This window comes from Girardinichthys multiradiatus, chromosome 24, assembly GCF_021462225.1.
Source record: "Girardinichthys multiradiatus isolate DD_20200921_A chromosome 24, DD_fGirMul_XY1, whole genome shotgun sequence".
Taxonomy (NCBI): Eukaryota; Metazoa; Chordata; class Actinopteri; order Cyprinodontiformes; family Goodeidae; genus Girardinichthys; species Girardinichthys multiradiatus.
This window is the reverse complement of record NC_061816.1, coordinates 4,876,646-5,145,605: the sequence shown is the minus strand read 5'-3', so window position 1 is coordinate 5,145,605 and position 268,960 is coordinate 4,876,646. Positions and strand designations below refer to the sequence as shown.

The following is a 268,960-nucleotide window of genomic DNA, read 5'->3' as shown; positions in this document are numbered from 1 at the left end:
AGTCAGAACCTTGGTCATTTGGTCTGTGCTCATAATGTTTCATAGATCCAGCCTATGATTAGTCAGCAAAACTTCCACCTATAGGAGAAAAATTGATTGTTAATAAATGAGCTGCATTTCCTAGGAACACTGTCTTCCTCCTGGATGAGCATCACCTGTTGAAAAACTTTCATCATTGTTTGTTTCACATATTCAATCAGATCTTTATATTATACCAGTAGGTGAAGTTGTTAGTATCTCATGTAGACTGACATATACTGTTGCATTTGGAGAAGATCTCAGATTAAATAAACTTAGTTAGAGCTTCAATCCAGGTTCATTTTGTGTCTGCAGACTTTAGCCAATGTTTATTTATTTATTTTTTTATACATAATGAGCAAAATTCAAAACATTTTCAAAAGGCAGATTGTGGCAGAATGTAGACAAAACTATTTATGAATTGACAAAATAACATTCATGCACACAATCACCATATTAAAAGTCTCTACTTCTAGAGAATCACTAAACTTCTGGGGGCCAGTTTTGGCCCGCGGACCTTGAGTTTGACACATGCAGGGTAGAGTTACAATCTTTATCAGACCTTTCAGCAGAGACAGAGTTCTGCTGTTTGCAGAAGTTTTATCTTTGTTTTCAGGCAGCTGCATCTCTTTGTCAAGGTCGTTTCACAGAGCTGAAATTTAACTTCTCTCAAAGAGGAAAAATCAAGAATGCACAAAATCTGAGCCAAATATGGAATTATTTCCCTGTAAAATGAATCTTTTGCATTTTATCATGGTATTGTTGGTAGTATAACACCATTATAACCATTATAAACCTCTGTTGTTAGTGAGGACGCTCTAAGGTAGCAGTAAATGTCCAACAAGACAGGATTTGAAGCTTTAACATGAAAACATTTCAACAATATTAACCCAGTCTGAACTAACCAGTTCCTAACAGCTCATCTGTCAAACCAAGAAACCAACGTTTAAAACTGAAAGGTTTCTCTCTTGATATGATGATAAAACAACATAGAAAACTAACAAGCAGTGTTTGTTTTCATTGATTTGGACTCAAACTCATGCTAAATAAAAAGAAATGCAGAAAGCAATAATTTCTCCCAGTGTGACAATAGAAAATGAAGAACAGCGCCCTCTTCAGCTCGCTGGCTTGATCCTTCATTCATATGGACCAATGTATGAATGTTCAATAATGAAACGGCTGATTGATCATTTCTTTGTTAGGAGCTCTGATGTAAACTAGATCATTTTCTGTCCATTAAAAAGAAGCTGAAATAAAAAGCTACAGGCTGGTTTTATGGTGATGAGGAGCTAAATTCATGGAGAATAACTTTAAAACTCTGTTTGGTCAGATTATCATCATCCTACTGGAGATTTTTCTCTCTCTCTGAATCAGCTTGAACACAGTTAATTTCATCTCAGCTGAGGTTTTGAATGTCCTCTATGATGAAATGTAAAAGTTCAAAGGTCATGATTCCTTTGATCAGTGACCTTTCTGTAGACGTCTGGAAAACTGGACGTTTCATTTCTCTGGAAGCAGTTTGCAAATCTGTTCATGAAACAAACTCTGGACATTTTAATCTGTCTTGCTGCTTCCTGGATGATATTTTTCTAACTCTGAGTTTCTGTTGGAACATCTGGTTTTAGACGCTGCATCTGATTGTTGGTCTCATTGTAAAAGATGATTGTGTCACATGACTAGCTTCAGCTTTTAGTTTAGAAAGTTCAGCCTGAAAGATCAGACAGTAAATAAAATCCCAGAGATGATTAGAATCAAACATGTTTAACATGTAATTTCATCACATGCAGGACAGACATGAACAAGATGGAGTCCATCAGTAGTGTGTGGTTGTATTTATGCAGCTCAGATCAAATCATCACTAAATGTTTCCTTCTTGTTGTTCCAGGTTTGATCGTTGGAGGTCAGGTCTTCATGAACTAACCAGGTTCTTAGTGAATCTGTTCTGTGCAGCAGCAGAGAGAGACCAGCAGACAGGAGAGAAGATGCTGGAGATGTTAGCATCAGTCTGTAGATATAAAACATTCCCTTTAGAGGAACGATACATGGATGATAAATATCAGAGTGACTTCCTGCTGGATCTGTTCTCCCAGATGAAGGACTGTGAGACTAAAACAGGTCTGAGTCTCCTTCCATCATTACAGTCAGTTTTCCAGTCAGCTCCTGCAGTCTGGACCATAAAGCTCTCAGAGAGAAAGACCTCCATCCTCCTGGAAGTGTTGAAACTCCAATCAGAGAAGAAACCAGTGAAGCTGATGGACTGGTCACATGAAGAGAGTGAAGTGAGGAGTTTCCTAGAGTTTCTACCTTATATCTCACAGCTCAGGTACAGTCCTTCTACTTCACTGTTTTAACTATTCAAGAACTTGTTAGTTCTGTCTACAAGTCTTTAACATTTATAAACAGCATCACCATGGCAACATTTATATCACACTGTGATATTTCTTCAGTGTTTTATTCACACATTGAGACTTTATTCACATGGAGTCATTTTTCAGTTACTTTATAAATTGATCCCATTTCAGAAGAAAACATTGTTCTCATTGCAGCTCATTATGGTTCTGATTCACTTCAGTTTCTTTATTATCAGCCTGAGATTATTATAGATCTATGATCACTTTGTTAAACTGAGGTCCTGTTATGTAGAAAAACATAAAAGTTATTAATTAGCTTAAAATGTTGATCTAATTATTGTTGAAATCAATGATGTGTTCAGTTAGTAGGAAGGTTCAGTTTTTACAGCTTCTTCCTTCAGTCCATCTTGTCAAACCACTTCTGATGTCTTCAGTCCACTGAACCTTCAGGGTCTAACAGGACACATGAGGCTCGGTTCTACATGTAACTGGGTTTTTATGGTTCTGTAGAACAGGAAGAAGAAAGAAATGCCAAATGTTATGTTTGTTTTATCTTAAACAGAAAATGATTCTGAGAAAAACACAGAAAACCAAACCTCTGTTGTTAGTGAGGACGCTCTAAGGTAGCAGTAAATGTCCAACAAGACAGGATTTGAAGCTTTAACATGAAAACATTTCAACAATATTAACCCAGTCTGAACTAACCAGTTCCTAACAGCTCATCTGTCAAACCAAGAAACCAACATTTAAAACTGAAAGGTTTCTCTCTTGATATGATGATAAAACAACATAGAAAACTAACAAGCAGTGTTTGTTTTCATTGATTTGGACTCAAACTCATGCTAAATAAAAAGAAATGCAGAAAGCAATAATTTCTCCCAGTGTGACAATAGAAAATGAAGAACAGCGCCCTCTTCAGCTCGCTGGCTTGATCCTTCATTCATATGGACCAATGTATGAATGTTCAATAATGAAACGGCTGATTGATCATTTCTTTGTTAGGAGCTCTGATGTAAACTAGATCATTTTCTCTCCATTAAAAAGAAGCTGAAATAAAAAGCTACAGGCTGGTTTTATGGTGATGAGGAGCTAAATTCATGGAGAATAACTTTAAAACTCTGTTTGGTCAGATTATCATCATCCTACTGGAGATTTTTCTCTCTCTCTGAATCAGCTTGAACACAGTTAATTTCATCTCAGCTGAGGTTTCGAATGTCCTCTATGATGAAATGTAAAAGTTCAAAGGTCATGATTCCTTTGATCAGTGACCTTTCTGTAGACGTCTGGAAAACTGGACGTTTCATTTCTCTGGAAGCAGTTTGCAAATCTGTTCATGAAACAAACTCTGGACATTTTAATCTGTCTTGCTGCTTCCTGGATGATATTTTTCTAACTCTGAGTTTCTGTTGGAACATCTGGTTTTAGACGCTGCATCTGATTGTTGGTCTCATTGTAAAAGATGATTGTGTCACATGACTAGCTTCAGCTTTTAGTTTAGAAAGTTCAGCCTGAAAGATCAGACAGTAAATAAAATCCCAGAGATGATTAGAATCAAACATGTTTAACATGTAATTTCATCACATGCAGGACAGACATGAACAAGATGGAGTCCATCAGTAGTGTGTGGTTGTATTTATGCAGCTCAGATCAAATCATCACTAAATGTTTCCTTCTTGTTGTTCCAGGTTTTATCATTGGAGGTCAGATCTTCATGAACAAACCAGGTTCTTAGTGAATCTGTTCTGTGCAGCAGCAGAAAGAGACCAGCAGACAGGAGAGAAGATGCTGGAGATGTTAGCATCAGTCTGTAGATATAAAACATTCCCTTTAGATGAACGATACATGTATGATGAATATCAGAGTGACTTCCTGCTGGTTCTGTACTCCCAGATGAAGGACTGTGAGACTAAAACAGGTCTGAGTCTCCTTCCATCATTACAGTCAGTTTTCCAGTCAGCTCCTCCAGTCTGGACCATAAAGTTCTCAGAGAGAAAGATCTCCATCCTCCTGGAAGTGATGAAACTCCAATCAGAGAAGAAACCAGTGAAGCTGATGGACTGGTCACATGAAGAGAGTGAAGTGAGGAGTTTCCTACAGTTTCTACCTTATATCTCACAGCTCAGGTACAGTCCTTCTACTTCACTGTTTTAACTATTCAAGAACTTGTTAGTTCTGTCTACAAGTCTTTAACATTAATAAACAGCATCACCATGGCAACATTTATATCATACTGTGATATTTCTTCAGTGTTTTATTCACACATTGAGACTTTATTCACATGGAGTCATTTTTCAGTTACTTTATAAATTGATCCCATTTCAGAAGAAAACATTGTTCTCATTGCAGCTCATTATGGTTCTGATTCACTTCAGTTTCTTTATTATCAGCCTGAGATTATTATAGATCTATGATCACTTTGTTAAACTGAGGTCCTGTTATGTAGAAAAACATAAAAGTTATTAATTAGCTTAAAATGTTGATCTAATTATTGTTGAAATCAATGATGTGTTCAGTTAGTAGGAAGGTTCAGTTTTTACAGCTTCTTCCTTCAGTCCATCTTGTCAAACCACTCCTGATGTCTTCAGTCCACTGAACCTTCAGGGTCTAACAGGACACATGAGGCTCGGTTCTACATGTAACTGGGTTTTCATGGTTCTGTAGAACAGGAAGAAGAAAGAAATGCCAATTGTTATGTTTGTTTTATCTTTAACAGGAAATGATTGTGAGAAAAACACAGAAAACCAAACCTCTGTTGTTAGTGAGGACGCTCTAAGGTAGCAGTAAATGTCCAACAAGACAGGATTTGAAGCTTTAACATGAAAACATTTCAACAATATTAACCCAGTCTGAACTAACCAGTTCCTAACAGCTCATCTGTCAAACCAAGAAACCAACGTTTAAAACTGAAAGGTTTCTCTCTTGATATGATGATAAAACAACATAGAAAACTAACAAGCAGTGTTTGTTTTCATTGATTTGGACTCAAACTCATGCTAAATAAAAAGAAATGCAGAAAGCAATAATTTCTCCCAGTGTGACAATAGAAAATGAAGAACAGCGCCCTCTTCAGCTCGCTGGCTTGATCCTTCATTCATATGGACCAATGTATGAATGTTCAATAATGAAACGGCTGATTGATCATTTCTTTGTTAGGAGCTCTGATGTAAACTAGATCATTTTCTCTCCATCAAAAAGAAGCTGAAATAAAAAGCTACAGGTTGGTTTTATGGTGATGAGGAGCTAAATTCATGGAGAATAACTTTAAAACTCTGTTTGGTCAGATTATCATCATCCTACTGGAGATTTTTCTCTCTCTCTGAATCAGCTTGAACACAGTTAATTTCATCTCAGCTGAGGTTTTGAATGTCCTCTATGATGAAATGTAAAAGTTCAAAGGTCATGATTCCTTTGATCAGTGACCTTTCTGTAGACGTCTGGAAAACTGGACGTTTCATTTCTCTGGAAGCAGTTTGCAAATCTGTTCATGAAACAAACTCTGGACATTTTAATCTGTCTTGCTGCTTCCTGGATGATATTTTTCTAACTCTGAGTTTCTGTTGGAACATCTGGTTTTAGACGCTGCATCTGATTGTTGGTCTCATTGTAAAAGATGATTGTGTCACATGACTAGCTTCAGCTTTTAGTTTAGAAAGTTCAGCCTGAAAGATCAGACAGTAAATAAAATCCCAGAGATGATTAGAATCAAACATGTTTAACATGTAATTTCATCACATGCAGGACAGACATGAACAAGATGGAGTCCATCAGTAGTGTGTGGTTGTATTTATGCAGCTCAGATCAAATCATCACTAAATGTTTCCTTCTTGTTGTTCCAGGTTTGATCGTTGGAGGTCAGATCTTCATAAACAAACCAGGTTCTTAGTGAATCTGTTCTGTGCAGCAGCAGAAAGAGACCAGCAGACAGGAGAGAAGATGCTGGAGATGTTAGCATCAGTCTGTAGATATAAAACATTCCCTTTAAAGGAACGATACATGAATGATGATTATCAGAGTGACTTCCTGCTGGTTCTGTTCTCCCAGATGAAGGACTGTGAGACTAAAACAGGTCTGAGTCTCCTTCCATCATTACAGTCAGTTTTCCAGTCAGCTTCTCCAGTCTGGACCATAAAGTTCTCAGAGAGAAAGACCTCCATCCTCCTGGAAGTGATGAAACTCCAATCAGAGAAGAAACCAGTGGAGCTGATGGACTGGTCACATGAAGAGAGTGAAGTGAGGAGTTTCCTACAGTGTCTACCTTATATCTCACAGCTCAGGTACAGTCCTTCTACTTCACTGTTTTAACTATTCAAGAACTTGTTAGTTCTGTCTACAAGTCTTTAACATGTATAAACAGCATCACCATGGCAACATTTATATCATACTATGATATTTCTTCAGTGTTTTATTCACACATTGAGACTTTATTCACATGGAGTCATTTTTCAGTTACTTTATAAATTGATCCCATTTCAGAAGAAAACATTGTTCTCATTGCAGCTCATTATGGTTCTGATTCACTTCAGTTTCTTTATTATCAGCCTGAGATTATTATAGATCTATGATCACTTTGTTAAACTGAGGTCCTGTTATGTAGAAAAACATAAAAGTTATTAATTAGCTTAAAATGTTGATCTAATTATTGTTGAAATCAATGATGTGTTCAGTTAGTAGGAAGGTTCAGTTTTTACAGCTTCTTCCTTCGGTCCATCTTGTCAAACCACTCCTGATGTTTTCAGTCCACTGAACCTTCAGGGTCTAACAGGACACATGAGGCTCGGTTCTACATGTAACTGGGTTTTCATGGTTCTGTAGAACAGGAAGAAGAAAGAAATGCCAAATGTTATGTTTGTTTTATCTTTAACAGGAAATGATTGTGAGAAAAACACAGAAAACCAAACCTCTGTTGTTAGTGAGGACGCTCTAAGGTAGCAGTAAATGTCCAACAAGACAGGATTTGAAGCTTTAACATGAAAACATTTCAACAATATTAACCCAGTCTGAACTAACCAGTTCCTAACAGCTCATCTGTCAAACCAAGAAACCAACGTTTAAAACTGAAAGCTTTCTCTCTTGATATGATGATAAAACAACATAGAAAACTAACAAGCAGTGTTTGTTTTCATTGATTTGGACTCAAACTCATGCTAAATAAAAAGAAATGCAGAAAGTAATCATTTCTCCCAGTGTGACAATAGAAAATGAAGAACAGCGCCCTCTTCAGCTCGCTGGCTTGATCCTTCATTCATATGGACCAATGTATGAATGTTCAATAATGAAACGGCTGATTGATCATTTCTTTGTTAGGAGCTCTGATGTAAACTAGATCATTTTCTCTCCATTAAAAAGAAGCTGAAATAAAAAGCTACAGGCTGGTTTTATGGTGATGAGGAGCTAAATTCATGGAGAATAACTTTAAAACTCTGTTTGGTCAGATTATCATCATCCTACTGGAGATTTTTCTCTCTCTCTGAATCAGCTTGAACACAGTTAATTTCATCTCAGCTGAGGTTTTGAATGTCCTCTATGATGAAATGTAAAAGTTCAAAGGTCATGATTCCTTTGATCAGTGACCTTTCTGTAGACGTCTGGAAAACTGGACGTTTCATTTCTCTGGAAGCAGTTTGCAAATCTGTTCATGAAACAAACTCTGGACATTTTAATCTGTCTTGCTGCTTCCTGGATGATATTTTTCTAACTCTGAGTTTCTGTTGGAACATCTGGTTTTAGACGCTGCATCTGATTGTTGGTCTCATTGTAAAAGATGATTGTGTCACATGACTAGCTTCAGCTTTTAGTTTAGAAAGTTCAGCCTGAAAGATCAGACAGTAAATAAAATCCCAGAGATGATTAGAATCAAACATGTTTAACATGTAATTTCATCACATGCAGGACAGACATGAACAAGATGGAGTCCATCAGTAGTGTGTGGTTGTATTTATGCAGCTCAGATCAAATCATCACTAAATGTTTCCTTCTTGTTGTTCCAGGTTTTATCATTGGAGGTCAGATCTTCATGAACAAACCAGGTTCTTAGTGAATCTGTTCTGTGCAGCAGCAGAGAGAGACCAGCAGACAGGAGAGAAGATGCTGGAGATGTTAGCATCAGTCTGTAGATATAAAACATTCCCTTTAGAGGAACGATACATGGATGATGATGATGATGATGATGAATATCAGAGTGACTTCCTGCTGGATCTGTTCTCCCAGATGAAGGACTGTGAGACTAAAACAGGTCTGAGTCTCCTTCCATCATTACAGTCAGTTTTCCAGTCAGCTCCTGCAGTCTGGACCATAAAGTTCTCAGAGAGAAAGACCTCCATCCTCCTGGAAGTGTTGAAACTCCAATCAGAGAAGAAACCAGTGAAGCTGATGGTCTGGTCACATGAAGAGAGTGAAGTGAGGAGTTTCCTACAGTTTCTACCTTATATCTCACAGCTCAGGTACAGTCCTTCTACTTCACTGTTTTAACTATTCAAGAACTTGTTAGTTCTGTCTACAAGTCTTTAACATTTATAAACAGCATCACCATGGCAACATTTATATCACACTGTGTGTTAGGTATTATTATGTCAACTCAGAGGCAAGAACGATACAGTCAGTTTTACTTGCAGCAAGGGTAGCTCACTTTGCAGTCCAGACTACAAAGTTTTGACACCCTATCTCTTTATTTATATGCACAGTTCAACAAACAGTTCAGACAGGGTGTGAGTGTGTGGCTGAAAAGAGGCTGGTTCCCATGGGATGTGATTCAGCCTAGTGTGTGTGTGTGAGTGTGTGTGAATAGATAACGACACACACAGGGAGGGCTGCATACCAGAGCATGGTACAAAGCGGAGTGCAGCTGCACTACAGCACAAAGTTTTTACATGAGTGATAACAAGTTTTCACACCCATCCAACAGTCCCTCCTTTTTATCACGAGTAAAAACATTTAATATAAAAACAAATAAGAAAAAATACTCTGTATGATCAGAAACCCATGGACGGTAAACAGATTATATTTTGTGGGAAATACACATACGGCCCCGCCGCCCTCGACGACCAATAAAAGTTAAATGTTGATTAATACTTGAAAACATAAAAATAAAAGAATAATACTTCAGGAAAACAGTGAAACATAATAAAGGAATTTAAAAATCTGCCCTGTTTATGTCATCATTGTACTTTTTCACATTTCACTTAAACAACAACTTCTTTCGATTTTTTGCTGTAAGGTCATTTTATGAAATACAATGTCTGAGTACACTCAGGCTTTTGATGTGATTTATTTACAACATGTCATCATAATCGTCCCCTTCATTTTCGTGCATTTCCACCTGGTTCAGTGTTGCATATGTTACCGTGACTGACTGAGTTACTATTCTTTGTACCATGCATTTGCAACATGGGATAATACATATTGACAGGAGACACAGAAGGCCCATGCATGCTATTACTGCAACTAAGAGAACCTTAGAACCTTGGGAGTGCATGGGCATTATGGAACACACATAACAATCAGTTTTATTTTGAGTTTTAGCTGTGTCATACACGATACCAGTTATTCTGCAGAAATGGATCTGCGTCATGTGTCCGTCAGTGGTCTGAGATGGGTCCCGTCTGTTGTCCACCTTTTCTGCGGTGTCCTCTCTCCTGGGTCCTGTAGTGATAGAAGAATAAGTAATGCTGCCAGTATAAAGCTCAGGCTTATCAGTCCTGTCCACATGGTACAGAGAGCCATTTTATAAGTTGGGCGCAGATCAGCTGTTTTCTTCACCGGTTTGAGACACTGGGCCCTATGGGTCCTCCAGTCCCTTTGTAGCCGGGCTTCCTCTGCTACCCCGTCGGTTGATCTGGCTCCTGTAACGGCAAAACTGTCTTACAGTGGCTTTTATGGATCCAGGAAGGCCTCTCTGCTATTTTCAGAGCTGTGGGCGTTGTCAGGAGTACTTGAAATGGCCCTTTCCGACCGAGGAGTGGTCCAATATTTCCTGTGGAGTGTCTTAATCAGGACCAGGTCTCCAGGCCTCAGGTCGTTCTGTGGGATAGGAGCAGAGGTTATCGGCAGACCACTGGACATTTGTGCTTCTTTTGTCTGCAACATTTTATTCATCCACTCAGCTAATGAAGTTTCCTGTTGTGCTTTCTCTATTTCATTCATATCAGAAGGCAGAGGAAATGGTCTGCCATGTACTATTTCAAATGGAGTGAGGTCAGTTTGATTTGGAGTTATTCTCATCCATAGTTTGACCAGAGACAGACAGTCTGGTAAGGTTAATGTAACTGTGGTTTGCAGTAAGTTCTTTAAGTTAATAAATGCTTTTTTCCCCTCTTCTGTCCAAATAATTTTGTCCCTTAATGTCATGTTTGTCCCATAAATCATAGATTATAATTGTTGCACTATGGCTGCATAGTCGGGCAGCCACTCTCTACAGAAATTACAAAGTCCTAAAAAGGACATTATTTGCTGCTTTGTTTTTGGTTTCGGGGCTTCCTGTATGGCTGTTTTTCTGCTATTCAGCAGGGAGCGGCCGTTTTGTGATAAGATGTGCCCCAGATAAACCACTTCTGTCTGACAAAACTGTAGTTTATTTATTTTTATTTATTTTTTGATGTAGATGTTTCAACACGGTTATTGTGGCCTCTTCACAGTGTTTTTCTGTGTCTGATGCTACTAAAATGTCATCCACATATAGCAGAACTTGACTGTGTTCTGGTATTATGCAGGTGCTCATTGAGTACCTTAATGCATGTGTATAAACATGTGGGCTTTCACTGAAGCCTTGTGGAAGCCTAGTATAGGTGTATTTTTTCCTTTAAACTGAAAACCAAACAAATGCTGTGACTCTTCATGCAGTGGTACTGTGAAGAAAGCATTGCTAAGATCTACTACTGAGAAATACTTTTTGTCTGGGGTCAGTGAATGCAGTAATGTGTGTGGATTTGAAACATCAGGAGCTGCATGCTCTACACGTAGCGTCAGGTGCTTCTCTTAATATTCCTGATTTTAACATGTCCTGTATTACTGGCTTAATACCTTCTTCAGCTTCTGCCTTTAAGGGGTATTGGCGGACTAATGGCCTTTTTTCAGATATTAGTTTAACCTTGTATGGTGGGAACCCCTTTATTATCAGTTGATGATTGTGACCACAGTTCAGGTGGGACAGCAGATAGGGCAGGATGCATGTTGCTCTCTTTGCTCTCAGCTAAACCCTGTATTTGTCCCTCTGACTCATCTAAATGGGTCCTTGGATGGACTTTGACTGTCCACCCTAGAGTGAGCTTCCAGATTCCTGTATTAGGATCTACTTTTGACATGTCAGTGCTGTTCCTACAGAGGTTTAAAGCCTCTATTTTTCCAAATTCTTATTATTCTTTTTTATCATATTTTATTTTATTGGGGACTTTATTTTATCTTTTTTTTTTTTTTATAAAGTAAGTCCTTATTACATTTAAAAATGAGATCACTATTTTTGGTAGTTGCTATTATTTTGATTAATGCTTAGTTTAGTTCTTATTAAAAATAAAAATAAAAACTCACTCACTGATGAACACAAAAAATGAAGGGCATATTATATCTTATAATCTTAGTTTATCTTACCCAGTTTTATAGATACAACATACAGTTTCAGTCAGCTTTGTATTTAGTTCAAGTAACTAAAGTTTGTTTCAATTAACTCAAGTTTTCTCTATTTCAGTCCAGTCCAGTAATTCTGTTAAGGTTCATTTCATCTTATGTTAAGTTTGAGTCTAATTCGATCATTTTGAACCTGACTGGAAAACGTCTAAACGTCTGTTAAAATCTTTTTGTTTTACCATAGAAAACTGACCTAATATTATTATGGTAATGTTGAGGACTCTAATTTTTACATAACATGAAACAGACATTTATTTCACGAAAACAGAAAATCAAACACAGACATTTGGCCACATGAAAGTTTAAATACCCTGTTTGTAAAAGAATTGTGAAAAATTGAAGATGGATCTATAAACTTTCTTATGGTTATCAGTATTTTCAATACAGGTAGAACCTTTGCCATCTTTATATGATTTTTCGGAAAAGATTCTGGAAACCTTATTAAGATATAAGTTTGGCAAAGATCATCAGAACATCAGACCTTTATTAGCGCTTTTAAGGTCCCTCAAAGATGTATTACAATGAAATCAGTCATTCCCATTCACACACATTCACACACTACTTAATTATTTCTCTGTCAGTCATTTTATTTGCAAAAGGTTGAACATAATTTGACTGCTATTATTCTTAAAATGCACATTGTTTCCTCATAACCCCTTTTGTTTCCACAAGGTCTGTTTTGAACGCTTCAATTATTTTTTATTCACCAAGATAATAAGGTGGTCTTAGTGGGGTCCACCTTAAAGGTGTTATCTGTTGGGTGTCATGTTATCATTGTCAGGTCAGTGAGGTTCATAAGTCAGTCAGAACCTTGGTCATTTGTTTTGTGCTCATAATGTTTCATAGATCCATCCTATGATTAGTCAGCAAAACTTCCACCTATAGGAGAAAAATTGATTGTTAATGAATGAGCTGCATTTCCTAGGAACACTGTCTTCCTCCTGGATGAACATCACCTGTAGAAAAACTTTCATCATTGTTTGTTTCACATATTCAATCAGATCTTTATATTATACCAGTAGGTGAAGTTGTTAGTATCTCATGTAGACTGACATATACTGTTGCATTTGGAGAAGATCTCAGATTAAATAAACTTAGTTAGAGCTTCAATCCAGGTTCATTTTGTGTCTGCAGACTTTAGCCAATGTTTATTTATTTTATTTTTTTATACATAATGAGCAAGATTCAAAACATTTTCAAAAGGCAGATTGTGGCAGAATGTAGACAAAACTATTTATTGATTGACAAAATAACATTCATGCACACAATCACCATATTAAAAGTCTCTACTTCTAGAGAATCACTAAACTTCTGGGGGCCAGTTTTGGCCCGCGGACCTTGAGTTTGACACATGCAGGGTAGAGTTACAATCTTTATCAGACCTTTCAGCAGAGACAGAGTTCTGCTGTTTGCAGAAGTTTTATCTTTGTTTTCAGGCAGCTGCATCTCTTTGTCAAGGTCGTTTCACAGAGCTGAAATTTAACTTTTCTCAAAGAGGAAAAATCAAGAATGCACAAAATCTGAGCCAAATATGGAATTATTTCCCTGTAAAATGAATCTTTTGCATTTTATCATGGTATTATTGGTAGTATAACACCATTATAACCATTATAAACTTCTGTTGTTAGTGAGGACGCTGTAAGGTAGCAGTAAATGTCCAACAAGACAGGATTTGAAGCTTTAACATGAAAACATTTCAACAATATTAACCCAGTCTGAACTAACCAGTTCCTAACAGCTCATCTGTCAAACCAAGAAACCAACATTTAAAACTGAAAGGTTTCTCTCTTGATATGATGATAAAACAACATAGAAAACTAACAAGCAGTGTTTGTTTTCATTGATTTGGACTCAAACTCATGCTAAATAAAAAGAAATGCAGAAAGCAATCATTTCTCCCAGTGTGACAATAGAAAATGAAGAACAGCGCCCTCTTCAGCTCGCTGGCTTGATCCTTCATTCATATGGACCAATGTATGAATGTTCAATAATGAAACGGCTGATTGATCATTTCTTTGTTAGGAGCTCTGATGTAAACTAGATCATTTTCTGTCCATTAAAAAGAAGCTGAAATAAAAAGCTACAGGCTGGTTTTATGGTGATGAGGAGCTAAATTCATGGAGAATAACTTTAAAACTCTGTTTGGTCAGATTATCATCATCCTACTGGAGATTTTTCTCTCTCTCTGAATCAGCTTGAACACAGTTAATTTCATCTCAGCTGAGGTTTTGAATGTCCTCTATGATGAAATGTAAAAGTTCAAAGGTCATGATTCCTTTGATCAGTGACCTTTCTGTAGACGTCTGGAAAACTGGACGTTTCATTTCTCTGGAAGCAGTTTGCAAATCTGTTCATGAAACAAACTCTGGACATTTTAATCTGTCTTGCTGCTTCCTGGATGATATTTTTCTAACTCTGAGTTTCTGTTGGAACATCTGGTTTTAGACGCTGCATCTGATTGTTGGTCTCATTGTAAAAGATGATTGTGTCACATGACTAGCTTCAGCTTTTAGTTTAGAAAGTTCAGCCTGAAAGATCAGACAGTAAATAAAATCCCAGAGATGATTAGAATCAAACATGTTTAACATGTAATTTCATCACATGCAGGACAGACATGAACAAGATGGAGTCCATCAGTAGTGTGTGGTTGTATTTATGCAGCTCAGATCAAATCATCACTAAATGTTTCCTTCTTGTTGTTCCAGGTTTTATCGTTGGAGGTCAGATCTTCATGAACTAACCAGGTTCTTAGTGAATCTGTTCTGTGCAGCAGCAGAAAGAGACCAGCAGACAGGAGAGAAGATGCTGGAGATGTTAGCATCAGTCTGTAGATATAAAACATTCCCTTTAGAGGAACGATACATGGATGATGAATATCAGAGTGACTTCCTGCTGGATCTGTACTCCCAGATGAAGGACTGTGAGACTAAAACAGGTCTGAGTCTCCTTCCATCATTACAGTCAGTTTTCCAGTCAGCTCCTGCAGTCTGGACCATAAAGTTCTCAGAGAGAAAGACCTCCATCCTCCTGGAAGTGATGAAACTCCAATCAGAGAAGAAACCAGTGAAGCTGATGGACTGGTCACATGAAGAGAGTGAAGTGAGGAGTTTCCTACAGTGTCTACCTTATATCTCACAGCTCAGGTACAGTCCTTCTACTTCACTGTTTTAACTATTCAAGAACTTGTTAGTTCTGTCTACAAGTCTTTAACATTAATAAACAGCATCACCATGGCAACATTTATATCATACTGTGATATTTCTTCAGTGTTTTATTCACACATTGAGACTTTATTCACATGGAATCATTTTTCAGTTACTTTATAAATTGATCCCATTTCAGAAGAAAACATTGTTCTCATTGCAGCTCATTATGGTTCTGATTCACTTCAGTTTCTTTATTATCAGCCTGAGATTATTATAGATCTATGATCACTTTGTTAAACTGAGGTCCTGTTATGTAGAAAAACATAAAAGTTATTAATTAGCTTAAAATGTTGATCTAATTATTGTTGAAATCAATGATGTGTTCAGTTAGTAGGAAGGTTCAGTTTTTACAGCTTCTTCCTTCGGTCCATCTTGTCAAACCACTCCTGATGTTTTCAGTCCACTGAACCTTCAGGGTCTAACAGGACACATGAGGCTCGGTTCTACATGTAACTGGGTTTTCATGGTTCTGTAGACCAGGAAGAAGAAAGAAATGCCAAATGTTATGTTTGTTTTATCTTTAACAGGAAATGATTGTGAGAAAAACACAGAAAACCAAACCTCTGTTGTTAGTGAGGACGCTCTAAGGTAGCAGTAAATGTTCAACAAGACAGGATTTGAAGCTTTAACATGAAAACATTTCAACAATATTAACCCAGTCTGAACTAACCAGTTCCTAACAGCTCATCTGTCAAACCAAGAAACCAACGTTTAAAACTGAAAGGTTTCTCTCTTGATATGATGATAAAACAACATAGAAAACTAACAAGCAGTGTTTGTTTTCATTGATTTGGACTCAAACTCATGCTAAATAAAAAGAAATGCAGAAAGTAATCATTTCTCCCAGTGTGACAATAGAAAATGAAGAACAGCGCCCTCTTCAGCTCGCTGGCTTGATCCTTCATTCATATGGACCAATGTATGAATGTTCAATAATGAAACGGCTGATTGATCATTTCTTTGTTAGGAGCTCTGATGTAAACTAGATCATTTTCTCTCCATTAAAAAGAAGCTGAAATAAAAAGCTACAGGCTGGTTTTATGGTGATGAGGAGCTAAATTCATGGAGAATAACTTTAAAACTCTGTTTGGTCAGATTATCATCATCCTACTGGAGATTTTTCTCTCTCTCTGAATCAGCTTGAACACAGTTAATTTCATCTCAGCTGAGGTTTTGAATGTCCTCTATGATGAAATGTTAAAGTTCAAAGGTCATGATTCCTTTGATCAGTGACCTTTCTGTAGACGTCTGGAAAACTGGACGTTTCATTTCTCTGGAAGCAGTTTGCAAATCTGTTCATGAAACAAACTCTGGACATTTTAATCTGTCTTGCTGCTTCCTGGATGATATTTTTCTAACTCTGAGTTTCTGTTGGAACATCTGGTTTTAGACGCTGCATCTGATTGTTGGTCTCATTGTAAAAGATGATTGTGTCACATGACTAGCTTCAGCTTTTAGTTTAGAAAGTTCAGCCTGAAAGATCAGACAGTAAATAAAATCCCAGAGATGATTAGAATCAAACATGTTTAACATGTAATTTCATCACATGCAGGACAGACATGAACAAGATGGAGTCCATCAGTAGTGTGTGGTTGTATTTATGCAACTCAGATCAAATCATCACTAAATGTTTCCTTCTTGTTGTTCCAGGTTTTATCGTCGGAGGTCAGATCTTCATGAACTAATCAGGTTCTTAGTGAATCTGTTCTGTGCAGCAGCAGAGAGAGACCAGCAGACAGGAGAGAAGATGCTGGAGATGTTAGCATCAGTCTGTAGATATAAAACATTCCCTGTAGATGAACGATACATGGATGATGATTACTATTTTAAATATCAGAGTGACTTCCTGCTGGATCTGTTCTCCCAGATGAAGGACTGTGAGACTAAAACAGGTCTGAGTCTCCTTCCATCATTACAGTCAGTTTTCCAGTCAGCTTCTCCAGTCTGGACCATAAAGTTCTCAGAGAGAAAGACCTCCATCCTCCTGGAAGTGATGAAACTCCAATCAGAGAAGAAACCAGTGAAGCTGATGGACTGGTCACATGAAGAGAGTGAAGTGAGGAGTTTCCTACAGTGTCTACCTTATATCTCACAGCTCAGGTACAGTCCTTCTACTTCACTGTTTTAACTATTCAAGAACTTGTTAGTTCTGTCTACAAGTCTTTAACATTAATAAACAGCATCACCATGGCAACATTTATATCATACTGTGATATTTCTTCAGTGTTTTATTCACACATTGAGACTTTATTCACATGGAATCATTTTTCAGTTACTTTATAAATTGATCCCATTTCAGAAGAAAACATTGTTCTCATTGCAGCTCATTATGGTTCTGATTCACTTCAGTTTCTTTATTATCAGCCTGAGATTATTAGAGATCTATGATCACTTTGTTAAACTGAGGTCCTGTTATGTAGAAAAACATAAAAGTTATTAATTAGCTTAAAATGTTGATCTAATTATTGTTGAAATCAATGATGTGTTCAGTTAGTAGGAAGGTTCAGTTTTTACAGCTTCTTCCTTCGGTCCATCTTGTCAAACCACTCCTGATGTCTTCAGTCCACTGAACCTTCAGGGTCTAACAGGACACATGAGGCTCGGTTCTACATGTAACTGGGTTTTCATGGTTCTGTAGACCAGGAAGAAGAAAGAAATGCCAAATGTTATGTTTGTTTTATCTTTAACAGGAAATGATTGTGAGAAAAACACAGAAAACCAAACCTCTGTTGTTAGTGAGGACGCTCTAAGGTAGCAGTAAATGTCCAACAAGACAGGATTTGAAGCTTTAACATGAAAACATTTCAACAATATTAACCCAGTCTGAACTAACCAGTTCCTAACAGCTCATCTGTCAAACCAAGAAACCAACGTTTAAAACTGAAAGGTTTCTCTCTTGATATGATGATAAAACAACATAGAAAACTAACAAGCAGTGTTTGTTTTCATTGATTTGGACTCAAACTCATGCTAAATAAAAAGAAATGCAGAAAGCAATCATTTCTCCCAGTGTGACAATAGAAAATGAAGAACAGCGCCCTCTTCAGCTCGCTGGCTTGATCCTTCATTCATATGGACCAATGTATGAATGTTCAATAATGAAACGGCTGATTGATCATTTCTTTGTTAGGAGCTCTGATGTAAACTAGATCATTTTCTCTCCATCAAAAAGAAGCTGAAATAAAAAGCTACAGGCTGGTTTTATGGTGATGAGGAGCTAAATTCATGGAGAATAACTTTAAAACTCTGTTTGGTCAGATTATCATCATCCTACTGGAGATTTTTCTCTCTCTCTGAATCAGCTTGAACACAGTTAATTTCATCTCAGCTGAGGTTTTGAATGTCCTCTATGATGAAATGTTAAAGTTCAAAGGTCATGATTCCTTTGATCAGTGACCTTTCTGTAGACGTCTGGAAAACTGGACGTTTCATTTCTCTGGAAGCAGTTTGCAAATCTGTTCATGAAACAAACTCTGGACATTTTAATCTGTCTTGCTGCTTCCTGGATGATATTTTTCTAACTCTGAGTTTCTGTTGGAACATCTGGTTTTAGACGCTGCATCTGATTGTTGGTCTCATTGTAAAAGATGATTGTGTCACATGACTAGCTTCAGCTTTTAGTTTAGAAAGTTCAGCCTGAAAGATCAGACAGTAAATAAAATCCCAGAGATGATTAGAATCAAACATGTTTAACATGTAATTTCATCACATGCAGGACAGACATGAACAAGATGGAGTCCATCAGTAGTGTGTGGTTGTATTTATGCAGCTCAGATCAAATCATCACTAAATGTTTCCTTCTTGTTGTTCCAGGTTTTATCGTTGGAGGTCAGATCTTCATGAACAAACCAGGTTCTTAGTGAATCTGTTCTGTGCAGCAGCAGAAAGAGACCAGCAGACAGGAGAGAAGATGCTGGAGATGTTAGCATCAGTCTGTAGATATAAAACATTCCCTGTAGAGGAACGATACATGGATGATAAAAATCAGAGTGACTTCCTGCTGGATCTGTTCTCCCAGATGAAGGACTGTGAGACTAAAACAGGTCTGAGTCTCCTTCCATCATTACAGTCAGTTTTCCAGTCAGCTTCTCCAGTCTGGACCATAAAGTTCTCAGAGAGAAAGACCTCCATCCTCCTGGAAGTGTTGAAACTCCAATCAGAGAAGAAACCAGTGAAGCTGATGGACTGGTCACATGAAGAGAGTGAAGTGAGGAGTTTCCTACAGTGTCTACCTTATATCTCACAGCTCAGGTCAGTGTTGCTTTGATATAAACACAGTTGGTAAAACTCATCAGAATCAGCTGCTACATCTGGTCTCACATTATATTTAATGCAGTTTTTCTCCCTCTTTGTCTCATCTTTCCTGGTTTCTCTGTGTTTCAGCTGTGATCCAGGGTTCTTCCAGAGTGTTTGTTCGTCACTATCAGTGAAATCCAGAGAGGAGGTCCAGCAGCTGGTGTCTCTGCTGCAGCTCCTGAACTTCAACCTGCTGCTAACAGGAGAGTTACGCAGGAAAACCTGCAGCTCTGTGGGCAGAGTTCTCCAACTGTGTGGATCTAAAGTGGATCTGATCCTCACCGCCAGCAAGATGTCTGTTAGAGGAGCCTCCATCCTCTTTAGATCTACAACACAGCTCCACAGTCTGAGGCAGGAAACTGGAGAACATCTCTTCTTCTTCTAACACCACTTATCATCCGTCATGTTGAACCATCAGTTCTTGATGTCCATCATCTCTGTTCTTCTGTCTGATTTCAGACTTTCCAACAACGTGGCCTTGTTCTTGTCTCAGTGGGTAAGAAGAGGCAGAGTGTCCTGTCCTCTGGTTGTTGAAGAGCTTTCTGTGGTGTCCACCAAAGCTCCACCATCACAGAGAGTCTTGTTGAAGGTTGGCAGCAGTTTGGCGTCTCTGCTGAGGTTCTGGACAGTTGGACGGTTAGACCTGACTGAGTCCGGCCTCCCTGCTCAGAGTCTCCTCAGTCTGCTGCTTCATGATGCTCCTCTCACAGTCAGGTAAATGTCTTCCTCATCTCCATCAGCTGAACTAAACACAGATACCTTCAGAAACACAGTAAGGATTTTATCTGTGGACTCTGCAGACTGAGTGAAGAGAGTCTCCAGCAGCTTCTGGTCCTCCTCCATGAGGTCCAGGATCAGGACCTGACGTTGTCCTTCTTGAATAAGTTTGGTGGAGACCTGAGCTCCTGCCAGTTGAACTGGGAGCTTCTTCACTATCTGCTGCAGCAACCGTCAGCTCAGACCATCACTGTGAACCTGAAGAAGAACCGCTTCTTACAGGAGAGAGCTACACAGCTGCTGCCCTTTCTGCACAGGATGGTGCTTCAGAGGTGGAGGTTTTGTCTTCTTCTAATAAATAGTTAGTCTGATCTTCATCCAGCAGCTTCTGGTTCCTCTAACTAAACTAAGAGTTGCTGTGGATCCTCTGTCTGCTTTCAGGCCCAGTCCCAGCTTTGTGAGGACTTCCATCAGAGAGATCTACAGAGGTCACAGCAGTCACATGATACCCAGTCTGCTGAGGTCATTGGATCATGTGATCAACCTGAGCTGCACAGAGATGGACTCAGAAGACTGTGCTGCTCTGATCTTCATCCTCAGACACAGTGATGGAGTTAGACTGAAGCTGCTGTGGAGCTCCATCCCAGCAGAGGGAATACAGTCCATCCTCCGTATGCTGCACACAGTTTCTGATCTCAGGTCAGATATTAGCGCCTGTTCCTCAGGGCTACCTACCATAACAAACCGTTCCCTCCTGAACTTTAACTGGATGGTTTTCTATCTTCTCTGTTCCCCAGTGTGGACAGGAACCAGCTGCTGAGCTTCATCCACTGCTGCGCTGCCTCTGACAGCCAGCAGGAGGCAGCATCATCCCTGCTGAGGACTCTGCAGCACAGCTTGGACCTGTCCTGCTCCTCCTTCGTGGAGCTACCAGAGGAGGACCAGGCTGATCCTCTGAGAGTGACGGCTGCTGACTGCAGGGCCGTCTCCACCATCCTGAGACACAGCAGCAGGGACACACAGCTCCACCTGAGAGACTGTGAGGTGGAGGACAGCGGGCTGGACCTGCTGTTTCCGGTCCTGGACAGGGTCCGTTTCAGGTGAGGAAGAGCGCTGATGAAGATGAAGCAGGGAGAAGCTTGTTCACATTCATGTTGATGTTCTTTGCTCTGTTCCTCCTGTTTAGAGTCAGTAAGACGGTTCTGGTCCAGCTGCTGACCCTGCTTGCTGTGGACAGCGAGACGGACACAGTGAGACGGGCCGTGTCTCTGTTTAGAGCCCTGGGAGAAGAACTGGATCTGAGTCACATCACACTGGATCAGAGGCTCTGTGGAGCTCTGGTTCTGATGCTGGACAACTCTGAAGGTCTAACAGAACTGGACCTCAGTCACTGCCAGCTGACGGACCAGCTGCTGCTCCAACTCATCACACATCTGCACAAAGTCCAAGTCCTGGAGTAAGTGTCCCAAACTGTCCCCTCTGTGGGAGACAAACACAAACATTCCCTCAGTTCTGATCCAAACAAAGTGGAGCAGCTGATCCACAGAGTGAGATATCAGCCAAACAGGCTTCAATGAGCCGTGATGCTCCATCCAGATCCAGGAGAGACTCCTGTCCCTGTCAGTGTCTGTATGATGAGGACACTTGTGTCTGTCCAGCAGGACCTCTGGAACCTGCTGCTCTCCTCTGTGGTTCTGATTGATTGATGGATCATGAACATGTTCCCAGTAGAACCTAACATAATGCAGAGTGTTGTGTTTGTGTTCCAGTCTGAGTCACAATAAGATCACTGATGCTTCCACTGATCAGCTACTCCACCTGGTCTCCATCAACCCCTCCATTGGTTCTGTGAGGTGAGCAAACATTCATTAGTTCATGTGAAAAATATTTATTTGTTATTTTATCTCTAAAATATTTAGATACAAACGTTGCTTCTCTTCTTCCAGGAGGGAAAACATAAATTAAATGATGCTTAGTGACCTTGAAGGGTCCAAACCCTCTTTAGCTCCTCGTTTCTAGTTTCTTGACAGAAAACATGATGTTGTCTTCCACATTAAAAGTTTGAAAATATGGTTGGAGAAAAGTGAAAGACACCATCATGAAGATATCTAAATATGGATGAAAGGTGGTTGGGACCAAGAAGGATTTCCTACGTCGTTGTTTGTCTAAATCTGGGCAGGACCTGTGGGCACTAAATATAGATAAGGACCAGCTGACCTTAAATAAGTCATAAAAAAGAAAATTATTGCCTAGAATCAATAATATGGAATTAAATATAATATTTTACAGAAATAAAGCTCAGATTGAAATAGAGTAGAGCCATGGATTGGAAAAAAAATCAGAGTTGATTTTGAACAAGTGTTGGTTCGTCCATTTTGGTCAGAAAAACGTCTGCGTCGAAGCTCTGACATCATCAGAACTTATAAAAAGCCCAGGAAACAAACTTTTAACCATCATTTCCTGCTGTAGCTCACAAGACTACGTTCAGAGGGATCTCTGGAGAAACAGAAGCTTGTGGGCGGGTTTACTTTTCCTCCACACTGGTCATTCCTGGAAGAACTTGAAAGCTGGACATCTGTCTGATACAAGAAGATCAGAAGATCCATATCCTGATCGAAGACCGTCAGACGCGACCCAGGCGTAGGTGAAACCAACAGGTTGTTACCAAGGAGACGAGTTTCCTCCTTGTTTTTCAGTCGACTGCAACGGTTCCTCATATGTTCCCCGTTTTGGATGCAGGAGAAGTTTACCTTTTTGAGTTGATCACAGACCTTTAACACTCTGGTTCCCCCTGGTTTATTCTTCAGACCCACGACCCATCCTCAAGCCGGTGAAAAGAAGAAATCAACGTCAAAGTGATTGCGTTCTTTTTATAATAAATGGGATAGGTGTATTTAGAGGTCTGGGCAGGATGAGGCATAGTTAAGGTGATTTAGAATCAGCATTAGTTAATCCAAGGTATCAACTAGTTGCATGCAACACTGATTGAAGTGTTTTATGCTGAACTGGTTTGATTTACTGTCTGAATACTGTGGAAGCGCAACGAGCGGTTGGCCTCAAGTTTGGATGCGTTCGTCCTGCTGATTGTCAATCAGCCAGGAGTTAAAGCTGAACTGTGGAAGTTTTTCATTTGAACCAGACTGCAGTCTGGACCTCGTGGCCTGGCCACTCCATTGTTCGTTCCATCATTTTATTACCCTTGGGGTTTTTCCACTGAGCTCCTCAGAGTTTTATGACCCTTCAAGGTTTGGGGCCACCAGCTGTTAGTGGCTAAGGCTGCTAGACGCTCTGGGTCCGGGCCGTGGACCTACCGTTCTACCAGCTGATAGCCGCCGTCGAGACGCAGCAACGGAGAAAGTCTTCACAGCGTAGTGGTTTTGTTCATCTTTCCAAGTTGATCCAAATTGTTGTTTTATTCTCATTTGTCCATAAACTGCTGGTTTGATCTCATCTCCCCTCCAACACATATCTTTATTTTTGATTATTAGTCTACGTCTTTTTGTAGAATCGTGAATATTTAGTTAGGTGAACATTGTTGGACCAGAATAGTTTGATTGAAAGAGGAACTATTGGTTTAATTAATGTTCACAAAGATAAAGAGTGTTTGTGTTAATTTTGTGTAAAAGTGATTATCTGTCAAGATAAGGTTAGCGTTCCAAACCATTCAGAGAAACGGTTAATAACACAGTGACATTTGGCCTGGTTTTGTTTAATAATTATCAATTATTAATGATAATTAAAAGTCCCACCTTGGTCCCATCAGAATATTTTCCCAAAGATCTTGTGGATCATCAACATGTTTTTTGGGCCTTTGTGTTCTTCATGTTCAGCAGTGGTTCTGGTCTTGGAGATCTTCTGTTGAGTCCAGTGAGGTCTGCAGAGCTGTAGATGTTCTGGGTTCTTCTGTGACCTCCTGGTTGAGTCGTTGATGACTTCTTAGCGTAATGTTGGTCGGTCATCCTCTCCTAGGAAGGTTCTCCACTGTTCCATATTTTCTCCATGTGTGGATCAAGGTTCTGACTGTGGTTCTCTGGGTCCCAAAGCCTTTGAAATGACTTTTTAACCCTTTCAGACTGACAGATGTCAGTGACTTTGTTTCTCATCTGTTCTTGAATTTCTTGAGATTGGGCCATGATGTGTTGTTGTTTGAGATCTTTCAGCCTGCTTCATGCTGACAGAGAGGTTCTATTTAAATACATCCTTGATTGTAGAGGTCAGGCAGTGATCAGGTCTGGGTGTAGCTACTGAAACTGATTCAAAAAATACAGTTAATCACAATTAATTTATGATTTAACATGAAGGTAAAACATTTTTTCACATCGGACCAGGTTGTTTTAGAGCTTCTTTCATTAATTTATGAAATAATCATTTGAAAACTGCTTTTTGTATTTAGCAGTAATACAGAAATGTATCACTAGGAGTGGTGAATCCACTCATAACAAGTTCAGGGTGAACTGAAAGCAGCATCAGTTAATTATCAGCTTGATTTATAATTATGATTGTTGCAGCTGGAGGCTTAGATGAGCCTGTTCTGCTGAGCCAAAAGATAAATCATTATTCACAGGGTTTAGAGCTGAAAGATGATTTTATATCGTTTTATTCCTACTTTTGATTTCCACTGTTTGCCAGTGTCTTTATTTTGCTGACAGGGAAGTAAAGTTTATCACCACAAAGCATCGTTCTGTGTTGTTAAAGCAAGAAGACGCTACGAGACTTCAGATTTCGTAGCGTCTGTGATTGACATTTACTCCATCTTGAACTCAGTGATGGAGTTTAGAACATTTTAGCTCAGTAGGACCAACAGGTGGGTTTTAATGATTTTATTTTTGCCAAAGTCCAAAAGTCCAAAAGTCAGAATGAGACCTTCACTAATAGGCCACGCCCACTGAGACCATTAATTACCATAGTGACCATCTAACGAACGACACTTATTGACATGATTAGACGCTAAGGTTTCTGTTTAGACTGTTTGCAACATAAACTTCTCCTCATTATAGCGCCACCTAACGTTGTATGTTTTGAAATAGTTGAATTTCATCCTTGTTTCTCTAACTATATGTGAGACGTATCAACTTTCAGCTCGCTGCAATAAAAGGTAAAAACGCTGTCATCCAGCTTGTTTCTGTGACCAAGTGTTCAGTAAAATATGTTGAATCTGATTATAGCCCCACCTACAGGCAGACTCAGATAATTATTTACTAATTATAATTATTCAGCTACTTGCATAGAGTCTGTGGTCCAGTTCTGTAAACAAACCCGTTAAACTCTGATTGGTTTAGGCTGCAGTTTCAGTTGCTCACAGACAGACTGCAGTTGTTTTCTGTGATACAGACATGATGTTTGGAGAAGATCCTGGAACAGCAGTCTGCTGAAGATGAGCTCTGTCTACTGACCTCCTAACATCTCAGCTCTCAGAGGAACCCTGGCTGATCTCAGCAGCTGAAGCCATGTTGTCGTGTCTGAATGAGTCTCATCTGCTCTCTGCTTTGCTCTGTTTCTAGACTCTCCAACAACAACATCCTCAACAGAACTCCTTATAAGGTCAACAGGAAGTTTGAGATCTGGTGAAGCAGCTGTCAGCAGCTGGTCATGTGACCAACAGGAAGTCCCTGTCTCCTGGTCTCATCAAAGACTGTCTCCTCAGGGTCATCAGATGGACATATTGGCTGCTAACACTGTGAGGTGGTCAGCAGTGGTCAGATCTGTTCTTCTTCTGGTTTCCATGATTCAGTCCAGACGTCTCAGAGGAACCATGCAGGAACTGAACACCAAGGAGGAAAACCAGTTTGGTACTTTAACTGGGCCAAAAGGTCTGAGAATGGAAACATTGGAACCATTTTTAGTTCAGGTTTGAAGTTAAACCAGTTTAACCAGTTTACAGCTGGATGCTCCACAAACACACTGATCTTAGAGCAGTTTTCTGTCACATTCATTATTTTATCTGGAGAAAAAGAGCTGCTCTACATATTTTATCTTCAAGTTTATTTTCTGAACAGAGAAATTAGGATTTTATTATTCTAAAGGTTTTTAAAATCATTCCTAAATTTCTAAACGATGAGGTTTTATATCAGTCATTTATTTTCAGTGATTTAATATTTCTCAGAGTTTGTTTTGGTGATGTACGTTTTTAACACCATAATTCATGTTCTAATTTTAGGTTTCCATTAAATTTAGAGAAGTTTAGAGGGACGGAGGTTCGATTTACCATATCAGGGATCTATGCTCTAGTGGTGCTGTTTTTATTCATACCTCAGAGAAACAGTGGGATAATATGGATGTATCTGATTGGTTAATTAATTAGGTTTTTTTTATATTTCTTGAAATAAAATGTTGGTTCCTGGATGATGAATGATGAGCCAATAACGTTTTAAATGATGCGCAAAGTGTTTTTTATTTATTTATTGTTAATCTCTAGTTTATTCATAGTTTATTAATATTATTAAAAGCATTTATCAGTTTCAGAGCAGAATCAGAATTATCCTCCAGTATTAATGAGCCTAAACAACAGTTTTATTTATTAGAAATAGAAACATCATGTTATGTTGTTTATAGCACAGCAGCTTTTTGTAGCTTCTTATTGAGACAGCAGATTATTTTAGTGTTATTCAGAGACCAATGATGTTTAAATAAAATATGTGAACCATTTAATTTACAAAGACTGTTGGCCTCCTCCTAGCTTCTAGTTAAGATGCTTCAAACAACAGCAGTATTATTGCTCCTGTTGCTTTATTTTGAAAGAAACTCACAGGAAGCGTATTTATAATTGTTCTAGCTTTATATTAGCTGTAGTTACCACTTGTAGCCACCAGAGGGCGGTCGGGCGAGCGGAGCAGCGTCCCAGATTAGTTTCTATGGAAGTGTTGAATCTCCACTTTGGAAACGTTTTAGTGGAGTAAACTCACCCGGAAACCAGATGAAGAGCACCAAGAACCCTACAAGAACCTCATCCTGATGAAACCAGATGAAGACCACCAAGAACCCTACAAGAACCTCATTCTGATGAAACCAGATGAAGAGCACCAAGAACCCTACAAGAACCTCATTCTGATGAAACCAGATGAAGAGCACCAAGAACCCTACAAGAACCTCATTCTGATGAAACCAGATGAAGAGCACCAAGAACCCTACAAGAACCTCATTCTGATGAAACCAGATGAAGAGCACCAAGAACCCTACAAGAACCTCATTCTGGTGAAACCAGATGAAGAGCACCAAGAACCCTACAAGAACCTCATCCTGATGAAACCAGATGAAGAGCACCAAGAACCCTACAAGAACCTCCTTCTAAAGAAACCAGATGAAGACCACCAAGAACCCTACAAGAACCTCATCCTGATGAAACCAGATGAAGACCACCAAGAACCCTACTAGAACCTCATCCTGATGAAACCAGATGAAGAGCACCAAGAACCCTACAAGAACCTCATCCTGATGAAACCAGATGAAGAGCACCAAGAACCCTACAAGAACCTCATCCTGATGAAACCAGATGAAGAGCACCAAGAACCCTACAAGAACCTCATTCTGATGAAACCAGATGAAGAGCACCAAGAACCCTACAAGAACCTCATTATGATGAAACCAGATGAAGACCACCAAGAACCCTACAAGAACCTCATCCTGATGAAACCAGATGAAGAGCACCAAGAACCCTACAAGAACCTCATCCTGATGAAACCAGATGAAGAGCACCAAGAACCCTACAAGAACCTCATTATGATGAAACCAGATGAAGACCACCAAGAACCCTACAAGAACCTCATCCTGATGAAACCAGATGAAGAGCACCAAGAACCCTACAAGAACCTCATCCTGATGAAACCAGATGAAGAGCACCAAGAACCCTACAAGAACCTCATCCTGATGAAACCAGATGAAGAGCACCAAGAACCCTACAAGAACCTCATTCTGATGAAACCAGATGAAGAGCACCAAGAACCCTACAAGAACCTCATCCTGATGAAACCAGATGAAGACCACCAAGAACCCTACAAGAACCTCATCCTGATGAAACCAGATGAAGACCACCAAGAACCCTACAAGAACCTCATTCTGATGAAACCAGATGAAGAGCACCAAGAACCCTACAAGAACCTAATTATGATGAAACCAGATGAAGACCACCAAGAACCCTACAAGAACCTCATCCTGATGAAACCAGATGAAGAGCACCAAGAACCCTACAAGAACCTCATCCTGATGAAACCAGATGAAGAGCACCAAGAACCCTACAAGAACCTCATCCTGATGAAACCAGATGAAGAGCACCAAGAACCCTACAAGAACCTCATTCTGATGAAACCAGATGAAGAGCACCAAGAACCCTACAAGAACCTCATTCTGATGAAACCAGATGAAGAGCACCAAGAACCCTACAAGAACCCCATTATGATGAAACCAGATGAAGACCACCAAGAACCCTACAAGAACCTCATCCTGATGAAACCAGATGAAGAGCACCAAGAACCCTACAAGAACCTCATCCTGATGAAACCAGATGAAGAGCACCAAGAACCCTACAAGAACCTCATCCTGATGAAACCAGATGAAGAGCACCAAGAACCCTACAAGAACCTCATTCTGATGAAACCAGATGAAGAGCACCAAGAACCCTACAAGAACCTCATTCTGATGAAACCAGATGAAGAGCACCAAGAACCCTACAAGAACCTCATTCTGGTGAAACCAGATGAAGAGCACCAAGAACCCTACAAGAACCTCATTCTGGTGAAACCAGATGAAGAGCACCAAGAACCCTACAAGAACCTCATCCTGATGAAACCAGATGAAGAGCACCAAGAACCCTACAAGAACCTCATTCTGATGAAACCAGATGAAGAGCACCAAGAACCCTACAAGAACCTCATTCTGATGAAACCAGATGAAGAGCACCAAGAACCCTACAAGAACCTCATTCTGGTGAAACCAGATGAAGAGCACCAAGAACCCTACAAGAACCTCATCCTAATGAAACCAGATGAAGAGCACCAAGAACCCTACAAGAACCTCATTCTGGTGAAACCAGATGAAGAGCACCAAGAACCCTACAAGAACCTCATTCTGGTGAAACCAGATGAAGAGCACCAAGAACCCTACAAGAACCTCATCCTAATGAAACCAGATGAAGAGCACCAAGAACCCTACAAGAACCTCATTCTGGTGAAACCAGAGGAAGAGCACCAAGAACCCTACAAGAACCTCATTCTGGTGAAACCAGATGAAGAGCACCAAGAACCCTACAAGAACCTCATCCTGATGAAACCAGATGAAGAGCACCAAGAACCCTACAAGAACCTCATCCTGATGAAACCAGATGAAGAGCACCAAGAACCCTACAAGAACCTCATTCTGATGAAACCAGATGAAGAGCACCAAGAACCCTACAAGAACCTCATCCTGATGAAACCAGATGAAGAGCACCAAGAACCCTACAAGAACCTCATTCTGATGAAACCAGATGAAGAGCACCAAGAACCCTACAAGAACCTCATCCTGATGAAACCAGATGAAGACCACCAAGAACCCTACAAGAACCTCATTCTGATTAAACCAGATGAAGAGCACCAAGAACCCTACAAGAACCTCATTCTGATTAAACCAGATGAAGAGCACCAAGAACCCTACAAGAACCTCATCCTGATGAGTCTGAGGTTAAACTTTGGTCCCAGCAATGAGGAGACTAAATTATATTCAGTCATGGATCCAGTCGCTCAGCAGGAGCAGCGATTTGTTTTCCTAAGTTTCCTGATGAACTTGTTCCAGAAAGGAAGGATGATGAAGGTCACTGGGTCGCCTGAGTCTGGAAATAGAAGAAGCCTTTTTTATTTGGATCAATGTTTATGGAAACAACAACGAACCTAGAAACAGAACTTGGCTTCAGCAAATGACAAATGTTATAGAAGAGATGAAAACAACATATTTTAGGGATCTAGTTGTAGTTGGTGGTGATTTTAATATAGTTCCAGATGAATGCATGGATAGATGCTCCTCAGAGTTTTCACAGAGTCATCAGAACCCAGTTATTGGAAACTTTATGTAAATAACCATAAGCTTCTTTTGTGACAGCAAATTAAAATGATTTTTGTGGGACTCCTACAGGTGCTGGTACCCATAAAAACACTAATATTTATCATTGCCCTCTACTGGACACAGATGGTAACTGCAGCTGTTTCGTCAAGGTGAAGAATTTACATATCACTTTCACTTCCGGTCTGCCCTTTCACATTAAAGCAATAAAAACGAGTTAATACTTTACTCTGGTTTTACAGAAAAAGTTAAAAGCTTTTTCTTCCCTGGAACATTATACTTTTAGTCAGAAAGCAGCCAATTAAACTCTTTGCTGAGGCGGCTCTGCAGCAATAAACATGATGGAAATATGTTAAACACAGAATGAAATGTTTTAACAAAAAAGACAAGACAGCTGATGGTTTTTATTTACAGAAGTTTTGTGCATTTTACCGTTTTTTACTTATGTGTGATCGTATGTCCTGATTCATCCTGCAGTCCACTTGTATTATTAAACTAATTTACTCCTACTTTTGGTACAGTCTGAACCCCTGTTTATAAATGCAACTGGAACCTTCCACTTCCGGTTTCCAGTTTATCTGAACTGGTTTAAATGGATGGACCACATGGAGCAAACATTTTGCTAACTGCACTGTGACATCAATCAGTGAGATTCCTCCATACATGTGGAGCTAAATGTGGTGACTGAGGAAGAGGAGGAAGTTCAGACATGAGATTTCTGCTTTGGTTCTGGAGTCTTTGGATGGAACAAACCTGGATTCAGTTTGAAGGATTTTGTTAAACCAAGAGTTAAAAGGTGCTTGGAAAACTTTCTGGTATTTCTTTGCTTCTTGAAGACATTAAATGTCCTCCGAGACATTAATATTTTCAGGAACTCATTCTTAAATATATCCTGATACGTTTGTTGTGAATATTGTTTTAGTATAAATAACCATTAGATTTAAAATAACATATTTTACAACTTTAAAACTAATTGAAGTATGAAGTCTGAAATATGAAGATTTTTATTTCCAGGATAATTCATTCAGTCTATTTAGATTTTTTTTCTATCAGCGGGACATTATGTCAAATTCTTGTTATATTTTATTTATTTATAATAAATTTATTTATTTACAATAATAATAATAAATACTCATTTCCCACTGGTGGTAAGATATTGTAATCAGTATTATTTATATAAATTGTTCAGTCAGATGTATTTTATATCTTTGTTGTAATTTAAACTTTAATCAGTGAGATAAAATCAGCTTAAATTACTGTTGTTAAACACATAAGATTCACTGCAGGGTTAAACTCAGTCTGAACAGAAACTTCCTGTTACAGAGATGTTTGTAACACAGCAGTTAGCTTTATAATTCAGTTTATTTATATAGAACTAATTCTCAACAAATGTCATTTGAATTTTGTTGTATCTGATTATTTGAATAAAATAAATAAATAAAAATATATCTATTTTCAATATATCCTAAAAGTCAAAAGGTATTACTTATAATAATATAATATTGTAATTTATTTGGTGAATCTAATTAAAAGCTGAGTAAAAATATGGTAAAATCATGAATAAAATGAATTATTTTATTGCTTACGGTTTCTAAAGCAGATGATAAAATAATTTAAACTGCTGCTGTGTCTCACTCAATAAACACTGACATCTGATTGGTTGACCTACACAGCAAATCAGCTGCCGACCAATCACATTTCTATAGTAGTTTTAGCTCTGATAAGTGATTTTGATTCGTAAGTTGGAGAGAGAAAATAAATTCATGATGAAGCACATGGCTATGAATTAAAATGTTTATTAAATAATTACTAATAATTAAAGTCATTTCTGCATTTATTTATCAAAGAGTTATTACAGAATGATTCATTGAGTTATCTGACACATAAATCTCCAGTTTTATTAAAGTTTCCCCGTTTATAAATTGTAATTTTGGCTTTTCAAACATGTAACTTTACTTTGGCTGTAGTTACACCCTGTGTCCACTAGAGGGCAGAAAGCTCAGTTAGCAGCTAGCTGGATTCCAGCGGTTGATTAGCAAATGGAGACTTTTTGTTGATGTTTGTGTTTCAACTTTGTTTCTTTCCAGCTCTTCAGCCTCCTTTACAAAAAATCAGCATTTTCTCTGTTAGTGTGAATCAGAAGCAGCTCTAAAAGAGCAGCTAACAGACTGAAGCAGCAGCAGCTTCAGAGGAGCTGTGGCTCCTAAACTCCAAGCAGAGGTTCAGCTCCAACAGACAGATGAAACTAAGCTCTAAAACTCTGCTTTAAACGTTAAGATGCTGAGCTTCTACTTTAAAGTTAGGAAAATATTTATGAAATGTTAAATTATCAAGGAAACAGTCAGAATAATGTTGATGTTTTAGATGCGGAGCCGCAAATTAAAACTCTTTATCAGAGCAGGGCGGTTATTATTGCCCTCTACTGGACACAGACGGTAACTGCAGCTGTTTAAATCAAGGTAAAAGTGTTTTATTTTGAAGAAATAAAGAAATAAAAAACGATCTGTTTTTTATTTATTTACAAGAGTTGTTTAGATTTAACATTTATTTATGTGTCTGACCTAATGTCCTGATTCACTCTGCCGTCCATTTGGTTGTATTATTAAATTAATGTATAACATAATCAGTGCTCGTTTCTCACTGGTGGTGAGAAATTGGAAGCAATAGTTCACACCTCAGGACTACAGATGCAGGACTTCCAGCTTCTCCAAGCGGACCACAGCTCTGTCCAGAGAAAGAAACTCTGAATGTTTCAGTATACAGGGACATTTTGGACCGGTCCCAAACTAGATGGATGTTTTTCTTTAGAGCTTCACCAGTCAGGGTCAATAAAAAGTAATAATTTCTATTTGATTTACTTTCCAGTTGACTTGCTGTTATTTTTCTTAAGGATTATTCCAAAATTAAACCAAAAGTGTGTTTTTAGTAGAGGCTAAAACCAGAAAAACTGAGCAGATGTGTTTTTTCTTCCAGCTAGATCTCCATACATGTTGTCTGAACATGGAATGTGGCGTGTAGTATTTAATATTTACATAAAGTGTAGCTTGTGCTGAAACAGTCAGAGATCAGCTGGTTGTTTGTTTCATTGTCATCTGGGATCCTGTCTCCCTGCAGGGGGTATGGTGTGTTGCTTTTCCTGATAAACTGCCCAATGGTCCTCTTTCCATGCACCCCACCCTCTGCATCCCAGACGCTCTCAATGGCCTGTAGATATGCCAAATGAGCTCATTCATATTTAAGATGCATGAGCTCATTCACTTTGTTCGCCATATCGGTGGATGGCTTTCTGGTGCGTCTGAGCTCATCCATGACTGACTTACAGATGACCTTCTTGTAAGTAAGGAATGCAGGGATGAGGACGTCCACAGCCACTGTGTCTATGAGCTCAGGCTGCGGTGGATGACGCCAGCGGGAAATTGCCAAGATTCCTTGCAGGACGAGATCCAGACTACAGGCTGAGATCTTGCATCTCTTTTGTCATCCACAGTTTCTGGTGCTGAGAACCGTTCCAGCTGTTCATGTCACGTTGAGGCTGGGGAACAGCAATGGGTGGCGGAGCTGAGGAAACCATCATAAAAAAGTAAAAACACATCGAAGTAGGGTTACATTAAAAAAAAAAGTTTATGTTCCAAATGCTGGCAACATTGTATTTATAAAATATTTAAAATAGTGTGGAAATGCTATTAATAAATCCAACTACTCAGAGTAAGAAAATAAATAGTTTTCTTGGATCCAGTCTGTTCTTACCATCTTCAGCACTGTCTGCAAAAGAAAGAGATCTCTGTGTAGAGGAGGAAGTTGTACTTGTGCTGGAATCTGAAAAGGAGTTTTATCTTTCTTATTAATGACTAAAGTATAATTTTAAGACAACAGATAAAGTGGTTGTGAAGATTATCTAGATAGTGGCATCTATGCAACAAACTTTTAAATGAATCTGATTTTTCTGCACTCTCTGTTTCCTTCATTTCCGCTAGAAATGACAGCTGTGATGGAAGGGCTACAGGCGTCTTTTGTGTGTTTGCCAAGACTGTAAACAGTCAGAAGAAAGTAAACAAAGAATTTTGTACAGCATGAAAACATTAAAAGCATCAGGTTTCTTTTCAAGAACAGAAATGAAATCTCTTCACCGTCAGCTGTTGAGGATCCTGGTTCACTTGATGCAGCAGAAGACCTGGACTCTGTTGCAGTTGGACCTAATTAAAGAGAATTTATCAGTCACTATGAATCACAATTGAACACAACAGATGGTGTTAGGCGAAACTCAAAAAGTTGTACTTTTATTACTTCTGCTTATTAGACCTCTAAAAATGTTTAAAAGTCATCTCCAGATGAACAGAATGTAGCCTTTAGAGGCACATTGGCAGAACAGCCTCAGTTCTGCAGCCGCCCTCAGTTGGAAAGAATCGGCCATTCAGTACCACCAAGCCTCACTCCAGTATTCACAGCTCCATTGCTCCCAGTAGGAGTCCCAGCTCAGCCTACAGAGTCTGAGGATCACTGGCCTCCACCGCCTACTGTAGATTATGCTACTGATGCTACGCTAGCCAGTGCTGAGAGTGATGGAGGAGGAGAACAGTGTTGTGGATTCTGACCGTCTTGAGGTCCGTTGGTCAGGAAGTCCAGGATCCAGATCTCCACTGTGGGATTCAGTCCAAGAGAAAAGAGCTTCTGCAAGAGGTTCTGTGGGATGATGGTATTGAAGGATGAGGAGAAATCCAGGAAGAGCAGATGGACGTAGGATTTACTGGTCTCCAGATGGGTGAGGGCTGTGTGGACCACTGATGAGATGGTGTCATCACTGGATCTGTTCTACCTGTAAGCGTATTGATGGAGGTCCACAATGACGTCGATGGAGTCCTTGATATGAGTCACGACCAGCCTCTCAAAGCTCTTCATGACTACCAGGGTGAAGGCTACAGGTAGGTGGTCCTTTAGGTCTGTCACTGTGGAGAACTTGAGGACAATAGTAGCAGTCTTTCAGCAGGTGGGGACAGATGACAGTGACAGTGATGTGGTAAAAATGTCCAACAACACCTCAGACAGCTGATAGCAGAACATTATGTCAAATTCTTGTTATATTTTATGTTTAGCTAATTGAGGTGAAAACTAATGGACACAAAGGAAACAATTTATGATCACTATGATTTATTATCAGTAATAATATTAATAGTAACCTATTTCCCACTGGTGGTGAGATATTGTAATCACTATTATTCATATTAATTGTTCAGATGTTTTGTTCATCTATCTTTGTTGTACAGTCAGATAAAATCAGCTTAAATTACTGTTGTTAAACACAAAAGATTAACTGCAGGGTTAAATTCAGTCTGAACAGAAACTTCCTGTTAATACAGAGATGTTTGTAACACAGCAGGATTTGAACCACTGGCGACTTATGGTTACTCTTTCTGGGATGGTTTTTACTAAGGTAAATTTAAAATATTTTTTTCACTTCATTTTTATCCAAAGTAATCGAAATTATTACTATTTTATGTACCTGTTGTACTGCTTACCATCTATTCAAGATTCTTTATTGTCATTATGTCACCATAATGACATTTAGACACTTACGCAACATAAAAACACTTAGAAAAAGAGAAAATATGTACATGGAATGTGGCATGTAGTATTTAGTAGTTACATAAAGTGCAGCTTGTGCTGAAACAGTCTAAGATGGGCTGGTGGTTTGTTTGATTATCAGCTAGATGTTTAGTGTCTAGCAGAGGAATAATTGCCTTCACTGCTTTGGAAATTAAACTGTTTCTAAATCTATTTCATTTTGATGTAACATTTTCTGAATCGTTTTCCTGATGGAAGTGGGACAAGCAGTGCACTGCACATATAATTGTGTTATTAATGAATCTCCATCTCTAATATACATAAAATATGAAGTTTAACCGTTTTAGGTTTGATTATGATTCCTTACTGCCCCCTGGTGGTGATATATTGTAACTACAGATTTTCCTCATATCAATTGTTCAACCGGATGGATTGTTTATCTTTCTTTTTTCTAATTTTCACATTTTTCTGTCAAATGAATTCAGCTTACATTACTGCTGTTAAACATGAGTAAGATTCACTGCAGGGTTTAATTCAGTCTGAACAGAAACATCCTGTTAAAACAGAGTTTATGGTTTTAACAGAAACATCCTGTTAAAACAGAGTTTATGGTAAAAACTGTATTCATTACAACCAAAAATACCCCTTTTATGAAATGCATATTATCAACATAACTAAATGCTTAAACCACATAAACCGATTCTAAACAATGCTTGATAAAAAATGTTTTATTTTTATTAAATCTGAGACTGTAGTCTTTAATATGTAGAGATTATCTGTGGTTGTAATCTACCCCCTTCTCAGTCTTCTGGCTGGTCAGAAGAGTTGCTGCTGCAATAGCAGGAGTCTCTGCTCGCTGTACTCAAGAATGGAGCAATTAGACTTTTAACAATCTCTGGTACAATAGATATTATTTATAATATAAATGTATGAATATATATATATATAGTACAGATAAATCCAGTTACAGACGTTTTATCATCGTTTTATCTTTAAATAACTAAAAGGAAATGCCAACTATGTATCAGTTTCTACCTGTAATCATACAGGTAGAAACTGTAAAAGTGTAAAAAAAACATTAAAAAAATTGTTTTTGTATTTACAAGAGTTAAGTAGATTTTACATTTATTTGTCTGACCTTATGTCCTGATTCATTCTTCAGACCATTTGTTGTATTAATAAATTAAATTAATACCTATATATCATTATCAGTGCTCATTTTTAGATATTGGAAGCAACAGCTTAGACCTCAGGACTCAGCACTACAGATGCAGGGCTTCCAGCTTCTCTAAGTGGACCACAGCTCTTTCCACAGAAACAAAGTCTGAATGTTTCTGTTGATCTCCCTGTTTGATTGGCAGAGTGGTTCTAGGTGTTGTCCTGTGAGTTCAATGGTTCTTGGTTCAATCTCTGCCCACAACAACCTTCCATCTTTTGTCTAAATACTTCATCTCACAATTAGTTACACGTTAGTATGTGGAAGTTACAATCACGACTAACTTTTAGAAAAAACTGTCGTATGTCAGTTTGTTCTATTTGTAGCAGCTAGATCTCCAAGCTTCTCAGCTGGTTGGTTGGCCATGTGATTCAAGGCGCTCTGCTGTGGACCTGATGATCCTGGGTTCAAACCCTACCACCTCCACTCCTTCACCAAGAAACAAATTCAAACTCAGTGTTCTAAAGTTTCCACAGGGAAGTCAAAACCGAGGAGGTACATCTTCAACGCTACGGCAAGGGGGAGCCAAGACGATAGGTTAGGGTGGGAATTAATCATCATCCCACCATTTTAGAAGACTTTAATCTTTCAGGCAGCTGACCTGAAAGGTTACAACTGGACATAGGTGACAGTGACCACAACCCCAAGAATCAAATCTAATAATGTGCTCTACATCTATAATGTGTGAAGGTTCTAGTGATGGACTTGTTCATGACCGTAAGGCACCAGTGGTGCAGTGTCTGGTTCAAATCCTCACTGGGCCTGGATCACTCAAAACATGTTAACTGTAGTTAAGTTCATCTCCAAATAATCCACAAAACAGAGTCAAAGGTGTAAAGTTTGTATGCATGTGTGGGTACACACACAGTTTGCTGTTTAAGTGCCTGTTTTGCTTCAGAAATATATCACCAAGATGTTTGCCTTTAGCAAAAAAAAGCTCTTAAATCACTCAAAACAGGAGCGAGATATACAAATATACTAGTGCAGCCACAAAACTGATTTGAAAACATAAGAGTAAAAAAGCTCTTAAACAACCATTTCTTTCCCTCGAACACCATCCTCGTTTTTGTCGTTCTTGTAACAACACTAAGGAACAACTTTCTGTTGATTTACTCTTTTCTGTCGTTACTTATTTACCTTGTTGTGTTTGTAAAACAAGAGTGTTCCTAAAAATTTGTTAAATCCCACAACAGTTTGAGCCTTTATGTAATTTTATGTTAACGACAGAAACTAATAAATTGTTCGTTCTTCTAACGGTTAATGGTTGTTGGAGACAGTAAAAGGTTGCTGTTTCCAGATGTATAACCCCCACCATTCACTTCTCTGAAAGTCAGGGAGGAGACACAGCCCCCTCCCTGACCCACCACAGTGGGACATGTTTTGGATGATCCAGGTCCAGTAATGGTCAGGATTAGAACCAGACGCTGCACCGCTGGCGACTTACGGTCACGAACAATCCCACCATGCTACCAAGTCCCTTCACACTCTGACCAGTTCTCCCAGTGCATTTATCTTTTTCTCTTCTATAACTCTGATAAGTCAGGTGACCTGGTAAAAGGTCACAGCAACACTGAACACCTTTGACACTCTGACCTGCTCTCCAAACATTATTGAACCCATGACCTTGTGACCTCCTAACAGTTCTCTCTACAATCTGAGCTAAGCAGGTAGATACCTGAGAGTCAGCAGAACTGAACTTTAACTTTTTAGTTACATTTAAGGTTCTTTATGTCTAGTCTAGGACTTGAACTTCCAACCACTTGAAGACCAAACATGCTTCCCAACCTATTGAGCTACTTTCTCAGAGGAGACTGAGGTCTCACAGGTCCTTATGTTCCTTTCAGGTCGGAACCAGAAATCTGGTCACATGATGCTTGACCCCATAAGTACGACTCTGCAAAGCTCAGGTAGGAACACAGCTCTTTGGTGATCCAGGTACCTGGAACAGGTGGGGTTTTAACCAGACACTGGACCACCAACAACTTCTGATCAGTCATGGAGAATCTGTCACAAAACGTTTCAGTTTGGAAAAATGAACTTTAAAATTTAGTTACCTATAAAATTCGGCACCTTTTTTTTTTATCATCTTTTTAATTACAGTTTTTTTATTCTCTATAATTATTTAAATACCTTTATGCCCCTTTTATGTTTCTTTTTTTTCATGTACAGCACTTTGAATTGTCTTGCTACTGAAATGTGCTATAAATAAACTTGCCTCAACGTAGAAACCATTTGCTGAAGAGGCTGAAACACGTGAACAGACAGACAAGTCTGGTATTCAGAAACTTATCCCTTGTTGCTTTGGTTATGGACTAGAACTTGATATATTTGTCTTAAAACCTGAATGAACAGGGAACCAATGAGGAGAAGTAAGTACCAGGGAAATATGTTCATTTTTAGTTTGTTTCAGATGATAAGTTGCAGCATTCTGGACTAACTGAAGTCATGCCAGGCGACACCAACATATAAAGAGTTACAATAATTCAGTTGGGATGTAATTTAACGTCTGGATCACCCAATGTTAGTGTTTTAAGGCAGAAATTATTTCTGTCCAACTGAACAAACCTGCTTGTCAAAAGTAAAATTTTATTCAAATATAACCCTGAAAATTTTAAGATGCGACTCAAAAGGCTCCAGGATATCCAGGTCCGAATGAGAATCACCATTTGTCCAAATATAGTTGAGTCAGTTTAGTTCTGACTGAAATTGAGAAAAGTTGAGGCCATCCAAGCTTTGACTTGAATGAGACTGAAATGATGGTTTTAATGAAGCAGAACAGTTGCAGGACTGTGGGAGGACGTCGGAGTACCCAGAGAGAACCCACACATGCACAAAAAAGAACTTCTCTAAATGAACCTCGCTTTAAAAAGCTGCAGTGGATTTTCAGATCATTTCTGTTCTAGAATTGAACTGTAGAAAATCCTGAATATCCAGGTTAATTATGGTATTGCTGTGAAGACCCAGTTAGATCATAGTATTGTTGTGAATCTGCAAGCTGAGTGTAGCTTTGCTGTGGAGATTTGCTGCAAATTTCCAGGTTGACTGTTGAATTGCTGCAAAATGAGCCTGTTAAACAGAGAAACAACAAGAAATACATAAATATTCTCTACTATATGCTGCGTTTAGAGGACAATTAGCTTCAAAATGACACAAAACATTCAGGCTCTCCAAGGCCTGACAGGACTGGAACACAACATTATTATTTAGCTTCTCTTTGTTTAATTCAGGGGGACAAAGAGGAGATGGTGGATGTCTACCAGGAGCAGATATTACATCCTGCAGCCATGTTCAGACAGCTCTGCTGCTTCAGTTTCCTGAAGATGCATCGAGACGAGGACTGGAGATGGTGGAAACTTGGAATGGAAAATGTCAACGTTCTGCCCGGCACCAACCTTTATGTTGGCTGTCTTCTTGCACTACACAATCAACACCTAAAATCCCAATGCATATTAATATACAAAAAGAATGATACAAATAAAGATTACCTAAGGGCCCTTAGGGAGACCTCGGGTGTCAGCAAAGCAAGGCTGTTTTTACCGAGTGGTCTGCCTTATCATAAATGTTAGAACATCTTATACCTTTTACTTAAAAGCTTATTGACTGACCCTCCCCTCCAAGAATTATTATGCAGTCTGTGTCTGCGCTGTAAATTAGCCAAGCCCCTTGTGGGTACTTTATATCTATACCATGCCCAACAGTCAACATTTATTGCTTTATTGCCCATACAGCCAGCATTTACTGCTTGCAGCTGCTGAGAACCTCCTAACCTCTGCTTCACCCTTGCTCCAACCTGAAGCCTGCTGTGACCTCGGACTTCTCCCTCTCAGGCTCACAATACATGTTATGTCTCAGTTTTATGGTTATACATGCGAACTGAACTAATAGCATGAAAGTACATGATTTTAATTCTCAACACAACTTAGGAACCAACACTGATTGACAATCAATTTCACAGCTGTTGTTCAAATGGAATAGACAACAGGGAGAAATCTTTGGCGATTAGCAAGACACTCAATAAAGGAGTGGTTCTGCAGGTGGGGACCACAGACCACTTCTCAGTACCTATGCTTTCTGGCTGATGTTTTGGTCACTTTTGAATATTGGTGGTGCTTTCACACTCATGGTAGCATGAGACAGACTCTACAACCCACACAAGTGGCTCAGGTAGTGCAGCTCATCCAGGATGGCACATCAATGCGAGCTGTGGCAAGAAGGTTTGCTGTGTCTGTCAGCGTAATGTCCAGAGCCTGGAGGCACTACCAGGAGACCAGTACACCAGGAGATGTGGAGGAGGCCGTAGGAGGGCAACAACCCAGCAGCAGGACAGCTTACTTTAAAAAGATTATTAATACAAACTGTCACAGTTTGATCCAACGTCTTAAAAAAACATTTGGCAAAAACAGGAATACACTGAAACAGAAATAACAGCTGAGGCAAAAGATTCATCTTGATTATATTAATCTGACCAATTAGTGACAAAGGCAAAGAACTCCATCTCTGAAAATCTGATTTAATTCGAGTGATCAAAGGGGAGGAATTGGATGACTATAAAGAAGACAGCGTACGAGTCACATCAACTCCTAAATATTTAAATCCTGAGGGGCTACGCTTAACAGGAATGTCAGACTGTTTAAGTGTGAGATCTAGGGAATTTATGGGGAAATATTTATTCTAGAGAAGGTTTATTTTACAGCCTGAAAAAGAACCAATCATCTTCAACAAATATATAATCAGTGGTACACTACCCAAGGGATCAGCAACATATAGAAGCAGGTCATCTGCAAAAAAAGATAGTTTTAAGTCAAGACCAGGCCGAGACACCCTGAAAGCAAGGGAAGGACCACAAAGCTATTGACAAGGCCTATGGACATAAAAAAACACCAGCGGCCTTTAATTAGGCTGTTCTGTTCTTCCAAGATAATGGAATGAAGGATCTTTCCAGGATTAATGGCTAATACTTTGGCTAAGACTTCAGCATCCACATTAAGAAGTGAAATGGGTTGGGTCACGGTGCGTGACGCAGCGGTACACCATGTGAGGCCTCAATCCTCAATGCAGATGTCCTGGGTTCGGGTCCTGACCTGCAAGACCCTTCCTGCATGTCTTCCCCTTTCTCTCCACCCAATTTTAAGGTACCAACCACTTTCAAATTAAGCCCACTAGTGCCACAAAATAATAAAAAAAAGGAAATGGACCTGTACAAAGAGCAAGATGTCGGGTCTTTGTCTTTCTTTAGAAGGACAGTGATGAGTGCTTGAGACAATGCGGGGGGCAATGAGCCACATTCAAAAGATTCATTATAGACTGAAAGAAGTAGTGGGGCTAATTTGTTTATAAATGCTTTAAAAAATTATACCAAAAACCCATCTGGACCACAGCCTTCCCATTGCGCATAATTTTAATTGTGTGTACAATTTCATCCGACTGAAGAGGTGGATCCAATTGTTCAGCCATGACAGGTTTAACAGTGGGCACTTTAAGTTCATTTAGAAAAGAAGCCAACTCAGCAGCGTTAGCTGTGGATTCAGATTCATACAAAGAGGAATAATACTGTTTAAACACTTTATTCACCTATTTTGGGTCAGAAACCAAGTTGCCTGCTGTGTCCTTAATGTGGGGCATTAATCGAGAAGAAGCCTGACATTTTAACTGATGAGTGTAGACCGATTTTGAAATTTGGCTCTAAGGTCTTTACTGAAATAAACAGAGAAGGAAATGATCTGGTTCACGCTTTAAGAGATTCCCATAGCAATGACCTTGTGACAGTGTCACTTTCATTAAAGGCTATATGTTCATCAATCGTGGAGTTGATAACAAATGCCTCATCTGAGTGCAGCAGAGGGTAAAACCTCCAGGGTGTTGGAAAGAAAGACTGAGTTATCAACACTAAGTGCTGCTTAATCAGAAATAACAGTTGGGTGATATTCAGTTGACAGTGAATTTAAAATAAAGGAACTATCCACAAAGAAATAATCAATACATGTAAAAGATTGATGTACCCAAAAAAAAAATTATATGTTTCTGTAGCTGGATTAAAAAACCTCCAAGGACCCACAAAGCCATTCTGAAGCATAAACTCTGAACTAGACCTGGACATAGAGGATTGGGTCAGGGTTTGAGCTGTTACCAATAACACAGTTCAGGTCACCTGCTAATATCAAAAGATGAGGGTCAAGGGAAGGGAGGCTGCTCAATCCTTTATCTGTAAAACCTGGATTATCAAAGTTGGGAGCAAACACGTTGACTAGCAAGGCAGGTACATTATAAATGCTGCCTAAAACAATCAGGTATCTCCTATTGCTTTTGAACCCGGCTTATGAACTGAAATACATGTCCCACCCATGGGCACCCGAATCTAACATCGTTCCTGTCCCTGAATGAATTTCTTCAAAAACATTACATAATTTTTAAGACGTTTTAGATATGAAATTATTTTAGCTTGTTTAATGTTTTTTTTTTAATACCTTTTACATTCCAAGCCATGAATCTAATACCACCAGAATTTTCTTAAGTTTAGACCTGAAGCAGTTATAATTGAAGGTAAATAAGGAAGGGATAGTTTGTTTTCAATCGCCCTCATAGAAAGAAAAAAGGAGAAAAAGTACACTCTTGCATACTCACCAACCAAAACAAAAACAAGAGAGCAACATCAGAATAAGAAAAACAATGAAACATCAAACACACCTTCCCCCACATGGCGGACGCCTCCATCCCCAAGCGATAGAAACGGTGGTGCACAAACCCATACATTCAGAACAGAAACATTTCCGGCTATCAAATGACCCATAACCAGCTAAACAAGCTCCTACTGAGTAATTTCAGCATAAAATGTAAGGCACAAATAACATAGAATAAACATTAGCTTGACAGTAAAACAAACTCACAGAGGAGAACTTATTTGGTTTAGTTGCTATCTCAAAGATAAGTAATGTCCTGCCGTGTCCTTATTGCATAATTATTGGAGTTTGAATGTATGCACACTTTCGTATTTATGCGTAACTTGGCCAGGTGAAGGATGCCATCCTGGACCTCCTGGATGCCTCGCAGCTGGCGCTGAACCTCATTAAAAGCTGCAGGAGCTCGTGACGTCTTAGTGGTATCGATGAGGAAGACAGAGATGGTCATGTTTTTATCCGCTGAAACTCCCTGGCTTTCTGGAGAGTTTTGGCACAGTCCGCATAGTAGTGCAGCCTCAACTACCAATAGCGCGAGGACATTGATTTGGAGACCAAGGTCTGATGAGCTCTGTCCACAGGCGGCTTCTTCTCCAATGGAAAGCTTCCCTCAGGAGCGTGGACACGTCCGCAGTGGAAAGGATGTTTACCTCACGCACACCAATAATGCATATATTTTATGACCAGATTTGGACTCCAGATCCGCGCATTTATTCTCGAGTATAACCAGCTCCTTTGACATAGTCCCCACTTTGGCTCGGAGAAGGACAGTACCATCATGCATGTGGAGAGAGAGACTGTTCCACCTCTGTAACTGCCTCTGAGCTCAGTCAATTGCTGCTGCATGGTAGTAATATCAAAGGAAAGTTAAGTTTTTAACATCTGTATTTCAGATTTGATGGATGAGAGATTCTCTCCAACTGCTGCATGAAACCCCCTTTTAAAATATGGAGGAGAAGTCAGCGCTCAGTTTATGACAGTGTCTCCACAAGATCATTTCTTTTAATATGCTCCAATATTTCCTTCATAACTTCCACAGCTCCTTCAGAGCTATAACGCTGAACAATCCGATCCACCACATTCTCTCTCTTTTCTTTTTCGTTGATGGGAATGTTATATGTCTTCAATATCCACTTAAACCTGTTAAAATTGCCCTCATTCAGGTCATCCAGGATTTTCAGGAGGTTTATCTTCAGGTTGGACCTCTGTTGGGATCAAACAATAATCCAAAATTTAGAAGGATTGAAACAATTTGAGTAACTTTGCACCAAAAGGATGGGACAAAACAGTCAAACACGCACTGCCTCAACACAAGTTCAGATACTTTTTGATACCAACCCTTTGATATCAAATGTTTATTTTTACAGCTGATTTTTTTAAACCATATTGCAGTAGCTTGTAAAAGCCTAAGTTTTGAAATAAAAAATGTATCCTAATTCCTTGAAGTCACAATCTATATCCGTAAATAAATGCACAACAGTAACAACACCTATAGGAAAAAGATTTACACCCCTCCTGAATGGCATTACAGGGACACGGGAAGTGGATGGTTGCTTAATTCATCCTACTAATGTCTTTCATAATGATTTAATCAAAAGGCGGTTACTGAAATCCTATGATTTACATATTTTGCATGAGTAAAAGACTGCAGCACTTTTATCTTCAGTTTTTTCCGTGGTGTGTCTGTGGCAACAAGTGCTTGTTGGTTGGTTGACTACTTTCATCCTTTGAGAAAAGAGTGGGTTGTGTCATTTTGTTTAAAAATCTGAATTATTAAGTCTTCTTAAGAAATAGCCAATCATTTCATTATTTATTTCTGAAATTTGTTTCTCTTCTTTAGTCTTATTGTCTTGTGTTGGTAAAGAACAAGAACAACCTCACCTCTGACCGGACCCTGGCACCTGAAGGGACATCACTTTGTGACTGATCTGGACAGCAAAAGCAGAGACATTGGTCTTTTAATTTACAAGAATTATAAAACATAACTCAGAGGCATACAGACTGGCTCAAAAACCATCATAACAGTTGATCCACACTTTTGCAAAGGGATTGCTGTGTATGGCTGCCATTTCTCCACGTTTAAACAAACATGGCTTTTTAAGTCTTTTTAATTTTGTTTAACTTTTCTAAAAGTATATATATCCTGCCTCAGATCGATGCAGGTAAACTAGTACTTTCTGTTGTAAGTCCCAAGCTGAACTATTGCTATTTTCTATTGTCAAGACCAAACCATGTCGTAAAAATACTCCAGTTTTTCAGGTATCTGATTGTTTCAGATGTTCCCAACAGAGCACTTCGTTTCAGATTGCAGGTTTACTGGTGGTTCCTAGAGGTTCTAAAAGTAGTAAATCTTTAGTTATCAGGTTCCTCTCCTGTGGAACCAACTCACTGATTTAGTCTGTGAGGAAGACATCCTGTCTACCTTTAAGACTGGGCTTAAAACGTTCTATCAAAAACTTCCTTTTTGATAAAGTTTATAGAGTGGAATTAGGTTATCCTGAGCTATCTCTGTAGTTATGCTGCGATAGGTTTCGGCTGCTGTGAAGGCCACAAGCACCAAATAAACATCTACCAGTTGTACCTTCAAAGTCTTCCACATGTGCAGTTATGTACTTGCTGCAACTAACTGATTGGTTGTTTATGTGCACTGAATCTCATCCCCAGAATTTAGATGATTTCTTGGGAAATCGGGAAACCAATCGAGTTGATTTCTTGATTAGTTTTGGGTGACTAGCCTTGAATCCCATTCACAAAAGAACCACCACTGATAACCAGGGATTCTGCTTGAACTGTTGGAGAACTGAGAGAAGCAGAGCTGTGTAACTGTGGCTGGATTAACTCTGGTTCCATCAGCGGTTCTAAAACATCTGTTCTCTAAAGCAAAGTTAGAGCCGGATCAACTCAAACTTCATTAGTGTTACATACTTCAGAAAGGTCATTAATTTAAAAACACACAAGAAATGGAAACTGCTTAATGATGTAGAGATCAACAGAGGAGGAAGACCTAAACATGAGCACTCAGTTCCTGATCTCTGTTCAGTTCTTCTGTCTTTTCTACAAGCAGATGAAGTGATGTTACAGAACAGTGAAGACTTTACCGTTCAGATCAACGACATACTCCCAGACCACCACATGTTTTTCATCTTGAACTGTTATTGCCACTTCCACAGTGCTGATAGGAAGACGGATCTCAAATGTTGGGTGGTACTGAACTCCAAAAAGTAGGTCAAATTCTGCTTTCTGAAAACAAAGAGCACAGAGTCTTGATCTGAACAGGCCCTGAAATTGTTGTAAATGTAAAAACAGTCTTTCTCACTACATCTTCTTGATTTGGATGGAAAAGGTTTTCCAATCATCATAGTCTAGGATAGCTCACACTATGACTCACAATTCAATCATTAAACTCTTTAGTTTTTATCCAGAATGCTTTAGCTTGGCTTGTCAGACATTTGTCACCAACCAAAAACAAGTAAAAAAAAAGAAAACATTAAAGCTTCAGCTTTTGTTTTGAAAAGACAAAAAATATTAAAGCTTATAATGAAGGAACAGATCTATAAGGGCTTCTGTCATAACAATTACTTTGATGACTAAATTTCACCTTAGGTTGTATTCTATAGTCCTGTGAAGCTCTTGGACATGACAGGGTGTATCTCTGGTCTTTGATGAGTTTGCAGCTGTAAACGGACCGGACATACGTACAGTCTTTGAGGTCACTGTTGATCTAGAAAGAAAGAGCTTTTAAAAATCTAAAGAAATAACCAGCAAACCCTCACATTTGATTTAACATGTAAAATAATTTTCAGAATCCACACAGAACAGTTCTTCATAAATCTTAGTGTAGGCACATGGGGACAACAGCATGTTGGCATTTCAGTTCTTCATACAGACATGGTGCTGGGGCTCATTATGTCACATTGCAATGGGTTATTATATTTTGACTTAGTTTTAATAGGTAGAACTTCTGATGTTACTGTTTAGTTGTTATCTCTTTGCTGCTTTGTGCATCAAACATGTATATCAAGGAAGTTTCCTTAGAAAGATCAAATATTTGAACAATTCATACCTCCTGTTCTGAGATGTTCCTAGGCAGCAGAAACACATAGAGCTTCTGGGTCTGTGCTCTAGGGTTTTGTGGTCCGAGGTACAACAGGACTTGGCTTGCCACTGGATCTTTTCTCTTTACGAACCTCTTTATGTAGTCCCAAACCAGACCAAAAGGAGAAAGATCAGAGACCTTCACAACATGAGTGTCAGTGATCTTCAGCGGCTCAAGGATGCCCAGTCCATCATTGGAAATGTGTACGACAGACAGCAGGCCTTCAATGGACAACACTGAAAATACAGACCAACAAATGTGGATATTGTTCTCCATATACAACAGCAGCTTCATATTTTATATGTTTACATGTAGTTGAATGTAGAAATATTATCAATCTGAATCAGACCAGTTCCTTATGAAATTATTATTCAGTTTCCAACATAATGTTTTTTAAAGGAGGTAAAGGGAAATGTGTCCCTGACATCCTTGGCATCTTGAGAGTATAATGCTTGTAATTTCAACCTTTATTAAATGCAACATAAGATAAACAGTAAATCAGAAACAGTTCAACACATTTGACACACAACTGCAATAAATACCCCACTAGTGTGTCTAGAAACACAACAGAAATCTTCTGACCAGGTGTCAGAACGTGCGAGTTGGAGATAAAAACCTGCCAACACAAGGAAAATCTTGGCTCCCAGAGATGTCCAGAAAGTGTTCAGGACATAAACTATTTTTTGTCTTTAAATCAAACTTACCATCTTTTATTTCACAGTGTGGGAGGTGGAGCTGACAGACTCTTTATCAGAACAGTTGATATCGTAGAGTGGCCCTGCAGGGATCTTGCCAGCTGGTTGAAGGAAGCTCTCATCCCATTTGGTGGTCCTGTACCACAGCTCTGACTCCTGAGTCATAACAAACACCAGGCCAGTCAAAGCACACTGGAACACACCCGGACCAGGACACGTGAACTTGTAAGACACAGAATGATTCAGTGAACGCAACAATAACATAAAAAATATCTGAACACCAACAGATGAGAGAACAAGAAAAGGAAATATATACAGGTCCTTCTCAAAATATTAGTATATTGTGATAAAGTTCATTATTTTCCATAATGTCATGATGAAAATTTAACATTCATATATTTTAGATTCATTGCACACTAACTGAAATATTTCAGGTCTTTTATTGTCTTAATACGGATGATTTTGGCATACAGCTCATGAAAACCCAAAATTTCTATCTCACAAAATTAGCATATCATTCAAAGGGTCTCTAAACGAGCTATGAACCTAATCATCTGAATCAACGAGTTAACTCTAAACACCTGCAAAAGATTCCTGAGGCCTTTAAAACTCCCAGCCTGGTTCATCACTCAAAACCCCAATCATGGGTAAGATTGCCGACCTGACTGCTGTCCAGAAGGCCACTATTGACACCCTCAAGCAAGAGGGTAAGACACAGAAAGAAATTTCTGAACGAATAGGCTGTTCCCAGAGTGCTGTATCAAGGCACCTCAGTGGGAAGTCTGTGGGAAGGAAAAAGTGTGGCAGAAAACGCTGCACAACGAGAAGAGGTGACCGGACCCTGAGGAAGATTGTGGAGAAGGGCCGATTCCAGACCTTGGGGGACCTGCGGAAGCAGTGGACTGAGTCTGGAGTAGAAACATCCAGAGCCACCGTGCACAGGCGTGTGCAGGAAATGGGCTACAGGTGCCGCATTCCCCAGGTCAAGCCACTTTTGAACCAGAAACAGCGGCAGAAGCGCCTGACCTGGGCTATAGAGAAGCAGCACTGGACTGTTGCTCAGTGGTCCAAAGTACTTTTTTCGAATGAAAGCAAATTCTGCATGTCATTTGGAAATCAAGGTGCCAGAGTCTGGAGGAAGACTAGGGAGAAGGAAATGCCAAAATGCCAGAAGTCCAGTGTCAAGTACCCACAGTCAGTGATGGTCTGGGGTGCCGTGTCAGCTGCTGGTGTTGGTCCACTGTGTTTTATCAAGGGCAGGGTCAATGCAGCTAGCTATCAGGAGATTTTGGAGCACGCTTCCATCTGCTGAAAAGCTTTATGGAGATGAAGATTTCATTTTTCAGCACGACCTGGCACCTGCTCACAGTGCCAAAACCACTGGTAAATGGTTTACTGACCATGGGATCACTGTGCTCAATTGGCCTGCCAACTCTCCTGACCTGAATCCCATAGAGAATCTGTGGGATATTGTGAAGAGAACGTTGAGAGACTCAAGACCCAACACTCTGGATGAGCTAAAGGCCGCTATCGAAGCATCCTGGGCCTCCATAAGACCTCAGCAGTGCCACAGACTGATTGCCTCCATGCCACGCCGCATTGAAGCAGTCATTTCTGCAAAAGGATTCCCGACCAAGTATTGAGTGCACAACTGTACATGATTATTTGAAGGTTGACGTTTTTTGTATTAAAAACACTTTTCTTTTATTGGTCGGATGAAATATGCTAATTTTGTGAGATAGGAATTTTGGGTTTTCATGAGCTGTATGCTAAAATCATCCATATTAAGACAATGAAAGACCTGAAATATTTCAGTTAGTGTGCAATGAATCTAAAATATATGAATGTTAAATTTTCATCATTACATTATGGAAAATAATGAACTTTATCACAATATGCTAATTCTTTGAGAAGGACCTGTACAGTACAGACCAAATGTTTGGACACACCTTCTCATTCAAAGAGTTGTTTTTATTTTCATGACTATGAATATTGTAGTTTCACACTGAAGGCATCAAAACTATGAATTAACACATGTGGAATTATATACTGAACAAAAAAGTGTGAAACAACTGAAAATATGTCTTATATTCTAGGTTCTTCAAAGTAGCCACCTTTTGCTTTGATTACTGCTCCGCACCCTCTTGGCATTCTGTTGATGAGCTTCAAGAGGTAGTCACCTGAAATGGTTTTCACTTCACAGGTGTGCCCTGTCAGGTTTAATAAGTGGGATTTCAAGCCTTATAAATGGGGTTGGGACCATCAGCTGTGTTGTGCAGGAGGTGGATACAGTACACAACTGATAGTCATACTGAATAGACTGTTAGAATTTGTATTATGGCAAGAAAAAAGCAGCTAAGTAAAGAAAAATGAGTGGCCATCATTACTTTAAGAAATGAAGGTCAGTTAGTCCGAACAATTGGGAAAACTTTGAAAGTGTCCCCAAGTGCAGTCGCAAAAACAATCAAGCGCTACAAAGAAACTGGCTCATATGAGGACCGCCCCAGGAAAGGAAGACCAAGAGTCACCTCTGCTGCAGACGATAAGTTCATCCGAGTCACCAGCCTCAGAAATCGCAGGTTAACAGCAGCTCAGATTAGAGAACAGATCAATGCTACACAGAGTTCTAGCAGCAGACACATCTCTAGAACAACTGTTAAGAGGAGACTGTGTGAATCAGGCCTTCATGGTCCACTACTGAGGACAGGCAACAAGCAGAAGAGACTTGTTTGGGCTAAAGAACACTAGGAATGGACATTAGACCAGTGGAAATCTGTGCTTTGGTCTGATGAGTCCAAGTTTGAGATCTTTGGTTCCAACCACATGGTCTTTATGCGACGCAGAAGAGGTGAACGGATGGACTCTACATGCCTGGTTCCCACCGTGAAGCACGGAGGAGGAGGTGTGATGGTGTGGGGGTGCTTTGCTGGTGACACTGTTGGGGATTTATTCAAAACTGAAGGCATACTGAACCAGCATGGCTACCACAGCATCTTGCAGGGGCATGCTATTCCATCCGGTTTGCGTTTAGTTGGACTATCATTTATTTTTCAACAGGACAATGACCCCAAACACACCTCCATGTTGTGTAAGGGCTATTTGACCAAGAAGGAGAGTGATGGGGTGCTGCGCCAGATGACCTGGCCTCCACAGTCACCGGACCTGAACCCAATCGAGATGGTTTGGGGTGAGCTGGACCGCAGAGTGAAGGCAAAAGGGCCAACAAGTGCTAAACATCTCTGGGAACTCCTTCAAGACTGTTGGAAAACCATTTCAGGTGACAACCTCTTGAAGCTCATCAACAGAATGCCAAGAGTGAATGGAGCAGTAATCAAAGCAAAAGGTGGCTACTTTGAAGAACCTAGAATATAAGACATATTTTCAGTTGTTTCACACTTTTTTGTTCAGTATATGATTCCACATGTGTTAATTCATAGTTTTGATGCCTTCAGTGAGAAGCTACAATATTCATAGTCATGAAAATAAAGAAAACTCTTTGAATGAGAAGGTGTGTCCAAACTTTTAGTCTGTACTGTATATATATACTGCTCAAAAAACAATAAAGGGAACACTCAAATAACACATCCTAGACCTGAATGAATGAAATATTGTCATTGAATACTTTATTCTGTACAAAGTTGAATGTGCTGAAAACAAAATCACACAAAAATCATCAATGGAAATCAAATTTATTAACCAATGGAGGCCTGGATTTGGAGTCACACACAAACTTAAAGTGGAAAACACACTACAGGCTAATCCAACTTTGATGTAATGTCCTTGAAACAAGTCAAAATCAGGTTCAGTATTGCAACCTTCCAAGCTAATCCATACTGTATGCTAGAATCTGGTACCAGTACCTTGGTGAGCCCCATGCATGTAGCTGGGTTTGCTGTCTTTTAATACTTGAACCAACAGTATTCAACACAAGTTATGAAACTACTACACGAAACAATAAATGTGAATATCAGATATATTCAAAATTAGTTTGAATGCAAAGCATGATCAGCTTTTACAGTAATTTTGTTGCTTACCTGTATGAAAGCCCCAAATGCTCAGTTTCCACTTTAGGTGTGAAGCTTGATGGAGCCTGGAATTTACAAACAACTTTGTGATAATTGCTTTGTGATGAAACTTAACTCATAAAAAAGCAAATTCTAAGGTTGAGGAAGATCCAGAACCAGGTATTTTGAAAGCCTCATAGAATCGGTTTTACAAAACTGCATGAGTAACTATGAGTAACTGTAAGGTAATTATGACATTATACACACATTGGACACTAAGAATTATGGTGTTGCTCTCTGTATTGTTTTACCTATTATTTACGTTTCGATGGCCTTTGATACTGTCAATCATGGCATTTTGTACCAAACTGTGTGATAGTGGCTGGACCGACTGTGCTCCCAGCTGGTTTAGTGATTATTGGTCAAACTGAAAGCAATGGGTTAAAGTTACTGGATCCTCCTCTTACCATTTGGATGTTGTGTACCTCAAAGGTCAGTTTTAGGACAGACACTATTCACTTATATAAATGATGTCGGTCAGGGCACAAATGCATTTGTCCATCTGTATGCTGATGATCCTATTGTTTACTGTTGTTTGAACATCTGCAGACTACATTTGATCACATCCAGTCACAACTATGAGAGGTCAGACTAGTATTGAACACAAAACTAAGGTCCTGCTGTTTTCCAACAGAAAGTAAGCGCCTGCTGTTCTACACTGTATTTTATCCTCAGAATGCTCCTATGTGGAGTTTGGGTCTTCCTACAAATATTTGGGCCTTTTGAAAACTTAGCTTTTAAAGCTCATGTTGAAAATCTTTTGAAAAAACAGACAAAAATTAGGTTTCTTTAACAGAAACAGGTAATTCTTCAGGTGAAATTTAATATACAACTTCAGAATCAGAATCAGCTTTATTGAAAGTTTGAGCACACAACAAACTAGGAATTTTACTTCGGTTCACTTTGCTCTCAGTGAAGAATCTTTTTTTTTCTAATAATGGAAAAATGAAAAATACCTATTTAAATTGTATATATACACAATTGACTTTACAATAGAATATAATGTGAGAACAGTCCAAGTATGCACGGTGTTATTCTGGAACTCTGACTGTCAAGTGTTTATCAGAGCAACAACCTGGGGGAAGAAACTGTCTCTGTGGTGGCTGGTTTTAACAGACAGCGCTCTGTTGTGCCATCCTGACGGTAAAAGTCTAAACAGTTTATGTGGAGGGTGAGTTGGGTCTGCAGAGATTTTAGCAGCTGTTTCCTGACCCTAGACCAGTATATCCACCTCCTGTCTGTATGCAGACTCATCACTGTTCTGGATCAGACCAATAACAGTGGTGTCATCTGCAAACTTCAAGAGTTTCACAGACAGGTCCGCTTAGGTGCAGTCATTTGTGTTAAATATCTTAAGAAAATGGCAATGGGCTCCTGGTTTTGTTCTTAATAATTATTTTTTTTATCATTTCTTATCTTTAACTTGGTCATTACAACGGGCCAATAACACTTATTCAACCATTACGTTTTCGTTAACAGGGGAAAAAAAAAAGAAACTGTAGATGATGGACACATGGAAACATGGCAAAATCAAAACAAGTCTATTTTTCTCCAACCAGGGTACCAGTACAGTTATTTAAGAACTGGTGTGATACAATCCACTTTCCTGTGTGTTGGTCTGGACTCTGGCAGCAGCATTTTGGAGGAGCTGCAGTTGCCTGATTGATTTTTACAAAGACCAGTAAGGTCACCATTACAATAATCTAACCTTCTTCAAATAAAGACATGCACCAGTTTTTCTGTGTTCTGTTTTGACAAGAAACACTATTCTGGCAAGTTTATTTGTATCTATTTGTATAGCACTCTTCAATAACAAGACAATTCAAAGAGCTTTTCATCATGAAAAGTAGAAAAACATATATTGCAGTGGCATCATAAAGGAAAGTAAAGAAAAGTTGGACTACAGGCTAAAATTGATGATGTTTTAGTTAATAGTTTAAGTAGAACATTCCAAGGCATCTTTGATAAATGGGTTTTTAACTGTCATTTCAAAAAAGGTTCAGGGTTACTTTATTGATACCCGTAGGTATATTTGTTTTGCAGTGGTTCAAAGAATTTATACATCGATACAAACATCTTAACACACCCAGAAGACAAAAGTTGCTGTCTTTGGATCAAAGTCTAAAAAGAAACTGCTTAGTTAGTAACTTAATCTGTTTGGCATTAACTGGCCTCCTGTAAAAAAGTAAAGAACCTTGGTGTTATCTTAGACCAGGACATGCCACTTAAATCCCATATTAAACTGATTTCTAGAATTTCCATTGTTCACCACCTGAATATTGCCAAAATTAGGCTTGCCGTTCTGTTTAGTTGTAACACCTTCGTGGAGGGGGGACATCAGCTGAGCTACTGCTGCTCAAGGTTTCTTCCTGTTAAAGGGGAGGTCTACTTCTGGTGTTATGGATTTAATGAAAGCAATTTTCCACTGCTGCTACATGGTTGTCAAGGAGGAAGGAATGCTGCAAGTCAGTGACTTGACACAATCTGCAGGGCTTCCTTCAGTTCATTATTTGATTAATACCTGAACTTGACTAAAATTTTTGACAAACAGGATCTAATTAGAACATACAGGTCCTTCTCAAAATATTAGCATATTGTGATAAAGTTCATTATTTTCCATAATGTCATGATGAAAATTTAACATTCATATATTTTACATTCATTGCACACTAACTGAAATATTTCAGGTCCTTTATTGTCTTAATACGGATGATTTTGGCATACAGCTCATGAAAACCCAAAATTCCTATCTCACAAAATTAGCATATTTCATCCGACCAATAAAAGAAAAGTGTTTTTAATACAAAAAACGTCAACCTTCAAATAATCATGTACAGTTATGCACTCAATACTTGGTCGGGAATCCTTTTGCAGAAATGACTGCTTCAATGCGGCGTGGCATGGAGGCAATCAGCCTGTGGCACTGCTGAGGTCTTATGGAGGCCCAGGATGCTTCGATAGCGACCTTTAGCTCATCCAGAGTGTTGGGTCTTGAGTCTCTCAACTTTCTCTTCACAATATCCCACAGATTCTCTATGGGGTTCAGGTCAGGAGAGTTGGCAGGCCAATTGAGCACAGTGATACCATGGTCAGTAAACCTTTTACCAGTGGTTTTGGCACTGTGAGCAGGTGCCAGGTCGTGCTGAAAAATGAAATCTTCATCTCCATAAAGCTTTTCAGCAGATGGAAGCATGAAGTGCTCCAAAATCTCCTGATAGCTAGCTGCATTGACCCTGCCCTTGATAAAACACAGTGGACCAACACCAGCAGCTGACACGGCTTTTTCATGTTTCGTTAGGTTATTCATTCTTTCTTGCGTTCTTATCTTACCTTTCAGGTAAAGGGGGTTGTTCATTTTTAAAATGTGCTTGTTTTTCCATAGATTGGTCACTCTTCATGGAAACACAGCTGCCTGCGCAGGATGGTATTCCCTGCTTGACACTATTAGAAACACATGGAATAACTGAGACCTCAAGCTTACAGGAAATTAGTTTGTTGAAGACATAAAAATAAACCATTTTCTGATGATAAGAAATTGTTCCTATTTGTGCTAGTGTTGTTTCTAAGTTAAACGATATATGGTGCCGGAGTGCAGCATAGCTCTGGGAAGCACACATGTAAATATTAAAGCAATTAATGTTGCAGCTTATTTGTAAATACGCTGTTTGAATAGTTTGGAGTTTTAGTCCTCCAAGAAGCAGAAAAGTATTTTCTGCATCTTGATCGTGGTTCTCCCTCGTTTATAACCCGAAAAGTTGCGCTGAGCGCCTCTAACAGAGCTGAACAGCTAATCACTGATTCACCCAAGACGAGAGCAGGTGGAAGGTTACCCATGAGCATCATCAGGGTCATGAGGGACAGAGAGCAGAGGGAACTTCATCTGAGCGGCAGTAATAGTTATCTGGACCGATAGAAGACAGTAGGACCTCTCTGCGAGCTTCTAGCTGGATATACAGGGATTGGAAAATGAAACTGAAACACCTGGTTATAGACCACAATAATTTATTAGTATGGAGTAGGGCCTCCTTTTGCGGCCAATACATCGTCAATTCGTCTTGGGAATGACATATACAAGTCCTGCACAGTGGTCAGAGGGAATTTAAGCCATTCTTCTTGCAGGATAGTGGCCAGGTCACTACGTGATACTGGTGGAGGAAAACGTTTCCTGACTCGCTTCCCCAAAACACCCCAAAGTGGTTCAATAATATTTAGATCTGGTGACTGTGCAGGCCATGGGAGATGTTCAACTTCACTTTCATGTTCATCAAACCAATCTTTCACCAGTCTTGCTGTGTGTATTGGTGCATTGTCATCCTGATATACGGCACCCAGGATACAATGTTTGAACCATTGGATGCACATGGTCCTCAAGAATGGTTCGGTAGTCCTTGGCAGTGACGCGCCCATCTAGCACAAGTATTGGGCCAAGGGAATGCCATGATATGGCAGCCCAAACCATCACTGATCCACACACAAGGTCTGGAATCAGCCCTTCTCTACAATCTTCCTCAGGGTCCGGTCACCTCTTCTCGTTGTGCAGCGTTTTCTGCCACACTTTTTCCTTCCCACAGACTTCCCACTGAGGTGCCTTGATACAGCACTCTGGGAACAGCCTATTCATTCAGAAATTTCTTTCTGTGTCTTACCCTCTTGCTTGAGGGTGTCAATAGTGGCCTTCTGGACAGCAGTCAGGTCGGCAGTCTTACCCATGATTGGGGTTTTGAGTGATGAACCAGGCTGGGAGTTTTAAAGGCCTCAGGAATCTTTTGCAGGTGTTTAGAGTTAACTCGTTGATTCAGATAATTAGGTTCATAGCTCGTTTAGAGACCCTTTTAATGATATGCTAATTTTGTGAGATAGGAATTTTGGGTTTTCATGAGCTGTATGCCAAAATCATCCGTATTAAGACAATAAAAGATCTGAAATATTTCAGTTAGTGCGCAATGAATCTAAAATATATGAATGTTAAATTTTCATTATTACATTATGGAAAATAATGAACTTCATCACAATATGCTAATATTTTGAGAAGGACCTGTATCTTGCATAAAATGTGGCTCATAAGCAAACAACTCTGGGATTTGATGTTATGTTAATCCACATCTTTAGGCATCCAGTCCTGTAGATATTATTTACAGAACTAGCTTATGTCAAACTTGCTGGTGTGAAGGACCCACACCATCAAACAGGAAACAGAGTTAAATGCAAAAAGGAAAACGTTTACCAATGAAACTTCCTGAAATCAAGCCCATAAACAACCCGGGAACCAGGAACTATGATCATGAAGATGGACAATAAACGAACCAGCAGGGAATGAGCTGAATGAGCCTGAGGGGAAATATTTACTGAGGAGACATTGTTAAGGGATCAAGAGACCAGGGAGACTAATTAGAGGAGCCAGGTTATTAAAAAAAAAAAAACTGTAAAGAGCTGTACAGGAGGTTTGGCCCAAAGTGGATTGGACAGGAGATGGCAGGAGCAATTAATCAAGAAGTAACATGAAAGAAAGTAAATGCAGTGCTAGGGAAAAAAATAGGGTCAGAGGTCATGATTCCAGAAAATTCCACAGTAACAGAGAGAGGCTGGGCACACATCACCTCCATGAGGGAGTTCCAAAACCAGAACCACTGCTGTCCCAAAATAAGACAAATGCCCATCTCACCTTCACCCAGAAACATCTTGATGATCTCCTCAACCACTGGAAAAATGTTTTGTGAGCTGATGAGACAAAAGTGGACATTTTGTGGAAGGTGTGGTTTATGTTACATCCTAAAACTGTCACAGCAACAGAGCATCAAACTGACAGTCACACATGGTGGTGGCAGTGTGATGGTCTGGAGCTCTTTTGTTGCTTCAGAACCTGGACGACTTGCTGTGATTGATGGAACCAAGAATTCTGCTCTCTAGCAGAAAATCCTGATGGAAAATGTCCAGCCATTAGTTAATGACCTTAAACTCAAGGTCACTTGGGTTCTGCAGCAGGACAACAATACAAAGCACACCAGCAACTCCACCTCTCAATGGCTGAAAAATTTTATATAGTGGCTTAGTCAAAGTCCAGACTTAAATCCCTTTTAGATCCTAGGTAGGCCAATATTTGTCCACAGTGATGTAAAAACCTCATGCCAGCTACACTCAACATGTTAGTAACTAATAAGCATTACAAACTGACTCCGTTACAATATTTAGATCAAACTTACGTATTTTGACTATACATTTCCAGATCAGATTCAACACTGGAAATTTTTCCCAAAGATATCGTCAATATGGGTTCAGGTCCAGGTTCTGGTTCTGGTAGTTCACTGTGAATAAAGATGGTTTTTTGATGTGAGTGCTGAACTCTGACATGGAGAAGAGTCCTGGACAGTCCAGGCCATCAGTTTATGACCTTAAGCTCAAGGTCACTGGGGTTCTGCAGCAGGACAACAATCCAAAGGACAGCAGGAAGTCCAACTCTCAGTGGCTATAAACTGTTATACAGTGACTTATTCAAATTTTCAAATTAAAATTCTTTTGCAATTCTGAGTAGGTCAATATTTGTCCACAATGATGTAAAAACCTCATGCTGGCTAAACTTAACACGTGTCTAATAAAACATTTCAAACTGACTCAGTTACAACATTTAGATTTAGATTTAGCTCACCTCTTTGGAAAACAATTGTTTAACATTTCCAAATCTCCTAACATAGAGGTCCCTTCTGACATCTCTATTATATTCAAGTGGATTTCTGGTCCAGGTTCTGGTTCTGGTAGTTTCCTGTGAATAAAGATGGTTTGGTGATGTGAGAGCTGAGCTCTGACATGGAGAAGAGTCCATGACCTCTGAACTTTGCTCTGGTCCTCATGTTCTTCACACAGAGTGGTTTTAGAGGGAGGGACTCTGTCCTCTCTGTCCTCACACTGATCCATGCTGCTCAGTTAACATCAGTTCACGTACCTTCTACCTTCAGCTGAGGTGAAAAAGTCAGATGAAAATAAAAAACAGGTCAAATAATCTTTTCCTGTACGACAAAATTTAGATATATACAGTTTTTTACAGCGGAAATTAATTGATTTTTTAAGAAAGATTGTATTACTTGAAAAATTACAGACTTTTTGTTTGTCTACATTCTAGAATAGCCCAATACTAATAGTATTGTACTGCAGTACATTTGGTCATATATCAAGAACTTTAATGGAAGATATTCAGCTAAGGCAAAGAAATTCTTTAGGGTGTCCAGAACGTCCAACAAGCTCCAAGACTGCCTCTTCCTGAATAAAGCCTGACAGAATCATGTTGCCACCAGTGCAGAGCTTGCTGGAACTAGAAGGGTAGCAAGGAAACCACTTCTGTTTAGGAAAATCATCAAGGAGAGATTTGAAAGATGGAGCCCCACAGCACCGCCAAGGCACTTATACATTTTTCTACAATTACTGGCGTCTTTTGAGACACCTAGAGGCCATGCAGAGAAACTGTTGATGATTGGCAAAGGTAAAGTGCTGCTTATGGTACAGATCTTGTTAATACAAACCTCTATACAGAGCAGGTTTCCCTCCGTAGGTAGGCTCAGACAGCTTCCACGCCGACCAGGACACAGGCAAATAATACACAGTATTACTACAGCAAATAATACAAATAATACTCAGTAATACTACACCAAACCTGCAAAGATCAATGACAAGAACAGATCATAAAGGTGACAGTAACCTGTAAAGTAGGTTCATATGAACATGAAGACACTCTTGCAGATACAGTCAGGTCCATAAATATAAGGGCTGTCAGATGGCTGGATGAGGCAACTTTTCTCTAATTCTGGTTCAGAACATCACAACAATGAACTTTAAATAAAACATCTCAGATGCAGACTTTCAGCTTTTTTTTTGTTCCTAATAAATGGACCGGGCCTAGTTATTCGACTCATCTTATTAATGTAACATATCATTCTCCATGATCTTTCACATAGTTAAACAAAATGGAGATGTTCAAACGTCTTTGTCTTTCGTATATTGGGTCAACAGGCATGGGTTACAAATGAAAGGCCAGTACAAACTTTTCTGGAACTTTCAAAATAAATTGCGTCAACCTACTTCCAGCACAGCCAGGAAAAGGGGCAACAGCGGACTTCCCATGATGTCACTGTCCAAATAAAATCACCACTTTTGCAACAAGCTGACCTCTTCCACGTGGGTCTTGAGAGGAACTGGATGGAGGGACACAGCACGCTAATGTCTCTTTGCAGGCAAACAGACATAACTCTTTAAACTGGATCCAAGAGTATCATACGATCCCGTGATCATATGCACTAAGTTAAGTACGAATTAATTGCTATTTGTCTATCCGGTATTCATTCATCATCGGGGGTAATTAAGGTACAAGCGTTGCTTGACTTTCTCTCTGAGGTCTACAGAAGCAAACTGTGTTCCAGAGAGTTCCCAGCAGAGACCCTGTCTCTACGATGCAGAGTGGAGCAGTTTTCCTGGTCTGAAGGAAGGACAACGGGACCGCATCACCGTTGTTACAGCAATAACATGCAGTTTGGCCGGCAGAACGAGCCGCCCCACCCCACAGCTACGGAGGTTAGCTGCAACTAACCCTTTGTTCACTGTGGATGTTTTCTTCAAACGTCGTCGCCCTGGACAACTTTTCCTCAGCATGGTTCATGTAAGAGGTTAGGTTTGGGCTGAGAGAAATAATTTAGAATGAAATTATATAAAAAATTTTTGTTATGACGTTTGGTTTTGTTTGTGTTGAAACTCAAGACAGTGGAAATGGTGGTGGACTTCCTGAGAACACCACCCCCATACAACCCCCTCACCATCCTCAACAACACTGTATCGGCCGTGGACCACTTCAGGTTCTTAGGAACCACCATCTCTGAGGACCCAGGAGCTGCTGGTTATCTTCTACACTGCCATCATTCAATCTGTCCTGTCTTCATCCATCTCAGTGTGGTTTGATTCATCCACAAAACAGGACAGGTCCAGACTGCAACGAATAATCAGGACTGCAGAGAGAACAATCAGAGCTGACCTTCCCTCCATCCAGGACTTATACAGGTCAAGGGTCAAGAAAAGAGCTGCTAAAATCTCTGCAGACCCCACACACCCTGCACATAAACTGTTTAGAGTTTTACCTTCAGGCCGTCGCTACAGAGCACTGATTACTAAAACCAGCCACAGAGACAGTTTCTTCCTCCAGGCTGTTTCTCTGTTAAACATTTAATAGAGAACAAAACAACCTCATACTGAAGTTGCAAATGTACCTTATTATATATGTGTATATTGTATTTATAGACACAAGGAAATATGCAGAATATATCTTATAACACAAAAAAGAAACCCAGAGAGCAAAGTGTGCCGGAGTCAAATTCCTTGTTTGTTGTATGTATGAACTTTGCAATAAAGTTGATTCTGATTGTATTTTAAGAAATTGTATGAATTCATTCCATGTGTGTGCAGAGTTTTGCTGTTCAATAATGTCAGAGCTTGGCTCATCCCTTTGAATTTTGTCCTAATACCATCGCCTTATTAGGCTGGTATTCACAGGACAACCCTTAACAGACCGAAATATTATTTGATAAAATATTAAAGTATTAATAATAAATATTAAATAATATATTAATATTCATAATTAGAACACATAGCAACTTTAAAGTTACACTTTATAGCCTGGAGATGCTTTCTATGAGTCAAGACACTTCTTTTCTCCCATATCAAACCTTATTAACTGTTGAAAGTCTACAACCGTTTTATTTTCTGTTACAACAGAAAATAAAACGGTTTAAATTACCTTCAGAAAATTTAGAAACTAAAGGATTGGGGGAGGGGAACCATTCAATCCACAATTTATTTATTTATTTTATGAAAGCCAGTGCTTAGTTTATTCTTTGTATGCAAGTCAAGTGAAAAACAATATTTTATTAAGGTTGTCACATAACTAGAAGACATGTTGCCTCTGTGGACCAGGTTGAAGTGAGCTTTCAACTAGCAGCTTCATTAAGGACTCTCATCTGTCTTCAGCAGCTCTAGACCAAAAGAAAATATGTGACAAGACAAACAGAATATGCAAATCAGTGAAACTTACCACAGTGAAGTTAGTCTTTAGGTTGGAAATCTGACAGATGTTCTCTCAGTACTTCGTCAACATCTTCCAGATCATGTGACAAGATTCCTGTCTAACCAAAGCTGAAAAAAGCAGCAATTTCCTCTTTTCTAGAAAGGCGGATCGCAAGCAGCTTATGTGTACACGACTGTGCCACATCCACAACTTTGCTAATTAAATTCAGCTTTTCAAATGCTTGTTATGTAGATATATAAATCATGCTTTTCTAGTTAGATTCTCCTTGTTACCTTCAGTTCCCAATATTTCTTTGAGACTCCATTCTTGTCCCGCCTCCCTTACTGTTTTCCTTTAGTTGTAAACACTTCACAGTCCAACAATATATGTTCCACATTTTCTTTTTCTCCACATCCCTCACATTTATCATTGTTTTTTTCCCTCTCACTTACATACAGCATGTCATTTAGACATGTATGACCTATTCTTAGTCTCGTCATTATCACTGCTTCTCTCTCCGCAGTTCTTTGTGACTACTGATTTTTGTATTTTGGATATATTCCTTCTCACAGCAGTGTATGAAATTATTTTTATTATTGTTTTTATGGAAAACATTAATTGTTAATGTTTTTTTTTCCAGCAGCTTTCAATGTGGCTTTTTGTTGTGCTGACGATTTTTCTACATTATTACTTCGTCCCATTGCACTTTTGCTTGTGGTACTGTCTACTGTGTGATGTTTAAGTACGATACAATAATTAACTAACAAATATGCTAAATACAATTATTTAATTAACAATGTAAACAGCAGTAGTAAAAATATGAATGTATGTGTGTGATAAATTTATTCACAGATAAAGTCTGTCACAATGGTTTTACTTAGTATGAATCAAAATTAACCGCTAATCACTGGTGCTGTATGCGGTAGATGAATTAATCTAACTTTATCCTACATAAAGAAATGTAGAAATTATTTTCTAATTTAAATAGTTTGTAATTATTTTATAAATTACAAATCAAAATTACAATTTAAATACTCCATAAAAGAAATTCAGACCTTAAATATGTTTAAAATATATTTATTTATTTTATTGATTTATACATATCAAATTCTATTCAAATGATCAAATATAACGATATATAAAATAAGTATTTGATTTTGGATTTTTGTGTAACTGTTAGACTTCTATGGCATTTCTATCACCTAGGTTCTAGATTCTAGAACCTGTTCTAAGTAAGAAAACTGTAAAAATCCAAAGTATGGGACAGATGGGAGGTAGTAGGGAATAGGGGGGTAAGGGAGAAGATGGAATGTGAAAGAATGCAGCATCAATTTTCTACTAGTTTCATAATGCCAGGCAATGCCCAGGCAAGTCTGTCAGCTGGCTTGTGTACACCACAAAAAAAGTGCCATTCCCATCCCCCCAAGACTCAGAGCGGAGCTACCGATGCTAACAGACTGCAGCAGCAGCAGCTTCAGAGGAGCTGTGGCTCCTAAACTCCAAGCAGAGGTTCAGCTCCAACAGACAGATGAAACTAAGCTCTAAAACTCTGCTTTAAACGCTAAGATGCTGAGCTTCTACTTTAAAGTTAGGAGAATATTTATGAAATGTTATACTCAGAGAGCCTTATAGTGAGAGAACAGTTTTTGCCTAGGCGACTCTGGGACAATGGACAAGATGGAAATATGTTGAACTTGAATGGCAAGTGTTTTATATTCAATGCATGTCAGGAAGTATATTTCATGAATTTTCATAATATTGCATTTATTTATTTATGCGTTACCTTATGTACTGATTTACCCTGCAGTCTGTCTTGTTTCTTATTGTCTCTTGTAAATGTTTGTGTTTATGGATCTTTGCATGTTTTTTTATAGAAGGGTTTATTCTTTATTTTAATCATTATTAAGACGATTTCATCTCTTGTTTAAAATCTCTCCTGCATTGGACAACCTTCTCAATATTGTCAGTATTACAGAGGGTTGTCTTCTCTAGGTAGATATTCTGAACTTTAACAGTAGCATCAGGTGTGACTCTGTCCTCTGGTGGTTTCACCTACGCTGCTCTCAGAAGCATCTCAGAGGTTCCTTTACGCAGGTTCACTGACGTTCTGTAACTTGGCTGTGGTTGGTGGCTCACAGAAGCTGCCTGAGCTTTGGTTGCATTTTCTGAACTTGTCAGAACTTTCAATCAAGGTTCTAATAGTTGACCCTGAAAGGATCCTCACAGGCTCCATCCCATCATGTTCTTTCAGGTTCTTCTGAAGATTACCACTGAGCTGTAAGGTACCTGGGCTTGGTAACTTTCTTAGCTTTTTCACTAACAGTGTGATGAATGACTTATATAATATACTGATTCAGAAGATCTATTTTCTAGTTCCACCGTTGTTCCAATGAAGACAGCGAGAAGCTGGAGCAACTCGCTGACTGGGCTGCTGCCACTGATTTATGTTGCTCCAACACATGATGAAACATAAAATAGTTGCTGTTCCATCTGGCCTCCTGTGTACGTTTCTCCTCTTGATCCAGACCTCAGAACAAAGTTTTTCCACATCCGTCTGAGTTCACATTAAAACACAGATAATCTACATACTCACATTATGGTGCACTCAAGCACACTTCATAAACTACATCACTTTATTGAAATACCTCTCTTTTTTTTTTTAGACATTTTATAAGCAGGATCTTCCTCAGAATTTCAAAAAATACCATTTTCAACTCAGTTTACTGTTGTGCACTGGTTTTCTTAAAAAAGGACTGGATCAAAACAGCCATCATTTCTAAACTGGTCAGCTTTATGAATGCTGTAAAATAATAAAGTCAAATTATTATTAGAAAATTTCAACCTAAAAAAAGCACATCACAGGATTAAGGAAACACCTTTTTGTGTTTTCACAAAACAGTGCTTTTTTTATTTTTACTGAATGTTTGAATCCTAGTTTAGCTCATTTAATTATAAGGAGGACTTGAACTAAATTGGAATACATGTCATGTTTTAATAAATACAGTTTTGATCCGGTCTGCTTGGATAAATAATATCGCAAACGTCACCTTCAGTTCTTTGAACACTGTGGTGTAGTTATATCTTCCTCCCAGCAGGGGGCAGTGCAGCAGCGTTGCTTCCAGGTGGAACTCCTGCTAACAATGGCAGCCTCGTCGGAGTTACAGCTGGATCACCTCCCCTCAGACCCGCTTCTCCACGTCCTGTCCTACCTGAGCTTCAGAGACCTGGTCCAGTAGGTATCAGACTCCATGCAGACAGCAAATATAAAGCAAAGGTTGTTTAATAACAGAGACGGAGCAAGCTACAGGATGCTAACGGCTAACAGCTGCAGCTTAGCCTGACACGTAACTGCTGGTTTTGTTTAGATTTCTACTAAAATATGATGTAAAAATTACTGTCAGCTGGTCACAGCCTCTAGTTAGAGATTAAAGAATAAAATTAAGGAGTTCATATCACACTGAGACAGTAAAATGACTTTAAAAGTAAAGATAAAGATCTTGTTTACAGTTAGCTTCATGCTAACAGCTGCAGTTTGTTTATTTTGAGCTGTTCATTAATGAACTGATCTGAGCTAAACTAAGGGAATAAAATCCACCTGGGGTGATTCAGTTAGATGAACAACATGTTACAGAACATCTGAAGTTACTGTAATTAAGAAATAATGCTGGTTGTAACTGTTTAAAAGTGACTGATTATAACTGAGAAATGATCAGTTAAAGGAGTTTAATGTGTTGGAAACATTTAACATTAACCAGAGAGAGTTAAACAAGAATAAAACTACCTGCTGAAAGGACTTCTCCATGTTAGGATGAGCTGTGTTTACAGAAAGCTGCTGTTACCCAACTCAATTTTAACTGATGACAGCTGATCAGCAGCAGGAACAAAACAAACATGATCAGAAACATCCAAACCAACTCCAGGCTGCTGAAATAAACTTTCACCAACATGTAGTCAAAAATAACAACCCAGTTTTATCAGCGTCATTTTTAATGTAGTAAAAATACTCCGTTTTACAGGTTTCATATAAAAAGTACAGTTTTATAAGCTCTGTGTTGTCAAAGTAGTTTTATTTTGTACCTTCATGTAGTAAAGATAAGCATATTATTCTAGTTGTTGTGAATGCGCAGTTTTATCAATTTACTATAAAAATTAATGTGTGATTAGTTTCACAGTACACATTTTGAGCTTTTTGTATTCTTAGTATTTGTGTTATATCTGGTGTCTGCATGTGGTAAAAATACATTTCAAAAAACTTATACTGACAATATAAATGTGATTATTGGCAGATGCTAAAATTATTTAGTCTTATGAGCTGTTTGTAATCAATACTTTTTTTTAAAGTAAAAAATAATAAATTTAAGCCGATTCCTGTTTTCAGCTCGATGCTTTAAAACATTTCTTTCCCCATTGGTTTGTATAAATATAGTTGTACCCCTAATGTTGAGGTTTTATCAACTTCTTCAAATAAACTCATTTCTATCAACTTTCAGTTTTAAAAGCTTATGAATTTCCTGCCTTTAGTGGATCAGTTAGCTGTGAAATACTGAGATTTCTGATATAACTACAGGGTAATTTCATCACATGTCCGTCACGTTTTATATTAGCATCAGTGGAACCGTCAGTATTAATAATAATGATAATTATCTGAACATGTAAATGAGCATCTGAGCATTGAAGTTATTGTTTCTAACCCCTCTTGGTTCGCAGCTGCAGCTACGCCAGTAAGAGGCTCAATGAGCTGTCCAAACACAACCCGCTATGGAAACGTCACTGCTGCAAACACTGGTTGCTGACAGAGTAAGTCCACTTTAAATGCTTTCATACCATTTTAACCTCACAGGAGCCTGACCTGAACTGTCTGTTTGCTTGTGCAGTGCTGACCGGCTGCAGCGGGGCCTGTCCTGGCACGGCCTCTTTAAGCTCTACTACTCGGATCTGGGCCGGTACATTCAGTACTACGTGGTGCTGAAGAAAGCCTGGGAGAAGCTAAAAAGCTTCCTGCAGCAGAGATGTCCTCGTATGATTGTTTCACTCAAAGGTAACAGAAACAGACGTCAGCTACATGAGGAGACCCGAACACTTTTAGAGCCACAGTTAACCTGTTGGGTTCTGGATTCCTTTCCAGACGGAGCCACAGAGGGAGAGCTAGACGACATCGAGGCTCAGATCAGGTGTAAACTTCCAGATGATTACCGCTGCTCGTACCGGATCCACAACGGCCAGAAACTGGTGATCCCAGGGTCAGTGTGTGGCCAGTGTTCTCTTCCTCTGTTTGAACATCCCAGTCTAACCAGTCTCTCTCTGGGTCCTCAGGCTGATGGGCAGCATGTCCCTGTCCAACCACTACCGCTCGGAGGTGCTGCTGGACGTGGAGACGGCAGCCGGAGGCTTCCAGCACAGGAAAGGGATGAGACGCTCCCTACCGCTCACCTTCTGCTTCCACACCGGCCTCAGCCAGTATGTGGCGCTGGAGGACGCCGAGGGACGCAAGAAAGGAGAGAGCTTCTACCCCTGCCCTGTTTGTACACTTCCTGTCTGCCTGTTCTTTAGGATTAAATGTATAAATCAGGCTGTTAATCAATTTTCTGTCTTTTTACAGGATCAAACTGCTCAGGATCCATCAGCCATCGATATGTTCATCACAGGTCTGTTGTCATGTTGTTCAAACCTTTCTGCAGATGGGAATCTCTTCGGTTTGAATGTTAAACCAGTGGAGATCCAGATGCTTTGATATAAACGTTCCCCATGAGGAGTTGAGACAAACTGTTCATCTGTGTTTTCAGGCTCCAGTTTCCTTTACTGGTTCAACACCTACGTCAACAACGTTGTTACAGGAGAATATCCCATCATCAAAGACCAGATCTTCAGGTGAGTGGGACTCCTGAGTCATGCAGAGTAAAGTTTGTGTTTAAAAGAAAACTCAGTTTGTTTTGTCTGCAGGTATACGCATGAAACAGGCTGCGTGGCGACCACTGGTGACATCACAGTCTCCGTTTCTACCTCCTTCCTGCCGGAGCTGTCATCAGTCCACCCGCCGCACTTCTTCTTCACCTACCGCATCAGGTACGGCTCCGTCAGAGCGACTCAGACCTGATCCGGTCTCTGCCGAGTTTAATGAGTAAAAACCATCTGTTTGCAGGATCGAAATGTCCAGAAACGCTTCCCCTGATGCTGCGTGTCAGCTGGACAGCCGCTACTGGAAAATCACCACCTCTGACGGAAACGTGGAGGAAGTTCAGGGTCCGGGTGTAGTCGGTATGTCCCCATCTCCTCCAGCTTCCCTCTGATTGGTCTGGTTGGTCCATGCTAGGTGCTGAATGTAGCCATGTTTCTGTGCAGGAGAGTTTCCAGTCATGACGCCTGGAAAGGTTCACGAGTACGCCAGCTGCACCACCTTCTCCACCCCGTCAGAGTTCATGGAGGGTCACTACACCTTCCACAGGCTAGGTGGCGCTCTGTTTTTCCTTATTCAGCTGCAGCAGAGACAGGTCTTCTGTTTGTGATGGTTGATCTAATGCCGGTTTGTCTTTCAGTCAACAAGGAAGAAGTTTTCCAGGTGGCCATCCCTCGCTTTCACATGGTCTGTCCTCCATACAGAGAGCCGGAGTCTCGAACAGTAAGAAACAACCTTTACCTGCTTTCCTTTCATGGCCCACATCTTATAATCTGTCTGCGACGTTCCTTTAGTCTGGACAAGTCGGAATCTAGATTTTATTCTCTATCATAGATCCATGGTGCCACCTAACTGATCTGGGGCTTCCTGTTTGATCTGACACTCTTCTTCTCGTTTTGTTTCTGTGCAGCAGAAGGCTTCGACCAGCCACACGACTCCCAATGATAACGATGGCAAAGACGACGATGATGATCACGACAGAGGAAGGTTCGGTGGTCTGAGAGGTATCAACATCTCTGCCTTGGAGGGTTCGCGGTGCCCCAAATTCACCTGACCTGCTGACGGAGCTGCAGCGCTAACAAAGAGCCATAAACTATAACTCAAACTGAATCACTTGAACTTCCAGTTGCCAAACTACATCTGATTCCTGCAGTGTTTGCAGGAGAAGCTCCTTCGATCTGTTATTTTTTCCTTTTTAAGAATAACGACCAGATTTAGGTTGAAGACACAGAAGAAACAATCCGTTTCTGATCTAGTCGATGCTGAAGACTCCTCATCGTACGGCGAGAACAAACCAAAGCTTTGGTTTATCGTCAGAGCTGTAGAGGCTTTTCATCTCGTTACAGACCAAGTTTATTCCTGATCCAAACATCTTCTAACATTCCTAAACCTGAAGAGAAACGGAAATACGTTGGATGTTTTATATTTTTGCTTTAAAAACAGATTACACGCCTTCCCCTGAGAGAAAAGAAAGTTAAACAGGTTTAGAAGTCAGATCCCACTCGGGTGATTTGCTTTTAATTTGCCATCTAGTGGATAAGCACAGTATTACACCCTTGTTTGCTTCCCAGATTAGTTTTTTTTTCCTGTGATGTTGGGTCTTGATAAGCTTTGATGCTTTTTTTAAGTTTATTTCTTTAAGTTTTCAAACCAAACAGTAAAAGTCACGTTTTCAAGTCAATATGTGGGCAAGAAATGAGCAGAACTTTGGTTTCGGGAGTTAAATGCAGATTATATTGATGTTTTTTCATATATATATATGATATAGACAATGAGGAGAAGTGTGCTGATTTTGATGAGGTTTTGGGTTTAAGTGTTGCTGGGTTCTATAAAACTTTCTGGTTTTGTTTTGGTTGGATGCAGAATGGCGGCGGATTTGTTTTTCTATGTTCGGGTCAAATAAAAACACATTCTGTGAATCTCTGTTCTGGATCTTTGGACGTTTTGTCGAAGGCCGTTGTTTTCAAGGATACTGATGGTGACAGAGGAAAAAGGCCTTAAATCTAAAAACAAACATTTTATTTTGTGTTAATGAAAAGGTTTGATGGTTTGAAAACACTCAGTCTAGTTAATCGTCGTCCTCATCCTCCTGCTCTTCCTCTTCCCCCCTCCTCTCTAAGCTCCTGCGCCTCCTCATCCCTCTTGTCTCCTTCCTCTCCTCTGGCTCCTCCTCAACCTCTTCCTCCAGCTCCCCTCTCCCTCCCCCTCCTCCAGACATGCCTCCCTCCTCCTCCCGGGCGTTGCAGCGGCTGCAGTGCCGCCTGAAGCCTCCCAGGAACTCTGAGCGGAACCAGCAGAAGGGGCAGGCGTAGCGTCCAGGTCGGTGGGCGGTGCGGACGTGCTGCTGCAGTCGGCTGGGCAGGAAGAACTTCTGGGGGCACTCCTTACAGCCGTACCGCCGCTCCACGTCGTGGTGTCGCTCGATGTGTGTGAGGACGAACCCTGCAGAGACCAGCAGAACTTCAGCTGAGGATGTGGATTCACCAGCAGGTGATTCTGTTTGTGCAAAAACAGGCTAATGTTCCCAGCTAGCAGAGTTTAGTGATTTAGCCTTCTCTGTTTTGTTGTGGAGTCACTTTTTAAAGTCGCCCTACAGAATGTATAAAATACTACCAAAATAAGCACTAAGAGCTGTGGACCTTTGAGCCTGGATGGAGCTAATCTACATGGAAAATGTGAAGCCTTTAAAGCACCTTTGAGTTTGCTCCTCCAGTTGCAGACCAGGCACACGAAGCGGTGAGAGACGAAGCCCACCAACTTTTCCGTCACCTTTATCTCCTCCTTCATCATCTCCTCGCTCAGCCCTATCCCGTCCTCTTCCTCGACCCCGCCCATCTGCACCTCCCGGCTCCTGGTGAGGGCGTGGCTGGCGTATATTTTCGGGATCTCGTGTTTGCGCACGATGTGGCTGACGGAGACGGATTTCTGTTTGTGGCTCCAGCCGCAGATTTTGCAGTGGAACAAGATGCCATCGTACGTCAGCACGCACTTCTTCTCTTCATCGCCGGTTTTCACCTCTGCAGGAACCTCAGTGTTCTGCTCTTCCTCCGCATCATCTTCACTGCTCCCTTTTCTTCCAGGAGCATCTGTCTCTCTCTCTTTCTCCTCCTCACCCTGAACGCTCTGTTTGTTTTTAGGAGGGTCTTTCTCTCCATCTTCTTCCTTTCCTGCATCCTCACTGTTCCTTTTACTTTCAGGACCACCCTCCTCTTCACCCTCGTTGCTTCTCTTCCTGTTAGGACCTTCAATATTTTGGTGTTCTTCCGGAGCTTTCTTTTCTCCATCCTCTTCCTTTACCTTACCCTCATCGCCCTGTTTCCTTTTAGAAGCATCCTTCTCACCCTCCTCCGTTTCACCTCTCTTCCTTTCAGGAGCCTCGTCTCCCTCCTCCTTACATTTCATCCTATCAGGAGCCTCCTTGTCTCTCTCCTCCGTAGTTCTCTTTTTTTCAGGAGCCTCCTCCTCTTCTCCCTGTTCCTCCTCCCCTCCTCCGCACTCCCTATTTACCATGCAGTGTCGGGCGATGATGTGCTTGTAGAGTTTGGTGAAGTCCCGGTACGTGTAGAAGCACTCGGAGCAGTGGAAGAGCCGCCCGCTGCTCTGGTACATCAGGATGTTGCCAAGGCGACCCACCGCCACGCCGTCCAGGCAGGTGGGGTGGGACGCCGCCAGGTGGGACAGCTGCTGGGCGTGGCTCTTGGACAGATGGCCGCAGTGGGGGCACTGAAGGTGGGCGGCCACCCCACCACCCGCTTCACCTCGAGTGTGGATGACGACGGACATTGCTGCTAGGAGACATCAGGACAAACAGATGTAACAGTGTCAGTTTATGAGCTAATAAGGTCTCATGTTTTAACCTTACTGGGATCTTGCTTGATAGACCAGCAGTAGAGCATCATTGTGAAGAGGAGTGACAGAGCTGCTGTATTCAGCCTGTAAAACTCTGTAGTTGCAGTTTCATCTTTTTTCCCATTCATCAGGGACAGCTTCCCTGTATATTTATTTTTTATCATTACTCATTTTTAGGTGTAATATTTTAGGTTTATTATTTAAATATTAAATATCATCAGTCAGTCATTTTCTACCGCTTATTCCATAGTGGGTCGCGGGGGAGCTGGTGCCTATCTCCAGCAGTCTATGGGTGAGAGGCAGGGTTCACCCTGGACAAGTCGACAGTCCATCTCAGGGCAACACACAAACAACCACGCACACACTCATTCATACACCTAAGGGCAATTTAGAGAGACCAATTAACCTGACTGGCATGTCTTTGGACTGTGGGAGGAAGCCGGAGTACCTGGTGAGAACCCACGCATGCACGGGGAGAACATGCAAACTCCATGCAGAAAGACCCCAGGCCAGGAATCAAACCCAGGACCTTCTTGCTGCAAGGCACAAGTGCTACCAACTGCGCCACCGTGCAACCATAATAATAATATTAATATATATAAAGGTTTAATATTTTTAGTGCTTTCCAAGTCCCAGCCACTTTACTACTGATGGACTGAATTTCCCTATAAATAAATAGATAAATAAATAATCTGCTCTATTTTTCTGTGTTAGAAAATGCTTTCCAAGGAGAAATGTCCAGTATGGTTAAATTAAAACCACTAAAGGCTTAAAGGCTATCAGTTATTTTAATTTCTTTATTTTTAGTTGAATTTATTGTTAATCAATTAATGAGCACATTGTTAGCCCTAAAATAGTCTCAGTCCAGAAATGTCGCTTTCTGTTAAACTATGCTTATTATAATAACATATTTTATCGTTTGGCAGTTGATCTACCTTCCTTTGTTCATGTTTAATGTTTTTCCTCCTCCTCTCTCCGGTGTTATTCCCAGTTTTGTCCTGGTTGTGTGACAACACAGTAATAACAGTCCAGATCTAACGGAGCTCAGCTAACATGCTAACAGAATTAAAAACTCCATTTTCAGCGCTGTTTTTACCCCCCAATCTGCGCTGCTGCCTCTGCTTGGCTGTGCTGACCCACCGCAGTCTGGACGGACCGTAAAACCAGTACAGAGGAATGTTTTTTTTTAACTGGTTTGAATACTAATGTTAGCTCTAAACCCACCGGACTGCCTCTGCCTCCCAGGGTTAGCTGGCGATGCACTTCCGTGTTTACCTCCTGCGCAGCCAATCACAGAGCAGAGATTGTACATCGCGAGATCTCTGACATGGGCGCAATAATCAAGAAAATCAGTGTTTGCAATTCTGGATTACTTCTTTATTATTACGTTATTTCCAAATATTAGCTTATTACATATTCATGTAACGTCAACTGAATAATGTCATTCTAACTTTTTACATAAACCACAAACTGAAATTTACTTTTTCATCCTAATAATTTGCAGATTGTAAGTTTCAAACATTGCATATAGTATTTTACAGATATGTCATCCAGTGTCAGAAAGACAATTTGTTTTTATATTTACAGCCAAATCTCTGAAAATCCAAAAATAAAACAGTTTAACAAAACATAACTTTAGATTTTACACCAGTTCCACTGGCTTCCTGTTTGTCAAGGAATAGAAAGGGTTCTGCTGTTGGTCTTATAAAGGACTGATATTCATTATATTCAATAAGTAGTCAGTCAGTCAGTTAGTCAGTCTGACTGACTGACTATTCAATAAGTAATATAATATATATACATACACATATATATATAAACAGGGGGTTGAACAATGAAACTGAAACACCTGTCATTTTAGTGTGGGAGGTTTCATGGCTAAACTGGACCAGCCTGGTAGCCAGTCTTCACTGATTGCACATTGTACCAGTAAGAGCAGAGTGTGAAGGTTCAATTAGCAGGGTAAGAGCACAGTTTTGCTCAAAATATTGAAATGCACGCAACATTATGGGTGACATACCAGAGTTCAAAAGAGGACAAATTGTTGGTGCACGTCTTGCTGGAGCATCTGTGACCAAGACAGCAAGTCTTTGTGATGTATCAAGAGCCACGGTATCCAGGGTAATGTCAGCATACCACCAAGAAGGACGAACCACATCCAACAGGATTAACTGTGGATGCAAGAGGAAGCTGTCTGAAAGGGATGTTCGGGTGCTAACCCGGATTGTATCCAAAAAACATAAAACCATTGTATTGGCCACAAAAGGAGGCCCTACACCATACTAATAAATTATTGTGGTCTAAAACCATGTGTTTCAGTTTCATTGTCCAACCCCTGTATATATATATATATATATATATATATATAAACTTATTTCTTTCAGGAGCCTCGTCTCCCTCCTCCTTACATTTCTTTCTATCGGGAATATATATATTCAATAAGTTACTAAAGACTAAAAGTACCTCTTGAAAATAAAATAATGACATACTGAAAATAATGAGTTATTAAAAATACTTTTCATTTTAGTCCACATTTCTGTTTTAAAATGTTTTTATAGTCTGATCTAATATTGTAATCCTAAATGTCATGTTTTCATTGACTGTAGGCAGAATATTATTATAATTAACTTAAATAAAGGCTTTAAAACAACAGTCTGTGTGTAATTCATTTATATAAAGTGTTTCAATTATTGATGGAGTTACTGGAATAAATCAACTTCAATGAAATTCTAATTAATTGAATATGACTGATTATGGTTGCTTGTTAAGAACCACGCAGACCCCTCAGGTCTTCAGAGACCTGCTGACTCAGGATTCCCAGAACCAGAACTAAACAAGGAGAGGCAGAATTTAGTTTCTGTGCTCCTCAGATCTGGAACAAACCACCTAAAAACCTGAGATGTTCAGAAACTGTTGGTTCCTTTAAAATCCTCGGTAATGAATTTTTTGCCCGATCACTGATGAGTGATTGAAGCTCAGACTAGATTATGTTTGCATTTTAACATTTTAGGTTTTTATGCAATGCGTTTAAAGCTTAAATGATTTTTGTTGTTTTAATCAGTTTCCTTTCATTTCCCATAAAGCACTTTGGTTTGACTTGTCTTTCACTGGTGCTGCAAAAATCAGGTTTCCTCCATCAAAGTTCTTCTGAAAAACTCACTGAAAACTAAGCACATCTCATTAGGTTTGCAAAATAGTTTATTAGGAATTCCAGGTGCAGTAAATTGAAGATATGAATTACTCTTAAAACTGAAACAATCAGTGTGAATTAGAGTGTTTTACTTCCTCAGTGTTGGACAGATTCTATCACCCAAAGAAGCAGAAATGCAGAAAATAATCTAAAATGAGGAGAAGATGCTAAATCATGCAATAATTAATAACAAGGAAATAGATAAATGTATTAGAAACAAACAAATTTACTGAAACAGGAGATTTAAAATGTAAACACGTGGAGATAGAGTAATGAAACAATGTATTTATGTAAATCGGCACCTTTTTATTCTATGTTTTCAGATTTAGTCTTTCATTCAAACATTGCTCTGACTTTCTGTGTGTGTTTCTTGCTGCCTTGTCTTTTTTTTCTGTGGGTTTGCAACCTGAAAACTAGGAGGGCGAAAAGGATCACTGATCAGGAAGCAGGTGCTGGAGGCTTTTATTGTGAAGGGATGGAGGAGGAGAGATGGTCAGAGGGAGGACTCCGCATTTGAACTTGTGTTTTCAATCTGTCTTTGCTTGGATTCACACACACATATATCCAGTGAGGTAAACATGCTCTGCTTTAAAGGTAAGAAAACAATCTTTGGAGTTGTGTGTATTTTCTTATGTTTAAAACAGGCCAGCAGTGTTTGTTTCTGAGCAGATAAAGGCTTTAATGGAGGGAATAAATTGCTGATGAGCACCAGTGTTTTGAGATTACAGCGGGTGCAGCTCTTTTAACTACTGTTGCCACGGTTACTGCCATGATGCTCATCAGAGTCCTGTTTTTGCAGCCCTTGGGATGGTTGCTGTACGCCTCTGAGAGCTTGTGGCTTGTACCAGTCTCTGTAGGTCAGGAGACGTGTGCATTCTTCGCTCGGCTGCGTGTCAGCCGGTGTGTTTGTGTGTTTAATAAGCGTCGGCCTGTTGAGGCAGGCTGAAACATCCCATTCAGCCTCTCAAACACACACACATCACAGAGATTGCTGCAGCTGCACCAAACAAGCTTTTACACTAACTTTGGCACCATCCTCCACATGTTTTCCTCCAGTTTAGTCCTGTTCCAGCTGACTGAAGTTGTTTTGTCTCTTGCTGTTCTGACTGAAACTTCAAGGTTGTTTTTCATCCCGCTAAGGCTGAGGTGTTGTCCTGTTATTTGGTTTTTTGGAGGCAGTGTTCTGTTTCACCGGGTTCTTTTGCATCTGTCTGGACTTCTGTTGTTCTTTGTGATCTTTGTTTCTTCTGCAGAAAAGGCTTTCTTTGCAATGCATTTGCTTTGCTGCTCCTAATCCTAACACTTTTGTGTTTTCCACCTTTTTTTCCTCATTTGTTTATTTTCCTCATCATGTCTGTGTGTTTGCTGATAATTCATCTGTCTTTGTTGTCAGGCTGAATTTCTTTACAATTGTTCTTTTTTCAGTGTCTGTTTTTTAGGGCATCTTTTAAATCAAACTTCTTTGCTTCTTTTTTGTGATAAGATTCATCTCAAGGTTCTTTACAAGACAAATAGATCCAATTCATATCCAGTTCAGTGTGGATTATCGTTGAGCTTAAATTCAGTTCATCCTGTAATTCCAACTGGTATAAACTGATCTATCTAAGGAAGCCCTCATTCTGAGCAAGCATGTGGCAACAGCTGGAGGAACGGCCTCCCTTATAACAGAAAGAAACATCCAACAGAACCAGGGTCATTATATGGACCTATCGGACATGACGAAGCAGAGGTTGTGAGGTTTGAAAGAAAACACAGGGAAATCAGGAATCCAGTTAAACTGAGAAGCAGGCGTACTTTCTACGTAGGAAAAAACAGAAACAAACTCACAGGTCATGGCAGCAATATCTGCTCAGTTTTAAACTTTACACAGTATTACACATTCCTTTCTTCAGCTTTCAGCATTTACTTTAAAACACAGTTACAAAACCATGACTTCATTCTTTTTATTCATACTTTACAAATGATTAATGTTATATTTCTTTCATATATAGCTGATTGAGAATGTCAAACCTTAATGTTTTTTCCTCTAATTCTCAGTTCTTAACCACATTTCAATCATACATCTTTTAACTTGTTAATCAAAGACTACTAATTTCATTTAATACATGTGAAAGAATGTAAAATCATCATACATCATTTCTTTGGATATACTTGTTTATATTTTTGCAAAAGATAAGACAGATAACATGTGGCTCCACACAGACCTCTCCAGTCTCTCAGTTCCAGAATATGAGAACAAGCTTGTTTTACTCCTCACTGCTTCAACTGTGTATTTTAATAATTATTGCATGGATTACACATAAGGATATTTATTGTAACTTTTATAGAGTTAACTGTGAGCAGTTACTAAATGTTGCATGGATTACATGGAAAGATCTCACCTTATTTTGACACTGTAAATGATGCACAAATGTTTTATATCAAGGCAAAGTAGCAGAAGGAAAAGTGGCCACCAGATCGTCTGACAGCCTGACCCATTTTATTTAATTTAATTTAATGTAAGTCAGAACTTTCAGTATGTTTGGAGCTATCCCCAAAATGCATGTTTTTCATGATTTCCTGCAAGTTTCATGGTAAAGAGGTAAAAGAAAGGCAACATTCCCAGTGAACTGATTTTCACTTGGCACAGATTTATTGCTTCTAATGTCTGCAACATGAAAACTCAGTGCATCAAATGTGTGTCCAGTGGTCAGATCCAGTCCATTTAGGAATCAGCATGAAACTGTACAAGAAAAGACATTAAATGTTCACATTCAGTAGCTAAGCATCAGTGTGTTAAAGTCTAACGTTAAGGTTCTGTTTCATTTTAAAAAGTTAACATGCTCCTTTTCCATTATTCCAGAGGACAGCCAGACGTTTTACTATAATTTATTGTATTTTTTCTGTTTATCTGACAGAACATCTTTTTCTAAAGCAATTATTGTCCAACTGAGTGGAAATGGACCCAAATAAAAGCTCCTGTAATCCATCAGATTTTAAACTTTGCCTCCAGCAGAAGATTTATCATAAAAACCAAGACGCTCACTTCCAGAAACAGGAATCAAACTGTCTGGAGGACCAGGAGCATACAGGAACAGGCTGGAGATTGAGGGGAATTGTGCTCCTGTGTCAGTCAGGTGATCCAATCAGCTAATAATCAGATCAATGTGACTGACCATCAGACAGAGAAACCCTCTGTTTGTAAGTTAAGGTTTCTCTTCTCCTGCTTTTGGCTGAGAGACAATTTAATGCTCGCCTGGAGGAGCGTCTTTCACATCTCTCTCTCTCTGCAGCTTCAGTTGTTTCCTCCTCAGTGTGTCTGTCGTCAAAAAATCTCCTCACAGATCCACAGTTTTCACTTTCAGACCAAACCTGCCGCAGGTTTACTCCTGAAGTCTTCTCACGCAACAGCAAGCTCAGACCTTCAAGACACACAGCTGGTCTGCCAACGGGAGATCATTATTAAAATCATCAGGCTGTCACTTTAACATCAGAGCTGAATAGGTTTTCCCTTTCTGCTGGTTTTCAATCCCCGCGGGGTAGTTTTATGGATGTTTGTGGACATTTTGCAGCATTTTTAAGAATTAAAGTTATATTTGAGGGTTCATTTTTTTCAGTTTTATCTCCTTTTTGTGCAAATCTGTGACTTTTTTCTCTCTTTCAGTGAATATTTGTGTCTTGTAGCATCAGTGTGGTAATAACCTCTTAAACCCTCCATACTGGGGAAAGAATTGAAACTTTTTTTTCTACTTTCAATATTGTTATTCCCGTAGTTAAACATAGACACATGTAGCATCCACAGGGATATTAGAATCTGGGCTAAAAGTTTATATAAACCATTTCTACGAACAACAGAAAGTAAACAAAATCCACAAAATGGCGTCTCAGCAGTTCCCCAAACGGCTGCCACACATCCAGTATGTGTGCTGAAAGTAGAGATCTCACAGGTTACAAATATATAAGTTTTGTCTCATATCCAGACAGGATTTACTCAACCAGCAGAAAGGAAGATCAGAATTATCACTCGTCTTTGAGAAACATAATTCTGAACTTAATGATTATATAAATAGTTTGTACGTTCTGAGAAAAACTCTATTAGATTTGGGCGTTTTAATTCAAGCATAAACGTCCTAAAAACCCCTTGAGGCCACACAGGTTAAGTAGCAGTCTGCTGGTAATAATGAGCTTCTGTTGATTTATAACCACGGTTTTTACCGTCATTTTGTCAGTTTGTGGTTGTTGCAGGGCTTTGAAGTAGCATTTATACATGTTGCAGCCGCAAACCCAAAAGTGTTTTTTGCCATTTAATATGTGATAGACCAACACAAAGTTCTGAAAAGAAAATGTTGCATGGTCTCCACTATAGCTGCTCGATACACTAATTCACAATCGTCATCATGTACCAGTGTGTGCATGACTTGGATGCAGTATTTGGTAGGATACTATATTTCAAGTATCCTGCAGTAAGGCTCCATATCCATTGTATATTTGGCCAGCTGGATGAGCTAATGATCACACCTTTTAGTGGCTGAGATGTTGAACCTCACAGAGATTTGTGGAGACATTGTGTTATGCAAAGATAGAACAGTGTCAGAACATAAAGGGCTAATTGTAATCACCGTCCTTATCACTCATTTCTGCATTAGTATCACAATTAAATACTTTGTTTTCATCATTTTACTAATCTAAGTGAAATCTAGGACAACCAGCCACTGATATATATTACTGGATTGGACGTCCTGTGACCAATGCATGACACACGTGAACCAGTGCTATGCGTTGAGTCAGGACTGCTGCAGAAGCAGCATCAGAAGTAAACAAAACTGGTTCTTCTGAAACGGCAAGAAAGGTCTATGAGTGGAACAACGTGTTGCTTTGACGGTTTGACTTGATTGTAAGTGAGAAAAAGGGTTAGGGTTACACAGGGTTGGTACAGGTATGCCATGAAAGGTAGAACAATGTTTATAATACTAAAACAAAACATTTTACCTGGTTAAATAAAGATTATATAACATATATATTACAATGGTTTAAATTTTCATATACAGTAATTTATTAATAGAGTTTATGAAGGGAACACAGAATCTGAATTCCATTAAACATTTTTTTTCAGATTCAGTTCTTTAACCATCTTCTAAAATTTGCAATATCCTTTGGAATAACATAACATTTGTTTTATTAAGTTTGTTTTGGCCTCTGAGATTTCTCAACATGGAACTAACCTCATTAAGCTAGTTTAGCTGGAGAGGCTATGCTTGTGTTTAGTCCCTTATAACCTAATATTAATTTAAAGCAGTCTGCTGCATCGGAGGCCAGAGCTGTCCTATTTTCAATCCTCTCTGCTCCTCTCTGGTTGTCTCTGTGTCTGCTCTGCTATGACAGACTGCCTCAGAAGAAGAAAGGAGGTTGTGTCTGTGTTCAGTCTGGGAGGTTCAGCGAGGCAGATACCCCAGTGAGCCGCACGAACGACATGGATAGTTAATGTAAAAAACCAAATGCTACCTGAACAGAGCCTTCTGCCCTTCGCTGATAGCTGAGCGGGAAATGTTCTGGTGCTCCCGATGGCCAGTCCGCCCCTGGGCCCAGGTCACAGGAGTCACATGAACCCTCTTTTAATATATCAGTTTAGAAATTTCAGCATCAAGGCCAGAAACCAACAAACTGTGATACAATAAATCCCAGCTATGCAGCCTGAGCTTTTAAAAATCAATTGATAGCGTAGCGATCTTAAAAGCACAATCGATATAGCTTTCACACTATAATACGCTGCTTGTAGAGTTATGTTTAGGGAGAGTAAATATTTCTATGTATCATAACATCTGCATATTCCTCAGCTTTAATATTTGAGCCATATTTTCAAATAAACGGATAAGAAATGAGGGCACTGTAACGGTTTTAGTGAAAGATTCATGCTTAGGATGGGCCAGCTGCAGACCTACAAAGACTTGGACGTCCACCTAAACCAGGCGAGGAGAGCACTAACCAATGAAGCAGACATGTTCTCTGACCAGATGAGATCAGAACTGAAGCTCTGGGTCTACATGCAGACACTGTCTTATTTTAACTTTGTTGTTGTTTGAACAGTTTTAATGCCTTTCTTTTATTTGTAATCCTTTTATATTTTGGGGATTTATTATTTATTATTCTTTGGCTAACTCAATTTTAAACATGCTTTATAAATACATTTGATTTGAAGTGATTTATAAGCAGCAGAACACTAATACTAAATAAAACAACAGGTCACACTTTTGTTTTTATTTGTGAAACATTTTGCAAACCATGTTTCACTTTGCTTCCAGTTTGCAATTAATCTCTGCTAATGTTGGTTTATTATATAAAACCCCAGTGAAATACAGAGATGATTGTTGATGGAACATGACGAGGAAACACAAGGGGTGTGAAAACTTTTATGAGAGGTTGTATTTCCATTTCTTCTTTTTGTTCTAGTTTCATTTTGCTCCTTTATTATTTTCTCTGTTTTTTTTAATGTTTTCTATGTTTTATGTGTCAGTTTGTTTATACTTTGATGTATTTATTTTTTGTTGTTGGTACTTTTTGCTGTTACTGTAAAAACTGAACTGTACTGTGATATTTTAGTTGGTTTACTTTAATAACTCTTTGAAAAGGACGAGGAAATTCCTCAAACCTTGCTTTCGTGATTGTACACACTGGGGTCTATTTTCAGCGGTGAATTAATCCATGTCTGAACTTGTCGGCTTGTCAGAGTTTGTTTCGATGCTCCATTTTTTCCAGAAGAAAATTGTTGAATGTCACCAGCTGTAAGTTGAAAAACACCCCAACAGATGCTGACCTTCTGGTTTCTGGTTCTCAGGGTCAGAAATGACCCAGTAACACAGCAACATGTAGTGGTGAGTGTGGAGGTGAAAACCTGCTCAATGCTGGCCATCTGCGGGCCTGGATAATCCTTGTTAGTAGATTAAACCTGCAGAGCAGAGCTCTGTCAACATGTTGGAAGAAAGAACACACTTTCTGCTCGACTGTCCTGCCCTCGAACTCCTGCAGAAGAAGAAGGTTTGGGATGTTTGGAGGTCTATGTTTTTTCCTGTGAAGGAATGAGAAGAGGCTGCACTGAGCTGCAGAGTTTTTCATGCAAATCTGGATGCGTCTTTATTGTGAGTTGGATGTTTTATCATGAATGGTGGCCAGACATCTGGGAAGATTTTCATGAAAAAACTCAAGCTAATCCTACATTTTAATGGAAGACATTTTCTCTGAGAAACTGTAGAATTAAATTTCACTTTCTTGTGAAAGATTTCTGGGGACGTTTTGGATTAAGTGAGTTTCTGGATTTAATCTGAAGAAGCACCTGGAAGGTTGTGTTTCCAGCATTGTTCATTTTCAGCATTTACTGCATCGTTTTTCAAAGATTGTTAGATCGTTATATGTGGCATGACATTATTTTTCTCAGCAAGATCTAAAGAGTAAAGGCTTCATTTTAAATGCAATTTTTTGTAATGTGAAGAGCTCATTATTTTCCTCCTTCACACTACAGTAACTAAAGACCAAATTAGTCAGCTAATATAGAAAAAAATGTGTTTGTTGGGAAGAATTAAGAAGACTAAATTTCATGAGCTTTTATGATGAAAAGCTTGAAGCCTTTGTGGACTACTAATAAACTAAACTGCGGCCCAGAGTTCGTGCAGACATTTTATAAACCAGGGATTGCTCACTGATCTGGACAGAATGATTTCTTATGTTGAATGTCTGGGAGGTGAGGGGGCAGGTCCTGGTGTGTCTTCACACTGCTGGAATGGGGGACCCAACGAAGAACGAGATGAGCTTCTTCCACGCAAGATTGCCGCCCTCCAGCCTAAAATGGAAGGCAGCCTGAGGCGGCGCCTGCTCAGCGCCAAGATCTACCAACAGCAGACTGCCATGTTGAGGCTGAATGCCAGCAGTGTAAACAGGCCAGCATCGCCTCAACTTCAGTGTAACCCCTGGCACCTCCCACCAAGACAGCATGTTCACCCTTCTCTTCCACCTGAGACTCATGGGAAACTCTTCTTCTCCCCAGAAACGTGTGGGAAACCCCAAATAAAAACCTCTCCCCTTCAGGTGCAGCGCCCTTCTTGCCCTGTCCTAACCCATCTGCGGCGAACTAGCTCCTGTCCCCCCAACCCAGAACCTCGCCCTGGCTACGCCTTACCTGTTCACTCCCCTTTGAGTGTCACAAACCCTCCAAAGAACCTGGAGGTGCCATTGCAGTATCGTTACCAGCCCACCAAGAGACGCAAGACCAGATTCTTTTTGTTCAGACGTGGCCAAGGGAGGGGCTCCAAGCAGGAAGCTCTGCCGACCACACCACTTCTGCAGAAAGGTACTGCTCTAAATTTGGACTATAGTGTTTTAGCATTTTTCTTTATTTACACCACATAGAAAGTTCTACTGGAACCATTACACTCACTGCTGCTGCTATCTCAAAACTTCTTATCTCCAGTTTGTTCCAAAATTGTTCTGGTTCATCTGTTTTGAATACTTTTGCTGCGATTGGTTATCAGAAGCAAGTCTCAATCGTATCAGCAACTAGTGTGTGTTTTCTGCCCTGACTTGCTAGTCGTTCTTCCCTTTTCTCCAGTGTGGAGTTGCCCCAGTTTGGTCTTAACCATCACAACTTGACCAGTTAGCCTTTTTGCCTTGGCTTGGTTCTAAATGTCCAAGGTGACTCTGTCGGTTCTGTCATGGTGCTGGAAAGTGTTGTTTTGGGTCTCATCTAGACTGCATTTTTACTTGGTGTGGTCTCATGACAACACATCACTTTGTTTTGAAACTCCCAACTTTGAAAACTCAGGATTTTCTTTCAAAGTTTGCAGCAAAACTACATTATGATGATTACAGTAATGGTTGTGAAAACGGTCTCGCATTGGTTTGGTCTCAGCTTGATATTGCCTTCCTCACAGTCTTGGTCTTGACTACAACACTGCTTGGTTCTTTGAAACTGAACTTTTCCTCATAATAGGATGCTTCTGTACAAGTTAAGCTGGTACCAAATTGCTGACTGCCTGATTCTGCCCTTCTTCTTGAACTAAGAAGTTCAAGAAGTCCAAGATTGGACCCAAGCTGGCCTCACTGTTGAGGTGTTAATTGGTTGCAGCATATAAATCTACAGGAATTTAACTATTCTGGCTCTCTGTTGCACTGAAGGCTTCCCTTAATTTAGTCCAACATGTTCGCAAATCATTCCGGAAAACCTGGTTTTGGTCTCTGATTTTTGTATAACAAAAGTCATTTTAGTTTATTTATGTCCAGTTCTGGTGTATGGTTTCTTGAGGATAAAATTTACCTAATCCTGAAAAAATATGAAGAAAGTCATCCAACTTCTTACTCAGCCAGACTGGCATCAATCTGTTTGGTCTTGAATATAAACCAAGGATGATTCGGTGTGTCTCCAATAAAGAGGAGCTGAGAAGGTCTTTCACAAAGTACTTTTTATTTTACATTTACTTGAAATTTTTTCCCCTACAAGCCAAGAAGCTAATATGTTTCTTCCATTTGGTGTATGTCTGTTCCTGCATTTTGGGTTGAAACATATTTTGGAAAAGGACTGGATAGAAGAATCTTGGAGCTAGTAATGAGGTAAATTAAAGTGAGGTCCTCTACTCCATCAGCAATACTCATAAAATGCTGAGTCTTTTAAAAGGCAAATACCTTCAGAGGATCTCCAATTTGACAGCAACTGTTTTGGAAAATAATTGACCTGATTTAAAACAGTGTTCCTCAAAGAATGGTTTGAAGGGACTTGCATCTTTCTTCCTATACTCTGCAGACTATCATCAACACATTTGAGCTATCTGGAGGGATTCTAGATGACAGCTTTAATGTCGAAAAGTCCAGCAAATATTTTGGAGAAACATATGATGCCCTCAGATCATAGTTTTCAGTGAAGCTATTTAACATCACATTCTGCACAAATTCATAACTGAGAAAGAGGAGGGTTTTACCACTCCAACCTTGTGTTGGAGGTCCATCCAATGAAACACCAGTTAGATTTGTTCATGTTTAGCCTCAGGAGAGCAGATAGAAACTCTTTAATTAAGGATTATCTGGGTGCGTTTCCTTCTGTTTGCTCCCAGCAGGCCTTTTACTTTTCTGTGTCTCAGCAGGAATCTCTCCTGCATTATTGATCACATGATTAGTGTTGACAGTCCTCTTAAATTGCATCACGTTAGCCCTCTACTCGTTAAATAGGTTCACGTTAACCTGAACATGTGGAATCTGAGTCTTTGTTTTCATAGTTTCTTCGTGTTTGAGTCAGAATATGAAATCTGAAGCTCTATTAAGACCCTCTCACTCACAGCGTGTGATCGTCTGATCAATAATGCATCACAGACCGGGTCTCTATTCTCAGATAACACAGAACATGAACACAGCAGCTCTCTGAGTTTCTCCTGATGACCTCCTCTGTGTGTAATCTTCTCCGAGTGTTTATTTGTGTGCATGGATTAGCAGCAGCTCCATACGTTAAACTAAAGGCTAATTCCCGTTCCGACAGGTGAGCAGGCCGTATGGCTGCAGCAGCTGCTACCTGGCAGCTTCACTTCCACCACCTTCAGCCATGTTGTCCAGGTTAACTGTAACCCAGGTAAAAGCTTGGGAAAAGTAATTGGCCCTACAATTTACATTGCTACATGGATATTTTGACCCACTTTTCTTTGCAGAATTGTTTTTTTGGAGGATTTTAGAGCACTAAATGCCCGATCATACAACAGTATCTCAATTTGATTCAAGTCTGGACTTTGACTAGGCCACTCCAGCACCTTTATTTTGTTTATGTTTTTAGAGTCATTCTGAGGTGGACTTGTTGGTTTGCTTTGCATCATATCCTGCTTCATAATCAAGTGTCCTTGAACATAAAGTCCTAAATGGCAATGTCCTTCAGGATTTTCTGCTAGAAAGCAAACATTCATGGTTCCATTAATTACTACAAGTTATCCAGGCCATAAAGCAGTCCCAAACCATCACACTACCACCACCGTGTTTGATTATCAGTATGATGATATTCTCTGAAATGGTTTTAGTTTTACAGCAGATTCACATTTCAAAGAAGATCCACTTTTGCCTCATTAATCCACGGAAAATTTTTCCAAGATTTTTATGACATCTGTGAGACGGGCCTTTGTGTTCCTTTCGGTCAGCAGTGGTTCTGGCGTTGGAGCTCTCTCATGGAGTTCTACAATGGCTCTCAAGGACTGGAGTTGGAGACCCCTGTTATAGTTCAGATAAACTGTAGTCCAGGTCAACCACAGCACAGGTAAACTGTAGTTAAATGCTGGTAAATGGGTTAAACCGTGTTGTTAGTCGACTTTAGTCCAGGTAAACTTTAACACAGGTCAACTGTAGTCCATGTCATCTGTAATCAAGGTCAGTTGGTCTAAGTTATCTGTAGTCATCTTCCTAAGTAAATCAGATGTGGATACGGATCCAGTATAATTACGTTGGTGTAGATTCTCAGTCATCTAGCACATGATGACCCTAACTGCTTTATTAGAAAGCAACTGGATTTCTTATTTTGTTTCTTGAAGACGTTTTACCTCTTCCTTAGACTCCAGACTTCTGACTACAACTAAGCCTGCTATGCTTCCAACCACGTTCAGAACTGAAAAGAGGGGAAATGTCTTCAAGAAATAAGAGAAGAAGTCCAGCTAGGATTCAGAATAACTATGAATGTAAATAAATGATAGTTGTTGTATTCTTTTGTTTGACCACCATCCTTTCCTGGCTTTTAATGGAGGAACAATGACAGTCCAGATTTAAGCCTCTTGGTACTAAATATACCAGAGTGAGATAATGTGTCCTACTTGGTGTCTAATTAATGAAACTAATTACAACAGTGGGGGGGTGAAGATGAACAGACAGAGATGCTGTCAGTCTTGAAGACTGTAATTAGCTGCTCCTCGTGGCCCACATAGTCGACACATTTACCAGCTGGACTGTCCCAGTTTGTAACTGGTGATGAAGGTGAGGATGAAGGTGAACTCAATTAACCACATAAAAACTAATTATGAAACACGGAGCCTTCACAGCTGATGGGCGGATCTGGAATTGTTAGGTAGGACTGATGGGATGGGTTTGGTATCTACTGGTCCCGGTCCAGACAGTCACACAGTTACATAAATCAGAACACTGATGGGGAATATTAGTATAAAGACACAATATGAAGACCAACAAATAAACAAACATCACACTGACTTTAAAGTGACACATATGTCTTTTGAGAGTTCCAGTACCCTTAAAATCCGGCGTTTTCCAAAATAAAAACGCAGAGTGACCTCAGACCGGCCCAAGGAACCTTTGGTATCTGCTCAACCATCAGCTGATGCTTCTCATGGGTCAACAGTGCAACAATAAATCCAAAACCGTTTCAAGTAATTGAAGTATGGCTGGCAAGATCAATTCTCCTCTTCAAAGACTTTTAAGTGCAGCTCAGTGCCTTGACTTGCATTGGAAAGGTTTACGCTGAGACCAGAAGGTGTCCTTTGGTGCTTCCTAAGGAAACATAAACATTTACTGTAGTCTCTAAAGACATGTTTTCAAGTACTTGTCTAAATGTCCAGGGCTCTTAGTAAGGTCCAACGTAATCAGTTGTAAACTATAGGTTCTTTTCAGGAATAACACATAACTTCTAGCTACCCGTGGTACGTATGGTTTCAAGGATAAACTGCAAACTGTCTTGATATGTTTTTCCATGTGCTAGTGTTTAACCACAGGGACCACCTTGAAACAGTCTATATGTGTAACCACACACAGTCAGGTTAATCCAGTAATTAATTACTTCAAATAAATCATAACATACCAAAAAAACTGGAGAGACACGATGTAACATCTAAAAGATGGAGGCAGCTTCAAAAAAGCTACAATAGACAATACGATGGCATAAAGAAGAGAAGCAAAAGAGACAAACAAGCCACAGTATAGCAATAACGATACGGCAGGAAGCAACAATACAATAAACTGTTGCACTAAGACCCACAGAAGATTATAAACATGCAAAAAAAAAAAAAAAAACACAAAAGCAACAAATTACAGGGAAACACAGAAAAAAAGTCAGAGGCATAAATATTCTACATAAAATTGTATCAGAGAAACAGAAAACGTTAACATTGTTTATTAAAGGGAACAAACAAATAAATGCAAACATTCTTACAATGGCTCAAAAAAGCAAATTAATAACAAAGAGACAAATTACTTGCCGTTAAAAAGCTGCCTTTTTGTGTAGTAAAACAACACAAAAAGGTGCAAAACTCTACAGGTTTTCAAATTTGCTTTAAGATCTCAAAGCAAATCTGCACAGTATCAGAACAAACATGAAGGGAACTAAGGAGGCATAAAATGAGACATAACAAGGCATTTTATTACCCAGACAATGCAGAACCGGGCTCATTATTTGCTGTATCTGGATTTTTTCCTCTTATTATAATCGAATACATCATGAGGACAAGCCTGATGAGCTGTCCTCACAAAGACAAAAACACAGGAACACAGAGAATAAAAGATAAAGCGTCTTACATCAGACACACTCACACTCACTTTCCCTTCATCTTCAAAGCAACATGTTCCTGCAGCATTTGCAGGTAACCTTCATCACCTGGTGACACTCATGAAGGGCGCACACGTGCACTGGCGTCCTGCCAGCATGGCAGGTGTGGGACTGTGGAAGTAAGAACAGAAGAAAGAGATTGGGGGAGAATATGAGAGAGAGGAGAGAGAGGAGTGGGAGGAGAGCAGCGTCGCAGCGAGCAGAGCTGCATTACTGCTGCAGCCTCGGGAGTGTGTGTGGGTGTGTGTGTGAGGCTCTGTGGCGTCGTTATGGTTCTGATCGGAGTAGCCATCAAATCTGTCCTCAGATACCTCACCAGGACCACAGGTGAGTGACGCAGTATTGATGATGAGTAGATTAAAAACTGGATCAGAGATGCTCAGTAGATATCAGTTATGGATCTTTAAACATGACCTCATATAATCCTGATCTGTGATTGGTTGTCCGGTGCATCTATCGTATAAAACATAGTTAAGGTCAGCGGTTTTACCTGTATTTCAATTTTGTTTAGTGTTTATTGAACCTACACTGCTGCTGCTGCTGGAGCTTCTTGAACCAGCTGTTCAAGGAGCCCTAAATCCCCTCAGTCACTCTGGTTATTCCCAGGAGATTCTGGTCAAACTGAGCAGTCTGAAGAGCCCGGTTAGAGATCATGTAAAACCGCCGAAGATGAGAACTCTAAAAGAAAAACATACATCTGAAGACCATGGAACCTTTGCAAAGCACCTGGGACAACTGGGACCTTCCTAAAGACTGCCAGAACCTGCAGAAGGTTCTCACATTTTCCTAGTTATGTCCTTGAACCTATCGAAAAATTTCTTCACCCATTTTAGGAGAAAGTAACTCTTTTAGGTTCCTACATTTGGCTCTGCTTGCAAATATTTTCTCTTTTAAAGGACATACAGCACTGGTTGCTAAAATAGTGGTCAAGATGTTAATATTGCCCATAAATAACTTATTAGAGGTTCTTCAAAATGCCTCAAAACCAAAGTGAAGTTTTTAATAGTTACCAGTAGTGGGATTTTGCCATAACTGTTACAACAGGCTATTGAGATAGTTGTATTATCATGATGTCCTTGCTTTATTGAATTATTAACATATTTGCACATTTAACTAGTAATAGTGTTATTGTTACTAGAATAGAGATGTATCACCTTGTCAAGTTCTTGAACAACCTACTAACTCATTAAATGGTCTCTCCTCTGTGACCCCATGAACCTCTACTATAATTGGTACAATGACTTTATTATCCTAGAGTGAAATCTCAAAGCTGTTTGGAATCTGCTTAAAGTTTCTATTAAAATGCTCCAGGACCTGTGGTCTTGTGTTTTGGGGGATCTTGGTAAACCCAATGTGCTGTCCTTACCTTTGGGAACCTTTGGTACCTCCTTAAAGAAAACTCAACACCTATGAGAGGTTAAGTACCTCAGTAATCAACTCTGAACTCTTTCTTGATCTTAGTGTGTTGCTCAAAGGTAACATTTAGCCACATCAAAGCTGTCAGAATGTGAATCCTTGCAGTTCCTTGAATTTAATTTATTTCTGAAGTTTCCTAAAATGTCTGCATAGTGAACATCTGGGTCATCTCAGAGGGGTTCAAAAGGGCTAGCAGTAGGTGCCGAGATTAACTGTAAACAACGAGGGCTGACACAAGAAGCCAGCTAGGAGGGAATAACTTTATTAAACGCTTTAACTGAACAGATTTCAACATGGATTCTGAAGCATTTTCATCCCGTCAGGCGGACTTCTTCCCAAAAGACTGCAGCTCTGATAGAGGGACCACTTGGATCCTAAAAGGTTAAGTCTTACATGTTTGAACCAGAATATTAATCTGACGATCAAAGAGCAATGATGGATGGTAACACGGGTGCAGAGACTGAAACAAGTGGTGATGAAGATCAGAACCTAAACTGGAACAAATCTAATTTGATTGCTGTTTGATGTTTTTCATTTGATTTTGTTCTACAGATGTTGTTCACTCATAAACACTCATATTCAGCTGTTATCACCTCAAGCATGCGATACGCCAGCAAAGCAGTGCTACAGATGGCTGCAAATCAACATTAAACGCTCTACGAGTGCATAAACAGAGCAGAAAAATGAATTATGTGACTGAACTAGATGTTGTGTCCACTGTAATGAAATAACGTACCTCGGACCATGTTTCATGCGCAGTCACGGTGAAGCTGTCAGTCTGTCTGCTTAGTGATTTGTCTCGGCAGCTGTGATGAAGGATGTGGTTGTTCAGCAGTTCCTAGAAGGATATGTAGTTGGTTTGGATAAACAGATCTGTCCATTCCGGTCTGCCCAGTTCCTCGTTATGACCCGCTTCCATGTGTTTTGTTACCCATGGTTCAGAGTTTCTTCTGGTAAACCCCCAAGAAGAACAAATCTAAGTTAGAAACACTAATAAAATCACAATTAGTTGTATTTTAAGCATATTAGTCATACTCATTAATACTAGGACCTACTGTACCCTCTTCAGACTCATCGAGAGACATAATCTGCACCGAATGCAGAAGTCGGTTTGTTGTAAGGGTGAATGTTATTGAATGAATTTATGGTTTATAGACGGTAAACCATGTTTAACATGAGCTTGATGATACAGTCCTACTCGGGCCAGTTTGTTTGAGGCTTGTCTTATTGGGTTCGTTTATGTTGTCTATAAAACCAGAGCTATCAGAACCAAAAATGGTTGAGGACCTATTAAACGAGCTCATAATCTTTTCAAATGGATGTTATTTACTTTTATTGTGCCAGTATTCTGGGTCTGATTTGTAGTTAAATGCCACATCTGTCCACACATCTGTCCACTGAATCTCCCTGCAAGTCCAAAGCTTTTACTTCGAATTAAAAGCCCCTGAAGCACAGAACGGAGGTCACCTTGAAGAGTGCTGAGAGCAGCAACTTCGATCATCACAGCTCCTCTCTCAGTATGTGAGGGAATTTGCTGAAACAAGATTAAACACAGAAAGCAGCCGCATGCTGATTATTTCTCTTTTTCTGTCCACCCTTATCTTTGTCTCTGCAGCAGGGGATGGGGACAGTAAATGGTCTGTTCACTACAGTACCCAGAAGCCTCAGCAGGGCCTGCGGTTCATTCCTAGGAAAAGACGATCGGGCAGTGCTGATGACCTGCGAGGTGAGATGGCTCCATTCACAGACAGGCTACAGCTACATATTTAGTTTAAGTCCATGGAGATATGCTCACCTTGACATAATAAATAAGATCAGTGTACACACATTTCTCACGTTGATTAAACTGATGCTGGCCTTGTGTGTGGACTTAACTTCACAAAGATATTTTTTAGCAATACTGTTTTGATGAAGAAGCAGATGCTCCACATTAAAGCTAAAGAGGCCTTATGGTTTCCAGTAAAACCAGTGGTGACATGCTGCAAACTTCCTTGAATCCTGAAAGTATTTGATTCAGGAAAGAAAACTAGTTTAGAGAAAAAGCTGCAGGAGCACAATGTTCATGTAAAAAAGAAACAAATTGTGTCTTTGCCAGTGGCTGCACAACACCGGCTCATCCCCTGGGTTTATGAGCTGTTTATGTCTAAGTGACTCAGTTTAGAGCAGAATGTTTCATAGAAAAACAGAATGGTCAGGTACTGGATGGGTGAAAAGCAGCGAAAATCAAACTCTGAATGACATTGAGAAAGCCTGGAGCACTACTGATCGAAAAGAAAGCCTGCCTGCTTGGAAGGTAAATAATAAGACGGAAAACCTGGAGAAAGGTTTTTACTGCAAGGCTGGAAGCCCCTGCTTTACAGTGCAGAGAAAGAAAATGTATTTTTAAATTGATTGGTTGCGGTTTTCTCTTCTCTGGACGCTACTGATTGAGATTTTATTATCTTTAAATGAAAAGTTATTGATCTGCAAACATGCAAGTGAAACCATAGCTGTTGCGATTGCAGTGCAGTGGGCTGCAGGGGTGTGCATCACAGCGCACTCTGCTGCAGACAGCATTTCAACAAGTCAATCTGTCCAACACAGAGGTCGAAGCTGCTCCTCCTGTGTGTGGACAGGAGCATCATTGATTTACTTCCTCAGAGTGATCAGTGACAGATTTACTGACTTACTGACTGGCTCTTAAAATTTCAAGCTACATGCCTTTTCTTTTTCTGTATCCACAGCATGCAACGGCCTGAGTCAGCATGGCAGCTTTAAGGCCTGTCCACCTAGTCCCAACTTTACACCGTTCTCCGGCCTCGACCAGTCAGAGGGCAGCGCTCACAGAGGGTGGCGGAACAAAGGCAGAAAGATGGTGAGCGGTAAACATGATGTTGTGATAAGGTTGTGTTTCCGTTGGTGACTCATGAATATTAATGAGGCTGAACAGACTGCAGGGAAATAACAACCTTAATGAGTCATGGAGTGATGACGGAGTTCTGGCCTGTAATCCTGCAGGGATTATTTTATATGAAGCCACAACGCACAGAAACACAACCACCAATACAAGTTTTTATTAATTATTCAACCAAAGACTTTAGGTTCTCTTCACAGCCAACAGTGCCTTTAATTAGGGCTCTTTCAGGTCTATTAATGAGCTGCTGTTAGCAAAGACGTGATTTAAATTTTACAAAGAGTTTTTCAGCCAGAAACCAGCCTTGTTCTTATAGGCTGTGAACCCTTCAGGCTGGGTTTGATTAACCCCCTCGTTAACTCTGCAGCTGTGGAGATGTTTGACTTCCACTGCCACCTGCTGGTCAAATTTAGGCGTTGACACTGTTCTTCCACAATTATGCTGCATCCAAAAATCTCTAACTTTTTAATCCTCTTTTTTTTGCTTTCCTCCTTCTCGCTCACCTTTCCTCCTCCTCTCAGAGGTCCAGAGTCTTGAACTTTTTCTCTCAGTCTTGTTTTTCAGTTTGTTTCAAGTTTCCACTTTGGAGGAGAAAGGTAAAAAGGAACTAAACTGCCTAAAAATAGTGTAGGCTGTGCAATAATGTAGCATAGATAGTCAGATATTCCATTGAGTGAATTCAAAACTGTACCTTTAGCTCCCCTCTAGTCTACATTTGAGACCTGAACCATAAAAAAATCATTAAAACGTTTTTCAAGTGAAGCTGAGCTGTAAATAAAACCTTTTTTGTTTGTCAGTCTTCAGCATCTTCAGATGAAGATGAGAAGTTCTTCCTTACCAACCCACGACCCATGACTCCGCTGGTCCTGAATCCCATCAGTCTCACGTCCGGCTGGGATGAACTTGGATCGCCCAGTGAATCAATCCCCAACATGGAGATGGAGCCCATTCAGCGTCTTCCAACACCAGAAGAGAAGATGAGGAAGCAGGCGGAGGCAGTCGCAGCTGACATAGTTCCTATCAATGTAACAGGTACAGCTCAGCTAAAAGGCTCAACTGGGATCCAAATGAGAGCCTCATAACCACAGAATGAGAAATGACCTGAATTTGACAGTTAGATGGGCCAAAAACTTGGGGTTGACTTGAATCTGGGAAATTACCTGCTTTGAAAAATGATTTGCGATTTGTTTGTGATTTAAGTTAGTTCTTAAACTTGATGTGAGTTATTATATTTATTTTAATCTACAAAAAGACTTATTTTGGACCGTTACCTATGGCCTTGCCGAACTGGCTGCAGTTTTGGACACCCTGGTTCCTTTTTTCATGCTTTCATGTGCTATCTTTTTCAAATTACAGACAAATATATTTCTCTGTTAAATCTAACAGAATTCTTATTTACTTAATCTAACTAAAGGTCTTGAATTTATTGACTAAACAAATAGTTTGTATTACTAAGCCAAACCAAGGATGTTGATTTCAATAAATAAATAATGTAGTCATCAACTAAAACAGTTTTCATCCCTGTACCCAACCTATGCCGAACCCCACTTAAGTAGGTGTAGTGACTTACAGGAGCAGGGGGTGGTGCTATGGCCTGTTTTCAGTCATCATTGGACAAGAGGTAGGGTCAACCTTGGAGAGGTTGCCAGTCCATCACAGGGCAACCTGCAGAAAGACCCCATCTGGGGTTCAAGTCCAGGACCTTCTAGCTGCAAGGAAGCCCCTTAATGTGACCAAGTAGTTTTATTTACTAAACCTAATACCTTATTTCTTACATCTAAACAAAGATTAAGTGAACACGATCATTGAAAATGAAGGGTTCTACAGGCGATGCCTAAATGGTGTTGGTTCCTTACCCAAACTAAAGAATTCCTACACCAAAACAATTATTGTTAGATCCTCTGTAAACCTAAATAAGTAGTTTGGTTTATTCAGTGTAGCAAAGTATTTCAATTTGCCAAACACAAGAAAGTAATGTAATTGTCCAAACCTAACCAGAGATGGAGTGAGAATGGAAATTGAAGATGAAGGCTCCTGGAGTTTGTGACCAAACTATGCTTTATCAAATCAGTCTCAAAGATTTGTTGGACACATGGTAGCCATCTTTCTTTAAGTAGTTTTTGAAATAAAGTTATTTACCTTCAGTCTGTTAAGTTTTAATTAATTGATTGCAAAGGCTCAAATGCAGTTCCATCTCAAATGTAGGGGTGACCGAGGAAACTGAACACTTTCGGTCACAATTCAGGGTGCTAATGAAATGCTGAATTAGTTGTTTATTCTTTAGGTTTCTGGGTTTCTTGAACTCCTATATAGTTGCTGATAGCTCAACTATGATCACTAAGTTCATAAGAGCCGGACTGGCTCCTGATTTCCCACCATGTTATGAGTGGTTTGAGCCTCATCTACTGTGCCATAACTTCAGACTTGGAACACAACTTCCACTCTCAATCTTACATTAAACCAGTCAATTCTCTCAGGTTTTACCCTGATATAATCACAATTTGACGTGGACTGAAGATACCGTTTTGTATGTTATATAACCAATTTTAAAATCTGAATCCAAGTCTTATTGTTTGTTTGTTTTGCATTTAAGGTGAGAGTTTTGATCGACAGGCCAGTTGTCGGAGAACAATCTCTAATGCCGATTCACTGAATCGAAGACCTAATAAACTGAGCCGTCGTAAGACCGTTTCTGCCATATCAGATGATGTCATCCCGAAGCCTTCAGTTTCAGTGGATCTTCCCGGTCAGTACTCCACAGTGGGTCGACCTTCTTCCTTAATCTGCCCCTCCTCACATCAACAAAAGAGCAGAGAGGTGGATTTGGAGGAGAGTGAAGACAACAGAAAGGAGGAACAGTTTATCTCAAGGAGAATCAGAGCCCCGAAAGGAGACGGCATGTCCAGCCTCATGGCCTCCCTCACCTCCTCACCAAATGTAGGCACACAGCCTGTCTCCTGTAGCTCATCCTCCTCTGAAATCCACAGCCTCCCCCATATGCCCACCAATTCCTCTCTGAGCTCTGAGGTCAGCTTTAACAGCACCACCTATAGGACGCTCAGTGCCTCCTCATCATCTTGCAGCCAGGTCAGTTCAGGAAAAATATTGCCACACTGAATTAACTACAATCAAGTTTAAGATTGTGTGTCTCTTTTCTTCTTGTTTTTTCTCCAGTCACAGGATCAGCAAGGTTTCCCAAGCGACCTTCAGCCGCTGTTACCCTATGATCCTAATGCCAGAGTCATTCCTCAGTCTCCTTCCTCCTCATCGTCTTGTTTTCCTTCTTCCCCTGTCAACTCCAGCAACTCTGACACCCCCAGTCAGTTGCAATCAGAGTGGTCTTATCCCAGTGATTTAAATGACAGTCCCTCTTGTCACCTATCTTCCTCATCCATAGCTGATTCTGTGTCTCAGTTTAGTTACCAGGCTCTGGATGATCAGACCATGACCCAAGAAAATGCCCTGAACTTCTCTGATGGTGACTCCTGCAGTGGGGAGAGCTGGAGCTACAGACCTTTTTCTCCTAGCTCCAGCATCCACAGCAGTATCACTCAGGACACAAGATGTGTCTCTGAAGAAGAATGGAACTGTGACCTCCTTCTTGCCTCTGGTCGTTCCAACCCTTTCTGCATTGACAACACCTCCCTTTCTTCAGAGAAGATATCATCATCTCCCTCGCTGAACCGGGAGAAAAGGAAGTCCAGCACTTCAGCATTCTGCTCCCACACATCACGCAGCATCTCCCTACGCAAGTCCAAGCGCCCACCTCCACCACCCCTGCGCTCAGACTCTTTGAGGCGCCGGCCAGGTCGCAGCAAAGCCTCTCGTTCTTCAACAAGTCCACGTCCTGACCGGAGCCCTCGTGTGGATCGCAGCACCTTGCACACACCAATTTCATCTTCTCAGACCTTCCCTGACCCCTGGGTGCCCCGGAGCAATGCAAAAAGACATCAAAGTGGTCTGAACTGTGGGACAGTCACAACTTTTTTTGAGCCTTTAAGTCCAAACTCTCAGAAGGCAACTAATACTGACTCTGACCCTTCCGGTACCAACCTGATGACCCCCAAACACTGCCACGTGCATAACCCTGGATCTCCAAGTTCAGTGGATAAAGATCTGGAAATTGCTGTCAGCCATCCACCTGACTACTCTGTTGCTGGGCTTCAGCGCCTTGCCTCTCCATCCAGTGGATACTCCAGTCAGTCTAACACCCCCAGTCCCGGAACTCCAGTCTCTTCACCCCACAATCCTTCCTCCCCTCTTACAGCAAGCCCTGGTGAATTTTCCCTCCCTCCAACTTCCCCTTTCTTTTCTTCATGCTCTTCAACCCTACCACTTTCCCCCACAGCATCTTCCCTGCCCAGGACTAGGTCACGTGACAAAGGGAGGCCAAAGCCACCAGTGCCACAGAGGAAGTCATCACTTCTTTCTTCCTCATTTTCCTCCACCTCTTCTCTTTCCTCCTACACCTCATCAGATTCCTTAGCCAGGCAACCGCTTCACCCCAGACTACCTCCTCCTCCTCCACTTCCACAACCTACCCCCACTGCCCATGAGTTCTGCCCCCAGGTTCCTAATCTTCCCCCACCTCCACCACCACCACCTCCTCCACTTCCACAGCTCACTTCCTCATTTCCTGAGTTCTGTCTTCATGCTCCTTGTCTTCCATCTCCTCCACTTCCACAGTCCAGCCCTCCAGGCCCTGAGTTCTGTCTACCCTCTTCTCCTCCTCTCCAACAGTCTGCTCCTCCGGAGTTCTGCCTCCGTGCCCCTCCAGCCATCACTTCTGATCGTCCACCCCTTCTAGAGTCTTCCTCTTCTTCTACTTCTTCACCACTTACCTCTCCTCCCATGCATGAGTTTTGCCTCCATGTTCCTCCATCTTTTACTAAACCTCCTCGTCCTTTTCCACTTCCCATTGGTTACCCAGCTTTGTCCCTACCCCCTCCTCCTCCTTTACCTATCTCCTCCCGGCCTCCTCCTCCTCCCTACTCCTATGCTGTAAGGCAGACCTCACATCATGCTCTGGTCTCCACAGTACCCTCCAACTTTGATCCATTGCCAACCTTCCTACCACCTCTGCCATCTATGGAATTCTCTGATATGCCTGACTTACCTCCTCCACCACCTTCTCCTCCACCACCTGCTCTCCCCAAACACTCCTCCTTTTCTTCCCTACCATCAAGTCCAGGCCTGTCTCCAAGGCCCTACTCTCTTCTGATCACCGCTCAAGCTTTGCAGTGTGTCAAGCTTCGCTCGGTCAGGAACCAGGAAGTACTGCAAGCCAAACATGACCCTACTAACAGCCAACTTCACACTGAAGTTAGTAAGTCGCTGACTAACAGTAACCAAAGGGAAGAGACTCAACCGGACTGTGATGTATTGAATGAGGTGTTTCTTGATAGTCTGGTTAACACTGAAACAAAGGTGTCAGCGCCAGGAGCAAAACATGCTATCTGTCATGTAGTTGGCAGTGACACAAGTCCAATAATTGCTAACAGCAATATTCAAGTCAGTACTGAAGTAAAAGAGCCAGGACTCCAATGCAAAGACCCAATCACAGGTGAGAATGGGAATTCCATTACAGAGTCAGGTGATGCTAATTTTCAAAGACTACAAAGCAGCTTGGCTAACCAAAAAGACCATGGCATTACACTTAATAAAGAAATGGCACAAAACACCCAATCCAATGGGCAACAGAATGCAAAATTGAACTTGTATCGCCCTCTGGCAAGTGTTAAAGCATCCAGTCCTGAAGGTCCATGGGTAAAAATCTGTCCTGATGAGGACAACCTACATCGCATCAACACTAATATCCAGAATCTTTCATTGGAACTACCTTGCTCACAAGCAGACTCTGCAAAACATATAGAAAGATTAAGAGAAAACAAGACCAAGTTACCAAAAAAGATAAATGAACATGATAGAGATGAAAAGAATAAGTCTGAACTACAGAGTCAGACTGATGTGAAAAACATTAAAAGGGATTTTCAGTCAAGTTGCCCAAGGAAGCTCTGCTCCCCAGAGAAACCTGTTCCACCTAAGAAACCTGATATTGGCATTGTGGGTCTCATGACATCTCCAAAGGCCAGAAGAGGACCAGGAGGGCCAAGTTGCCATGGGATAATCACAGACTCCTCCGCTACACCTAACACTTCAGATTCCTTCAACACACAGTTCCATACATATTTACCTAACAATATGCCATCACCAAAGTATTTGACAACCACCTCCAACAAATCAGAAATACCCGAATGTTCGACGAACACCAGAAACTCACCTGCCAGTTCCCCTCAACGACAGACGCCACAGATTTTGCACAAGAAGCTGGATCTTTCGTTGACATCTCCCAAAACAGCAAAACCAGTTTTTGCATCCAAAAACACTGGTGAGACATTCAAAGGGACTACAAGGACCATTGAGAGCCTTAAAACCCAGACCACAATGGAAACCACAAACACCTTTGAAACCGACACAAGAGCTGGTAATGCTTACAACAATGCCTGCAGCACATTGCAGATGATAGGTATCTATGCGACCCATTGCTCTTCAGAGTCAACGGGTATGGTGCCCTCAGGAGTCCAAAAAATAACTTCCACCTGGATAGAAGAAATTCAAACTGGGGTTGCTGAGCCCTGTTTTGGTGGGATCATTGGGAATAGGCAACGGAACGAGGAGATAACCAATCATAGGAGGATTATGAAATCCTCACTCACTGAAGATAAGGAAGACGATGAGCAGGACAGACTGGAAGAGAGTGGGAGGAAGAAAACAGTCATGATGATGTTGACTTCATCCAACAACAAAGGTAAATCAAGGAAGAGGAGGAAGAGGAGGCTGGGCCGACAGCCGTTGATAATGTCACCAAAAATGAAGCCCTCTCCCTCCTCCTCATCATCATCATCATCCTCTTCTTCGTCTTCATCATCTTCATCATCATCAGAAGATGAACAAGATGTGATAAGAGAAAGGAGCGAACGGCGAAGGAAAATCAAAGTGTGCAATCAAGAGACAAGTGATTCTGAAAGCTCTTACACTCTGATTGGTCAGAGCAGGTTTTCACTTAGCAGTGTGCTGTCAGCTGAGAGCCTGCAGGGGGAGCTATCCCTGCCGGACCTCCTGATCAAGGAACCAGATGAGGAGGAGGAACGAGGAAAGGAAGAAACCCAGCAGAAAGGTGATGGGGCCAAGGATGCTGACAGATCTTCTGATGGTGAGTTTTGAACATTTTGTTCAAAATTAAATATATTTAAGGCTGATCTAATTCTGGACTCTTGTGCCAGGCTGTTCTCTATGAACCTTAAGAAGTTCCCCCAGTTTGTTATGTAACAGTAAGACAGTTGTCAGATCAAAGTAATGTATTTATAGGATTATGATGGGTTCAGTAGATGTAAAAGGTATTTTTCTGCTTGAACGTGACAGCGGGTATTTTAGATCCGTCAGACCTAGGTCTGTTATAGGTCAGGTTTGGTGAACTCAGACTACAATCACTGGACAGATTTGACTGATTTTATATTTATGTTTAAAATAATATGAACACTAGAACTATGTCTACCATTAAAATATTTTGTGCCTATTATTGCCTGACCAGAGGAGTGTTTGGGGCGCCTCGTAAATCTGGTCGGAGACAATTTTAGCTCTCTTTCTGTCATAGAAAAAGAGACTTTGAGCTTCTCCGTATTCTACTCATTGGTTTGTAGTTGGTTCCTAACACCATAGACGTTTACATTTTGACCCTATTCATGGCTTTACTCATGTGACCCAGGTCTATAAATATACCGTTTTCTCCCAAAGTAGAAAACATAACTGCAGAAGCAAACACTCTAGACCAACATATCTGCTTAAAGAAGCAAAGGAAGTAAAACTATGCTGTCTACTTATGGTCTATACAAAATTTGGTCAGGAAGAAACTTACAGTCTTTGCTCTCAATACTTTATACAAGTAAAAATATTCATATGCATGCTCCTTCTATAGGCAAATGATTTATGTCATTCAGTTTATCATCCAGGTTTTGCCAACTGCTTTAGTCTTCTCAGGAAACAGCCTGTGTTTACGGTCCATATTCATGAATCAACTAGTCCGACTCGGTCTTGGACCCATGGGTCAAAAACTTATGCACAGAGAATCTAAAGCATCGCTGTGGAACCTGGTACGGATACCAGGTTCACTGAGAATCGGGTCACACGGGTCTCATGATCAAATCGATATATAAACTATGCAGCTGCCTTCACTGCTCAGATAAACTGTAAAATCTGTCATTTGCGGTGGATAAATGTTCAAAATGTAGATTTTATAGATATTATTCTAGTTTCTACAGTTTTTCTTTGAGACCAGCTGGTTTAGAGCTTCTTATCACGTCTATTTTAGACTGAATAAAAGGAAGAGAATAAGGCCTAAAGGGGAAAAAATTAAAACATGTTTGTTTTTCAGATGATGTGTTCGTCAACGTTTCAGCAGATCAGATGTCGATCTCTGGTCACCCTCGAACCACAGAGGATCTATTCGCCATCATCCACAGGTAGATTTGAATTTATAGTGAGTGCTGGTATTCTAACAACCATCAAGACATGTCCTCACATATCTGCTTGATCCCATCTTCTGCCTCTGGAGCAGTACAGTGTGGGAAGGCACAGCATGAACACGTTGGTAATCAGGTTGCAGGTAAACCTTCTAAATGGGTAGTAAATGTGTAGATGGTACAGTTTTAACTTCCTGTAACATAGCACCGTAAGGTGAAATCTGTCCTGCTTCAGTCCTTCTTACCTGACTATGAAGCTCAAATATACAGCTTTGACCATTCTCCTTTGAGGTCCATTTGTATCCAAGCTTGTTCCCTTGCTATCTTGTTTCCCTGCCACTTGTGACCTTACCATGAACCCCAATCCTCCATTTAGGGTCCTGCATTAAACAGTTTTCTGCTCAGAGATTTCTCAGCGGTGTCCCTTTGAATCTGGCTGGCTTAGTGTCCATAAATTGGCAACCAATATAAATGAAGTGTGGATTTGGTCCAGTTGGGTCTGGGAACCTAAAGATTCTGCCTGTGTTTGGACTGAGTTTGGAGCATGTTTGGTGAACTGACTTTGAGCAAAACTCAATCTGGTTGAATTTTGGTTCCCCGATGCAAAGCCGTAAAAATAAAACAAAATTAAACTGAAAGGAATGTCAGCTTCTCAAACTGACCAAACATAAGTATCTAACTGGTAATTTTTGTCAAATTTTCTCAGATCGAAGCGAAAGATGCTTGGAAGAAGAGACTTAGGAGAAGAGCAGCACTGGGTCGCCACTTCCTCACTTTCATCGTCCTCCTCTTCTTCCTCTCCGGAGACTCCCACTCATCCTCCATCCTGCTTGACCCAAGCTGCAGGGTTCAGGAATCACAGGTCAGCCAGAAGTGACAGTTTTAAGGCTCTCCTGCTGAAGAAGGGCAGTCGCTTTGAATCATCTTCTAGAATCTCAGCGGTAGAGCGTCTTTGTGTCGGTCAGCTTCCACCTTCTGTTACTGACCACCAGAAGATGCCTCCTCCTCCTCTGACTCCTGCCCAGTTAAAAGCTGTAAATCCCTCCCCTACAACAGGAAATCCCAGTGGTCTTCTGACTGTGACTGTCCCTCCTTTATCTCCCTGCACGCTCCCCATGATGTTTGGTTGGAGACACCGGAATCTGATGCGCAGTCAGCTCCTTCTCACCTCCAACTCTTCGTCACCCTTCCTGGTCTTTTCCTCCTCCCACATGCGATCTCGGTCCCTCACTCCTCCCTGCTCCAGCAGCCGACGGTTTGCCAGCCGCTGCCGCCTCTTTGCCTCGCCCATGACTGCCATCTTCGAAGGGGAAGATGAGGAGGAAGATTTTGTTGAGTCGCTGGGGCATGGCGGAGAATCCAATCTGAGCATGGTTGAGGCTTCTTAAAGGACACGTTGACAGAAAAACTGTCTCTGAATGTTATAAAAGCAGCTCTGAATGCACTGAAACAGGCCTCAGACGTCTGTGCGTTCAGTCTTTATGGGTCTCCTCATGATTGTGGACTGGATTTCTCCAGAACCCAAGCTCATTGTGCGCTTTTATTCCTTTACTGTCATTTAGGTTGTTGACTGTTTTGCACTTTACTGTTAATGTTTTGTAACCAGATTCTGGAGATTGTTCTAACTTTAACAAAAACTGATTTGTGTCCCTCTCATAAAGTGTTTGTTTTGTTGAAAAGATGTTAGAAATACAATTATAATGAATATAACTGATACCAGTAAAGCAGTGACTAACTGCATATAACAAGCTTGCATGATTGTTAAGGGTGCTAGTTGTAAAAGCTTTGAAGCACACATTCTCCTCTTCATTTGTCCGTTCCAGTATAGATTTCCAGTCTGCTGCCTCGTCCACAGGGTCGGGAACAAACTAAACCCCATCAAAATGTTTGCCTCCATCAGGAATACACTGAAAGCAATACAGTACATGTTTTTAACAAACCCGGCCAAAAGAAAATGCTAAAAAGTTCGTCTTTCACAATACTGGGATACAGGTGAAAGTAGTGAGAAAAGCCAGTCCTCTATGGAGCAGCACAGCTCAGTCATAGTCTCCAGTAGAAACTCTGATCTAAGCTTAAAGAGCTCACAGAAAGTTGGACTTTACCTTCCTGAACTGGCATTTTAGTGTCGTTTACAGTTTTCACTGAGTCGTGGTTTAAGATTTTCCTTTTTTTCTAGATTTTACCACCGGATGTTCATCTAAGCTTGGGATGATGTCACACACTAGACTCTGGGACATATTCTGAAACTTCGTGATTTGACCTACCTTCACGCCCACAGTTTCATCTCCACGTTTACAGTTTATACACAAGAACGTCTGTGTTTTTGGTTACGATCACCTATTGTGTCTGCTGCTGCTACGTGACTGATGGGTTTCTGTCTAATCAAATCAGAGTGCAGAGAGAGCACACCCAACCTCTGATTTATGATCTTTTTAACCTAACGTCTCCTGCATAAAACCCTGTAGACGTAGCAACTGCAATAAGCAGAGAGCAGAAGATTTAAACAATAGCAATGTGGTTCTTCCATTTTCACGAGGGGTAACAGGAAGGTGATGTTTGTTTAATCTTGACACCCTCCGACATTTCTCCTGATGTTTTCCAGTTTACACTAAATAAAGTACAAAGCTGCACAATGTAATGATTAATGTACCCATATTTAATGACCTGGAGCCAGTTAAAACAAAGAAGCGTTTTAATGTTTGAGGAAAACTCACTTTAAAGCTTTTATTTCTAAACACTTAAAGACATAAAAACCATATTTACTCTTATTGTTGTAGTATTTTTATACTTGGTCACATTCTTAAAGTTAGAGTGAATTATGTGGAAACAATTTCACCATCAGTCTGTTGAAATTAGCAAAGAAACAAGATTTTGTTAAGTGAGATGTTGTAATTAAAGTCTTTCCGTGTTTTCTTAGTTGTAACCTATGTTTTTTTGGACTTTATACAAGTTTAGACATTTCTAAGCCTGCTTCCCTGTGTAGTTATCTGCTCCAGGAAGACTGGAATCAACCAAATGGTATTTGTTTCTGTAAATAATCTTGCTTCGCTCTACTTTCTTATCTTCTTTTGTTTTTACCTGGTTTCTTATTTGTAACATCTTAATAAGTGACAGTTTCTGAGCAGACGGACTCTCCAGAACGAGCGAATGTTGAAAGGACATTTAACGGCTAAGAGGACGTGTGTTTTTGAGGATGTGAACTCATTTGTATCATCAGTGGGAATGTAAACACTAGATCAGATATATTAAATGTACAACACTGTTTAGAGAGGAAGCACTGTGAGACAGAGATTAAAGCAACATGAAGAGATGGAACTGGTTGTATTTAGAGGGAGGACAGAGACGGGAGAGAAAGAAAGACTTTATATGTAAGACGATGTATTACTGACAAAGGAAAACTGAAGCAATAAAGAAACAACTCTGGAGCTTCGATTTGTCTCATCATTCCTTAAAGATCCGTCTTGTGGCCCCTTTGCATGTCTTCTGTTATTTTGCTTCCTGACTTTAGTTTTGCAGGTCTTAATATAATTTTTTAGTCAACATGGATTTTTTCTGCACTTCTTTGCTGTGTTATCACATCCAGTTGCATCATGTCTGCAGTAATTTGAAGTGTTTATGGTTCTCCAGCCAGAAGGACTGGTCTGATTTGGGTGTGATTTCGTGCACACACCCAGACCTGTCTTTGTGGGAACTTTACTGTTTTTGATGCTGGGTGTTTCATTTCTCTGCGTCTATCATTATAATGAAGCTCTTTCTGATATTGTTTTAGGAGTAACACATTTTTAGATTGTTGTCTGTACCTGTTCAGTAAGTCTTTGCTTTTTTTTGGATTGTTGTCTAATTAATCTGGATCAATAACGGGCTTCTTGTGGAGATCATTAATTCGTCAGATTTAAGAAAAATCTGATTTAAATTGCAGCAAGGACATGTCTTTAGGATGCAGGACACGTTTTGAGGAACCAGGCCTGGGAACCCTGGTCAAAAGGGTGCAGTTCTTCTATTTGGTCACTGGGTGGTAATCGTGAACCATTCCTGGTCTGCAGATACTTAGACTCATTTCTGCAAATCCACCATCATCTAACTAGTTCATGTTGCTGGATTTTGAGCCATTTTTCTTTTTTTTTTTACAGAATTCAGATTTGTGTTGCATTTTCAAAAAACTCTGGAATATGACCTGGATCACTGTCATAAAAGCTGACTTCACCTTGAGAAGATTTAGGATCTGAGCTATTATTTGCACTGAGGGTTCGAGTTTGATCCCACTTAGTAAATCAGACCTTTAGAAGTTAATCAAACGATGAGTCGCGCAAACATCTTACAAGGTTTTCTGATGACAGAGGTTTCCTAGACACATAAGCCAGGAGTCTGCTTTTGTTTTACATGCTCTAAACTGTATCCAAAAGATTTTATGAGGCTTCTAGAGATGAACAGATAAATGTTCTGATTGTATAGTCTGATTACCCCAAACAGTCTGAAGAGTTTTTGGCCGTTAAGAGTTCTTAAAGATGATCCAACGGTTCAGACCGTGTTATGACAGTCTTTAAGATCTCAAGATGGTCTGAAGCTTCTTCATGGTTCTCTGAAGTCTACTGGGAGCTAGCTTTTATTTTTTTTTATTTTTTATTTTAATTAAGATTTATTTAATTGTTCCAGATCTCTGGAAAGTTCAAATGTTTGATAGAAGAAACCATGAGAGGTTTTACAGATTTCTCAGGAGGGTTTCTATGATTCTTCTGAATATCTTAGAGTTCTTCTGAAATTCATCAATTTCTTGATTGAATAAAGTCTTTTATAAAATGATCCTTGAAACCAGTCTAACCAGTGTCTGAAAGGTTTAACAAAACAAATGTCTTTTAATGTTTTTATGCATCATGTTAGAAATACAGGAAGGATTTGCCAGAACTGCCACAGAACCTTGCTAGAACTGGGTTTGGCTTTCTCATGTTGACCTTTGGACCAAGGAACCCAAACTCTGCAGACATGTTGAGGATTAGATTGGGTTAGAAAATGGGTGTGCAAATAAAAATACAACATGAATAATTTCTACAGTATATTAAAAGTTTTTACTTCATATTTCCTTTAGTTTTTACCAGAAAACCTTCATGTTTAAAACATATTTTGGCAGATTTTTTCTTGGAGATCTAGGCTTTTAAATGGACACGTCTGTCGGGATCTCAGGTAGACATTTAGTGTTGGCTGTATTACATCAAGGTATCACCAGACTGTTTTCATAAGGAGATGATGAGATCGACAGAAGGATTGGTCTGCGGTAATATTCCGACCATCACCTATGACCCTGAGATATGGATCATGACCAGATGAAGGAGAACCCTGATATAAGCAGTTGAAATTAGCATCCTCTGTATAGTGGGAGACCCAGAGGAACCTTCTAAAGGATTTCTATTCAACCGTTCAGGCACGGGAATGACTTGGTTTCCCCTAAAAGGAGCTGTAGAGTGTTGCTTTTGGACCTGGTACCTCAGTGGCCTTGGATTTTAGGAAGTTCTGAAGGTTAAAGTTTAACACAAGAAGGATTTTACCATCCATAACTGTACATTAAAACATCTGAGATGTTAACTCCTGCAGCAGGAGGTTTCATGGAGGCCAGATCTTTACACCAAGCTATCTGAAGAACAAGCGGACTGTGTTTCTCATAATGCCAGCAGCTGTTTGCTTGGATCTGAAGGAGGTCAGCTTCAGCAGTCAGACAAATCTCTGTATTCATGTCCTGAAGAAGCAGCTGTGTTGTCTGTCCTGGAGGCAAAATAAAACAGGAAATGTTATTTGTCTGGTTAAAATAAGCCTCCAGACTTAGCGCTGAAACAGGAGATTGTATTGATCCGTTTCTAAATGCTGATGTTGGCTTGTCTGAAAGTGGAGCATGTTTGGTTGCCAACTGAGGAAACTCTGGATCTCTCTGGTGCATGTTTGGTTCTGAGATATTGGGTCTGTGGGGAATAAAGCAGACAAGAACAACATGGAGTCAATCATTTGGATTTATAGAGCTGTAATGATTTGAACTGGACATGTCCGGGTGTCTGGTGCCTAAAACTCTGTAAACACATAGTTTACCACGACCCCGGGTCACTTACGATCCCGACTTTGATTGAATGTGTTTAATGCATGTCATTATGAAGGCTCAGAAGTTTATGATTGTCTGAATTTTGGGCCAAAAACATCACTGCTCTTGTTTTACTTCATCCTTACGCCGTAATGTGTTGGAGTTCAGCGATTACTGAAGTCATGGGTGGGCTGGGTAGGGTGAGTGGGATTTTCTGGCCTGAACCTGCAGCGTTCTGATCCAGACCTCGTCGACCCTCAGACACACGAGAACGACTGCAATCAAACCTTTTAAGCACCTGCTGTTGTTCTTGGCTTTCCGTTTAATTGCATGTGTGAAGAAGAATTCAGAGAAATCTTCCGTGAGTGTGTCTGTGTGTTTTTGCTGTTGTCATAGGAATATCTTGTTGACAGTGGGAATGCTTGTGGAGTGGTAGCACGCAGGGAGTCTGGCAAAACTTTTAGTCATCTCAATCATCTTAGCCAGGCTTCTCCACCACTCAACCTGCTCCGAAGTTCTTTGTGTCTGACTCTTCTTCAGGAAGCCTGGAGGAAACTGTAAGGACTTTCCTAAAGTCAGATGTTAAAGAAGGCTTCAAGGATCTTGAGTTATTCAAATATCATTCACACCTCTCCTCACATATAATGAGAACATTCCCAAAACCTTTGAACGGTTCTATTCAATAAACCTTAAGAAGAATGTTGAAGGTTTTTCACCAAAAATGATTTGAGAACATCTCCGGTTGCATGCAGAGCACCTCTGCAGGTAGGCGTTTTTTGCATGCAGTTGGCACTCTACAATGAGCTGTAATTAGAAGCAACGGGAGAGGTGTCTTGTTTTATCTGATCGCAGCCTCCGGTGTGCGTTAAATGCACTTGAATCAGACTGAAATGTCTCTTATGCATTTTCAGGAAAACCCTGAAAAGCCTAAAAGCTGTTGTAGAAAACAGCTGATGGACCTTCAGGGATTCAAAATGTGAGACATTAGACCTCCACAGTCTGAGATGTGGGACCATATTTAAGAGGTGATTAAACATGAGGAATTATATATATAATTAATTTAAAGAGCTTATTGAAAGGTGCTTCCTAGATATGTTGATCCTTTGGTCCTATGGGTCCAAGCTCATTTGATAGGAAGAGATATTCTGGAGTCTGAAGCAAAGTAGATTGGATTTATAGTTGCTTGAAAAGCTTAGACAGGATCTGAGGTTATCATGGTGTTTGCACATAGAGGTTTCTTAACTAATGCCTATTTACTGGGTCCAACAGAAGAAGGTCCTTGGACGTTTTGTGGATTTGAAACATTTTTAGAAAATAAAATGTTCTAAACGTTTTCATGGATGTATTCAGGTGTTTTTTCTTCCATTTTCAGATAGAGCAGCCACCTGGGATGTAAGACATGAGTCTAGAAATCCAATAGCTACCATCTTGTGGAAAATGTATTTCATGTAATGTAGGTTTGTGAGTAAAGATCTCATGGTGTAGCAGTACTCAACATCAGTCCTGGTCTCAAGACCACGTTTTCAATTACTTGATTTCAGAACTCATCCATGTAGCTCTAATGGCATCAGTCTTCTTCTTAGAGTTGGACCCACTGATATCGCAAACTGGAGAAGTCAGCAAGTTCTAAAATGTCTATAAATACATTTAATGAGTTCAAGTGGGAGTTTGTACAAAGTTCTTGGAGATGTTCCAAAGTCGGGCATGTAGAGAAGGCTGGAGCTCCGTGGTGCAGGTCTGGATATGAACAAAGTTGAGTTAATGGCTGTGAGAAAACTTTACTGTGGTGACCTGCATGAATAAACAACCTCCAGTGTCAGATACAGGCTGTCATTCCTCTGCAAACTCTCACTTTAAACCCTGTATAAATAACATTAATATTCCCACACATGTATGACCCAGCAGTGTCCCCCACTCACATTCCTGTTGTATCCGGATGCATGGTGGATCACCTTTCTTCTGCGGAACCAGCAAATATGTTTACATGAAAGTCCTAGGCATACACATCAAGCCGGGCCAAAAGAGTTCAGACCTGACGGAGCAGATGAACAAATAAGGGTGGAACAGGCCGCTGATCACATCAGCGGAAAGAGGTGCGTGCTTTTTCATATTCAACTGGTTTTAATCGCTGCTAAGTGGTTTGTTTTGTGCTAACCTGTGGTGTTATGGTGGTGCTTAAAGTGTCTTTCTGCGAAGCTTTGAAGAGGTTTAAACAAAATGCTTTTGCAATCTTTATTTCAACAGAAACTAGTAGATCTGAATGCTGCCACCGGGTTTTTCAAAGCAAGTACTATTTTCAGTTGAAGTTTTAATGTTTCAATGCATATTTCAGCTGTCTTCATCAAGGCTGTATGTGCAGACTGTAAGCAAAACATTGTTTTACCTTAGAGAGACTCCCTATAGGTGATTTGTGTGCATTGTTATTGTCCGTTTGTGTAATGATTGAAATCCTATCAAAGACACCCTAAAGCTAAGCTAATTTAGGATCTCAAAAACGACCCTCCTGGAACATTTCGCTGGATGTTGTTGGTGAGGTGAGATTAAAAGAGACTAAATGTATTTTTCTTTAAAGCAAATTATTTTTTAGGGGCACCAAACAACACCAAAAAACTGAAAATTTGAATAATGTGTACAAACTCACAAATGTATTGTGGCCCCAATACACTTTCTTTCATGCCACATGTTCAACATGTTCTGTGTTTTACTTTCACAGATAACAAACACATCTGTAAAATCTGAGCTGGTTTTTGACATCTTATGGGTGCATTTCCATGCTATTTGGGGCTAAAATGACCTTAAATCAACCTACAGCACATATATTCTCCATTGATTTATCATTATATCTGAAACATAGATCCGGTGTACTTTGAGATACATAACCATGCAAAAATATATACACCCCTCATCCTGTTACAAACACAAACTTTTATCAGTTTTATTGGGGCTTAATGTAATGGAACAACAGAAAATGTTCTGTAATTGTGAAGAGGATGAAAAGCAATACAACAAAATGTAATATTTTGTCTTGCATGCAAACTTCTTGGCCGAACGCTTGCATTGAACTTCCCTTTGAATAAACTATTTCCTCAGCAGGTGCAGCAAATCTGGTCAGAGTGGATTCGGAAGACGGATGGAGCTAAATTCAGGACAATCCTGGAAGAAAACCTGGAGACTACAGAAGACGTGAGACTGGGGTGGAGGTTCAACTTTCAGCGGGACCTCCACCCTAAAAATACAGCCAGAACTACAGTGGAATGGTTTAGATCAAACCATATTCATGTGTTAGAATGGCCTAGTCAAAGTCCATTCTAACACTTAAATGGGAGAATGGGAAAACAGTTTCCCTCGGTAGAAGTTGCAAGGAGACTTTAAAAGATCCAGTAATCACCATTTTCCACTTTCTCCGCTGAGAGGGGGTGCTGCACCGCCGCTACAGGAAGCTCTGCTGTCACTCTGTCATCTGCCGTGCACGTTTAGTTTAATGCGTGTGCACGACGCAGACATGCACGCACCTCCTCCAGCCTCCTCCTCCTCTTCCTCATTTCCGTGATCTGTTGGAGTTGAGTTGTGCGTGGAGAGCAGAGCAGACGGAGGATTATTTCAACAGAGGAAGATTGTTTCGGAACCTTCTGATTAGTAACCGATCAGCCGGAGCTGCAGGTCCCACAGGTCAGGACTGATTTATTCTCCCTCTGCAGCCCAGAGGCATGACCCGGTCCGGATCCTTACCAGCTGCAGCGTGCAGAACCGGATCATTCTCGTGATGATGATGATGATGATGATGATGAAGCTGTCTGATTCCGCCACGCGCGCAACTCTAAGATGACACCGGGACTCGGTGCACGGCACGCGGCTTGGATCCAGACTAACCCGGGATAACAAGTCAAAGAGACACGAGAGAAAGTGGTAAGTTCGGGTCCTGAGGGACGGGAAGGAGAATCTGGGATCAGACAGCAGAGCTCCGTGGTGCAGGAGAGGAGGCGCACTGAGCCGCGCCAAGAGCCCAGGAGGAGAGGTAACTGTGCCAGCTTGACCGCTACTGGAGAGCCCTCATCAGGAGTCAGAGAATCACGTTTCATCTCTGAAATACGACCAGAATTTAGGATCGGGACCCGAAACATGAATCCATGTAAGTGCAAAAAGTCGGTAGATGCCTGGCAGGGTAGAAGTTTTTTTAGTTTTTTGTCACTTCTAAATATTTTCCTGCAGAAGTTTCTGTCAGGACGCAGCAGAGGATTTCAAATTTAAAACATTGAATATAAAATCTATATTTTAGAACAGACAAATGTTAGATGTTAGAAAATCAAAGTTTAATTTGGAGAACTTGTGTTGGACCCCTGCAGGTCCGCAGTGATGCTACTGCCGCGGCACTCGGTTCTGTCCGCGCTCCTCTTCCTCCTCTTCATCCTGCTGAGGACCCCCGAAAGCTGCCACGCTGCATCCCAGCACAGAGGCCCCCGTCCACGGGCGGAGGGGCGCAGGGACCGCCACAGCCTGGTGCAGCTGATCGGTCGGTCCAAGAGGGGCCCGGCGGGGTTCAGCGGGCACGAAGTGGCGGGTCCAAAAAGGCCGAGCAGGTCCAACCACGGTTAGTACAGTCAGTATAATACATGGGTATTAAACTCAGTGAACCACATTAATGAATGACCTGTTGCTTTAATTCAAATTCATGCAATTTTATTCCCTGAAATGGTTCTCAGATTGAGGATCTTTATAGTCCAGACTTCTGGAAACATTTAAAGCCTAACTGATCTTTGCAGAACAGTTGTAACTTTAATCTTCTATTAAAATTGATGAAGTATATGAACACAAAACTTTTCTTTTTTATGAGTTAAAAAGAAACACAACTGGAGAAGTCTGAACAGTCCGGAGCAGAAACTGTGGAAATATGGATCTCTCACGTTTAGTTCAAAACGTCTTCTCTTGTCTCTCTTCAATCCCTTCATCAGGGGCATGGAGGTCATATTAATTTAGGGTTGAAATTATTTATTTGAACCATTCTTTTCTTTTAGGTGCACAGGTGAAAAAAAAAAAAAAACTCCTTTGGTGATCATGCTGCCATGTTGTTCTCTGAGCAAGTCAATTAGCCAATCCTTAAATTCAGAGCCAAACTGAACTCGAACCCCCAGCACTTGTTGCACTGTGATCTGAGGGTTCTTCTCTTTGTTTCTGGTGCTGATTAGCTCTATATCACAGTTAACATGTGTTTAACTTGGAAAAAATTGATACAAAAAGTACCACAAAGAGCAGCCCAGGAGCTACCAAAACTATCTACCCCCACATTTTGAGAACTGTGGCTCCCTGCATCCTTGTGGCTGGTTAGTTGACCGCTCTTCTTGGCAGAATCGGTGTCCAGTCAAAGACCCAACTTTTAGGCTAAATCTCCACATTTTCAAGAGGTTTGACACTGGAGTTTTGGGAAGGCCATTCCAGAACCATGTTCTATCAATTTCAAAACCATTTAGGAAGTCTTTGGTGTCATTATCATGTTGGAACGCCCAACTGTGTGTGAATCTCAACCATTTAGCTGTTGATCTGAGGTGAAGCTGTTTAATTTGGAGGTAGACTTTCTTCACATTATACCCTTTCCAAGATGGTACCGCCACCATGCTTGACAGTTACTACAGTGTTCTTAGTACTCCTGTCATTGTGACCAAACAGCTTATGTCTGGTCTGACCATCAAACGTTTCTCCTGAAGGTTTTTGGCTTGTACCATATGTGCAGCTGCAGACTTTAGCTCAGGTTGAACGTGTCCATTTTGGAGCAGTGGTCTTCTCCCTTGGTCAGCACCTTCACAGTGCCTGCTGAAGTTTTATTTGTTTCACTATAGAATGTGAAGCTGGTGTTCCAGCATCTCCAGTTCATGGCAGGCTGATCCTTTTTGGTTCCCAAGTGGTTCTTCAACATTTAAACAAGTTTCTTCCCATCTTAAAGGGGCGATTTGGGTCTTCTTCCACATTTAATAATCGGAGCTAAAATATCACCCTGTTGAGTCAGATAAAAGTATGCAGAAGCAACTATGGCTTTCTCACATATTGAAACACACAGTACCAAGGCATGGTTGGAAATGCTTTTTGTCATATATTAATGTTAATGGTGACCCTGTGACCACATTGCTTGATATGTAGCATATCTCATTCAATTTGAGGCCAATTTGCCGCAGAACCTTAAAATACAGAAGTGTTCTGTCCACAATAAGATGTTCTTCAGTTTTTCTACAAATAGATGGAAATATAGTTTAATGAAACACCTAATTAGAGCACTTTATTAGATTTTTTATTGAGTCCACCTTGATAAATACATGTGTAGGAGTGTGATGGCTGCCGTCTCTGTCCAGGGTGCTGATCATTAACCTTTCTGACTCACTGGTTGTTTTAATGCCCCGTGACAATGTTTGTTTAGGAGTCATAAATGCCATAAAGTGCAGACCACAGCTGACCTCCATTCAGTAGATCATCTATGTCTGAGACCTTTGGATTTAAAGATGCCTCGTGGGATGGAATCAGAAGGAATTCCTCTTGAAGCAGCCGTGTTGTTGTACAAGCAGACACGTGCTGTGTCTGCATGGCCATGTCACAAGGTTGCTCCTCGGGGGGTTTTTCTGTCAGTTTCAGTTTTTTCTCACATTTTTCTTTAACATGTGAAGCCTGGTAGGGAATTTGGAGCATCTCAGTTTGTCTTCATTTGAATTCATACTGTTTATAGTGTGGGCTTCCTACTGTATGCTCAGATGGGCTGATGTGCAGCAAAATGTACCTTTGTATAGTTGTTATGCATCTTAGTCCCCTAATAAAGTTTTACTTTCCAAGCAAAATAAGCAACTGAACAGTAACATTACTTTAGTCCTTTAAAAAGTTGAATTATTAACTATGAACTCTTCAAAATACAAAAAAAAAAAAAAGAAAATGTACACTTCCTCACAGCACAATACCTGAGGATCCTCAGGAATGCTCCTAAATGAAGTTGCAAGTTTGTCATTGTTAATTAAAACAACAAATCATTTAGTTAAAACTCTGATGCAGTCAGGACCTTTCAGTAAAGATAAATATTGATGAAGATAAATAAGATTTTGTCATCAGACTGGGAAACCGTAAGGATGAGTAATTCAACGCTCAGTTTCTCTGAGCATTGCACACCCTGACCTTGGGCTGAATTTCCTGGGATGTTCACTCTTTACTCTCTTAATTGTTTCCACTTCAGAATAATCTTTCAGTCTATTGAAAAATAGTTTATAAATTGGTTCATAGTACTTACAGATTTGAGGGCAGCAACAGTTGGTATTCTAAATTCATTGTTGATATCCTCCCATCTTGGCATTGTGCTAACTCCAAAACTGCTGCTTTTATTGAGGTTCATCAGTGCATCTGATCAGCAGTTGGGATCTGATGTGTGTTTTCTGTACATTTTAAGCTAGATTGGGCTCAAGTCTAAGTTTAAGGAGACAGCTAATCTTGTAAGGGCAAACTCTCAACCACATCCTGTCCAATCATGCTTTGCTATCTGGGTTAAACATATAGTAACACTGTGTGGGCAAATACTTCAATCCAGAGAGTGTTTGATTGTCTATAATGATGGAATGGCATCAAAACTTTAAAAAAAAGGTGGCACACTAGGCTTGGTCTGAACCCATTATTAAGATTAAAAAGACATCTTTATGTTAAATAAAAAACGCAGCATTAGGTTCCTATCCTTGATCACTTTGTTTGGTTTATTTCAGAGCGTCACCTCAGCGATCCAAAGCACAAGGAAAAGTTCATCATACACCTAACAGGTATGACTGTCATCTAATTAGCCATGGCTCTCAGTGAAAACCTTAGTTCTTAAGAAATTATATGCTTTTGTTTTCTAATTCAGAAGAAAAAAGTCTCTATGACACACCAAGGTTCCCACTCCCTTGCTATTAAATAACTTTCTATGTGGACCTAACTTTGGTGGACTTCCTACTAGAGCATCCTTTAGAACACCGCAATAAAATGAGCTCATTATGATGTACAGGAACTGTCATGATTTCTGCACCGTTACTACAGGCTGAAGCTAGGCAAGTACCTCTACTGCCTAAACCCAAACAAGTGTACATTATACCTAAACCTACTGAAGTATTTTTATCCCTTAAATCAATAAACGTGACTAAAGACTAATAATGACCATGGTATTTTAATTATTAACTGTAACCAGCATTTTTATGCATCAAATCAGTCAAGTGAGGCTACAGATTTGTCAAATAGTGGTCAGTTGACCAGAAGGATTGGTTTTCAAACGGAAATCCACTCACCTCTCTCTTCAGACATCGTTCCTTTCAGGTCTCAAGCTCTCAAACCCTCCGATCATCAACATTCCTTCTTGTCTTTTCTGTATGCCACCCTGGTTGTGTCTCGGGTCTATTTCTAACACAGATTCCTTTCCGAATCCGCTTTTAGCATTCGAGGTGTAACTACAGCTCACAGTGTGTCTCTTTCTACCCAGCACCACTTCCTTACTGTGTTTGGGTCTAGCAAACACGCAACACGGGCGCATCTATCTCAGTAATCCCCAACATAACCAGTACTAATCCTAATCCTGGTTTGAATTCCTTAACCTAACCACTGATTTAATGCTTAAAGCTGACAGACTTCTTTTACTCTCAAATTTTTTATCTAAACAATTAAGTGCTTCTAATGCCTACACCTGAGTGTTTTTAGTCAGTCAATCAATAAACCATTACAAACAGCTAATGCCCACCATTAATAATCATAATTCCGACCATAACATTTAATTCCTATAAACCAATTAAAGAGCTTCTGATATCTAAACTTTGCTAAATGCATCAAAGGACTAAAACTAACAATGTTCTTCTAATCCTAACACCAGGTACTGTCTAATCATCAGTGTCTTGGAATGCTAAAAATTATCCATGAACTTAAACCTAATAAACTCTAACAAGTGTTTTACACACATAAGGCAAAAACATTTGTTCAAAGATCAAAAAGTGAAACTTAGAATTATTTGAAATGCTTAAAGTTGGCCAGTATTGGTTACAGCTCCTCAAAGGCTTGTTTAAATCAGTTCCCTGATAGTCATGAAGCAACACATAATGGTCAAGCAGTTCACAGAGTAGTGCAGCAAGCTGTTATCAGACAAAACCATGTGTCGGGATTGGAAAAACTTGACTGTTGTGGTTTAAAGTCACAGATGCTGACGATGTTCAAAGGATTAATGGCTGCTGCAAAGCAAAGCTTAACTGATGTGTGCCTTTTTATGCCCTCAGGTCCTCTTTACTTCAAACCACAGTGCCAAAAACAGTTCCACAGACTGTACAACAATACCAGGGACTGCACTGTCCCCGCCTGTAAGTAACAACACTGCCCATTCATTGGTTTGTTGATTTTTTTGCTCAAACTGATTCTGAGAATTAAAAGTCAAAACCCTCTGTCAAAGGATGATGCTTGCACAGTTGCTGCATTGATAAATTCCCCTGACAGTAATAGTCAACTAACGCTTCAAAGCAATAATCAGGAGAATGTTTAATCCAGCTGAAGAGTTTCGGATTTGTTTGACAGTTAAACCCAAGTTAGATACCAGATTGCATCTCTTAACAAGAAGGAGAAAAAAACTATTTAGGTAGGTGTTTTCAAAGCCCTCATAAAACCTGAAACAATGTTAAAGAATGTGAGCAATTTAGGCTCACAATGCAGGAAAACTGCACTAAATTAGTGGATTTCCCATTTCAAAGAACCAGAACCATTAAACCACTTATGTTTAAAGTACCGTCCATAATGTCCCCGTTTTGCAAAAGATTAAATCTAAATTTAATTCTAAATCTTGACTGGTTGCTAAATATTTGCTAGGAAGTCATGTTACTGCAGGAAGAACGAGATAGAGAACAAGATAAGGCATGTTTTAGGACACAGTCACACTGTATTACGCTGCTATCGTGTCGCAACAGCTGCAATTCTTATGATTTTAAATCATGCATGTAGTTTGATGTTTGTCTTGGGAGTGAGAGGAGGTGAATGTGTAGATAGAAATATCTGTTCAAGTTCATGTGTGCCCTTACATGTGCATGTCTCTGGGAGGATCATCTTATCATTTTGTCTGTACATGAAGATATTCAGCATCGCAAATTCATCCAGTTGATAGATATTAGCTTAAATCTCTGCTTATAACTGTTTTTCTAGAAATGCTTCTCCTGTTTAACGGCCTCAAGTTGCTTGGAAACCCATAGAAAACGGCTATCTACATCTGGAAGATTAGAAACCTAAAGGTTTGCTGAAGTTTCCACAGTTCATCCTGCACATCCAAACCAAAATTAGAGAGGATAATCTAAACTTTAAGTATTTATTTTATGCATCATCAAAATAAAAAAACTGGCGAAGTTCTTTTACTGCCTAGGCCTGGTGCACAGTGTGGAGATAGTATGCTCATTGCAAGTAATTTTAATAATTTAACACAAAAAACTTGAAATATACTTGTGATGTAACTTGTATACTGCAATACTTGTATATTGCAACATCACTTGCGATGTTGAAGAGGTTGACACACCTATTCACCATTGCGTGGCAGTCAGGGACAGTGCCTCTGGACTGGCAGACCATCTTTGCAAGATGGGGGACCAGAGGGTGTGTTTCAGCTATAGGGGGACCACACTCCTCAGCCTCCCTGGGAAGGCTTATGCCAGGGTGTTGGAGAGGAGAGTCCGGCTGATAGTCGAACCTCAGCTTCAGGAGGAGCAGTGTGGTTTTCGTCCCGGCCGTGCAACACTGGACCAGCTCTACAGCCTCTACAGGGTGCTCAAGGGCTTATGGGAGTTTGCACAACTGGTCCACATGTGTTTTGTGGACTTGGAGAAGGCATTCAACCGTGTCCCTCGTGGTTCCATGTGGGGGACGCTCCAGGAGTACAAGTCAAGGGCCCTTTATTAGACATTTAGTTGGACCTGCTTCCGGTGCTGTTGGACTCAGGCAAGGCTGCCTTTTGTTACCAGCCCTATTCATAACTTTCACGGACAGGATTTCTAAGAGCAGCCAAGGGCAGAAGGGGGTCTGGGGATGGGGATCAGCTCCTCCAAGTCCAAGGCTATGATTCTCAACCGGAAAAGCGTGGCTTGCCCTCCCTGGATTGGAGGGGTGTTCCTGCTTCAAGTATCTTGGGGTCTTGTTCATAATTGAGGAGAGAGTGGAGTGGAAGATTGACAGCAGAGCCGAAAGGTAAAGCTCTCAATTTACCAGTCAATCTACGTGAACTTTGGGTCACGACTGAAAGAATAAGATCCGGGATACAAGCAGCTGAGATGAGCTTCCTCCGCAGGATGGCCGGGCACTCCCTAAGTGATAGGGTGAGGAGCTCGGCCATCGGAGGAATCAGCTGAGGTGGCTCAGGCATTTGGACGCCTGGACGCCCCTCTCGGGAAATGTTCCAGGCACGTCCCACCGGTAGGAGGCCTAGGGGGATGGCCCAGGACACGTTGGAGGGACTATGTCTCTCGGCTGACCTGGGAATGCCTCAGGCTTCCACCAGAGGAGCTGGAGCAAGTGTCTAGGGACAGGGAAGTCTGGACGTTTCCGCTTAGATTGCTGCCCCTATAACCCGGTCCTGGATAAGTGAAAGCAGTGAGTACAATCTTGCGATATCTTAACTACTCCAAGTATTTTCCTGAACCAAATCAATCAAATGAAACTCACTTGTATTAATAAGAAAAAGTGATATTAAACCTGACCATGACAGTGTGATTGCCTTAATGCAATAAAGAACTTTAATGTACTGTATGTGAAATATTTTCACGAAACAACCAAGTTCAGCCTGTAGGTTGACTTAACAGTGTCCTTCTACTGTCAAAGCCTAGCATACAGCTTGCAGAAAAAAAGTTTAAATATTTCAGTGAATTTTGTCAACTCTTTCACCAACTCCACACCCCAACCAAACCGAATTTAAATATCCTAAATCAGCTGATCACATATACAGTCAGCTGTTCAGATACACAAACATTTCCCCCGAAACACACAAAACAATATCAGCGTGTTTGGTTCGGACATTTATTGACGGTTCTTAACAGAACCAGCGTCTGCAGGAGGAAGGAGCAGGCAGAAAGCAGCTGCCCGTAAACAGACTGCCTGCATTGGGTCAAACCGGAGGAAGAGCCCACTGAATCCATGGAGCATGAAAATCTAATATCCATCCTACTTCACTTCACAGCGGTCAGAAATCCACAATTTTGCATTTTAGAGTGCCTCTCCTCATTATTGTCATGGCTGAGACAAAAGCTTCCTCATAAAGCCCAAAATTGTAATTTCTTCAGGCAAACTCTGGAGCTTCACCAGTCTAGACAGCAGTGTCTGTCCTCTATGCTTCTCCTGCGGAGCCTAAAACTAGCCCGTGGAAAAGAGGCATTTATAGCATGAAGATATATTGGGGACCAATGTCCAGTTTCATCATGCTGTCTCATAATTATCTGAAGCTTCTGTGAAGTACAAAATACTGTAATGGTCATTGAGTGTCCCAGAAATGCATTATTGTTTATGACTGTCCCAACAATTGCACAGTTGTGAACCCGTGTATCTGGATGTGTGAGCAACTAAATTTTCCTCTGTTAAATGTGAAAGTTACAGGAGCTGGGAAGGTTCAAACTTGTCTAGTGGTTGTTTACATATTGCTGACAGGTTGTTAGCTGATGCTTGTCAGACTGCACTGGTGGGAAATTGTTTACTTAAGTTTAGCTTTCATAACCTCACCACAAGGTGTTGTTGCCATTGTGCATTAACAGATGAAACTTAATGTGCCATGCATATAATGGCTAAACAACACAGACCTGACTGTACAAATTGATTTACAACCCAACCAGGGATTTATACTTGTCTGATTCAGTCATGTGAATCCTGTAAATCATCTCTGTGTTGCTCAGGTGACTTAACATTCTAAATCACTGATTTTTTGAAAAAGAAAATAATGTTTAAAGAATATTTTTTGTGTTTTTTTAATTCAGGAATTTGTAAAGATAGACACAGACTGACATAATCCTTATAATATTAACTCTTTGAGAATATCAAACCCATTTAACTTCTTACTTTTTGTCCCATGACGACCACAAACTGCAAAACATAAGTTATAATAGAATTCTGTTCAATCTAACATCTGAAAATGTAAAATTTACAGCATAAATGCAAACCTACTGGGACAGAGATGTCCACCTGAACTAACACGTTGGGCTGGAAGACCATTAACCTCAAAAACCTGCAGCTGGAGCTTCAACAAAAGCTGGTCCTACAAAGTATTGGCTCAGTGAATGCCAAACCTTTTAGATTTTACTTTCACAAGACATTGTATATCCAGGTATACAAAAATCAAAGTTTAAATAAATGAATTGCACGCTAACATTTGAATGTTTGGTGTTTAATACATAGAATTTGTGAAGGTAGTAATTGCAGCATTGTAGTGACATAAGTTATTTTTATTTTCAACATCTCTCAAGTCAGACAGCATTGCTCCAGGCTAAACGTATTATCTTGTGCTGAGCTAGGCTAGGTACACCCGGGTCCTCATGATGCTGGAGCTGCAGGTCGTGTCTGCTTTTAGAAGCTGCTTTTCAGTCGCACATAAACATGCTTTGTTGTTTCCTTCTGCTGCAGTTTATAAAAGATGTGCTCGTCTGCTGACTCAACTGGCCAAAAGCCCTCGCTGTGCAGAGAGATAAACAGACCCCGAGATGGTAAGACTGAGCGTCAACATTCATGTACACAGAGTAAAATATACATCCAGAAATCATCCAGACTCCCTGAGGAGGAGCGTGACTGCAGATTATCTCACTGCCAGATGCGCAGAGTTCAAATGTCATGCCAGGTAAAACCAAAGCTACATCAGTCTCACGGATAAATGATGGAATTCAACTAATCCTAAACAGTAATGTTCAGAGCTTTAGGGCTAAGGCCCTGTTGACAACAACGCTTTTGTATTTTCCTAAAGGTGAAGAAAAGCATTTTTGCCACACATAACGTTTTGTTTTTGCCCAGCGTTGCCAACCACACACCAACCCAAACACGGGATTAACATCTTTTCCTGATATGCCTGCAGTGCTGCAGGCAAACCGCCCATTGAGCAGAGAACACAAGACCACAAGAAAACATTTTCTGCAAAATACAGATTTTGTTAAGCACATAACAAATGCCCAAGAGACAGAATGTTGGAAATTAGCCGCAAAATAAATTTTACAAGTCAAAAATCTGCAAATGACAAGAACATTCATTTCCTCTTCAGAATGTAGCTGTCCTAAAACTTGTTTGCCTTTGTTTGTCAACCAAACCAAAAGGTTTCTGCTTAATTTGATTTAAAAATACTACCAAGGCTTGATGGTGATAAAACAATTTAATAAAATCACATTACAGGAGATTCTTCTGTATCTAGAGATCAGTCCAATTTGTAGACCATCAAGTGTTTGTGAAGAAAATGTGTAACTGTATCACCTTGGGTCGCACACATCCAAAACCCATTAAACTCAAGGTTTCTGATTGTCTTTTTGGTGTTCGTGGGAGAAACAGTTACTCAGAATGACAGAGAAATAAATGTAATGACCAATGCACGTGTGAAAATGTTCCAGCAGTGTGAGAAAAGACGTGGCATCATCCATCATCCATAGCAGCATCATTAGCGATGACAGAATACAATAAAAATGAGAACATTGTTCACTTTATAACACATGAGTTGTTATCTTGATCCAGCCCTCATTTCTTCCAAGCAGCCAGACTTTCCTGTAAACCTCTTAATTCGTCTTCATCAGTAGTTCTTCAGGCTTTCTGAAGGTCTTTCAGTTTTTCTTTGGACTTTTCTTGAACTTTTGGCTATTGTCAGATCAGCGGGTTTTTTTTTTCACATAGGAAGCCTTGATGCTCCATGAATCATTCAGATATAAAAATCTCCTAAGCTCTCTTGAAGATATCTCCAAATGGTGATGTCAGATTTAACCAAGCTAAACAAAAACAATCCTGCAGAACCTGATGGAAGACCAGTTAATTCTTCTTCTTCATCCCAGGTCTTCAGCCAACAACTCTTTGGGAATAACCATAACGTTAAATTCCTATTTGAAATATATTATTTTTGCAATTTGTTGTGAAAAAAATCATGTTTTAGCCATGGTTGGCCCTAAAATGGCAATGAAATTTGACCCTTTTAGAACCTGGTGAAACTACTAGTCCTGAAGCACGGTCAATGCCACTAGCTGAAATGAGGTGGTTTAGAACTTGTAAAAGCCAAAGAATAAGAGGTCTTCTGCACCTGCAGTCTGTAGATTCATCTAAACCCTTAAACTCATAAGATGAGGTCTCCAGTATGTTCTCTAAAATTAAAGTTGTGTGGAGCGAAGACAATTGAGAATAGCTTGCTTAGTCTTACACTAATGGTAATGCTGCCCCAAATTTTTTATGTAAAGTCAGGATAGAGCAAAGTGGTGGAGTCAACGTGAGATTAGAACTTTAGGAGTAGAGATGGAGTTAAGGGTAAATACAGATTATGTTTACACAGCATCTGTCCTCTTTCTGGTATCTGTTTACCCTCCTGAAATCAAGGTCTGTTATTTCAGGCCTTCATAGTGTTTGGTTAAGCACAATGCGGTCTTTATCTTCCCTGTTTCTTCTGTCTCTTCTCTACAGCATTTTCACAGGAAGTGGGCATCATAATCCAGGTCCATCCCCTCTGATGATCAGCAGTAGAAGTTATGAACCCAACAGAAACTCAATGTCAACCTGCAACCAAAGACCAAGCTGTTCATTTCCAGCAACTAAGAATTCTCTGGAATTTTACGGCACCTTTTAGCCACCTTTAGATGAACTCTGACTGATCTGAGAACCTCCTTCAAAGACTCCTGCAGCCCAGTAGACGTAGTTTGCCTGATTTCATCACTCGCTTGGACTAGCGGCTTAGATTAACTGAATCTTCCACCATTGTACTCACATAAAGAACTCCGCTGAATTCTTGACACCAAGGCTTTTTGTCTCTTTAGTTGACCAAGGTTTACTTCTTACTACCGCTGTGCTTTCCGCTACAGCAACAAGAAACCTGTGGTTTTGCCAGTTTCTGATGGAGCTGCCTATTCTGGAAACAAACCTGGGACATTTCTATCAGTGTTTGATTTATTTTGGACGATGGACCATGAGCAATTTTTCACATACTGTTCAGAGCTGTAGGACAGATGGATCCATAATGTGTTCATTGGTTCTTAATGCATTAAAGTAGCTGATAATTATAGAGCTATTCCAGTATATATTTATATTATTCAAGCTGCCTCCCTCTGTGCAATATGTACATACTGAAATAAAGACACACATTTGATACCAAACTGAGACTCTTTATTCAAGTCTGATCAAAGAAAAGCTAAAAGGCAGATGCACTTTATTTGCTCCTGGCTGGTTGTGATGAACTTCACGTCATCCTTAGAGCCACTCATGTCTAACTGGAGAATCCACGTAATGATATGTTGCTGGTGGCGTCACGTCCTTGGAAGGTTTTCCTGCCGTGGCGTCAAAGAGATTCCTTCCAGTTTAATTAATACGGCTGCTACTGGGAGAGGCGTGCTGAGTGACAAACTGGTTTGAGATGGAATTATAATTTCGCTGCTGGAATCTCAATCTTTGAGTTTGGTTGAGCAGTCAATTGATTTTTTGAAAATCAGATGAAACCTTAATTTAGTCTTTCCCTGTGAAAATCCTGACTGAACGTTTGTGTCCATAATCTTCTGTAGAGTTCAACCCAGTATGTGGCTGACATATACATGCAAGGTTAACAGGTCAGATCTGATGGTTAGACTCCTTAGTTTGTGGTGATTTAGTGTTTAGGATGATCTTCTTCAGAATCAGAATCAGAAAAGCTTTATTGCCAAGTACGTTTTTGGACATACAAGGAATTTGTTTTGGCGTAGTCGGTGCAATACAGTACAAATTAAACAGTATAAACATATCTACAATATAATATAAATATATGTGCACAGTTTTAAGTGAGTGAGAGTAAATATAGAGCAGTATAAGATGCAAGAGCAATACAACAGTGCAGGTGATCATTGTGCAAGTAAAGCAGTGCAAGTAAAGCAGGAGTCCAAGCTGAGCGTTAATGTAACACATAGAGTTACAAGTTACAAGTGTCCTGTCAGCAAAAAAAGGGGGGGTGTGGGGGAAAGGGAGAGTGTCAGTGTGGTTTCCGGGCTTTGTTAACCAGGCTGGTGGCAGATGGGAAAAAACTGTTCTTGTGGCGTGAGGTTTCAGGGTGGTGTCGTCCGCAAACTTCAGAAGCTTGACAGACTGGTGACTGGAGGTGCAGCTGTTGGTGTACAGGGATAAGAGCAGAGGAGAGAGAACACAGCCTTGGGGGGAACCGGTGCTGATGGTCAGGGAGTCAGAGACGTGCTTCCCCAGCCTCACGCGCTGCTTCCTGTCAGACAGGAAGTCAGTGATCCACCTGCAGGTGGAGTCGGGCACACTCAGCTGGGAGAGCTTCTCCTGTAGCAGAACTGGGACGATGGTGTTGAAGGCAGAGCTGAAATCCACAAACAGGATCCTGGCGTAGGTTCCTGTGGAGTCCAGGTGCCGGAGGATGAAGTGAAGGGCTAGGTTGACTGCATCATCTACAGACCTGTTGGCTCTGTAGGCAAACTGCAGGGGGTCAAGGAGGGGGTCGGTGATGTCTTTTAGGTGTGAGAGCACAAGGCGCTCAAAGGACTTCATCACCACAGAGGTCAGGGCGACGGGTCTGAAGTCATTAAGCCCTGTGGTCCTTGGCTTCTTGGGAACAGGGACGATGGTGGAGGACTTGAAGCAGGCTGGCACATGACATGTCTCCAGTTCACTTTTAAATTTTCTAAGGTTTTAATTTTAGTCCATTTTTAGTCTTCATAACTGTTTTTAATTAACTAAATTAGGTTTGTAGGATGCATGACCTCAGATTCTAGTGTTTTTTCATTTATTACATTTTATGCTCTATTTGTGTTATGATTTGTGGGTGTTTTTGGGTTTTGTTGGTCTGTTTCACAATTAAGTTTTTGAATCATGCTTCTGTTTATTATTTTCCTGGTTATGCTTTCTTTTCATGTTTTTCTAGTTTCTGTTAGTTTGTATTCAAGCGTTTCCGTTCTGCTCAAGCCACGTTTTGTCCTGTCAATCAACTTTATTCGGTTCACCTGCACCTAGTTAATCTGTCTTCTTGTTTTACCTGGTCACGCTCCATAAATACACACATGTTCAGTTATTCATCGTGGAATCATTTTCAAATCATGCTCATGTCTAGTTCTCTCGATCATACTCATGTCTTGTTTTTTCGGATCATGCCAGGCCTGTCTCGCCTGCCTGTTTTTGTTTTGTTCCTGCCTCCTCCATGAGTGAGTTTTTGTTTTTTATTCATTAAATCCTTTTTTCACTTACCGTCATGCGGCCTGCTAGTCTGCATTCTGGGGTCCTCCATTTCACAAGCCATGACAATTTGATTGCATTTAAAGCATATTTTGGTCATTTCCTCTTATTTTGCACTGGTTGGTCATCATTTTATTTGGATATTTCTTTGGATTTCTAGGTGTTTTGTGGTTTTATACCAGTTTAAAGTAGTTGTAATTTTGGGGTTTTTTTTGGTAATTTTTTAGTCTCTTTCATGTTGAAAAGCAATGCCTTAAACTGATTTGTAGCTAGTTTTTCATGTATTTATGGCCAGTGTTCGGTTGTTTTAAACCATGGTTTTCCTTCGTTGTGGCAATTCTAGATCATTTTGCAGTTGCTTGGAGAGTATAATGTCTCTTTTTTTCTGTGCAGTTAAGTTGTTTTATGTCAGTTTTTGTCTGTTTAATGACTGATGTTTCTTGGGGGTAGTATGCAGTTATTATGGGTTGTTTCATGCTTTAGTTGTGCTACAGTGTAAATTTTCATTTGTTTTATTTAAAATTCTGTACTTTTTTTTAGCTATTTTGTGTCTCTTTGTTGTCATTTTGTAATTTCCAGGCACCTTTAATTTGTTTTCATTAATGGTTTGATGACTTTTTAGTAATTTAATTGATTTTTGTTTCCTTATGTTATGAAATTCTTTATGTTTTAAAGAATTTAATTTTGTCCCCCTTTACAGAGGGGGTGCCCTCACCTGCTGCCTGCCATCTGTGATGTGCCCATGCCTGCAGGTGAAGAAGAGTTGAGTCAAGCCGCCGGGTGAGGCAGAGCTGGCTGGAAACGATCTGAACTGCAGGCTGCTGCTGGTGGAGCTGGTGTTTGTCTTCGACAGGGTGAACCACATTGCATGTTTGTTGACTTTGGCTCCTGGACAGTTTCAGGTTTAAAGTGAATATTTCCTCTGAATTGAACCTTTACCCTCCTTACCCATGCCAACATGCTTCTTTAAGTGTTGACCTCCATTCTAAGAAACATCTAAATAATGATGGACACATGTTAAGTGTGTTTGCAGAACCTTTAGGCAGAAAAAAAGCTTCAATTATGTAAAAGAAATGCAGAAACATGTTCACAGCTGTACCTGTTTGAGTGTTGCCACATGAACTCGTTCGGTAACAACTCACATCTAACCTATAATAGTTATAATACAATAATTTTGACAAGGTAATGATCAGTTTGGCCGTCTATTTGCTCAATCTGCATTAATTGCTCGCAGTCATTTTTTTGTAATTCAGTAAACTATCAAAGGTGTGTGTGTGCGTGTGTATCCTTGCCACCCGACCAGCTCTGCTGGAGATTTGGCAACAGCTCACATTTATCTCATCACAGTGAAGCAGTTAGAGTGTCGGCAGCCATCTGTTGCAGCAAGTTCTCCAGCATGTTTTCATGTAGCTCCATTTTTGATTTTCAGCCTTGATCCGAAAGCTGATCAGAGGCCTCCTAGGGGGCTTGTCTGGGTCAAAGTCATGGTCTAAGTAAAGTTGTTGGTATGTCTAAGAGCTAGTCAAGGTCAAAGCCAGGATCTCCATTGGGTTCTCAGCAAAGGAGAACATTTTCACACCTTCATTTGGCTTGGTTCAGTTTGAGACCCCTGCATAAAGGTAAGGTCTGGATTAGCTTCATGGTCCTGGACTTGTTCAGTGCCATATTGGGTTCCAGTGCTAAACTTGGGCTCATATTTATTCGGCACCAGAGGTAGAGGTTGAGGTTGAGAAAATGTGAACTGGTTCTGTCTCCGTTTCAGCCCATGTTGGGTTGTTTTCTTCAGGAGCTGAAGCCCAACTCATGGAGAACAGCAAATAAAAAAATGTGAGCTCCTTGTTTATAGCCTCAACGTTTTAAACTGTCAGATAATCTGGGCTTTAAGTTGGATCATTACTAAAATAACAGACGCCTTCATATTCCTGCTGCTTGCGTTCTTATCAGATGCCATGTAGGAAATGTAGGTCAATGTGAAACACAGAGCTGTGCTCACAATCTTCATTTGCAGCTGAATCTACAAACACATGCCTCACTCCATTCATAAACACCGTCTGTTTTTTTAATATCACCAGCCTGTTGGCTCCTGTTGCAGCTCTGCTTACAAATGCACTCAGGGATCAGGAATGCCGTGAGGACTGGAAATAGTTCCCAAACACTCAGAGATGTTGAAAACGGCATTTATAAATCTGTCTGTTGACAATAAGAAAAGCATTTGCAGCGTTAATGACACCAAGCTGTGTAGATAGTGGTACCAAGTTAGCTCTTTGGCTGCAGAAGACCAAACTGGTTCTTTGCTGTTTTTTTATGGATCCAGTTTGGAACCAACACCATGTCTTGCACGTCATCGGACTCGTCCGTGAAACTCCTTAAGTTTGCAGACGACACCACTGTCATTGGACTGATCCAGGACGGTGATGAGTCTGCATACAGACAGCAGGTGGATCGGCTGGTACACTGGTGCGGTCAGAACTACCTTGAACTGAACCCACTCAAGACTGTGGAAATGGTGGTGGACTTTCGGAGAACACCACCCCCATACACCCCCCTCACCATCCTCAACAACACTGTATCGGCCGTGGACCACTTCAGGTTCCTAGGAACCACCATCTCTGAGGACCTGAGATGGTCTTCACACATAGACACTGTTTGGAAGAAGGCCCAGCAGAGACTGTACTTCCTGAGGCAACTAAAGAAGTTCAACATTCCACAGGAGCTGCTGGTCATCTTCTACACTGCCATCATTCAGTCTGTCCTGTCTTCATCCATCTCAGTGTGGTTTGGATCATCCACAGAACAGGACAGGTGCAGACTGCAACAAATAATCAGGACTGTAGAGAGAATAATCAGAGCTGACCTTCCCTCCATCCAGGACTTATACAGGTCTAGGGTCAAGAAAAGAGCTGCCAAAATCTCTGCCGACCCCACACACCCTGCACATAAACTGTTTAGAGTTTTACCTACAGGCCGCCGCTACAGAGCACTGTTTACTAAAACCAGCCGCCACAGAGACAGTTTCTTCCCCCAGGCTGTTTCTCTGATGAACATTCAATAGAGGACAAAACAACAGCATACAGATGTTGCAAATGCACCTTTTCTATTAGATATGTGTATATTGTACATTGTAAATTGTAAATTTGTATATTCTGTAATGCAAAAACAGAACAAAAGAGCAAAGTGTACCGGAGTCAAATTCCTTGTTTGTATGTATGAACTTGGCAATAAAGCTGATTCTGATTCTGATTCTGATGTCTTGTGATGATCTGGTATGGATCAGCTTTGGTGGACAATCTTTAGGTTAGGGCCTCAGGGTAAGCAAGGCCAGAGTCCAGGGACTGGTTTCCCAGTCAGAGCTTTTATCAGAATTTTAGTCAAGCTCTTAAATTAGGGTCAGGGTCTTAGTCGTGGTCTTCATCATGGCTTCAGTTAGGAGCTGAATCGCTCTGGGTCACTCAGAACAAACATTTTTAAATCATATTATGTCAAGACATAATTAAACTGATCTTCTAAAATCATATTTTCGACATCATCATCTAGCCCATCCTTGTAGAGAAAGACTTACTCAAAAGGGAAAAACATTTCAGACGGTTCCTAATCATAATGTTTGGCCATCGTGCACCACGGCATCGTATTTGGAGAAAACCAAACAGAGCATATCAGGAAAAACATGCAAACCAACTGTCAAGCACGGTGGTTGAGGTGTTATGATGTGGACCTTGCAGTTACTAAGTGGATTATGAACTCCTCTTTAACCCAATTTATTTTAGAGTCAACTGTAAGTCCAGTAGCTGAAGCTTGGTCCAAACTTGGCCATCAACAGAACAATGATCCTAAACACAGCAGCTGATCTTCAACACAACGGTTGAAGAAAACAGAATCAGGTGGTCAAGTCAAAGTTCAGATCTCAACCTGACTGAATGCATTGGTGAGAGCTTGTGATATTTGTGTAGAAACCTTGATGAAATAAAGCAACACTGGAAATTCCTCCATAGCGATGACAGGCTTAATTTGTGTTGTTTGTATTTTATATACCGTATATATTTGTATGCATCTGCATTTTGTAATTGAAGGCGTTTTGTGGGCGAGGGGTTATAACCAGCTCCTGTTTTCTGAGTCTCTGGGGTAATTTTACTGCAGGTTTGGTTTATGGGGGGGGGACCTTTAGGATCTTCTTTTGTAACTGTGCAGAGTGAGCAGAAAAACTTAATTATTATTAAAAAAACAGTAGAGAAAACCCTAAACAATGAATTCCCTTGAACATGTGAGTTTTAGGAACTTCATCTCTAACATTAATATTGCTCAGTCACAGTCTCTCCAGCCTGTTTTCTCTCTTGCTTTGAGGAAGTTCGGGCACAAGCACCTGATTTCCAGATGACTCTGGCAAGGTTCAGCAAGAGTTTGGGAAGCAAAGCGTTCTGCTTTTCATGAGATAACTGTGGAAGAGACCCTGACTTCTCCCAGTCCACATGATTGTGCACGGGGCCGCCCTGCTGTCTTTTCACCTGTTTTCCATTTGCTCATTCTCAAACCTCCATCTCATCTGCATCCACTCATAGCCTTCCTATTTTTAGACGGGTGAAAGCGCACTGCTCTGAGAGACGGCCGGCTTTGATTTCTGGAGTAAAACACCCGAAGGATGCTGCTCTTGTTGACGCGTTGGGTCTCAGGTGTTGCCTTGCGTATTTATAGCTCCATTATTACACCGAGCAGCATTGCTGGGAGGTCAGCAAGGCTGAAGTTATATGAGCAGAAACAAAAGGGGCAGAAAGATCAATGAGGTGACTAACAGCTGTGGCAGGTAATGACTAACCTGTGATGAATTATTCCTGTACCTCAGCCAGGTCTGCTACCGTCTAAACACACAAACTCACACTTTAACAGTAGCTTCTTTAAATAAACACATTCCAGCGTTTAATTTAGGCACGAAATCACAGACACTGCACAGCTCCCATACCTGGGAGCAGAGCTTTGATTGACGGCCCGGGGGCGTGGGCAGGTGAGGTTTCTGTGCGTGTGAGACATGTTCGTTAACAGTCTATCACTAATTGCTGCAGTTGTGTCCCGGTTTGTTCGCACAGAAACCGCAGGGCGTTTCCATGGATGTGCAACATTTCTCACATTTTTCCAGGATTCAAGATGGTTTTAGTGGACAGAAGAACTGGGCTGCGATGGGAAATGATGACATCCTGGATCTGTAGAACTGGACAAGAGACAGAGGCTGAGATTTTTCCCCTTTCTTGTTTGCAAAACATGTCAAGCTTAGTCAGATTGGATGAAATGCTTCAGTTTTCAAGTCATGCCACAGATCCTTAGTTGGATTTAGGTCTGGGCTTTAAGTAGGCCATTCTAATACATGAATCTGCGTGATCTAAAACCTCTCATTGTATCTCTGGCTGTATGTTTAAGGTGGTTGTCCTGCTGGAAGGGGAACCTCCACCCTAGTCTCAAGTTCTCTGCAGCATCTAACAGGTTTTCTTCCAGGACTGTATTGGATTTAGCACAGTCCATCTTCCCATTAACTTTGACCAGCTTCCCTGTCCTTACTGAGGAAAGGCTTCCCACAGCATGATGCTGCCACCACCTTGTTTCACTGTAGGAATGGTCTTTTCAAGGTGACGTGTATTGTTAGTTTTTCACCACACATAAACTTATGTAGGTCAAAAGTTACATTTTGGTCTCATCTTAGCAGAACATCTTCTTCAACATGTTTGGTGTGTCTTCTACGTGGTTTTTTTCAACTTCCTACTTTGTGCTGCTCTATTTAAGGAGCACCATGCTAGTAGTAGCCCTGTGGACAGATTCTCCAACCTGAGCTGTGAATCTCTGCAAATCCTCCAGAGTTACCATGGACCTCTTGGCTACTTTCTCCCTGACCTGTCTTCTGTGTTCCTTGGTCTTCATGATCTAGTCGTTCTCCATTGTTCTCCAATGAACTTCTGAGAACAACCGCATCAATGCTGATATTAAATAACACACAGGTGGACTCTGACTCTGACAGCTATTACGAACACTGGATATTGTTTAGAGGTATCAGAGTAAAATAAATCCTTCCTCTATTAAGATTTTGCAGAAAGTGATGATACTCAAGCAAAATGAACAACATTGGAGTTGATGTCAAGCACCAGATGCCCAAAAAAAAAAAAATTGCCGAACAGTGTCACAAGATTTCACTGAAAACATGCCCAGAGGGACAAAAATAACCAAGATGGAACCTGAAATATGCTACACAAATGTCAGCCCACACAACTACAAGAAAATAACAAGATTGACATTCACCGTAAGAAAGAAAATTTGAAATGTTTCCAAACAAATCAAATAAAAATGTGAGAATATGATCAAAGTGAGGCTGAACAGGCAAAACACCTCAAACATCACATGACAAATTGGCCATAAAGCTGTTTAAACCACTTGCAAAGAGTAAACTAGGGCAACAGGAGACTTAAAGTACAACTTAGAGTCAGAAAATAGCAGCAAACTACAACAAAACTACAAGCATGAGGAGTAAAACAGCACTGGAGAAATAAAATCAGATGAAAACAGAACTACAACAAAGCTGAACACAAAATAACTGTAAATATGAGCAGAAATATGATTTTTATCACCAATGAGTGTTTAGAAGGTCAGATGTTCCAGCTGTTCTGCTGATGATTAGAGGAGTGGATGACCTCAGATGGACACCAATGACCCAGGTTCAGGTCACAGGCTTATTAGAGAACTACAGCCTAGGACTGGAGATGACCCGGTAAAAAGACTGGATGGGATTCAGGTTGCCATGAAACTGATGGGTAAGCTGTTAAAAGAGAGAAATGAAGAAGACCTCCTTGGTGCTAAAATCTCAAAGGTTTCCCAACAGGTCTCAGGAAGCAGAAGCATGGGAGGACTGGTCCCATCAAGCTGGACTCCCCAAGAAAAGCAACAAGCAGAACCAGACCTGGAAGGAGACTTCAACTTCAAATATTCTACTTCAAAACAAACAGTGAAGACCTTTGATGCACTTGGAGGACAACCCTGGGTGGACTGAAGAACCTGAAGGATGGTGGACCTGGAAAGCATAGAGGATGACTTGAAGTGGATAAAGGATGGCTTGTAAATCATTTTAATTAAACAATAGTTTCCAGACTCTACTGGTTATAAAGTGAAGGAGATCCATAGAGGACTCTGAGTGGGAGTGGGGAGGCCTGGACGGGTCTGTGGAGTTTGGGTGGTCTCACACAGATACATTCTGAATGGAAACACGTTAGAGAGACTGATGGCTGCCGGCAGAGGGCTGTTTATCCTGCAGGCTATTTAAAGAGGAGGAACCGTGGCAAATTATAAAAACACGAGGAGGTTGATCGGAAATAGACGAGGAGAAAAAAATGAGAGGAGCAGGAGGAAATGTGGATCATTAAAAACCTGAAATCTCTTCTGAAATTCAGCCACCTCTGCACGATTCTTTAGCTTCACTTTCTGTCAGTTTTTAGCATTGTCCAAATTGCTGCAAAAAACATGTGAATTTATTTATACCTCAACATTGAAAAAATGTGTCAGAAAATATTATAAATCACATCATGAAGTGGTTTTCACAAAAAAAAAAAAAAAAAATCAGAGAGCTTCATTTCTAAATATTAGAGACTACCTTAAACATGTCTGATTTTCCTTTCTGTCATCAAAATGACATGAATGAATAAAAAATAGCTTTTATTTATTTTTCATATTAAAAATATTCACTGCCAGGCAAAAAAAAACAACAAAAAAAACGCCTGATGTCCTCTCACAGCAGCAGCTCCAGCAGTTTGCTGTAGTTACAGGATCAGCTTGGAAAAGTTACTGCTGTAGATGTCCTAGAATCCTAAAACAAAGAAGTCTCTGTGCACCTTTCAAGCAAAAGCAGGAACACTAAAGGATTTTCAGTTAAAAGTCTGAGATGTTTTGGAAATGAGTGAAGTTGAGAGGAATCGCATCTCTGGTAAAGATCTACCTGCTTCCTTCACCACACCACACGGTCCTTCACTCTGGTCTTCCTCCCTGGCAACTAATTCCAACATCCTGCATCCAACCGATCCTCATCCATCCTTTGCACATGATTCTCCTGCAGGTATCCCTCTGTCTTTGATCACCTGTGCCAATCGCCCCCATCCTCTCCACGCTGCCTCTTCTTCACGTCTGCTGTGCACCACCTGCTGCTACGGACGACCCCAGGTTCCTGACCTCATCCACCATCTGTAGCTCTACTCCAGCAGCCTCCACCCGTTCCTCCCTGCACCTTCTCTTTCCAGCAGTACTTCTAACATCACCAGCAGCTGCCTCACCCTGCAGGACAAGATGGAGCTCCTACCCTCCTGAGGACATCTGCTGTCAGAAGACGAGAAAGCAGCTACCAAATTCAAACATTTCTCCCATCAAAGCAGCTCATATTTTAATCTCTCTATTTTTTGGGGGGTATTTTGTTCTCTCCATGTTGTTTGTAATGCTGTCTACTAAACAAAACATCCAAAATATGCATTGACTATGAAAAAAGGTCAATCATTAAATGAAGATAAAATTTTCACAAGTTTAAAAGTGAAATGTGTGGATAAATGTATAAATATACAGACATTTTTAAACATTTTAAATTAACTAAAAAATATATCCTTGGATCTGATTTTTTTTTTTTCTTTTAAAAACAGTATCAATATTAAACCATATTATTTTTAATATGGTTTGGGCACAATAGGAATCATTTCCACAGTGATTATAACTCAAAACACAGCTTTAATTCTAACAACAGCTAGAAAGACAACTTAAGAACTTAAAAGAACTAAAACAAAAATCACAATTAAATCACCAAATGATCACAGATTGTTGACAAAATCTGCCAAATAATAAAGAAATGAATGCATAGAAAAACAAAGACAATTGAGTGGATGTTTGAAAAATGTGCTAATAAACCACTGCACAGTAACAAAGTGTTATTACACGTATAATGGTGTAGGGTTCATCAGAAAGCAGATACACCCAGCATCTGTAAACTGAAGCTTCACCAGCTGCCATGTTTGATCTCATTGTAGTTTTGGTTATTATGCCGCCTGCAGAAAGTAACGATTTAAAAGAAAAAGAGATAAAAATATCATCTGTAGATACAGGTTGATCACCTTACAGAGTCATTTATAAGGGAGCTATGTTGATATGTAGATCATGTGAAAAAGTTTTGCACAATTTAAATTTAATACTTTGTTTTTAATTTTATCTGTGGGGAAATTAAATGGTTTTAATAAAATCTAAATCTATCTTTTTTTATTGTGATTTATTTAGCAGTTTGTGAGCTTATAATTTAAATTGATTAAATGTTATGCCAATTATTATTATTATTACTACATAAATATATCCAGAAATAAACAATTTATAATTTTATTTTAGAATATGTGTATGTTTGATAAAACATATTATTATTATTATACCTTAGCCTTTCTTTTAGTCCATATAAATAAATGAAAGGTCACGCTTGTCAGCCAGAGGAACCAAACGGAGGGCAAACAGGTGCTGACGTAGCGTGAACGCACCACGTGGATGCGCGGCCGGAGGAACGGGAACGTGCACGTGAACCTGTCTAACATAACGCCATAACCCAACAGCTTCCACCTGCCCAGGTGCGTCTCTTTGCGCTGACGTAATCGTTGCGCAGCTTCCGACTGACAGGTCGGAAGAGAAAGGAGGAGACACCTCGTCAGGTCACCTGTCGCCAGTTAAAGCCTCCCCAGAAGAAGAAAGATAAGTAAGTTAATGTAGAGAAAGTGTCTCCTTTAATCTGAGGACAGTGTCTGTCCTCCTCTGGTTCTGTTCTGCTGTTTCTGGTCGGTTTGTTGTCTTCACTTCCATTTTCCAGGCTCTGCGTCTTCTCCTTCACACTTGGCAGTTCTGCTGCCACAGACCTGCTGCTCCGGTTTATAAACAAAATGTACTGGAAGGATCAGACTTCATCGTGTTCTGGTCGACACCCAGATGGTGTCCAACCGCAGGTTCATGGCCCTTCAAACGGGCGCAAGATGAACCCCCAGGTGGTCCAAATGAAACCAAACCAAAACAAACAGATTTAATGTTGGACACTAATGTTCTGCCTGGCAACAAAACAATCTGACTGAGCTCAACATTTTTATGATCTGTTCTCTATTATTTAGCTTTTTGCCTTTTCTTGTTGACATTTTCAGCAGTTTCAGCTGCTTCTAGGAATAAAACAAACCTACTTTTATTTATTATTAAAAGTTCTTCTGTTTCATTTATTTATTTGGTGTTTTGTAAAAATACAATTTTAGTGCAGATTTTTCTCTTCTGTCGTATGTTGGACCCTTTAAGGTGACTATAGGAGTCAGTAGTGATCATGAAACGTGTATAAAGTACCGGGTCTTTTTGTGGGGTGGTAAGATGTTCTGGAGGACCTGTAAGCTGCTGTGTCACCGGGTCAGGAATGTGCTGCTGCAGCAGGAATGTGATCAGCCTGTCGGTTCGTTGGCGGCTACAGTCAGACTGTTAACACGCAGTTTAAAACAGGACTGGAGCAGAATTTGGATCATCCGTTTATGATCAATAAATCGTAATTAGATTTAGATTTTGACTTTTTCAGCAGTAAACTGAACACATTTCAAATATGAAATGCCTCGGGTTCTGATAATTAGATCAGGTATTTCATTGGGTCTTTATGTGACAGAGCAACACAGCGGTGCATATATGTGAAGAGGAGGGACAATGATCCCTTTAATCATAAAAAAAAAATCAAATCTGAAAGGTGTGGCATGCAGATGTGTTCCATGCTTAAAGAAGCACATTCTTCTGCAGGTCCAGCTGTGGGTCTTTTGAGGTTCACCTCAACAAGCTATGAACATCTACAGACTGAAAGACTCGACGAATCTTCTCCCTAAAACAGCTTAACCTCAGTCAGATGGGGTGGAGAACATCTGTGGACATGCATGTTCAGATCTTGCCACATTTTATCTGTTGGATTTAGGTCTGGACTTTGACTAGGCCATTCCAACATATGAATATTCCATTGTAAACCTGGCTATATGTCAAGGGTGGTTGACCTGCTGGGCCCCTTTGAGTGGGAAATGGACTGAACAGTGGCCCTGAACAGCAACTGAATTACCTGGATGGGCTGGATGCAGAACAATTCTGGGAACCAAGTGGGACCATTATGGATCAGAGATGTGTTCCTGGTTCTCTTTATTTATTTCAGAACCCCCAATAACTACTAGTTGGGTTGTATTTTGTCAAGTGGGTCCTTTCAGGAAGCTCCTTTTAAACCCAGTCCCATTAGGCACCCTTCCAGCCTGAACAGAACCCACATAAGGCTCAGTGTGCACATGTTGGCTGGGTTCTTTCTTTAGCTCCAGGGTTGACTGGGTGAGGTGTAAATGTGCCATTTTTAAGCTCCATGATGTTCATGTCTTCAGTGAATCCCATCCCGTCCAACCTGAAGTCCGAGGCCAAGAAAGCCGCCAAGATCCTGAGAGAGTTCACTCAAATCTCTAACCGGACCGGACCGGACAAACTTATCCCTGGTAACGAGCATCCCTGCTGTAGATCATCCCTCTGTCAACGAAGCTTTGGGTACATGTGTGTTTTCTGTGTTTCAGCTCATATTATAGCGAAGGCTGAAGGTTTGGCCATCATCTCAGTCATCAAGGCAGGCTTCATGGTCACCGCCAGAGGAGGCAGTGGGATTGTCATCGCCAGACTCGCCGACAGACGTAAGACCTCAGTTTGTTTCTTGAAACGACGTTTCTCTGTAGGATTCAGAACAGAACCAAAGCTCCTTCCACAACCTCTTGTCTTGTTAGTCATTTTGTCTCCTTGACGCCATTGTCCAGTCTTTGTGATGACCGTCTCGTCTTCGTCCTTTCATCCCAGCTCGTCGTGGTGTGGACATGGCGTCTAAGCTGCTCATCCTGTATCATCTCCTTGTGTCATCTGCTGTCTTGTCCTGTAGAAACCTTCACATTCAGCACCCAGTGGGTGAAAACCCACAGTGACTTTGCTGTCTGTTTAGCTGTGTGATTCTTTGCGTTGCCATGACAACAGATGGTCCCGTTCCCGGTGCAGTCTGACGTCCTCTGACCCTCAGTGTCTCATGTAGATTATCACAGGGTTCTGGAGTTTGTCCTGGCTGGAGGGGAACACGCCACACTGAGCTGCTCCTTCAGGGCCTTTTTTAGGTTTTGTGGATATTTTTCATTTGAGGAGCACTTCTCCACATCGAAACAAACCAGTTCTTCTGAGCAGTTATGTAAAAATGTTAGCAGGCATCGCCTTAACCAGTCACCTCAACCGTAACGAGTTTTTTGGGTTCAGGTTGGTCGGCACCTTCAGCTCTTGGCATAGCTGGTCTTGGTGGAGGCTTTGAGCTCGGTGTGGAGGTGAGTCATACAAAACCTAGTCATCTCAGTTTCTGTGTCATAGTGAATGGTCCCTTGAATGCACCGTGTTGTGTTCAGGTGTCGGACCTGGTGATCATCCTGAACCAGCGGAGAGCGATCGAGGCGTTCACGAAGGGTGGCAACCTGACCCTGGGTGGCAACTGCACCGTCGCCGTGGGACCCATGGGCAGGTGAGATCCTGCCACCTTCCTTCTGTCTGTCTGCTGCTTAATTGCCTCTAATAAGCTGGATGAGTTTGTGTTTTCAGGCCTGAAGCCGAAGCAAATAAAATCAACATCATCAGCTGTGATTTACTTTGGCTTTGATTTGTGACAGTGGGGATAATTTTAGAATAAGGTCAGCGTTGTCTCAGGGTGGCTCGACAGGTTTTAACGTGAACTTGTTGGCTTGTGCGTTTGAGGGCGTGGCCAGGGGTCTGACTCAGCTGCCTTTTCACTAATTAAGCTGCAGACAGACAACTAAACCAGACCTGGTTTTGAACCGGTCCTCTGCTCAGATTTCTGTTTGTAATTATTTCTGGCAGCCACTTGGTGTCTCTTTCTTCTGGTTCTCTTATCTTGGATTCTGGAAAACAACCTACCTTCAAGGCCAGGCGTCCCATATGTTTGTGTTCCTGCTGGAACACACCAGGCTTAGTTTCCTCCTCAGCATGCCGTGAAGTTCTGCAGTTCTTTGAATCAGGTGTGCTGAACCAGAGAAACATCTCAAACATGCAGGACGCTGGCCGTTGAGGACTGACTCTGGACACCACAGTGTTAAAGGCTGGATGAGACTTGAGACTAGGATGGATCTTCCTGCAGAATGACCTTAAACAGCCAGGTCTACTAAGGAACAGTCTAGATCAATCATGTACATGTTAACAATAGAGATAGAAGTTGTTATGGACACTCCATCTAATCTGACTTTAAATTATTTGCACTGTTTTCATTATTAATTTCTTTGTTGGTAATGATTAGACTAATCTGCGTCATTCGTTGTTATCCATCTCTGTCTGGGATGCTGGTTGTTTTATGACCCACTCGTTGCTTTCCTAAATGCTCCTGTGCCTGAGGAGCACAGATAAAATAACCGGTTATGCCATGACATTTCCAAACCAGTCCTGAGCTGTAGGCTCTCCAGCGAGAGTTCTGGTTCTGTTTTGTGTTCACCGTGTGGGAGATGCCAGAAACATGTCCTCAGGAAGGCATCCAGAAGGTGTTTTTACCAGGTGTCCAAACCCCCTCTGCTCCTCATCCTATCGGTGAGGGGGAGTTCAGCCACCTTTCAGCCAGTTTTATTATTGATCTCATTCTTCGGTCGTTAGCCACATCTTATTCCCCCCAGGTGTGGATTGGATTATAATCCATTGTCCACATCACTGTGGACGCTTATCCCATCGACCCCCCGCTGCATTTTGCCACCACTCATTGAGCCGCTGATGGTCAGTGAGTCACAGTGAAGGGTTTTAATCAGGAGTGTGTATTCCAGGAACCTGGAGGCTGACGTCGCCCTGCGCAGCACGGCTGCCGTCTTCACCTACTGCAGATCCAGAGGTCTGTTTGCAGGGATTTCTCTGGAGGGATCCTACCTGATTGAACGCAAGGAGACCAACCGCAAGTATGAAGAACCTCAGCCGTCCACTCGCTGGATGTTCTTGCATGTTTCCCTTTCACTGAACGGTTCCTTTGCAGGTTCTATGGTCAAGAGATCCGGGCTTCGTGTATTTTGAATGGTGACGTTGAGCCTCCATCAGAGTTCTGCGACCTTTACCACATCCTGGACGAGTACACTGAGGCCTACACCGCTGACTGGACTAAAAAGAACATGCGAGCTAAGGTACTGTTCCAAAGGGCCGGGCTAAAACAGTGCAACACATTTGGTCATTTTAAATTTTAGATTGGGTGGTGGTCCAAGGGCTTCCTGTCTGACTTTGGTCCTTCTTCCGATTCTTTTAAGATTCTGTGTGTTTGTGTGTCTGCAGTCAGTTCCTCCATCCAGACCTCCAGCTCCATCCCAGAAGAAAGCCCAAAGCAGCTACCAGCAGCAAACGGCCAATTCCGGTAAACCCCCAGAGCGTGCCAGTTGGTTTCTGTAGGCGTCTGCTTGCAGTGTGTTTTATCTCAGTGTTTGTGTGTTTGAGCAGAGAAGAAAAATAGGCTCTACCCAAGCGTTTCTGTCTACAAGTCTGAAACATCAGGTGAGTTGTTTCTTTGTGTTTCCAGTGCTGTTCTGAGAAGCAGATTCCGGGTTTTGGGTCAGGTTGGGTATCGCTGCACGCCTTAGTTTTACCACCTGTTATTTTAGTTTGATCAGGAGTCATAATCTCATACACGTCTGTGGCCTAAAAGCGGATTAGAACCACAATTAATGCATATCAGGTTTAAATTAACTGCTAAATAAGATTTTAACATTTTAATGATTATTTCTCTCCATAATTGAACAGAAACTCTTCTCTACTTAGAAATGTTTTAATATGCGGCGGTTCAGGACAATGGTTTGTTACTGGGGATGTGATGGATGCTCTGGAAACAAATTGGTGACAGACTCACACAAACAATGTGTTTGGGTTTGGTATTGGCCCGTGACATTGATCCAACAGCCGGTACCGACACATTCACTCATTTAGAACCCTGTGTTCTAGACACTGAGGTGAGAATGATAAACGGTTTCTTATGGGGCTAAATTAGTAAACCCCAGGGGGGAAACGGGCCTGAAGTTGGATTGAGGTTCTGCAGGGCAGTTGGATGTCCTCTGATGAAATGATTGAAGAGCCATTTCAGGCTGTGGCTCCCTCTAGTGTTTACAACACAGTCCTGCAGTTATACCTGCTGAGTGACGCAAAACTTTGTACATTAAATAAACGTGAATTAAATTAAGACTTAATTTAAGTCATTAACGTTTAAAAGATTTAAAATCTGCATTTCTAAACAGTACAGGTTGTTTTAATTTATGCCTGTTTGACTTTGAATTTCAATGTTTTCAGTTTTGTTTTTGCCAAAATTATAAATCAGTTTGGTTTTTTACTGCTATGAAATCTATGTAATTATTGTTTTCTATCATTTATTTCTCAGTTTTGTCTGTTTCTTTTGTCTGATATATGATTTAACTACTTTTAAGTGTTGGGTTTATGATTATTGATTGATTAATCTTGATCAATAATTATAATTACAAATCATAACCTGACAAAATCAATTTCTTAACCAAAATCCTCATTTATGAATCGAGACCAGAGATGTTTCTGGTGTTGTAATTGCGGCTCAACGCCTCTGACAATTACAACCGTTAAATACTCAGTAATAATTAATAACTATTACCGGAGATGTTACTGTTTAATCGACCGTTTCTGCCGAAACGTGTGGAACGTTAACCTTATTTTGACTGACGAATCACTTTCGCACACAATGAACACAAAACGCTCTCTCTTTATCTATGTGAATATTTATTAATTTTCACCTACTCAACATGCAAAATTCTACAAACACAGGGGTAACACATCTAACTAAGCAAAATTCAACAAACGGCAGTGGGTATGTATTGAATCAACCAGCAGTTTATGGCAAAACAGAAGAAGGAAAATGAGAATATGAAAAGTGGTGTGGTGGCGAGTGGGGGGGAGTTGGAGCGCAGCTTCGACTGTCCTTTATGATCTTCTGATCATAAAACTTCCCCCCTAACTCCTGAGCACAAAGGATTCTAACTTTTGGCGGCAAGCTAGCACAGTGAGATTGAAGACAAAGGGGAAATGGAGAATTTTACCATGAGGTCGTTTAACAGTCCAGTCTTACAACGCACCCGCGTTGACTCTCAGATAGTAAACACAAGCAGCTCTAGGACCGCGGTGGATCCCGATATCAACATAACACATCAAAGTTTCAATAAACAAGGTTACATGCACATATTATTCAGAACACATGAGATCCTAACCAGCGATTCTGATCGCTTCTACAACCTCTGACCCTGCCCAGGCCTTCTAATAAAGAAATAAAAGATAAAATAAAAGATGGGTTTTACTTGTTGAAGTTTCTTCTGGGTCAGCGAGTAAGAGGGGAAAAAGGGGGGTTTGAAGCGTTGTTGCGCGTCCGCAGTTACACTCCAAGAGAGCGGTCAGTCCCGTCCTTTGGTCTTTTCGACGAAAAGGAAAAAAAATAGGATCTGACCATCAGCAGTCGACTAGGGATGAAACACGATGGCGGTTCGTTTCCTCGAACTCCGTGTTTTAGTTACGTGTTAACTCACGTCTTCGATCGGCAAAGTGAAATCTCTGGCCTTCTTAGTCCAAAAACCTCAGTTATGAATTGTTCGTTGGCCAACGAGAGAGAGAAAATAACTGAAGTTCACGTGGGATCTCTGTTACTTCCAAGGACGCTCCAGTTGCGTGGCGACCCCGTCAAGATTGCCAGCTGGAAAGCGAGTTTTAAAAATGTCCGCCTTCCTATATAGCGTCCTGTGACGTCAGCCACCATGTCCGACGGGATATGGAGGCGCGGACTGTCCGGGATACAAAATGGCCGCAAGCATCAGGAGGCCTGGTGTCTGTGCCAGTAGTCCAATATTCAGCAACAAGTGGTCCAACATAAGTAAATGGACAAAGATTAATTCAGACATGAAATAAAATGGAGTTTATTGGCTATAGTTTCAGAGTTGCTGTGTGAGAGAATCCATAGAAACGATCGTTTAAAATTATCCATGAAGGACCAGTTTACAGACCTTAGATCAGAGTTTAGAGCAGTTCTGTTTGTGCTTTTAAAACTGGGTCCGGTTCAGGCTTTAAACATCCAATGAAACTTCAAATTTTCTTTAATAAATAAACCACAACATGCTGCAGTTTTATGATTTATAGCAGATGGAGATAATAAAACCCAGGCAGGTGTTTTGTTCACTGAAACTCATAAATAAATAAATAAATCTTTGAAATTTTAAATGTGGACAAGTGTGGATTTATACGCTGAAGAAGTGTTGGAACACTGCCTGAGGAATGCAAGTATTTAGTTGCAGGTTTTAACATTATGTAACGGAAAGCACGGAAAATCAGCTTTATTTCATTTGTATGAAACTTTATCTTGTGATTCCTGACTTTACATCTTGTTTGAATCGCTGTTTTTAAAACCCCGGTCAAGTATTTAAAGAAAACTCCTGAATTGTGAATCCCTGTTTGTCTTCTGTGTTTCAGATCAGTTCGCCTCCTGGGATCCTCCGAGCTACGGTACCAATATTTAAACGTATTTAGATGAAAAATCATCTTTTACTCTTTAATAAAATTACCATTTTTTTTTCTGAGAATGTTTCTCCATAGCTGCTTTAAATGTAAACGTGACAAATTGTAAACATTTCTGGGTAATTTGACTACTTTACCGCACCAGATCATATTGAAAGCCATAATTATTCGCTGGAAAATAATCCCTGTCTCCATGTTTTCACTCTTCCAGCTCAGTTGGAATCCGTCGACCCTCCAACTTATGGTACAGATTTTATTTTTACCTTATTTGTCACGTTCCAAACCACATTAACTGTTTAAACAGAAAATCTGTAAAACCTTTCCAATTTGTTACTTTCCTATTTTATAACAAAGGTTTTTAAAAATACCATAAAATGTGCTTTAATAAAACAGTCTGTTTAGCTCAGTAGGGGTATTACAGGTTATTGTTCCATAATGAAGTTACATTAAGTCTTTTATGTAAAAATGTACTTTAACCATTTTTTTTTTTTTGCGTAGATGCAGGAGTGTCCTCAGCATCAAGGGGCGGAGCCACTGGCTCTCTGGTCGTCACGGCAACCCACCCCTTCACAGGGCAGGAGCCCGGTGACCTGAGCTTTGTCCCCGGGGACCAAATCACCGTCATCACCAAGACCGATTCCCAGTACGACTGGTGGGAGGGACAACTGGATGACGGGCGCGTTGGGATATTTCCTGCCAACTTTGTTACTTACTGATGTCGCCCCCTGGTGGTTGGATTGATGATAGATAAGTGGAAAGGTCAAGCGAACAAAAACTACAGGTTCTGACAAGTCATTCAAATTTTTTTAAACTTTTATGATGAAGGATTTTTTTTATAAATAAGCAAATTAATACACTTTTTAGCCTTGGTTCAATATTTTTTGGGTGATTTGACACGTAAAACAGAGTTTAATATAATTAGTGGAACTTTGGGGATTTTCTTTAACTTCTCACCTGGATTAGTTAGTGAAAATTTGAACATTGCAGTTGATTTAACTCGTATAACATACCTAACTTTTCCACCAGCTGACATTAATTGATTCTTTAGGTTTTACTTTAAATACTAATGATAATATTAAGATTTAAGTGAAGACTACAGCTAGAAACTGTTAACAGACTCACTACTTCTGGTTGGTTGTGTTTTTTCCAAGTATTACAGCTGAGGGCTGTATTTCCTGTTTCTTTTCCCTTCAAAATAAAACTCCCGGGGCTCGGCGGTTTAAATTCTGACCTCACTTAGATGATCTGACATGAACATGTTTAGTTGGTGGAGACGTCATCTTCACCCCATGGGTTGTTTTACGGTCTGTTACAGTTTCTGCACTAATGAGGACTAAACTATATTTTATACAAACACAGAACATGTGTGTGGTGTTGGTTTCATGCATGGCGAGTTGTGAATAAAAACTTTTTAAACTGAGAAAGTTGAAGGTTAATTTTGCTGCTTCTGTTAATCATGTTTGATAAATGCTTCAGAAAGTTGAATCGGTAAGAATTGTGAAACAGAAACAATAAAATCGGGTTTATTATTCCTGTTCATCTTGGTACAAAATGAAATAATCTGGGAAAAACAAGCTGACATGTTATGTACAACTGCAATTCCATGTCTATCCTGCAGAGGACGCTGTAACTATTGGACTTAAGCCTTAGATATTCACAAATACAGAAATGTGATTTAAATGAAATTCCAGAAAAAAAAAAAAGTTTTAAATCTGCAGCTGTGAACGTACCAGGAGTTAAATTTCTGTTTTACAAACAACAAATGCATAAAACCCCCAAACAAACAAAAAGTTAACAGATGTCTTCCCACACCTCCCTGAGATGAACTGAACCATCAGAGCGACAGAGGTCCTCGCAGTCTGAAGTAGAATCCAACAGGTTTGTTCTCCTTTGACTCTTTGGTGAATGAAAGCTTATTGCTGCTGCTGTAGAAACGGTGTGTTTGGCGTCTGGATGACCACCTTCTCTGGCAGGGGGATCTCTGTCTCTGTTTGGCTGCTCAGAAAATTCCTGACAATAGTCATAATGTAACAGGCTGTTAATAACAATCAGTCACTTTGTCCTTAAAACTGGATCTGTTCTCACCTTGGCCTCCAGAGGGCGTCCATGCTGGCTGGTTGGGTCTTAGGCTGCCTGTTGCAGTCTTCCAGGGAGTCAGGAAGTGGCACCCCGCTGGTTTCTGGCAGCAGAAGGCACAGACCGCAGCCTATGATTGGTCCGCTGCTGTACACCACCATGGCAGCCAATGAGATGGCTCCAGTGGGGCTGGGAGGGAGGAAGGTGGTGACCAGAGAGCCGAGCCGGTAGGACAGGTTGACCAGAGAGATGCAGCGCTGCCTGGATTGGAACAACCAGCTGTTAGTGTGCAGGAACACAGCTACACAGTTGCATCAGTAAGTCAATTAAAATGGTAAACTCACTGATTTATTCCGCAAAGGATGATTCCTGTAACTCTGCTTAATAAAGTGAATGTAAACCTACAATAATGTTTCTCCAGAAAACTAGAATATTAGAACAGACCAATTAAAAACATTTTATTTTACGGAGATGGTTGGGGCTCCTTTTACATGAATTACTGCATCAATGCGGTGTAGCATGGAGGAGCTCAGCCTGTGGTTCTGCTGAGGTGTTCAGGAAGCCCAGGTTGCTTTGATAGTGGTTTTCAGGTCATCTGCATTGTTGGGTCTGGTGTGTCTCATCTTACTTTTGTCAGTACTCCATAGATTCTCTGTGAGGTTCTGGTCAGGCCAGTTTACTGTCCAATCAAGCACAGTAACATCATGGTCATTGGACCAGCTTTTGGTACCTTTGGCTTTGTGAGCCGGTACCAAGTCCTGCTGGAAAATGATATAGGCATCTCCATTATTCTTGTCAGAAGAAGGAAGCATGAAGTGCTCTAGAACTTCCTGGAAGATGGTTGTGTTGACTGTTCAATTCAGAAAACCCAGTGGACCAGAACCAGTAGATGACAAGGCACCTCAAACCATCACTGACTTCACCGAATCAAACTTTCAAGCTGTGTGGATTTGTGCCTCCACTCTTACTCCAGACTCTGGGACCTTGATTTCCAAATGAAATGCAGGATTTACCTTCATCTAAAGAGAACTTTGGACTGTTGAGCAACAGCCTAGTTCTGTTTCTCCTGAGCCCAGGTAAGTTATGCCAGACTCTGCTTCATGAGGAACTGGACCGTCGTAGTCCATGTCCTCGATACATCTGTGAGTGGTGTCAGACGTTATCTGCAGATTGCCTTGCAGTCCTCTTGAGGCTATGGTCTTCAGGTTTGCTTCACGGTTTGACCAAACTTTATACTTCGACTCATCTTTTGGCCAAATGTTTGTGTTCCTCATGATAGTGTCGACCCAAACACAACGTTTCTCTGTTAAAAATCCTTTGTTGATATCATCTGACAGAAAGTGGGACTTTCATCATGATAGAAACAATCCATGGTGAAGAAATGTTTTTATTACCTGACTACGGTAGGAAACAGCTCGATGCAGTACAGAACGGAGATGAAGGTTGCAGTCAGGATGCAGAGTTTTCCCAGCAGGGCCAGACTCATGACCAGCGCCGGGGTTCCTGCAAGCACAGGGAATATAGATAGAAAGATAGACTTTATTGATCTTACAGTAAAGAAAAAAACTTGTTACAGCACCTCTTAGGAACACACAAGTAGATAGTTAGGAAAATGTGCAAAAACAAGTTGAAATAATAGAATAAAATAACTTATGTACAATAAATAGTGGTTATTGTGCTAAAGTGACAATTATTGCAGGTATTTGCAAATACGGAGGTCATTGCACAAGTTATTCTACATAACATGATCAGTGACCCGTCCAGAACCCTGTGAAAATGAATGAAACACCCCACCAAACCAGTTCTAATTAAGGATCACTTAGGGTAAAAACAAAGAAAAATACCCTGTAAATTCTAATTCTAGTTAAACGTTGAAACTAGTACATTAGCAGGTCAAGAAACAATACTTAAATGAAATGAAAGGTTTTATATTTATTATTAAAAGATTATAATGGTTCAGTCTAAAAACGGTGAGCTACAGCTTTACATTGTTTTCTGGTTCTTATGCTGCTCACCGTCGTATCTGGACAGCAGTAATGACATAAAGCAGGCGGTTCCGCTCAGCAATAAAGCCAACGTGCAGATCAGCCGGCGCCCCATCCGAACCAAAGGGACAAGCAGACAGGGAGCCTCTGACAGACCGGAGAAGAACTGAGCGGCGTAAACGCCGACGCCAAATGAGCCGATGTTCAGGCAAATCCCATAGTACGTCAAGGCTGTAGCAGCACTGCGGAGTGAGAGGAGAAACTGGACTAAGTGCTTCTCAAACATTAAAACCCATAGTTCTAGGTGACATGACTAAATTAGTAAACATGAAAAGAGCTCCTTTAATTGCTTTGCTGTTTCATAAAGACTCATTAAACATCGACTCACTGGAGGAAATAAATGAAGTTAAATATTCCAGAGGTCCACTGATGTGTCAAGATATATATATATCACTTCTGGTAAGATGGAATCTGTTGGTGCTTTATCAGAATTTCCCAAATCTGTTATCAGAAAATACGCTTTTCTTGTTCATCAAGTAAAATGTTTTAAGAATCTATTTGCAACTTTTGTTTAGCATAATAACGTTTCAAAATAAATCCCTGAGATTTACACTAAGTAAAAGTTGATGAAGGATGGTGTTGCAGTAATGGCGTCTTTTTTAAATGCAGCCATGCCTCAAAAGCAAATAAAAGATGGAGAGTTTGGGGTCTGCCTCAAGGCCTCTTTAAGGTGGGAGACCTAAAAGTCCTCCTAAAAGTGCATGCAGAAGGTATCTTTACCGGATCACCAAACCACCTCTGCTGACTTTTTCCATGCAGAGAAACAATAGCTCTTCTCCAAGTTGCTTCATCTGCTAGTCTGAGTGCAGCCATCCTGCAGACTAAAGTCATCTGTGACGTTTGGTTTCACTAATTCTGCCACTATTTCCTCTCATCCATTTTTAAACTCCAAGTTTCCCCTTTGACCTCAGTCCTGCTTTAACACCAGCACACAATCTGCCTTTTAATCTCCTCCGTTCTATCTCCACTAACAAAAAGATGCTAAGGTGCTTAAGCCTCCTCACTCTAGACCTGAAAGTGGTAATCCATCCTCCTCTGGTCGTTTGCGATGGCCTCATACTTAGAGTTGCCAGTCCTCATCCCAGACTTATCTGCTCAGCTGCTTCAGTGGCTGCTAGAGGTCTTCCCTTAAACATCAACAACAACAACTGGAAATCATTTGGCCCACAGCTCCACCTAGAAATAATGTCCATAAAAAGAATGATTGGTCTGAGACTGACTTATTACTTGCACAACTCCAGTTGTACAGGGACAGAATGGACCTCTGACTGTTGTCTGCTCCACACTGCACCCACTCCTTGGTTCTATCTAGTTCATGTGGGCTGGACCCTTTGGAAAAGGCCTGCTTCACAGGAACTCACCAATGACCTCTAACCCAGAAACTGGCTCCAGCATGAGGCTTCGGGGGACACACATCCATAAAATATAACTATGTCCTCTGATCCAGTGGTCATGATAAGAGTCTTTGGTTCTGGACTCTCACCAGAACCAGTTTACCACTGGAGACCCTACTAGGGGTAAAAACCTACCCTGGTCAACATAGCGTCTAGGACCACTGAGACACTCAAACCCCTCAAAGAGAGCAACCTGAAACCCAAATCACATTTATAGTTTTATAGAAATCTATACAAACTATTGGTCTGTTTCTCATGTTTTGTTACAAACTATCATTCAGACCACACAAAGTAATAGCTTTTTATCTTTACATATCAGTCTATTGATTTAACGAATCCCGTCTCTTTTCCTCAGCAACTATTGTTGGAGCTGGAAAACGAGAGGAACTGAGTCGTCTAGCAAGAGCTAAACAAAACTAACAGATAAATATACATAGACAGCCTGTCAGCAATATGAGGCCAACCTGCAGTCAGTATTTATTCGTGTAAGGTTTGTTTTTAGAGTCTGGATCTTTACTGTTATTAAGACAAGTTTTTGTCAGGATAATAGTGATCAGTGGATTATCAGGAATCAGTCAGGACATTGGTCTAATTTGTAATTTCTTGATAAGTTTTTGTTGCCGTTAATCACAGTAATAAAATCCCCAGGTGCTGGTGTTTCCAACCTTTGGACTGACATTTCACTTTTATAGGGCTGTGGTTCTGAACCCCGTAATTCCCAAAAGGGGCTGATAACTGTTTTATTTTTTAAAGATGCATTTTTTTTACAACTAAACCTGCTAGTAAGACAGGAAGGATGACAGAAAACAAAATACAGTAAAAAGTATCTCCAGCTCCACTGTTGGCTGTGCATCATGTATCTTCTTTCAAACAACCTTCATCCAATATTTTGGCCATTCCTTCTGGTTTTCCATGAGAACAAGTCAGATATTTGAAAAGTGCGGTTTTGGTTGCAGAAACTCTGGTTTGCTTCCTTAGTTCCAACTAAACATCGGTTTGCTGCAGATGAAGGAACTTAGTTTCGGTTTAGACCTCAGTTGCTCTGTTTCAGTGAAGGTTACACTAACTTCTTTAATAAATCAGAAAGTTTGCACAGTGCCATTTCTCAGTTTGTGTTTTTGTGTTCCAGTCCACTTCTGAGCACCAGTTAATAATAACAGCTGAGTTACACAACTACAGTGTTGCATAAAAGACGCTCTTGGCAGCTGATGGGTGCAGCTTTGGGACGGACAGTTTCAAGTTGCTTTTTCATGTGGTTTTCAGATGTTTTGACAAAGAAGAGTCAAAGTTCACATATGATATAATCCTTATCCTCTCCTCTGACTGCTTATGTTGCATTATTAGTTTAACTTTGAGCCTCGGGTCATCTGAGGCTACTGTCCAACACCATGAGATCATAACTTATTAAAACTTTATCAAGACCTGTTGCACCAAAGTTGTTGTATTTCCTGTACACCTCCTGTCCTGAAGACGAAGCAGGTGCTGTACCTCAGGTAGCTCATGATGAATAGCCGCAGGAGGATAGTGGGGTGCCTCAGGTGGGTGATGTCACTGGGGGTGTGGCCTCCACTACCTGCCGTTTGCGTCTTCGCTTCAGCGGCGTTCTGCAGTTCGGACCAAGCTGAGTCCAACAGCTGTACGTAAACACAAGAGTTTAACCATAGCGAGTAACATATACGGACTCATATTTTAAAACCAGGCAGGGTTTTACCAGGTCCAAACACTTCTTATCTGCAGGGCTGTTGCCATGGTAACTCTCTAAAACATCCTTTCTCCGTCGTAACAGCAGCCAGCGGGGAGACTCTGGGATCGATCTGGAAACAGAGAAAAAAACATTAAAAAGCCATCTTAATAAACATGCTAAAAGACAGGAGGAGATAGGAGAAGATAAGGGTGTGCGGGCATACAGGTAGAGAGGCAGACAGACGATCTGTGGCAGGGCCAGTGATAGGTGCAGGTATGTCCAGGTGGGGCTTAGCCAGGCCAAGGGAGCTCCACCCATTGTCCCCAAGCTGAAGCAGAATGGCAGGAAAGCCGGCGGCCAGAGCCGAGCAGCCGGGAGGGTCCACTCTACAGCTGCCGAACAAACACACAGCAGGGGAACGGACTCAAAGTCTGAACTCTAAAGAGACTGCTTAAACAACTCAGCCTAGTCAGGAGGACTCTATCAGAAACATGTGAGTGCTATCAGTGACTCCCACCCCGATCTAATACACCAAGTCTACAGTCTGCTGCAGCCCAAGGTTTACTCTTGATAAATCCTTTATAACCGAGCTTCATGTAGACCAGGGAGAGCTTCACCATTTGAAGAGGGCAACCATTTCTTTCACAGTTAAAGGTAGAGAACACATGCAGTCCTCCATCCACATTTAATCATCTACAGCATTGCTTTCCCCAGTGGAACAACAAGAACTAGAAGGATGACATAAACATTCACTGAAAACAGCAACCCTTAAATACCAAATCTTTCTAAAGGTCAAAGTGCATGTAGAGCAGGTAGAATGGTATGTAAGTGGGATAAATGTGTTTGAAGAGGAGGTATTCCCTGTGGAGAGAAGGGTAAAGAAGGTCATCCTTGTCAAGAGAGAACTTTAGTAGTTTGACAAATGAGAGCCAGCACTGAGACAGCCTAGTATGAAGGGATGGTAGTACCATGACATTCCAGAATGATGAGCATCTTTCCAGCTATCAATTTCCAGAGATTAAGCTGGAACGTTAATTGGTTCAGGAATCAGTCCTACTCAGCTCATCCCTTCCAAGCACATTTATTTAGGATCTTGAAGTGTTCCTGGGTTGGAGAAGGTATAAAATCCTTTGGGCCCCAAGGTCTCTTCCCAGAGGGGAATGCCTGAAAGGGTCAAAAAGAAGCCAAACACAAAATCAGATCAATGAACCAGTGAGGCAGACTCCCTTGGATGTGGAGGAGTAGTGGTTCTGCTGTGAGATCCCCTCTAAATCAATAAGATCATTTCAGCTGCTAGTGTCCAGGATCTGGTTCTTTCAGTTATGATCCATATGTCATATCTCAGCGGAGGAGTGAGATGTAGATGGACCTGTTAATCAGAGCTTTCCCTTTTTGGCTCAGCGTCTTCTTCCTAACAACAGATCAGAGCAGCACTCTCATTACTCCAGAGGAAGTCCAGATTACTTTATCCAGCTCCCACTCCAGTCTTCAGTACATCATGACAAACTTGAAATGAGGCACGACAGCAGCTTGTTGGTCGGCGCTGTTGCCTCACAGCAAAAGGTCAGGGGTTCATTGAGCAGCATGGGATATTTTCTGTTGAGTTTGCATGTTCTGCTCATTCATGCATTAGGTTTCTTATGATGCATCCACTATGTGCAGAAAAATGGATGAATACCTGGAATTTGTTTGAGCCTAAATTGAATTCCTAATTGGAGAGAGTCATGGGGCACAGGTGCCTATAAAGCTGCTAATCCAGCAATTTGCACGACTCGTTTGCAACTTGCTCTCCAATAGCGGGTGAACGTCAACAGATGTAGCAAGAACGTGGTGTTTTATTATTGCTGTGGCGATGTTAAAGGGTCCTGGTGCATGTGCAAAGGTGCTGGAGAGCAGAGTGTTTTGCTTTTTTTATCCAGTGTCACTACTGATCTAATCTAATAAACTTGAACAGCAACTTCTTGACTAAATAACCACTAAAATATCTTTAGGATGTTACAGATGTATGTTGGGTGGTGTTACCAAGGCTGAAGGCGCAGATGTGGATGCAACAGCAGCAAACCGCTGTCAGGCAGCGGATGGCGAGGAAGAGGAGCGGCTGAGGATAAACAGCGGGCACCAGGCCGCAGAAGGCCTGCACGCACGCGCATACCAGCAGCACCGGGCGCTTCCCGTACCTGCAGAGAAAACCCTGACAAGGTCAGTGTTGGCATCTGTGTGAGCAAAGCTTCACTTCCTGCTGGTTAGAAACTGAGGTGATATGCTGATGGCATCTGGGTGTCCATGTGTGTGTGTGTGTGTGTGTGTGTACCTGTCTGAAATAGCTCCTCCCACCACAGATCCTAGCAGCAGTCCCACCATGTAGACCGTCTGACCATAAGACAACCAGTCTGTCCAGCTGCACACTGACTGACACATGTGGACATCCAGAAGAGACACAGATATGTTACTAATGCATGACTGAAGTGGCTGAATGTGTCCACAGTGTTTTATGTAGGAGTTATGAAAGGTCAGAGAGTGAAATCATTAGAGGTGAACCTGAGGTTAGATTTCTGCAAAAGACATCAATATTTCATGGGGTTAGGTCCTCACTCTGAGCTTAACAATTCATGTGAAAATCTACAAAGTTATGTAAAAGGTATCAAGATGCCAAGTTAGTCGGGTAAAGTCCAAAACTCAGTGAGCCAGCCGACGCCTTGAGAACAAATCCCTTGTATGTTGCTGAAATGGACCTGCACAGGTTGGGGGTCACCTTAGAGCGTTTGTTCTGACCAGATAGAACAGCGTGAGTTAGCAGAAAACAAGAGCTGTGGTCTTCGTCATGAGTTTTCTACTAGATCAGTCATCTTACTTCTTTTTGGTATGAAAGAGATGCTAAAAGTAGTTTTACATCATATCTGTACAGCTATTTAAACGTTAATCATCAGTTAACAATAAAAGCTAATATATAAAGTTACACAGGCTCTAAACTCAGCTGTAATAGAGCTGCTCAGAGTTCCTAGAAGTACTGCAGTGATAGATGACCCACATATGACCCAAAGATGACCCGGACGGGGACTGGCCACATGTCGGTCCAAAGCCTCCTGCCATGTGTCAGGAACAAGTCAAACACAAAAATGTTGAAGTTTGGTTTTAATCAAAAGCAGTTAATCTAGAGCTGCATATTAACAGAGTTTAATGTGGACACCATCAATTGTGTACTGGATTATTAAAGATGATGCTGGTTCAGTTGTTTGTGCATTAAAATCCTAAAGGAACTTATCATGTTTGAGAGGTTTAATAGTTTTCTTTGAATCAGTCACTAACAGACTGCAGACACAAATGCGTGGATATAAACACGCTGATCGTGACGTGTATAAAATATAAATATTATAAAAACTTTGAAATCATTCTCACTCAATCCTTCCTTACATTTATCCGTCCACCAATCAGCGATCACCTCCGAAACTTCCCCGTGCTGCGATTGGTTGCTGTCTGCGCTGGGCGGAAACGTCCCGAGCCAGGACGCGGTGGCGTCGGTGTCGTTGTCATGGCGACACGTTCTGGCAGCGATAGCGACCGTAAAAATGTCGAGAAAGAAAACGAAAGGCTTGAAAAAGAAGAGGAGGGAGAGCCGCCAGTAGACGGAGAGCTGCAGCGGTGACATGGGTGCGGTTCTCCTGGATCACCCGGAACCTTCGGCTGGGTCAGATCGGAGTTCAGAGAAGTTTTCAGAAGCTGCTCATGGTGTTTTGATCCGCTGCTGCAGCTGCATGGTTCTGTGAACAGCTGCTGCTGTCACAGGACAGTTATTGAGCCTCCGGGCTGAAGGCCAGCAGGCGGGTCAGATTTACAGCCAACTTCTAACCACACCCTCCCCGCCTTCATTCCCGCACATGGTCCTGGAGGAGAGCGGTGGTTGTAGCGGAGTGAAACAGCGGCACCTGGTGGTCACCTCTGCGCACTGCATAGGAAAGTTGAGCGTAAACTCAGCCTCGGACCACAGCAGTGGTCGGAGACAGACCACAGAGTAGAGATTACTGGTGCTGTAGGAAGAAAGCGATAATTAGTTTCCAACATCTTTTAAAAATAAAAATCTAAAAGGCTGGTCTATTTTATTTACCTCAATGAAATAAAGTCACCTCTTTTTCACAGCACCCTGCAAGAACAATCCTCCACGATGCAACATGAAGGTGGCAGCATCATGCTGTGGGACCTAGTCAGAGTTGGTAGGATGGATGGAGTTAAATAGAGGGTAACTGGAAGGGATATCTGTTGGAGGCTGCAAATAACCTGGAATTTGGTCAGAGGTTCACCTCCCAGCAGGACAATGTCTCTATGCATACAGCCAGAGCCACAGGTGGGTTTAGGGGTGTCACACTCCTGTCCTCGAGGGCTAGTATCCTGTAGCTATTAGATGTGTCCCTGGTCAAACACACCTGAATCAAATGGATTTAAAGAGTTTTGATAATGACCCAATGATTCAAATACAGGTGTACTGAAGCAGAGACACTTCTAAAAGCTGCAGGACACCAGCATGAGGACTAGAGTTTGACACATGTGGTTTAAATCAAAGCATATTCCTGTAATTGAATAGCCTAGTCAAAGCCCAGACCTAAGTCCAATGGAGAATCTGACGCAAAAGTAAAAAATTATGTTCATAGTTGCTCTCCATGTAGTCTGCCTGATCTGGAGCTGTTTTGCTGAGATTAATGACTGTAAATGTGCAAAGCTCGTAGAGACCGACCCAAAAATACGAATAGCTATTGACTCAGGGACAGCCAGAATTTGGTCCAAAGAGCCAAGATTTTCTGCCTGACAGTTGGATGCTCCAGAAACCGCCTGATAAACATGCTAGCTACTTGTAAATCAAACTATTCACTTCCCCAAAACTGATATACATATAAACTGAAGTGTGTCCAAATTTGTCTAGAGCTTCTGGACTCTGGAGTATATCTGTCAATGGTTGCCGAGGTTGGGTTTGCAAAAACAGAAGACACTAAAGATCACTGGTAGTGAAGGTAAAACATGTTGAAGATAGGTGGGGAGGAAATAGAGGGTCACAGACTTTGCAATATAATAAAGTTTGCAAAGTATGATTGTAAACAGGGAGAAAGGAAATTATATTAAGAGATAATAATCAAGTTTAACACTTGAAGGAGGAAAGAAAGGCAAATGAGATCTCAAAATAAAGGCCAAAGAAAAGAGAAGGCATTTTACAGACCAAGAATAGATAAAAAGATGTAAACAGGGAAAGAAGGCAAGGACATAAGAGGAAAGACAAGAGTAGAAAATAAAGAGTGAGGTGATGAAAAACTGAATGAAAGAATGTTTTAAGGAAGGCTAAAACTGGGCCATGGAAATAAAGAAGATAAAAGAAAAATGGAAGTGAGGAAAGGGATGGAGCATTTAAGGAGGAAAGTGACAGGATGAAGAAGAGAGATTTGAAAACTGGCTCAGAGTTTATCTGTTCTTTCTTTCTAGGTGAAACGACTAAAGGAGCTACATCCATTAACATTTACTTTTCCTTCCCATAGAAAGTACTCCTGGATCAGTGCTTCTTTGTTCTCTTTGTGTCTCTGCTCTGTTCTCTCAAACCCCCAGTCAGACGTGGCAGATGGCCGCTCACACTGAGACTGGTTCTGCTGGAGGTTTCTTCCTGTTAAAAGGGAGTTTTTCTTCTCCACTGTCGCTACATGCATGCTCAGTATGAGGGATTGCTGCAAAGTTAACGCCAGTGACTGTCCACTGTCTCTACATGCTCATCCAGGAGGAGGGAATGCTACAGATCTCTGACTCGATGCAATCTGCTGGGTTTCCTTAGATAGAAAAACCTTTTATCCAATTTGAGTGAATAACTTAATCTGACTGAACTGTTCAATGATTAGGATTAATTGGAATGTAAGTACCTGACTGTTGTGAAGTGCCTTGAGACGACATGAGTTGTGAATTGCCGCTATATAAATAAACTTTAAAAAAAAATAATGATGCAGAAGGAAAACTGGGTGGAGTTGAAGGAAAAAGTAAAGACAGAACAAACGCCAACACAATGACAGGTTGGTAGAGTTAAAGAAGCTTTTTTCATTGTATTCACACATCATTAAGAGAAGGACAGAAAACCATCTACTTCAAAACTTTATTTAATACATCAGTAAAGTTTTCCTCAGGAAAGAATATCTAACACACAGTTCATATTTAACAAACAAATAAAACACACAACACAAAGCAAACACATTAAATTCCCAGGTAAACTCCAGGTGTCCCGCTGACTCCTGGTCAGCGTCCCATCATGCCATGCTGCCGCTGGGTTGCTTCATCTCCATAATCACTGTGGGCACGGCAGAGAGCGGCGTGGAGTAGGTGGACGCCATGCTCTGCATGCCAGCCAGGAGGCAGCGCCAGCTGAATCGAAGGACCTTACAAATGTTCTGCACCACACAAGAAGAAGAAGGTTAGTGAACCTTTTTTTGCCAGGTTCCTCCCCTTCCTGGACCCTATATTAGTAGGCTAGGGGAAAGTACCTGAAACTTAATTCTTCAGAACCGTGCAGAAAGACACAGTGAGATTTTATATTTGCCTTCTCTCAACCCCCATGTGACATTTTTCTAATTCTGTTCTCCAGTTTGGACAGAAGTTGCATTTAAATGCTGCAAGTTTTAAACCTTAGATCCCCAGTTCAAAGCAATGTATCAATGGCTCCTGCAGAGCTCTGTTTAAACAAAGATGTAGTTGCAATGTTAGCATCATTGTGAACGTCTATTTGATTATTCATGTGTGTCGCTTTTTTTAGATCCAGAAGTGATCCTATTTTATACTATATTTTGGTGTATCCTCTAGAAAGAGGAAGGTGGACACAGAGACGTGAAGGTTGAATGAGGAAGTGCAGTCCATTTGCACATTAACCAGAACCAATGATACAATAATGATGTGTGGGAAACACTTCTTCACATTCAGAGCCGGCAGATCACGCAGCAACACTGATGTCAGGCTGCGGCTGTCATTTCTCAGTTGCATAAATTCAATTTGACTGTTAGGTTGATTAGTCTCTCTAAACTGCCCTCAGGTATGTGTCTCTACATGGTTGTTAGCCCTGTGTGTCTCTGTGTTGTCATGTAATGCACTGGAGACCTGTCCAGGGTGGACCCTGCCTCTGGCCCAATGAACCTGGAGATAGGCACCAGTGACTCTTCACAGAGATGGATGGATGGATAGATGGATGGTGGGTGTGTTATTAAGACACCCAGTGGTGCTGTCCAGTACTGCATCTGAAGAAAACGATTTCTTTTTACCTTCTGAAGGATGTATGGTGATAAACCATACATTAAATGTTTCTCCTCTGCAGTATGAAGTGCACAAGTGAAACATAAATATGTGGAAGGAACCAGCTGTGGAAACTCCAGTGAACATGTGAAGTCAGTCCCAGAATCAACAGAATCGGACCGACTTGTTCTAGAGTTAAACTCTGGGTCTGAACGGGGACATTCCTTTAAATTTAAAAATTGTCTTGTCATGATTGAGACTGTCTGCTTATCTGTATGTGGTTTGGTGTGCAGGCAGGACATTATTGTTGTATCTGCTCAAACAGATGGGGTCAAAGGTCAGGATTGCAGTGCTTAGTCAATGTTTTACAGCTGCAGCTAGAAGGCTGTTGGAATGTCAACAAGCAGGATTTAATGTGTAAAAATCTGTGTTCTGGATCATTTATATACATGTAGAAACATGTTCTATCAGGTAACAGATAACACATCTACAAGCTTCAGAACCATTTTATTTTGATTATGTTTATGTCAAATATTTGGTTTTGGTTCATTTTACTTTTATTTTCATTTTTACATTTTTATCTTTATTTTTGGACAATTTTGCTGCAGATTGTTTCGTAATTTATTAAATGTAATTTTAGAATAAATAGACCAGTTTTTAGGATCTTTTCTCAGGTATTTTATATAAAGGAACATGAGCAGTTTTTTAAATTAAATGTTGTTCATGTCATGAATTGTCATTAAATGTCATTTGCTCAGAGCAAAAAAGTAGAGGAAGAATGTCTGACCACACCTCTCCAGGTCATAAGTCATCATCCTGTCTTACCTTCCTACATTTCTTGCACCTCTTCTTCCTCTTTCTCTTCTTCTCCTCCTTTCTCCTCCTCCTCTCCTCTTCTGTCTCATCTCGCTCCTCCGACTCCTCTATCAGGGGTTCGTATTTATCAGGGAGGACGCAGAAATAAACTTCTTTGGAGGTTTTCTGTTGCTTCTTCCCTTCTAAGGGAGCTTCAGCCTCCTCTTGTTCCTGTGCTCCCATCCCTCGCTCCTCTCTTTGATTATTTCACTCCTGTTTCCAGACTGAGAGAACTTTGAAACGAGGAGGAGTCAAACTTTATTAGTGGCCTGAAGCTCCCTGCGGACACAGGAAACTGAGCTTTGACATAAAACACTGGAAAACATCAGATTACAGAGGAATGTGAAGAGTTTGGGGTTCCAGAGGAACTCATAGTTGTGCAGCAGGTTGTTTGAAGAATAAACACTGAAACCCTCAGAAGAGTCAAACATGAAAACCTACTATAAAAAGAAGTGAAAGAGAAACTGGAAAGGTTCTCATATCTAGAAATTAATGTAGAAACCTAAAACACATGACTGTGAACGTGACCTTTACTCATGCTAGGGCTCATGTGCTGAAGTATTTTCATTGTCATTTAAAGAAGTTTTCCTTGGACTTGTTGGTTTCACGTCTGACATCAAACAGGATCTAATTTCTTAACTTTTACCTGGATGTTAGTTTTCACCTTGTCTCTTTTGGCCTGGACTTAGATCTGGGTCTTGATCTGGGACCTGCTGGTTGGGACCTTGACCTTCTCCATCCTCTTTATTAAGTTTATTTATATAGCATCATCCATTCATCGGTCAATCCAAAGTGCTTCACAGGACATGAAAGGAGAAGCATCAAGGCTTTGTTCGTATTACCCTGGGCTGATTTATTTAACCTGGTCTTGACCTATGACACCCTGGTCTGAAGTTAGACCTTCGGTGGCTTTTTGTTGGTCCTGAGCTTCTCTACATCCACATACACTGCATAAAAGACACATGGCCTTTTTAATATGTATGCTTGAGGTCTTTCTTCATTTGTGCCCAAGTTCTAACTACTTTGTTTAGGCCATCTATTTTTTGAAGAGCACCAGTCCCTCCTACATATCTCCTAAAATTAGGGTCATTCTCCCTGACTGTATCCATGAACAGTAATCCAACGTGAAATAATGGCTTTCTGAGTAGCTTTTCAGCCCATGTTGGTAGAGAACTTGTTTCTTTGTGAATAATAAAGGTCTCCAGCTTCAACTAGCTTCTTCACAAGGTGGATTCACGCATTTATTTATCTTGGACACAGAACCGGTCTCCTTCCTGAACCATGTGATGTCTGGACATTCCCACTCTGTATGTTCTTGCATAGGATTGTTTGATAAGCAGATGAATGTAGAACCTTGACGCATCTGGAAACTGGACCAGGGTTGAACCAGAGTTTTGGAGGTCCACAGTTCTCTGCTGACATTTTAGCTGATTTCTTTTGATTTTCCCACGATGTCACACAAGGAAGCAGAGTGTTTCAGGTTCGGTCTTAAAATACATCCATAGCCGAGCCTCAAATAGATACAAATGTTGCAAATGAGAGAATTACAAAGCCATGACATCATTATTTAGCTTGCAAATGCCTAGAATTAAGTCTTTGCCTTGTTAGTTTTGACCTGGGAGCTGTTGGGCAAGACTTTGGGTTTTAGGTGGAGCTTGCTGGCCGTGTGTCCCTAGACTTAGGGTTTACCTGGATCTTGTTGACCTCTGACCCATTGTTGACTTGGTTGTAATTGGTCTTGAAGGCAGGACAGTATACATTTGCAAGTCAGGTGTATCATGTTTACTCTTCTTTCATTTTTCACTCAGGCAGGAACGAGCACAGATATTTTTAAATTCAGGCCCCTGAGGAAGAAACCAAGGAAAGGCTCAGAAGGTTAGGGAAGAAAATATTAACCCAGCATACCTGGCTTTAAGCCCAGTGGATCTATCTGAACAAAGTCTCAAACAAAAAACTTGTTTGTCCACATGTGGCTGCTTTATTAAATTGTCATGACAGAAAAAAAGACCACTTTGTAGAAATATATATGGCACATATCAGCTGCTACAGTCCACTGACATTAAACTAAGGCTTTCTGGTGAAGTTTCCCTTTAAACTGATTAATGATTACAATAGTTCATCTGGGATAAATACAGATGTTCTCATTTTAAACATTGTCACATTACCTAGGTGAACTACATTTAAGCAACGAACCCGGAAGAAAATGTCTTACATATAACGTTGTTTTTTTTTAAATCTACATGTGTGGGTTTATGTTGTTAAGTAGTGTGTCTCCCGAGAGGTTGATGGTCCCTGGCTTCATGAGGCTTTCTGGGATTGTGACGCTTTTTGACGCTGAAGAAAGACATATGAAAAAAGGAAAAGAAGTGGGTAAAGATATCAACATAACCTTGATTAAACAATTCAATATTTAATAATTCTGACTCATATTTGTCAGAAGAACTCAGGACCTCGGTTGTCCTACCTTTGGGCCTAACCAGTGACCTCGTTCTTCTGTAATTGCCTTGATTTAAACAAACTTTTCATGAAAAAATAAAACCCAAGTCAGATTCTTTAATGCTTATGGAAACATCAAGGTGACAGCAGAGTGCAGCTGTTGAAGAAACCTAAATGAGTGTAATGGAAATAACGTCAACCGAGGTGTGACCACACAGACAGAAAGTTGCTGGCTACTTGAAATGTCATGTAACAGTTTGTTCAAAAGCCTGACATCTTTGACAGGAAGTGGGCATCCTGTGTGTGTTTGAGTTAGTGTGTTTTCTGTTACTAGTCTATGTGGAGTGATAACAGGAATTTGGTTTCAGTGGTTTTCATTTGCTCAGCCTCTAGTTTCATTTATGTTCACTGACCTGAAACGCTGCACCAATCAGCTTTATGGGAACTCAAACCCCATCTTACATTTTACTGAAACAACAGCAAGAATAAATTCTTCCAAATGTTTGATTGGACGTCACTTCAGAAAGTCTTTTGTCTTTCAGAAAAAGAAAACTCAGGATAACACAAGACATTTTCTGCATTCAAGGAACTTCTGAGGTTTAACATGGTAACGTTTTTTCCCACAAAAGTCTTTCTAGCCTAAGTCAGGTCCCACAACATGCCACCAAGTTCAGAATTAGGTCAAAAAGATTAGGTCAGTAAGTCTCATGTTAAGGTCATCTGTGGTACTAAAGTCCCAAGGCTAGAGCCAAGAGAAAATCCTGAGCCATGATCTAAATCAAAGTTTTTACAGTCGGGTCAGAAGAGAAGGCAAACCGATCCAAGTCAGTGTCCAAACTTAGACCAATTGGGCCCAAGACAAGGAAATCCAATTTTAAGATGGGGGTGGAAAACTCTGGTCCTCAAGGTCCAATGCTTGTTTTCTGGAGTAAGGACATGTCTGATACATGTCAGACACCAGCCCTCTAAAGCCTGGAGCCGTCCACCTCTGATCTAAGACAAACTGACACAATTTCCAAGTCAAGATCAGAAAACCTTCTAAAGTGCTGAGTCAAGCCTTGAGACTGATGAAGACATTTCTAGCAGTTCAGGATAATTTCACAGACAACATTCACAACTTCAAAAAAAGATCCCCAAGTTACAACTAAGGTCCAAAAACAACAGCAGCAATGCTAAGACCAGATGAACAAGTTTCAAAACAAGATTTTACAAGGATCCAAAGTCTTGAGCCAAGCCTACATACAAACATCCAAGCCAGGTCCCGAGACAAATTCAAGAACTACCAAGTCAGGTCCTGAAAGAATTTCAAGAACCTTCAAGTCAGTTCCCGAGACAAATTCAAGAACTACCAAGCTAGTTTCCGAGACAAATTCAAATTTAGGAACTTCCAAGTCAGGTCCCGAGACAAATTCAAGAACTACCAAGCTAGTTTCCGAGACAAATTCAAATTTAGGAACTTCCAAGTCAGGTCCCGAGACAAATTCAAGAACTACCAAGTCAGGTCCTGAAAGAATTTCAAGAACCTTCAAGTCAGTTCCCGAGACAAATTCAAGAACTACCAAGCTAGTTTCCGAGACAAATTCAAATTTAGGAACTTCCAAGTCAGTTCCCGAGACAAATTCAAGAACTACCAAGCTAGTTTCCGAGACAAATTCAAATTTAGGAACTTCCAAGTCAGGTCCCGAGACAAATTCAAGAACTCAGGTCCTGAGATCAGATCAAGGTCCAAAGTTAACTCTCCAGGAATTGCCAAGTGTTGTTCCAAGATGAAACAAGAAACCAGCTTTGTGCTGGTACTGTATACTACTTTTCACTGTTGTGTAGATCAATGCTCACTGGTTTAAAATCGTTTCCTATAGCAGCATTAAGCTAATAACTGAACCATGTTCACTAACTCTGGGCCTGTGTTAGCTTCCAAACAGCAGCCATCGTGTTTCCGTTTAGTATTTCTACATTATGTCATGAAGGGACTAACTGCTGGACTGTCAATCAGGATAAACGTCACACATTTCTTACATTTGCTTCAGGCAGACTGATGGTCAGGTTAGTTGGGGTCTTTATACCCAGACTCAGCTTCTTCTTCCAGAGGTAATAATACTCGACACACTCAGACAGGGACTTGGACCGAACCTGAACATGTACAGACAAAACAGGTGATATTCCTGAAGTAAACATTTATTTAACCCTGTGATGTTATCTATCAGCTGTTTCTGTTTTTCCAAGTTGACGATAATCCCAAAAGTTGTATTTGTTGGTTAATATTAGATGTTAAATTAAGTCCAGAAGCCAGGATCCACGGACCGAGCCCCAACCTGGTGAAGGTCCAAACTTACAGCTCTCTGGATACTGCTGAAGTCTTTGTGATGGATCTGCAGGGATTTAAGCAGCAGCTTCTTCTCTGATGGGCTCCACCAAACACCTTCAAAACAGGGCTGATTTTAATGCAACATTTGTTTGCTGTATGTCTGAGTTTATTCATACATTACTGTGAGCGGCTGTATAGTTCTGATGAATGGGTACCAACTGACCGGACTGCTTGGTGGAGGTTTCAGGGTTTGATAACATCTTCTCCACCGTCAGCTGAGAGAAAGAACAGGTGATGGTAACAATCAGCCATGTTCAGACATCCAGCCCAACCATAACACCATGATACAAACAGAAGAAATGAACATTTATTATCATTAATTTACGGTAAAAACCTGTCAAAAATGACAGGCAGCTAGGTAAATAGAAAACATTACTCTCTCCTAACCTCTGAGTGTTTTTTTAATTGTCTCATTTTAGGAATGAATGAATTAGAAACAAATGAAAGAATAAAGTCTAATTTCTTTTTTAGAAAAGTTAGGCTTGTAGTTTAACAGACAAAAGTTATTTTGCAGTTATTTTGTAGGTGTTTGAATATCCTGTCAAAAGAAACGCTAATTGTAAACGTTTTTGTATCCTTGTGGTTTCCTTTTGTGATCTATGTTTTGTAGTACTTTTTTATTGCGGTGGTGATTTTCTATTGTGTTTGGTTTTTTTTGGATTTCTATATGTTTTTGTCATTTTGTCGTGTTTTTATATGCATTTATGATCCTTTAACTCTGTTTGTAATGGTGTTTTTTGTACCTTTGTTGTGGGATTCTGCACCTTTGGTTTTTTCAATCTTTTGTCCTGATTTTCTGTCTTTGTGGTGTGTTTTTGGGTCTCTTTCTTCTGTTTTTTCTTTGTCTTTGTGGATATTTGTGCACCTATATTATTTTCGCTATTTGTCCCAGCATTTCTTATTGTTTTGATGTATTTTGTACTATGTGGGTCGTTTTAGATCTTTTTATATTATTTTCTTGCATCTGTTTTGTGGAAAAATGTATTTCTGTTTTTTTTCCTAATTTCTTGTGGTTTGGGTGTCTTTGCAGGGGTTTTTATATGTTTCTGTCCTTTTGCTGCCCTTTAACAGCTTCACAGATGGTAAGAGTTTTCCACCTCTGTTGGCCCCCAGAAGGCCTCTTCAGCTAATTCATGCTTTACAGCATGATGCTTGTCTTCATCTTAAGGTCCATCTAGATACATCTATTCTGAAAAGACTTACAAACCTGTGTACAGACAAAAACACATTCTAAAAGCCAACAGACTGAGGTTTTACCAGAAAGTCTCCTTTGCACTCTGATAGCAGTTGGAGTGCATACTCTGGACTGGCCCGGGCTCCTGGTACCACACTGGACCGAGCCATCATTAGCAGAGCCTCCACTGCAACAGCAGAATGACAAACATTTGAATCAATAACCAAACATAGGAACAATTTCTGTAAGTCTTTGTGATTTTTCCTACCTCTTTGCTGATTGACGGGACGCTCCAGCTCATCAAACGGTGTCCACAGCAACAGGGCATTGTGGGAGTCAGACCGGGCATGTTTTTTAGTTCGTAAAGGTGGGATCTCAGCCTGGGAGCTCTTCCCAAAATTAATATGCCTGTGATTGCCAGCACACAGTTGGTAAGTGACATTTTTACCAAAACAATTACTTCAGAGGTTAAATACGTACGGTTTGATGTTTCCTGATGCTAGCTGTTCGGGTGAAGGACAGGCTGTTGCCAAAGCAACAGGATCAGCTAAATTATCTGTCAATCAAGAGACATGTCTTAACTCTGCATGTTGTCCACTCAGTATCACTGCTCTGTCTTTTTCAGGACTTACTATGTAGCTGAATCATCTCTGCTCTCTGCTGCCTCCTGATGGTGAGGGAGCAGTACAGTCCTGGCCCAGTTCTCTCAGGGCATAGCATCGGAGGAGGGGTGTAGTGACCTAAATTGGCCTTTGTAACCATGTCACTGTCCTGGTTGCCCGTAGAGCCAAAGTCTTCCTGCTCCTTCAGATGCATTAGGCTGCGGTAGAGCAGAGCTCCCCTGCTGGATGGAGTGGGGATGTAGCCTTTCCCAGACATTCCTCTGGTTTGGACAGGCACCGAGACTGGCATCACAATAGACACTGGGCTTTTAGTGCGTGGGGAGATATCCTAAAGATAGCAAGGACAGAGAAATTAAAATCAACAGCCTAAACTTTTTAAACTGCTCTTAAATTTGGCCACTAGAGTTTAAACTTTAGTTATAATTACATGCATTTCTACAAATTACATTTTGGGACCTAAGTGTGAACTTAAGTCCCAAATGGTAACACTAAAACTATGTTGAAATGTTGCAACTATGACCCCTTGTGTTAAAAAGAATAAATCAAACATAGTGTGGACCTTTTTCAGCCGTGTCGGTGATCTGAAGCCACTGTGAGATCGCATGTGACCATTTAATGCTGGCAAACTCTTAAAGTCGCGGTTACACACTGTACACAGGAGTCGGCACCTGTTTCAGAAACACAACATGCAATTTTCCCCAATTTTTGACATGGCAGTTGCCATCAAATGACATTTAGGCTACCTAGAGTCCAGAAGTCCAGTGGCTCTTAAAGGCGGCAGCTGTTTCACCTAAAAATCATTAGGGAAAACACAATTTCAACATATTAATGCATCTGCTCCTATCTCTTTTCTCATTGTTTGCACGCATCTTCTTTCATTTTCAAGACATTAAACAACATCATAACAAACCCAGTTCCAGTCTGGTTGGCTTTCATTCCCTTTTCTTGGTCCTCTTCTTCCTCCTCCACACTCCTCCTTACAGCTCTGACCAGCAGAGAGGCCCTGGGTCAGACCAGAACTACTGCTAGGTTGCCCTCTTTCCTGAGCGGAGAAGCTGGTTTCAAGGCTGCCGACTGCTACCTCCTCAGCCAGTTCACCTTGACTCTGTAGGTGATGTTGGGTTCTCTGGTGAGGATGTTGCTGAGCTTTGTCTGAGGATTGAAAGTAGCTGCTGGTGTCATTCAGTGAAAGACCTGCGGAGGGATCTCTGTTCCCCTGTTTGGACATTTGTTTAGGACAACCTGTCCGGTCTGTCCTGGGATGCATTTGAGGACCAGGACTGGAGACAGCTGGGGTTTGAGGGTAATGAGGACTTGGACCAGGGGTTGTTGGGCTACAGAAGGGCTGCTGGGTGTTGCTTCCATGGTAACTTTCATGGTAGAACTGGTTGTTGGGAAAGTCCTCGGTATGGGATGAGCTCACCTCAATAGAGCTCCATCTCCCCATGGCATCTCCTGCAGATGTGGACCCTAGAGGAATGCACTGCACCTGGGACAAGGTTGGTGACATAGAGTCCCATGTGTGCTGGGCTTGACCAGCTGGGTCACTCTGATCCAACATGCCACTGGCATGAATTGTGTGAGTGCTATAGGCTTTGTTTGTTCTCTCCATTTCATCTGCATGGGGGGTGTCACTGGTATTGTACTGGTTCTGAAGATGGATATCCAGGGAGGATGGCGACTGATTCTGTTTCAGGTCAGAAACAAACAATTTATCAGGACACTGTTAGAGTCATTGGTGGGTTTGCTGGCTTAGAAACGTGATTATTCTTACCTGGTAGGAAAAACTGCTTCCGTTGAGATAACATGAAAGATCTGAGGAGGCCTCACACTTGTTCCAGTCTGCATAATCTAATTCTGGATCAGGATTTTGGTTGTAGAGGAAGTGCTGAGGTTGGGGAGTAAGGTGAGGGGAGGCAATGTGAGGACTGTGGAGGAGTGGGGAGTTCACTTGAGGAGAACCAAGGTGATAGGTTGAGTTGACCTGGACTGAAGGGAGGTGAGGAGAGGTTATCTGGGGCTGATAGAAGAGGTGTGAGGGGGACAACTCCATTTGTGGTGAAAGGTGGGAGGAGGTTACTTGGGGCTGTGTGAGGTGTGTGGAGGTCATTTGGGATTGGGGAAACTGAAACAAGGATGCCTGGGTCTGTAGTCCGACGTGTGGTGAGGTTACCTGTGACGGGCACATATGAGGGGAGGTATTCTGGGGTGGATATATATGAGGGGAGGTCACCTAGAAAAAAACACATATATTTGGATGTAAGCAAATGCTTGAAAAGTATGAAATCTGTTGAAAATAGTAATTGTATATATTGGTTGATGAAACAGGAACCTTGCCAGGAGAAAGGCTTCCATGGTTCCTGAATAAGGAGGTGGCGAAAGGAGGAAGAGAGTTGGACCGAGAGGACTGATGTATGATGGAAGGAGAAGAAGCTGCCGGATATGTCCACAAATCAGACATGTTTTCGTGCACACACACAGCTGTGGATCCTGAGTACATGTATGGGTATTTACATGGTTACATGAGCAATAGGTGATGTTTTGGATATCATCCTCAGCAGAATCTGTAGAGGAAAAGGGGACATTTGAGGCCTTTTCCAAATTATATGTAGTCCGTCATTGTACAGAGAGAAAGATTAGGGTGAAAAACATTTCAGACAGCAGCAAATCTTCCAAGGAAATTTACCATGAGACCAGAGCATGCAGTCCGGCAAACAGCAAAAAACCCAAAGCTCCATTTCAAACTCCACAGCCCTCAGTTAGCAGGTTAAAGGTTAAGGTTCATGACAGAACAAGTAGAAAAAAACTAATCAAAGAAAACTTATGTGGTAGAGTTGAAGGAGAAAACCTCTTCTCTAAAAACAATATGGCACCAAATCTCAGCTCAGTTTAATCTGGTTTAAAAATTATTTGGACCTTTTTTTTCTAAAACATTGCGTTAAGGTGACCTTTGTGGTGAACTGAGTCTAGAAATCAACTAAACTGAATAGCAGAACTTCAAAAGCTTCATCTAAACGATCTACGAGATTTCTGGACCAATGTTCTATGGACAGATGAGACCAAAGAAGACATGTTTAACCAGGAAGCACAATGCAACGATTGGAGAAAGCTTGGCCCTAATGGGGTCATGCAGGTAATTAAGCAATGATGGAAAGTAAAATTCTCCACGACGATGTAGGAGACTGATAAAATCAGACAGAAAAACTCTAACTAGAATAATTGCTGCTAAATATGCTTCAACAAGATGTCCGTCCATCCAAGTTCACCACCACCAGTCTGACTAAGCTCTCTGTCCGAGGACCTTTAACCAGTCTTCCACCACATCCCAGCAACCAGCTCAGCACCTACGCCTCCAACAAACCCAAACCTATATTTGGTAACATCTACTGGCTTCCGCTCTTTTTCTACATTCACCTACTCAGTAGAAGCCCAGCAACACCACACAGTTTTGCTCTAGCAGTCCAGCCACGTCGACCGTCTTCAGGCTAACTCCCAGACACTGGAGATTAAGAACATCCAACCCTGCTGTGCCAACTTTAGTCTGTAAAGAAATATGTTAAACTGTTTTAATGTTTCTAAACCCTGCTTAGGGGACTTTGCTGCTGAAATCACCAGGCTCTAAAGCTCTTTCCCTTTCTGTGTGGATGCCTGAAAGCTTTATTATTCCATTCATGGACATCTCAAACTCCTTATCGTTCCTATATGGGCACTTGTGGTTTATTAAATTGTTGTATCTAAAAGTTTTAAATCTCAAAGTGTACAACTCTGTTTCAATATGGTATCTATTTGGACAACTGAGGGTCATTACTGTCCTCCCCCAGCTGTGGGTAGTTTTCTGGGATCTGAACTGGCGTTTTTTTGGAAAGCAAGCACATTTAAGAAAAAACTGTTAAATACGATAAATAAATGAAGAAATTAAAATCTTAAGGTCTAAATGTTAGACTTGTTTTGAGTCCAAATGGGCACCAACAAGTGAAGAACAGCATTTCGCAAATTGGCGAAGTGGAATCAAAAACGTTTAACGAGATTTGATGGACATTCGTCTAAATGCTACAGCGTTTCTAACATCTGTAGGGACTTTATAAGAGCAGATCTTTAATTAGTGCTGATGTACAGACCACACAGAAGCTGCATATATCTGTATGACTAAGTGTGAACGTGTGATAACAGGACACAACTATGAATACACACCCAGAAATTATCAAATCCAGCTTCCTTCTCTGCAACAATTTCAACTTTTTAAAACGTAACACTGCATTTTTTGAAAACCTCTGATAGTTTTATTAGTTTTACAACCACATTTTAGACGTTTGTGACTCGTTTTGAAGGCAAGCTGATTAAATAACTTGTTACAGTCAGAATTTCCGAAGGAACAAGCTTTTGTAGATTTTAAAACTGTTTAAGATGTGGACTAATCTGATATTTTATGAAACAAACCATACAACATCTTGATTAAAAAGCACCTAGAACATAAATGGAGACGTTGACATGATCATAAAGTCTGAATTAGCGTTTCTCACCTGAAACATCACTGACTCCGACTTACTGACTCCGGCTCGACTCGGTTTGTGTGAGTCTGGTTTTGTGTGCTTGTGTGTTATCAGGAAGTGGTCACATGTTCTTCCTCTCTCTGGTCGACTCATTAGACTCTGAGCTTCTTCCTCATGATGACGAATTTAGAGATCAGCTATCTCAAAAATAAAGTAGAGACTCAAATAAAACTATATATATATATATATATATATATATATATATATATACATATACATGTGCGTGTGTGTGTGTGTGTGTGTGTGTGTGTGAATATTTTTGATAAATTAATTTATTCCAGTAACTCCATCACTGAGTAAAAAATGATTTTACCCAGACTGATGTTTTAATGCCTTTATTTCTGTCATTTATGATGATTCTGCTTCCAGGAAATGAAAATATGGCATTTAAAATAAATAAAAAATAACATCAGATCAATAATAAAAACATTTTTAATGTGCACTTAATGAAAGGTTTGTTTCTTACCTGCTGAACTTTTAATCTGACAAACGAGCCTCATCTGAACACAAATCCTAATTCAATGAACATGACTTTAAATACGTATACGTATATAAGTTATACGTATATTCATTCCATCCACTCATGCGGTTTCACTTCAAGCTCAGGTCTTCTGTCTGTTTCAGCTGATCCTTGGACTGCACTTTTCTGTAAGATCTCAGAGTTTGTTCTTGAAAGCTGTTGTAGCTACTCTCCCAGTTGGAGAGGTTACAGCTCTAGGTGCAACGTTGACCACTGGCACAGGCCTTGACCCTCCACAACATCTCTATTTCCATGTTTAGCCCCTGGTATTTCTCGAGCTTCTCATGTTCTTTCATCTTGATATTGCTGTTGTTTGGGATTGCTACACCTATCATTACTGCACAGCTTTCTGGCTTGTCTCCCACCACAATGACTGGTTGGTTAGCTATCAACTGTTTGTGGTTTGGAAGTTCCACAGGATCTTAGCCCTACTTCTATCCCATTCATAAATACTTTCCCGTACAGTATTCCCACCACCTGGTTAGGGTGTTCCATCTACACTTTACCTGCCACCACCTGCAACCAGTTTTTATGTGTTGAACTGTTTCATCTTGGAATAGTCTGCATCTTGGGCCCTGTCTGTTGTGGGACACCCTAACTTGCTGTGCTGAGTGCATGTTGCTGTGCTGCCATGATTAGTGCCTCTGTATTATTCTTCAGTCCATCCCACTCTAACCATTGATTGGACTTCTTAATATTTGCCACAACTTTACCGTACCATGCCAGGGCTTGTCTGTCCATGATGGTTCCTTCTGCTCCTTCGCTTGCACATTGGGTGTGTGTGTATGTGTGTGTATGTGTATGTATGTGTATATACATGTATATGTTTATTTTTTATTATCCGTCTTACTATGTTGACTTATTTTACATAGAGGAAGATAATAAAAAACGAAAAACATAGGAAAAACCTAACAGAACAAGTTTAGATATAAGCAAAATCTCCCAAGCGGAACATTTGCCATTTAAGAGGAAGGTCAACTCCGGGAACTTCGCAGGAACGGACTAAACAGAATCCCCGGTGTTTCAGACTACTTTATTTCAGAATAAGAGCACTGACGCTTTAATTTAACAATGCGAATTTCCAGTCATATTTAAATTTTTAATAATATGTCCGAATATAAAGTTTTATTAAAATAGCAGCAATTATAAACAGACCATCCAAATAAAAATATGTATTACAAACAAGTTAAAGTGATACTTTAGCGGTAAAAAAAGAAACATGCTAAAGCACTTTGAGACAAATTTCCAACACATGAGGATAAATGGTGAAAACCTCATTATTAACTCTGGGTTTATCCATTAGCATTCACTAAATATAATCAAATCTATAGTTTGCTTTAAATGGTACAGTTGGTAGCAAAAATCGTAGATATATTTTATGTCACGTCAGATTTATTTATTAATTTAATAACCTTTGCTGGAGTTATCCCAAAATGTTTACATCCAGGACAATAGAAGAATTAAAGACGGATTGCCAGTGTACAAATCATTTTAACAAAAAATGACAATTGTAATCAAAAGACTTTTGAAAAAGTGAGGAGTACAGACTTTAAAACATTAATCTAAAAATTTAAGTGAAAATATAACTGACAATGAGCACCACATTTAGTGTTATTGATGGAAAAAGAAAGTATTGACATTAAAAGGCTTTTATAAAATGAAAAGACCAGAAAATTAGTAAATGAAATAGAAACAACACTGTTGCATGTTTCAAAACATAACCATGAAGAGATTATTAAAAAGAATTATAAGAATTAGCAGCATTCTTTATACAAATTAGTTTTTTTTGTTTGTTTTTTACAGTTTCAGTTTTGTTTTTACAGTTTTACAGATGTATATAGATGCTTGTAGCATGAAACAAAAGAGGGAAAACCAAAGAGCTAATGAGAAGACAAAAAAAAATTCAAATTTGTGAAAATATAATTTGAAAATATCAACATTTTCACCATGACAGTTATTTTTATACATTAAATTATTTTCCACAAGCGCATAATGGTCCGGCTTTTATTCTGGAGGGTTGGAGCGGAAGTTGTTTTGTTAGGCTAACGGACACCGCTGGTGTTCAGAGGCAGTGTCTCTCCTGTGCAGGTGAGCAGATCTTTTCAGTTTTGTTTACAGCCATATATATAATCTCGTTTTAAAGTGTATTTTACACAGTGAACTTAATAACAACGTTTATCTGGTTTACTGTAGAAACCGGAAGAGGACGAGACCAATGCTAATGCTAATGTTTCTGTCGGAGTTCAGAGAAGGTGGAGCTAGTGTCCTCAGCTCGGTTTAGCACAATTAAATAAATATTAATGATACAAAATAAAAATTAAGTAAAATGCATAGTCATATGTTTTAAAAAAAGAAACCCTGATTTGAGATTTTATGTGGTTTTCCTTACCACCTACAATTAATATATTTAATAAATTCGGACTTGTTTGTGATCTATGGTATTTGAACTGATTGCAGACGTGATGAAGCAGAAACTTTGAGGCCCATGATGATGCTGTTCCACCTCAGAAGGAGGTTTTATCTTCTGAGAGCTGGAACTGGAATCCAGCAGGCCTGGACCAGTTCCAGCTGTTTCTTCAAGGACCCTTCCAGCAGCAGTAGCTCTGGGCTGGTCCTGCAATCTCAGTCCACTGATGTGTTCCAGAACCTGGCTCTGGAGGATTGGATCGACGCCCACCTGGACCTGCAGCAGCGCAGCATCCTCCTGCTGTGGAGGAACAGACCTGCCATTGTCATCGGGCGCCATCAGAACCCATGGACGGAGTGCAACATGCCAGCTATGAGAAGGGCCATGATCCCTCTTGCCCGAAGACGCAGCGGGGGTGGAACGGTCTACCATGACCTCGGGAACCTCAACCTGACTTTCTTCGCCTCCAAGAAAGCATACGACCGTCAGAGGAACCTGAAGGTGGTCACGGAGGCCCTGAGGAGAGTCTGCCCCGACCTAGATGTCCAGGCCACAGACAGATTTGACATTTTACTGAATGGACACTATAAGATCTCAGGTAGGCTGACGCCCCCAGAGAGCACCTGCTGGGTAATATTATTGTTTTACGTTGTAGTTATTTACAGGGACTGCGTCCAGGCTCAGCAGGAAGTCCTCTTACCACCACTGTACTCTCCTTCATTCTGCTGATCGCTCCGCCCTCTCCTCTTTGCTCCGCCCCTCCTGTACTGGTATACAGAGCAACGCCACACCCAGCGTCCCCTCACCTGTTGCCAACTTGACAGACCACGCCCCTTCCTTGCAGTGGGAGGAGCTGCTAGAGGCTTTGGTGCAGCAGTACAATTCAGGTGCTTCGTTTTCTGTGGTGTTAGGATAAATTCTGTGAGGACTGGTTAATGCATTGATGTTCTTCTGTCTTCTCCTGCTCTGACCCTCAGAGTTTGGCCTCACGTCTGCATTAACCCCTGTCAGCCCATCCGATGAGTCTCTGTTTCCCGGTGTGGGCAACATGGAGGCAGAGTTGCGCAGCTGGGAGTGGACCTTTGGGAAGACGCCAAAATTCAGGGTGGAGACACAGCTGGAGCTGAGGGATAAGCAGCTTGCCGCTGGCTGCTCTGCTTATCTACACATGGAGGTGAAAAATGGCCTGGTGGAGAGCTGCAGGATGGACATACCAGCGAACTGGCTTCCCTTACGGCTTAGCAGCACACTGAGTGAGGTTCTGCTTGGAGAACGGTTCTGTCCTCACAGAGCAGCTGCAGCTCTTACTGTCTTCCTGCGATCTGAGAGCGGACAGCTACACAGACGGCTGTGTAACCTCTGTGAGGTCCTGCTGGCTGTGATGGGTTAAAGCAGAGGACTGTTGTCCCCTGCAGGCTGCTATGTTGATTACAGGAGCTAGAGACAAAAGAAGCTTCAGTTAAGAAGGAATTTAAAATGTTTTAACCAGGAGGCAAACATTAAAACAACAATGAAGAAGTGCCTTAACTTTATTGTGTATCACACTAAACTGGAGCTTAGGATTTATTCTGTGTTGTTGTTTTATGTTTAAACAGATAAATAACTTAAGTGGAAATATATTTGATAATAAAGACAAACTTTACATCTGGGCATTTTTTTTTCTTACACTAAAAACAGAATTAAAAATAATCAAGGCTTAATTTAAAAGAAATTACAATCTAACGCACGTAAATCCTCAAATGCTCTCTCTGTTTTAATTTTAAAAATACATAATTGTATAAACTCCCCTGATGTTCGATAATATGCATAAGAATAAGTTATTAGTGCTCTTCAATAAGACGAAAAGCGCATGCGCTGCAATTCATCTTACAGCCATGCGTCCACCTGGAGGAGCTAAAACGAAGATGTGTCACACTGACGTTATATTAGGAAAACAACTGAATTTTCTTGTTAGTATTCTAATTTTTAATTTTTTTAATGAATGTTAAATATACAGAGAAGGTTGACGCGCAGCCGTTTCTATGATGATATGCGCTGTTAAACCTCACTAGGATTAGCGTTTTAAAAGCAGAGAGAAATATATCCCTGGTGCGTCGTCATTTTGACGATCTTTGTCCAATGTGAGCCGTCGTGTTCATCGGCCAGTAAAGCCAAGTTTCAGCTGAGGCGCAGCGGCACCATGGGGAAGAAACAGAAGAAATCCGGAGAAGACAGGTAGGGAGGACGTGTCCCATCGTCAACAAATACCTGTCCAGGTTTGGACCGGGCGGAGGGAACATTCCCACCGTGTTAAATCCCTTTAAACGGTCCGGTTCCTCGCTGATTGAGCCGTTAGCTTAGTGGCTAGGTGATGCTAATAGATGCTAACCACGAGTCACTAGGTGTGTGAGCTCAGGTGGAGCTACTAACAGCCTGGAAATGGGTTAGGATGAATTACACAACGATGCGCGGGGCTGTGACGGACTGGCCCGGAGAAGCGTCAGTCTGTGCCGGGCTCCAGGCCACAGTTTGGGGCTTACTGAGCGGCATTAGCCTCAGAATACAGCGCGGTTAGCCGTTTTAGCTCCCAAACACACTGTCGGCACCTGGCTTTATAAACGGCTGCCCCCGAGCCTGACTTTAACTTTACTTTGAATCGGCTCACTGTTGGTTTTAGTGTTGTTCAGGTGAGTTTAAATGCAGATCCATTCACAGAGAGAATTGACGGTAGCCTAAACCGGTGGCTGATGTAACGGCGGTACCTGCTTCACACCTGAATCTGCAGAGACAGGTGGGTTCGTGGTTGGGTCCAGACGAACCATTTCATCTGAACAATCATTAAACACCTTCAGAAATGATTCTATGTTCATGGATGCAGGTTACAGTTGTTTAGACACGGCCCAGTGTGAGATTATCATGAGAAAGTTCAGTAAACTGTTATTTTCCTTTAACAAATCAATTAGAATCTCGTAACATGATATCAATGTAATTTAAACTGTTAAGCTACGTTGTTCCAACTGTAATCATGCTTTTTCTATAAATGATTACATTGATGGACTAAAGAAAAGAACAAACATCAATTAAATGTTTTAACAGCTCAAAGCTGCAGTTTTACAGCAGATCTTTAGTTTTCGTCCATATTATCCGTTTTTCTTCACTGTAAATATTTCCAATTAGCCAAATTTGTCTCCTATATGTGAGGAAAGTTTAGTCCCCTTATTTCAGTCAGCTGCACAACAGTGCTGTTATTGGGTCCATGAGATGCTCCCGTCACTCTCATTAAAACCAGTTTAAACCATTGGATCGGCAGCTTTAACCAATTTGAAAGTGTAACTTTATAAAATTTGGGATGTTTTTATACTGGACTCTGGATTCATATGTAATTATGTTTGTTATTATAATAAAATGATGTCGGCTGCACGGTTTAATGTAACATGACGGGACGTATGGACGGGACGTATGGAATCATCGAGAACTGATGTATCGGAAATAGTTTCCTGTTTCTCAGTGGCATCTAGGGAGATTAGTGGGGGGGGGATCAGCACACTGAAGGTCATAGCTTGAACAGACTGGAAAACTCCATCATCTGCAAAAGAGGAAACCCTGGGGTTCCCAGACCAGTTACTTTGCTGTCCCCAGCTCAGCCTTGAGATTCTGCCCATGAACTTGTTTCTCTCTGGAAACACCCTGGAATCACTTTGAAGTCATCCAGGAGGAGCTTGAGAAGTTGCTCTGGACACACTCCGGCCTATCTGTGATTAAAACATGGTTTTACTAAACGGTTTGGGTTCATGTCACACACTGTAACATTTTAGCAGAGCCGAATTCTCAATGCCTGCTGCGTTTCACGGGGAAACAAAAGGAAGTGAAGCGTCAGCAGCAGCTCACCAGCACAAAGACCTGCCCCACTCACCTCTGACAGCCTGATCATGTGACCTGATGGTTTGTTTCTGATCTGGGTTCAGTGCCAAAGATGACGGCGTGGACATTGATGCTCTGGCTGCCGAGATCGAAGGAGCCGGGGCGTCCAAACAGCAGAAAGGGAAGAACAAGAAGAAACCTAAGAAAGATGACTTTGAGTATGACACCACACCTCCTTGATAAGGTTTTATCTCTCCCTCTGTGCGTGATGCTGTGGTCTGAACCTGTGAGTTTTCTTTCCACAGCGAGGACGACATCTTGAAGGAGCTGGAGGAGCTTTCCGTGGAGGCTCAGGGAGGAAAGGTAAAGGTAAACCCTCACCTGACTGATTCCTAACTCACCTGAACTCATCCTACCTCCTCTCACATTCACAACGTCTGCTCTGCTACAGAAAACAGAAACCACAGAAGAAGTAGACATCCCAGAGGCTCCCAAGCCAGAGAAGAAGAAGACCAGGAAGGGGAAGAAAGGCGGAGCCAGTCCTGAGGATGAAGAGGGCGATGAAGACCATACTGATGGAGAGAGGAACGGAGAGCAGAAGGAAAAGAATAAGGTGAGTAGACCTTCTGTTTATCAGTAATCTCAGAGCTGTAATCATGTGTTGAACCTGATACTGGAGTTAAAGGGCAATTATAAGCATGGTCACATGTTGACATGTTGATGATGTCATCACGTAGCATTTTCAGCCTCACTTAAACCAACTAATTTACGTCAGTTCAATTCTTTTCTCTTTGCTTGTATTACGGCTGCGTTCCCAATAAAGCTGCTAAGCTGTGAGAAAGAAACATCTGTTTGAATTTCAATGGAAGTTTAGCCCATTAAGAATATTTTATCAGTAGAAACCACTTTCTAAAGGAAGAGCGAGGTCGGAAAATAATATCGGATTCTCCTTAAACGCATCAGCCAAATATGTGATGTAAAGACATCTGGGTTATGTTGGTTCTGCTTACAGAGACTGGTTAGAAGTGACACTGCATTAAGCTGTGGTTCAGTCCTCTGCTTGTCTCAGCTAGACTGACACCCTGCCAGCAGCAGGCTCTGTACAGCAGCAACGAAACCATTTTGCAGAGACGATTAAAGATGTGGTCAGGGCGTGAGGGGGCCCTGCAGATATGTGTTTAACAGCCTACACACGAACACACCACAGTCATCGATCTCTTGCCTCTTTTCTGCTTTAAATAAAGCAGCAGCAATTTGTCCCAAATGACTAACGTTTTTTACTCCAGAATAGAGTACGGTTTGTTGCCAGGGAGAGTTATGCTCAGTTCAAGTTCATCATGGAAAAAACGGCTTCAGTGAGTGCAGTTATCCAGAAAGGTATTGCCACTCGTGATCGCGCCCAGTTGAAGTGTTTGTGTACAACACTGACTGAGGAAGAGGAGATATTCTCTTGTTGCTTTTTGTGGATATTCCTGAATGACTGGAATGTCCTCGGATTGGACTTGTCCTATTTCCAGATCATGTCCTGGGTTTTGTTTTTTTCCTCCCTCTTGCAAATTTGTCCTTCACTCTGTACTTTATGTAAGTCCTCAGTTAATATTTGTGTCTGGATATTAGTTTATTTCCTTCTAACCGTCCTGCTCTACTAGTGTCTTTGGTTGAGAAATGTGTTCCTACCTTTCTCTGAAGAGAAGTCCTCGGTATGAAAAAATGTCATCATGGTTTCTTCTGTTGACGCTCCTGCAGGCGCCTCCTGCTGCGGCTCCCTCTGACTCCGATGACGACAGCTCCTCACGCTCCCGTGCAAAGACCAAAGGAGGAAAAAAAGGAGCAGCAAAACAGTCTGTGTCAGACGAAGAGGAGTCCAAGCAGGCAGAAACGAAGCAAGAAGGTGGAGGAGAAGGGAAGGAGGACGAGTCCGATGATGATGAGTTCAGCTTCAGGAGAGACAAGAAGAAAAAGAACAAAGGGAAGCCTGTGAAGGCAGAGAGCGACCATGATGAGGACCAGGACGATGAGCCAGGAGGCTTCAAGATCAAGACAGCGGCACAAAAGAAGGCAGAGAAGAAGGAAAGGGATAAGAAGAAGAAAGAGGAGGAGAGGATGAAGCAGAAGAAGTTGAAGGAAAAGGAGGCACCCGCTGAGGTTAAACCAGAGTTGGAGAAGACAGCTGAGGCCACTGCTCCTCAAGTGGCACCATCTGCAGCTGTGGCAGAGGAACAGGAAGGGGCGGAGCTAGCAGCAGAGGGTATGACATCATCTGGTGAATTATTTTCCTGTTTAAAAGCCAATTGATAACTTTTATTTTTTTTTATCTGTTCTGCAGAGGAGAATGAGGTAGACAAAAAGAAGAAAGACAAGAAGAAGAAAAAGGGAGAGAAGGAGGAGAAGAAGACAAAGGGTCCTAGTAAAGCCACGGTGAAAGCCATGCAGGAGGCGCTGGCCAAGATGAAGGAGGTAGGGCATCCTGGGAAATGTAGTCATGGAGTGTGACGCCACCATCTGTCAGTTTGTCTGACAGTGACTGTTTGTAGGATGAGGAGCGAGCCAGAAGAGAGGAGGAGGAGCGGCAGAGGAGGCTGGAGGAGCTGGAGAAGCAGAGGCAGGAGCAGGTAAAACACGGACCACCTCTTCATTCTTCTTCTCCTGGTTAAAACTGGGCTCCTCTTTCAGCTCCCAGGTCTCGTTTTTCTAGGAGCGGCTAGAGCAGGAGCGAAAGGAGAAGAAGAAGCAGAAGGAGAAGGAGAGGAAGGAGCGGCTGAAGAAGGAGGGGAAGCTACTGACAAAGGCTCAAAGGGAAGCTCGGGCTCGAGCCGAGGCCACACTCAAGCTGCTGCAGGCTCAGGGTCAGTGGGAGGGGCGGAGCCTTTCTGTCAGTGGGTGGGGCCTCTGTTTATCTCTTTGTGGGAGGGGCCTGCTCCCTGGTAAATATTTAATTTATCTTTGCAGGTGTTGAAGTGCCATCCAAAGACACCGTGCCAAAGAAGAAGCCAGTTTATCGAGACAAGAGGAAGAAGAAGCCCAATGTTCAATCTCCTGAAGGTACTCCTTCTCCTTCTCCTCCTCCTGCTGGTCCTCCTCTAAAGAAGACCTGTAAACAAACATCAAGTTTTTCCCTTCAGAAACATCCGAGGTCACATCTCCAGTCTCGGAGACCCCGGAGCCTGTTGCCATGGAAACAGAGGTTGAGACACCGGCTACGGAGGCTGAGACACCGGCTGCAGAGCCAGGTGAGAGGATCTGGTGTAGGATGGGAGGAGGAGTGTGGATGAAGGAGACACTAACTGTGTGTGCTGCTTCTGTGCAGAGGTGAAGGCAGACGCTGATCTAGATGACTGGGAGGCCATGGTCAGCGACGAAGAGAAAGGTGAGGGCATTACTGCTTCCTGTTCTTTAAAGTAAAACCAACGACATCCTGATGGAAACTGGATGATGACGATTTTTTGCTTTTATTCACAAATAAACAGAGAGGAAAAGAAGACGTGCTGCAGGTACTGAACCTGTGCTGCTGTCTGCAGCGAGGCCTGAGCTTATGAACCTTTCACTGACTAGACGTGTGCTCGGTGTGTGTTTGGTTTATAATAAACTAGGCCGAGAGGCGATCAGTTCCCCCTTAACAGCTTTTAGTACTGACTGCAGCAATGCTTTTAGTTTCCTCTTTCTCACATTTTATTTGATCCTATTTTAAAGTAGTTTTAATTTTCTGGTGTCAGAAAACGTCTTTTTGTTTTTGGTGCCTGTTTGTAATTATTTTATTTTTCAGGCACACAGATTTGTTTTAAGTTGACTTTTTTTTTTGTTTTTCTCACATTTAGTTTTGTTTTCTTTCTTTCTTTCCTTCCATTAATTGTCGTTTATTTTTCATTTCTACAATTTCTAGTTTAAGATAGATTTTTGGATCGGTTTTAATTTTGTTTTGGATGTTTCTGTTGCATTTAATTCCTCCTGCTAGACGTCTCCTGTAGACCAGACATTAGACTGTTCAGCATGGGGTTTTGTTGTTGTGAGATTCGCTCGTTGATTTTCATTCTTCTTTGTTTTTAGTTTCTTTAAAATTTTCCTTCTTTCTTTATCAGAGTTGAAGAAAGTCCACATTGAGGTTAAAGAGGAGACTGCTGCTCCTCTTCGGCCCGCGGCCAGTGAGGACGATGAAGAGGAGGAGGAAGAAGAGGATGATGACGATGAGGATGAAGAAGAGGAAGAGGAAGAAAGTGAGGAAGAAGGTGAGGTAGAGAAAGAGGCGACACCGGCAAGTCACGGGAAGAGGAGAGCGGCAAGCGAAGACGAGAGCAGTGAAAGCGATGATGACGACGGAAGAACGAAGGAGGAACGGCTGTACGACCGAGCCAAGAAGAGGATAGAGGTGAGACACAAAAATACTGGAGGAGTGAGAGCTCGTCTCAGTTTGGCCCATCTTTGACTGACGGGCTGTTTGTGTTTGTGCAGAAACGCAGAGCGGAGAATCTGAAGAACATCGACCCGGAGCGGCTGAGGGCGCCGGTGGTTTGTGTGCTCGGACACGTTGACACAGGAAAGACAAAGATCCTGGACAAGGTGATGCTCCCTCTGCTGTTTTTATTAATTCTTTGCCGTCTGCAAGCAGGAAACTCAACTTACTGCGTTTGTTTGTGTTTGCAGCTCCGACACACCAACGTCCAGGACGGGGAGGCCGGAGGAATCACTCAGCAGATCGGGGCCACCAACGTCCCCAAGGAGACGATCGAGGAGCAAACCAAGATGGTTAAAAATGTAAGACGTCTCATTCTGAGTGGAAGTTAGTCTTTATAGTTTGTTGACTTTGAGCTTTGTTTGTGCAGTTTGACAAAGAAAACATTAAGATCCCTGGTATGCTGATCATTGACACACCAGGACACGAGTCCTTCAGGTAAGATTTGTCCGTGTCCGCTCGCCGTCTCTCTCTGACCTCTGTGAGCGTTCTCACTGTCCACCTATCTCTGCAGTAACCTGAGGAACAGAGGCAGCTCTCTGTGCGACATCGCCATCCTGGTGGTGGACATCATGCACGGCCTGGAGCCTCAGACCATCGAGTCCATCAACCTGCTGAAGGAGAAGAAGTGTCCCTTCATCGTCGCTCTGAACAAGGTTTTCTACCAGCTTCTCACTGTTGTTCTTCTTCTTCTGCTTGTTCTCTGACGGCGTTATCTTCTGATCAGATCGACCGACTCTACGACTGGAAGAAGAGTCCAGACACCGACGTGGTGGCCACGCTGAAGAAGCAGAAGAAGAACACTAAGGACGAGTTTGACGAGAGGACCAAGTCCATCATTGTAGAGTTTGCTCAGCAGGTACGGATGTCCAGCCAATCAGAACTCTGGCTTTTCTTCCTCCATCCCTTCCAGACTGACAAACCTTTCCTGTTGTTCCTCAGAGTCTGAACGCCGCCTTGTTCTATGAGAACAAAGACCCCCGAACGTTTGTTTCGCTGGTTCCTACCTCAGCCCACAGCGGCGACGGTATGGGGAACCTCATCGCCCTGCTAGTGGAGCTCACTCAGACCATGCTGGCCCGTCGTCTGGCGCACTGCGACGAGCTGCGTGCCCAGGTCATGGAGGTGAGAAGACCGGGTGTTCAATCCTCTAGCGGCTGCTCCACAGGTCCGATGATCCCTGCTGAGGATGATCTCTCTGTGTGATCTCTCAGGTGAAAGCTCTGCCCGGCATGGGAACCACGATAGACGTCATCCTGATCAACGGTCGTCTGCGGGAGGGAGAGACCATCATCGTCCCGGGAGTGGAGGGACCCATCGTCACGCAGATCAGAGGCCTGCTGCTGCCTCCTCCTCTGAAGGAGCTCCGAGTCAAAGTGAAACCGCTCAATAAATTAATTTCAAACATGAAATTTGTTCAGTGTTTAGGGAAAAATCCAGATTCAGTAAATAAATGTGGAAACATGAATTATTGAGGGGGGGAAGTGAAGGATGCTGGACTCGTTAAAGAAACTCATTATTTGTCAATAATGATGCTGCTGATAAACTGGTACCAATAACATCTCTGTATGTTCTGAACCTCTTCTTGTCTTGTTTGTGTGTAGAGCCAGTATGAGAAGCACAAGGAGGTGTCAACGTCTCAGGGAGTCAAGATTTTAGGCAAAGACTTGGAGAAAACGTTGGCAGGCCTCCCTCTGCTGGTGGCCCACAGAGAAGACGAGATCCCCGTTCTAAGGGTATTGTTCTGTTCTGTTCTGTTCTGTTGGGTGGTCGTTGCTGCTGTTCTCTGGTCCAGGTGTAACTAACCAGCTGCTGGTTCTCAGGATGATCTGGTGAAGGAGCTTAAACAGACCCTGAGCTCCATCAAACTGGAGGAGAAAGGCGTTTATGTTCAGGCATCTACGCTGGGATCCCTGGAGGCTCTGCTGGAGTTCCTCAGGACGTCTAAAGTCCCTGTGAGTAACAGTCTGTCTTCTCTCTCCTTTCTTCGTATTTCTGTGGCAGGTTTTCCGTCCGTTTAATAGTTTTATCTGTTTGTCTTTTTATTTGATCTGTTCTTTCTTGTTGGGGTATTTATTTCTTCTTCACAGATCAATATTTTCATGTATTTAGTCCGGTTTTGTGACTTCAGAGGCAGTGAACTGATATTACATTAAATGACAACCAAGGAACCAGCTGACATCATTTTTCTTTCAGTATGCTGGGATCAACATTGGTCCAGTTCATAAAAAAGATGTGATGAAGGCGTCCACCATGTTGGAGCATGATCTGCAGTACGTCGGCGCCCCCTGCTGTCATTTCCACTTTTCACATGAACTCAGACTCAGCAGGTCGTTGTTGTGTCTGCTGTCGGCAGGTACGCCGTGATCCTGGCGTTCGACGTGAAGGTGGAGAGGGAGAGTCAGGAGATGGCCGACAGCCTGGGAGTTCGTATCTTCTCGGCTGAGATCATCTACCACTTGTTTGATGCCTTCACCAAATACAGAGAGGACTACAAGAAGTCCAAACAGGATGAGTTCAAGTAGGAAAACCTGCAGTTGTCCTTTTTCAATCTGCTCGTCACTTTTAGCTGGTTCAGTGTAACTGAATTACTGAAGAATTTAAATATTGACTCATGATTTATTATAAAACGGCTTCAAGATGGTTGTTTTTGCTTTACTGCAGTTTATTTTTTAACCAGATGGTGGCAGTGTTATCAGTTTATTTACAGGGTGGCGTTTTTATTTCAAAACAAACTTCCTACATAAGAAATGAGAAAATCTTGATGTCAGGAGAAGCTTTATGTCATTTTTCAGTCACGTCCTTGAATGACTAAAGGATTACATCTCATAGGTTGCATTTGTTTTTCTTCAGTTCTTCCTCAGTTGTTCCTTTCAGGAAGCCATAGGTGCATTACAGGGGTGTGTATCTGGACCCCTCATTATTTCACACACACAGGAGCCTCCCACAGGAATCAGACGGGACTGGATGGAAGCAGCAAAGCTGCAGAAGAAAAGAGAAGAACCTGCAATGATCAGACTTCAGAAACCAAAACATGTCTGACTGAACTAGAGTTTTGGTCCCTAAGGCTGAAAATGGAATTTGATCAAGTATTTTATTTAAGTGTCTCGAAGATCTGAACAAATATGAACAAATGTTTGTTTTCCAGACTTTGCTCCCTTTCCTGTTCCTTGACTTGGCTTATAATCTACTTACTAGTTTATTAATCAGTTCTTTATACATACTTACTAACCTACCAATTTAATACTTTCTGAGCTACATATTTACTGCTTATTTAGTATCTATTGCAGTAATTAGCAATTACTGCAGTAGACACTCAGTAATACTGACTTCCTCCCCTTTATTTGGCTACTTAATACCTAACTATTAATTACTTCTTACCTAGTTCTTAATGTTTACTGAGTACTTACTATGTTTTCCCTTCTGTTTACTGCTTGTCTGCCTTCTTCCTTCCTTCCTCCCTGCTTTAACATTCCCTCTACCATGAACTCAAAGTGAAATTTAGCTGTAAAAATGAGTCAAATTGCCAGAGAACCACAGAAATGTGGCTCTAAACATTTGTAGAATTTAAAGATAAATACGGAGACACCGAAGGTGTATCAAAACTGGCTAATATTCTGTTTTTCAGGCATATAGCCGTGTTCCCAGCGAAGCTCCGCGTTCTTCCTCAGTTCATCTTTAACTCCAGAGATCCCATCGTGATGGGCGTGTCTGTGGAGGCGGGGCTTCTAAAACAGGGAACGCCGCTCTGCGTGCCCAGCAAAGGGGTAAGAGGCGCTACGAAACACAAACTATTTATTTTTCTACTGCAGTTTATTTAATCAGCAGCGGTTTGTTCCAGTTTGTTGAGATCGGTGTGGTCACCAGCATCGAGATGAATCACAAACCCGTCGACGTCGCCAAGAAAGGCCAGGAGATCTGCATCAAGATCGAGCCGATCCCCGGAGAGTCTCCCAAGATGTACGGCCGCCACTTTGAAGCAACAGACATCATCGTCAGTAAGGTGAGGACACGCCTGCTAGGGGGAGGGGCTTAGAGTGCGTTCTGGTTGGTTTTTACATCACAAAAATGACAAAGAATCTGTTTTAGCAGCAACTCGCTGTCTAGTTTATCATCAGGAAACAAACAAGAGGATGAAGAAAAGAAAGTCAGATACTAAAGAGAGTATATTTTGTTTTGAAGGAAAAAACTAATATATTTCTATCTACTGTGTCTGGTTATAAGGAGAAAAGGAGAACGTTTGTGCTGATTATCAGTTTAAGCATACAGATGTGTGCTAGCACAATGCCAAGGTGGAAAGACATCAGAAATGCCCTTAGAGAAAGGGTTCAGAGGTCCAAACCATCTACAGAGAAAAAATATTATTTTCAGAGGAAAACACCTCAGACAGCAGATTCAGACCAATGTCAGAGCGTGAAGCTCAGAGAAGAACCCAAGAGCTCCATCTCAGACTCTACAGGCCTCAGTTGGCTTTTGAGTTTCCTCTAAATGAGCCTCCAGACTTCTGGCACAATGTCCTTTGGATGAATGAGACAAAAGTGGAGATAATTGTCCATAAACCAACCTCCATGTCTGGACAAAATCAAACAGCATAAAAGCACAAATATCTCACTCCCACTGTCAAGCACGGTGGTGGAGGTGTGATATTAGGGCTTGGTTTTACAGCCTGATTATCTGGACATATTGATTACTCTTCTCCATAGTCTTTACCATAATAGGGACAGGGTTTTTTCTAAGCAAATATTAATTTTATTCCTGAATATGACTTATTGAATGTTTCTGTTCTTCATAACTACGGCTGTGTTTTGGTTTCAGATCACACGAGCGTCCATCGACGCCCTGAAGAACTGGTTCAGAGACGAGATGCAGAAATCTGACTGGCAGCTGATCATGGAGCTGAAGAAGACCTTTGAGATCATCTGAAGGACCTGAAACACAAAAACACAACCACCAAACAAAATCTTCCTGTAACAGTTGACGAGGAAGTGATGGAGCAACGAAAAAAATAGAGAAAAAAAACCAGAAACAGCAAAGAACTGAAAGTGTTTTTCTGTGAGAAACGAACAGTTTTTCCACTGTTGTAAACAGTGATAGTTTAGACACATACTCAGTATTCCAACGTGCCTGTTCTTCAGCATCAACGTCATCATTTTTCTTCTACTTGGTCCCTGCTCTCTGATGTGCTGCTGCTTCCTGCCCCAGGCTCCGCCTCCTTTTCCCTCCCCAACGCCGCTAGCAAAGACGACGGCGAGCAGCTCCGAGCTGAAAATGGAGGAAACGACCCGTTTCTCTGGAGCTTCAGAGCAGCACAGACGATGATGACTCTGTGGAGCAGATGGACTTTTGTTTTGCTGTTTGTATTGGCAGCCATGTTGGAAAGCAGGGAAGGAAGGGGGTTGACAGAAGATTTTAAACTGTTTTTGCTGCGACTGCTAATGTAATAAATTCCCATAATTCTAATAAAACTCGCAGGACAGGTTTCAATTTGTTTACATGTACACTGTAAAAAAGTTATATCGCAACCCTGAAATTATCCTTCAGAAAAAATAAATAAAATAATCCTTCAGAAGAAGCTGCAAACCTTTAAAGTATTTTCTTGTCCAATTTTGGCAGATCTGCAGAGAAACAACTAAATATCATCTGGGCTAATTAATCAGTTATTGAAATCGTTAACGCCCTGTCACCAAAGATAAATAATCACAAATCCAAACAGTCAAGAAGCTGCTCAGCAATTAAAGAAGGGTTGACTGCTGCATTGCCAATAACTTTTCTGTTCATTATTGAGATGGGTATAAATAATCATTTTTGACATGTTTATTTTATTCAAATGAAAGTGGAGAAAATATTTTTTTCCAGAAATACTATCCCTGAACACTGATCTTTTAGGCGACGCCGGTCTGATTTCCTTTCAGAAATAAACCGATTCTAGGTTTCTAATCTAAATCTGCCACAATGGCCTGCAGGTTTCTTTATGTTTGACAATCAGTGATCAATAAAACGGAGTTCGGGGTCTGTGACATTAATTCTGGACATAAACTGGAAACTGGATCAGATTCTGTCGTCAATTATTCTAAAAACGAGTCAGAAAAATAATTCAAATCAGTGAAATGAGCGCAGCCACAGGGTCATGTGACCTCTGAGCCATGAGGTTTTAAAATCTCCATGACCAGCAGAGGTCGGTCTCAGACCATCAATGCAATATTTAGTTCGGATTTTAGACTTGATATATGAACCCAGTTAAATAAAACATGTGACACGTTGTGTTGCTATGGCAGGACCCAATGATTCAGCAGCCCCTCTCTGGACCAGTAACTGGGTTTATGTTCTGTTTTGGGAGCATCCCAAAAGTAATTTATACATTAACTCCATCAGGAGGTCAGAACATGTCAGGATAGACTGTGCTGGTAAAGATGCTGAGGTCCAGAGAGATTTAAAATAATTAGACTAATATGGAATATTGTTCTGTAACATCTGATCTATCTCCATCCAGATGTTCAGAGGAGTCCTAAAGAAACACTTCCAGCTGCAGCTCCAGTTAAATGTCAGATTGGATTTTTCAAACAGGTTTCTATAAGTCAGAACATCCCTGCTTTCTCCTTTGGACTTGAATGATGGAGTGATGATCCACAGGGTGCAGATCAGGACCTCCCACTGCAGACCGCTGGAGATGAAGAGACGCCTGCAGCAACATTTCTTTCAATTTGTACTACAGCCGTTGGAGGAAAAAACATATTTCTGCAGCTCAGTCATGTTGCCTGGCCCAGAAGAAGGTTCCGGTGTTGTGGAAGACCTCCTGTCTTGTTCCGGTACCAAAGAAAACTCACCCATCAGTCCTCAATGACTATAGACCTGTTGCCCTGACATCTCACATCATGAAGGTCCTAGAGAGGCTCCTGTTGGCCCACCTGAGTAAGCAAACAGTAAACCATCAGGACCTCCTTCAGTTTGCTTATCGCTGTGGAGTTGGAGTTGAAGATGCCATCATACACCTGCTTCAACAAACCCACTGTCATCTGGACAAAGCCAACAGTACTGTGAGGATCATGTTCTTTGATTTCTCCAGTGCATTTAATACAATTCAACCTGATTTGCTTTGTCAGAAACTCCAGAAGACTCAGGTGGAGCCTCAACAATCTTCTGGATTAAAGACTACCTGACAAACAGACCACAGTTTGCGAGACTGAAGGGTTGTGAGTCTAACCAAGTAGTCAGCAGCACAGGAGCACCACAGGGGACTGTACTCTCACCATTTCTTTTCACTCTGTACACCTCAGACTTCCAGTACAAGACAGACTCCTGTCATCTGCAGAAATACTCTGATGGTTCTGCAGTCGTGGGGTGGATCAGAGATGGACAAGAAGCTGAGTACAGGAAGGTGGTGGACCACTTTGTGGCATGGTGTGGAAACAATCATCTCATTTTGAACGTGACTAAAACAAAGGAGATGATTGTAGATTTTAAGAGAAACAGGAATAAGTCAAAAACTATTTCTATCATGGGAGAAGAAGTGGAGGTGGTGGAGGAGTATAAATACCTCGGTGTTCACCTGGACAACAGACTGGAGTGGAGATGTATAGGGGTTGGACAATGAAACTGAAACACCTGGTTTTAGACCACAATAATTTATTAGTATGGTGTAGGACCTCCTTTTGGGGCCAATACAGCATCAATTTGTCTTGGGAATGACATATACAAGTCCTGCACAGTGGTCAGAGGGATTTTAAGCCATTCTTCTTGCAGGATAGTGGCCAGGTCACTACGTGATACTGGTGGAGGAAAACGTTTCCTGACTCGCTCCTCCAAAACACCCCAAAGTGGCTCAATAATATTTAGATCTGGTGACTGTGCAGGCCATGGGAGATGTTCAACTTCACTTTCATGTTCATCAAATCAATCTTTCACCAGTCTTTGCTGTGTGTATTGGTGCATTGTCATCCTGATACACGGCACCGCCTTCAGGATACAATGTTTGAACCATTGGATGCACATGGTCCTCAAGAATGGTTCGGTAGTCCTTGGCAGTGATGCGCCCATCTAGCACAAGTATTGGGCCAAGGGAATGCCATGATATGGCAGCCCAAACCATCACTGATCCACCCCCATGCTTCAATCTGGGCATGCAACAGTCTGGGTGGTACGCTTCTTTGGGGCTTCTCCACACCGTAACTCTCCCGGATGTGAAGAAAACAGTAAAGGTGGACTCATCAGAGAACAATACATGTTTCACATTGTCCACAGCCCAAGATTTGCGCTCCTTGCACCATTGAAACCAACGTTTGGCATTGGCATGAGTGACCAAAGGTTTGGCTATAGCAGCCCGGCCGTGTATATTGACCCTGTGGAGCTCCTGACGGACAGTTCTGGTGGAAACAGAAGAGTTGAGGTGCACATTTAATTCTGCCGTGATTTGGGCAGCTGTGGTTTTATGTTTTTTGGATACAATCCGGGTTAGCACCCGAACATCCCTTTCAGACAGCTTCCTCTTGCGTCCACAGTTAATCCTGTTGGATGTGGTTCGTCCTTCTTGGTGGTATGCTGACATTACCCTGGATACCGTGGCTCTTGATACATCACAAAGACTTGCTGTCTTGGTCACAGATGCGCCAGCAAGACGTGCACCAACAATTTGTCCTCTTTTGAACTCTGGTATGTCACCCATAATGTTGTGTGCATTTCAATATTTTGAGCAAAACTGTGCTCTTACCCTGCTAATTGAACCTTCACACTCTGCTCTTACTGGTGCAATGTGCAATCAATGAAGACTGGCTACCAGGCTGGTCCAATTTAGCACTGAAACCTCCCACACTAAAATGACAGGTGTTTCAGTTTCATTGTCCAACCCCTGTAACTGTGAAGCCATCTACAAGAAGGGACAGAGCAGACTGTACTTCTTGAGGAAGCTTATGTCCTTTGGTGTTTGCAGCAAGATGCTGCATATCTTCTATAAGTCTGTTGTGGAGAGGGTGATCTCTTCTACCATCATCTCCTGGGGAAGCAGCATCAGAACCAGGGACTTAAAAAAGCTCAACAAGCTGATAAAAAGGCTGGATCTGTTCTGGGGACTCCTCTGGAACCTCTGGAGATCATTGTGGAAAGACGGATTCTTCATAAATGAAGAACATTATGGAGAACCCTGAGCATCCTCTTCATGAGACCGTCCTACAACAACAGAGTGTTTTCAGTCAGAGGCTTCTTCAGATCTGCTGTAAGACAGAGCGCTACAGGAGATCCTTCCTGCCCACAGTCATCAGCATCTACAACGGCTCTTTGAAGAAACCTTCATAATATGAGCTACAACAACATTTAATTTCCCTTTGGGATTAATAAAGTATTTTTGAATTGAATTGAATTGAATTGATGTGGGGACACATTAGATTCAGTGTGGAGGCTGCCCTCAGACACACCTGCACAGGTAAACAAACCTAGTTTCCTGTAAAGGAAATAGCGGGGAGCCTCACAGAGGAGGTGAAACAGGTTTCATGAGATCAGAAACAATACGAACCTTGGCACGTAACGCCTCCTCAGCTGGAGGCATTACATGCCAAGACGCTTAGAAGATCAGGAAGGAACACAAACAAGTTCAGATAGAAGACAAGCAGAACTAAGACGATTGGAAAAGATGAACCAGGTGAGTTTTCTCCACATTCTTTTTGTTTTGCTCAGATTTTCTGATCGGGTTTTCTCTCTGTGGAGGAAATATGAAGTAGTCTGTAGTAGTTCATGTCCTGATCCAAAACTGATCAGATGGCTTTTAAACCACATTCCCTGCTGTTGGACCAATCAGATCCAGCTCCAGTTTAAATGTCCATCTTGTGATTAGCTTTTTAGTTCAGGTTACTGGATGTGAGGCAGTTGGAGGACTGTTTGCTATTTGTCACATGATTAATCTCACAAACTGAAACTGAAAGTTTACAAAAAACAAATGATGACACATTTCTCTGAAAGTAGCTCAGTTTTGCTTTGAGATGAACCCAAACCAACAGACAGACAAGAAGGAATGTACAACCGTTCTTTGTGTGGGTGGGAGTCCACTTCCAGACTTGTGTGTTCTGACTCTTTAGCTGTGAGCTGACAGTCGGTGTTCCTACTTTTCTCTCAGACTGTCTGAAGATGGACGTTTTTGTGGAGGATCTGGACATCAGAGCTGAACTTTCAGCCTGCAAGAAAGAAACAGGACCCTCAGACCCAGAGTAAGTTCCCTTACACACAGGAAGTGGTTTGCAATGTGTTCAGACCTGTTAGTGTGTGCTGCACTGAGTGGAGCCGACCAGCACCGAGCAGAGCAGGGTCCGTACAGCTTTTTATTTCTTGTTAGAAACATGCTGTCTGTGTTTCAGAGGTCAGAACCACAAACAGAGAGCAGAGTCTCCAGGATCCAGTTGTCTGTCCATGAGGAGTGACTGCTCCAAAAATATCCTTCAACACTTCAGTAATGAGCTCTCAGACACAGAGTAAGAAAACTATTACTGATTTTTGCTCATCTACAGATTATTATTTCAAAATCTAGATGTTTTTTGACGTGTCTGACAGAGTTGGCAGAAATCAAGTTGTGCCTCAAAAACAAACAAACAAACAAACAAACAAACAAAAAAAACCTGTTCTCTAACATTATTGGGACTCATCTTTCCACACACAGAAACCTTCATGACATCTCAATTTTAATCCAAAAGCTTTAGAATGGTGAAGGCCATCCTTTGCAGCTTTAATAGCTTCAATGCTTCTAGAAAGACCGTCTGCAGGGTTTAGGAGTTTGTTTGTGACAATATTTGACCTTCCAGAAGCAAATTTGTATAAAGCTCTGGGTCCAATTCATCTCAAAGGCGGACATTGCTTTGTGCACTGTCTTGCTGCGACTAAATGGACCATTGTCAGACTGTTCCTACAGTATAAGGAGCATGAAATTGTCCAAAATGTCTTGGTATGCTGGAACATTAAGAGTTTATTTAACTGAAACTAAAGGACTGAGCCCAACTCCTGAAAAAGCGCCATACCGTAGTCCTCCTTCCACCAAACTTTACCTCAGAACCCTGTTTTTCACATCAAGGTTTTGGTTCTTAGCGGTTTGTCTGTTCAAAACTTCTTAAATGGTTTCCATAATACAGATTTCGTAGTGATTGATCAGATCTAAACAACATATCTGTCTTTCAGAGGTCAAATCCACAGACAGAGAGCAGAGTCTCCAGGATCCAGTTGTCTGTCCATGAGGAGTGACTGCTCCAAAAATATCCTTCAACACTTCAGTAATGAGCTCTCAGACACAGAGTAAGAAAACCTTCAGATTTAATTATTTATTTTCTCAGCTATGTATTTGTGTCTGTAAATGACGCTAATGATCTGTTTTTTAACTATTATTTTAGTTTTATTAAATCAGGCACAGGAACTCCTGGAAAGGAGATGAGTGGTGGCTGCAGCAGCTCTGTAGAAGGTAAGTAATTTTGATTGTTTTAATACAGATCCATTGCTGTGTTAAAAATAAAATTAAACCATGTGTTGAGGCTGCTGGTGAGAACACTCCATTCCCTTTCTAAAAGATGTGTAGGATAGGTGGTGAAAAGCAATCTTCAGTGTGTGTAGGAAGCAAAGCTGATTCTGTGTACATCCTAACAATGTAGTTGGAGTTGGTGGTCCAGGTGAAATGTTGAAATCTCCAAAAAGCTGCTGGATTTAACACTTTCAGATCAGAGCCTGTGATGATCAGGGTTGCTGATCAGCAGGTCTCTTCCGCAGGTCAACAGCCATGTCAGCAGCTGTACTCAGCATGTTTGATCCTGATGTGCCCAGAATGTGGTCACTGCTTCAGGAAGTCCAGATCCAGAGTTTCTGCACTAGCAGATGGAGAAGGATAGTACTGAATGCTGAGCTGAAGTTGGTGAACACCGTTCTGATTCTGGTACTTATTGACCAAGCAAGAGAGAGAGAGAGAGAGCAGCATGCAGTGTGGCAAAAGGCAACAGTGGTGGAGCAGTTGAGATGGTTGGCCATTAGCAGAGAGTCCAGAGAGGTAGGGAGAGAAGAGTGGATCTCTGCTATCACCAAGAAACTCTTTAACTACGCCAGTAACATCAAGCTAAACTACTAAGTAAAATGAAAACAATAAGAAAAATTAAAAAGCCATGGGAAAAAATGTTAAAAGTGAACAAATAACAATACAACTACAACCTGTAACCCACAAAAGGTGGAGTGACATCACAGTTCAGTGTGAATATGTATGCTTAAGAACTAAGGTTTGTTTTGATGAAAAGGTCAAATTAGCCTTAAAACGAATTAAGAACAACAGCTGCTAGGTGTTCGAGCAAACAGTTCGAAATGCAAATCAGAAGGGAAAGTAAAACATTATTTTAATAAAATAATATTTCAAAAATCATTTGCTAAATCAAGAATCAATATTATGTTGAACAATTGATTCTTAATGTGTTAACTAGCTTTCCGAATGAATGATTGAATGAGTGATGGACGACCAAGATGGTGGTGAACTATGGATACACGCTCACAATTTGGTGGACTGATGGCAGGTGTGATGATGTCACATCTGGAATTAGCAGCTCAGCTAACAACAAAGAAAACAGCAGTTGCTGCTGCATGTGAGTTTTGTAGCTCTATGACGCCAGGAGGAATCCAACTGTGTATTTCCTCCTTTCTGGGAGCTGTCAAGAAAATCGGCTAATGCTGTGTATTTTGGGATTTAGAGATTTTACCTGTCTCCTTTGTTCTCTGTGTCTAGATCCTGAAGATCTCTTCTTAGGACTGAAGCTTTTCAGCTGTGTTTCACTACTGAGGTTTGACCAATAAAAAAGGACTTCAGAGAAAAGAAACAGGGAGAAAACCAAATGAGGAACTGAATCTGTTTTATGCTTATTATGAACGCTTTCTTTTTGTCTCACTTGCTTTTCAGCAGATGTTGGTCTTTGGGACATTTTAGATGAACACAAGGTCAGTCTGAGAAGACGATGTGAATGTGTGACCGAAGGAACTGATGAAACAGGAAGTAGAACGCTCCTCAACAGAATCTACACTGAGCTCTACATAACAGAGGGACTAAGTGAAGATGTTAACACCCAACACGAGGTGAGGCAGTTGGAGACAGCTAACAAAATAAAGGCCCTCCATGATACGCCAATCAGGTGCCATGACATCTTTAAACCTTTACCTGACCAACGTGGAGCCATCAGAATAGTTCTGACGAATGGCATTGCTGGCATTGGAAAAACCTTCTCAGTGCAGAAGTTCACTCTGGACTGGGCAGAGGGCTTGGAGAACCAAGAAGTCAGTCTGGTGGTTCTGATTTCGTTCAGGGAGCTGAACTTTATCAGAGATGAGCAGTATAGTCTTCTCACGCTGCTCCATGATTTCCATCCAACACTCCAGAAGCTCCCTGCTGAGAAGCTGGCTGGCTGTAAGCTTCTCTTTATCTTTGACGGCTTGGATGAAAGCAGACTTTCACTGGACTTCAACAACAGTCAGCTTGTTTCTGATGTCACACAGAAGTCATCAGTCGACGTTCTGCTGACAAACCTGATCAAGGGGAACCTTCTTCCGTCGGCTCTCATCTGGATAACCTCCCGACCTGCAGCATCCAATCAGATCCCTCCTGAATGTGTTGGCAGAGTAACAGAAGTGCGAGGCTTTACTGATGTCCAGAAGGAGGAGTACTTCAGTAAGAGATTCAGGGAAGAAGAGCTTACCAGCAAAATCATCTCCCACATCAAGACATCCAGGAGCCTCCACATCATGTGTGGAATCCCAGTTTTCTGCTGGATCACTGCAAAAGTTCTGGAGCACATGCTGACCAAAGACCAGCGGCAGGAGCTACCCAAGACCATGACTGATATGTACTCACACTTCCTGCTGGTTCAGACAAGGAGGAAGAAGAACAAGTACAATGAAGGACATGAGACAAGTCTGCAGGTGCTCATGGAGGCTGACAGGGAGGTTCTTCTGAAGCTGGGGAGGCTGGCGTTTCAACATCTAAAGAAAGGAAACATCTTGTTCTATGAAGAAGACCTAAGGCAGTGTGGTCTTGATGTCACGGGGGCCTTGGTGTACTCTGGAGTTTGTACAGAGATCTTTAAAAGAGAGTTTGTAATCTTACAGAAACCAGTGTATTGCTTTGTTCATCTGAGCATTCAGGAGTTTCTGGCTGCAGTTTACATGTTCCACTGTTACACAAACAGGAACACAGAAGTGATAGAGAGATTCCTGGGAAGAAAATGCAGGAAATTCTCTCTACAGGACTTCCTGAACATAATCATGGAGAAAGCATTTAGAAGTAAATCTGGACATCTGGATCTGTTTGTTCGCTTCCTTCATGGCCTCTCTGTGGAGTCCAATCAGAGGCTTCTAGGAGGCCTACTGGGTCAGACAAAGATCAGTCCAGAAACCATCCAGAAAGTCATTGACAAGCTGAAGAAGATGAACACTGATAAAATCTCTCCTGACAGAAGCATCAACATCTTTTACTGTCTACTGGAGCTGAAGGACCTGTCAGTTTATCAGGAGATCCAAAAGTTCCTGAAGTCGGAGAACAAATCAGAGAATAAACTCTCAGAGGTCCAATGCTCAGCTCTTGCCTACATGCTACAGATATCAGAGGAAGTTCTGGATGAGTTGGACCTAGAGAAGTACAACACATCAGATAAGGGACGGTTGAGACTGATTCCAGCTGTGAGGAACTGCAGAAAGGTTCGGTGAGTCAGAATGTGTTAATTAAGCAATCATTTCATGTAGATCAGTTAATTCTCTAAATTTAAAATCCGTTATAAAATAATTTAAACTATTCTCAAATATTTTTTCCAGTTTGAATCAGTGAGACAGAGAAAGGCAAAATATTACAACCTATAGGTTGTAATATCTATTTTCAAAGACTCTAAAGAGGGGCATATTTACTCATTTATATGGGGACAGATTTGTATTTTCACTGTAGACTTCTGTGGAGCACATTTTCTATTATTTGTCAGATAAAGCTTTAAAAATTATACAAAAAATTAAGATAAGGAACAAACGGTGATTCACCAATCAACTGGTCAATAATCAACATCAATCAATTCTCCCTAGATTGGGCCTCATGGAGGATCACATTTTTTCTTTGTTCATTAAATGCATCAGATTGAAGATTCTTTGGTCTGTAAATGTATCACCACTTGTTTTTATAGTAAAATCCTGGGAGCAGTATTCTGTATGTGCCTCCAGGTTTTTACTCACATCACATCAGCTTTAAATAAAACAATGTAGTTGGAGTTGGTGGGCCAGGTGAAATTTTGACCTCTCCAATAAGTTGGTGGATTTAACGCTTTCCACTTCAGAGCCTGTGATAATCATGGGTTGGTGATCAGCAGGTCTCCTCCGTAGGTCAACAGCCATGTCTGCGGCTGTACGCGGGATGTTTGACCTGATGCTGATGTGCCCAGAATGTGGTCACTGCTTCAGGAAGTCCAGATCCAGAGTTTCTGCACCAGCAGATGGAGATGGATAGTATTCTGTTACTTATTATATTGTTCAAGCGAGACAGTGAGCAGTGTGCGGTGTGTGGCAAAAGGCATCAGCAGTGGTGAAGCAGTTGGGATGTTAGGCCATTAGCAGAGAGACCAGTGATAATATGCATAATCTTAACAGGTCAGCAATGTAACGGCTTGACGTAGAAAACTGTGCAGCAGTTTGCTGGTTCTGCTTTTGTTGCTGGGCTACCAATGCCTAATGGCTAAAGTTCTGGAGAGGATGTCTGATAAAATTGAGACTCTGTTCTTGCAGCCGCTCTTAAACTGATCCTGGACAGAGGGTTGGGACCAATTCATTCTGATGCTGGGATAAGATCAGACTGATGGAAGCATGAATGTAATGAGATTATCCCATTGTTTATATACAGATGAAAGGAAAACAAAGCTTTTCACTCAGTCTGCAGCTCTGAGAGGAAACAGATATAAAAAACAGATCATTAAGTTAATTAGATTAGAACAACCTCATTTCAATCATCATATTATTTCAGTCTGTTTATCCCACTGTTTGTCTGATTTATTTAGAACTGCGTTTATTGTTTCCTCTATTCACAGACTTTTTAAATGTGGACTCTCATGGACTCATTGTGCAGTTCTGGCCTCTGCTCTGAAGTCCAACCCTTCTCATATGACTGAACTGGACCTGAGTTGGAACGACCTGAAAGACTCAGGAGTGAAGATTCTTTGTGATGGTTTGGAGAGTCCAAACTGCAGGCTCGAGATGCTGAGGTCTGTTCATTGCTCTTTGTTTATCAAAGGAGAAACTTTCACTGATGAAACTTATTTTTTGTTGTTGTATGGAGTTTAAATTTTTTTTGTACAAAAACAAGGGGGCAAAAGGGAATATTTTGAGAAGAATTCAGTTCATAATAGTGTCATATTTGTTATTCAACTTTAAGTTCTGGGTGTTTCCTGATATGTGAGATGAAGCAGTCACATAGACAACCCAACTTAGTTTTATTTTTGATAGATGGTGAACTATTTCATATACTTTTTGTTAGTCATACAATTAAAGATCCTAGAATCTAAATGATAGATCTGATCTCCTCTTTGATTAATTTCTGCTCATGCTTGTTGTTAGGGTAAAATTCCAACTAAGATGAAATGTTAAGACTTTTAGCTCTTTTCTTCAGTTTAGATATCTGTGATGAGGAGTCGGAGTCTGGAAGCATCAGCATTGATTTGTATAAGATAATTTTTTATTTAATATTTTGTTTTTTTCAGGCTGGAGCTATGCAGTTTGTCAGAGATCAGCTGTGCATATGTGGTCTCAGCACTGAAATCCAACCCCTCCCATTTGACAGAACTCAACCTGAGTGAGAACAACCTGAAAGATGCTGGAGTGAAGGAGCTCTGCTGTTTTCTAGAGAGTCAACATTGCAAAATAAAGACTCTGAGGTCCGACACCATGTTTTAGTTTTGTGTTGAGATTGATATAAAGTAAAAGTTGTGTTGACACTAATCTACAGACATATAGCTGATGTTATACTGATTGACACTGAGGTTCCTTCTGCTTAGAGAAGTCTTTTATTTTTTGGTACTCTGGGTGAGTTTGACCCCCTGACCTAAGGTAAGAACAGGACAGTATTAGGGACCCCAGTGTGTCTAAATCCCCACATGTGAAGCAGGTAAGAAGAGATTCAACCAACTTTAGAAAAAGGAATTTCAGCTCCTTGATTCTAACAGTAACAAATATATAATCAATAGTTTATATGGCTTTGTAATGATTTTACTGACTGAAATACTTAAACACAAGAGGTCAGAGTGACAATTTCTGGATCTGTCTTTCAGTGCTTAAAGAAGGTTTTACATTGAATATTTAATATTACACCATGTTTATGTGGCTGTTGAAAACTTTAACGTTTAATTTATGATCATTATAATACAAAAATTTGTACTTTCCTCAAACGTTCTCCTGACGTTTCTTTTAAAACTGAAAGATTTTGCTGCACAACAGGATTTCGAATTGATTGAGCTGCTTGTGGAATTGTCAGTTTAAGAGCTAAAGGGAGCAGATCTTTGATGAGGCAGCAGCATGTTGTCATTAATATTAACGAGAGCTCTTTAACTTGTTCTGTTCTAATCTGCATTCTACCGGCTTCAGCTCACATGTTTTATTCTCTATTCAGATTGTGGGGCTGCAGTTTGTCAGAGATCAGCTGTGCTTCTCTGGCATCAGCTCTGAAGTCCAACCCGTCTCATCTGACAGAACTGAACCTGAGCTGGAACTATAACCTGAAAGATTCTGGAGTGAAGGAGCTCTGCAATTTTCTAGAGAGTTCACCCTGCAAAATAATGAATCTGAGGTCAGAGACCACGTCTTAGATTTTTTTTTTTTATGTAATGTAAAAGTTGTATTGACACTGAACTGCAGCCATATGGCTCATATGCTGATCCAATCTGAGGATCTTCATTTGAAAGTCGCTTTCCTTCTTCAGAGGTCCTGTAAAAGTTTCTTATTAAAATTTCCTCAGCTAAAAATATAAAAAATACGCGAAACATTGACATGAAATTCAGTATTGGGCAGCTGGTATTAGACCTACCTTCACAGAATTAAGTAGAACATTTACACATTATCAGGTTCGGGTTCACTCACTTTCCCAGCAGCATTATTAAACTAAAACTCCAAGCAGTTATGAGATGGATCTGGGCCCTCGTTAACAAGTCCAGCCCTGCCCACCTCCCTTCTGGTGCACTTCCATCCATCTCCCCCACCATTCTGGCAAGCATTATTGTTCCACAGGCTGACTATATACGTCATTGAATGTTGAACCAATATGCAAATGCAAGTAGGAATTCAAAAAGCGCTTAGTTTTATTTAAGAAAGGTGTGATTAAGAAGCATGCACAATCACATTGCATTGTCTAAATGGAGATGGAAGGCTTTCTTATTTTTTGAAATTTCCACAATCTGTCTTCTTTATTAAATTTAATCTCTAGACAAGATATGGAGGTTTTTAGGCCTTTAAAGCTAACATAGTATAGTGAGATTTCATTAAACGTTTTTTCATTTTGAAATGTAACAAAAAGAATACTCTACACATTAATGTGCATGGCCCAGCTTGTTGGAGATTAAGGCATCCAAAATTTTTGATGGTGTAATTTATGGTTTAGACGTTGTTAGCCACCTACTGGTTAGAGGTAGTGTATTTTCTACCTGAGTAGTGGTATGCAAACTACATTTAAGTTTCAAGGAAAGCATTAATCTTTTCCTGCAGTAATGGATCCTCCTTAGCATGTCTAACCCTGCCTACATTCCTTACGGCACACCTCCCTTCCTGCTATCTATTTTCTTTATATATTCAGTTTTGTATATTTAAAAGTTTTGAGATTGGAATTTACAGTTTAGAAATAAAAATGGCACAATATATTAATCTTAGTATTGCCCATTGTGCCTGCTACTGGTGAACGACAGTAGAATCTTTTTGGATCTAGGTAGATGAACCATATAAAGGTTCCAAAGGAAGTCTTATATTTTCTGTTTTGTTATTCCTTCTGAATTTTATAGGATAACTATGAAAAGATTGACCAATTACGGATCCATTCAAACACTACTTTTTTGCATCAAGTTTCTGTACATCCCTGCAGTTTAACCTATAATTAAAAATAAATAGAACAATTACAAAAGGGTTCTTTGCTTTCCTGGATGCATGGAAACACTACTCCTTTGCAGCTGCATTCCCTAAGGAATGAACCGCTAATAACGTTTAACCAACAAAGCCAGTGGTGTTGAGCAGGATGAATCCCAGAAAGTCACTTGTTGCTTCTTTTCCCCTCTCTAGTGTGATTCTACAAACTCCTAGCACTGCTGTTGCATCTCTTGGTAACATAAAATAAATGATTTATCAGCCTTTAGTGTCCATGCCCATCAGGTTAAATGTTAGATACGTTATTTTTGAGTTTTCATTGAGAATATACATATATTTTTTATTGTCCTGTGGTAAAATGGTTTGATTGGCAATATTAAGAAAAATGCTGATGGAGAAAAAGTAATGAAAATTCCTGATGTCAATCATTTGAATGCTTTGTCTGTTATTTTTGAAGGAAGGTAATAACTTAATTTTTGCAAATTCAAAAAACCTGAAAAAAGTTAAGTTCATATTTCTAAGTGATAAATTAGACATAATTTACCTAAAAACAAAGTACATTTATAACTTATTTTTTGATAAATGTTCAGTTTGAAGGACTGTGGGTTGTCAGAGCTCAGCTGTGCTTCTCTGGCCTCATCTCTGAAGTCCAACCCCCACCATCTGACAGAACTGGACCTGAGTGAGAACTTCCTAAAGGACCCAGATGTTAAGCCACTCTTGAAGCTTGTGAAGAGTCCAGGCTACAAACTGGAGGTTCTGAGGTCAGTAGATTGCTTGAATCAGTCCAGTGGGTATCAGCAGTGTTGCACAAAATAAGATCACCAACCACCAACCAATCAGCCAGAAGCTTGTTTTTATGTGTTTGTAATGAAGATGGCTGTAGCTGTGTTAATGTCTACAGGAAAAAAGCTGGATGTATAGAGAAAGTGTCCCTCATTCAACAAACTGTCTCCAGCAGTTGTATTTTGTGTTTTCTGCAGCTGCATTTTCACACATTCCTTTCTGATTCCACGTTTCTGTATGTTGTTTTGTTAGTACAACTTATACAGCTGTTTCACTAGGAGCTTTAGGGATGGAAAGATATCTCAATTTCAGTTGCCTGTCTACTCTTTTTGATATTAAGTCATGAGCCAACCTTTTTACACATCATTAATTGCATTTGTTGAATATATCCAGTGAATGCTGTGTAATTCAGTTGGTGAAGGTTAAACAAAACAATAGCTTCTAATTGGACCTTACCTGATTTAACTGTATTTTTATATTTCATCTTGATTTTCTGCCACGTCATTCGAGGCTTGCTGGGTTGCACCTACACACATTGTTGCCATGGTGAATCATGTTATCTGCCTTCCATTATTTAGGGCTTCTTAACTCAGCGCTTGTGTTTAACTCAGGGTTGACTTGACTCAGCGTTGAGTAACCTAATTGTTACCCTCTGTTCTGAAACTGAAAACCCTGAGTATCACAGGGCAGAGTAGGTCTATTCTGGGTATGTGCCTTCTACTCAGAGCTTGTTAACCCTGCTTTCTGAAATGGGGCCCTGATGTCAAAAGTCTCTGCAGCTTGGACCTCAGTGTGTTCAGTCCATCATGGTTAACATGAGAGCTGAAAGGAAGCTGGCTGTGCTCCACAGCTGCTTCACATTTGCTCTGAACAGGACTGTTGTCCCTGCTGCTCTTCATGCTTACTGACAGCTGCTGCTTTTTAAATGTTGTTGTTCTTCTCTCTTCTTTCTGCAGGTGGAGGTTAAAATCTTTACAATGAAAAGTCTATCAGTTGTGACCTGATGATCCACAGAGGGTGAAGCAGCAGCAGCAGTTTGGACTTGAAGAAACATTTACTAGGTCATGATGATGAGATCTCATATTTAGAGTTGTTTTTCCTGTTTATTTTTTCAAGCACATATTTTATGTAATGAGATATTTCTAGTGTCTACTGAACATTAAAGTTAAAATCAAGTAGTTACATTCTATAACCTAATTTTGTATCTATGTAGAGTTTACATAAAATTTATTTGTTCTGTTTTATTTTTATTGTAAAATAAAGTAATATTGAAAAGTTTTGAGGCTTTGTCAAAGGTCTACATGTTTTTAATATACAGATGCAACTCAGTGAATTGGAAAATTGTTTTTAGAGAATAACTTAAATTTTACTGCTTCATAGTTGTTTAAGCAATCAGTAAATGTATGAACTAGTTAGTCACAATAATTGTCAATCTGATGTGCAGCTTTAACCTGATGCCTGATTTCTTTCCGTCTCTCAAAGGGATTGGGAAAGGAAAATACTTCAGTTTCATTTTGCAGAGAATTTGGTTTTCCAAAAACATAGCAGATACCACCTTGTGTATTAGAAAGCTTCTATCTCCTCCAAGCAGGAGGACACATGGACAACTGGCAAGATACCCAACTCCCCTTCTCTCTAGCTAGCAGGGTAGGGAATCTTCAAGGTCTTTTGAGTCACCTTTGGGGATTGCTTTGTAAATTGCCAGCCACATTTCATTTCTCTTGGCACAGGTGCATAGTCCAGGTAGCATGGGGTCGACTGTGGGATTCAGCCAAATAGGGGAGACTTGTTTTGGCAGTTTTTAGGTAAAGGAACGCTGGATCAAAGAGGTCTCTTCTTGGGAGTTGCAGGAGCAACAAGCAGGCAGTGCTGATGCAACAGTGACACATCTTCCAAAACAATCTCATGGGCGCCAAATAATTAAGCTGGCCTTTACAGATGGCACAGGTGTTTGGTTTGGTGGCATAAGACCTTTTTTCCCACATTTAGTTACTTCAGCCATTAATTGTGCAGAAGGTATTCACTGAGCTACCTCCAGTTGGTTGAGCTCATCGCCCTATCTCTAAAGCTGAGCTTGGTCATCCTACAGAAGAAGGTCTGTAGTGATTATGATGGAGGTGTTGATGAAAAAGCTATTTGATTCCCTCTGAAGACATGTCCAGGTATTCCTCAAAGTGAATGACCTTATGGTAAATTAGAACTCAGAAAACCTTTGAAATGATCCATTGCTAATACAGTACAGAGTTATACCTTCGAACATTTTACAAAGCCCTAATGTGCCAGAGTAAGTTACATAGTTTTAAGTAATATTTGTGATTTAATATCTGTTTTTCTATTCCACTTTAAATAACTGACTGGACATTTGATAAAAGTAGTGATTTCGTATTTTTGCCTGTCATGAAATTAGCTGTTTATTAACGGCCACAGACATTTTTAAGAACTCTTTATTTCATTTGTATTTGTCTGTACAAGTGGTATGAAAAGCACAAGCAGGCGTCCATGACTAGCGGTGAACAACTTGTGAGGTGAGGACTTGGAGAAACCTTTGTTGGGGCTCCCTCTACTGGTGGAAACGGAAAATACAAGATTCCCATCTTAAAGGTGATTTCCATGTTTCTTTTTTTTGTTTTTTTTTAAGGTTATTCCCAGTCCGATTGTAACCGATGCTTAATTGTTTTAGGTGCAAACTGGTGAAGAAGCTTAAACTCATGGAGTCGGTTTCTAACCGTTTGTGCAGACACATGCACATTTGTGTCCTGCTGGAGGTCATTTTGCAGGGCTCTGGCAGTGCTCCTCCTGTTCCTCCTTGCACAAAGGCGGAGGTAGCGGTTCTGCTGCTGGGTTGTTGCCCTCCTACGGCCTCCTCCACGTCTCCTGGTGTACTGGCCTGTCTCCTGGTAGCGCCTCCAGGCTTGATTTACTTGGAGTTTTATTGTGTTGTTTAAGTGTTCCCTTTATTTTTTGGAGCAGTGTATATATACATTATGTATCAAGTTCATTTAGTTTATGTCCAGAAAGGTACTGTTTTGTGAATTAAAATATATTTTAATTGTTCTTTCTTCATGTTATGCAGACAGTTTAACAAACTTTTCCAAATATACACAAAGTTTAAAATTTAATACTGAATCTGAAATCATAGAAAATAATAGCATATATACAAAATATACAATATTTTATAGCAGCAAGCTTAATAAGATTTTATATTCTTTACATGAACCCATCAGGTTCAAAAACCTGAAACCTATATGGTTTTTAAGCAAGGTTATGAGTACTAGACTGAACCTTGGCCTTTCAAAATAAAATAAAGGCTCTGATTGTAAAGTATTGTAAAATATCTATCATACTGTTAAAAAGGAACAGGAAAGTAAAGATATATTTTTACCAAACTTAAAGTGCAGTAAAATGATTAACAACAGCACTGAAGGCGCATTTCTGTTGAAGCTGGCGGGTAATTTCTTCACCAGCACTTCAACAGCGATTTTGTAAAGCATTTATGGAAATAACACTCTGTTGCTTTACCACTAAATCCTAGTAAAATTTGTTAGAATTGTGGTAACATGGGGTAAACTTCTTGGGTAGAAAATAAAAACTGCTATTACAAAGACAACCTTTCACTTTGTTTGCCATTTTCATTCAACTGTAACTTTATCATCTCTATGTTCTGCATCATATAGAACATCTTTAAAAAAAGCATTATTTTTCCAACCACTTTATTATTTCACCATGCCAGGAATGAACAGTCCATGAAGGTCCATGTGGACGGGGACGGGGATGGAGGCCCGGGCAATCTCCTCAAAGGTTTTGGCATTAAGGATGAGCAGAAATGGTGAAATGCTTGGATCTGAAGAAATGATGGATGACAGGATGACTCCTAGAGAAGGAAAACACCATCAGAAATGGAGAAAAATTTTCCCTTTAATCAGTTAACATACTGTGGTTATCTCTAACCATCATCTTCCTCCACTGCTTCTGGAGATGCAACAAACACTGGCTCTGAAGGGTAGCAGTTTTTTTGTTCCCACTCGATGTGAGTCTTGTTGACGATGTCGACCTTCGCGATCTGTTGGGTAGGAGTTTTTCAAGCCATTAGTTTTAAGAAGACTAAGCCTGCTTGGTTCTGACTGATTTACAGTATTTCAGCTTATCTGGGCTTTCTTACCCCTCATTGGGATAAAGATCAACAACATGGTTGCTGATGTTTGTTGGTACAAACATTTTCTAATTTGCTTGATAAGCCAAAACACAGCGAGAACTTTCTATGCCATTAAAAGCAACATATTAAATTGAGTACAAAATGTCCGTCATACTTATGCAAGCAAATAGGGGACGTTATCATCCATCAATCTAATGTTTATTTTACTTCATGTATTAAAGGATTATAATTATAGACCAATATGTAACACCTTGCTTACCTTGTTGGGATGAGGAGACCACTCCAACCTGGAGCCATAAAAGTATCTGTGCTTTCTGGCATTAAAGTTGTAATTAATCCCTGGCAACTCCATTCCTGAGGAGGTGCCAGACTCATTAGATTTAATGAATTGTATTGTTTTTCCTTGACGTCAAAAAGACCAACTGTATGAATCACAAACCTTCAAAGATTGTATCAGGCTTACAGTAGATTGAGCCGTCCTCCTGCATCACCGCCTGAGCTGTTGTGTCCGTCAAAGTCACAAGGTTAGTTCCTTTGGGAGAATCCTGCAGGATACCCAAGTGATGATAATCGAGTGAAAAAGGACTTTTCCTTATGATTGTGATCTCTCAGTCTATTTGTACCTTCTGGATGTTTAGTGGCAAGACGTATCTCTGGCAGACTGGCGGGGAGAAGTCCTTGTTAGCATTGATGAAGTTGTCTGTTTCTTTTGTCATGTTGTGGAGGTAGAACATGTCATACAGGTTGGCGTCCTTGTAGGCGATGATGTCAAACACTAAATGGCCATCGTCCTCATAGGCATTGATGTGATGGAAAACCACCAGAGCATCAGCATGGTAACAAATGGATGTTGCTTTTCCTGTTTTTATATTGATGACCTGAAAGAATGTCTGAAACAAGAAAATATTCTGAAGTTATGTCCCTGAGTAGATCTGTTTTACTTCAACTAAATTGTTGCTACTGACAAACTTCAAGTAGAGGAGAACAATTATCATGGCTGGTTGGTTTTGTGTGAAATGAAAGCACATTGGTAATGTCTTTATAAAACATCTATCTTTATAATAATTAAAAATTTACATTTATTAAACCATGGAACTTAAAAACAAAGTCCAATGTTTGAACCTTAAGAAATCCCAGAATGTTTTGTCTCTAAAACTGTTTTTCTTAGTCAACGTCTGAGTGTTTAATGCATACAAATCTTGTTTGATTGGAAGATAACTTACAAGTTAAGACTGTGAAAAGGTTTTTGGACTTACACTATCTTTCTTGTCAAATTTAAGACAGCTCCCCCAGTTGACCCCTCTGAAGTAGGCAGTTGCCAGTTTCACAATGTCCAGTTTGAAGGACTGCTCCACGAACACGAAGTAGTTCTTAGTCATACCGAAGCTGTGGAAGTAGCTTGGGTAGAGAGTGGATCGGAAAGGAACTGAACAGATCTGCTGAACTTTTCTGAGAGCAGGCTTTTTGGAGTCTTTGTCTGAAATAGAAAAAAAAAAAATTGGATTGCCACATTTCAGTCACTTTCATGACCATAGTTCTTTCATTTAAGCTGTTTGAGATTACATTGATATGAGTTGCCTTTTTTCCAGAGTATCTGGTAATTTCTGACCAGAAAACAATCTTTCTTCTTCTTCTAAACAACGCAAAATGGTGCTGATGGCTGCGAACTACCAAAGTATCATCAACTGTATGCCATTATGCAGGATTCTCTGGAGCATATGCAATTAAAACAATATATGCAGTGTTCTTCACCTAATCTACAATCAGTCAGTCTCGTTATGGTTTTTTAATGTTTATAGTTCATAGTAAAACCTCTGATGACTGTAATTTTTACGAAGGTGAGACCTCGGCGGCCCGATCCCCGGATGCTTAGGATGGCTCTAGGGACATAGAATGTCACCTCGTTGGGGGGGAAGGAGCCTGAGCTTGTGCGGGAGGTTGAGAGATATTGACTAGAAATAGTCGGGCTCGCCTCCATGCACAGCATGGGTTCTGGAACCCATGCTGGACTCTCTTCTGGACTCTCTTCTACTCTGGAGTGGCCCACGGGGAGAGGTGGCGGGCTGGGTTGGGTTTGCTTGTTACCCCCCAGCTCAGCCGTCTCGTGTTGGGGTTTACCCCAGTGGATGAGAGGGTCGCATCCCTGCGCCTTCGGGTGGGGGACAGGTCTCTGACTGTCATTTTGGCCTACGGGCCAAGTGGTAGTGCGGAGTACCCGACCTTCTTGCCGTCCCTGTCGGGGGTGCTGGATAGTGCCCCTCCCGGGGACTCCATTATTCTGCTGGGGGACTTCAACGCCCACATGGGGAACAACAGTGACACCTGGAGAGGCGTGATCGGGAGGAATGGCCTCCCCGATCTGAATCCGAATGGTGTTTTGTTATTGGACTTCTGTGCTAGTCACGGATTGTCCATAATGAACACCATGTTCAAACATAAGGGTGTCCATCAGTGCACTTGGCACCAGAACACCCTAGGCAGGATCAATGATCGACTTTGTTGTTGTATCATCAGACCTTCGGCCACATGTTTTGGACACTCGGGTGAAGAGAGGGGCTGAGCTGTCCACTGATCACCACCTGGTGGTGAGTTGGATCCGCTGGAGGAGGAGAAAGCCGGACAGACTTGGCAGGCCCAATTGCATTGAGGGTCTGCTAGGAACGTCTGGCGGAGCCCTTGGCCAGGGATGTATTCAACTCTCACCTCCGGGAGAGCTTTGACCAGATTCCGAGGGATGTTGGAGACATAGAATCCGAGTGGACCATGTTCTCCGCATCTATTGTCGATGCTGCCGCCCGTAGCCACGGCCATAAGGTCTGCGGTGCCTGTCGCGGCGGCAATCCCCGAACCCGGTGGTGGACACCGACAGTAAGGGACATTGTCAAGCTGAAGAAGGAGTCCTATCGGCTGTGGTTGGCTTGTGGGACTCCTGAGGCAGCTGACGGTACCGTGAGGCCAAGCGTGCAGTGGCCTGGGTGGTGGCAGAGGCAAAAACTCGGGCCTGGGAGGAGTTCGGTGAGGCCATGGCGAAGGACTACCGTTTGGCCTTGAAGCGATTCTGACAAACCGTCCGCCGCCTCAGGAGGGGAAAGCAGTGCTTCGCCAACACTGTTTATAGTGGGGGTGGGAGGCTGCTGACCTCAACTGGGGACATTATCGGGCGGTGGAAGGAGTACTTCGAGGATCTCCTCAATCCTGCCATCACGCATTCCCTGGTGGAAACAGAGGCTGGGGACTCGGGGGTTGGACTCTTTCATCACCCAGGCTGAAGTCACCGAGGTGGTTAAAAAGCTCCGCGGTACCTCAAGTCTCTGGATGTTGTGGAGCTGTCATGGTTGACACGCCTCTTCAACATTGCATCGGGGACAGTGCCTCTGGACTGGCAGACTGGGGTGGTGGTCCCCCTTCATAAGAAGGGTGACCAAAGGTTGTGTTCCAACTACAGGGGAATCACACTCCTCAGCCTCCCTGGTAAGGCCTACGCCAGGGTATTGGAGAGGAGAGTCCGGCCAATAGTCGAACCTCGGCTTCAGGAGGAGCAGTGTGGTTTTTGTCCCGGCCGTGGGACACTGGACCAGCTCAATACCCTCTACAGGGTACTTGAGGGTTCATGGGAGTTTGCCCAACCGGTCCACATGTGTTTTGTGGACCTGGAGAAAGCATTCGACTGTGTCCCTCGTGATGCCCTGTGGGGGTGCTCCAGGAGTAATGAATCGGGATCCCGTTACTAGGGACCATCTGGTCTCTGTACAAGTGGAGCAGGAGTTTGGTTCGCATTGCCTGCACTAAGTTGGACCTGTTCCCGGTGCATGTTGGACTCCGCCAGGGCTGCCCTTTGTCACCGGTCCTGTTCATAACTTTCATGGACTGGATTTCTAGGTGCATCCAAGGGCCGGAGGGGGTCTGGTTTTGGGGACTAGTGGATTTCCTGCCTCAAGTGGTGGAGTTCAAGTGCCTTGGGGTCTTGTTCATGAGTGAGGGGAGAATGGAGCTGGAGATCGACAGATGGATCGGTACGGCTGCAGCAGTAACAGGGATGCTGTGCCAGTCCGTTGTGGTGAAGCTCTCGATTTACCGGTCGGTCTAGGTTACTACCTTCACCTATGGCCACGAACTTTGGGTCCGAAAGAACGAGATCCCGGATACAAGCAGCTGAAATGATCTTCCTCAGTAGGGTGGCCGGGCACTCCCTTAGAGATAGGGTGAGGAGCTCGGCCATCCGGGAAGAGCTCAGAGTAGAGCCGCTGCTCCTCCACATCGAGAGGAGCCAGTTGAGGTGGCTCGGGCATCTATACCGGATGCCTCCTGGACGCCTTACTCGGGAGGTGTTCCAGGCATGTCCCACCGAGAGGAGCCCCAGGGGATGACCCAGGACACGCTGGAGGGACTATGTGTCTCGGCTGGCCTGAGAACGCCTTGGGCTCCCCCCGGAGGAGCTGGAGGAGGTGTCTGGGGAGAGGGACGTCTGGGCGTCTATGCTGAGTCTGCTTCCCCCGCGACCCGGTCCCGGATAAAGTGGAAGACGACGAGTACGAGTACGAGTAAAACCACTGGTGACTAATTTTTGTCCTAGTGCCAAATCTTCTGAAATCAAGCATATTTTACAGATTTCTGATTGCAGCATTATAAATATATAAACTACCTAAGTTGTAACTGGATGATGCAATCATGATCCTGCTACCAATGTGCTTTAAAATGTAAATAGAAGAATCATTGTTTGCTTCCGTTGGAAATCTTCTCTCCAAAACGCCTGTCACATGGGAGTTGATATTAAGCAATGATCTTTTCCTGGCATTCACAGAAACCATTTATTGTGAAGGTTGTAGCTGACAAAACACATTACTCTGAAAACCATACCTGAGTCAGCTGCAGGCACTTTGAAAATGACATATTTTGGCCCTCCGAGGCCAATAATGGCAGTGCCCATGTTGTAAGTGTTGCCCTCTTTGTCATAGTGAGGGTGAGCGGTTGCTAAGTTCAGAGCTATGTGGTTCCTGTAGTTCACCTGGAGATTCACAGAAATTCTGCCCATTTGTATTGTGATATATTTCAAAGATTGCATTATAAATACATTAGACCGTGAATAAACTCACCCTGCCCACAGTTTCCAGGGTGTGTGGGTCAATTTGGTTGATGTAGTTGACCTCAGAGGAAGCGTACCAGTCCTGACCATAACGAATTATGTTGATCAAGTTGTTGTCAGTGAAATCGGGGATGATGTTCCTGAAGTGTGTCATTGCCCTGGTGACAAAGGTTAAAACACATTTGGGATAGTTTTGATCCTTTTTGTGGCATGAGGGAGTAAATCTGTCATTGACCTGGAAACTAAACTGTAGATCTTAAAACAGCTGCTACTCAGTGTCATTTGCAATAGTTTTTCTTTCAATGACCTCTGTCATTGACAGAGATTTAGAATATTTTTATACAACTTGTATGGACTGTTCATCCAAATGTACCCTGAAAATATGAAAATTTTAAGACTTTTCTGTGTTGAAAACACGTTTCACATGAACTGAAATTCACTAAATAGGCGTAAATCAAAGTCTTCTATTCCTTGAGAATTAACTGATAAACCCATTTTTAATATGCTCTCTTTAATACTTGGGAATATTTTTAGAAAGGGTTTCTCAGACTTTTTGCAAGTAAGTAAACTGTTAGATCCAGATTCTAGGTGAAGATAAATTTTGAATTAATCTGATCTTCAGTCTGTTACACACATGTGCAGACCTGTAGAAACTGAAATTAATATAAAGTTGCTCTGCATAGACTATAAAAGGATGTGAAAAATACAGGCAGGACAAAGCTTTATCTTGATCTTATGGATAAACTGAAACTGAACCATAGATGTTGGGAATTGATCAAAACAGATTCCAACTGGACTGTACTTGACCTGTCTGTGCACTTTGACCAAACAGAAATAGTTCGTAAGGTGTTTTGGTGGCATTTAAAAAGCCATGACAATAGAAAATGTTTTCTCACAGTCTCAGATGTTTTTTGTTCTGGATGTGGTTTACCTGGCGAAGATGTTTTTGCAGGGATCAGGGTAAACCATGGTCCCAAACTCAGACACAACAATCCTGTCAGCCTTGATGTTTCTCTTATAGGTCTCGCTCTTCAGAAATTTGCTTCTGTAAGTCACCTCCTCTGAAAGAGTGTCATATGTATAAAATCACTCGGTGAGCTAAAACCTTCCATGTTTACAGTATCTTATCAAAGACTGACCGTTGTCGAAGGTGAAGCTGTGAATGAGCGACAGTCCATCAAACCAGTGGTTGTACTCAGAGTTGCCCACTGAGAAAAGCCCTGGTCCATTCCTTAGCAGAGTGCCCTTGAGCCACGAGGGGATTGAACCTGCAGGTCAAAGGTCAAAGACAAAATAGTTTTCAGGTAATTATTCAAATTTTTATCATGAAAATTGTAACCAAATCTTTTGATGGACAAATGTTATTTTATGTCAAAATGTTTTATTATTTATATACAAATCTTTGGAGTCTTGGGTTATAAACAATACAAACTTGCGTAGAGACAAGAACAGTATCAGGTTAATGGCTGTAAGTCAAAGAAATGCTTCAATTCTTGTTGATCTGTCACAAAATGTAATATAAAGGTACAATAAGTCCCAATGGATAATAGTTCCTCTTCTATGCCAAAAACCATCCAGAATGTGCATCTTTGCTGGGTCTTGATGGGCTTTTAGGGAGTATTGAGAACCTAATAGACTCCCCTTTACAGGTAATAGAGTGACAGAGTTCCCAAAGGTGCTTTGAGGATAAAACAAACTTTTATACAAGGTTGAGGTGTTTCATTATCATAGTGGCAACATATTTGGAGAAATAATGGGTAATAATAATGGGAATTGTTCACCATCTGCCTGACAGACAGCAAGCATGAAGCAATGAGCTTTGAACTGGATTGATCACATCACGGCTACCCTCAGTTTTCATGTCTCAGATCATTGTCATGTGGGGTAGAATCATCAGGGGAAGTTGGTGATGATGTATGCTGTTAGCAGAAGAATCAGGGGAAATCGTATTGGTTGAGTACTGTGATCATAGCAGGATTATGACTATCCGTGAAGACTCCTTTAAAGACTTTGCCCAAATTTAAAATGTTTTGGTGAATAATCACTGACTAAACTAATATGAACTAAAAGCAGCTTTTTGTAAAGGTTTAATTAAGTTTTATTAAGTTCAATATTATTCTGCCTTGCATTTCAGTTTTCCTGTATTAGTAATTGAATTTCTATTAAATCAAATAATTCCCTGGAGTTTAACACTTCTGTTCATTATCACTCTCAGAACATTAAAGGCAACATCTCAAATCCTGTAACTGTTATAAAGTTATCTCTCTGATCCCCCCTATCAAATATTGTAGAAGATATTTAATTGTAATCAGTGTGATGTAAATGATCCTAACACTAATGAAAGGATGCAAATTTACATGCCTTAAATGTTCCCAAAAGCCCAACTATCCCTAATAATAACTTGTAGCCAGTTTTGATTCCCTCTGGTTTTAAATTGTGCAACAGAAAAAATTGCAGGAAATAATTAAATGCAGCATCTTCTGTTGGTTCTTAATTAACAGAAAACTGTCTGATCCTGTTAGACGCATGTATGTCAAATAAAGGTATTAAAATCCTTTTCTTATCTACTAGAATTTGATCAAGATTTCATCGCATTATGAACGGATTTTGACACATTATTATAGTTGATTAATATAATTTAAATATTCCATTAAATCCTAATTAAACAAAGTTCACTGGAACCAGAAATGCACAATAAACACATCTGCTGGGGTTCAGGAGGAACACCTAGACATCCCTCTTCCCTCCTCCTTCTGCAGGATCACCAAGTGTTCCCTGCTCCACTGGCAGGGAAAAAACTGAGTAGAATAACCTCCTCAGATGACTCCTCAGCTCCATTATCCATGAAGATCTGCTGACCTAAAGAGGAACCCACACATCCACATCTCATGACCTCAGGTGAGGATTTGAACATAGATGGAGCAGTAATTCCAAAGCTTGACCTCTCATCTCAGCTCTTTCATCACCACTCTGGACCAGAGCAATATCTTCGTTAGTGGAGACAAAGTCCTATACTGTCTCCTGTTTCATCCTGGCATCTCTCAGCAAAAAGGCACCAAGAGATTTGAACTTCTGAGCTTGAGGCAAAGCCTTTTACTGGTTATGAACAGGGACCTCGGGTTGACCAAACTTGACCAGTTCACATTGTTTTATTGTTAAATAAACTGTTACATAATTGAATATAAACAAATATTTTGGGATCAAACTGCTGAATCCACATTTACCAGATTAGGATATAAGTTGAACAGACCTTTAACCTCTGCTTTCACAGGCTCTGAAGTCTCTAGCCCATTCCTTGCAATAATGGCCTGCATGTTTTTGTCCTGGAGTGGTCCTCCGCTGAAGAATGAACACCGTCACTATGATGTCAGCTTCATTTAATGCTGCCTTCCCCAGGCTACGTGATCCCTTTCAGGTATTCATAATCCAGTATTATGTAAACAGTTTGATGTGGACTTTGGTCAGATTTTCACTATAAGACTCTTCTTTCAGTAACTAACCGGTAATCATGATCAGAGAGGGAAAACTAATCACAAAACATGGAAAAACTCACAGTATTTAAATATTTTATGTGATTTGAGGTAAATTAGGACATGTTTATGCCCTGACGGATGAACCTTAAAACTGGATGTGAAAAGACATCTGCGCCTCATTGTGACATCTCGTCCTGTTATCTCTTATCTAAATAAGCAATAAGAGCCTGCCTGCTGTAAAACTATATAATACTGTTTAACTTATACATGATGATATCAAACTAAGATATTTAAATACAGTCATAATTTTATTACGTAAACAGCAGTAAAAGATTTTTGGTGCTTCTATGTCTGTAATTCTCCTGGTGACCAGCCAAAGTAAAATTTAGCTAACTCTTGATTCCTTCCAAGGTTTTAGGGATTAAAGTTGTGGGTTTTTTCTCCTGCTTGTGTCCAGATTTAAATCTGATCCGTTAAATCAGTTTATTGCTTTACAGTTGCTGCTATCAGAATCCACATCAGATTTGTTCCAACACGGGTCATGTTAGCTAGATTACTCAACTTTAAACCAGAGATAATTCAGGCTGAGTTATTAAGGAAAAGTAATTCCTTTGTGATTATTGTGACTTTTGTTTTACTTTATTTTATGGTTTAATTAGTGCTATGTACTGATGAGATTTTAATTATGTAATACAGCTTTAATATTATTACCCTCAAACTAAACTGACTGCCAACTATTAACATTAATATTTTGCAATATGAATGTTAAATACAAATGTTAGACATTTATTTACCCTTACATAGATTGAAGGAGTTTGCAGACTATCTGGTCCCTGTTTAACCAAAGAAGGAGTTTGAGGGTACTGATCCAAGCTCTGGATGCATGTAAACTTAGAATCTGCATCCATTTAGTACCGCTTGGCCAGGGAAATGGAGACCTTTTTGGGTCCAATGAAAGCACACGATGATGCCTTGGACAACTGGGATCTGCATTTATATACTCCAGAATGCAGGCAGACCAAGAAGGCTTGACCCATCTGGACCCATCTCTTCAGGAAAAAGGAAGTGGTTGCAACCTAAATGGAGACCAAAAGTGAGAACATTTTCAATAAGGATCAAAAAGATTCCAAATCATTCAAATGTGATAATTAGATGCAATTTCAGATAAACAAATTAATTTAATGGTTTACGTGGACTGTTTGTTCCAACCAAGGTCAGAAATACCAATTAGTTAGCTTTTGATCAGATCACTGATTTTTCTCACTGATTTTCTGTGAAATTGATGATCCTCTGCTTGTCTTTGCTCTTCTAGAAGGAATTAGGAAGTTCTGAACCACACCAACTCCGCCTAAAGCCGTAATGTATTAGCAAATTATTCAGCTCTGCAAACTGAAGCCCCTGAAAGGAAAACTGGACCCAAAATACCCACAAACAAGACCGAGAAACTGACAGTTTTGGATGAAAAATGATGTTTATTACAAACAACAACAGAGAGCTGTTAGCAGTCAGTTAGCAGCTGTTAGTTCTGTACAAATAACACTGTTTGATTGGTTAGTTGAGTTTGCCAGACGGCAACAAGGCGAGGTCTCAAACAGCACCCTTCGCCCTCTGTAGTGCACCATTTCCCAATCCAAAGCCTCCGAGTGTTACCTCTAATCTTTAACAAAGGTCAGTTCATGACCTTTAGCCTTTTATGATGTGCTATCTTCCACCAAACACTCTTCAGAATGCACTACCTTCCATTTTTACTCCATGGTAGTGCATTATTTTCCATCTTAACCTTAAATATTGTGCAATGTTTACTTAAAACCATCTGAAGAGCCCTTAGTCCAGTCAAACTCTTTAAAGGGCACTGATATCCATCTTAAACTCTTCATAGTGCACAACGATTCTCCTCTCATAGTGCACTATTGCCATCGTGTGTCCTTCATAGTGCTCTACAATCCACCCTAAGCCCTTCTTGTGCACTCCGAGTTAAACTACTGTAAAATGTTTTTCTGGATAAGGGGCTCTCCTTTTTTAATATTTTTGCATCAACAGTCTTGACACCGACATAAAAACACAAAATCATTCTCTATTTTAGAACAGGCAACAAAGAGGCGTCCATTGTTAGTTTTGGTGCCTCGATAAAAACAGAGTTCAGGTTGTGTGGGATCAAAAACTGATAGTACTACCTTACATCTGCATGTTTAAGGAGCTTGTTTGCTTACTTTCTGATTAGAATGTTTCGTTTAGCTCCAGTTACATCTCCAGCCTCAGTTTTAGATAAAACTGACAATAACGACAGCTCCTACAGAACTTGAACTCAGCATTGAACCACATTTAAGTGCATAACACATGACAGCATCAACCAGTCACTGAAAATAGTGGTTTTTATGTCATTACTTTTTACATTTAAATTGATAACTTTTAAAGAAAGTAGGCAAGAAGTGCTCCAGTTAGCTGATTTCATTTTTTTTTTGTTTGAAATGATAAAGTCATACATTTTGGTGTGTTTGAGTAGATCCAAGCAGATTCTAGAAAGACAGTTTTGTATTTCTATGTTTTTTTTTTGACAGTTTTTGGCTGTAAAAACCTTTTTGTTGCATAAAAGTTGTCGTCTTGCTGCAGCCGCTGGAATGTGATATACTACGAACTGGAGTTGGTCGTGATGCTCCGTCAGAGTATTTTGTCTTTGGACAGGCCAGATTTTTTAAGTCTATCTTAATAATTTGCTCACATGTGTATTAAAAGAAGATTTGTGATAGTCATCATCAGCTCTTTCCTTTCCACATTTAAACCTGATGAATATCCCACAGATAGCTTCAGCTTGCCAAACATTGCTTTTCCAAACCTCACATTAATGCAGTGACAGTTAGGACATTTTACTGAAGATGACCTCCAAATAAAACATAATTTAACTGATTGTAGAGTACAATTTGTATGTAATCAGTCATAGTAATTTATTTCATTTTAAATAATTTTGCCTAAAATTTGAATGTTTTCCTCCTTTAAGTTCAAGTCTAATATTTTTCATGGAAAGGCGTCCCATATCAGGTCCTGTTAGGACCTGGGATAACATGCACACTCGTTGCTCCAGGTACAAGTGGAGTACTTTCCATAGAGGTTTATTGAAATTATATGAAGTTATTTTCCCCAAACTTAGAAGTCACCTTCTTGAAACTTTGAGGTTACTTTACTCAAATTAGAGTTAGGTTTGTGAAACTTGCAAGTTTACTTGAGCACTCAGTTTATAATGAAACCTTCACAATACTTACAGGCTAATTTTCCACAACTTGCGCCGTACTTTTTGCAGACTGGGCTCCATTATGAAGTGTTTGGTAAGTTAAATTGTTTTTTTTTTCTGTTCTTTCTCTGAAAAGTGCCCTGCAAGTTCTGGAAAATAACTTACATTTCTGAAAAAAACAACTAATACGTTCTGTGGAAAGTGACCTGCAAGTGTTGATACAATACCACGTAAGTTCCAGGACTGTTACCTGTAAGTCACTGAAAGTAACCTGTCAGTTCTGTGAAAATGCCCTGTACATTCTAGGAAAGTTACCTGAGAGTTATGAAAAGTAACTTATATGCTCTCAGAAAGGTTCCTGTAAGTCCTGGGAAACGTAACTTGCAATTCCTGTAGGAAGTACCCTTTAAGTTCCACAACAATGACCTAACTGTTATGAAAGGAAACCAATAGGAAGGTAACCTGTACGTTTAGGGAAAGTACAGGCTTTATTATATTTTATCACCTGTTTTTCACTAAACTGGTCTTATAAAATGAGCCTGTAATCAGTGCATTGAAGTAGACTTGAAAGAATCAAATCTTCCTACTAAGCAATCCGCCTCACACCCACTTGACAAGAGTGCTATTCATTGCTGAAACTCTTTACAGTTTGTACTGTTTTCTCTTGCTGACCGACCTGTAGTGCACCCAACAGTCTGCAAAGCTCCTTAAGGACCGGGTGTTGTCTGAGAATGGCACCAGAGAAACCGAGAGATGGGGACAGAGAGGTAGCGAGAGAGAGATAGGCAGAGAGAGAAAGGTAGAGAGGCGTGTCGAGGGTTACTGTTTCAGATTCGGTTTCCAGCGAAGACACATGAGAGACAGATGACTTCCACAGTCTGTGGAGTTGCTTTTCTGGACATCTGGTCTATTTACAGAATCGAGGGATGCATAATCAGAATATCCAAACTGACCGAAGCTGAGGCTGCCATCACTGCCGAAGAAGGCAGGAGGCGGCAGCAGCGGCTCTGGTTCTAGTAAAAAGGGCGTCACCGTAAACACGAGTCATCATGGCTAGGCTACAGCTGGACACCACGACTTTCCGTGAAAAACACACACACACACACACATACAGAGGACGGTGTCACAACCATACACAACCACACATACAGTCTCTCTCACACACTGATATTAATATGACAAACAGTTTCTCTCGCTTCTCTCTACTGAGGTGAGAAACAGAATCTATATCTCATAATTATCATGTCTTAGTAATCTTCATCGTAGCAGGGATGTGTGTGTCCTCAGTCTTTATACACACTATAAACATAGCGACACCCAGAAAGCTCAGTTCTGATTGGCTGACGGGTCTTCACGCCTCCTTCTTTTGTTGGAGTCTTTTATTTTTTCTTAAATACTGTCTCTGGTTGCCAGGTAATGGCAGCGTCCTGTAGCCCCGCCCCATTAGGAATGATGTGCAGGTGTGTTTGCAATGATGATACGTTCCACCCACCGACCCACAGGAAACAGTTTGTGAAGTCATCCCAGGGAGGGAGGGTGATTGGTTGCTCCAAGGCTGATGGCAGCGTCTGATGAAGATTGTTGCTGAGGTTTGAAGCACCAGGAAGGAGAAGGGAGGCTAACAGCACCTGCTGCTGGGAGTGTTTGTTTGCGTGTGTGTGGGAACATTCACCCAGCATCACAGTTTTGAAGGTGAAGCTTGAAGGATGGTGATGTCGATGCTGTTCCTTTAAAATGAAACTCTGTAATTTAACGCAACTGAAGATGTGACGAACATCTTTCTTTTGATTCATAGTAGCACATTCAAATAAAACAGCTAAGAGTCCAATCTATCAGTGGTAGCTGGTTAAAAGCATTAACCAAGAAGTGCAGATAAGGTCAAATATATCATTCTGTCTGCAGCTGGGAGAGGATCATCCAAATATGCTAAAGGAGAAAAAAATGCACCGCTTTCTTAAACGGTTGATGCATGAAATACATTTTAATACTATTTTCTGCAGTGATGCAGCAAGCTAATAATCAACAAATAATCAAAATTCAACAAATTTTCCTAGATTGTGTCTACCCACTGATCAACTTGAAGTTACATCAATAATTTAACAGCCTGGATGTTTTAAATGAAACATTTGGTGAAATAAGTTGCTTGAAGGTTAGTAAACAAGAACTCATATTCTACTTCACATGAATAAAAATGAATTTGTTGCAGCACCCATAACCCAAGGCTGCAAACATCTAACCAGACAAACTGACTTCATAGAAAAATTATGTTTTCTAACTTTTAAGTAGAAATAACAGGTAGAAATAAATCCTGTTTCTCTTTTAAATGAATCCGAATAAAGAAATAACTAAGGCACATGTGAGAATAACTAAACTAATAAATGTATGAACTTTGTGTTGGTTAACCTGTACTGATGTAATATAGAATGACTTTAAATAATAGATAGACGTTTATGGACAACAGGTCGACATCACCCTCTTTAGGCTTCTCGCCGAGTTTCCCTTGGTGCCGTTGACCCTGTTGGCCTGCAGTGGTTGAGGTGTGTGTAGAATCGTAAACCACACTCTGACCTCAGAGTCAGCATGTGTGTTTGTGTGTGTTAGTGTTTTTTGAGCACGCTCCTGGGCACCCATCCCTCGGCGGCTGGGGATTCACTGTTGGCCGGCCGATAAACCAGACTCTGACCCTGCTGGTTGGATGACAGAATCTGGACTTTCTCTCCTCGAAATACTGAGATCTCATCTTCGCGAACCGCCACAAAGTCCTGCAGCACCAGAACCAACTCCTAATGAGATAAAGACAGCTTTTAGACCCAGTTTGACTGGAAGGGACAATTAGGTGGAGAAAATCCAGACCTGGTCATCTTGCTCGCTGTCAGGAGGAGGCTGAGCGGCATGTCCGTTAGGGGTGGGTGGAGCCGACGGGGGTCGTCCTGAAGACAGCGGGCGGGTCGTAGATATCCCGCCCTCTTTTCTCTGATACTCAATAGGTGACTGGAGTGCTGTGATTAAAGAAGAGATGTTTAAATCCAGGTTTTATCTGAATGAAATTATCTTTAAAGCTAATCCAGCTGAATTTTAAGAGGATTTAATCAGAACATAATGTCATCATCAGCATATAATGGCATAATGGACTTTCTCTCTGAGGTCCCACCACAGCCTTTCAGTCAAAGTATAGTGACATACAAGCGATTAATTTAGGGACAAAATCATGGAAAATCTTTTGAAGTTATTTTTTCATTTTTAAATATATAAGTAAACTTTACGTATGAGTGAATAATCTATAAATAAAACACTTGGAAGTTTTAGGGATATTTATGGAACATTTGAGGTTAATGTTCTTACAGTGTAATATAGATTAATGTCGGATTATTTCTGAAGTTGAAAACATTTTTAAATGCTATAACACTTATGTGCTTTAAAATGACTTTGAAGATTGAATTAACAGTAAATTTGAAGAAAATATTACCAAGAGAGTGTGTGTTTTGATTCAAAGATGATTAAAGTTTGGTCTAAATTCATTTAACCAAGTTTTGAAGCAGATTTGATTTAATTGGTCTTTTTTAATAAAAAAAATACTCTGAGGTTTTTCTGGATATGACTCCACAGGTGACTCAGTTAGTGACTTTAACCATGAAAAGCTTTTAGAATTAGTTTTTAAAGGTCATTTTTAAGCCCTTTATAGGAAAATCTTAAACCAGAGAGTTTTAATCATGCAGAATAAAGATTCAATATATCACTTCTAAAGTCCAAGGAGATTTAATGTTTTTTCCACCTGACAGGAAGTTGTTTTGGGTGTCCAGCAGGGCGGCAATGTTCTCCACCCAGGTCGTCTTGATGCTGGCGGATGAAGCCTGCAGCGTAAAGCGTTCTGCTGATCCACGGGACCACAACACGAACTTACAGGGATCTCCATCCACGCTGTCCTGCATGGCCAGGTAACTAACCTGTTCCAACACAAACCCAACAGAAAACCATATAAGTCACTCCAACAAGTAACCTACTGGTTTCTAGTCACATCAGGTAGGACTTGTCTCACCTTTATGCTGTTTTTGAACTGATACCCAGGGTTGTTGGAGCCCTTTCGCAGCAGTTCGCTGAAGATGACGACCTGCTCAAACAGGAAAACTCTGCGCTCCTTGCTGCGCGATAAAACTCCCCCATCTTGCTCACAAACACAGAAGGTTTCCTGCTGCAGCAGCTTCCCCTGAGACGTCAACTTCCCCTGGAAAAGACAAACATGAAGAGTCAGACGAACTGCATGTTCCTAAAATCAACAAAATTCAGGTGAAAAGTGCTCAGATATGTTTATTTCTGATATTATCATACACTGTATTCACCTACTGTTTGTAAAGTCTCTTAAATTTAGCATCCTGCTTTAAAACAAGGAAAATTAGACCCATGCTAAAGCATTATTTTAACCTACCTACTGTTTTCTACCACCAGGGGGCAGAAATATGCTTTTAAATCTTCAAATAACTTCACATTCAGCAAAATTATCATATGATTAAAGCTGATATTAAATAAGTATACAATTTCCAAAGTATTGGTTTTGTAAATTAGTATTTTCAGTTACATCATTTGACGAAGTCTTCTACAATCATAAAGACATTTGGGCCCCTGGGGACGCAGCAGTCCACATGGACAGCAGTACCTCATATCCCTGCAGGCGTCCCAGGTTCATCATGTCGTTGCAGCGTTTGGGAACCAGTGACATTAGCTCCACTGCTTTCTGCAAGCAAAACACACACACACCGTTGTTAAATATTGCAAAGGTTAGCGATGCTCCACAGGCTGATGATTCACCATCCTGTATGAATCATTTATTATCTTCCTCACAATGCCGACTCTTTGTCTTCATCAAATCTTTGAGAATGAGACAAAAGCAGATGTGAAGGATGACAAATTTCTTCATATCTTTGTTCTGAACAAGTGACAAACATTTCAGATAAAAATACTTAATAAAAAACATTTATAAAAAATCACGGTAGTATAAACAGAAACCCATAAAAGTATCATAAGGTCAAGTGATCAGAAAACCTCTTAAACAACATAAAACACCTAATATGACAATGCAGCCATCAATAGGACACATACACCAACCAGTCATCAGGGAGCGAAACAGGTCCCTCCCTGGGTTTCAGATTATGTAATTCTATGGCCTTGTATAAAAATAACTTTTGAGAAATTGTGCAATGATTAACAGAATCAGCCTTGGGCTCACCTCAATCTCTTCACAGTCCAGACCAGCTTTGGTTGTATACTTCAGGAAATCCTGAAAGATGGAAAAACACATAATTTGATTCAATCAAAATCAGTGTTACAAAATATGCTAAATCAAACCCCTAATGTCAAACAAACCTAATTTGAAGGTGAGTAGATTTGACACAAGCATGTTGAAATGTTGGCTGTTAAACTAGGAAACAGTGACTCTGAAAACTGGTGTAAACGTAAAATGACACAACAACCAATGAGAAAATTCCTTAAAAACAGGACCTTATAACAGCTCACATCTAGACCAACAAGCCAAAACCAGCAGGTAGTTCTCCAATTATTGAAAACCTTTATACTAAGACCAGTAGGTCAAGAGTCCAAACTGAATAATCCAGAGTTATGTCCTCAGTAGGACCACCAGGTCCTGGATCAAGACCAGCAAGTCAACAAAACTCATGTCCTCGGTCAAGTGATGAGTAAAGATCATTGGTAGCTTGAGGTTTAATAGCAAAGTCATGCCCTAATTACAGCTCGCCTTTTATTTGACACAAATAATTATTTCAAAACTGTGAAACTAATCAGTAATCTACGGCAGACAGAGGATTCTACACTTACCTTTAGCAGCAGCTGGTACTTTGTGATTCTCTGGATGGGTTTGATCAAATAATCACTGATGGACATCCTGCAGCTGATTTCATGCTGGATCTCCTGCAAATGGACATTTAGTTCAATTTAAAGATACCATAACTGGAAAGAAATATAAGCAAAACACAGAACTGCTTCAGTTTGTTTCTTTGTTTTTGTGTCCAAATTCCTAGTTCTTGATCAGGAAAATTATCTTATAATCTATAATGATAAAAAAAACTATTGTGAAATTACCTCAAAGAAAGTCTCGTACTCTATAACGATGAACTCTGACCTTGGCTTGTTCTGACAGTAAACTATGTACATATGCAGTCGACGCTCCTGGAAAACAAGACAAACACTTTATCACACAAATTCAATTTCTAACAACTGACCAAGAAATGTTTGAAAAATCAGGGACAGAAAATCCCCACAAAGTTTGTTGAACCTGTCAATATATTACAATGGGATATTATAACCATTATTTACCTGACAGCTCTGTACCACAGAAACAGTGATGAAAAATACTCTTTGCTTTTGCTTTGATTAACTTTAGTTTTAAGAAAGGACGTGAGACAGAACTGGTGAGTTTAAATCAGGTCCTGTTTCCAAATTCCAAATTTTGTTTTAAATCAAAACCCTAAATTTCAAAGTTGAACAACTGGTTTCAGGAAGGCTGAGGGCCTCGGAAACCCATCAGGTTATGAGTCAAGACAAGATAATTCATGGTAAGGCACACAAAGACGATAAAAGTTACCTATTGTGAGCAAAGATTGTATCCGAGGCAGGCTTTTTCAAAATAGGGTCTGATGTGAAGCCCTAAAACCTCCAAATCAAATCCCAACTGTTCTCCCAAAACGTGCCCCAAATATACTTCAAGTAGGCTTCAGCTAACGTTTTACCAGGTCCATGTCTAGTCTTCAAGGAAGAAGGCTAAGTCCTGAGTAAAGATCCTTAAATTTGAGAGGTAAAGTTTCAAAATTAGAAATCAAGACCAAGTCAAACCTGTACTGAAGTCCTGAGTCAAGATCGACAGGTCAAGAGCTGAGATTATCAGGTTCCAATTCAAACCCTCAAAGGCTGATATCATGAACTGTTTTAGGTCCCAAATGAGGTCAATTTCAAGATTAAAAAGTTTCAAATATTGTAAATTCAGCAAAATTAGACTGAAGAAAAATTACTACTGTGTTAATTTTTAAGTGAAGTTGGATAAAACATATTAAAGTTATGGAGTCGCACGTCAGAAGTTACTAAAAGTTAATCAGAACCAATGTTCAGGATCATGTCTAACGGGTAAGTCAGCAAAGCACCAGTAAGACACCAAATTACTGTCCAAGCTCTAAATTATTAAGACAAAGTTTTTACTTCAATCTTACACAAAACTTAGATTCAACTCCTAGATTCTGTCCTGAATTTAAACCAAAAAGGTAAAATCAAGAACATAAAGCCATGTTTACAGTCCCACATCTGTTTTTCAGTCAAGGTTAACATAATTACTGAGAAGGTGAGAGTCAAGAAAAAGTTTGGAGTTGAGACCAGCAAGTTCTGGTCCTTTGTCCAGTAAGTCCAGAGTAGAGAACAATCAGTCTAAACCTGCTTCCCCTGAATTCAACTCAGATAAAACTCTTGGATTATTATTATATTATTATTATTATAAGTCTTACTCATCATGATTGCTCTTAGTGGGCTACAGTCCTTCAAAACAGTCTAGGTTTGTAGAACGTACGTGTCTAATAAAGAGGTCGGCCAGCAGGTCGTGGTTCTGGACACAGCGCTCCAACTCCACCAAGAAGAAACTGAAACAGAAACAAAACATCAATACCACACTGTCTGAACATTCGTCAAATTACATTCGTGTTGCTTTTTTCTTGAGGGACTGACTCGCGGTGCCAGTCATAGATCTGCTGGATGTTGCCGAAGACGATCTTGTCTTTGCCTCTTATGTCTTCTGGAATCCCTCTGACCTCCAGTCTGGACATGAAGCCCTGAGAGGTCCCATTTATTAAGGGTGTGAGTTCAGTTTTTGCACCGTGTTTCATATGATTAAGACTTCTTAATCAGGTGCTCACCTCAACAATCACGGCCAGGTCCTTCACGTAGTCCTTCTCTGATTGGATCATCTCATTAACAACAAACCTGCAGCAAAAATATCCTTGAAAAGTTCTATTTTTATTAATGTTTAGTTTCTATGTTTCAGTTAGCGTTGTGCTTATCTTACATTCGTCCCCTCAGTGCTTTATTTCTCTGTTCAGTGTCCGATTCATTGTATCCCTGATCTGAATCCAAAGCCTGAAGAAATGTTCACGTCAATATGATGTCCAGTTATTGTAAGCATGAATTTCTTGTGATCTACAGGCTGGTTTTAGATGTTTAAAAACCAAAGCATGGATGTTACCTCAGGGTTATTGGGGTCGTTGATGATCTGCATCGGAGGGGGGAGAGGGGTGTGGCTTTCCTCCTCAGGCTCCTCCTCCCCTCCACTTTGCCCACCTTCTTCCTTCTTCGCCTTCTTTATGTACAACACAGAACATTTTTTGCTTTAATTTGCTTTAATTCCATTAATTTTATTGTTTTAGGTATGTGTTTACACACCGACTGTGTATTCCCAGTAAGGGGTGTGGTCACTTCTGGCCTGTTGTCCCGCCTCCTGGTTCTGATTGGAGGCTTTTTCTGTCCGTCAGCTTTTCCTTGACTCAGTCTTCGGACGGGACTCGTCAACCAGCGCTGGAACAAACAGTTGTAAAGCAGACTGAATACAGATTGAATGTTTCTCCTTGTTAAAGTAGTGCCAATCAGAACTGCTAGATATTACCTTCAGAGTGTTTCCAGTTCCAGAGGCGGTGCGTTTTGGACCTGGAGATCCCACAGCACACCCTGGAGGTCCACTGACCCCATATACAGTGGGTGAAGTGGCACCTGACAGAATAGAAACAAGTCAGTGTTGCAGGCTTTGTTTTTTAATGTGCTGACTCAGAGTGAGGATTGATTTCTCACTTTGGCTGCTGGTTTGAATCGGAAGTCCTGAACCGTCAGAGCTGTACAGACTGGATTCTGCACAAAGACACAGAAAAACAGTTATTGATTAAATAATTTCTCTTATCTAAAAAGAACATCAACACATTAATGGTGAATATGGAAACAGAAAAAAGAAGATTTAATAAGCCACCTCCGAACCAGGCTGCTGTTCGCTGACAACAATAACTTCAATATGTTTAAAAAGTAAAATACAAAATTGAACAAATATAGAATCTGAAAAAATAAATAAATACAAAATATTTTTTATTCAATTTAAAATAGAATTTGCTGATTTTAAATAAATGAATCTGGCATTAAAAAATTAAAATACCCTTTAGCTAAATATGACCTCAGAAAGCAATTTTACTGAAGTCAGAGTACAACCTTATAGTTTTTCAAAATAAAAGTCTCTTGAAATAGTTTGGTGCTCAAAAATTTAAAACCTCTTGCTAAAACCTCTGTTTACTTTCAGTATCCAAAATCTTCTGAAGATAGAAATAAATTAAAATAAAGAAATTAAAGCTAATATGAAAAATGTAGAGAAACATTTTGGACATGTAAGCTTTTTCAAATACATAAAAAAAAAACAGTTAAGGACGTCATAAAGTATTTAGAAATAAATATAAATAGGATCCACAATGATGTTTAAGGAGGTTAAAAGCTTAAAAAGGAGAGTAGAGGAAATCCTACCAAGTTGTGGACACAGCAGGAATCATTTTAAATGAGAAAAGCTGAAGTAAAAGACGATAAATATTTAACAGCGTTCTGAATCCTCTGCTGCCTTAGACTGAGACAGACTGAGACAAAAACAGATATTTTGGCAGCAACGTTTCTTTTGACACATTTTCTTTCAATTGTTTTGCTTGAGATGAAAATTTAACTCTACATCATTAAAAATAAAACCAGACTTTATGCTGAAGTCAGTGATTGAAAACGTCTTTAAAGAGCAGCATTTATCTTGTATATACATGTGGAATAGTTACAGGACATTTACTGATCTGTTGTCAGATAAAACCAGCAAATAAGTGTTTTGTTTGGTAGAAATAACTTCACCAAAGATGAAGTTATTTCAAACAGACACTGATTTTATTTTTAGTCCCAAATCTGGAAGTCTTTTAGATGCAAACACGCTGATTTACTCGGGTTTATGTTGATTTTTCCTCACCAAATGTTGCCTGTTATTGATAGATTATTACCACTGGCAGTAGAGATGAGACAAAAATCCAAACAAAAGTAGCTTTTTAAATATCACCCAAATATCTGAGGAATCTGTGCAGAAATAATCGACTCTGACATGCTTAAAGATAGCGGGAGACTCATATCACCAACAGGACTTCCTGTCTGCCTCTTTAAAACACAAAACCTAACTCTGCATTTCTTCTGCCCACATAAAGGAAACCTGCTTGCCTGTTCACACACAAACCTAAACATATCTTTTAGAAAGTCTGCAGGAATGTTGGGGTTAGAAACAAGGAAGCTGAGTGACCCACAGTCACCTCATCCTGTCACTCATTAACCAACACCGACAACCTCTCATGTCTCTCTAACCTTCACCACCATCTCTCTCTCAGAGGGAACCCACCTCGCTCAGCTTCTCCCACAATCCATCCCAAAACACCCGAGCAATCCCAGCATGCACCTCTGCCTCGCTGCATGCTTCCATATCAGTCCATTCAGAGCGAAGAGGAATCAAAATAGATGGACCAGAACTCCAGCGATGGCTCACTCAGGGCTGAATGAAACTACTGAAGCACAAGTATGTGGGGGCTGAGGCAGTCCATGAGGGGCGGGTCTCCAAAACAAGGGGCGGGGCTTGTGAAATTTATTTATTTAGTTAAAAAATTCCAGAATTTTATAACAAACCTAAGAAAATTGGCCAAATTCAATTTCATTTTTTTAATTTATGACCAATATTTTTTATTCACTGTAAGTTAAATTATAAAAATCTACAAAAAATGCAATAATTAAATAAATGGTTTGATTTAATATATATATATATATATATATATACATAAACCTACCTCGATATTAAGATGTCTTTTATTTGATTACAGAAAACAATTGGATGGTAAAAAAGGCTGAAACTGAAAAAAAAAAGATGGACAAAGAAATAGAGCAAAAAATGAAATGAAATGTAAAAACAGAGTGAACTCAAACATATAAAGCTGCTAATTGACAACATTTTCTTCCTTGGGTTTAAAACAAATAAACCAGTTTGAGAAAAAATAAACAGGATCTGAAAGGAGGTTTATTTTTACATTGCAGCTCCCATTGTTTGAGAGGCCGACCCAGCAGGTGAGCATGCACACACACACACACACACACACACACACACACACACACACACACACACACACACACACACACACACATACACACACACACATACACACACACAGAGTCGGCATGTTAAACGGCAGGTTCCTGTGTTGGTGTGAAACTCCTGTACGTCAATGTTTAACCCTGGACCAGTGTCACCTCTGGCCTCTGGACCACGTGAGAACTGAGTTTGGAGCTTATGAGGAACATCTTGTCCAACCAGATCTCAGATTGCGTCTGGAATAAAGTTGTCTTATCAGCTGGAGTCCACGTTCATGTGGCTCTTCTGGACTTTCAATGTTCTTTGTCACTGAGACACAGGAGCTGTTATTTAAAACTCAGGTTGGATTTTAGGGATTTTTCACAAGACATTTTCTTGTTGTTTTATTATTCCTAAAATGACTTTATGGAAAATAAAAATAACCATTGCTTAACTCTACAAGATGATTAGATTGTTTATTCTGATACTTTAGGGAACATAAGTAAATAACTTATGTTTAAATACTTATTTTATTTGTGCATATGTTTTATTTTACTTTGAGATCCTTTTTATAAAAATGAAAGCTATAAAATGTGTTTTGTTGCATTTACACGTCTAATTATGGTGTTTTCTGCGTTTTTTGCTTATTTTGTAGATCATGTTTGTTTATGTTGGTTAGTTCTTAACTTTTAGGGAGATATTTGGTTTGTTGACTTTGTGATTTTTGGTTTTAAAAAGTTTGTTTACTCAATTACTTTAATCCTGATATACTTATCTTAGTTTGATGGATTTAGGGAACAAATAGTTAATTAAACTAGTTGTTTTTGAATATATTTGTTGGTTTTGGGTAGAACATGTTGTACTTGTGAGGACATTAGCACTGTATTTATTCATTTAGTTAATTTTTGGGATCATTTTGCTTCTATCTTGTAACTTTTGAGGCATTTTGTGCTTGTTTTACAGTTTATTTGCATTTTACAAATGATTATCTCCTCCGATTATGTTTGCTTCTCACTTTATTTCTTATCAGGTAGATTTGATTTGGACTTTTGGAGTCAATATAGTTTATTACTTATTTTTGTGTTAATTTATTTAGATTACTTAAATGATGCAGAGAACAATTGGTTTGTTTAATTTGTCACTTTTTGTTAGATTTTTTACTTGTAAAGAATTTTTCATTATTTTAATTTATTTTTTACCCTTTTCATTGCTGGTTACTATTTTTTCTTTGTTTCTGTTTCTTTTTCTTTATCTTGTGTTATTATTAGTATTATTTTATTGGTTTTTCTGTTACATATTATTGTCTAACCTCTAACCTCTGGTGCTTGGATTGTTACGGTTTGCATGTTTATTATATTTGTTTACTTGGGTTTGATGTGTTAAATAAGTGTTAGTTTTTGGGGTGTTTTTTAAATTTTTGTTATTTTATTATACGTTTATTTATTTTATTTTTTGTTTCTTATTTAATCTGTTTCCTTGGTTACTTTTAATTTGTGACTTTTTGGGGTTAATAAGGTTTGAATTTACTTTGTTTAATACCTTTGTGTAGTTTGTTACTCTGGATATTATTACATTTGTTTACTTAGTTACTTGTTGACAAAGAAGGTATGTTTACCTAATATCTGGAAAAGGTTTTGTTTTTGTCCTTTGGTTTGTTTACTTGGTTACTTTTTATAGAGAGTGAGTGTATTTAGTTATTTATTAGGTTTATGAGGTTTATTTATGAGGTTGTAGCCTTTTTTAAACAGTTGTTTATTTTGTCACATGGGAAGCCAGGCAGCAAGTTTATTTTCTAACTTTCTGAGGCATATTGGGTTTGTTTAGTTTAAATTTTGTTTTTTTGAGGTCGATTTATTACCTTCAGGTTGAGCATATAGCTAGTTTGTAAGTGTTTGAACACATTTAGTTTATTTTATATAACAGCGAATACATTTATATAAATAACAATGAGAGCATTTTGTTTCTTTATCATTGTTTAAGTTATTTGTTTTGCTTATTTTACTATTTATGGTTGAAGACATTTCATATTTAGCTTGTATAGACATTAGGCTTTTTGTTACTTAGCAGCTTATTTCTTTGGGTCCTAATTTATTTTTTAGTGGAGATAATATACATTCACCTTTCACATGTGTAAATGGAGGCACGTCTGAAGGCTTTTTCTGCTGATATGTGTTGAATCAGTGTTGTCAGCTACCTGAGTGCGTAACGCAACCTGTGCAGCAAGTTGGGTCAAACACACAAAATCTGATGATAACACGAAGAGGCAGATCCATATAAACAAGACAAAACAGTTTAAATTTTTCATGCTGAGCTCAGGGACAAGCACCCGAAGATCTGTGTGTGTTTACAACTCAGCAATCTGGGATTTAAATATTTACGGGACACAGGTAGAGACAGGATGTAGGACGTTACAAGAATTCAGCCCTCAGTGTAGACTGTGAATGTTTGAAGACCCCTTTGTTTTACAGGAAGTGACATCGTTTATAGATGTGATTAAATCTGTGCATATTGTTGTTTTTCCAGTGCTACGTTGCATCTGAAGCTCCTCTGAGATGCACATGACGGCTCCAGCTGTTCCAGCTCCAGAGGTAATGCATCATTAACATTTGTCAGTTCTGTCAGGTTGTGACACACAGCCTCCATGTAAACAACGCGTTCATTCTGGGAGACAGATGTAATCAGAGTACTTACCCCTCCCAGCGCTCACAGCAGAGGAGGAGTTGGAGGATGGTGTGGTGTTGGTGGTAGTGGTGGAGGAGGAGTTGCAGACAGAGGAGGTGTTGGTGATCCCGGTGGAGGAGGAGCTGGAGGATGTGGTGGAGGCCGGGACGAGCCCCTCCATGTCGGCTGCACTGTGGGAGTGCGACAGGCAGAGGGCGCTCATCGGTAATAAACCCTCCTGTGAGGAAACAGCTCAGATCAGAAGGCTGCAGCTTCTTTGTGACATGTTGTGATGTTTCTAGTTTGATCTCTTACCTGCTGAGGCGTCTGATCCGTGGTTCTGGCCAGACACCACCCAGGCCGATCCGCTGAACGCTCCACCAGCTCCACCGTCTGCCCGCAGCGGACGCTGAGTTCTCCGGGCCCCCCGGAGGTGAAATCCAGCAGCACCACCACTAACTCACAGCCTCCTGACAGCTGCAGACACACAGATAACCATGTCACTGTCATGTTAGATCAACATCATCTTTCATCCACCCTCAGCGTGCTGAAGCTGCTTCATCCTGATGAGAGGCTTTAAAATGCAGCCTCAGCTGATAGACCTCTAAACCTACAAACAATGGCAATAACTGAAACTTAATGAGTTCAGACAAACAAATCAGGACTTTACTTTTATTTAGACAATGGAGACAACTCTGAGAAAAACATATTTAGCACTTTAGATTAATATGTTCAATTTATTTATATCGCTCATTTAAAAAATAGAGTTTCTAATAACTATTTAGCATCTCATACGCAGCCAATCAAAGGGCAGGGAAGGTCTAGGAACATCGAGGAGAAACTGGCTGGTTGACTGGAGTGCTCTCAAAGGTGTGTGGATGTAGGGAAGATCACATAGATAGGATGAGACCATTTAAAACTTTAAAAGTGAGCAATAACAATGGGATGACAGACAGGAAGTCAAAGAAGAGATTTTACAACTCGAGTTATGTGTTCATACTTCTTTGTAAGGGTTAAGAGATGAGCTGCAGTTTTCTGTACTATTTCTAAAACCTGCAGGGATGATTGATCTAGTCCGATATCTAAAGACTCACAATAGTCCAGATAAGAAGTGAAAAAAGCATGAATAACCTTTTCAAGTTCCCTAAAAGACAGATAAGGCTTCGCTTTAGCAATGAGTCATAGTTGGAAAAAGATTGATTAAGCACATCTGTTTGTCCAAGTTAAGAGAACTGTCCAGAATAAAAGCCAAGTTTCCTTCCTGCAGAATCACTGTAAGTAGTTAAAGAACCAAGAGCATTGGCTGCAATGGGGGATTTTCCAAACCAGATCACCTCCACCTTTTCTGTTGTTAATATTTAGAAAATGTAACTTCAACCAGGTTTTAATTTCAGCCAGACAGTTTCATAAAGGTGTCAGTGCATTACTGCTGCTTAGTCTAACTGGCATATAGGCCTGAATGACATCAGCAAAACAATGAAAAGGTAAAATATGCTTTCTAAAGACAGATCCTGGCAGCCAAATGTACTAAAAAAACAGCAATTATCCCAATATGGACCCCTGGGGAACCCCTTAATGGAAAGGGGCTGCTACAGAGGAATAAGCTCCAAGATTGACAGAGAAGCTTCTTGCCTGTGGGGTAAGACTTGATCAATCAGATCTGTACCTCTAATACCAACAGCAAGTTCCAACCGATAGATTAGAATATTGTGGTCTATGAATGGACTAGAATATCCTTTCATTGTCGATGTCACAAGTAAAACGAAACCGAAAAAAGCTATGGTCAGAGCACAGAACAATAGATAAGTTGCTGATGAGCCCAAAAGTACTAAAACAACAGAGCTTGGTTGTCTAAAAAGTTTTGGGATTGATTAAATAACAGTTTCTCCAAAAGATTGGATAGATACGGTAGTTTGGATTTTGGCCTGTAGTTGGAGACGACAGTTGGGTGGAGGTTTTTCTTTTTCAAAAGAAGTTGCACAACAGCATTTTTAAAGCATTAGGAGCACCGCCTGATGTTACAAATGCGTTAATCAAAGCAAAGACACTGAATACTGATAACATGAAAACCATCTTTGAACAGAAGAGGGAACACAGTCTGCAGGGGGATCTAATCTGATAAACTATCTGCTTTACAGCTGAGCAACAACTGAAGAACAACTGTTTTTAATCAAATTTTTATTGCATATTTTATTTATATTATGTTTTATAATACTTGTTAATTTTTTTACGGTTTCCAACTTTTGTTAAATCGTTTTAAGAACATTTTCCGGTATAAAAAGTCTGTGATGGTGGCTTGTGATTAAAAGCGACTGAACATGAGATGAATCACATGACTAATGAGGACCGTATGAACCATGAAACCCACATACATCATCCTGCCATATATCCTACACCCACACTCTGATTGGTCCAGGGAATGTCACATGATAAAAGCTATACATTGAAATTGCTATGGTTACTGCTGATTCTGGGTGTTGAGTAATGGTGAACCAGAGCACATGGGCTCCAGCTGGGGGAGGAAACACTCTCGCTGGCAGCGTCCACAGGGAGCAGAGGGGAGTTCCCCATGAAATGCAACACAGCTGTGATCCACTCAAGACCACTGAGACCGACACGAAAAACGACAGGAGTGAAGGCGAGAAGCACTGAGCTGACGAAGCCAGCAGGACGGGCCGAGGCAGAAAACCTTACTGCAGCAAAAAACACAAACATGTTTTCCTGCAAAAACCCAGAGAAACGCAGAAACTGTGAGGAGTCGACACAAAATAATCTGGAAATAAAAACACAGAAACAGCCTGCAGCAAACAAACACTTCATTATCCTCCAGTTGGAACCATAAAAATCGGATTTTTAGACCGATTCACCAATCAGAGTAATGCATTTCTTTTAAGGCTGGAACCTTTATTTATATTTTGGATTTATCTTTAATACATTTTTATTTCTCAGTTTTTCCAGAGGGTCTTAAAATGTAGTTTTATTGCAGATATGTTTTTATATTCATATATTCTAATGTTTTGTGCATTCTTAAAATTCTAAAGGGTTCATCATAGCTTTAAAATTAATATGTTTTAGTCTGTCTCTGGATTGTCACCAGCCAGAAAAGCTTTTAATAAAAAAACATTTTAACAGAATTTAAAATGTGTTATAACTTTTTTGAAAGGTGTGATTTTGTTTAAACCTTTGTTTTAAACTTGGTTTTAACTTATAAGCAGCAGATCTTCCTGCAGAATAAACGTCTACGTCACCAGAATAATCCTGTTGTACCCTGTTTGTGTCGTCCTGCAGCCTCACCCCCACGCTGTACTCCTGTCTCAGCACCTGCATGCTCACATTTCCAACCCTGAACACAACCAATGCACCACAGCTTGCAGGGTCATCATGTCAGGGGTCATTGACCCTAACCCCATCCTCGCCTGACACTCTTTAGGTAAGAAAATCAAACTTACCTCATCAGCTGAGCAGAGATCGTCTCAAGAAGAAGTGCGAAACAGTGGAAAATCCCTCAGACACACACCAAACTTACACACCCATCCAGCTGCAGCAGTGATGAGGTCATAACATTGCTCCAAATTCCCCTCTGTGGGTCGGTGTGTGTGTTTACCTTGTCACTGTCGGCGGTGTTCTGCGACGTTCGGGACGCGATGGAGACGGTGTCGGGCTGACTGCTGGCATCACCCAAACTGTCTGCGTCTTCGCTTGTTTCCCTGGAAACAACACAAGGTTCATTTTTTCTTAACATGTCCAGCAGACATCTGGTTGTGTTTGGACTTTAACAGAACGTCTGCCTGGATTTGATTATAATATTAGGTAGTTATGGACAAAACTGCTTCACTGGAACCATTACAGTATTCTGAGAAATCAACTTGTATTTAATAAGTGGTCCCAAACTTTCCTATACTCATTTTAGAAGTGGAATTACAGAAAACTACAATCTCTGGGTTTCTGAGGCTGAAACCGGAAAAGGTTTGGCTCCTATTCACTCAAAAATCACTTGAAATCATTTTACTGTTTATAGAACTTTTTGTTTTACTATTAATCAATTAGTTATTAATCAAATCTTAGCTGTTTAACAGCACAGACGTATTGGACCAGTAGCTCTAAATTTAAACCAACCCCTAGAGACGTAGGGCCAACCTTGTTTTTTTTTTTTTATACCACATATTTACATGTTTTCATGAGCATCTTCATGTATTTGTCAATAATTTAATCCATTTTAATTCCATCCAAAGCCTGTATAAAGTCATCTTGTGCAGTGTTTCATGAAGCAGAGCATTAGAAGAAAGACTTCTAATGTCTGTATGATGAAGCTGCTGAATAAAGATCAGATCTTTGTTTTTCAGGGTTCATTGACCCAAGTGCTGACTGATGGTACCCACCTGCGGGTGATGCTGCGCTGTCGTCCCAGAGTTGGGTTGGGAGTTTTGGGTAGGGGGATGGGCTCCCTCAGCGCCCCCCGCAGGTGACCCCGCCTCTCCTGGATCACCTGTCGGATGCTGCGAACCCACTCCTGCTTGAGCTCCAATGATGATGCCTGAGAGGTCAAGGTAAAATATTTTTTAAATCATTTGTGTGTATGATTATGGATGATAATTGTACACGATTAAACTAAACACTTTTATATAAATTTAAATTTTTTACTGGATCCAGCCATTTAAAGTTACAAAACCATTAACAGCATCATGCCTGGATAATGTTTTGGCCAAAGAACTGTAAGTTCAGACCTTCTTTTGAGGAAGTTGGATGCATACCTTCAGTACCGTCTTGTTGTCGGACGTCGGCGTTCGTCCAACCCACAGTGCAAACTTACATGGATCCCCCTCAATGTGCTCGGTTACCCCCAGCTCCGAGGTCTGAGACAGACACAAGTCATTTTAGTTTATCTTTCTTTTCTATGCAGGGTTTCCTTGATAATCAGGATATCTTCCTATTTTTGTTGATTTTCTGACAAAAGTAATTTCTATCACCTTTCACCTTTTCATATAGGTTACGTTCTTTGCAACATTTATACTGATTAAGTTCTATCCCTGTCAGCAGATGGTTGAGCTCTTCAGGCTAAAATATTATCATGTATAAACTATAATATAAAGTAAATTATACATAAGGCATAGTGTTGCAGCTGATAGTGCATTAAAAAACCTCTTGATGTCCCCATAAAGATTAAAAACAACAACAATGTTCCAGTAAATGACCTTAACAACCAGTAACTTTCATGATCTGTGGGGCTTTGGTTTTGTTTTATCTTTATTTTGGAATTTGTCAACGTTTGCTTTCCATATTTATTTCATTCCTGGGTTGTTTATTATTGTCATTTGGGTCTTACCATATTGGCTTATTTCTTAGTGTTGAGATTCTCATTATTTATGAGTTTCTGCTCTCTGTGTATTTTGCTTTAGACTCCAATGTTAGTGGTCAACTTTCTCTGTGTGATTTATAGATCCTTTATATTTAGTTCAGCTCTTTGTGTTAATTAGTCTCCTTCCCTCAGCACCTCAGCTTCCTGCACCACCCAGCTGTCTGTCGTCTACTTGTTAACTCACCTGTCTAGCATCCCCTTAATCAACCTCCCCAGTATAAGTACTTCTTGGCTTCTTGTTGTTGCCACCAGCCTGTGTCCTCACGTTCCTCACATCGTTTACTGTTTTGGATTTACCCTGAATTTGATTTTTTTTTTTTTTTTTAGCAGAAACTGTTTATTTTTCTTGCACCTGTTTTCTCTTGGCATTTTGATCTTCTATTTCACCGTTCGTGATAGTAAGCAGTTGAAACAAAAGTCGTTTAAAGTTTAGACAAAGTATTTCATTAATAAACTCATTTATTTCTAAACGTATGTGAAGAACTCTAATTATAAAATTTGGATAAATGTTTTAAGAAAGAAAATCATGTTTGCTCTTAAAAATATTTTAGAAAAGAAATATTTAACTTAGATATAAATGATTAATTCATGTAAAGATGTTTTTATTGATTTTCTGCTTAAAACTGCTTAAAAGTGTTTGTTACCCTCAGCCTGCTCTTGTAGAGGTATTTGGTGCGTCCAGACGAATCTTTTATCTCCTTACTAAAGATGAGGGACAACTCAAACAGAAACAGGTGTCGGTCCCGACCCTTCCTGATTAGAGATTTGGGCTCCCAGACCAGAAAGGAGTCCTGTAGAAGGAGCTCGCCCTGCACCTCCAAACCCTCCTCCAGACCTAGGAGGTACATCACAATAAAGACCAATTTATATCACTCACAAAAACGTTCCTAACAAAGTTCTCCAATTAGTTTCATTTAGAGTTTTACCTTCCAACATGCTAACATGCATAGCATCATTTGCTCTCTTTGGGACACTCAGCATCACGTCCAGGCCTTCTTTAATCTCACCTTTACCCTCCTCACAGCAGGCCAACAATTCCTGCAGACACATAAACACACACATATCAGTATGTAGTATACACATATTAGCTAATCTATACATGATCTTTGCAAGAGAAACAGGCCCACAGTGATGTTTGTTGCTTAAAATGGAACTTCAGTCTTAACAGTTCAAGTTAGACCCCAGTAGAGTTCAGTAGGCTCCACATGTTTACTCCCAAACAACCAGTTGGCATGTAGATGGCATCTGATGGTTTTCATGGAGACATGGTGACCCCAAGATGGCAATCTTTGATGCAGTTTTTTTTTAAACCTCCCTTACCATCTCACTGTGGGTGATGGTAAGATAAATGTAGGTCCTTTTCCAGCCTTGTTGGTCTCAGGTTTGGTCCCTAAACTAACCCATATTATAAGTTCAGGTCAGTAGAAAGTTTCATTGTAGCCCAAGTTAATGCTCTCTTGTCTTTCTTATTTGAAGATTGGTGAAAAGAAACGAGCATCTGTGTCATATCCTTTTGATATATACAGTACAGACCAAAAGTTTGGACACACCTTCTCATTCAAAGAGTTGTCTTTATTTTCATGACTATGAATATTGTAGCTTCACAGTGAAGGCATCAAAACTATGAATTAACACATGTGGAATTATATACTGAACCAAAAGTGTGAAATAACTGAAAATATGTCTTATATTCTAGGTTCTTCAAAGTAGCCACCTTTTGCTTTGATTACTGCTCCGCTCACTCTTGGCATTCTGTTGATAAGCTTCAAGAGGTAGTCACCTGAAATGGTTTTCACTTCACAGGTGTGCCCTGTCAGGTTTAATAAGTGGGATTTCAAGCCTTATAAATCGGGTTGGGACCATCAGTTGTGTTGTGCAGGAGGTGGATACAGTACACAGCTGATAGTCCTACTGAATAGACTGTTAGAATTTGTATTATGGCAAGAAAAAAGCAACTAAGTAAAGAAAAAGGAGTGGCCATCATTACTTTAAGAAATGAAGGTCAGTCAGTCCGAACAATTGGGAAAACTTTGAAAGTGTCCCCAAGTGCAGTCGCAAAAACCATCAAGCCCTACAAAGAAACTGGCTCACATGAGGACCGCCCCAGGAAAGGAAGACCAAGAGTCACCTCTGCTGCGGACGATAAGTTCATCCGAGTCACCAGCCTCAGAAATCGCAGGTTAACAGCAGCTCAGATTAGAGAACAGATCAATGCTACACAGAGTTCTAGCAGCAGACACATCTCTAGAACAACTGTTAAGAGGAGACTGTGTGAATCAGGCCTTCATGGTAAAATAGCTGCTAGGAAACCACTGCTGAGGACAGGCAACAAGCAGAAGAGACTTGTTTGGGCTAAAGAACACAAGGAATGGACATTAGACCAGTGGAAATCTGTGCTTTGGTCTGATGAGTCCAAGTTTGAGATCTTTGGTTCCAACCACCGTGTCTTTGTGCGACGCAGAAGAGGTGAACGGATGGACTCTACATGCCTGGTTCCCACCGTGAAGCATGGAGGAGGAGGTGTGATGGTGTGGGGGTGCTTTGCTGGTGACACTGTTGGGGATTTATTCAAAACTGAAGGCATACTGAACCAGCATGGCTACCACAGCATCTTGCAGCGGCATGCTATTCCATCCGGTTTGCGTTTAGTTTGACCATCATTTATTTTTCAACAGGACAATGACCCCAAATACACCTCCAGGCTGTGTAAGGACTATTTGACCAAGAAGGAGAGTGAAGGGGTGCTGCGCCAGATGACCTGGCCTCCACAGTCACCGGACCTGAACCCAATCGAGATGGTTTGGGGTGAGCTGGACCGCAGAGTGAAGGCAAAAGGGCCAACAAGTGCTAAGCATCTCTGGGAACTCCTTCAAGATTGTTGGAAAACTATTTCAGGTGACGACCTCTTGAAGCTCATCAACAGAATACCAAGAGTGTGTGGAGCAGTAATGAAAGCAAAAGGTGGCTACTTTGAAGAACCTAGAATATAAGACATATTTTCAGTTGTTTCACACTTTTTTGTTCAGTATATAATTCCACGTGTTAATTCATAGTTTTGATGCCTTCAGTTTGAAGCTACAATATTCATAGTCATGAAAATAAAGACAACTCTTTGAATGAGAAGGTGTGTCCAAACATTTGGTCTGTACTGTATTTATATAGGAATTGTTAGGGGTGCCAGTAATTGCGACAACAGCAGTCTATTCAAGTTTAGTCAAAACTATTTCTTAACACAGGCTTACTTCCTCTGTTCAGTAAATATACTCAAATTAAAGATTGTATTTGTTTTATTTAATCAGTGCTCAGAGTTGATCAGTTTAAGTCTAGTTGTTGCAAAATCAGATCAATTAATTTTAAGACTTTTTACACAATTTTACCAGAAGGGACAATAAGTGTGGAGAGTACTTGACATATATACATACGTGTGAAAACTCCAAACTTAGCTAAACCCACACATGTAATGTGTGTTTAAATAACACAACAGTAAATGACCAATTAATTATTTTTTCTGTTTTTATTTTAAATATGTGGCGATTATTTCAAGACAAGTTAATTTTCTCATAGATTTAACTTTATGTGTTATGTATATTATTTGATTGCTATGATTTTATCAGATTAGCTTTTGGACATATTTTTAATCATTATATTCCTTTACATCCCATAAACCCATAGACAACATGCAACAGTTTTCACAAGGATCCAATCTTTAGCTTCGTTGGTGAGTTTCTTTAATGCTGTTAAAGTGCTTGTACATTCACTACTGATCTTAAAGCAATCTGATAGCTTGTTTCCAGAGATAAGTGGAGTTTAAAACAGGAGCATCGGCTCCTTCAGCCTCTTTTTGCAGCTTAATTCTGATGTTTTAGATGAGCAACAGTTTCATTTGCTATTCCAGGCTCAGACACTGTGTCCTTTGGGTTGTCAGATTGAAAGCTGGAAGAGTCTTCAGAGATTTGCTTTGCAGACGGAGAAGAGAACAAACATTTCTACTTTTAACAGCTTCTTTTTATACAGTATTTTAAGCTCTGGCCCAGAGGGACTTTGTGTTTGCTTACCTTGAGCAGCAGCTGGTATTTGGTGATCCTCTGCACTGGTTTAATTAGGGCTGAGGAGATTGAGTTTGCCAGACCGTGTCTCCTCTGGACCTCCTGTATAAAACAAAATAATTAGCTCTTAGATATAATATTTATCAACTTGCATTCTCCCCCGTACAGTGAGAGCCTTCACATAGAATAGAACATTTTGGACCTTTGAGTTCTGTAATCTCATCTATTTTCAGTTAGTTCTCAAAAACTGAACTGAGACGAACACCATGTGAAACAGCCTTCTGTATGCTGCTGCCAAATCGAAATAAATTCAGTCTGATGGTACCAGATGTACCAGACTCAGATATAAATAATCTTTGACAAACCACAAACAATTTATCTGGATTTCTTTTTATCCTTAATTGTTAAAACAAGTCTCAACAGCCAGTTTTAGCTCTGACATTTCTGAGCTATGGTGTTCCACACGGATCATTACTTGGAACTGGCTTCTTCCATTTGCTTCCTTTGAGTCGGCTTGGACTAAAATTCTGTTGTTTCTTGTCAATGCTATGCTGATGATCTACAGATCTACATATCTTCGAAGCTTGATGATCTTACAAATCTTACTACTCAATGCCAATCCGAGATGAGTAATTAATTTCTAACTCCTAATTTTCTTCAGTTAAATCATAATAAAACAGATTTACTTATTTTTGCTCCAAAAGAAAATCCCAGTAGTATTGTTTAATCCCTTTGAGTCTTAGTTTTAGTTTCTATGAAATGTAACTAATATCTGGGTTTGAGTGATTTATTTCAGTATACATTAGCTAAATATTGTGCCAATTAAATAAAGAGCTACCTAACAAAGTTATTTAGTTAAATATAAAATTATTAGGTCTGTTTTATGTATTGTGGAAAAAGGTGACCTCGAAGAATCCAACTCCATGTTGCTGGATTAGTAAACTGGAGTCCGGTTTGTTCCTGCAGTACGTCACGTACATGTGGAATTTATCAGCCTGGACAAAAACAACCACAGAGATGCTTTTTCATATTTTCATATTTTAAATACAAGCAACCAAATGTAACATAAATGGGTAATAAACCCCTGTCTTTACCCAGGTAACGAAACAGTGTCCCACATCTTCTGGAAGCTGTTCGTAGTTCTCAAGTTCCTTTAGGAAAATACTGGAAAACACAAACGTTATCTCATTAAAGATATTTGGGCCGAGCTGTTATGAATTTTATAGATGTCCTGGGTCTTTCACTCTGTGTTATAACAATTGTTTCATCATTATATATTCAGGTGTACCTGTTGTGGAACTCGTAGATATCCTGGATGTTTCCGAACACAATATCGTCCTTGTTGGCAAGACCAGGTGGGATGTCCTCTGAACCACTGGTCATTTCCCAGAGGTATGTCTGCAACAAGACACAACAGAATGTTTTAGAGTAGTTTTTTTGGGTGTAAAATCAAGAGTTTCTGTATGTTTTTCATTTCAAAATTGTTGCTTTTTACAGAATCACCTTTCTAGAATTTGTGGTCAATTTGGTCAGATAACTATTTCTTAAAAATCTTTACCTGTTCTAGCACCTGAGCAATGTCTGACCCTAAACGCTTAAAGGCACACGCACAGTTTCCAAGTCAGTTATGCCTAAAATATTAGAATAGAAGTTTTACATTAAAAAGCTGACGTTGTAGTGACCATGTACAGTGTGTACAGGAGTTTAAAAAAAACCAACTCGTTTAATGAAATTCGGATAATTAATTAGAAAGGAATGCAGTTTGGAAATAGAATTGATTTCCGTGCTCTTATTTTGTTTTTCCATGCTTATTACACATGGATCAAAATGCAAACTTATCCAGACTGAATATTGCTACGCACCTCCATGCACTCCTGCAGATCTCTGACGTAGACTCTCTCTGTCTGAAGGAGCTCGGCCATGATGTACCTGACCACACACACAGGTGTTAATAAAGCACAACAGTCCTGCTGACAGTGATGCTCCTACAGACGGTACTCACTCCTTTTTGCGGGCAGAACGTCTCTTCTCGTCGCTGACCTGGTGACTTGGGTCTGACAGGTTCACCTCCGGGTCCGAGTCAGATAAACTGTTGGGGATAAGCTCCAGCTCCAAGTCCTTATTGTCCTAAACAAATGCCACCATTGCAGACTTGTTAAACCTTCAGCTTATTGCATATCTTTAACAACGATTGGAGTAAAACTTTTTTAAATCACCTGAGAACTGCTACCCAGTGCTGCCTCCAGCAGGTGGCGGTACTGTCCCATCCGGACGGTGAAGTCCCGGTAGCGCTTGTCCACGGCGGAGACGCAGCGGCGCAGCTCGGCGCGGTGGGCGTGGCCTTTGGCCAGCATGCTCTCGGCCAGCTGAATCAGCAGGTGAACCTTCTCCTGTGTATGCTGAGAGAAATTTACATGATGATGTTTCATCTTTAATAATGCAGGAAGCACTGTCTCTGTTTTTACTTCCTCATTCTGATGCTCGCTTTGAACTTCAGCAAATCACTTTAAACTCATCTAGATGCCTAAGTGCTTTCAGTCGCTGCTAAATGCAAGAATAACAGCAAATGTTAAATGGAGCTGGGAAGTATAATGTAAAACAAGATATATCTTGTTTTAAAAAATAATAAAATAAAAAATTAATTATTCAAATTAATTAATTGATCAAAGGTATGACAATTAATTTAATAAAAAATAATCCTCAGCAAATATTTAGACCTAAAAATATTTGCTGAGGATTATTTTTTTCATCTGCTGCTTGTATCAAATAAACCCTTCAGAACATTAAGTTCAAGCTTTTTAACTTGTTTTGGAAACAACCTTTGCAGAAATGCAGAACTCTCTGTGTTGGTTCAGCAGCTCCTGGGTTTCAGCCACTGTTGCTCCTGGCGATGAATGTGTGGCCAGGTAGTGGTCACCTGACTGCTGCAGCCATTCAAGAGCCTAGAAGTAAACAAATCGACATTTGACAATAAAACTAGAGAAATCTGTAGATCCTTACATTAGTTATTCCAGAAGCATCAGAGGTGCGTATTGATGTTGCGAAATTGTGTGTTTTAAAAAAAGAATCAGTAGACTGGAAATGATACCTGCTGGGCATGGGTTTGGAACATCAGGTACTGCTGGCACTGATCCAGTCTGCGTTTCTTCAGAGTCCAGAAATGAAGAACTCTATTTTCTCTCTGGAGCAGCTCACTGAGGATACCTGAGCACAAATAAGCATCTCCATCAGCTAAAATACCACCAAAACGTGTAAATATAGAATCCAATTAACTGTGGCATCCCTCTGGGCTCTGTCCTAGTTACATTCTCTATTTTGACAATACATTGGAAAGATATTATGTTTTTATTTTATTTATTTATGTTAACCTTTGACTTGCTGCTCCGGCACTCTGGAGTGCCCAGTGACTTCAGTGACCCCTGTTACTGCAGAGACTGTGACATTGTGGCCAGAGATGTTGGCCATGGTTACACTGTTTCGATGGATGTACTTAAGGAAAACCTCCGCGTTACGTCTTGCCAGTGTGCAAGCCTGTTGCAAAAGAAACAAGACCGGTAGAGATTGTTTTGATCTTTTAAAACTAATAATGTAGTCCAGAAAGAATTAAGCCAGTAGATATTTCAGAGTAAAACCTAGTACTGGGATCATTCAATGGTAAAATATTAAGTATACACAAGCATTTCATGATGTAAAACATAAATAGCATAAGACCACCAGCCAACCAGACATCATCCATGTTTATTTGCATATATTTTACACCAAATATACAGTACACAATGATGGCCCAAGAAATCTGAAGCCAGTGCCGACTTAGCATTTCCATACATGTAATACTTTAATACCATAGTTTAAATAGTATTGCTCACCTTCAGGAAGGCCTCCTTTTGCTCCATGTGTTTGTTAATGAGCGGCAGTAGCTGCTCAGGCTGCCTCTCTCCTCCTGCACACCAGTCCTCCTCCCTCCGGTACTCCTGCTCTAGACTCTCCAAGACACCACACACCTGAAAACCAAAGTTGGTAGATGCAACATAACCTGCTGCTTTAGTTCCTACATTTGGGAAAGACTATTGTTGCATTGGAACCACTCAATTACATTTTTAAGAATAGCAAACCCCTCCCAGTGGTCAGATATTTTGTAGCAGTAAACGAAAAAAAATAACATCCCTAATTTAACATTTCTGGAATAGGGAGTCAGGTTTACCTGCTGTGACGTCCGGTAGAAGGCGGCAGATGCATTGACCAGTTTGAGTCTGTCTTCGATCCTCAGCATCAAAGTCTGCCAGTGGAGTGCCACCGTCTGGGCACAAGCCCTCACTGCGTCTGGGTCATAATGGCCTGACCTGTGCAGAAACAGAATTTATAATGCACAAAATATCTGGAATTTATAGAGAATGTTTTGTAATAATCCAAATGAATCTTACCTGACCAACAGTTCGGCTCTCTGCTGCAGAGCCAGTGCCACCTGGTGAGTTCTCTGCAGGGAATCAGCATGCAGCAGAGCCTGCAAAACAAGACGATTCCCCCGTTGTTCTAAATCTAGCTGGAAGAATCTAAGGGGATGAATCCCTCATTTGTGTCCTGTCATTGTGATAACTGTTACGGTGCATTTTTGTGCCCTTAAATACTGTTTGTAGCTAATTCTAATTAAAATTGTGCAGCAAACTGCAAAGTGCACATTATTAATTTACAAAAACAACAATTTACAAAATAGTTTTTTGTGTCTTTTTTTTATATAAAATTTAAAGCATGCATTACGTTTTTTTTATTCTGATCAGTGTACTGTCCAAATGTGTCTAATGTAACCTCAATGGTCTGTTGGAGGCGCTCATGCTCTCTCTGCAGTTGCTCAGCTTCAGACAGACAGCTGGAATTCAGCATGCAGGACGATAGCTTCAACTCCCCCTCTGAGATCCAACCAAGCACCTGGTAGGAAGCAACACACACACATAGGTAGGGAGCTGGAAATCTTGGTAATACGAGCTGCATGTGTGTGTGTGTGCAGCAGTGAAATGAGAAATGTTACCTGTTTGACCTGGCTCTGCAGGTGTCTCAGCTGCAGGTTTTGCTCCAGGAATGTGTGTGTGTGATCTGCAATCTGCTGCAGCTCCTTCTGTTTGTCCTGCAGGAGGTGCTGCAGCTCTTCCACCTGAGAGGAGAGGCTTCCCTCCACCTCTGACAGCTCCATACCTGAAACATGAACACACGGTTCAGAGCTGAAAAACCACATTTTAGATGGAAAGTACAGAACATTAGTACAGTAGCTGCGTTATTGTGCATGCATGCAAGCAATGATGTGTGTGTCTCCATGGCGAATTCAATACGCTGGTTTCCATGGGGATCAGCTGTGTGCTTCAGAGAGCAGTTTCCATGGCAACCCTTTCCCCCTTTTCCCCCTCTCCCATTATCCTCTCTTTCCCCCTTTCCACCCCTAACGTTGTCAGTTTGATACCGGGCTGGTCACTCTGAAGCTACTATGTTTGGGGAAAATGTGCTGACTGATTCCTATGGTACTCTATGATTTTATTCTATATTTTTATATAGCATGACAAATGATAGCAAGACTCTTATTGCAACTGCTTTGAATTCAACATGGTCAGGGTTCTGGTCGACCTTTTGTCTCACATGATCAAATCCATACTGCTCCACACTAGTAAACATAAGAATTCCTAATATGAATGCAAGGGCAAGATTATTGGACCATTTAAATGCTCCAACCACCCTCCCTTCACCAAGCTATGAGAGGAAACTAAAGGTTGAGACCTTCCTAGATGCGTCTCAGTGTATTTTTCTGAAAAAGCTAAATGAATTATCCCTGGAAACCATCAGTGGGATTTGAACTTCCTTAGGGATATTACTGATCCCCATTCAGATCCTTTCAACAACCTTACAAACCTCTGGGCCATCTTTAACGTCCTACAAACACATAAGCACTAATGCCAAGTCCCGGATGAATGAAAAACAATAAAATCACTTCTTTAGACCCTTTGTTTTCCTATTGAAGAGGGTTAAAACTTGCCAATAAGAACCAATATTCTTTAAATTTGTTCTAGGTGAATTTGTCTCTTCTTCATTTTGCATCTCCATTTTGTACTCGTGGTGCCACTTCACCCCTTCCTGCTACCATTTTATTCCCATTTAGAGAGGATAAAATGTTCAAGTCTTATGTTTAATTTAATTGTGTAATGTGTAATTTTATTACACCCTATTTCCTTCTTTTTTGGTTCTGATCCCTGTTTGGGCCAGTTGATTTTTATGTAATATGACCCCCAGTCCAGACAAAATGACCACCTGCTGTTAGATATTTTGGAGTCATATAACCTCATTCTCTTAAAGTAAACTATGATAAATTATGAAAAATGATTTCTTAAATTAGCAGTTTTCAAGGTGGGCAGTAAAACTGATACATGGTAGTTATTTAACGTCCTGTGTTAGACAGACCTGAAAAAGTTGGTTATGAAACAACTAAAATCACAAAGGTATGAAATAGCGAAGAGGCATAATGACCAGCCAATCCAACCATCTAAAAACACATCTGTTGTTTTCTTAGTAAGCATTATAACCATGCCCTGCGATGAACAGGCGACATGTCTAGGGTGTACCCCACCTCTCGCCCGTAGACTGCTGGAGAGAGGCACCAGCTCCCCCTGTGACCCTATATGAAAGAAGCTGGTATAGAAAATGGAAGGATAGATGGATTATAACCATTCTGAAAGCCGTTAAGGATTTGCTTGGGGCAGCTGAAACTCTATGCTACCATTGCCCTTTATGCCTTAAATGGTCTCTTAAACCTGTTTAACCCAACCCTCCCTTTACTTATGGTGTACCCCAAGGCTCTGTTATTAGAACCATGTGTCTTTGTACAGATTAACAACCGTTGGATTTTGTTTTCAGAAACTACTTCTGTATGCAGATGACACTAGGTTATACCTCTCTTCTAATTTGGAAATCTCAACATAAATGTAAATCTGCAACCTACCTGATGCCTGGACCTCTGAGATATACTGCTGAATGTCATGGCCTTGCTGGATCACCTCATATATCATATTGTTCATAGCCAGCCTTCGCTCCATGTGCCTGCAGAGCAGCCAGGTAATACGTTAAAGCCTTCCAAAAATAATACTTGACATTTTTTAAGAAGATGAAGCCATGCTTCACAGTTTACCTGTGAGTACGCTGTTGTGCCAATGTCAGTGCCTCTGGAGTGGCCTCTGCTAGACGTGACTGGCCTAGGGCTAGTTTGTCCTGAGCCAGCTGGTCCGGGTTGGTTTCAGCTTGCCGCGGAGACGTTAGCTTCTCAGCGGAAAAGTCCTGGGACTGTTTTTGGAGATCTTGTTTCCATGCATCCATTTCACCAGTTACCTGAAAATCAAAGATATGTACAAAGATTCCAGCTCAGATATATTACAGTATGAAAAAGTATAATTTAGTAGGAAAATGTAGACTCTAAATAAACCTCTAGAGTGCACTGTTGCAGTATGCGAAACTGCAGGTAAATGTCAAGTCGGATCTTCTTCTGGTGAAAAAGTTCTTCAAGTTGAGCGTGGGACTCCTCCAGCTGCTGCAACACCGACTCCACATGAGCCACAGAGCTGCCCTGAGGCCTAAAACAAACACACCTACTTATTACAGACAACTGGGAAAAAAATTCAACTAATTAGGCTGTAAAAAATCCAGCCAAAAGTATCAAAACCTGAAAGGAAACGCAAGAAATTAAAATAAAGAATACATTTTCACAGATTTTAGTAATCCTTAGAGCGAGGTCATCCGGAAACAGAGCAAAAGATGTTACACCAATCCACAATAAAAGGATTTAATGAGTATTTCCTTTTATATAGAGATGTAATTTACTCATTAGTCCATCTAAAAATGTCTTGATTCCAGCACTCTACCAGACAAAACATATAACAGAATCCCAGCCATAGATTGTACACAATCTTTAAACATGTCAATAATTTCCTTCAACACAAATACAGATATAAAATATGCAACCAAACCACACAGAAATCTTCAAGTAAATGGAAAAGCATGGATTATATTTTATGTAAAACAACTACATCATGTTAGAAAAATGCTTCCATGTGATCAACAGAATCCAATTAGCAGCACAGTCTACAAAACCTCAGATCTACTCAGATTGCATATAATCTGAGCATGATGTATATACTATAAATACACAACTAGACCATAGATGTTTAGTGGAAAGGATGCAGTAATTCTTCATAATCTATAAAATGCCAGTTTGAGATAAACCTCAAATAGAATCACGCATTTTATATTTGGTGAAAACAACTAAAAGTAATTGTTTTTAATTCAAAATTAGATCAAGATTTTAAAAAACTGATTTTACAAAACCTAAAAAATAATAATTCACATATTTTGAACAGTGCCAGAAACGTGATCACAGTTTCCTGTAGAAATCTCTGCACATTGTATAGAACCCAAAAAATAATTAAAAGTAAAACTTTAAAGTTTACAAAATTATGCAAACAATTATTCTACAAAATCAAAACTTTTCCCAAATTTTTATTTGGCACACATATTAACCAACAGGTTTTACATATTCAACCGATAATAGTAAACTATTTTCAGGCCCCGAAACTATCTTGAAGTATGACTGAAGTATTTACATCTACTGTATAAAAAGGCAAATTTATTCTCTTTCTGACGTTAAATCAGACTAGACCCTTCCTGTTTTAGGTTGGCTAGGATTACCTACATTGTTTCTATTTGCTAAATATCATAATATTTTCGGAAATAAAGGCTTTTTGCTGAATTCAAACTCAGAATTTATACCTCCTAAAACTGCTGTATCTTTATGCAATTTGGGAAATCCCAGATGATGATGTCATGTAAGCTTCTAATAGGTTCATTGACACATTCCCAAGGTGCCACGTTCATTAGATCGAACAATTATATGCAGGCATAAACAGAAGAAGCCATGACTCCAAAGGTAACATAAAAAAACAAAATTGAAGACTAAAAGTGAAGCATTTGGTAATAATGACCATCGTTACTTTTGGAGGAAAAAGGGGGAAGCTTGCAAGCCTGAGAACACCATCCCAACTTTGAAAAATGGAGGTGGCAGCATCTTGCTCTGGGGGTGTTCTAATGCAGGAGGGACTGGTGCAATTCACAAAGTAGAAGGCATCATGAGGAAAGAAAATTATGTGGAAATATTGAAGTAACAGCTCAAGACATCAGCCAAGATGTTAAAGCTTGGACACAAATAGGTCTTCTAAACAGACTTTGTCGCTAAACCCACCACCAGATTAGTTACAATGTGTCCAAAAGACAACCAAGTCCAGGTCTTGGAGGAACCATTGCAACACCCTGATCTCAGTCCCATAGAATATTTGTAGACATATCTGCAAAGGTGTGTGTTTGACCCAATTTATAATGTTTAAAGGTAATTCTACTAGATAAATGTCTGAATTTGATTAAGGTAAAAATAATTCTCTAATTTTTCTGGCATTTAGAAAAAATAAATAATTTTGGTGATGCTAACTGAGCTAAAACAGGAATGTTTAGTCTAATTCAATGTCAGACAGGGAGAAAAAAAAAGCTTGTGTGTCTTTTTATACAGTGTATGTAAATATCTGGTTTCTAATACGCAATCTAAGAAACAGAAGAATGGAGGCATACAGTCATCACACAAATGTTCAAACAATCAATCAACCAAACCGACCCCAGATCTAATCAAATCCAGAAAATAAAAGCATCCATAAATGTTAGATAATCTAGAAAACACGCACCAGATTATACATTCTCTACAAATGAACCCTACCATCAACTCCTAAATGACAGAAAACAAATGCACAGATCAGTGAGGCCATGAAGCAAGCACACCCACACTTAGTGTCTGTACCTGAGTTGCAGGATGAGGTCTTCTCCTTCCCGGATGACACTCATCGCAGCTTCCTGTGGGTTAGGGTTAGAGCTTAGCGTTAGTGTTGGAGTTAGAGGTTAAGGGTCACAGGTTAGGGAGTGTTAGGTTGTTATTTTGAGGTTAGAGTTAAGGTCAGAGGTCTACGGTCAGTGTTAAAAGGTAGGGAGTTGTACCTGCGTGTTGGCTTGCTGCTGCTGCTGTTGGCTGATCAGAGCCTGCAGAGCCTCCACGGTTTCTGGACACACCAGGAGATCTGAGGAGAGCTGCTTCTGGAGGCCCTCCATCCACACCGAGAGCTGATGAGCAGAGAAGAACAGAAGAACAGGCTTCTGGTTTAGAAAGAAAACGAACTGAAAAATACGACAGAGGGCTAAAGAATCTATCACTACGTCTGTTACCTCCTTAGTGTGAGTATAGAAGGACACAGCGAGGTCCAGCAACAGCTTCCTCTGTTCAACCCGCTGGATGAAGGCCTGCAACACATGTTACCGATGTAAACAGCTCTGACTCCCAGCATGTAAATAACCTCACAGCTTCCCTCCATCTGTCAGGTTACCTGCATGCGCAGCTCCAGATCTCGGGCTGCCTGGTAGATCTCCTCCTCCTCGCACTCTCCAGACTGAGCCAGCTGATCCGCAGCTTCCAGAAGCTTCTCCGCATTAGTGTAAGTATTCTGAAAGACAATGAGAGGTCCATCTGAATGTCTATCCTGCCTGTTAAAATACCCCTCAGCTCTGAGCTCTGGTTTAAATTGTGTAAACATGAGGAAGGGTCTGGATCTGTAGGAAAACATCAGATTTCAATAACCTGAGCGACTTGCTGGAAGTCATTGTGCCGTTTCTGCAGCGCTCGCGCTCGGTGGAGAGACTTCCCCACACCGGTGTGTTTGTTGAGGAAGACCTCACCGTGCTGCTCCACCCAGTCCAACACCTGACAGAAAGGTAGGTGAAAGGAAAATCTGTGAGAACAAACTTAGATCTAACTCACAACTTTTCTTAAAATCAGGTGTACCTGAACCTGTTTTAATCTACATTTCTATCTGAATCTGAGTTTAAATGGAATGCAACTCAAGATAAAAGTATGGATTTTTAAACATAATTTACACTAGAATTTGATTAAATTCAAATCAATATCCAGATCTGGATTGTTGATTTTGATTCAAATCTAATTTCAGTTTAAAGTCAGATCTGGATTTGGACCAGATTTTAAATATGATTCTAAATTCTGATTTGATACAAAGCTAGAGTTAAATCAGATTTCAAATGTTTTTTCATGTCTATGCCAAAATATACATATACAGGTCCTTCTCAAAAAATTAGCATATTGTGATAAAGTTCATTATTTTCTATAATGTCATGATGAAAATTTAACATTAATATATTTTAGATTCATTGCACACTAACTGAAATATTTCAGGTCTTTTATTGTCTTAATACGGATGATTTTGGCATACAGCTCATGAAAACCCAAAATTCCTATCTCACAAAATTAGCATATCATTAAAAGGGTCTCTAAACGAGCTATGAACCTAATCATCTGAATCAACGAGTTAACTCTAAACACCTGCAAAAGATTCCTGAGGCCTTTAAAACTCCCAGCCTGGTTCATCCCTCAAAACCCCAATCATGGGTAAGACTGCCGACCTGACTGCTGTCCAGAAGGCCACTATTGACACCCTCAAGCAAGAGGGTAAGACACAGAAAGAAATTTCTGAACGAATAGGCTGTTCCCAGAGTGCTGTATCAAGGCACCTCAGTGGGAAGTCTGTGGGAAGGAAAAAGTGTGGCAGAAAACGCTGCACAACGAGAAGAGGTGACCGGACCCTGAGGAAGATTGTGGAGAAGGGCCGATTCCAGACCTTGGGGGACCTGCAGAAGCAGTGGACTGAGTCTGGAGTAGAAACATCCAGAGCCACCGTGCACAGGCGTGTGCAGGAAATGGGCTACAGGTGCCGCATTCCCCAGTCCTGGGCTACAGAGAAGCAGCACTGGACTGTTGCTCAGTGGTCCAAAGTACTTTTTTCGGATGAAAGCAAATTCTGCATGTCATTCGGAAATCAAGGTGCCAGAGTCTGGAGGAAGACTGGGGAGAAGGAAATGCCAAAATGCCAGAAGTCCAATGTCAGGTACCCACAGTCAGTGATGGTCTGGTGCCGTGTCAGCCGTGTCAGCTGCTGGTGTTGATCCACTGTGTTTTATCAAGGGCAGGGTCAATGCAGCTAGCTATCAGGAGATTTTGGAGCACTTCATGCTTCCATCTGCTGAAAAGCTTTATGGAGATGAAGATTTCATTTTTCAGCACGACGTGGCACCTGCTCACAGTGCCAAAACCACTGGTAAATGGTTTACTGACCATGGTATCACTGTGCTCAATTGGCCTGCCAACTCTCCTGACCTGAACCCCATAGAGAATCTGTGGGATATTGTGAAGAGAACGTTGAGAGACTCAAGACCCAACACTCTGGATGAGCTAAAGGCCGCTATCGAAGCATCCTGGGCCTCCATAAGACCTCAGCAGTGCCACAGGCTGATTGCCTCCATGCCACGCCGCATTGAAGCAGTCATTTCTGCAAAAGGATTCCCGACCAAGTATTGAGTGCATAACTGTACATGATTATTTGAAGGTTGACGTTTTTTGTAATAAAAACACTTTTCTTTTATTGGTCGGATGAAATATGCAAATTTTGTGAGATAGGAATTTTGGGTTTTCATGAGCTGTATGCCACAATCATCCGTATTAAGACAATAAAAGACCTGAAATATTTCAGTTAGTGTGCAATGAATCTAAAATATATGAATGTTAAATTTTCATCATGACATTATGGAAAATAATGATCTTTATCACAATATGCTAATATTTTGAGAAGGACCTGTACATATATATTCAGGTTTAGATCCACATTTGTTTTGGTATTTACATATATCAGTGATTTCAGATTTAAATCCAGATTATCATGCAACTGTCAAGGAGCAAATATAATCCAGAATTGTATTTTCTCCTAAAAATGTCTTAAATTGGCATGCAGAATTATTGATCTATCTCTATTTTAAACTAGGTAACTTCATATTTTAGTAGAGGTTACATATTAATTTTACATCTAACGCAGGATCTGAAATCACTTTTAAATGTAAACCTACATGAGAATCTGTCTATTAAAACATAACTTCCACTTTAAATCTTGATTCTGATCAAAATATGCTGGATCTCAGTCCAAACCTAGATGTAAAATTAAATCAGGAATTACATCTAGATATGTTTGCTGGTTAAAAACTAAATTAAAATCCAGATCTGAATCAGGGTAGCCTTCTGAATTTTTATTTTTATTTAAAACAGTTGATGAGCCTTAAAATCATTGTCCAGATTCAAAAATGCATACGGGTCTAAATTCAGAACCAAATCCACTCTGAAGTCTAATTTGAATCTAAATATAATCTGAAACTGAACCTGAGAACCTCAGTCCGAACCCATTTAGACATACATCTAAATTATAATCTAAACGCAATCAGGATCAAAATTAAAACCTAAAATAAGGTAGCCTTCTGGATTTTAACATAAATCCTTTTAATGACCTTTAAACATCTGGATGTTTATTCTAGATTATTAACCAAATTCAAACAAATTTAAAGGATATTGATTTGAATGTATCACATTGTCCATTGTGATGTAAATCAAGTCCAGATCAGATTTAAGATAATGTGGGTTTTAATGTGAATCTGAAACAGTAAATGTGCCTCAATCATCTGAAGGTGGATCCAAGTTACTGTACCAATCTTCATACAATAATATTTACATTAAAGTAAATCTTAATATGGATAAATGCAATCTGAATTAATATCTGGATTTGAATATGAGATTGCTTAAGAGACTTAATCATTTATTTTAAAACCCAAAGGACAGTCTACACTTTATACATTTAGATGTGCTTTATATTTTATTGTGGATTAAAATCTAGATTTGGAATTAACTAAATTTGAATGTTGTTTTAATTCAGATTCTGACTTTATATTTTGTTCTGGATTGGGAGATAAAATCCTGATCTAAACTAGGTTGTTATTTTGGTTCAGATTTGGATCAAAGATGGTGGGTCAGACCTGTTTAACATCTTGCTGAAACACACAGAGCTGCAGGCGCTGATGGAGCCGTAGCTTCCTGTGTTGCCAGGCTCCTTCCACCTCATGGTGACCCTGAGCAGATAGAAGAAATTCCCAGTCCATTTTCATGTTTGTCTGCTGTGTTTCTGCACTGACGGCAGATTACAGTGAGCCTCACCTGTATCACCTGGTGGAGAACTCCCATGATGGTGTGTGTGGCAGTGGTGAAGTCTGGTTTGGCTGCTGACTCATCAGACTCACTCATGGAGTTACGCTGGAGGACATCCATTAAGGCTTTACCACTTTCACTGACCTGCAAACAAACAGGGAGGTTTCAAACACATTCATCAGGCGCTTAGACACATGTGGGAGGATTTCCAGGCAAACACCTGTGTGTAGTTGGCAGAAATCTCCTCATTGAGCTCCTGGTGTTTTTTAGTCGCAGCTTCCAGCTCTGCTGATGCAGTTGGTAAGGATCCTTCAGAGCACATTTTGACCCATCCCTCTACCCGGAGAAGAAACTGGACAGACAGAAAGACACATCTTTAACAGAGACAGGTAGACAGAGGGGATCCATCCTGTACAAAGTATTAATCATCACCTGGTTCTTTGCATGGAGCCAGACCTTCTTGTAATTAATTAAAGATGCCCTTATCAATAGTTCTCCAGGCTTTCAGAAGGTCTTCAAAGATGATATTCTTATTTTGGACACTTTATCGCTAACTTCAGTTCATAATAGTAAGAGGTTATTGTTAAACCTGGCTGTGTTTAACCAAAGTATATCAGAGGGAGGTTTACTCAGTTCTGCAGACAGCCACCAGTACAGGCGTTTGAATGTAAAGGTACCTGCTCTGCCCCTTGGTGGTAACCAGTTGCCATGGCAAGCGTGTTGCTGCGCTCCTCCAGGGTGGCCGTCAATGACTTCCAGTCTTCCTGCAACTGCGACGACACCAAGGCGATCCGCTCTGCTCCGTAGTGACCGGCTTCTGCGAGTCTTGCAGCCACAGTGACCACACTGTCCACGTTTACACTGCCATTCTAGGCGAGCCCAGACAGAACAGTCATTGTTACAGTCATTAAACACCCACTAAGGGGACAGACACTTCTAGAGAAGCACAAACTGACCATGCAGTTGGCGGTGAAGTGCTGGTGTTGTGTCTGTAGGTCAACAGAGTGCTGGTGGTTTTGACCGACTTCTGCCACACTCTGCATAAACAGCTCTTTACTGTGGGCGATCCACTCTGACATCTGAGAGGACAGGCAGCAGCAACAGAGACGGGTTAGACAGCAGCTCTGGATTTCCATATAGCAATGCAAAACATAATTCAGCATTAGGGAAAATAATGCAAAATGTTATGGTTGCTTTGTTGTTTTGGGTTTTGGACCTCACCTTGCTGGCGTCCTGCTCAAACAGGTGCAGCTGCAGACCCTGGTCTAAGTGCAGCTTTTTGTCGCTCCAGCTCTGGAGCAGATGGGTGCGACCAGCCTGCAGCCGGTCCAGCACAGAGGACACCTTCGGGGCCACGGTCTGGAAGTCCGCCCCCCCTGACAACCAGGTGCCACCGCCACCTCCTCCACCCTCAGTGGAGCCATCACCATGTGAGTGGCCCAGGCGCATACGCTGGAGCAAACTTTTCCCTTCTCTGTCGAGGGCATCCACCGGTGCAGTGGCGATTGTGTTACGGAGACGATTATGTTCTTCTAGAAGTCTAATGAGGAGAATTTATTAACTGCAGTTCTCACAACTTTACCAGAGTTACCCTGAAATATGAAAGATCCAAAATACTTACTTGCGGGCCTCATCCACATCTTTAGGCTCTGGTATTCGGCTCAACCCGGCCTCCAGCTGTTCCAGCTGAGCCAGCAGTTGCGTTGCAGCCCCTGAGAACTCTTCAAGTCCCAGACGAAGCTCAGTCCATTCCACATGGTCGTACTCCAATGAACCTCCAAGGTCCGCAGTAAGCTGGGAGGGATCGATGAGTCGGGAAAGACCTTCCACTGACACCAGGCTGGTCTGGGGACAGAGACAATTCACTTCAGGGGACTTTGTAGCATGGCATACATTTGGGTCATGTAGGTTGTGGTAACTTAAAGAACTTGAATATAAGGGAGTGGTTCTTGAAGATGTTTCATCTCTCAGCTGAAGGCTTTCTTTTCTTGGAAGAGAGTTGCAACATCTTTATGAACCAGCAAATGATGTCCCGTTGGCTTCTACTCAAGAACTTAGTTGAAGCAGGAATTTAGGAAAAAGTACATGAGCAATTGGCAGTACCTCAAAGCTAAACTTGGCACTGCCCAGGTTAGTCTTGTGTTTTTGCCAGAAGGTGTCCGGTTTGATGAGCAGCGCTGTGTGGATGTTGGAGGAAAAGGACTCCTGCAGTGTCCTCAGCACTGGCTTCACACTGTCCCACTTACTGCCACGCATGTCCACCACAACGGTGAAGCCACGAGCTCGCACATCCTCACTGATTGAAAGACAGAGTGGCAATAAGACCAAGGTCTCTTTCTTCCACACTTTTCTCCTTAAATTACCAACAAAACTAAAGGTCGACCTCCTACTTCTAATGAGGCTTTGGCAGTTTTACCACACTAAAACTCAATTACTACTAATTATCTATAAAAATCATTAGGAGCTGACACATCTTGGGAGTAAAGCTGGAGAGAAAAAACCCACTTTAAGAAAACTTCTTAATAAATGTTCAAGGAGTTAGTTATCAGTCTAAGCAATAAAAACAGTAAGAGTTGTACCTGGGTATTGTTGACAGGTAGGTTACCAGTCGGCTGAGATCTTCCTGTTTTATTCGATCATGATTGGTCCTTGCGGGAAAGGTCAGAATTGGTCCGCCTCGTTTGTCTCTTCCACCTGGAAATCCCAAAACACCGTCACTTTAACTCACTTATAGTAGGACCAGAATAAACCAGCAGGGTTCTGGTGTTTTACCCGACACAAAGGCGACTTTCTCTCTGAGCACCGTCAGGACATCGACTGCCCGAACAGTCTCTGCTTTACCAGAACCTGAAAGACAGACGTCAGGGTCTTTAGCTTCTGCTTGGTATCCAGTCAGAATCAACATCTGATGAAGACAGGCTACAATCCTAAGAGACTTCTGTGATTTACTGAATATTTACCCCCTGTATAGCTTTCATCCTTACTTGATCTCTACTTCTACTCCATAATCCTCATTTTATGGTGTCTTGAAGAAGCCTTCAAACACCGTTTTCACAATTTATTATGTTACAAAACATGGGTCAATGAATTTCATTGCGATTATATGTGACAGACTCCACAAAGTGATGCATAACTTTGTAGTTAAAGAAAAATTATACACGCTTTTGAATGTTTTACTACTGAAAATCAAAGAAATGTGGTTTGCATAAGTAGTCATACCACTATACCCTGATATCCCTAAATACAATTAAGTAAAACTAATAAATCCACCCAATTAGAAGTCACCTACTTAGTAGATAACATCCAGTTGTGTTTAATTTAATCTCAGTACAAACAGCTGTTCTATGAGATCTCAGAGGTTTGTTTGAGAACATTAGAGAACAACCAACATCATGAAGACCAAGGAACACAACAGACAGGTCAGGGATAATGTTCTGGTTCAGTTTTAAACAGAGTTAGATTCTAAAACAATATCCCAAGCTCAGAACATCTCCCAGAGCTCTGTTCAATCCATCATCTGAAAACAGAGAGAGGATGGACCAACTGCAGACCTACCAAGACATGGACGTCCACCTAAACTGACACGCTGTTCAAGGAGAGCATTAATCAGAGGCAAGAGGCCTTACTCTGGAGGAGCTGCAGAGATCTACACCTCAGGTGAGAGACTCTGTCAATCTATTAGTCATGCACTCCACAAAGCTGGCCTTTATGAAAGAGTGGCAAGAAGAAACCATGAGGAGTCCTCTTTTCAGTTTGACACCTTTCATGAAGTAGAAAGTGTTCTGATTAGAGCAAAGCTGAACTTTTTGGGTTACATGAAAAACTGAATGTAAGTGAAAAAAACAATGCTGCACATCATCTTGAACTCAACATCCCTGTGATGAAACATGGTAGTGGTAACGTGATGCTTGGGGGATAAATGTCTTCAGCATTGACAGAAAAGGTGATCAGAGTTGATGGGAAGATGAATGAAGCTACAATTTCAGTCCCTAGATGTGCAAAGCAGCTGTAGATATACACACAGAGACTTACTGGAAGAGCTGCAGTAAAGGTGGTTCTACAAACTGATGACTGATTACAATACTGAATAAATTTGTAATGTGACAGAATGTGAAAAACGGTTGGGCAACCAGAGTCTTGCAGCAACAAAACTTACAATTTATAGCATATTTTAACAATCAGGTTACAAGTGTACCCAATTTAACTGCCAGGCAGCAAGAACTAGCAGAAAACTGCTGTGACGTGGAATAGAGACCACTGTAGCCTACACCATCATACTCTGATCACTCTGGTTTTTATATCCAGTTCTGTAGTTTCAACATTATCTGGTTAATAAGAGACACATATTTAGGAAAACAAGTACCCTGCTGGCACTGGTAATAATTGCTATTCATTTGAAACCAAGTGTTTCAATAATTACTTCAACTGTGTTTTATGTAGTTAATTAAGTTAGAGATTAAAAACAGCACAACCTGCTTAGCCTTCTTGCTTTATAAAGGGTGAAATGCATTTTAATCAATTTGACAAATCATTTCAGCACAGAGGATGAGTATAAGAGCTTGTATATGTATCCATGTGAGGACCAGTTAAAATTTAACACCTTGTAAGTCCATATTTACAAGACAGGATTTAGCTTGTCAGTGTTACAGACCTAGATTTAAAGTCTTATTAAAACTGATTTTAGGGTTTTGATGGTTTAGAGACAACGGGCTGAGTGTGTAACCAGGATCCCTAGAAAGGAACATGCACAAAGATGGACGAGTGTGTTGTAGACAGGCCTCCCTTATGTGTCAGATCATCCCGCACAGCAGGAGGAAGCTAATCCAGTACTCACACTGAGGGCATTAAACGCCTCACATTAGCAGCCTGACAAGCAGAGATAACCCCCAGAGAGAGAAACCTACAAACAGGAAGGAGAAGTAGAACATCTATCCAGCTGGGGCTGGCTCTTTACAGGCATCGGGTTCTATCTCTTCCAAGTCCAGACCCAACGAGTCTTTGATCTCAGACAGAAACCAGAAACCTTCAAAAACAAAAGGACAGATGACCTTGAAATACATGAACGTTTGAAGTCTGAGCGTGATAAAGGGAGGACGTTGAATAACAAGGAGGAAATAGCTGAGCTGTACTGTTCTCATGCAGAAATGAATTCAGGCTTTGGGTTTTCAGTCAGAAACAATAAATCAGGTGAATTAACAAAGACAGAGGTTCTAAATAACAAAAACACAGTTGTCTACAGCCCATGAAATATGTCCTGAACTGGTGAGTCACTCAGGATAACAGAAACCAGTGAAGGTTCTAATGGAAACTATTTTCGATCGTATTTATATGATGTAAACTGGGGCATTTTTCATCTGTTCATTGAGGGTGTTGGTTGGACTTAGTGAACACACATTTTATTGTGTGATCCTATTCTTGTTCCAGGTTTAGTTTGGAGATCTATTGTCGATAGATGTTTGCATGGACAATGAAGATCACATTGTTTGCATGGACAATGAAGATCACATTGGGGGTCACATAAATGTTCCAACTGAGCCAAGTGTAAAATGTTTTTTAGATTTTAGTTTCATCATTTTGATCAAGTTCTGTCTACATCGCCCCCTACTGGGGTTCAATATTTCGTGCCACTATGACCCAAACTGTATTACACCTGAAGACAACCACTGTCTCTACCAGTTATGTTTTTTCTGAGTTTGGTTGAGGAATTTTCCCTTCGCTATCTTGGGAAAAAACTGGTGCCTCTCCTGCCCCATCATCTATTTTACTCTTACTAGGACGACATTATAGAAACTAGACAATATTGTAATTTAAATCCAACTTTAAAAAAGCAGTCAAGACTGCAAACAGAAAGTGTTTGATAAGGACTCAAGTCAGGTCAGAGGTTTCACCATTACTACATCAAACAGTCCTCTTTTCCTGCTTAGGATGCATTTTCTTATCCCCCAGGCTTTACTTTTAAAGCCCGAGATGGTTTTCATGTCTTTATGCAGTTATATTTACTGTGCTCCAGTGGTTGACGGATCTGTCTTTGAGTCTTTAATCTTTATCTAACAGCAGGCTGTTCTCTTGGCCACCCTGCTGACTTTTATCTTTACCAAAAGAAAGAGCAAACTTCACCAAGACCCACCAAACACTACTTCTTGGGGACCTTAGTCGTCGTGATGGTTACTAGTAATGTAAGAGTGCAAAGTGTGAATGATATTTCTGCATCAGGGCTTTGGAAAAAAAAAACACGACTGAAGGTACTGAATGTGCTGTAACTCACTGAGCTGATCCAGAAAAGTAAAGACAGGAATAATGCATAAAAGACACAACAGGAAAAAGCACAGCAGAAAGCTCCTGGGTTTCAATCCCAGCCTTTCTGCGTGGAGTCTGCATGTTCTTCCTGTACATGCTTGGGTTCTCTCTGGGTACTCCAGCTTCCTCCCACAGTCCAAAAGCATGCATGTTAGGTTAGCTCAACTCAGATTAGCAGCTCCAAACATGGACTGATCCATTTCAAATCAGACAAGGATTGAGCTGTTTGGTCACAATGACAGGATTAACATTTGGATGAGTGAAAGAGAGGATCTTAAACTTAAGAAAACTGTATCAACTATCCAGCATGGTGGTGGCTGTATCATGCTGTGGGGCACTGTCAGAGGTACTGGTACAAAGTGAATGGAAAAATGAAGAAGGAGGACTATCTCAAAAAGTGTTCAACTTCCCTTCAAATCAGGAGCTAGATGGCTGAATCTGGGACACAGTTGGGTGACCAAACTGAGTCTAGAATGAATAAAACAGGCAAACATTAAGCGTCTGGAAGGGCTCGCCAATTTATTTCAGCTAGCAGTTTAGCTGGTTTTTATAATGGTGGTCAAATACCTAGCCTAAAAGATGCTACAAGTTTGTTAATAGCTACAAAAAGGCATGTGGTTGAGGATCAACTGGCAAAGGGACATTTAACTACAGATCAATGGAGGTTTGAAATGTTTCTGCATGGATTTGAGAAAATCCATAATAAATTAAAACTTCTGAACCTAATCACCCCCCACCCCCCTAAAAAAGGCTTCGTGACCATGATGAGTGGATGGGGACTTCTAACCTAGGTTCATGAAATCCAACAAAGTCCTGGCCAAGCAGGTGCAATGTTCAATCTGATCTGTGTTAACATCTTGAAAACATCTTGTTTCTGTTCAGAGTTTAAGAAAAACAACAACAGGGAACCATTTGATTTGCATGCACTGATGATATCCATATTCAGGCTGGGAGTTAAACTGGTGAAAATTCATCAGGCTCCAACTGAGTTGCAGTGATTACAGATCGGCAGCCATTTTTAGAATCCGATCACCTTTACATATTTCATGGACTGAGTTTCTCAGACGGGTAAATTGGCTGATTTTATTCCTTACAGGGGAGTAAATTGAACTGTGATGGGTTTCGATTTCCTCTAAAAAGAACCAAACAGCCTTTAAGCCCTTTTTTTAATCAAGTTTTCCCTCAATTGATTAGTCAACAATTGAAATGATAGCTATATGCAGATTTTCTTCATACTCAGTAGAGGTTTGTTTGTGGATCAGATCAAAGCTGCAGAAACATCTTGGTAAATACAGGAAACACAGAGATAATTTGTCTGATCTACTTTCTGCAGAGATTTTATTTCTGTGATAAGTCTTGCATAAAAACGTAGAGAGCAGACAGTTCTTCATCCTGGCTGCTAACCGAGTTAAACTCCACACCATCCCTTGTTTGCGGCGTGAATTAGCAGAAAACTAAAAAAGATGATGAATGCCTGCCTCCTGTGCAGATTCCACAGAAGTGTTGGAGTTCGTGTTAATAAAGAGCAGAAGCTAACAGTCTGCAACCACTAATGACTGAGTGGTGGGTGTTTGTAATCTGCAGGAGCGCAAACATGACTGAAGCCAGCATGTTCACGCCGCTCCAGACCGTCAGGAAGCGGATTGATCCCTAATCAGCTGCCAATCAGAGAGACTGGGTGTGGGAGAAGGGATTTCCATTCAGATACACTAAGACTCCCTCACTGTGAGTTGCTGCACCGCCTAAAATAGAAGCAGATGAAAAAGCCTTTGGAGAGGCTTGCTGTCAGCCTGTCAGGACTCATCAAACTGATTATGCAACGAAAACTAATGAATACATTCCAGCACAATGTCCTCTGAGTCTCTGAAATGTCAGCCTGGAGGGTCTGAAGACTCACTCTGCCTCTGAGAGGCCGAAAACCAAACGGCGCCGCAAGACCCAGTTTCTCAGTGACCTCAGACATATCTCTGACATTTCTCCACTGCTGTTTGGATGATAATTATGATCGGACATTTTCACCGCCAAGCCGAACACGCATGTTTGAATTCAGCAATACAATAAATCAGTTTTACCACCTACTGCCCCTGTCCACACGGAGTTCTACTGTTAGTGTTTAAAAATCCTGACAAAAATACATATATTGTAGCAGGAGAAACATGATGCTACATCTGCCCAAATATCTCATTAATACCATGCTTTCTGCAAAGTAAAAGCATGCAAAATGACCAAATTATATTTTTTAGCACCTTCAAAATAAAGGCATTTTAGCTCCTACACAATAAAAGTAGGATAAGCTGTTTCACAATAAAAATTGCTTTATTGGATTTGATCCTGTTGTTTCAACACACCCCAGCAGAACTTTCAGTTGCAACTTATGATCTGTCTTTCTAACCTTTCAAAATAACTTTCTTACACTTTCTCCAATCTAAATCGATCTTATCCTTCACAATAAAGGCACCTTACCTGAAATTCAGTGAACTCAGTTCCTCCATTTCACATGAAAAGCTGCCAAGATACCATTCCAATAAAACCCATTTGTAACAATTTGTGTCTGGTCTATTCACATTAAACATCCTTCATTGACTTTATTATCAAAACCTCTCACTCATTTCAAAATAAAAGCATTTATTAAATAAATGTCTCTTGGATATTTTAAATGCAGTTTTCATGCAACTCCCGTTTAAGTGAATCGGTTGCTTTACAGAAAACCTTCTGTGGTGCTTCAGTAGTTCAAACTCCTCATTGTGTTTCAAAATAAAATCCTTCAGACACTCTGGAGTAATTGATCCAGAAGAATAAAAGAAAAATATTGCACTGTTGCTTTAAAACAAAAGTTATTTAATTATTTAACTGCTCAGATTTCCACCTCATGAAGGTCTGAGCTGCAGTTTATGCAGATATCTAAATTGCTGCAAGGATCTTTCCTCTGAGGGCCCTTGGATCTGGGGTCCCCTGTATTTGGGTGATAGTCTATCCTTTGGTTAATGTCCAACAGCTCGTCCAGCTATGTTTGCTTGTTTACAGCCAAATTAAAGCATGTTTGTAACTGTTGACGGCACATTTAACTGAAGCAACACGTCTGAAGGAGTTCAGCAGCCTCGAGGTTTGTGGGGTCATTACTGACTGCAGCTGTTGGCTTCAGACACTCATTTCAAGTTTGATCTGTGAGGTCATCAAAGGTGGCTCAAAAACGTGTGGATGGACAGCAATTACATTTGTTCAGCTTTAGTCCACTAGTCAGAGGGTTTATCTCAGCTTCGTTTTTATAATCAGAATCTGGGAGCTTCATAACAAGGGCATTTTTAATTAAATATGAAGTAATTCTGTGGGGAAAAAAGGATTTTAGGGCTCAGTAGTCCAAGCAGTCTTTATTTAGGATGTCGGTTCCTTTGATCAGACCAGTCTTCCTGTTTTCAACAGGAAATATAACATGTTTACCTCCACTCATCACGAAAATTAAGGAAATAATCTTTTCAACAACTTAGTAGAAATGATGATACAGCAAGCAGTTGCAATGAGCATATTTTACATTATAATTTGCTAAGAGACATTTAAACAAATATTAGTGGGGATTTATTTTTGTATTTGGACATGTATGTATAAGTTTGACCCTGTGATAATAAAGATGAATCTGAGCATTAATTCAAACTTTTGCATGAATTTCTTGTGTTTTAAATGTGCTTTTGTGTGTTGTTTAATCATTCCACTTTGAATAGAGAATAGTTGAAATAAATCAACCCCAAAATTAATATGGCATTAAAATGAATGTGAAAAAACAGACTAATTAGTTACTGCTGAAAAACAACGAAATACAAGTTATGATTTTTGTCATTTTCCTTCTATTGTTCAGTTTCCTCATAAACAAGAGAAAAAACATACTAAATACTGTTTCTGTTGACTTTCTCTTTAATTAGCTGACCTGAAATACAGATTAAACTAATTTTAAGGTGATTTATTTTCCTCTTGACCTATCATTATAATAATCTCACATTTAAAACAATAACTCATAAAGCGGAACATAGAAAAGCCTGCCTGCTTTAATCAGCTGATTAATGAGTCTTCTGACAGCTCATTAATTACCAGGCATGGGTGTCTTCTTCTCTAATGTTAATCGTGTCTGCTTTTCTAATCAATACAATAATTTCACCAAAACTTTTTGACAATTTGAAATTTACAATAAATGAATGCAGTTGATGTACTGGAGACCAAACTCCATCAGCTGTCTGTGACAGTTAGACCTGTGGATCAGATAAATCTGATCAATTCTTCATAACTTCTAATCAATTCTTTATAACTTTATTCGCATTTTGTACCATCTCAAACAACTCTTAACGTATTTTATCCAGGTTTTCTCTAGTCGTAGTTGGGACTGTTCCGTTTTTAGCTCCGTTGATCTTGGCATGAACTCTGACCAGCTTCCTTCTGTCTCTGCTGAAGATGATCATCCCCACAGCATGATGCCACCACCACCATGGGGCAAAATGTGAAAAGGTTCAAGGTATATTTACTTTTGTAATAGCAAGAAAGAACAGTCTGTACACTGTGCACAGATACCTGCAAGGTGTGCACACCGTCCTACAGAGATGTGCAGCCATTTATTATCTTAATCTCTGCACAGCTGCATGGACCGCAGAGGTAATAAAGACCCAAACTTTGTGGTTCAGAAATGCAATCGTTTCCTTTTATTTGGGTCGTTTTTTATGCAGAAATCATCAGTTGTATGCTTTGAATTGTGTTTTCTGTGGGTTTAAGCACTAATATTTGCATTCATGTGAGGTCAGGAGTTCTGTTACCCGGCTGCAGGTTTCGCGTTTTGCACTCTGATCCAACCAGACAGCTGAATAGCTCAAGTGGTAGAAACCAAGGGATCTGGACCCTACAGGCTCGAGTCTGGGGCCCCTGGGGGTGCTGAGGGCACTGCAGGTTCTGCAGCCCGGCTTCCACAAATATTAATACACACCACATTACATCACACACACGCTCAAAGAACCAGAAGGCCTTCTCACAATCCCCCTTCGTCGGACCCTCCACTCCCGACACTCTCACACAAACGCGTGGATATGCGCATGCACACGCCTCGGTGCCACACACACACACACACACACACACACACACACACACACACACACAGTCCGTGAATGGGCGGATGTTGGAGCATCATGGCGACAGCAGCTCCCTCTTCACACACTTCCACACGCACGCGATTGCATGCACGCGCTCACACCGCACCTGCCGTCGCCAGGCCGTCCTGGCCCGCTTCTCCTCCTCCTTCAGCCGGATTCATCCTTCTCCTCCTCCTCCTCCTCCTCTCTCCTCCGTTATGTGCCGTCGGTCGCTCCGCTCCTCTCGCCTCCTCCCTGCCTACCAGTCCATCCCCGCAGCCTCACATCAGATCGGGTCGGTACCAGCAGCAGGCTCCGGTTCACTGTCGGATATGTTCCCCTCCTCCCGGTACCGATCAGGCCGTCAGTGCTGCATCCTGCTCGGCTCAGCCTCGACCGTCCGTCCGTCCTCCTCCTACTCCTATTCCTCCTCCTTCTCCTCCTCCTCCTCCGCTGCTGCTGCTGTTCTTACGTTACCGTGATCCCGCGCGGCATCGCATCACATCACGTCACCGTTCCTGGGACCGTTACTGGTGCCGTTACTGGTACCGTTAAGCCCACGCAGGCCGGGTATCCCCTCTCAGTGTCTCCTGCGGCCGCTCCGTGTGTGTTTGAGCACGCAGGCGCATTGGAGACAGAGAGGCGCTGTGCGGAGAGCTGCAGCATCTGCTGCACCGACACACACACACCGCCTCCACCCGTTACTACAACGTTACCGATGCTGCCGGTACCGTTACTACCAACATGAGGAGTCTGACGTGACCAGCTGACTGATCAGGTCGGCATTAATAATATAATATAATATAATATAATATAATGCAAAGTTGTTGACGATTAAGTACAATTTTAGGCTATAAAATAATTGGAGCTCATGATTTTGGGACTGATTCATAGTTTCTTTAAGATCATGGTGTCCGAGTTGATTGACAAACATCTGATTTAACCACAAAAAGTAAACATGCCCAACGATCTGCATCTGTATCTGAGACACAGGAGTTCTGATCCAAACTGAAATAGGAAAACAGCAGTGAAAGCAAACAGAGCACAGGGAGGGGAGCTGCTGCTGTTCTCCACTGTCTCGGCTAAAGCTGCATCGCCATCTAGAGGATGAAAGAAGAAACAGCAAGTAGAGGATCTCTGACTATATATATATATATATATATATATATATATATATATTTATTTATTTTATTTTATTTTATTTTTTTGGTCAATGTTTTGTCCTTTTGCAGGGCCATATTAGTATGTGCTATTCTGTGGATTCTCCAGTTATGGACACTTCCTCATATATTGTGTTGTTTTAAATAAATGAATGAAAAAGAATCAGACATTAAAAAACTGCATTTTCAAAAATTACCCTCTTAAATGCTTAAACACTGACTTATAGTGTTTTCGTCGTAGTTCTGCCTTATTTCAGGTGGGATCTAGAGCTAGCTGCTATAAAAGTCCCATTTATAATTAAGAACCACAAAAAATAGGAAACACAAAGTAAAAAAAAAAATTCAAAGTAAAAACATGGAAATAATTAATACTGATTAAATAACCACACTTATAACAGGATAAAACAAAGAAAAAAGGCGACATAAAATAAAAAGCTAATTTACAAAGGTGTTATTTGCGTCAATATTCAGATTCTGCTTTAGAAACAAAATAATAATGAAAAAAAAACAACATAAAACCTGCTGCGGCAGTTAATCAGCAACACGTCACTACAATAAAATATCAGAAACAACAATATAAGAGATAAACACCTAACAGAGTTCGGCTGTTAAGATGCATTTCAGCACCAGCTGCTTTTCTGAGTTTTATGGCCGCGTTTTAAATCCGTGGTGCATTCATGTCATGTCGTTCATTTGAATTTCTATGGTGAAACACCTCCAACATGGTTAAATCTTTTTATTAACATCAAATGTACACAGATGTGTTATTCAGCACTTCTTAACCTTGGTCGTTATCTATTTGTTTTACTGATTTGTGTTGTGTTTTATTAAATGAAACATTTTAGCATTTATTTTATTTACAACCCAGTGAATGCATAATAGGGAATTCTCTGCAGAGCAACAGTACCTATTATAACCCCTAACATTGTTTTTCTTTTCTCTTTATGATTTTTTTCCTTTGAAGGGATACCCAGCTTGGGATTTTTTGCATTTGTGTCTCTTCTGAACTGTCACAGACTGGACCCCAGAACATAACAGATATTAACTGAATAAGACTGAACACTTAATATGAATCTGATGATCTCCTTCTCATGTGTGCATATTTCCTCATTACCATCCAGATTTATTGAAACTGAGATGAACACTAAGCCGAGATTACGTCCATAGACCTGCTCCTATACAGAATGGACCTCCAATTCACTGTGACCTGACCTGTTGCTGTCCGTGTTGCTGAACAGTCAGTTTGACCTTATTATAAATCACAAAGGTGCTACAGCAGCTTAGGCTGATATTAAAACATAGCTCCTGGATGCCCTGGTCTGCTCTGACACTCCTGGTATAACCATATGCCTCAAGCACATCATAACCAGCTTCCCTTCCACGTTTGATCCACACCGACCCACATACAGAACAAATAGGTCCAATGAGGATTTCATAATCACTTTTAGACTTCCTGACCAATCAAACCCAATCTGTTACAACAAGCCCACACATCTCTCAGCTTCCCCTCAGGGCTCTGTGCTGAGCTCTCTCCTTTGCTGTGTCTGCACACATAATTGCACCCCACCCACCCCACCAACACCATCATAAAGTGTCCAGATGGTTCTACAGTGGTGGGCTTCATCTCATTTGGAGACAAGTCAGTCTGTTAGGAAGATGTCTGCACACTGACCAGGTAGTCAATAAACACTGAACACCTTTAAAACAAAATAACTCTTCTCTTGTTTTCTGC

General features: G+C 40.7%; 16 protein-coding genes and 1 long non-coding RNA gene across 33 annotated transcripts in view; 10 read left to right on the top strand and 7 right to left on the bottom strand.

Moving 5' to 3' along the window:
- LOC124861907 overlaps window positions 1-26,580 on the top strand; it is a 41,493-nt gene extending 14,913 nt beyond the window's left edge. For both annotated transcript variants that reach the window (XM_047355875.1, XM_047355874.1), the window contains 10 exons: window positions 1,904-2,341; window positions 4,055-4,492; window positions 19,574-19,837; window positions 19,946-20,200; window positions 20,287-20,535; window positions 20,645-20,902; window positions 21,001-21,303; window positions 21,390-21,659; window positions 21,973-22,056; window positions 25,705-26,580. In XM_047355875.1, coding sequence (XP_047211831.1) covers window positions 1,904-2,341; window positions 4,055-4,492; window positions 19,574-19,837; window positions 19,946-20,200; window positions 20,287-20,535; window positions 20,645-20,902; window positions 21,001-21,303; window positions 21,390-21,659; window positions 21,973-22,056; window positions 25,705-25,771 — 2,626 coding nt within the window. In that variant the 3' untranslated portion in view covers window positions 25,772-26,580. The remainder of the gene's footprint in view (window positions 1-1,903; window positions 2,342-4,054; window positions 4,493-19,573; window positions 19,838-19,945; window positions 20,201-20,286; window positions 20,536-20,644; window positions 20,903-21,000; window positions 21,304-21,389; window positions 21,660-21,972; window positions 22,057-25,704) is intronic.
- Window positions 6,404-15,166, top strand: LOC124861908. Its single transcript, XM_047355876.1, has 3 exons — window positions 6,404-6,643; window positions 8,357-8,809; window positions 14,690-15,166. Exons 1-3 carry the CDS (start codon window positions 6,411-6,413, stop codon window positions 15,153-15,155), a joined length of 1,152 nt encoding a protein of 383 aa, XP_047211832.1. The 5' UTR covers window positions 6,404-6,410; the 3' UTR covers window positions 15,156-15,166.
- Window positions 26,581-42,590: 16,010 nt separating the features above from the next.
- LOC124861165 lies at window positions 42,591-52,344 on the bottom strand. Its single transcript, XM_047354687.1, has 8 exons — window positions 52,330-52,344; window positions 48,494-48,661; window positions 48,357-48,390; window positions 47,742-48,010; window positions 47,277-47,399; window positions 46,777-46,918; window positions 45,560-45,606; window positions 42,591-44,883 (listed from the first exon to the last, which is right to left on the bottom strand). Exons 1-8 carry the CDS (start codon window positions 52,342-52,344, stop codon window positions 44,650-44,652), a joined length of 1,032 nt encoding a protein of 343 aa, XP_047210643.1. The 3' UTR covers window positions 42,591-44,649.
- A 13,300-nt stretch (window positions 52,345-65,644) lies between these two features.
- On the top strand, window positions 65,645-70,381 carry fbxo3 (F-box protein 3). Of its 2 annotated transcripts, none has more exons than XM_047355809.1 (12): window positions 65,645-65,801; window positions 67,277-67,366; window positions 67,444-67,607; window positions 67,695-67,809; window positions 67,883-68,087; window positions 68,169-68,214; window positions 68,353-68,437; window positions 68,510-68,632; window positions 68,709-68,824; window positions 68,909-69,016; window positions 69,103-69,185; window positions 69,376-70,381. In XM_047355809.1, exons 1-12 carry the CDS (start codon window positions 65,710-65,712, stop codon window positions 69,514-69,516), a joined length of 1,368 nt encoding a protein of 455 aa, XP_047211765.1. In that variant the 5' UTR covers window positions 65,645-65,709; the 3' UTR covers window positions 69,517-70,381. The 2 variants fall into 2 exon arrangements, with proteins under 2 accessions (XP_047211765.1, XP_047211764.1); XM_047355808.1 differs by having other exon boundaries at window positions 69,373-70,381.
- A 78-nt stretch (window positions 70,382-70,459) lies between these two features.
- Window positions 70,460-73,623, bottom strand: LOC124861163 (myoneurin-like). The gene is made up of 3 exons (XM_047354686.1): window positions 73,536-73,623; window positions 71,156-72,250; window positions 70,460-70,904 (listed from the first exon to the last, which is right to left on the bottom strand). Exons 1-3 carry the CDS (start codon window positions 73,621-73,623, stop codon window positions 70,531-70,533), a joined length of 1,557 nt encoding a protein of 518 aa, XP_047210642.1. The 3' UTR covers window positions 70,460-70,530.
- An 8,438-nt stretch (window positions 73,624-82,061) lies between these two features.
- Window positions 82,062-103,939, top strand: nhsl1a (NHS-like 1a). 3 transcript variants are annotated; one of them, XM_047355647.1, is made up of 9 exons: window positions 82,062-83,818; window positions 92,067-92,177; window positions 93,175-93,305; window positions 93,866-93,940; window positions 94,142-94,376; window positions 95,938-96,431; window positions 96,519-100,557; window positions 101,776-101,863; window positions 102,570-103,939. In XM_047355647.1, exons 1-9 carry the CDS (start codon window positions 83,185-83,187, stop codon window positions 103,249-103,251), a joined length of 6,489 nt encoding a protein of 2,162 aa, XP_047211603.1. In that variant the 5' UTR covers window positions 82,062-83,184; the 3' UTR covers window positions 103,252-103,939. The 3 variants fall into 3 exon arrangements, with proteins under 3 accessions (XP_047211603.1, XP_047211604.1, XP_047211605.1); XM_047355649.1 differs by lacking the exon at window positions 82,062-83,818 and adding an exon at window positions 89,157-89,362; XM_047355648.1 differs by lacking the exon at window positions 93,866-93,940.
- Window positions 103,940-111,502: 7,563 nt separating this feature from the next.
- alkal2b (ALK and LTK ligand 2b) lies at window positions 111,503-124,222 on the top strand. The gene is made up of 6 exons (XM_047355682.1): window positions 111,503-112,053; window positions 112,268-112,512; window positions 115,643-115,696; window positions 117,170-117,250; window positions 121,524-121,603; window positions 123,537-124,222. Coding segments are annotated over exons 1-5 (447 nt in total). The 5' UTR covers window positions 111,503-112,051; the 3' UTR covers window positions 121,589-121,603; window positions 123,537-124,222.
- Window positions 124,223-135,859: 11,637 nt separating this feature from the next.
- Window positions 135,860-145,281, top strand: sh3yl1 (SH3 and SYLF domain containing 1). The gene is made up of 12 exons (XM_047354665.1): window positions 135,860-136,011; window positions 137,684-137,791; window positions 137,867-137,980; window positions 138,582-138,646; window positions 138,725-138,837; window positions 140,135-140,263; window positions 140,338-140,482; window positions 140,628-140,706; window positions 140,790-140,843; window positions 143,817-143,849; window positions 144,073-144,105; window positions 144,360-145,281. Coding segments are annotated over exons 1-12 (1,092 nt in total). The 5' UTR covers window positions 135,860-136,010; the 3' UTR covers window positions 144,578-145,281.
- Window positions 145,282-145,369: 88 nt separating this feature from the next.
- LOC124861142 (solute carrier family 22 member 13) lies at window positions 145,370-155,130 on the bottom strand. Of its 3 annotated transcripts, none has more exons than XM_047354663.1 (10): window positions 154,472-155,130; window positions 153,372-153,465; window positions 153,083-153,237; window positions 151,284-151,452; window positions 151,088-151,190; window positions 150,865-151,010; window positions 147,953-148,164; window positions 147,332-147,440; window positions 145,947-146,198; window positions 145,370-145,856 (listed from the first exon to the last, which is right to left on the bottom strand). In XM_047354663.1, exons 1-10 carry the CDS (start codon window positions 154,704-154,706, stop codon window positions 145,775-145,777), a joined length of 1,557 nt encoding a protein of 518 aa, XP_047210619.1. In that variant the 5' UTR covers window positions 154,707-155,130; the 3' UTR covers window positions 145,370-145,774. The 3 variants fall into 3 exon arrangements, with proteins under 3 accessions (XP_047210619.1, XP_047210618.1, XP_047210620.1); XM_047354662.1 differs by having other exon boundaries at window positions 145,370-145,871; window positions 154,472-155,129; XM_047354664.1 differs by having other exon boundaries at window positions 145,370-145,871; window positions 153,372-153,469; window positions 154,472-154,607.
- A 2,031-nt stretch (window positions 155,131-157,161) lies between these two features.
- On the bottom strand, window positions 157,162-159,482 carry LOC124861868 (protein PXR1-like). The gene is made up of 2 exons (XM_047355819.1): window positions 159,125-159,482; window positions 157,162-157,467 (listed from the first exon to the last, which is right to left on the bottom strand). The coding sequence occupies exons 1-2, from the start codon at window positions 159,335-159,337 to the stop codon at window positions 157,327-157,329; spliced, it is 354 nt and encodes a 117-aa protein (XP_047211775.1). The 5' UTR covers window positions 159,338-159,482; the 3' UTR covers window positions 157,162-157,326.
- Window positions 159,483-160,858: 1,376 nt separating this feature from the next.
- On the bottom strand, window positions 160,859-170,345 carry LOC124861867 (transcriptional-regulating factor 1-like). Of its 3 annotated transcripts, XR_007036779.1 has the most exons (15): window positions 170,273-170,345; window positions 168,085-168,316; window positions 167,527-167,985; window positions 166,663-167,439; window positions 166,496-166,542; window positions 166,312-166,420; window positions 165,762-166,080; window positions 165,610-165,685; window positions 165,398-165,537; window positions 165,213-165,316; window positions 164,119-164,170; window positions 163,924-164,009; window positions 163,607-163,720; window positions 161,367-161,488; window positions 160,859-160,998 (listed from the first exon to the last, which is right to left on the bottom strand). XR_007036779.1 is itself a non-coding variant. In XM_047355817.1 (14 exons), exons 2-14 carry the CDS (start codon window positions 168,250-168,252, stop codon window positions 161,453-161,455), a joined length of 2,487 nt encoding a protein of 828 aa, XP_047211773.1. In that variant the 5' UTR covers window positions 168,253-168,316; window positions 170,273-170,345; the 3' UTR covers window positions 161,109-161,452. The 3 variants fall into 3 exon arrangements, 2 of the variants coding, with proteins under 2 accessions (XP_047211773.1, XP_047211774.1); XM_047355817.1 differs by lacking the exon at window positions 160,859-160,998 and having other exon boundaries at window positions 161,109-161,488; XM_047355818.1 differs by lacking the exon at window positions 160,859-160,998 and having other exon boundaries at window positions 161,109-161,488; window positions 168,090-168,316.
- Window positions 170,346-172,821: 2,476 nt separating this feature from the next.
- lipt1 (lipoyltransferase 1) lies at window positions 172,822-174,878 on the top strand. The gene is made up of 4 exons (XM_047355626.1): window positions 172,822-172,910; window positions 173,280-173,827; window positions 173,895-174,116; window positions 174,207-174,878. The coding sequence occupies exons 2-4, from the start codon at window positions 173,308-173,310 to the stop codon at window positions 174,617-174,619; spliced, it is 1,155 nt and encodes a 384-aa protein (XP_047211582.1). The 5' UTR covers window positions 172,822-172,910; window positions 173,280-173,307; the 3' UTR covers window positions 174,620-174,878.
- A 261-nt stretch (window positions 174,879-175,139) lies between these two features.
- On the top strand, window positions 175,140-187,088 carry eif5b (eukaryotic translation initiation factor 5B). Of its 3 annotated transcripts, none has more exons than XM_047355643.1 (27): window positions 175,140-175,443; window positions 177,174-177,287; window positions 177,375-177,438; window positions 177,521-177,682; window positions 178,816-179,317; window positions 179,396-179,526; window positions 179,604-179,681; window positions 179,765-179,915; window positions 180,019-180,111; window positions 180,192-180,299; window positions 180,377-180,436; window positions 180,537-180,560; window positions 181,146-181,432; window positions 181,516-181,623; window positions 181,708-181,818; window positions 181,887-181,954; window positions 182,031-182,172; window positions 182,244-182,375; window positions 182,459-182,641; window positions 182,731-182,892; window positions 183,121-183,252; window positions 183,340-183,471; window positions 183,713-183,789; window positions 183,873-184,037; window positions 185,145-185,283; window positions 185,358-185,519; window positions 186,332-187,088. In XM_047355643.1, the coding sequence occupies exons 1-27, from the start codon at window positions 175,409-175,411 to the stop codon at window positions 186,437-186,439; spliced, it is 3,630 nt and encodes a 1,209-aa protein (XP_047211599.1). In that variant the 5' UTR covers window positions 175,140-175,408; the 3' UTR covers window positions 186,440-187,088. The 3 variants fall into 3 exon arrangements, with proteins under 3 accessions (XP_047211599.1, XP_047211600.1, XP_047211601.1); XM_047355644.1 differs by having other exon boundaries at window positions 175,141-175,443; window positions 177,375-177,432; XM_047355645.1 differs by lacking the exon at window positions 180,537-180,560 and having other exon boundaries at window positions 175,141-175,443.
- Window positions 187,089-190,957: 3,869 nt separating this feature from the next.
- Window positions 190,958-202,656, top strand: LOC124861418 (protein NLRC3-like). Of its 3 annotated transcripts, XM_047355171.1 has the most exons (11): window positions 190,958-191,144; window positions 191,616-191,706; window positions 191,854-191,967; window positions 192,665-192,778; window positions 192,874-192,941; window positions 194,409-196,200; window positions 197,560-197,733; window positions 198,229-198,402; window positions 199,134-199,310; window positions 201,181-201,354; window positions 202,333-202,656. In XM_047355171.1, exons 2-11 carry the CDS (start codon window positions 191,627-191,629, stop codon window positions 202,355-202,357), a joined length of 2,892 nt encoding a protein of 963 aa, XP_047211127.1. In that variant the 5' UTR covers window positions 190,958-191,144; window positions 191,616-191,626; the 3' UTR covers window positions 202,358-202,656. The 3 variants fall into 3 exon arrangements, with proteins under 3 accessions (XP_047211127.1, XP_047211129.1, XP_047211126.1); XM_047355173.1 differs by lacking the exon at window positions 190,958-191,144 and having other exon boundaries at window positions 191,489-191,706; window positions 194,412-196,200; XM_047355170.1 differs by lacking the exon at window positions 190,958-191,144 and having other exon boundaries at window positions 191,489-191,706.
- A 1,744-nt stretch (window positions 202,657-204,400) lies between these two features.
- Window positions 204,401-213,991, bottom strand: bco1l (beta-carotene oxygenase 1, like). Its single transcript, XM_047355255.1, has 11 exons — window positions 213,863-213,991; window positions 211,752-211,880; window positions 211,544-211,673; window positions 210,623-210,770; window positions 210,387-210,534; window positions 206,786-207,006; window positions 206,153-206,419; window positions 205,969-206,074; window positions 205,789-205,883; window positions 205,325-205,436; window positions 204,401-205,247 (listed from the first exon to the last, which is right to left on the bottom strand). The coding sequence occupies exons 1-11, from the start codon at window positions 213,924-213,926 to the stop codon at window positions 205,090-205,092; spliced, it is 1,578 nt and encodes a 525-aa protein (XP_047211211.1). The 5' UTR covers window positions 213,927-213,991; the 3' UTR covers window positions 204,401-205,089.
- Window positions 213,992-219,273: 5,282 nt separating this feature from the next.
- LOC124861390 (kalirin-like) lies at window positions 219,274-266,472 on the bottom strand. Of its 5 annotated transcripts, none has more exons than XM_047355104.1 (57): window positions 266,196-266,469; window positions 257,442-257,516; window positions 257,249-257,363; window positions 256,773-256,965; window positions 256,291-256,514; window positions 255,891-256,209; window positions 255,626-255,793; window positions 255,347-255,538; window positions 254,890-255,021; window positions 254,679-254,813; window positions 254,501-254,593; window positions 251,217-251,339; window positions 250,966-251,082; window positions 250,808-250,882; window positions 250,583-250,705; window positions 250,389-250,441; window positions 247,977-248,124; window positions 247,686-247,882; window positions 247,500-247,597; window positions 245,547-245,710; window positions 245,327-245,446; window positions 244,945-245,024; window positions 244,725-244,863; window positions 244,390-244,524; window positions 243,892-244,054; window positions 243,612-243,727; window positions 243,343-243,465; window positions 242,740-242,922; window positions 242,526-242,650; window positions 242,386-242,452; window positions 241,812-241,921; window positions 241,618-241,687; window positions 241,429-241,518; window positions 240,533-240,625; window positions 237,404-237,515; window positions 237,122-237,312; window positions 235,873-235,974; window positions 235,501-235,655; window positions 234,726-234,828; window positions 231,437-231,598; window positions 231,152-231,359; window positions 226,141-226,197; window positions 225,959-226,062; window positions 225,739-225,870; window positions 225,542-225,655; window positions 225,365-225,435; window positions 225,216-225,282; window positions 225,028-225,131; window positions 224,873-224,942; window positions 223,402-223,488; window positions 223,138-223,230; window positions 222,533-222,583; window positions 221,963-222,040; window positions 221,348-221,533; window positions 221,084-221,255; window positions 220,165-220,310; window positions 219,274-220,094 (listed from the first exon to the last, which is right to left on the bottom strand). In XM_047355104.1, exons 1-57 carry the CDS (start codon window positions 266,248-266,250, stop codon window positions 219,909-219,911), a joined length of 7,164 nt encoding a protein of 2,387 aa, XP_047211060.1. In that variant the 5' UTR covers window positions 266,251-266,469; the 3' UTR covers window positions 219,274-219,908. The 5 variants fall into 5 exon arrangements, with proteins under 5 accessions (XP_047211060.1, XP_047211061.1, XP_047211058.1 ...); XM_047355105.1 differs by having other exon boundaries at window positions 255,626-255,748; window positions 266,196-266,468; XM_047355102.1 differs by having other exon boundaries at window positions 225,542-225,652; window positions 250,583-250,882; window positions 266,196-266,472.
- Window positions 245,419-251,636, top strand: LOC124861531. Its single transcript, XR_007036653.1, has 3 exons — window positions 245,419-245,473; window positions 250,961-251,073; window positions 251,256-251,636. It is a non-coding gene; the product is annotated as an uncharacterized LOC124861531 (long non-coding RNA).
- Window positions 266,473-268,960: the final 2,488 nt, after the last annotated feature.

Excerpts from the sequence above, each read along its gene's own strand:
- bco1l (XM_047355255.1), bottom strand. The coding sequence starts at position 213,926 with ATGCAGGCCATTATTGCAAGGAATGGGCTAGAGACTTCAGAGCCTGTG. Across the intron at positions 211,881-213,862 it reads TGTGAAAGCAGAGGTTAAAG|GTTCAATCCCCTCGTGGCTC; the intron begins GTCTGTTCAACT and ends TTTGACCTGCAG. Across the intron at positions 210,771-211,543 it reads TGCAAAAACATCTTCGCCAG|GGCAATGACACACTTCAGGA; the intron begins GTAAACCACATC and ends CTTTGTCACCAG.
- LOC124861418 (XM_047355171.1), top strand. The coding sequence starts at position 191,627 with ATGGACGTTTTTGTGGAGGATCTGGACATCAGAGCTGAACTTTCAGCC. Across the intron at positions 192,779-192,873 it reads AATGAGCTCTCAGACACAGA|TTTTATTAAATCAGGCACAG; the intron begins GTAAGAAAACCT and ends CTATTATTTTAG. Across the intron at positions 197,734-198,228 it reads TGCAGGCTCGAGATGCTGAG|GCTGGAGCTATGCAGTTTGT; the intron begins GTCTGTTCATTG and ends TGTTTTTTTCAG.
- sh3yl1 (XM_047354665.1), top strand. Across the intron at positions 137,981-138,581 it reads CGCCAGACTCGCCGACAGAC|GTTGGTCGGCACCTTCAGCT; the intron begins GTAAGACCTCAG and ends TTTTGGGTTCAG. Across the intron at positions 138,647-138,724 it reads GCTTTGAGCTCGGTGTGGAG|GTGTCGGACCTGGTGATCAT; the intron begins GTGAGTCATACA and ends TGTTGTGTTCAG.
- eif5b (XM_047355643.1), top strand. The coding sequence starts at position 175,409 with ATGGGGAAGAAACAGAAGAAATCCGGAGAAGACAG. Across the intron at positions 179,682-179,764 it reads AGAAGCAGAGGCAGGAGCAG|GAGCGGCTAGAGCAGGAGCG; the intron begins GTAAAACACGGA and ends TCGTTTTTCTAG. Across the intron at positions 182,173-182,243 it reads TCATCGTCGCTCTGAACAAG|ATCGACCGACTCTACGACTG; the intron begins GTTTTCTACCAG and ends TCTTCTGATCAG.
- LOC124861908 (XM_047355876.1), top strand. The coding sequence starts at position 6,411 with ATGAAGGACTGTGAGACTAAAACAGGTCTGAGTCTCCTTCCATCATTA. Across the intron at positions 6,644-8,356 it reads CCTTATATCTCACAGCTCAG|GTTTTATCATTGGAGGTCAG; the intron begins GTACAGTCCTTC and ends TTGTTGTTCCAG. Across the intron at positions 8,810-14,689 it reads CCTTATATCTCACAGCTCAG|GTTTTATCGTTGGAGGTCAG; the intron begins GTACAGTCCTTC and ends TTGTTGTTCCAG.
- LOC124861867 (XM_047355817.1), bottom strand. The coding sequence starts at position 168,252 with ATGTACTCAGGATCCACAGCTGTGTGTGTGCACGAAAACATGTCTGAT. Across the intron at positions 166,081-166,311 it reads CACCGACACGGCTGAAAAAG|GATATCTCCCCACGCACTAA; the intron begins GTCCACACTATG and ends TGCTATCTTTAG. Across the intron at positions 161,489-163,606 it reads TCAGTCTGCCTGAAGCAAAT|CGTCAAAAAGCGTCACAATC; the intron begins GTAAGAAATGTG and ends GTCTTTCTTCAG.
- LOC124861165 (XM_047354687.1), bottom strand. Across the intron at positions 48,011-48,356 it reads CTCGCACGTTCTGACACCTG|TGTTGTCCATTGAAGGCCTG; the intron begins GTCAGAAGATTT and ends CTGTATTTTCAG. Across the intron at positions 47,400-47,741 it reads GGAACATCTCAGAACAGGAG|ATCAACAGTGACCTCAAAGA; the intron begins GTATGAATTGTT and ends CTTTCTTTCTAG.
- LOC124861142 (XM_047354662.1), bottom strand. The coding sequence starts at position 154,706 with ATGTCACCGCTGCAGCTCTCCGTCTACTGGCGGCTCTCCCTCCTCTTC. Across the intron at positions 153,238-153,371 it reads GGAGGAGCTATTTCAGACAG|GTACGGGAAGCGCCCGGTGC; the intron begins GTACACACACAC and ends TTTTCTCTGCAG. Across the intron at positions 146,199-147,331 it reads CTGTTTCCTACCGTAGTCAG|GCAGCGCTGCATCTCTCTGG; the intron begins GTAATAAAAACA and ends GTTCCAATCCAG.
- alkal2b (XM_047355682.1), top strand. Across the intron at positions 112,513-115,642 it reads GCCGAGCAGGTCCAACCACG|AGCGTCACCTCAGCGATCCA; the intron begins GTTAGTACAGTC and ends GGTTTATTTCAG. Across the intron at positions 117,251-121,523 it reads GGACTGCACTGTCCCCGCCT|TTTATAAAAGATGTGCTCGT; the intron begins GTAAGTAACAAC and ends CTTCTGCTGCAG.
- nhsl1a (XM_047355647.1), top strand. The coding sequence starts at position 83,185 with ATGATTTCTTATGTTGAATGTCTGGGAGGTGAGGGGGCAGGTCCTGGT. Across the intron at positions 83,819-92,066 it reads CACACCACTTCTGCAGAAAG|CAGGGGATGGGGACAGTAAA; the intron begins GTACTGCTCTAA and ends TTGTCTCTGCAG. Across the intron at positions 92,178-93,174 it reads CAGTGCTGATGACCTGCGAG|CATGCAACGGCCTGAGTCAG; the intron begins GTGAGATGGCTC and ends CTGTATCCACAG.
- LOC124861390 (XM_047355101.1), bottom strand. The coding sequence starts at position 266,250 with ATGAATCCGGCTGAAGGAGGAGGAGAAGCGGGCCAGGACGGCCTGGCG. Across the intron at positions 231,360-231,436 it reads CGGATCAGACGCCTCAGCAG|GAGGGTTTATTACCGATGAG; the intron begins GTAAGAGATCAA and ends GTTTCCTCACAG. Across the intron at positions 223,231-223,401 it reads AGTACGAGACTTTCTTTGAG|GAGATCCAGCATGAAATCAG; the intron begins GTAATTTCACAA and ends GTCCATTTGCAG.
- lipt1 (XM_047355626.1), top strand. The coding sequence starts at position 173,308 with ATGATGATGCTGTTCCACCTCAGAAGGAGGTTTTATCTTCTGAGAGCT. Across the intron at positions 173,828-173,894 it reads TGGACACTATAAGATCTCAG|GGACTGCGTCCAGGCTCAGC; the intron begins GTAGGCTGACGC and ends AGTTATTTACAG. Across the intron at positions 174,117-174,206 it reads GGTGCAGCAGTACAATTCAG|AGTTTGGCCTCACGTCTGCA; the intron begins GTGCTTCGTTTT and ends TCTGACCCTCAG.
- fbxo3 (XM_047355808.1), top strand. The coding sequence starts at position 65,710 with ATGGCAGCCTCGTCGGAGTTACAGCTGGATCACCTCCCCTCAGACCCG. Across the intron at positions 67,810-67,882 it reads CAGAAACTGGTGATCCCAGG|GCTGATGGGCAGCATGTCCC; the intron begins GTCAGTGTGTGG and ends CTGGGTCCTCAG. Across the intron at positions 69,017-69,102 it reads CTACACCTTCCACAGGCTAG|TCAACAAGGAAGAAGTTTTC; the intron begins GTGGCGCTCTGT and ends TTTGTCTTTCAG.
- LOC124861868 (XM_047355819.1), bottom strand. The coding sequence starts at position 159,337 with ATGGGAGCACAGGAACAAGAGGAGGCTGAAGCTCCCTTAGAAGGGAAG. Across the intron at positions 157,468-159,124 it reads GGTGCAAGAAATGTAGGAAG|AACATTTGTAAGGTCCTTCG; the intron begins GTAAGACAGGAT and ends TGTGTGGTGCAG.
- LOC124861163 (XM_047354686.1), bottom strand. The coding sequence starts at position 73,623 with ATGTACAATCTCTGCTCTGTGATTGGCTGCGCAGGAGGTAAACACGGA. Across the intron at positions 72,251-73,535 it reads TGGGAGGCAGAGGCAGTCCG|CAGCAATGTCCGTCGTCATC; the intron begins GTGGGTTTAGAG and ends GATGTCTCCTAG. Across the intron at positions 70,905-71,155 it reads CTGGAGGAGCAAACTCAAAG|GGTTCGTCCTCACACACATC; the intron begins GTGCTTTAAAGG and ends TGGTCTCTGCAG.